Source organism: Rhinatrema bivittatum, chromosome 3 (assembly GCF_901001135.1).
Source record: "Rhinatrema bivittatum chromosome 3, aRhiBiv1.1, whole genome shotgun sequence".
Classification (NCBI taxonomy): domain Eukaryota; kingdom Metazoa; phylum Chordata; class Amphibia; order Gymnophiona; family Rhinatrematidae; genus Rhinatrema; species Rhinatrema bivittatum.
Window position 1 is genome coordinate 346,857,287 of NC_042617.1, and position 288,358 is coordinate 347,145,644.

The following is a 288,358-nucleotide window of genomic DNA, read 5'->3' on the forward strand; positions in this document are numbered from 1 at the left end:
GGTCCTTATTTGCCATCATAATCTTTGACAGTAACAGAAGCACAATTGGGAGGCTGCAATACTATTAAAACTCATTCTTCATGTCCTTTAGGGCAGAGGCAAAGGGGAGAGGTGATAAGGATAAAGCAATAGGCAGCGAAAGGAAGCGTGACCCAGCAGTACTACCGGCCATGGGATTAGATGGGGTGGTACCAGCAGCCAACAACTCTTTAGGAGCCAACTGTGTCGGTGCCAGCAGGCTGATGGTGGCCTGGCCAAAGGGACCTAGGAGGCCAGATGTTCAGGCAGCAGCCTTACTACTTCTGGAAACTTATTACAGAGCTTGTGGTAAGGCATGATGGTAAGGGGGTGGGGGTTGGAGGAATGCTGGATGTTGGTCTGAGGATGAGGAGTTTGTGTTCTCATCTACCCAGAATGGTAGCAAAGCAATGAGGAAGCAAACAAAGGCTCACTTAATTAAGAAGTGATGTGTGGCTGGAAGCTGTGACACATTTTTTGCAGCGTGGATAGGAATAACTGGGTGGACTGGATGGACCAATTGATCTTTTTCTCCTCTCATCTTCTAAGTTACTGTGTTACTAGTGACAGTAACTAGAAACTCTAACTAGATCCTTTATTTTTGTAATTTTACTATTTATTTATTTATTTTGGCTCTGCAGTTCCCTCTTGCTCGCTTTGGCTTCTAGCTTACTGAGAACCAGAAGTGACTGGGTGATGGCGTCATGAATTTTCTGGCGTTTTTCCCATGTTTTAAACCCACCCAGCTCAGCCATGGCAGCGGCGCTCCTCGGTCAGGGGGCCGCAGGCTGTGATTCCCTCCAGAACCCAGTACATCTGCCTCTTGAGTCTGACCAGCAGGTACCACCATCGAGCAATGGCTGCAAATTCCTTCCCCTTTCAGGGCTGTGAGTCAATCTTGGCCTTTCCGCACAGAAACAAGCAGTACTGCTGACGGGCTGCAGGGTCGGATAACTAGTTACTTTGAAAAATTAACATTTAAAACACGGCAAGCCTAGATGTTCTGCAAACACAGAATTGTAAAGTGTGTTCAAATTCTGATCTATGCAGTAAAAAAAAAAAAAAGTTACTCTTTTATCCAGGAGATTCGAGATGTTTTCAGTATTTCCATGTAATTACTTGACGTCACACTGCGAAAAGGAATTACAGCCAATCTCTTATCTTTTGTCTGATTTGCAATAGACTAGAACTTTAAGCAAGAACTTAACCACCTTCCACTGGAATAAAAATGAGGACTCAGAATCTGGAATAACCACATGCAGCTGGAAGGAACTGGGTCTTATTAAACCCTCCTTTCACATCTGCTGAGCAACATAGGAAGTGGATGGGAATTAAATATCTTCTAACCTTGCAAAGGAATTGAATATTGCTTATTGGTCAGAAGAAATTCTAGAAGGAATGCCCAAGAAGGAAGTGGGAAAAGTATGAATCATTGCTGGTTAGATATTTGCCCAAGTAATATTCTGCGAACAGAGGCAGAAAACCAATTGGGCTCAATATTTATTGTTGGCTTTGTTTTTTTGCTTTGCAAATTTGCGATAAACTATGACATAATTACAGAAGTAGATTGGGGATGATGAAAACATTCATGTCAAGGCAGTGAATTCAGAGAGAGGAAAATCAGTGTGAGGAGGTTTCAGTTTTGCAGGTTTCAACAGCGAGATTTTTTTTTTTCTACTTTGCTTTCCTTTGCCCTTTTAGCTACTGCTTTAGGCTCGTTGGAACTTGCAAGATAAAGAATTTCTTCTATGGATTGTCTCCAGCTGCTGTGTTCAGAGTGTGGGTGTGACCTCTGCGAGACACAATTACAGAAAGAGAGAGAAAAAAAACAAAATTCATAAAAACATCTATGACATGCCAAGCAGTTCAGAGAGAAGATCAATACAAATAATCTCCCTGAACTTGTGCATAGGAACACATCTGTCTATAAGTAGGAATAGACGGCAGAGCTTGGAGATAAATGGTGCTCGTGGTAGAGAAAGAAATGTGATTGCCTTAGGGATCTGGCCTAGGGTTGGTTCTGTTCTGTTTGTTTGTGAATGATATTGCAAAGGAAAACTTTGTCTTGTTGCAGATAAAGGGGGGGAGTAGATGATGTGGCAAGCAAAGTAAGGGCCTGATTTACGAAGGCTTTTCTCCCATTCTGTGTGTCTGTGGAAAAATGCTTAGTAAATGAGGCTCTAAGAAAGCTCAAGGAGTGCTTGATTACTTGGCAGCTAAGACTCAATACTAAAAAAATGCATCGTTATGCATTTTAGGTGCAGAAAACTGAGGAAGCAGTACATTTTGGAGAGTAAGTTACTGATATCCGCAGATTAGAAACGAGCCCTCATGGTGATTATGTTTTATGATTACAAGTTATAGAAATAGTGAAATAACATAGCAGCCAGAGCCAGATACGATGCTAGGGTGCATAAGGAGGGGTGTAACTAGTAGGAGGAGAATAGGTCATTATTGAGACCTCATCTGGAGCATCGTGTCCAATTCTGGAAGCCTTACCTCCAAAAGGATATAAAGCTGTTGCAATACGGCTATGGCCGGAGCCATGAGCCGCCTCTTACCTCCTCGCCGTCCCGACTAGGCCACAGTCTGACTTCCTCATGTCCCGGAGGCTGCTATCTTGCCGCTCTCACGGCCAGTCTGGAGCCGCGGACGCCACGGACTTCCATGGTCTGGCCGCCATCTTGCCAGCACGGCAAGAGCCGTGCCGGGCCTTCTTTCGCAGCCTGAGAGCCACCAACACTGCCATCTACTTCCGTGGCATGGAGGCCGCATCTGCGATGTTGCCTGCGGCAAGAAACCACTCTTCAACTTCTTGTTGCGGCTGGGACGCCACTGCTCCCTCGTCGGGCCTGCTCCGTCTCCTCTCCGGCTCAACGTACAGCGGCAGCATGGCCGCTGTCCAGGGTCCTGCCCCTTCCTTTCTAAGGGGCGGGCCCGTGGCTTCCTCCTGGATTTAAAGGGCCAGCCAGGTGTGGCCCATCTGAACTCCTCCCAGGGAGTTGCCTGCTTCCTGCCCTATAAAAGGACTTCTCTGTCAGCCAGTCCTTGCTTCGGCAAGGAGCTAGTCCTCCTGGGCTAGTCCTCCCAAGGACCTCTTGTTTCCAGCTCCTTCCTGGCTTCCTGATTTTGTCCATGGACTTCTGTGTATCCTGTATCTTCATGGTCTCCTGATGTTCCTTGATGTCCTGATGTTCCTTGATGTCGTGATGTCCTAAGTTCCGTCATGTTCTGGTGGGACCCGTGCCTCCGGAGATTCCCCTGCTTTTATCCTGAGTTTCCAATACTCCAAGGTTTTATCTGACTCCCTAATTCTGACTCCGGAGGATCCAAGGGGCTTGCACTAACCTGCGCTATGAGACTACTTGAGCCAGTCCCAATCTCCTCATGGTCCGCGACCAGCCATCCGGCTGTGTAGGACGCGAAGGGGACAGTGTGGTCCGTGACCAGCCCCATGTGCTGTGTAGGGCGCTTGAGGGTCTTGCTCATGCCTCTTGTTTCCTGTCTTCATCCCAAGCTCCACATCAGAGTCTTCACTCCAAGTTCCGGCCTTCACTAAGCTCCAATGCTTATGACTTTTTTCCACCATGACCTCTGTCCTGCCTGCAGCCTCTGCTACACCCTGTGGCAGGGCTTGGAATGGTCAGAGGACCATTCAGAGACCATCATTGCGTTGGTGGTCTCATGGGCATGCAGGTCGTTGGAGGATTCAAGATTTGGACTGTCTTCACCGCAAGGGCACACATTCTCCTTGTTCCATCCTGGAGAGCCCTAGGTTGCGCTCTGTCTCATCATCAGCGCAACAGGATTGCCAAGCCTTGAGTGTCCCGAGCTCGAGGCCGATGCAAGCTCCAACAAAACCAAATGGAGGCAATCCAGAGATGAGTTACCAAAATAGTGAGGGGTCTGAATCGGAAGGCCTATGAAATGTGACTTGGGAATCTAAATATGAATGCCCTGGAGGAGGAGTGAGACAGGGGAGATATGACAGAGGCATTAAAATTAATTAAAAGTATTAATAATGCACAAGAAGCAACCCTTTCAATGGACATGAAGTTATAGAACAAAGATGCATGATATGAACCTCTCAGCTGAAGACCCGGGTGCAACATTAGGAATATTTTTTTTTTAATGAAAAGGATGGTGGATGTCCTCTTGGAGTAGGTGATGGAGGCCAAAGCGGTAACAATAATCAAGAAGGCATGGGATAAATACAGAGGATCCTTAGTAGTAAAAAACTGAGATACTGAATCACTTCAAGAACAGTAATAGCTATAACTAGAAGTCTTAGCAGAAGTACAGGTGATCAAGTTGCTGGGTTTGTTTGGCAGGCTATGCGTTCATGATGACTGGACTGGTGTGTGGTAGATGGTAGTGGGAAGGAGCTGTCCGTAAAGACTACCTGGACCTACAAGGCCTGATGTTCGGGTAACAGTCACACTGATATTGGTGGCTGTTTGGGTTATTTGGGTCCTTGTGGTTAGAAATGAGAAGGAAGCTTTCCTGGATGTAAACTAAAATAGGGATCTTGCATGACCAGGTACCCAGGAGAATAGACTACAATGGAGAAAAATGATAAAAGCTATTGAGGTCACTATTCAAAAGGTTTTATCCAGCTAAATTCTGGACTTAACCGGACAAACCTGGGATTTAAATATGTCCCCTCACTGACTGGTTCAGGTAGCTGGATAAAAATGAGGCAGTGTGGGGGTATTCCGGGGCATTCTAGGAGCATTCCAGAGGTGGGGCTTCAACTTGGCAAGGTAGCACTGAATATTAATGCTATTCAGCTAAGTTTAACTGGCTAAGTCTGGTCATGTGGAAAGCAGTCTTAAAATTATCTGGGTTTGTATATTCAGACAGCTTTTATCTTAACCAGCTATAGTCAAAACATAGTTGGTTAAGCAGGAAAAGAAATCCCTCATCCTCCTACCAACAAAATCACTAAAAATGTCAGATATAGCACCTGATTCCCTTCCCACCAGGAAGGACAAATTGTTATGGGCCATATTGACCCAGGCAGCCTCCCCATCCCCACAAACTTGCCAAAAACAAGCAGGCTCCGAGTTCTCTCCTACCCCCTTCCTTCCCCTCTTCCTTCCACAACCCTAGTCCTCTTGCCCCTTCAAAAGTCCCAGAGTCTCCAGGAGTTGTGTTAATTGTAATCCGCCTGGCATGGGGCCCCAATATAGATGGAATAAAAATAGTTGGAAAGAAAGAAAGAAAGAAAGAAAGAAAGAGTGGTACATTCCTACTGCTCCTGGCAGCATCCAGCATTGCTCTGACAGCAGACATATTCTGGACCTGGATAACTCTAAAACTAGCCGGTTATATTCAAATGTAGCCAGTTTGATTTAAAAGTTATCCGGCTAACTGAGTATGGACCTCATTGTGTTCAAGGCTAGCAACTGGAATATATTTCTGGCAGCATGATCAGGAATGATTAGTCAGACTGACTTTTTCTGTTGTTGTTATATACTATTTCAGTCTGATTTCTTCCTGGGTCTCATTAGGTCTTGATTTGTGGTATTTTGTAGCACTTTACTGCTATACACTGCTCTGGCCATGTTTTTCCTGAGTGTGTGGTATATAAGAATCTGGAAATAAATCAATAGCCTCAGACATAACTGATGTTGGCTGAAAAGGACCACTTGGTCCACCCAGTCTGCTCACTGTGGCTGTTGTAAACTGTTGTAAATCCAGAGGTGGATCCTTGGGCCGACCGTTGATGGAAGAGGGTCAGGAGGCAGTTCTGGTAAGCAGGCAGACAGGTAGACTGGCAGGCAGGCAGGTAGACTGGCAGGCCTCTGAGGGAACAGAGGCAAGCTGCTCGGCTCGGCGTGCGCAGGTTGCACAATTGTGCACCCCCCTGCACGCCCCGACCCTAGATTTTATAACATGTGCGCGGCAGCACACGCATGTTATAAAATCGGGCGTAGATTTGTTTGCGCCAGGTTATGCAAACAAATCTGCGCCCTCGCAAAAGTTTAAAGATTTGCCCCATTGTGTCCCCCGCCCCAATCCCCCCCGCCTGTGATCCCACCTACATTTCCCACACCCTCTGTACCTTCTTTTACTTGCTATTAAGTTCACTTAGAGAATAGCCACTGCCATTAGCAATGGTTACATGGAATAGACTTAGTTTTTGGGTACTTGCCAGGTTCTTATGGCCTGGATTGGTCACTGTTGGAAACAGGATGCTGGGCTTGATGGACCCTTGGTCTGACCCAGTATGGCATTTTCTTATGTTCTTATGTTCTCATAGGGTGGAACCTTTTCAGACAGACTTTTTACTTGGGTAATCATTTACAAGGGTAAATGGCTTTTGAAAATTTTCCTGTTTAGAACTAGTGATTTTGCTATGTAATTTTGCATTTTGCAAGACTCCTGTAGCTTTGTTATTATGTTTTTGTTGAGCAGTTAATTTTGCTTTGATTTTTATTATGTTGAAAATGTATGCGTCTACATCACTTTGGGCTGTTTTACAAAAGTGGGTAAGTAATCTGTATATTAAATTAAATTAGATTTATCTCATGCATATTCATTGTGCATATCCTGAAAACCTGACTAGTTAGGGCATCCCAAGGACAGATTTGAGAAGCCCTGCCCTAGTCAATTATATAATTATACTATACATCCACATGGGAAAGAACTTGGAAATGTGATGAAAAAGGCACACCAGGAGTTCTATTTGTAAAGGTAACTTAAATCTATGTATCTGTAGCCCATAGTTAGGTAACTAGAAAATATCCCGTGAGGCTATTTTATGGGTGTTTGATTTCTGTTGCTGCTCATTTTGTGGCTTCGAATTGAAGTAACTCACAATTTCAACGAGACATCAGGACTCACCATTGAACAAACAGAAGTCATTCATTCTTAATGCTCTTCCTCACTGCCTGCCTGGTACTTTTAGTACGAGCCCTTCCAATCCTTCAAGTGAGCCAACATTTTCCCTAGTGACTCCCATCCTTTAACACTAGGAAAACAGATGGACCCAAGAAACTTGTGATTATTACTCAGTTCTGTAATATGTTTTGATTAATCTATAAAACTAGTTCATAAATGATATCTTCTATGTTAACAACCATATGAACCGTTTTGGAAATACTGTTAAACTTCGTAACTTTGTAAACCGTTGTGATGGCGAAACCGAACGACGGTATATAAAAATCGATAAATAAATAAATAAATAGTGGCTTAAGCTCATTCAGATTCTACAAATTTATTTTCCATGCAGCATTTGTTGTACTCACATTGGAATTGATGAGAGTGATTTGTAGCTCAGCTTAGACTGCTTACGGTTAGAATACTTCTTCTCCTTGCCTAACACTGGTGTAGCCAGGTGAACTACTACTAGTTATCATTTCTCCCACATTAATAAATGTATTTGGTGTTAGAGACAGACTCCTGATCTGTGGAGTTTGCAGTCTAGTCAAAACACTTAGATAAGAGAAATAAGAGACTGCAAGGAATTTATTTATTACAGAAAACATGGTTAAAATCAACAAGGCTGTGGCTAGGCAGAACCAAGCACTAAATTTTACAACCAGCATCAAAGAGGAGGGTTTTTAGTCAGAATCTGAATATGACCAGAGAGGAAGCATGACATTCCAAACTCATGGAGACTATTCCCGGCAGAAGAGAGGAACCTGAGGCATTGGGGGGAAGGGCAGCTTGCCCAGTGGATGAAGCTTATGAGGAGGAGTGTAAGGAGAGATAAGAGGGGAGAAGTAAGGAGGAGCTGCAGAGTGAATGCCCCTGTGAGTAAGAAAAGCTCAGCTATATGTGAAAATGAACAGAGAACTAGTAGTGGAGAAGAGGGGGTTGCATGCTCTCAGTGACACTGGAGGAAACTCAGTCATGAAGCAGAATTCTGAATGGACTTCGGTGTTTGTACTGTAGATGATTCAGTGGGAGATGGGTGAGGAGCAGGCTGCAATAGTCTAAGCAGGAGATGATGACAGAGTGGTTAAGGGTTTTGTAAGCGTGCTCAGATAGGAAGGGAAGGGTTTTGGTGATAATAGAAGGAAATATATTTTGTCAATATTTTGTATTTGTGCAGAGAAGGAAAAGACAGAAGTCAAAGTTTATCCCAAGGTGCTGGGATAATATTGCTATCTGCACAGAAAGAAAAAGAAAGAAAGGGGGAAGTGAGTTTGGGAGAAAAGATAAACTTAACAAGGCCAAGACAGAACTTAAGGTGACAGTGGGGCATCCAGGTGGTGATATCAGACAAGCAAACTGAGATTTGGAACTAGATTCTGGTTTACTTATTTATTTAACAATGTATAAACCACTTTATTTTCAATTCTAGATGGATAACATCTATAAAATAAAATGTGAGGCAGGCAGGTCAAGTACCTAACCACCTGTGGTAATGTGGGTGCCAGGCTCACCTCGGGTGGCTCTTTGTGGGGGACGGGGGTTGGTGGATCGTTAGGGTAGTAGTTAGGGTGATAGTTAGGGTGATAGTTAGGGTAGAGGGTCAGTTTAGATATTTTAAAAGTAAATTGTGGGTAGGGGAGGTTTTGATTGAGGGTCGCTAGGGAGATAGGGAATTGGGATGGAGTTTGGCTTGGGGGTTTGGACATCAGCAGGCTGAGGGCTCAATTGTCTGTTGTCGTTGCTGAAGTGCATTGCTTTGATAAGGAATTGGCTCAGTTCCAGGCTGATTTGGGTCGTCGTTTTCAGTGGGTGTTGGCAGTTTTGTTCCATTTCCTGCCAAGGATTCTGAAGAGGCAGCGACGGTGAGTGAGGGTGAGCTCGATGGAGAGAGGGAGCAGGATCAATTTACGGCTGAGGTAGTTTGCATGGTTGGTTTGGCCAGTCTGCCAGGGCCTGTGTTGGCAGTGGGAGCCACTTTGGTTCGGGGTGGTTTTAGGGGTGGAGGAGTTGTGCACAGCAGACGGAGCTTTGGGCAGTGACGGCCTTGTGGGGAACACAGCAGATTTCACTTTGGAAGGAGGGGTGGGCCTTCATTCAGTGGTGAGGTTGGAGGGCACGCACCCTGGGAGCAATTCTGGAGGCAGGAATGTGTGTGCTTGAGGTCGGAGTTGTGGTGTTTCTGCAACTGTGAGGGGAGAGACTGAGTTTTCAGCTGGGTTCAGGCCGGCAAGGACAGAGGCTTCAGCGTGCTCTGGCAGTGTTTTGGCTCCTGGCATGGTTGAGAGGTCTAATCCTGGAGCTGGGATTCTCCAGGCTTCTGCTGGATGTGATGCAGCTCACGGTGATCAGCGTGTCAACACTGGGGGTGGGGGAATGCTGCTGGGTTCAGCTGCCTTTGAAGGTCTGTCTGCTGGGATAACTGTAGGGCGGGCAGATGTCCATGGCTCCACAGGGCCTGGCGGTTTGGCTTCAGATATTGGGGGCATTAGTTTTGCTGGGGCTTTGCGCGAGGGTACTAGGGCAGTTGGTAGGGATTCTATAGACCCTGCTTTTCTGCTTGGTGGGTATCCATGGACTTAGGGGATGGGGGTATTGAGGCAAGAAGGTCATTTGCATGGAACTTTGGGAGGCTCTGGGCAGCATTTCCCTATGGGAGTGGAGAGTCCTGTGGCACCCTGGATGGGGACTGGCTTTCAGAGTGGATTTCAGAGTGAACCATACCATGGTTCACCCCTGAACTAAAAGCCCTCAAGCAAGATCTACGAAGCAAGAACACAGATGGCGCAAGAACCCATCCACCTCGACTCTATCGGCCTATAAATCCATACTTAATGCCTATAGGAACGCCATTCTCAGATCTAAGAAAGATTTCTTCTCTAAAAAAATCCATCATTTCATTTTTGACTCCAAAGCCTTATTCTCCTATGTTTCATCACTCATAAAACCATCCCCTCCTACCATAGCAGATGACTTAGCATTCAACAAAGCCACGGAGCTGGCCATCTATTTCGAGAAAAAAATAGCTAACCTCATCAAGCCAATCACCACCTCCCACCTGGGAACCCTTCCTCCTTTCACTACATCTCCTAAATGAAACTCCATTCTAGAATCCTTCAAGTCCTCTTCATCTCTGGAAATTGAAAACATCCTCAAGAAGCTCAAATCCTCCTCACACCCGTCGGACCCAATACCTTCCAATCTTCTACTCTCCATCCCGAACATTATTTCAAAATCTTTAGCAGATATCATTAACTGCTCCTTGGCACAAGGGTGGGTACCAGACCAACTAAAACTCGCAATACTTAAACCCCTACTAAAAAACCCCAACCTTCCGCCTACTGACCCTGAAAACTTCCGACCCATAGCTAACTTACCTCTGATCGCCAAAATTATGGAAAAAATAGTAAACAAAACAACTCTCTGAATACCTGGAGGAGAACAATATTCTTTCCCTTTTCCAGTTTGGATTCCGCAAAACTCTAAATACCGAATCCCTTCTAACTTCTCTGTCGGACACCATCCTCCTAAACCTGGAAAAAAACCAGCCTTACCTCCTAGCACTACTCGACCTATCTGCGGCATTTGATACTGTGAATCATTCCATCCTTTTAGAGCATCTATCAGACATTGGTATCAAAGGAGTGGCATTCAGCTGGTTTAAATTGTTCCTTGACAACAGATTCTACAAGGTCAGGATCAACAATAAGGAATCACACCCCATCAGATCCAACCTGGGAGTCCCCCAAGGTTCATCCCTTTCTCCTACCCTATTCAACATTTACCTGCTCCCACTCTGCCAATTACTTACTAACTTAAAATTAACGTATTACCTCTACGCGGATGATGTCCAGATTATTCTCCCAATCACAGACTCTCTTCAAAAAACCTGGTCCCATTGGAATAGTTGTCTGCAATCGATCAACAACCTTCTCACCAGCCTAAACCTGATCCTCAATACAAATAAGACCGAGATCCTCATCATATCGCCGGACGAAAACAACGTCCTCCTCAACTCCCCAAGCTCTTCACAATTCGCAAAAACAGCTATCAATCACTCACCTTCCATCAGAGATGTAGGGGTTCTGCTCGACAACCAATTTAATCTTAAAACATTTGTCCAAAATACCACTAAAGAATGCTTCTTTAAATTGCAAGTACTTAAACTGAAACCTCTCCTGCATTTCCGAGGCTTCCGTCTGGTGCTGCAATCCATCATCCTCTCTAAAATTGACTATTGCAACTCCCTCCTTCTAGGTCTCCCCGCGATCACCATCAAACCTCTGCAGATGGTCCAGAATGCCGCCGCTAGGATACTCACCAACTCAAATAAAAGTGATCACATCACTCCCATCCTTCAGTCACTTCACTGGTTACCCATCAAATTTAGGATCTCTTTCAAAGTTCTCATGATGATCCACAAGGACATCCATAACATCTCCCCTCTCAAGCTCAGCAGCCAATTCCGTCCGCACACCTCAGACAGATCAGTCAGAAGAGCGTACAAAGACTCTCTGTATGTCCCCCCTGCTAAAACTTCTCTAAGAAAGCGAGCGTTAACAACAGCAGGGCCCATTCTATGGAACATTCTTCCACCAGATCTCCGTCAAGAACTTTGCCCTCAGACTTTCAAGAAATATCTAAACTTGGCTTTTCATTCAAGCTTTCCCCGGAAACTCAAGCTCACACTGACGCCGTTCTAAGGATACTGACTAGGGCTCGTGGACAATGGGCACGCCGCAATCTCAACCCAGTCCTCCCAGGCCTCATCTGGGGTTTCTCTTCCTTAGTTATTGCCTCCGCTCTTTCCCTCCTATTTTCTCCTGCCCCCCCCCCCAAGCCCTGCTTCTCCCCTTTCAGTTTCCCAGTTATTATTCATCTTAGACCCATTGACCTAAGCATTATGTTTTATGTTTTATATGCTCTTACTCTGTATTGAAGTCTTATATTCATCCTGTATTGAAGCATCTTATGGTTTTTGTAAATGTTCCTTTGTTTTTCTAAACATTCAAATGTTCAAATGCTCAAATGTTTAATGTATCGCCCTCTCGCGACGGTTCTGTTTTACTGTAAACCGGTGTGATCTGTATACTTTACAGGAATGTCGGTATATAAGAATTCAAAATAAATAAATAAATAATAAATTCCTCTCACCGTGGGAAGCTGGGGTGGTGTCCCTGGATATTGGCCCTCAGGTTGGACTACGGGTGGCGTGGAATCTGGTGGGCTGTAGCCTGGGGGAGTGGGTCAAGGGGGTTGGCGCCCTGCAACCAGGAATTTCCTAGGGGTGGGGTTCATCTGCTGGAATGCACTTGGCTGGCTGTGGGGGTGGTAGGGTTTCATCTGCTGGTCCTGCTGCTTTGGCTGTTTTTCTTCCCTCAAAGGAATCTGTCTCTTGTGGGTTGGTGGATGGTCCTGGTACTTCGCATCAAGAGGGCTGGCGAAGTGATCCTGTGTCAGCCGTGTCTAACTCTTTATGTCCTCTGACCCATGCTGTTGGAAGTTCTGATCCTGCTACCTTGCAGCATGGTGAGTCTACAGTTGACGGTTCTTCAGGGGCAGTTGAGGTAGTTTCTCAGTCTGTCCTTGTTCCTAACGCAGTGAGTTCAGCAAAGGGTGTGTCAGGAGTAGAGGAATCAATTGCAGCCGTAGATAAATCAAGTGATTCTCCTAGGGCTAGAGGGCGGGGTATGTCGAAGCACCGGAAGAAGCAGAATAAATCTAGTTCATCTTCTACCTCTTCTTCTTTCTCTTCCAATTCAGTTTCATGAATTAAGTCTCTGGTGGGTTCTGGGGCATCTGATAAGAGGGAGGGCTGGGGAGCTCCAGCATTTGTAGCCTTCTCTGAATTATGGGAGGATGTTCCCAGGTCCATGAGAAGTAAGATTCAGCATCGCAAATATATTAACATTTTTAAATTGTTGGAGGGTCATAGGGATCAGAGAAAGGAGGGCAAGAAAAAAAAGGGGTAAAGAGCATTTCCTGAGGACTCAGAAGAAGGTTCTGCACATTATATTGAATTGGATTTGGTGCTTCTTGCGGTTAGCAAGTGTAGTTGGGCATCATGATGCATCTCAATATGGGCCTTTATTGGCTTATGTGGATGCCATTTTAGTGGCTAGTAGGGATTACAAAGGTTGGGCTTGGCTCAATTATGATGAGAGATTTAATGATCGGATAGAAAAAAATAAGTTATTGTCCTGGGGTACTCAGGATGTTGGTCTATGGTTGATGCAGATGACTAATAAGGCTACGGTTGCATCTACAGCTAATGTTGGAGGGGTTCCTGGCAGGTCAAGTGGGCAGAAATTTAATGGAGGGCCCGCATCAATTGGCATGGATAATAGTGGGATGGGACTGCTCGATATTTGTTGATAATAATAGATCAGCCTGCAACTTCCCAGATTGCATGATCCGTCATTTCTGCTCAAACTGTGGGGCCAGTCACTGGTCGCTAAATATCATGTGTACAGCTGGAGGAGCTTCCAGTGGGTCTTTGGCTGGGGGAGCTTAAAAAATGAGTCCAGGGCCTGGGCTCCTACTCCCTTGGCTTCAGATCTATCCGAAGATGGATGCGGCATTTCTTTTGTTTAACGGTTTTGAATGTGGTTTTAAGATTCCTTTTTTTGGCCAGGGGTAGTGGGTGGGAGTGTGAACTGCTCTTCTGTGCATAAACTGGCCACTGGTGCAGGAAAAATTGCAGGCAGAGATTGAATTTGGTAGAATTGTCGAGTCTTTTATGGAGCCTCCGTTTCAGCAGATGGTTTTGTCTCCTTTGGCAGTAGTTCCTAAGAGGGAACCCAGAAAATTCTGGTTGATTCATAACTTGCCCTTTCCTGAGGGATGTTCAGTAAATGATTTCATTCCTCGGGATCCATGCTCTGCGTGCTATACATACTAGGGATGTGAATCGTGTCCTCGATCGTCTTAACGATCGATTTCGGCTGGGAGGGGGAGGGAATCGTATTGTTGCCGTTTGGGGGGGTAAAATATCGTGAAAAATCGTGAAAAATCGAAAAATCGAAAAAATCGCAAAACCGGCACATTAAAACCCCCTAAAACCCACCCCCGACCCTTTAAATTAAATCCCCCACCCTCCCGAACCCCCCCAAATGACTTAAATAACCTGCGGGTCCAGCGGCGGTCCGGAACGGCAGCGGTCCGGAACGGGCTCCTGCTCCTGAATCTTGTTGTCTTCAGCCGGCGCCATTTTCCAAAATGGCGCCGAAAAATGGCGGCGGCCATAGACGAACACGATTGGACAGCAGGAGGTCCTTCCGGACCCCCGCTGGACTTTTGGCAAGTCTCGTGGGGGTCAGGAGGCCCCCCACAAGCTGGCCAAAAGTTCCTGGAGGTCCAGAGGGGGTCAGGGAGCGATTTCCCGCCGCGAATCGTTTTCGTACGGAAAATGGCGCCGGCAGGAGATCGACTGCAGGAGGTCGTTCAGCGAGGGTTCCGGCGCCTCGCTGAACAACCTCCTGCAGTCGATCTCCTGCCGGCGCCATTTCCGTACGAAAACGATTCACGGCGGGAAATCGCTCCCTGACCCCCGCTGGACCTCCAGGAACTTTTGGCCAGCTTGTGGGGGGCCTCCTGACCCCCACGAGACTTGCCAAAAGTCCAGCGGGGGTCCGGAAGGACCTCCTGCCGTCCAATCGTGTTCGTCTATGGCCGCCGCCATTTTTCGGCGCCATTTTGGAAAATGGCGCCGGCTGAAGACAACAAGATTCAGGAGCCCGTTCCGGACCGCTGCCGTTCCGGACCGCCGCTGGACCCGCAGGTTATTTAAGTCATTTGGGGGGGGGGTTCGGGAGGGTGGGGGATTTAATTTAAAGGGTCGGGGGTGGGTTTTAGGGGGTTTTAGTGTGCCGGCTCACGATTCTAACGATTTATAACGATAAATCGTTAGAATCTCTATTGTATTGTGTTCCATAACGGTTTAAGACGATATTAAAATTATCGGACGATAATTTTAATCGTCCTAAAACGATTCACATCCCTAATACATACTTTGATTCAGCTGTTTAGTGTGGGACTATGGGCAGGGGGCTTTGATGGACAAAGCAGATATTGAATCTGCCTTTCGGCTTTTGCCCATTTTTCCTGACAATATTCTTTTACTGGGATTTTGTTTTGATGGTTCCTATTACTTTGATAAGTGTATGCCAATGGGTTGCTCTATCACTTGTGCTTATTTTGAAGCGTTCAGTTCCTTCCTGCAGTGGGTAGTAGAACAGCAATCGGAAGTGGCCAATGTTGTTCATTATTTGGATGGCTCAGGCTGGTTTGGGTGTTTGCACTGAAATCTTACAGTGCTTTTGAGAAGTATCTTCACTTTTTGGTATTCCCATTGCAGAGGGTAAAACGGAAGGGCCTTGCACTTGTCTAATATTTTTAGGGATTGAATTGGATTCCGTTGAAACGATTTTTTGCTTGCCTTCTGATAAAATAGTAAAATTGAGGGAACTCAAGAGGGGTGGCGCTTCCTTGTAAAAAGATGACTTTGCAGCAGATGCAGTCCTTGCTGGGAAGTTTGAACTTTGCCTGTCGTGTTATCCCTTGAGTAGAATGTTTCTTCGATGGTTGTTTGCAGCAATGTTGGGAGTCAGGAAGAGTAATCATCATATTCGAGTTACTCAATGGACACTTGATGATCTGGTCGTTTGGGATCGTTTTTTGACAGCTTAATGGTACTTCACTGTGGCAGTCCAATGCTCTCTCTAATCATGATTTGAAACTTTACATGGATGCTTTCATTGTTTGCTGTTTAACTTGTCAATAGCAGATGTTTGCTTTCATATTTATAAGGCTGGATTTTAAAAGGCCTGCGCGCGTAAATCCCGGGATTTACGCACATAGCTGGGCCTTGTGCGCACCGCATGAATTTTCAAAGGGGCCGAATTGATTCGCACGGATGAGGAGATCGAGCGGTGGATAATAGACATCAGAGATATGTAGAACTGACCGCCATGTGAAGGATTACAGCGGATGTTACAGTAAAGACAGTCTTCAATCATGTCCATTGAATACATCAGAATAAGGCAGGAGGTTCCGAGAGTGGTTCTCTTTCAGGTCCGCTGATAGAAAAAAGGCCACCCAAGGGTACCTCGAGCCTCGATTCGTATTGGACACCGGTGATTGGCCCAGAATGGGTTTAAAAATATGCCGAATAGAGAGAAACGCCGGATCAACAGATGAAGGTGTCGCTCACGCAAGAAGGCTTGTACAACAAATAGTAAGTACGATATTTATCCTCATTGCGATGGCAGATTGAACACGGATTTTAATTTATTAATTGACTATATCTTTTAAAGAAAAAAGAAAAATTGACGTGCTTTTGAAAGGGTGTACCTGCGTAGCGGACACAAGACTGAACACTCTCGAGATCCCTGAAGCAGGCAGGACTCTGCCGAAACATGGCCGATGTCGGGCAGGCGGGTCCGACCCCGCAGGAGCGGTAATAATTGAATGATAACACAAGGAACCAATGAGCACCTGTTAAGTGAAGTGGGAAAGCCCTGGGTGGGTCGGACAAACAGCGGGGGAGTAAGAACAAGAAAATCACATAAAAAGCAAAAATTAAAAATTGACAAAAAATAGAAAAAGAGTTCAATTAAGCAAATAAAGAATAAAATAAGGGAGCTATTGAGTGGGACAACCACAGAGTGGCTGCCCTGGATATAGCAACCGCGCATCAGGGGGTTCCCTTGATCAATGGTTGTTAAAGAAAAAAAAGTTTGGCCAGCTGGGGTACTGTTGGGAGACCAGGTAGAGCCACAAAGTGCACCATCTTAGAGAAGCGGTCAACAATGACCCATATGGTGTTGTTCCTATTGGTGACGGGCAGATCCACTATAAAGTCCTTAGCGATATGGGTTCACATTTGTCCACATGCTTATTCACCCCTTCAAAAAAAGTTATGAGATTTTTGGGGCAAGACTTTCCTTGGGTAAATCCATGTTAGTTGTGTCCCATCAAATCATGTCTATCTAAATTAGATTTTATTCTTTATAACAGTTTCCATGATTTTTCCCATCAGTGAAGTCAGGCTCATTGGTCTAGTTTCCCAGATCTCCCCTGGAGCCCTTTTTAAATATAGGGGTTACATTGGCCACCCTCCAGTCTTCAGGTATATCGGATGATTTTAATGATAGGTTACAAATTAATTAAATTGGTCTGAAATTTCATTTTTTAGTTCTTTCAGAACCCTGGGGTGTATACCATCCAGTCCAGGTGATTTACTACTCTTCAGTTTGTCAATGTGGCCTACCACATCTTCCAGGTTCACCGTGATTTGGTTCAATTGATCTGAATCATCACCCAGGAAGACCTTCTCCAGAATGGGTATCTCTCCAACATCCTCTTCAGTGAACACACTGAAGCAAAGAAATCATTTAATTTTTCCACATTTGCCTTATCTTCTCTAAGTGCTCCTTTAACCCCTTGATAATTCAATGGTCCTGTTATACCAGTCGGTCGCAGATGGCTGCGACTGCTGTTGCTCACCTCTTGCCCCACTGCAGTGACTTCGTAGGGTAGACTTGTGGCCTCTGCCAGCTATCACCGACCTGCCAGTCCCTGTTCCTGGGCCTCCCCGGATAGCGTGGATGCTGCCAACTGCAGTCTTGCCCTCGGAGTTCCTTAGGTGTGTGCGTGCGCACTCTCGGGCCAGTTTTATGCACACATTGGCGGGAACCTCATTTATCGTGGACTCTTAAGCCAGCTGGCCCTGTCTGCCTACGACTTGAAAACGAGTTCCCTCATTGCTGAATCCACTTCGCTCACTACGGACTTCCCATTCCAGCTCCTGCTTCCTCGGCATGAGACGTCCCGGGTACCCGCTCCTCGGGGGCCCTTTCCTCGTCTCTGGCTATCCGCTCCTCAAAGGGCCTTGCGCCTAGGACTGCTGCCTGCCCTGTTCCCCGGGGCCTCCTCTGGAACCATCGCTACTTCTACAGTGAGTACTCCGCTTGCGGACCATTACCGTATCATCTCTACAGAGGAATCCTCTTTGGATATACTCCACTTCACAGACCCCGTGGCACTTCTATGTCTGTGTGTCTTTCCTGATACACTCCCCGCTTGGTGGGCAGTGTCGCTCTACTTCTTTATAGAGACTCAAGGACTTCCGAGCTGTATCTGACGTCAGCGCTTGGCGCTGATGCTCTGTGGCTTCAGCCCACTGGGGCCACCTTCTCTAGCTCCTTCTGTCCTTCCAGCTCGCTGTCTCTCTGCTCTCTCTCCAGTACCTGCTGTTCTATGCACCCAGCAGCTGAGACCTCTCCTCCCGACAGTGAGGCTCATGCGGCTCCTCCCCATGGGCGGAACCATCTCTCACCTCGGCGCAGGGCCCACATACCCACAAACCTTAACAGGTCCAAACAACTCCCTCGCAGGCTTTCTGCTTCGGATATATTTTAAAAAGTTTTTATTGAGTGTTTTTGCCTCTATGGCCAACTTCTTTTCAAATTTTCTCTTAGCCGGTCTTATCAATGTCTTACATTTAACTTGCCAATGCTTATGCTTTATCCTATTTTCTTCTGATGGATCCTTCTTCCAATTTTTGAATGAAGAACTTTTGGCTAAAATAGCCTCTTTCACCTCACCTTTTAACCATGCCGGTAATCATTTTACCTTCCTTCCACCTTTCTTAATGCATGGAATACATCTGGACTGCGCTTCTAAGAAGGTATTTTAAACAATGTGACTGCCTGTTGTACACTCTTAACCTTTATAAAAAAACTTTTCTATACCATCGCTAAGTTATATACCATCGCAACGGTTTACAAATAGGCACATAGACTAAGGTATGTAAATGTAGGATATCGTACATTCTAACAGGTGCCAATAAAGTTCGGTTACAATTTCATAAATAAAATCATTATTTGAGTAATGCTGGTCAAGTCCAGGTATATTATTGAGTTACTATCTCTTTGAGATATTACTTCTTAAATGTAGGATTGAGTAAATTCATTCTCATCTGCATTACCCTGTACTTTCATTCTCTACCCTCCACACTCTTTAGTGAAGGCTTTTTTAAAGAGCCATGTTTTTAAATTTTTCTTAAAAGATTTGAGATTATTCTGTAATCTGAGTTCAGGGGGCATCGTGTTCCATAGTATGGGCCCAGCCAATGATAAAGCCCTTTCTCTCACTTGGGTTAATTTTGCTGACTTTACTGAAGGGATTGTTAGTAGTGCTTTGTTTGCTGAGCGGAGGTTTTTTTGTGGAACGTGTACTCGTAAGGCTGTGTTTAGCCAGTCTGCTTCTTTATCATATATTAGTTTGTGTATGGTGCATAAGGCCTTGTATTTTATCCTGTATTCGATGGGTAACCAATGTAAGTTTGCTAGAGTTTCGGTTATATGGTCCCTCCTCTTTTTTCCCGTCAGTATTCTGGCTGCAGTATTTTGAAGTATCTGGAGTGGTCTTATCGATGTGCTTGGGAGTCCTAGTAAGAGTGCATTGCATTGTAGCTGCGCCTTTCATTTTTTTTTCTATTTTCCTTATTTTATCAAAGTTTCCCTTTTGAAAGTTTAGTGCTAGGGTTGTAGATTTACTTATTGTCCCCCTTCCAGTTCAAATTTGATCATGTTATGAACAATTTTCCGAAGTGGCTCCACCACCATTTCCTCTCCCAACAAATCCTGCATCCGCTAAGAATTAGATCTAAAATATTTCCCTCTCTTGTCAGTTTCTGAACCATGAAGCAGTCATTTATTCCATCCAGGAACTTTACCTCTCTAAAATGTCCTGATTTTACATTTACCCAGTCAATACTGGGGTAACTGAAGTCTCCAATTATTACTGTATTGCCAAATTGATTAGTGTCCCTAATTTTTCTTAGTATTTCATCGTCCGTCTTATTATTTTGAGAAGGTTGATGGTAGTATGCTCCTATCGCTAAACTGAACTCTTCCCCAGCACACAGGGGATTTCTATCTATAAAGATTCTACTGTGCATTTAGTCTCTTGCAGGATCTTTATCCTGTTGGATTCTATGCCATCCCAGACATAAAGCGCCATCCCTCCACCAAGTTCATCCTCCCTATCATTGCAATATAATTTGTACCCTGGTATTGCACTGTCCCATTGTTTATCATCCTTCCACCAGATTCCAATTATGTCTACCTCTTCATTCGGTGCTATACACACTAATTCTCCCATCTTTTTAGACTTCTGGCATTGGCATACAGACATCTCAAATTGTGTATTTTGTTTGTATTAACAACCTGCTTTTCAGTTGACAGGAATAATTTGGAATCTTTTAGCTCAGGTGACTTTTTTTTGCTTTTACTCTCTGTTGGGATGTCCTAACTCTCCTATTTCATTAGTATCCTTTGGAGATAGCTCCCTCCAAACCATGCACTGCTGAGCAAGTGTCAGCTTTCCCCCCTTGTTCTAGTTTAAAAGCTGTTCTATCTCCTTTTTAAAGGTTAGCACCAGCAGCCTGGTTCCACCCTGGTTAAGGTGGAGCCTGTTCTTTTGGAAAAGACTCTCCCTTCCCCAAGGTTGCTCAGTTCTTTTCCAGTCTGAATCCCTCTTCCCTGCATCATCATCTTATCCATGCATTGAGACTCTGGTGTTATGTCTGCCTCTGGTGTCCTGCACGTGGAACAGGGAGCATTTCAGAGAATGCTACCCTGGAGGTTCTGAATTTCAAGCCTAAATTTGGCTTCCAGAACCTCCCTCTCATATTTTCCTATGTCGCTGGGGCCTACATGTACCATGATAGCCAGCTCATCCCCAGCATTGTCTAAAATCCTATCTAGGTGACATGAGAGGTCCACCACCTTTGCACCAGGCAGGCAAGTTACCAGGTGATCCTCATGTCTACTAGCTACCCAGCTATTTACATTCCTAATAATCGAATCACCAAGTATGACAGCTAACTTAACTTTTCCCTCCTGGGCAGTATGAGAAGACAATGCATCACCTGGAGAGCAGGTCCTTGTTACAGGATCACTTCCTGCTACACCAAGATGATGCTGTCCAACCAGGAGATCTTCCTCCTCCAAGGCAGCACCAGGGCTTCCAGACTGTACTTGGGACTTGGCTACTTTGTCCTTCTATATTCCTCTCTGCCTCTGCTCCTCCAGATCTGCCACTCTAGCCTCCAGATTGGACTCAATCTCTAAGAGCCAGGAGCTCTTTGCACTGGGTTCTCACATATAACCTCTCACCAGCAGCTAAAAAATCTTAATGTGACACTCTATTCAAAAGACTGGAAGGTCTCCCTCTTGCAACTGGCTTGCTGCTTTCATCTTAATTTTTTTTTTGAGTTCTTAGTCAAGTTTAGATTGCTAAGGGAGTAGGAATGCTTAAATTACTGTCCTTTGGTGTATTCACTATTAATCTGGTAGTGACCCACAAGAAGATAATTACATTTTGATAAGGGCTGGGACAATCCTGTATTTTACATAACATCCTAATTGATTTTTAATGTGAAGGTGTCTCTTGCTTATAAATCAAAGGATAAGTTAGGGGTGAGAGAGAGGGAAAGATAGACCACTAGACTTTCCTTTGGCTCACTTTTTATTTTAGATTTTTATATTCTACTTTTTGACATTTCAAAGCAGATTACATTCAGGTACTGTAGGTATTTCCCTATCCCCAGAGAGCTCATAATCTAAGTTTGTAGCTGAGGCAATAGAGAGTAAAGTGATTTGCCCAAGGTCACAAGAAGCAACAGTGGGACTTGAACCCTGGTCTCCCTCGTTCATGGCCATGTCCACATTGGCTATAGACTAGGTATGGCTCTATTCACGGCCATAATAAACTGAAATGTGGGGAGGGGATCTACCAAGAGTTCCAAATTTAACCCCAAGAAACTGAAACAATGACTTTGTTGGTAACTTTTTAAGTTTACAAAAAAAAAATCCATAAGAATCCTCTCGTACAGAAACAAGAAGCATATCATCTTGAAAAAAATATAAAAAGAGACAATCAATACATATATTAATTAACATGTACACCATTTACAGGAAATAAGGGGGAGGCAAGTGTAATAAGCGGTTACAATGTAAATGGAAAAAGAAAAAAATCAGAAACTCAGGAATACTTCACCACATAATTATAGCACCTAATCCAATAAGAATTTATCGGGATTGTGATTCGAGAAATACTCATAATTGTGTAGGTTCAAAGAATACATATTTAACACCAGAAAAAAAAAAGCAAACATTTACATGGATATCTCAACAATAATTTAGCTCCTCATGACACAACTTCCATTCTCATTTCAAGAAATGTTTTCCTACGTAATTGGGTGACCCTTGCTAGGTCTGGGTAGGTCCATGCTTTCTGGCCATGAAACATTGAGGAACCTTTGTGAAGAAAAAATTTTAGTACACACATTTTTATCAGATACAAAAGTAAATTAAACCAATAAGGTAGCTCTCTGTTTCAATTCAGTATCAATGGAAAGTTCTAAAATATCAGATAAATTTAAAGAAGATTCCATTTGTTGGGCTTCAGACTGTCCCTGATTGCGCTCATTGAAAGATAAGTACTAAATTCTTGAAATGACAGATAAAGAGTCTGAAGAAAATCCCAAAATTTGGGTTAAAATGACTTAAAACATTTCAAGAGGTGTTATCTGTGGGAAGTTAAGAATCTATAGATATAATACTTTCAAAGCATTTTCCATATTTTCAAGCTTTTTTGCATGAACTAATTCTGAGTGTACCAGACTATGTTGTATGTTCTCTGCAACAGTTAAACAAGTATTCACCTGTTCCACTTTCTCACCAAAGTTCTTAACTATATTGTCAGTAGATAATATATTCGTTGATTAGTGTCCAGAGTTATGTTTTTTAATGTAGTTATCGCCGACTCCAAAGATAATAATGCAGCCTATAAAGAGTCCAATGTAATCATGGTAGGTTTTGTCAGGGGATTCTAGAAATCAGGCATACCTTCGAATAAAAATCTCCTGCTTCTAAGGAAGCAACAGCATCTTCCCCAATTCCAGAGGCATCAGCGATGTCGGTCAACCCTGAGGTCTGGCCAAGACTCTCAGTGAGTATGGTAGGGACACCGCCCCTTCTCTTGCTAGGGCCTTCTGCCGACATTTCCCTGACGTCCTGGTCCTGCTGTAAAAGGTAGGAGGCTTTCCCAGATGACAAATTGGCAAATGGAGGGGTAAGTGGAATAGGTGCACCGGGACTCAAAGATGTTCCTTCGGCCAGTGACGCCGACTCCCGCATTTGCAGCGGCCATCTCTCCCAGTGGCATTATCAGTGGAGCCGCGAAAAAGCTTTCAATCCGTGGTTGATGGTCATCTTGTAGAGGAGAAGAGACAATATTGTCTCTAATCTTTGCCTTCCTTTTGGTATGAGGCATGATAAAAGAAAAAGGGTAGAACAGAGAGCTAGCTTTTCAGCGTGTTTTCCGGGTGGCGGCCATCTTGTCTCCCCCTTTGTTAGTAACTTTTATCCTAGAACTCAATAAGACTTGGATCCAAAAGTTGTAGTTTTATGAAAAAGATTCTAGGTTTCGGAGCTGGCCTGGTCATTCAGCAGCAGGACTGTGCACTGTTGTATGGAGGATCTGAGTTTAACTCCCAGATCAGGTCTTCTACTCCCTGGGCCAAGTCCCCTGCCATTAAGCAATGGCAATAGTGTGAAGGGACTAGGTTTGCCAGATAAACCAGAGGTTTTGAATTTCTGTGCCTGAGAGTGGAAGGTTTTATCCAGGTATAAAACGTACCCAGATTTTTAAAAACAGAGGCAGTTCAGAACTTCAGAGGTGTTGGTGTTATCTAACCAGATAGACAAACAGCTACCCGGATAAATTTAGCTGGGTAAGTCCAATCATAGTGGAGAGCAGGTCCAAAATTCTCTGTATTGTCTTACCTGTATAAAGTTGCCCAGTTATTTTCCACTAAATATCTTGGCTAAATATAGCCAGGTAACTTGCTGCTCGCTGCACTATTGACTACAGATCTCCTAGTGATCGGACTAGGGCCCACAATTGCAGGGTTCTCAGCTCAGGACTGTCACTGCATCCCCGGTTAGTAGGGAATGAGTTCTCATTGTGCTGGATCTCATTTCCAGATCCAGCTGAGCTGGAAGCCTAAAGGAGCGAAAGGAAACTGCTGGGAGCAAAAAAAAAAAAAAGATTTCTAGGTCATAACATTAATATTTTCCTTGACTTCTGATGTGATTCTCAAGCTAAATGGAATAAAATTTCTGAATCTATGGCAGGTTGTAAAGCAGCTGGGAGCAGAGATCTTTATTAGATTTTCTTGTAAATGTGTGGTGAAATATCAGAGGAGCATATATGTTTTTATGACCTTAAGCAGTTTTGTGGTTTTGTTACAGATCACTCTCAAACAGAAGAAAATTCTATGATTAATTCCCAGTTTTCTGTTCTCTGATAAATGTAAAATTAAGTAATGTAGTCCAGTCTACCGTATTGTTCTGCTCATGGTTTGCTAATCAACTCTCATTGTGTTTCTTGGAGTTTTCCAAAAGATTAATTTCTAGTTATTCTCTTTTTGTTCCTTGGATCCTGTATCTTTATTTTTGCTTTGTCAGTTCTGTGATGACTGGAAATATAACATTTTCAGGTATGGAAAGCAGTGAATTTTCCATTCTTATTAGTTTAACTTATAGGATGTCTGTATCTGCCATTTTGAAATTATTTATTGTTGTTTGGGAAATTTTTAATTTTGTATGAACTCTTAATTATTGGATGTTATTCTATTCCTTAGATCATTATAAAAATAATATTTCCAAGTATGGTTTTACTAATATGATTGATTTATATTCCTTGATTTAATTGTTTGATTAATTATTTATGAGGACTGGTGATGTTTCTGTTTCTCCATTGCGGCATTGCATACAGAGCCTAGCTTGTTGCGGTTTCAGTTTCTGGTTCAGTTTCTGTTTATAGTTTATAGTCTCTTTATTCTGAATTTTGTGAGATGAATCTGTGTTCTGCATGTTTAATTGAGGTGGGGTATTCTGTATTAAAAAAAAAATGAGGGGGCAGCATAGTAATTGTTCGCACAGGGCAGCAAAAATGCTAGCACCGGCCTTGCCTGTGAGAGTAAGTAAGAACATAAGAACATAATAACATGCCATACTGGGTCAGACCAAGGGTCCATCAAGCCCAGCATCCTGTTTCCAACAGTGGCCAATCCAGGCCATAAGAACCTGGCAAGTACCCAAAAAACTAAGTCCATTCCATGTTACCGTTGCTAGTAATAGCGGTGGTTATTATCTAAGTCAACTTAATTAATAGCAGTGTGTGTATGTATGTATGAGGGTGTGTGTGTGTGTATATGAGGGCATGTGGGGGTGTGTATGAGAAGATGTCTGTGTGTGTCTGAGAGAGAGAAAAAGAGACACACAGAGGAAGCTTGTGTGTGTGTGTGTGTGTATATGAGGGCATGTGGGGGTGTGTATGAGAAGATGTCTGTGTGTGTCTGAGAGAGAGAAAAAGAGACACACAGAGGAAGCTTGTGTGTGTGTGTGTGTGTGTGTGAGTGTGAGACACAATCCTAAGATTATTGTATACTTGGGCCACACACACACACACACACACACACACACACTATGCTCCCTCTCTCTCATACACACATACATTCTTGATGAGAGACAGAGGGAGCATGTGTGTGTGTGTGTGTGTGAGAGACACACACTCTTTCTGTACTTCTTTCACACACAGACATGCTTCTTCCATCTCTCTCTTACATACACACACAGATGCTTCCTCTCTCTCTCTCTCTCTCTTACATGCAGACAAAAACTGAACTGGAAATCACAAGCCAGATTCTGGATGCAGTGCAACAATGGGAAAGCAGAAAATCACTATTCCTCAAAACAATAGAGTGGGAGATTTTTTTATATCCTTATTCGTTTTAATTAATTGGTGTTGTTTGATGTGTCTGCTGTTTTGAAATATTTTATTGATGTTTAGGAAATTTTAAAGTTATATATTGGGGGGAGGTGCCAAAGAAGAATCCGCCCCCGGTGCCAAATACTCTAGGTATACTTCTGCAGCCCTGCAAACCAGGTAAGCTGGGCACGTATGCTGCCTGATCAGTAAAGTCTATCATCTCTGCATCTGGCTGCAGAGGAAAATACAGACCAAATGTCTATTTTGCTGATGTCAGAGAATCCATTTTGATTGCATGTACAGTAGTGAAAATTCAGGATTTACCACTACAGTGGACAGAAATTATTTATGCAATAAATATTTATGGGCTCGATTCACCCATTTTCATGCTGGAAAGCAGCCAGAGGTGAAAAGCTGGACAGGCTGGCTCCAAAGGGTACGACAGAGAAAGAAAGAGGCATATAGGAAATACCTTATTACAGTCCAAGTTGTCTTGCCTCCTCCCCCCAACACTCACATACATGCAACAAAATGCTTACATCTGGGAGGTAGTCCATTAAAAGGTATCGTCTATAACAGATGTTCCCAAAACTGTCCTGGGGGACCCGCAGTCAGACAGGTTTTCAGGATATCCACAATGAAGGAGCATGAGATAAAAATTGCAGTGCATGCAAATTTATCTTATGCATATTCATGTGTAAAAACCTGACTGGCTGGAGGTCCTCCAGGACAGGGTTGGGAACCATTGGTCTATAAGTTGTTTCTCAACCTTTATTTCTATGTAATCAAGTAGACTATCACTGCAACCAGAATTCTTTCCTCAAGATAGGTATGTGAATAATTACTGGTGGATCTGAAAGGAGGCAGAGTGGAGCCTGACAATGCAAAGTATATGCAGGCTCTACTCCTTCTTGCTCTGAATATTTCTGTTTGGGCCCTTGTGAATATCTTTAGGAGTTTGTGAAAACAACCTGAATAGTGGCCAGATATCTCCATTATTACAGAAAATATATGGGGAAAACTTTCTGTTTGGCTGCTATTCACCACTTGGAGGTTTCTGAAGGTTGACTTGTTTGTAATTAAAAATGGAGTTTGTTAGCAAGCTGCTAAGAAACTCCTTTTACTGACGAGGGTTTGTTTACCCGTTGTGGCGTGGTTCCTCTCGTGTTGAGTGCCTAGGGTGGCTTCTTGACATACTGGGTCTCTTGGGTAAGGCTTATGCCTGTGGGTAAACAGCCACCTAGCAGTCACACTTCTCTCCACTTTACTTCTCCCCCCTGAAATGGGTAAAAATCTATTTCTCCCTGCCCTGGTTCTGCTTGAAGAGCCCTCTATGGTCTTCTCTTTTCTATTCTCCAGTGCGCAGGATTATCTCCTTGGAATTGTCACAGCTTCAGTCAACAGGCTACTTATCAATGGTGCCTAATCCCTCAATACTAGTGGCTGCAGGGGTCTCAGGTCTGCCCACTAGAGTTAGTTCCCATGTTCTAGCGCCTGTCTTTACAATCAGCTGTCAGATGCAGCTCTCCCCTCAAAGACTTGAGCAGGTAAGAAATTCCTCTTAATGATGACCTTTCGCTCTTTCAGTCTGTGTAACTCCATATATCCCTTGCCCCTCTGCGCAGGTACCAATTAATAGGTAATTAAACCATGCAACCATTCTCAATTTCAAAAAGTCCAAGCAGAAGAGGCATTTAATAACTTTTATTATTGAAGTTCACAGGCACAGATCGCTATTGAAAAAATATCACAGTCTTATCCTGCAGGCAATAATATATTTTCCCATTAAACAAGTAATCATGGCTCCATTGCTTGATTTTTTAACAAAGCTGTTGCGACCTTTCCACATAAGACTTCAGTTAATTAAGCTCAGCCTAGTTCCCTGGGTTCGCAATCGGTATTTCTTCAACTGAGGCACACACCAAGTGGTTCCTGAGTCATCAGGACAAGCTTTTTACACAGTCATTCATCTGCAGCAGTTTTTTAAATAGGAGTTTACCTTCTCTGTAGCCAGCATGTGCTAGCTGATTAGCCGGAGCTGCATTTTTGTAAGATTTAAACCTCTTTCTCGTTAATTAAGGAACACTCTATGCCTGTATAGTTCCCACCACTCAGCCTCTTGATTGGAGCAGGTTTCCTCTCTGATGCAAGGGAGAGCACGCTAGTAAAAGACCTCTGCTCTCTGTTTCAGTCCTCTTTGGGAAGTGCAACAGCTCTTCATTAAAGGTATTTTCCCCCAGCTACGCTTCCAAGCGATTGTCCTAGCTCTTAGGAGAAATAACAGTTCTTGACTAAAGACATTTTTTTTTGCACTGCTGCAGTTCCAAGCAGTTCTTTGTGCCTTAGTGCAGCTATGTGTTCTCTGGCCCCAAAACAAAACCAACAAGCTACAACGAGAGCGAGTAGTGTTATTAGCTCCTATCTTATTTACCAAACCTCTCTGACTTTTCACCCAGGGACTTTCTGAAGATATATTTTATTTATTTATTTATTTATTTAGTGCTTTTTTCATACCGGCATTCATGATAGATATCATATCATGTCAGTTTACAAATAACAGGGTTGAAACCTAACTAACTATTAACATAGTATAGAGAAGACAGAAGTTACAATGAACAGGGGTGCCGTAACTGGGAAGAGGAAGATATAGCGGACAGTAACTGGATAACTGTATCAAATATTTACAAATTGTTGAGTAATCGATTGTAGCTGCTGAGGGGGCTCTGTGGTTTATGGAAAGGCCTGTTTAAACAACCACGTCTTGAGCCTTTTTATGAAAGTCAGCAGGCAAGGTTCTTGTCTGAGCTCTGGTGGGATGGAGTTCCAGATGGTTGGTCCCGCTGTGGAAAAGGCCCGTTCTCTGGTGGTTAGATGGTGGGTGGATTTTGTTGGGGGGGGTATGCAGGGATCCTTGGTAAACTTCTCTGATCGGTCTGGAGGAAGTGTGAAGTCTGATTAGGAATTGAAGATCCAAAGGGGCTTGGTTGTGGATGATTTTATGGATGATGGTGAGGGACTTGTGTAAAATTCTGAAGCTGATTGGTAGCCAGTGCAAATTTCTGAGGATAGGTGTGATGTGGTCTCTTCTACAGGTGTTTGTTAGGATTCTGGCTGCCACATTTTGAAGCATCTGTAACGGTTTGGTAGAAGAGGCTGGGAGACCTAGCAAGATAGAGTTGCAGTAGTCAATTTTGGAGAATAAAACTGCCTGGAGCAGTGGGAGCACTGATCTGAAATCATTGAAGTGCAGCAATGGTTTGATTCTTTTTAGTACCCGCAGTTTGTAGAAGCAGTCTTTGGTAGTTTGATGAATTTTTTTAGATTTAGACGGTTATCGATTAATGCTCCCAGGTCTCTTGCATGGGAGACCAGGGGATTGGGTGTTGGTATTGGTGAAGTATTGCTGTCATCAGGAGAGATGATGAGGAGTTCGGTTTTGTCTGGGTTGAGTATTAAATTTAGCTTAGTGAGGAGGGAGTTGATTTCTTGGAAGCATGTGTCCCAGAACTTGAGAGTTCTTGTAATAGACTCAGATATAGGGATCAGGATTTGGACGTCGTCCGCGTAAAGATAGTGTTTTAAGTTTAGGTTCGTTAGTAGTTGGCATAACGGAAGGAGGTATATATTGAAGAGAGTAGGGGATAAGGAGGAGCCTTGGGGGACTCCTCGTGATGAATTGATGCGGGGGGATTCTTTATTATTGATTCGGACCTTGAAGCCTCTGTTTGTGAGGAAAGATTCAAACCATTTAAAGGCAGTTCCTGTTATCCCAATATCGGCTAATCGGTCGATAAGATGGAATGGTTAACGGTGTCGAAAGCCACTGAGAGGTCGAGGAGTGTCAATAGGAAGGATTGTCCCTTATCCATACCCATGATAAGGTGGTCTTTTAGAGAGAGGAGGAGGGTTTCGGTGCTTAGGGCTTTGCGAAACCCGTATTGGGATGGGTGTAGTATTTTGTGGTCTTCGAGATAGTCGGAGAGCTGTTTGTTAACTATCTTTTCCATGATCTTGGCTATGAATGGCAGATTGGAAATAGGGCGGGACAGCCTCCCTGCTGCTCCTCCTGCTTCCTGCTCTTCTGGAGGCACACTCACCCTTTGCCTCCCTGCTGCTCCTCCTGCTTCCTGCTCTTCTGGAGGGCCAATCACCCATTCTTCCATTTCAAAACTAGCAGTGCAGCCTAGCCATTCCTCAACCAACATAGATAAATTCACTTAGCTGAAGGTTGCAGCTCTCTGCTGAATGTTGTCTCTGGTTCTCCTTCTGGCCCTTCTTCATGCATCACCACCACCATGCTGAGGAGACTTCCCCCTGCTTCCTGCTTTTCTGGAGGGCCTATCAACCTTTGCCTCCCTGCTGCTCCTCCTTCTTCCTGCTCTTCTGGAGGCACACTCCCCCTTTGCCTCCCTGCTCTTCTGGAGGTGCACTCACCTTTTGCCTTCCTGCTGCTCCTCCTGCTTCCTGCTATTCTGGAGGGTCAACCACCCTTTGCCTCCCTGCTGTTCCTCCTGCTTCCTGCTCTTCTGAAGGGCCAATCACCCTTTGCCTCCCTGCTGCTCCTCTTTCTTCCTGCTCTTCTGGAGGTACACTCCCCCTTTGCCTCCCTGCTGCTCCTCCTGCTTCCTGCTCTTCTGGAGGCGCACTCACCCTTTGCCTCCCTGCTGCTCCTTCTGCTTCCTGCTATTCTGGAGGGTCAATTACCCTTTGCCTCCTTGCTGTTCCTCCTGCTTCCTGCTCTTCTGGAGGGCCAGTCACCCTTTGCCTCCCTGCTGCTCCTCCTGCTTCCTGCTATTCTGGAGGGACAATCACCCTTTGCATCCCTGCTGTTCCTCCTGCTTCCTGCTCTTCTGGAGGGCCAATCACCCTTTGCCTCCCTGCTGCTCCTCCTGCTTCCTGCTCTTCTGGAGGGCCAATCACCCATTCTTCCATTTCAAAACTAGCAGTGCAGCCTAGCCATTCCTCAACCAACATAGATAAATTCACTTAGCTTAAGGTTGCAGCTCTCTGCTGAACGTTGTCTCTGGTTCTCCTTCTGGTTCTTCTTCATCCATCACCACCACCATGCTGAGGAGAGTTCCCCCTGCTTCCTGCTTTTCTGGAGGGCCTATCACCCTTTGCCTCCCTGCTGTTCCTCCTACTTCCTGCTCTTCCAGCGGGCCAATCACCCTTTGCCTCCCTGCTGCACCTCCTTCTTCCTGCTCTTCTGGAGGCACACTCCCCCTTTGCCTCCCTGCTCTTCTGGAGGCGCACTCACCATTTGCCTTCCTGCTGCTCCTCCTGCTTCCTGCTCTTCTGGAGGGCCAATCACCCTTTGCCTCCCTGCTGCTCCTCCTGCTTCCTGCTCTTCTGGAGGTGCACTCACCTTTTGCCTCCCTGCTGCTCCTCCTGCTTCTTGCTCTTCTGGAGGGCCAGTCACCCTTTGCCTCCCTGCTGCTCCTCCTTCTTCCTGCTCTTCTGAAGGCACACTCATCCTTTGCCTCCCTGCTGCTCCTCCTGCTTCCTGCTCTTTTGGAGGCGCACTCACCCTTTGTCTCCCTGCTGCTCCTCCTGCTTCCTGCTCTTCTGGAGGCGTACTCACCCATTGCCTCCCTGCTGCTGCTCCTCCTGCTTCCTGCTCTTCTGGAGGGCCAATCACCTTTTGCCTCCCTGCTGCACCCTCCCCCACCCCTTGCTTCCTGTTTTTCTTCCCTTTATGCAGGGTTGCCTCCGCCCATTTCCTTCCCTGCCCCCAGCACTTCTGGGGTCTGGTTACTAAGTCTTCTGGGGGATGTAGTTTCCCCCCCCCCAAAAAAAAAATCCAAAAGCTTTTTCTTTTGTGACTCCCCATGCAGGGACTGGGTAAATCACCACATCTATGTCTAAAAAAATGTTGGTTTATTTGCAATAATATTTTCACACCACAATAACTTTTATTTTGTTGGCGCTTCAGTTTTTTTCTGCTCTTTTGGGCTCCAGCTTGTTGGAATTGACCTTTAGTGAGTGGTGGTCCATGAGCCTTTCTTCACAACCATCCAGGATTTTGTCCCCTCTATTCTTATATCTCTCTTCCCAATTCAGTCTTGCAATTGCCCTAGCAAACCAGAGCCATGGCTCCCTCCAAACCCAGCTAACATGGATCCTAAGTGTGGACACTAGTTGTGTGATGTCTTCGTTCTCCACCTCACACCAGGTCTGATCCTTTCCTGGTGGATTTGTCATTCTGATTTTCTTAGGAATATGAATGGGAAAATCAGAATGACAAATTCATGCATGCCACAGGGCAAGACAATGTCTAGATTAGCCTGTTTGACCTGAGTCAAGGTAGCAACTGAAATGATGACATGAACTCTCTCCCTAAAGAGGTTATGAATACTACTTCCACAGCATTCTCAGTCAGCCCAAGGTGCAGAAAAGTATCACAGGAATCAAACCTAGGTTGTCTGTATGCCACTGTGTTCACTGGGTCTACCCCAAATTATTATTTAAATCATAGATATATTTTTCTTCATCACTAGATGGGATTTTCATTGGTGCAAAGAATATTAATCTATTATCCTTCAAATTGAACTGCTTTTTGGGAATAATGCTCTACTCCAAGGAGGATTATAGGTAATACAAGATTTATTTATTTACGAACATGAACATTTGATATTCTGCTTTTTCCCCAAGTTGGCTTAAATGAACAGAGGCATTAGAACATCTTACAACTGAATCAGAATTTGCAATTAACTTAGCATTGGGATTCAGCACAGGAAAACCCATTTGTGAAAAGTTTCGAGACCCAGTCGTGTCCCTATTGTGTATAATACAATCCCTTGTTGCATGCAGAGAACAGTCAGCCATTCTTAAACTCTCATTTTGTCTAGTTTCAGCAACTATAACATCTGGCAGGATGGTTTATTGTTTAGATACTCTTTTCACAGGGGAAATAAATAGTGAGTGTCAGACAGCCTTGATACAAACTATTACACACCTTCTCTTGCCTTGATAAATTCAGTGCCTGAACGACTGAGACAATAATGCATAACTTATACAACTGCCAGTATGGTTTAGTGAGGAGATGAAAGAGAAAGTTAAAGACAAAGGGCATTTTCCAAAATAAGAGAAAGCATGCCCTAATGAGAAAAACAGCCAAGAGCATAAGTACTGGCAAGTTAGATGTAAAACAGTAGTGAGACAGGCTAAGAAAGAATTTGAGAAGAAGTTTGCCATAGAGGCAAAAACTAATTATATAAATATTGAAGCAAAAAGCCTTTGAAAGAGTCAGTTGATCCTCTAGAGGAAAAAGGGGAAAATGGGGTGCTCATGGAGAACAAGGGAATAGTAGGAAAATTAAATGAATTCCTTGCCTTAGTCATTACTGAGGAGGATGGTGGGGGACAGACCCACACCAAAACCTTCTTCGATGGGGATGGTTCTGAGCAACTAAAGCAAATCTTTGTGATAATGGAAGATATAATAGATTAAATTGACCAAGAGTAACAAATCAGGGGGCAAGCAGTGGAGAAGGAAAGAGAAGCGGATGCAAGGCATAGAATGCATTGGATGGGAGAAGGAGATGTAGGGGAAAGTGTGCAGAGGAAAAGAAAAGTGGATGCTGGAGAAGAGAGAGGGGAGGTTGCTGCGTAAGAGTGGAGAGAGAGGGAGATGCTTTGTTGGAGCCACTGCCACCAGAGGGACATAAGACTTGCCATACTGGGTCAGACCAAAGGTCCATCAAGCCTCGTATCCTGTTTCCAACAGTGGCAAATCCAGGTCACAAGTACCTGGCAGGATCTTAAGGGGGAGACAGATTCCAAGCAGCTTACCCAAGAATAAGCAGTGGATTTCTGTAACTCTACCTTAATAATGGTTAATGGACTTTTCCTCCAGGAACTTGTCCAAACTTTTTTTAAACGCAACTACACTAATAGCTTTCACCATATCCTCTGGCAGTGAATTCCAGAGCTTAATTATGTATTGAGTAAAAAACCAAACAAACACAGATTTGCTGCCTAAAGGGAAAGTGCTGTGCCAAAATAGCTACTGGTAAGCCAAGGGGGGAGGGGGAGGGGAGGGACATAATTCTGCTGAGAAAACTGGTCTTGGCACTGCAATTCACTAGGACCAGATGGCTTTCACTCCAGAATTCTGAAACATGAAATTGCAGATCTCTTACTAGTAATTTTTATCTTATCATTTAAAACAGCCACAGCTCCTGTAGACTGGAGGGTAGCCAGTGGAACATCAGTTTTTATAAAGAGTTCCAGGGTGATCTGGAAAACTATAAGCCAGTAAGCCTGATTTTGGTAATGGGCAAATTAATAGAAGCTACTCTTAAAAACAAAATTACTCGCAAAAACTTAGACATGGCTTAATGGGGAAGACTCAACATGGTTTTAGCAAAGATAAGTCTTGCCTTATAAATCTATTAGATTTTTTAACAATGTAAATAAACATTGTACAAAGAGGCAGTTGTTATAATGTGTCTGGATTTTCAAAAGGTATTTGATAAAGACTACCATGAGAGATTCCTCTCAAATTTAAAAGAACCTTAGAGTCTTTGTAGATAGTATATTGAAATCCTCAGCTCAGTAATCAGTAGTAGTCCAAACAGCAAATAAATTGGTAAGAATGATCCAAAAAGGAATAGAGAATAAAACCGAAAATATCATATTGCCTCTGTATTGAGCTATGGTGCAACCACACCTTGAGTATTGTGTGCAATTCTGCCACTACATCCAGGGGTGGTTCTCTAATGAAGCACTGTGAGACATCTGCTTCAGAAGGCAAAATCTTGGGGCAGCAGCAACTGTTCCCCAAAATACCACTGCGGAAGATGCATTGCCTCGCAGGCAGAAAAATCTGTGGGTCAGCATTGCCAGATGATGAGCTGGCATGGGGTGGGAACACTTTGCGGTGACATCATTCTATAATAATGTGCTGGCAGGGTTCCCACTCCTTGCCAACAGTAGGAAGATCTCTGTGGCGGTGGTGCATCAAAGTGATTTGCTGACTGGGTTCCCACTTCCCACCAGCAGTAGGAGGGACCCTGCAGCGGTGCACTTCAGTGACATGCTGGCAGGGTTTCCATTCTCTGCCAGCAATAGGAATGCCCTGCATTGGCACAACTCAATGATGCACTAGTGGGGTTCTCACTCCCCATCAGCCGTAAGAAGGACTCTATCACGGTGGCACAACTCAGTGATGTGCTGGCAGGGTTTCCACTCCCTACCAGATGTAGGATGGCCCCGCAACAGTGGTGGTGCTGCAGATGATGTGCTAGCTGGGTTCCCAATTCCCGCTAGCAGTAAAACCTGGCAGCAGTATGAAGACCTGGGGTGAAAGAGAATGGGATGGGAAAAAGGGAGTGAAAGGGAGTGGTGGGGCGAATGGCACAGGGGAAGGGAGTGGATGTGAAAGAACAGGTGTGTGTGTGTGTGTGTGTGTTATGAGAGAGCCTGTATGCACACCAGTGGCGTAGCCAGAATTGATTTTTTGGGTGGGCACAAGGTTAACATGGGTGGGCTGTAGGCATGCAGGTCTACTAGTTGTTTTTTTACTGATAAATAATGCCAAATTATGCAGCATAGCATTCACATCTACGCCTAAGTATGAGGTTTACTTAATGATACAAACATAATTCACGGTGATTTGTGGTACTTTAGCCTTCTTATTATTACGATTTTATACACGGCTCCTACCTGTCCATAAATTTTGAGAGAGTGGTTGTGTTGCTTATATTTATTTATATTTGTGAACCGATGTGATATCACTGATGAATGTCGGTATACAAAATCGTTAAATAAATAAATATTTAAATTGCTAACATCTCAAAATATAGATATATATTTTTACCTTTGTTGTCTGATATTTGTATTTTTCTAATCAGTTGGTCCTGGTCTCTTTTTCCCATTTTTTCCCTTATAGCTCATTTCCTAATTCTTTTTCAGTGTCTTTCTTCTATTACTGTCTTCTTCCCTTCCACACACACACACATACACGCTTTCTCTCACAGACTCCCTCTCACACACTCAAGCTGTCACTCTAATATGCTCTCCCCCCCCCGCAGCTCACATTCTCTGCAGACACACATACAAGTTCTCACTTTCTCACCCCTCCCCAGGCTTATATTCTTATGCACACATAGACGCACATCCAGGCACCCATTCTCACCCACACACATAAACCCAGACTCCCATTCTCACCCACAAACCCATGCTCCCAGTCTCACCCACACATATTCAAGCTCCCATTCTCATCCATACATATACACATTTAAGGTCCTATTCTCACCCACACATACACACATTCAAGCACCCATTCTTATCCACATATTCAAGCTCCCATTCTCACCCACCCACAAACCCAGGCTCCCATTCTCAACCACACATACACACATTCGAGCTCCCATTCACCCACATATTCAAGCTTCCATTCTCACCCACATACACACCCAGGCTCCAGTTTTCACCCACACACACTCCCATTCTCATCCACACATACACATTCAAGCACGTGCACAGCTTCCGCTTTCTCCCCCAGAGCAGGAAGATCAGCTGCCTCTCCTGCTGCCACCGGACTCCTGCTATCTTCGGGCGTCGGGCCGTACTGCCCGCCGAACTTCCTGTTGGGGGGGGGAGCGGAAGCGCAGCGCACAACGTCCGCTTCCTCCCTCCCCCCCCCAAACAGGAAGATCGGCCCGATGCCCGAAGATAGCAGGAGGCCGGTGGCAGCAGGAGAGGCAGCTGATCTTCCTGCCTTGGGGGGAGGAAGCAGAAGCTGCGCGCGGCGCTTCTGCTCCCCCCCCCCCCTGAACAGGAAGACCGGTTGGCCATACGGCCGCAGCAGCGCTTCCCCATGTGTGCCGTGATGGCGCGCGAGGCGTGGGTTCTCTTGTTCGCTGTCGCGGGGATGGGATCCCGCGACAGCCTTGCAGTTCCGGTGCCAGTTGGGTGGGCCTGGGTCTAAGTTGGGTGGGCACCTGCCCACCCAGGCCCACCCGTGGCTACGCCACTGATGCACACAGGCAATGTTACAATCATTTTACCATAGCAACAGCACAAGCAGGACAGTTTTTGAAAGGATCTCACCATTAATTAAGTAGTTACCTGTCTAGATTGTCCTGGCTAAAAACTGTCATCCTCAGTGGGTAAAAGAAAGCACATACTGGTTTGTGTGTGCGTGAGAGAGCCAGTATGCATATATGTGTGTGTGTGTGTGTGTGTGTATGAGAGAGCTGGTATATGTGTGTATGAGACAGAGAGCCGGTATGTATATATTTGTGTGAGAAAGCCTGTATATGAATGTGTGTGAGAGCCTGTGTATGTGTCAGTGTGGGTATGTGTGAGAACCTGTGTGTAGGTGTGCATGTGCGATGGACAGAGAGCCTTTGTATGTGTGAGAGAGAGAGAGTGTGTGTGTGTGTGTGTGTGAACAAGAGGTTAAAGTTTGTGTGGCCCTCCTCCCTCAATCCACAACAATCTCAGGGTGACGAAATCAAAAGACTCTAGGTATGGAGAGCAGGGAATTTTTTTTTATTCTTATTAGATTTAATTGTTGGATATTATTTTATGTGTAATTGTTTTGAAATATTTTTATTGGTTTTTGAGAACGTTTTAAAAATGAAATTATTGAATGATGTTCTATTTGTCAACTGTTGTGAAATACTTATTCTATTTGTATAGTTTTACTATTATGATTGATGTGTTATATTTCTAGATTTTAGTATTGTTTTATGAGGAATGATAGTATTTTTGTTTTTCCATTATTGCACTATTTTATTTTATTTATTTATTTAGAGATTCTTATATACCGATAGCCGTTTGCACATCGTATTGGTTTACATACAACTAAGAACTTATGGGCATGGCCCTTTCAATGAACAATCGCAAAAAGTAAAAAGTATATACAAGATATGTAGAAATATATACAGGAGATATATATGTAATAAAACAGGGATTAAATATAAGCAGCTATAATAACATTAATTCTATCTTAAAGCGAGGAATTATAATACAGGGTACCATGCTAATAGCATATCAGGTACACGAATCTATAAGACATGGTGCCGAGAGACATGGTTAATCAACATTGCGTTCCTACAGCGTTCTTAATCAGATGCCCTGAGATGGTGTATGAAGCCAGTGATGGGGAGCTGTATACATAATAGATTCACATGAGAGGGACGGGGAGAACACAAAGGGAAAAAGGCATACAAAGAAGCAAGAGAGAGGAGTGAGGCATAAGCGACAAGAAGGTAGCCAAGAAGATTTATGGAAAAAACAGATGTCAGTAGAGGGGGGGGGGGGGGGGGGGAGAGTCAGTTGCAAATGGTTATCTGCTTGGTTGCTTGTTAGTTTTTCATTGTGGAGAGGGAGGCGAATGGGGGTAGGCCTGAAGGAACAATCAAGTTTTTAGTTTTTTTTTTAATTTAGGGGTTGAGGTCTCTGTGCGTAGATCAGGAGGAAGGGAGTTCCATAGGATAGGGCCAGCAAGGGAGAATGCTCTGTTCATAGTAGAGGTATGTTTGATTGATTTGATTGACGGTGTGCGAAGAGTTCCTTGGAGGGCAGGGCGGGTAGGTCTTGTGGAAGTGCACGGATGGAGAGGAGGGTTGATCCAGTTGAGGTTTTCATTAGTCAGACTTTTATGTATGAGGGAGAGAGCTTTGTACAGTATTCGTGATTGTATTGGGAGCCAGTGAAGTTCGATAAATGTTGGTGTGATATTGGTGTGATGTTTGCTTTTTGCAGTTTTCAGTTCAATTTATGTCTGCACATTTCTATTTATACTTTACATTCACTTTATTGTGTATTTGGTGAGGTTCATCTGTGTGAGAATGAAAAATGATTTAAGAAAGCTTGAAGAGTGGTTGAAGACTTGGCAGCTGGGTTCAATGCCAAGAAGTGCAGAGTTATGTATTTGGGGTGCGGTAATCCAAAAGAGCTGTATGTGATGGGGGATGAATGTGCATGGACCAAGAGAGGGATCTTGGGGTAACAGTGTCTGGAGATTTAAAGATGGTGAAGCAATGTGACAAGGCAATAGCTAAAGTCAGAAGAATGCTTGCCTGCATAGAAAGGGGAATAACTAGTAAGAAAAAGGAGGTGATAATGCCCTTGTACAAGTCTTTGGTGAAGCCTCACGTGGAGTACTGTGTTCAATTCTGGAGTCTATATCTCAAAAGGGACAAAGACAGGATAGAGGCGGTTCAGAGAAGAACAACCAAAATGGTGTGGGATCTGTATAAGAAGACCTATCAGGAAAGGCTGAAGGATCTGAAGATGTATACACTTGAAAAGAGGAGGTGCAGGGGAAATATGATACAGACCTTCAGATACCTGAAAGGTTTTAATGATGAACAATTGACAAACCATTTCTAATGGAAAGAAATCAGTAGAACTAGGGGGTCATGAAATAAAACTCCAGCGAGGACGACTCAGAACCAATGTCAGGAAATATTTCTTCACAGAAAAGGTGGTAGATGCCTGGAATGCCCTTCAGGAGGAGGTGGTGAAGATGAAAACAGTGAATGAATTCAAAGGGGCATGGGATAAACACGGTGAATCCATAAAGACTACAGGATGGAAATGGAGAAATGAGTGCATGGGGATAAGAACATAAGAACATAAGAATATGCCATACTGGGTCAGACCAAGGGTCCATCAAGCCCAGCATCCTGTTCCAACAGTGGCCAATCCAGGCCATAAGAACCTGGCAAGTACCCAAAAACTAAGTCTATTCCATATTACCGTTGCTAATAATAGCTGTGGTTATTATATAAGTCAACTTAATTAATAGCAGGTAATGGACTTACTGGTGTGGCAGTTACTACCCTTAACCAATAAGCCTTCATACTGTTGATGCAACTCCATCATCGCTCTCTACTTCAACGGTAGGAGAAAAAGGGAATTGGATTCAGATATCAACCAATGAGTATCCTGACCTCTATGGTCTGAGGAAACAAATAAGAACTGGGGTAAGTTGCTGATGCAGCGGTTACTATCCTTAACCAATAAGCTTGATACTTTTGATGCAACTGAATATTGCCCTCTTCTTCAATGGCAAGGTGTAATGGAGAATTGGATTCAAACAATAACCAATGAGGGCCTGACTTTTACAGACTGGGAATCTGATAAGCATGGGGGGAAACTTGCATGGCACAGCAGATGCTACCATGGGTTTGCTAAACAGATTAGGTGGATCGTTTAGTCCTTCTGCTGTCATTTCTATGTTTCTATGTTATGAATGTGTGACTGAGGTCAGGTATTCTGCTGGCATGCAGTTTCTGTGTAGAGATCTATAGCAGCCTGACTTGTTCTGCTTTCTTAGAATGAGGTGTATTGGTGTTATAGGGCCTGTTGTAATATTTACAGTGTTGCTTTTTAATAGATAAGATTGTTATTTTTTGAGTGCTGGCATAGTGCTGTTTTGCTATGGGAGGTTTACTATATTGTCATTGTAATTCAATTTACCCATGGCTTTCTGAGGGGACATATCAAATACAGTTTACAATAGACCTAATACCATATGGGTTCCAAGTGGCTTTTTTGCAGAGTTTTCTGGTTTGCATCACATAAAAACATAGAAATGACAGCAGAAAAGGGCCAAATGGTCCATCCAGTCTGCCCAGCAAGCTTATAGTAGTATCTACCGCACCATACAAATCACTCCTATACTTAAGTTTCCCAGACTGTCAAAGCCAGGGCCCTTGTTGGTTACTGTTTGAGTCCAGTTCCCTGTTACCTCTTGCCATTGTAGCGGAGAGCAATGTTGGAGTTGCATCAAAAGTATCAGGCTTATTGATTAAGGGTAGTAACTGCTGCATTAGCAAGTTACCCCCATGCTTATTTGTTTTTCCAGACTGTAAAATTCAAGATTCTTGTTGGTTGCTGTCTGAATCTAATTCCCCTTTCCCCCCTGCCATTGAAACAGAGAGCAAGGATGGAGTTACATCAACAGTATGAAGTCTTATTGGTTAAAGGTAGCAACCGCCACACCAGCAAGTTACCCCCATGCACTCTTTTCTTCATTCACATATTCTAGCTTTTAGGGATCCACAGTGTTTATCCCACACTCCTTTGAAAACTTTTACTAGTTTTGTATTCACCACCTCCTCCGTAAGGGCATTCCAGGCATCCACCACACTCTCCATGAAGAAATATTTCCTGACATTGTTTCTGAGTTGTCCTCCCTGGAGGTTCATTTCATGACCCCCTTGTTGTAATGATTTCTTCCCAATGGAAAAGGTTTGTTGTTGATTGTGCATCATTAAAACCTCTCAGATATATGAAGGTCTGAATCATATCTCCCCTGCACCTCCTCTCCTCCAGGGCATACATATTTAGGTCCTTCAACCTCTCTTCATAAGTCATTTGATGGAAACCACCCACCATGTTGATCGACCTTCTCTGGACCGCCTCCATCTTGTCTCTATCCCTTTTCAGATACAATCTCCAGAACTGAACATAGTTCTCCAGGTGAGGCCTCACCAAGCACCTGAACAAGGCAATTATCATCTCCTTTTTCTTACTGGTTATTCCTCTCTCTATGCAGCCCAGCATTCTTCTGGCTTTAGCTATCGCCTTGCCACATTGCTTCACTGTCTTCAGATCGCTACACTATCACCACAAGTTCTTTCTCTTGCTCTGTGCACAACAGCCTTTCAACCCTCATCACATATGCTCTTTTGGATTACCACACCCCAGATGCGTGACTCTGAACTTCTTGGCATTGAATTCCAGCTGCCATATCTTCGACCACTGTTCAAGCTTCCTTAAATCACTTTTCATTCTCTCTTCTCCTTCCAGCGTGTCTACTCTGTTGCAGATCTTATTATCATCTGCAAATTGACAAACGTTACCTTCTATCCCTTCCGCAATGTCGCTCACAAAGATATCGAACAGAACTAGTCCCAATACCGATCCCTGTGGCACTCCACTTAATGCCATTTTCTCTTAAGAGCAGGTTCCATTTACCACTGCACGCTGTCTTCTATCCGTCAACCAGTTTGTAATACACGCCACCACTTTGGAACTCACTCCTAAGCTTCTCATTTTATTCACGAGTCTTCTATGTGGGACTGTATCAAAAGCTTTACTAAAATCCAAGTACATCACATCGAGCGCTCTTCCCTGATCCAATTCTCTAATCATCCAATCAAAAACATCAATCAGATTCACTTGGCAGGACCTTCCCCTGCTGCCTCGGATTGAGCAACCCACTGGATTGTAGACAGTTCACTATCCTTTCCTTTAGCAGAGTTTCCATTAATTTTTCCCAACACTTAGATGAGGCTAACCAGCCTGTAGTTTCCAGCCTCCTCTTTGCTCCCACTCTTGTCTCCTCTTCTCCAGTCTTACAGCACCACTCCCATTTCCAGGGATCTATTGAACATTTCCTTCAGCGGACCCAATGGCACATCTCTGAGCTCCCTCAGTATTCTGGAATGTACCTCGTCTGGCCCCATGGCCTTGTCCACTTTCAGTTTTCCTAGCTCTTGCCATACATTCTCTTCTGGAAATGGAGTTTCATTTACTCCACCCCATCCACTGTCTTGTTAACTAGCGATGGCCCTTCTCCAGGGTCTTCTTTAGTGAACAGCAAACTGCATGTAAAAATAATGTTTTTGTGATGATTTTACCTCAGAAGACTATGAATGTTCTTTTTCATGTAAAATCTGTTATAAATGTACAATTTTTAATTGTGTGTGTTGAGGGCTGGGATGGAGGGGGCACAAGGCACTAAAGTTTGCCTAAAGCACCTAATACTCTTGCACCAACCTGAAGAGAGTGCACCACACCATTCACCCATCTCCTACTTCTCTAGGGGCTAAATGCTGAAGAAACATGGGAGGCAGGCAGCAGGGTTCCTGGGAGTATGGCAGGGTTGCCAACTTCCTAGAAATGTTGTTTATTTATTTTTATATACCAACATTCGATCTGAGATATCGCATCTGTTTACAGTCAGGTACTGTAGGTATTTCCCTATCCCCAGAGGGCTTACAGTCTAAGTTTGAACCTGAGGCAATGGAGGGTAAAGTGACTTGCCCAAGGTCACAAGGCAAGTCTCCTGGTTCATAGCCCACTGCTCTAACCACTAGGCTATTCCACTCTATCTGCCACTTCTCTGGGAACTCTGAATCCTGTTTTCCCCTTTCTGCAGCATTTCAAATCACCAAAGGGGCTAGACTCCAAAGGGACCCCCCTCCTTGGCCCTCAATGATTTGAGCTATGTAGTGCCTTGGGGAGGGGGTACAGGTAGTGGTGGTGGGGGCACCATCTTATTCTTCACCTCAGGCAGCAGATTGCCTTGAGTTGCCGTTGGCCACCTCTCAAGAAAAGACATAGCAGAATTAGAAAAGGTGCGGAGAAGGGCAACAAAAATATGAAAGGGGATGGAATAACTTCCCTATGATGAGAGGCTACACAAGTTAGGGCTTTTCAGCTTGGAAAAGAAACAGCTGAGAGGGGCATGGTAGAAGTTCATAAAATCACAAGTGGTGTGGAAGAAGTAAAAAAAAAAAAAGGATGGTTTATTTACCCTTTCAAATAATAATAAAACAAGGGGACAAGTCATCAACCTAACAACCAGCAGATTGAAAACAAATCATAGAAAGTACTTCGCCTCTCAACATACAATCAAGCTTTGGAATCTGTTGTCAGAAGACATGGTCAAGGTGGCTTGCATTATGTAGTTTAAAAGAGGTTTGGACAAATTTCTGGAGGAAATGTTCACAGATCATTATTAGCCAGGTAGAGTAGAGTAAGCCACCACTTATCCCTGGGAGTGAATAACAAGAACTAGATCTGCGTTTTGGGATCTGCCAGGTACTTGTGATCCATATCAGCCACTGTCAGAGACAGGTTGCTAGGCTCAATGGACCTTAGTTTGATCCAGCATGGCATAAATTCTGTTCTTGTATTTTTTGAAACTACTCACACAGAGATTTCCAAACAAGGTGAAACATTACTGTTACACATAATCCCTTTTGAACTGAAAGGCAAAGAGTGGGCTTCAGTGCTTTTCAGCAGTAATCCTTTGATCCGAAAGAGATTATGGGCAAAAAATTGTCATCCATTCCTAAAACTATTTTTTTTATTAGTTTTAAAACTATAACTTGTAGCAGGATAGCTTATTGTTCAGATGGTATTTTCATAGGAGAAAACATCAGTAGGAATCGGACAGTCTTGATATAAGTTTTTACTCACCTCCCAAGAAAGTGGTACCAATTATTCCCTCCCTCCTTTTGCCGGAATAGGGATAAAAAATGTAATTGTTTTTATAAATCCAATTTTTCAAGTAAATTGGTTTTATACTGTATAACTTTGATTTCCCATGTCATTTCTGGACAGGTTTAGTGGTGTAGGAGCATGAATGATGTGCCTGAGTGCAATTCACCACTGTAGGTTTAGAGGAAGGCTCAGGAACAACGTCAGGAAACATTTCTTCAGGGAAAGGGTGGTGGATGCATGGAATGCTCTCCCGGAAGATGTGGTGAAGACAAGAACTGTAATGGCATTCAAAAAGGTGCAGGGCAAACACAGAGGATCCCTAGTGGCTACAGCAAGGGCAGGCAATGTCAGTCTGGAGTGCCACAACCAGGTCTGGTTTTCAGGCCATCCATCATAAATATGCATGAGATTCATTTGCATACAGTGGAGGTAGTGTATGCAAACATACCTCATGCATATTCTGAATGGGAGTACCTGCATGGAGTGCCAGTTATTACCCTTAACAGAGGGCAAGGGGAGGATAACTTGCCCGGAGCAGCAGATACTACCCTTAATAGAGAGAAAAGAGGTAATCTGCATGGTGCAGCAGTCACTATCCTTAACAGAGGGTATAAGGGTAACCTGTATGAGGTAGCAGTTATTACTGTAAGCAACTTTCTGGGCAGACTGGATGGACCATTTTGTTTTTATCTTCTGTCATTAACTATGTTATGTTTCTATTAGGGTCAATCATTAAAATGCATTATGGCATTTTGATGAATGACCATGTGTGTTAATTTGCATTTCCACCGTACATTATTGTTCTTATTTGGAGGAGTGGGATCATGGAGGAGTTTGGATGGGATTTAGTAAAATAAGGAGTAATATCCCAACACCGGAAATAACTACACTTTTTTCCTGGTGTTAGGCTGTGCGATATGCCCATAACGCAATTCGTGATACATTTTTAGAATTGCATTTTGGCCATTTCTGGGCTTGGGGGGGGGGGGGGGGGAGAAAGAAAGAGAGCCTCTGTGGAGACCCTCACACAGTGTAACTATTTATATCTCTATAAGAGGGCCATCTAATAGGTCGAGATGAGGTGTCGGGGGTGGTTTAGGGTTTAGGGGGCCAGTTTCACATGTAGAGTGAGATGTACGAACAGCACAGTTGGAGTAAGGAAAGTCTCACAAAGATGAAATTTTGTACTATGTTATTTCACCCTAGCTTGATGGTACCCTGAGGCAGTGTGGAAGAGTTAGTGGACCATCTATGATGAATGAGGATCTGTCTCCTGCATGCCCTAAATATATTTTTTCTTGACATGCTGAATAGATATGTACCTGCCCCCAAGAGACTCTGGATACAGTACTTTTTTGCAACACTTGATAGGGAGAACTTGATATGCGGCCGGTATGTATGCCTAATGGAGGCCCAAGACAATGGGCGTGACTCAAATGTTTAGTTGAGAGTGCTTATGAGATAGATAGTTATATTTTTAAACTTTATATTTACTAATTTATAATAAATTCGAAAAAAAACCCTTGTACAGATATTTTAGGAAGCACTCAAGAGTCAATAACCTGTAACAAGTACATGAAAAAATCATAGTAGAGTCTCCACACTTTCAAGCCCACAATAGTAGGGGGCCCAAGCCCAGGAAAGAATGTACAAAAGAAAAAAATGAGCAAAATACCATACAAAACTCCAAGCAACAACTTGAATATTGAGATATCAAAATAAAGAAACATTTTTTGAGTATATAAACCTTAATAATGTAAATATTTAGATCCAACTTGGAAAGGAATGGTTTCAACTGTAATGCTTTTAGATTTTAATCTGCTGGCTCTTGCCTGCAATGGGCTTCAACCAGAATCAGTAACCAAGCATTCAATTCACGTCATGTACCTATTCCCAAGTTTGAATCTCCCTTTCAATAGTTACCCAAAATTTTTCTCAACTTTTATTTAGTATATAAAAAAACACTTAGCTTTCAGAAATCCCACTCTCTTAATCCCAACATTGCCAATGTTTTGGCATCTTATGATGCCTATATCAGGGGAAATTTCAGATGAATTCCTCCAGTTTATGACCCAAGCAGGCACAATCTTATTGTGTAATATGGCTCCAGGTAAACAGAGTCCATCAATGCTTGCAGACTATTGCTGGAGAGTGATAAGAGATGTTCCACAAGCCAAGAAGAGATGAGTAGCCACTGAATAGTGACTAAATTATGTACATACATATACATAATGGGGCGGATTTTAAAAGCCCTGCGCGCGTAAATCCGGAAGGATTTACGCGCGCCTATTTTGCATAGGCCGCCGGCATGCGTAAAGCCCCGGGACGCGCATAAGTCCCGGGGCTTTCGAAAAGGGGCAGGAGGGGGCGTGTCCGGGGGCTTTCCCGAAACGATGCGGCGTTTCGGGGATGGGCCGCGGCGTTTCGGGGGCGGGCCCGGGAGTGTGGCGCCGGCCTGGGGGCATGGTCGAGGCCTCCGGACCAGCCCCCATGACCGGAACACGAGCGGGGCTGCCGGCCGGCGCGCGCAAATTTACGCCTGCTTTCAGCAGGCGTAACTTTGCCGACAAAGGTAGGGGGGGTTTAGATAGGGCCGGGGGGGGGGGGGGGGGGGGTTAGGTAGGGGAAGGGAGGGGAGGGGGGGGGGAGGGCGAAGGAAAGTTCCCTCCGAGGCTGCTCCGAAATCGGAGCGGCCTCGGAGGGAACAGGCAGCGCCGCTGGGCTCGGCGTGCGCAGGTTGCACAAATGTGCACCCCCTTGCGCACGCCGACCCCGGATTTTATAAGATATGTGCGGCTACACGCGTATCTTATAAAATCCAGCATAGTTTTGTTCGCGCTCGTGTATTTTTTAAAGATCTACCCCTATCTGGGCAATAGACAGATGTAAAATGTAAAAGCTTAAATACCATGGAAACAGTGGCAGTCAGCTGGTTGAATTGTCATATTTGAATTCAGCACATCAACATTAATAATAAATTGCACATTTTATCACTGAAGTAGACGACTTCTAAAAATTTGTACACCAGTGAAATCTGAAATAGGAGCAGCTAGGAGCATGGCCATCTATACTGATGACATCTTGGGTCTTCAGAGACAAGTATATTTTAAAAAACCTTTCACAGCTGGAGACACAGAGGTCTATATTCAAAAGTATTTAGTCGGCTAACTCAGAAGTTAACCAGCTAAATGAATATTTGGGCACATATCCAGCTAAATTCTAGCCAGTTAATAAGAATTTAGCCAAATAAGGGGGTCATTTATCAAAATGTGCTAAGGCGTTTTCGCATGCAAAAAGCCCCATTAACGCATGCAATAGGCCCTTACCGCATGCGAAAACGTCTTTAATGCATGCGATAGCACCGTATCGTATGGTGCGATGCAAATAGGGGCGGGGAGTGGGCAAAATGCTATTGCATAGACTTAACTACCCCTTTTTAAATAGTGTTAAGCAAGGTTTTATTGTATTTTGTGATGTCTCCTGAAAAGCCTGTTTAGAGAGGGAGGGAGAGAGAGAGAGAGAGAGACTAACCATAGTATCCTCTCCCTAGATAGGTATTTGTATCCCTATAGTAGGCCCACCTAGTAACTCGAGGTGAGGGTTAGGTATTGGTGTAGGGGGTTAGGGGCCACTTTGACATTCAATGTGAGATGTACGAACAGAACAGTGGTCTCTTGTGAAGATCTGAGGACCGACGGAGAGAGGAAACTCACTCCAAGATGAGATTTGGGCAATGTTCTCGCCACCTAGCTTGATGTGAGAGTCCATCAAGGTAGGTTGAGAGAACATTGCCCAAATCTCATCTTGGAGTGATTTTCCTCTCTCCGTCGGTCCTCAAATCTTCACAAGAGACCACTGTTCTGTTCGTACGTCTCACATTGAATGTCAAAGTGGCCCCTAACCCCCTACACCAATACCTAACCCTCACCTCGAGTTACTAGGTTGGCCTACTATAGGGATACAAATACCTATCTAGGGAGCGGCTACAATGGCTAGTCTCTCTCTCTCTTTCTCTTCTCTTCTCCCCCCCAGTGGTTGCATGCAGGACATACATCAGGTCTGGCACTTATCACAAAGTCTGTAAAGGTTAGCACAATGTGCACTAACTTAGCTCTTTGCATAGGTAAATTGTGCAAATTGCAATAAACTGTAAATTAGCATAAACCACACCCCTTTTGCTATCACATGCGATACTTATCGCATTTTGATAAATCCAGGCCTAAGTTATGAGTGTTCTGGGGGCATAACTGGGAGGAATTCAGTTAGTGGGCTAAGTTAACTGGCAAATTTCAATATTCAGAATTAGCCAGATGGATTAGCTGGCTGAGGCCTAGATGTATCATTTCGCTATAATTATAGCAAAATGATCGCCCATAGGAAAAAAAGGTGCGGTGGCCGCATCGCAGCGGTGCATTTGGCCTTGCTGCACACTATCGACCCCGTGGTGCCAATGAAGTAGCCATAGCTATTTCCGGTGCTAGTGCGGGTGATAACGTGCGAAACATTATCACCTGCTGTGCTGCAGGCCTCTAAAGTTCCTTAACCCTGCCTAAACTCCTCCCCTTTCCCTAATTTGAATTTCCAAATCGTGGTAATGGCCCATCGCGATTTGAAAAATGACCCCCTAAGTCTGGTCAGCCAAAGAGCTGGCCTAAAGTTAGCGGCTAATTTTAAGATAGACAATTACATTCAATAGTGGCGCTACACTATTGAATATACATCCAAAGTTAGCCGGATAAGTTTATCAGGCTAACTTTGTTATCTGGACCGTGTCTGAATATGGACCTCATCATAACTGGAACTGTACTTTATAAGAAGATTAGTGGAATGAAAATACAATTATGCCATTCTGTCTATTTAAAAAGGAAATAATCAACATACTGTATTATTTCTACCTAATTGTTGACTTGAAACACTTCATGTGTTTTAGTGAGACATATCTGTCCTTTTATTTTATGCAGATTTCCAAATTAACAGGGTCATTCATTATTTAGCGATGTGCTGGTATCGCAGCAGTGTTGTTCAAATTAGGGGAAGTGGAGGAGCATGGGAGGGGTTTGGGCAGAGTTATCTCCCGGCAGCGCTGTGGGCAATAACGTTTTTCACATCATCGCCGGCAGCACCGCGGGAAATAACTACACTTTTTCCCGTGGTGCTATGGGGGCGATAGTGTGCGGTGTGGCCAAATGCACCGCCGCGATGGGGCCGCCTGCCTACTATTGCCCCCGCCCCTTTAATTTCACAAAACATCAACTGCTGTAAATATAGCAGAATGATGAATAGGGGTCAGTTTGATCTCTGCAACGTTGGTTGTCCTTGTCTTGTGATTGGGTGATCAAAGTCAGAAGCTAGCACAAAGTCATTCATTTTCGCGAAACATCATTCTGCTATAAATATAGCAGAATGATGAATCTAGGAGTCAGTTTGATCTCTGCAGCGTTGGTTGTCCTTGTGTTGTGATTCGGGAATCAAAGTCCTAAGCTAGCACAAAGCCATTCATTTCCATTTTTTTTTTTTTTTTTACTATGGCAAGTGCAGTTTTGATGTAAGATGCTAAGGTTAATTTTGTTTTTTACAGTTGCCTAAAGCTCTTACTATCATTTTCAAAAAGGCATCAAGTCAGCCTTTTCCCTTTTTTTCAAAATGAAAATTATGTAAATACTTAATCTGTCTCACAGAGCCACTGTGTGAAATGTGAAGTCTGATGAGCTAAGTCATTTCTCGCCCTCCAGCGTTTCCAACCTTAGGAGAAAATGAATTTTCTTATTTTATTTTTCCCTCCTAAGAATAGAACTTGAAAACATTTTTTCCTGATTGTCCAACGTGAAAGCAGCTTTTTACCCACATAGCATAAGAATACTATGCATGCGTTTTTTTATTAATTGTATTTTTGACCTGGCAATTTGTGCCTGTTCCTTCAGGCTTCTAGTTCACTTGGAAGCAGCCTTTAATGGACAACGCAGAATAGTAAGCAGGGAAGGTTTGTCCTTAAGGTAGCAAGATTAGGTTGCTTAAAAATTCACCAAATTTTGTTATTAAAAATCCTCAGAAAACACGAAGTAATTCATCTGCCCTTTGTCGGGAGACCCCCTAACTGCTCTGGTGTTCAGGCTATCCCTAATGAATATGCATGAGATTTATTTGCATGCATCAGTTTCACAAATCAGGCTGATGCATGCAAATTTACTTCATGCATATTCATTAGGGTTAGCTTGAAAACCAGCATGGCTAGGAAGCTCTGAGGAGTACTTTAAAGAGCACAGCTCTATGCCCATTCCGGTGTCCAGTTAGTACTCCACAATGCATTTGAATTGGCTGACAATAAAACGTTAAGTCGATTCAAAGTACTTCAGGATGGTTTCTCTTGTTGTTTGAAGCTGGTAGGGGTTTTGTCTATACAGAAATCAGCTTGAATCCAATATGGATACTGGAAAAAGAATTGTCTCCAACCTTGTTTTAAACACAATTTAAACCTGGGATTCACTCCTCTGGGGATCCAGACAGGTCTGGTTTTTATGGTAATCAAGTTATTCAAATTGGTCTTCTTCTTAGATCATTTGTGTGCAGATGCATCTTAAGAATATTCGTTGTGGATATCCTGAAAACCAAACCTATCTGGGATCTTTGGTGAGACCCCTGCTTTAAACTGCATTGGAGTTGGTTGTAAAGCATGATGGAGGGAGATGGTGTTCTTTACAGTAAAATAAAGATTTTTACCACACTCAAAACTCAGCTAAGTACTTCCATGTGTCTTTCTTTTGTATTTCCTTGGCAAGGAGACATTCATTACTTATTAATAGCAATAAATGACATAACCTAATTACTTTTGGATAATGCTGTCAATTTGGGATTTAGAAGAAATGAAGATAAATTAAAAGGTCTTGTTGTACTTGAGAGCAATCCTCATGTAACGCATCACCTGCCAAGAAAAATCAGATAGAGGATTGGGTAGCTACGTATCAAATTAATTTGGTGGAATTGATATTAGGGATGTGCATTCATTTAAAATGAATGGGTAATTCAAACTGAAATGACCTATTTTTCTTTCAGTACATTTTAGCTAAAACAAATGCATGATGCCTACAAAAACCCTCAAATGTTTTTTGGATGTTTTTCATTTCCACAAATAGCATGCACTATTTGCCAAGAATTAAAAAAAAAAATGGCTCCACCAACATGCTGTGGTCAGGACCTACTTGGCTGGACTAAGCCAAACCCTGTTGGAGATCTCCCTGGACCTCTCGCTCTCATCCCTTCCAAATGAGCTGTGCCCACTGCCCAGTCCTCACTTAACCTTCCACGAGGGTTCCTGTAGCAACAAAGAGGCAAGAGTGATGCCCACTCACTCCTTCCCTGCTGTGGCACTGAGACTAGCACCATTTGTTTTGTACGGCTGTAGTTTGCACACCATACAATAGAATGGTACTGGTCAGTAGGGATGTGAATCGTGTGCCCTATCGTCTTAACGATTGAAATCGTCTGGCAGGAGAAGAAAATCGTGTTTGGCACGATTTTTTAGTTAAAAAAATCATTTTTTCCGATTAGTGCGCACTAACGGGAGTTAGTGCACACTAACCGGGAGTTAGTGCGCACTAACCATTGTTAGTGCGCACTAACAGAAAATGATACAATTTGACACTTTTCAGGTCAGTTAAGGTCAGTTTAGGAATGAATATGTATTCCTATTGGCTGCCCTCTTATTTATTCATGTTACCAAGGTTCCCACTGACAATATATGGGGGATGGGAAATGGAAACAGTTGGTATCTTGACAAAAAAAGTAATGTGATCAGTCAATGTGACTAGAACTTGTGCCCTAACCCTGATACCAGGGGTGTTGTGATCTTCCTGCACACAGTGCCCTAACCCTGACACCAGGGGTGTTGTGATCTTCCTGTACACAGTGCCCTATCCCTATTAATACCAGGAGTGTTGTGATCTTCCTGCACACAGTGCCCTATCCCTATTAATACCAGGGGTGTTGTGATCTTCCTGCACACAGTGCCCTATCCCTATTAATACCAGGAGTGTTGTGATCTTCCTGCACACAGTGCCCTATCCCTATTAATACCAGGAGTGTTGTGATCTTCCTGCACACAGTGCCATGACTTTTTACTTTTCCTAGAAGTCTCTCATGAAGAACTTTGTCAAACACCTTTATCTACATGTTTATTTTCTCCTTCAAAAAAGTGAAGCAGATTTGTGAGGCAAGACTTGTCTTGGGTAAAGCCATGCTGACCTTGTTCCATTAAACCATGTCTTTCTATATGTTCTGTGATTTTGATATTTAGAACACTTTCCACTATTTTTCCTGGCACTGAAGTCAGGCTAACTGGTCTGTAGTTTCCCGGATTGCCCCTCAAGCCCTTTTTAAATATTGGGGTTACATTATCCACCCTCCAGTCTTCAGGTGCAATGGATGATTTTAATGATAGGTTACAAATTTTTACTAATAGGTCTGAAATTTCATTTTTGAGTTCCTTCAGAACCCTGGGGTGTATATCATCCGGTCGAGGTGATTTACTACTCTTCAGTTTGTCAATCAGGCCTACCACATCTTCTAGGTTCACCGTGATTTGGTTCAGTCTATCTGAATCATTACCCATGAAAACCTTCTCTGGTATGGGTACCTCCCCAACATCCTCTTCAGTAAACACCGAAGCAAAGAATCATTGAATCTTTCCGCGATGACCTTATCTTCTGTAAGTGCCCCTTTAACCCCTCAGTCCAACTGACCCCCTCACAGGTTTTCTGCTTCGGATATATTTAAAAACGTTTTTACTGTGAGTTTTTGCCTCTACAGCCAACTTCTTTTCAAATTCTCTCTTAGCCTGTCTTATCAATGTCTTACATTTAACTTGCCAACGCTTATGCATTATCCTATTTTCTTCTGTTGGATCCTTCTTCCAATTTTTAAATGAAGATCTTTTGGCTAAAATAGCTTCTTTCACCTCACCTTTTAACCATGCTAGTAATCGTTTTGCCTTCTTTCCACCTTTCTTAATGTATGGAATACATTTGGACTGTGCTTCTAGGATGGTATTTTTTAACAATGAGCATGCTTCTTGCACACTTTTTACCTTTGTAGCTGCTCCTTTCAGTTTTTTCTATTTTTCTCATTTTATCAAACTTTCCCTTTTGAAAGTTTAGCATGAGAGCCATGGATTTGCTCACTGTCCCCCTTCCAGTCATTAATTCAAATTTGATCATATTATGATCACTATTGCCAAGCGGTCCCACCACCATTACCTCTCTCACCAAATCCTGTGTTCCACTGAGAATTAGATCTAAAATTGTTCCCTCTCTTCTCAGTTCCTGACCCAATTGCTCCATAAAACTGTCCCTCCCACATTTTCCTATGTTGTTGGTGCCCACATGTACCAAGACAGCTGGCTCCTCCCCAGCACTGTCTAAAATCCTATCTAGGTGATGTGTGAGGTCCACCACCTTCGCACCAGATAGACATGTTACCAGGCGATCCTCACACCCACCAGCCACCCTGCTGTCTACATTTCTAATAATCGAATCACCAACTATGACGGTCGACCTAACCCTTCCCTTCTGGGCAGTAGGCCTTGGGGATATATCCTCAGTGCGAAAGGACAATGCACCACCTGGACAGCAGGTCCTTGCTACAGGATCCTTTCCTGCTGCACCAGGTTGATGCTCTCCAATCATGAGACCTTTTTCCTCCAAGGCAACACCAGGGCTGCCAGTCTGAAGTTGGGACAGCTACTATGTCCCTGAAGGTCTCATCTGTATACCTCTCTGTCTGCCTCAGCTCCTCCACGTCTGCCACTCTAGCCTCCAGAGATCGGACTCATTCTCTGAGAGCCAGGAGCTCTTTGCATCGCATGCACATGTACAATTTCTCACCGGCGGGTAAAAAATCATACATGTGACACTCGATGCAAAAGACTGGGAAGCCCCCCTCTTGCTGCTGGACTGCTGCCTTTATCTCAGATTTGTTCAGTTCCTACTTAAGTTTTAGGTTGCTATGGAAGTTGGAATGTGTCTAATTAACATCCTTTAAATGCATTTGTGAATTCACTATAAATGTCTGGTAGTGGCCTATAGGAGAATGATCAAACTTTCAATAAGGTTTTGTTTTTTTTTTTGTGAAAGTGGCACCTGCCTATAAATTAAAGGATGAGCTAGGGGTGGGAGGGTTGGGAAATACGAACAGTAACTTCAGTTAGTCAGCCAGAGTGACTCACTGCTCTCCTAATTAATAAATGTTGGTACCTACAAACCAAATCACACTACCTCAACACCTTTCCAAGGTGAGTAACTGAACTTTTCAACCTTTTTACTTAGGTATACACTGCTCCTAGCTTATTTCTAGCTTCTGGCTACCTTTTTTTTTGTTTGTTTTTAATATACAAACACTCTAACTTCTGCTTATTAGCTGCCTTACTGACTGACTATTTAAAAATACAGTCTAACTTCTGTTTATTCGCTGCCTTACTGACTATTAAAAGCACAAGCACACTAAGTAATATTCCCAAATAGTTAACTTTGTTGCAATACTTTTAAAAAAGAAAATTTCCCAAGCAAAAACTTACTGATTCCTTTCAGCCACCAGCAAGGTGATCCTCTCCTCTCAGTGCTCCCACTGGATTAGTGATTACTAGTGCACACAAAACCCCCCACTTATTGTGTATTGACACACCTAAGGTGCATTCTAAAACAATAGGGAAAAAATGAAATAAATAAAACAGAAACAAAAAGTGTTCCAGGGCAGTGTTTCGAAATTGATTTGTTTTGTGCATGCACCGCGACAGGAATGAACCTCATTCATAATCCAGTGTATGTTGGGAATGATTTCACGCTCTCAAATTTACTAATGCCCTTCTTAATACTTGCATTGTGCCATTGTTAGGGAGCTTTCACAATCACAGAGGTTGCTAATGAACCTATACATTGGTAAAATAAAAGGTATCATATCCTACAGAAAATCCAGTTTTCCAGGACCAAGGATTACTAGAACACTGCACTGTAGAATGGAAAATATCATAATTTCCTTCATGACGTGGCAGTTCAGTCTGCTGAAAAGAAAGGAAGGCTCAACTTGATAGGGATGCACCATTGTTTTAGGACGACAGAGAAACCATGACATCTGTGACACAAAAAAACAACAAAATGCCATTTCATTTCTGCATTTTAGTACATGCAAAAAAGATTTTAGTGCATACTAAAACAATTTTGCATGCTCTGAAACACAGAAACTAAATGAAAAGAGTGAAAAAGTTAATGAAACAAAACAAAAAAAAACAATAAAAGGTTTTCCCATGCATGCCCCCACCTAGAATTGTAGATAGGTGGGTTATAAAGTTAATAAATAAATATGTAAATAAATAAATAAACGAGCTGCATCTGAAGATGGATCCTATGTGATTTCAAGGGCACTTAAGTTCCAAAGTCAGGCACTTAAAGCCTTTGAAAATTAAACCCAAGGAGCTTAATTTTCAAACCTATCCACAGGGTAGCATTTGCATGCTGAAATGAATGCTAGTATTTTATAAACTGTGTGGCAGGAACTGTATGGTTTATAAAATAACCTTATTTCTTCTCTGAAAACACTCATCTAGGTTTCGATACATGCAAATATTTGTAATGAAAGAAAACATACTTTCTTTAAATATTTAATAAACATATGCATGTATAATTTAGATGTAAAAATTATAACATGTACATGTAATAACCATGATTTATACACAGAGGCAGGCATATTATAAAGTATACATGCATACCATTTTGCATGTGCACTTGGAATCACTAGTTCGCCGATACCTCCACCAGTTCTCCAGGTTTCCTTCTCCAGTATACCTGGACCCTCTAACACAGGTGTTGACAAACTTTCACATGTTGTGATCTACAAAACCAGAATTCACAGAGGCAGAAACTTGCTATGTCGTTCATAGGCAAGTGAGAGATGACCCCCATCCCTTCTCCAAACACATATAAAAGAAAAGGCCAACTCTCCCCCAGATACAAAGCCTCACACATCCTCTGACACAAAGACACACATTCACTCAGAGACACAGACAGACAGACACATACACACACTCTCAGACACAGACACATACATAAAATCTCTTTCTCAAATACACATTCACTCACGCTCTGTCTCTGACACAAAGATACTATACACACTCTCTCTTTGATACCAATATACCCAAACATACACTTTCTGACACAAAGGCACACACAAACATTCTCTCTCCCTGACACAAAGACCTACACACACTCTCCCGCTAAATCAAACACACACACACACACACAAATTCTGCTGTTGTATTACTGCTCATGTGCTCACGCAGTGAGTACCTCCTACCTTAGTACTGTCATATTATGTAAATTTTCTTTACTGCCAGCCCTTCCACAGCATGAAATAGCCTTTTCCCTTTCTGATTCTCACTCCTTTTTGGCACCCACATCTTCCAGGAGATTTACTGATGCAACAGCCAGTGTATAAAGCTTTCAAGATGCTGGTTGGCCATCCCTATGCTAGGAGAATACCTCACATATGAAGAACACGCAGACCCTCAGCAATTATAGAAAAATGACAGTAAAGTAGAAATAGAAATGTATAAATAAGAATTAAACTGGAAACTGCAATAAGCCCCATTGTATTATGCAGTACAACAATGTATAATGTTTGTCGCTTGTGGAGTCATCCCATGACCTGCAGCACTCACCTCAAGATGCCAGCAGCCTCCAGTGTGGCATGATCGCTGCCACCAGTGTCTTCAGCAGCAGGAACGCTGTCATGACACCTCCAATGCTATTGGTCCTGGGTCATCCTAGGCGCATGCAGCGCAACACCCTTTAAAGAATCCATGGTGGGAAGCAGACCTTCTGGCACACACTGCTGATGTCATTGGCTGGGTATAAAGGCCCCAGCCACGCTCCCTAACCTTGCCTCAGTAACAGGTCCTCCTGCTTCTCAGCAATGCATGTTGCTTCTCCAGCATTCCTGACCCTGCCTTGCTCCAGCCTTGATCCTGACGGACCCAGCCTGTCCTGCCTCATCCAATCTTTCCTGCCCTTCTAGTTCATCTTGCCTCTTCCTGCCTCCAGCCTTGCCCATCCTGGTCCTTTGTTTGCCTGTTTTTTTATTGATCTCTGCTGCCTATCCAGACTACTCTTTTGCCTGCCGTCTGCCATTGACCTCTGCTAACGACCTTGATTACGCTTTGCTCGGTCTGCCCTGAACCTTGGTCTGACCTTGGTAACTGGCTGATCATTGCCTGGCCTGACTCCAGCCTGGCCTCGGACTCTCTCTTCCTGATTGCTTGTTGGACTATCGCCTAAGTCCTGCTGTCCATACCTGGGATTTATTTGATGGCCATCCACCCTGAGATTGTTGTGGACTGGGGAGAAGGGAGCCACACAAACTTTGTCTATTCTCTTTCTCTCACACATGTTCATTCTCTCAAACACGCCCCACATGCTCTCTGACAAATACAGGCAAGAACGCGCATAGACACACAAGCAGACGGGCCAGCAGTTACTTATATGCACACACCTACACACATATACATAAGCAGACAGGCAAGGACTCTCTCTCACACACACACACAGAGGCAGGTTGGCACTCTCACAAAGCAGACAAGCACATACACATGCAAGCACTCTCACAGACACACACACACACACACACACACGCAAGGAAGGTACTCTGTCAGACACACAAAGGTAGGCAGGCACCCTCATACACAGACAGGCAGACAGGCAGGCAGGCACTCCCCCATACATACACAGGCAGGCATTCTCTCACATACATGCAAGCAGACACTCACACTCGAAAGCAGGCACACAGGCACTCTCAGGCACACACACACACACCGACAGATAGTCACTCTCTCCGACATATACAGGCAGACAAGCAAGCAGGCTCTCAGACACACAGGTAAGCAAGGCTGGATTTATGATTTGGGATCTAATAGGCAGGATAGGATACCATGGAGATGGGATAGGGGGTGAAGTCTCTATACTCCCAAGCTGTTCCAGAGTGCCATAGCAGTTCCCTTTTGAAGCGGACAAAGGGTGCAGGCTTCTCCTCGACAGAGTTGCATGCCTTTTTGGCTTGGGTATTTGGCGCCTTCAAAATTTGGCCACCTAGGCAGGAGGAGCAGAAGTTATAAACTTACAACTTCTGCCCACAAGCTGGCTGCTAAAAGCAGGGAAGATCAGAGTGTGCAGCAGGCAGAGGAGATAGTGATACAAGCCAGATTTCACTCACGAGCCGTAGTTTGTGCACCATAGAGACACACGCGGCTCACGAGACGCTGGTTGGCCACCCCAGCTCTAGCACTTCACTATCTGTCCCCACCATGTCACTCAGACCTCCCACCCAAAAACTCCTGACAACAGAGAAGTCCAATTTCATTAGTGCAAGTAGGTGCAAAAGTGTACGAAAAAGTTTGGTAATGTATATGTTTCTGTCTCTTAGAAAATAGCAACTACCATATGTACTTATGAACCCTGCCATGGATTGGCCCTTTATTTCCCCGGTAAAATATATGCATGAAACAAAAAATATGCGCATACTCATGGCGTTTATAAAATAGCAAATACACACGTGCATGCTACTTACGCGTGTATATGTGATTTTTACACACGAGACCCCTTTGAAAATTCACTCCTGTTTCACAGCAGAGACAACAAGGAGTTTTTTTTCCCTTCTAGGCTGTAGCACCAGAGAGCTTTAGAGCTAAGGCTGTCTATGAAAAGGAATTCAAGTTTTCTATGCTTGGACAGAGGCTGATAGTTCAAAAGGTTTCTTGGACGACTTAGCCAGCCTGTTTTAAGGGCTCATGGTATATTTAATTTAAAAAGTATTTATGAAACGCTTGGTAACCAAACTGTGATTCACCCAATTTGAAGACAGCAGTTGTGTGGTACCAGGCAGCCCTTGAGCCAAGTATATTTAGAATAAATGCTTTGGCTCTGGTGGCACTGCCGCACAGCTGCAGTTAATTCCGGGGGCAATTTTCTTTTCTTTCTTTTTTTTTTTTCCCTGCTCATTATTTTCTCTCGTTGCGTCTTCCCGTCACTTTGCTTTTGGACCTGACCTTCCTTCTCTTCATCCTCCGCCAGAAATCAATGCCCGTCTCTCTGTCGATGTGCCGTTCTTCAGGAACTCTTCGGCTCTTCTTTCTTTTTAATTTTTCATTATTGGCTTCCCTCCCCTTTAATGAGCTCCCTCCCTCCCCTTTCCTCTCTTATTATTCTCAGCCTTATCTTCTCAGAGGCCTCCCTGGCAGATGCTTCCCCCTCCTCACAAACACACAGCATGCAGCGCCTCTTCTGTTTTCTTTCTTTTTTTTTTACATTATCTACCTCACTTTCTCCTTTTCCTCTTGCTTGCTGCTGCTGTTTGCTCCTCAGACATCTTCCTCTTTTTAATGCTACATGCAACTTATCTTTCTTTTCTGCTTTCTCTCTCCTTTGCACAACCACCACCGTCTCCTCTTGTTCGCTCTTGCCCTTGGTGCTTCCTTATCCCTGCTTCCCATCTTCACTGCCGCTTTCCCTCTGGCCCTTGGTGTCTCTCCTTCCAGAAACAGCGTGTTCCTCCCCCCCCCAGACTTCCCTGGTTACTCTTCTGCTTTTCTGACCTTACCCTTTCTTTCACCATGCCTACACCTTTGCCCTCTGTTACCAGCTCCCGGATTTAGACGCATCCACACCCTCGGATGCCCTTCTGTTTCCTTGCGTGCCGTCACTCTCCCTATAGAGTCACGTCCACTCGGAGGGGAGCCCTTCCCGGGCCTGTTTCCGATGCTGCCAGCATTTTGGGGTCTGGGGACTGCTCTCCTCTCCCTCATCTTTATGCCCTCTAGGCAAAGAAAACCACGGGTGGAGATTGGCTGGAAGGGAGGAAAGATATAGCCCTGCATCTCTTTTCAGCAGCCAGCTGTCCCCCCCTGTCCTCCTACCTCCCATCCTGTTCCCACCCGTTGCACGTCTGCCTTTCCGGCATTCTTGCAATCATGGCTTCATGCAATTTTGTCACCTAAGGACACTGCTATCTCTTTTATGATATTGCACTGCATGAAAACTTCCAAAAGTGATAGGAAAAATAAAGAACTCTTATTATTATTGAGGAAGTGGAATTTTGTAACAGGTCCTATATATATATATATATATATATATTTCACAGCAAATACATGCACAAGCAGCCCTGGGTTTGTTCATTGGCACCCATTATACCTTCCAGCTCTGCTGAACCTCATTCAACAGAAAACAGCCCTCTGCTACCCTGCAACAGCCCCTTACATGAGGTGGGGGTGAGAGGGGGAAGGTTTTAAAGCAGAAAAAGTGCCTAGAGGTGGCAAAAATCCTAAATCTGTCCCTGTGTAATTTACACTAATTTTCAAACATGAGTATGCGTTTGTGCATATTTTCCCTTCTGAAAATGATCCCACCGAATCTAGCCATTCACAGTCACACCTGATAAATTGTATGCAGACAATTTTTGATAAATTTTATGGGCCTGCTTTTGGAAATGCAAAAGTATACTTTAAGCGCAAACCCCTGCCCAATCCTGCCCCCAGGATCACCTCCACTCAGTCTGAGTAAACGTATGTACAAACATGGCATACGCGTGAAAGTTTACCCGCATATCAGGCGGGCAAATTTATAACGGGCTGTTTTCTGTGCGTAAAAGGCTGCTTTCCCACAGAATTCCCTTTGAAAATGCTCGGTTGGTTAAGCTGTGCCCCAGGGAGATGAAATGCCTTAACCAGGGTTACACAGAACGCTAGTGGCACACGGGGTGACTTGATGTTCAGTTCAAGGCCTCAGTCACTAGCCCTCACCTTCTCCCTCCTTGCCCTGTCCAAAGTGTGTGGTTAAAAGTAAAATCGTATGCCTTCTCTCATCGTTGCTTAGAACTCTGGCACTTTTAGCACTGTCGTTTGTCTTTGATAGCCACAGTCCTATAAACTGAATGAACCCAGAAGCAACAAATGTGTTCTTTATGATGCTGGTTTGTTCCAGTAATGACTGCTCTCACAAACACTATGCAGCAGTGGTACTCAAGCAGGAGCTCGGGAGTTGTCTGGCATTTAAGTATCCTCAGTTGGAGTCCCCAGTTTCCTGCGGCTGCTCTGGGGTGCATTCTGGAGTAAGAGTTTGGAAGTTCTGCAGGAAAAGTGGTTAAACTCTTCATCAATTATGTAGTACATTTGCATGAATTTGCATAAAAGTTACATATTAGGGATGAGCAGCCAGAAAATATTTGTTGCTTTTTTGTTTTATTTTTTTGTTTGTTTGTTTTTGTTTTAGCGCACACTAAATCTAGTTAGTGCACACAGTGCACACTAACCCAAATTAGTGCACACTAAAAACAAAAACAAAAAAAACAAATGCATATCCCTTTTACATATTTGTTTAGGTTAGGGGCAATATTAAAAATTTTTTATGTACCTGCTTAATAATTTGGTTTGAAAATAGTCCTCCTCCCCTGCCATGTATTTGTAAAAGTACACGGGCTGTGAAATGTGTACTTTTTACCCACGCAAAAATATGGCAGGTGTTATCTTGGGGAAGAAAAAGAATGAGAGCTGTTGCATATACGAACCTTGATTTGTACTTTCTTGTATGCACTTTGCATCTGCTCCCATGCAACTGCACAGCATGTGGATAGAAAATTACCTTGGCTGCATGCAGTACCCATTTTTTTAGCTTGTCCTTGGAGGCAGCTAACAGCATTATTCAGATTCAGGTCCAATAAATCCCTGTCCTAAAGAGCTTATAAGCTAAACGGGTACCTGAGGAAATGGGAGCTAACGTGACTTGCTGAAAGTCACAAGGTGAGTCAGTGGTGGCGAAGTGAAATTTGATTTCCCTGACTATGAGCTCATTGCTATTGTTACTGTGCCCACTGCCTATGGAGTTTCAAAATTGCCCTCTTAATATGTAAAACTATTTTACTGCTGAGCTGTTGACATTTCAAACTAAATCTGTGTTTAGAAGTGGTGTCTAACTGGTTATTCTGGTGCTGGCTTAAACAAAACTCCTCAAAATCAGAAGTAGTGTGGATCTCAGGACATAAAAGGCAGCTTATTATACCACCATGTGTGTCGGGACTGGTCTGGCAACCCTGAGATTTAGAGACTGATGTATTCAGAACTCTTGAGGTACCTGGACAAACCCTGAGATTTGAATTTCCCGCCCTGCTCACTGGTGAAATTTTAGTTGGGTAAGCTATTACCTAAGGCAAATATCAGGGAGGACGGGAGGTGCTCCCCAGGAACGAGGCACTAGCTAGTTAAGTCTGGTCAAAAAATCCATTGTCCTAAAGTTAACTTCATCTGGGTATATTCAGCGGAACACGTATCCGACTAAGTTCTGCTGAATATCAGAGTAAAGTTATTCAGGCACACTTGTCCATTTAATTTTCCCACTCCCCAGTTTGCTCAATCTTGACCTCTTAGTGACTACTGTGGGTAACAAATCGGATTATTAATTAATATGAATGCCCAGATTTCAGTAGTTCATTCTACATCTGATTCATCAACTTTGACCATGTTTGGGCCAGAAAGGCCTTTCCACTGTTGATCATTAAATCTCTGCTTACGTACAGACGAGATCACAGCGATTGCCTAACAGCAATCTCAAGAGTCACAAACTGCCTATTAAAAAAAAACCGAAAAGAAAAAAAAAGAGGAATGATCATATTCCTATTCCTATTCTTCATGACCTTCATTGGCTGCCAATTGTAGCAAGGTTAAGATTCAAATGTTTGCATCAAGGGAAGCCAAAATATCAGCCTGAACCCACCTGTAACTCTGTGAGCAATCTAGGATGCTGCTCTGCTGTGTCTGCTTCAGCATCACCCCCACCCCCCTCCTGTTCTGCACTGAACAGGGAGGGAGGAGAGGAAACTGAGGGAAGGGGTGGAGGGAGCTGGATTAGAGAGCAGAGTGTTCTTTGTCTGCTCCAGGTTCACTCCTCCTCTCTTCTTCCTTGCAGGCTGCCTGGAGGGGGGAGGGTTGGAGCAGAACACCCCTGCTGCTCTCTTGAATCTGAATAGAAGTCACCCTTTCTCCACCAAATGAAGCCCTGTATGCAGAAAAGTTTTAATGCCCAGTAAATGAATATTTAAACAATTGCATACTGTGCCTTTTCTGGCTGGGTAATACTGAGAATGGTTGCAGCTGGATGCAGCGTTCCAAATTGCCACTGCCTCTTTTATCCAGCGAGGGTTATCTCTTAACCAAGGATTCCAGCAAAGCTGGCTGCTCATTTCCTCCCCCTTAATAATTCGCACTGTTGCAGCCCACCTGTAGCTGCTGCTAAAAAGATAATTATCCAAGATCTAAAAGAAGCTGACTCCCAAACCAGCTCCAGACAAAGGGAAAACTCATACTCCAGCCATAACTTGAAAATGCATGACGCAAAGCAGAGTTAATTCACACTTAACATCTTTAAATTCCATGTAGTTGTGCTTAATGATCCCTGCACTCCTGCCATTTGACTATTATATGCGGTAGAGAAATGATTTCATAGCTGTTGTATAATGGGCAGTTTACAGCTCTTAGAAGCAGGCTTAATCTACTCAGATGACCAGAGACAGGATCAGAGGAACAGCCAGTATTAATGACTTCTGGGATTGTGTGTTAACTCCTGGGGCATGAATGCATTCAGCCTAGCTCTTCAGGTGTCCTTCCCTCATTGGGTTTGTATCTCAGGCACAAACCAGCTTTTAAAAAAAACAACACAACCTTTGAAAAAATAAGCCCTGAAGATCACAATTGCTAAAAGCGGTGGGCAGCCAAAAATGCTTGTTTTTTTTCCCCTTTTCATCATTTTTTTTTTCATTTTGTTTCATTTTACTGTGCAATAAATTTAGCAAAGTTGCCCTAGCAGTCTAATGGGGGCCTAGAGTGCCCCCTGGGCTCAGTCTGGACCCAGCGTGGTCATTTTCCAAAATGGCACTGCTCAGCCAATATTACACCTTTGCTGTTATCATGGGGGGGATGGGAGGGTGAAAGGGGGGGGGGGGGAGTCGGGCCTGTGGTGTGTGTGTGTGTGGGGGGGTATATTTTGAAAAAAGGGGGGAGTTGGGTGGGTGTTGGGGCCTGAGCTGAAACTTCTTTTCTCACTTTGGCTGCCGGGTGCTGCGGAGGTGGGTGGGATAGGGGGTCTCGTGAGAGCCTTAGGGTTTTTCCACACTTGGAGGGTTACTAAAGGCTGATTGGCCCCTTTAAACCATGGCACTAGGGGCACCAGGATGCATCCTGGGAAAGTTAGCTACAACTGAAAGGTTGTACCTAACTTTAAATCAAATAATACAGCTTGTAACCTTAGAGGCAAGCCGCTTTATTTGAATTACATATTTTTAGCTAGTAATGAGCTGATTAGCATCTATTTGCATGCTAGTCAGTTCATTACCATACACACAGTGTAAGGAGGAATAACATTTTAAATACTGTACATTATGATTGCGTTAGGCCATTTACCATGTGATAAATGCTGTGTACCATGCAGTAAACACCTAATGCAGTTTAGAAAATGCACCCCTAAGTTTGGACTTGAGGCAACAGAGGGTGAAGTGACTTGCCCAAGGTCATAAGGAGTAGGGATGTGAATCGTTTTTGAATGATTAAAATTATCATCAGATAATTTTAAAATCGTTCTAAATCGTTAGAGTGCACGATACAATACAAATGCCCCCGATTTATCATCAGGGGCATTTGTATTGTATCGTTAAATAGGGCACGGGAATTATTTGGGGGAGGGCGGGAAAACCGGCACACCAAAACAACCCCTAAACCCACCCTGACCCTTTAAAACCAATTCCTTACCCTCCCCCACCCTCCCGAACCCACCAAAATGTTGTTACCTGGTGGCCCAGTGGGGGGGGGGGGGGGGGGGTCCCGGCGCGATCTCCCGCTCTCGGGCCATCGGCGCCATTTTGGCTGCCACTAATTAAAATGGCGCCGATGGCCCGATAAAAAAAAAAAACCCACCCGACCCTTTAAATCGACCCCCCTTAGCCTCCCCCACCCTCCCGACCCTTTTTTTTTAGGGAGGCCCGCGCCGCTAAAAAAAACAACCCACCCGACCCTTTAAATCGACCCCCCCAAAACCTTTTAAAATTACCTGATGGTCCAGGGGGGCCTCGGGGAGAGATTTCCCGTTCCCAGGCATCAGCTGTTCTAAAAAAAATATGGCGCCGACCATCCAGTGCTCCTACCATGTGACAGGGGCCGGCCAATGGCATGGATACCCTGTCACATGGTAAGGGCAAAGGGGCATCGGCGCCATTTTTTTTTTTTAGAACAGCTGATGCCTGGGAACGGGAAGTCTCTCCCCGAGGCCCCCCTGGATCTCTCCCCGAGGCCCCCCTGGACCACCAGGTAATTTTAAAAGGTTTTGGGGGGGTCGATTTAAAGGGTTGGGTGGTTTGGTTTTTTTTTAGCGGCGAGGGCCTCCCTGAAAAAAAAAAATTAGCGATGTGAATTGGAATCGGAAACGATTCCAATTCACATATCTTAACGATCAGATTTCACCCCCCCCCCCAGCCGAATCTGATCGTTAAGACGATCTGGCACACGATTCACATCTCTAATAAGGAGTGTCACACAAAGATCTGAACCCTGACTTTCCTGGTTCGCTGCCTGATGATCTAACTCCTTCACTTCTGAAAACAACAACAAAAAACAAAAAAAAAATGCACATTCTTAGCTGCAAATAGGCAGCCTGGAGACAGAGCAGTACACATGAATATCTGCAAGTAAACATACAGGAAAAACAATCAATATGTTATTAAACTCAGTACTGATCCATAGCTAACTACAAAGACCTTATTGTATGAGAACTGAACTAAAAGGTCAAAGTCAAATAAAATGAGACACTATCAAATACTGAACACTTTTCTAATTTGCTTGCTGGTAAGCAGATGATTCAGCGTATTGAAAATGCCACATAACTAATATCCTGCACCCCTTACTTTCTAAGAGCCTGATTTATTCCGTTTTGTTTCCTCCATTAACAAAGAATGGGGAAAAACCCCTTAGTATAGCAGGCTCTAAGTAAGAAGTGTTGACCCTATCACATTATTTTTTTATAGTTACTAGCAGGGTGACTGCATTTTGAAAAGGATATAAACTGTCCAGAACTGGTCCAGAGGGTGGCTACTAAAACAGTCAGTGGTCTTCATTATAAAGCATATGGGGACAGACTTAAAGATCGAAACATCTATATCTTAGAGGAAAGGCAAGATAGGGGACATATGACAGAGGCCTTTAAATTCCTCCAAGGTATCTATTGATACACAGGAGACGAGCGTCTTTCAATGGAAAGGAGGCCCTGGATTGAGGGATCATGGGATATGGGTGAAAGGGTGAAAGGGACTTGACTCAAGAGTAATCCAATGAAATATTTCTTTCCAGAAAGGGTGGTGCATGCATGGAACAGCTTCCCAGTGGAGGTGGGGGAGACAAGGATGATATGTGAATTCAAGAAATGTATAGATCTCAGACATGAGTCCTGGAAAGGAGGTCCTTTTACTTCTGGGTAGAACTTCCTGTTATTACCTGTCTCTATGGATGGTGAAGAAAAGAAGGGTAACAGAATTCAAAAGGGAGTGGGATAAACACAGAGGCTCCCTAGTGGCTAGAAGATGAATATAAAGGACCAGGGTAACTGAAACATTCCTGCATAAGGGTAATCTGCATGGCGTGGCAATTACAACAAGACAGTGATACATGCAAGGGATATATCTTACAGTTAACTTATATTTTACCTATCTGGCTGTTTACATTACTTCAACAAAGCAAGGTTTGATCAAGTTTACTCATGATGGCAGTAGGACATGGCAATGCATCTTGTGCTTCTATGGCTGTACATTTTAGGAAGGAATGAATAAATACAGTTGGGAGAGGGAGGTCTGGCCATTACCTACTTGTATGGGGGTCTCCTTATCTTCCGGGTAACCTGCTGGGCTGACTGGATGAACCATTTTATCCTTTATCTGCTGTCATTTGCTCTGCTACTTTCCAGCTCAGTCACGGCAGGGATGGTTCCCTGGCTGAAAGGCGTGGACTCCAGTTCATTTGGAACTCAATACATGCGTTCTCTGGAACCAGTCAATATAGGTCCCTCTCGGTCAACGGTTGGAATGGCTCCTTCCTAGAGGCTGTGAATGCTGCCTGTAGGGTATCTCTATCTCCTGCCAGTCTAACGAGGAGATGCTGGGACTGGGAACTGAAAGTGGGTCTTTTTGAGTGATAGTGCAGAGTTCAAAATATTTCATCTGTACTGTCTTGAATGTCCTTTTTTTCTGTTCTTTATGTATGTTTCAGTCTTTGAATGCATGCAGTCCTTAAGCTCAAGCAGTCTGGCGGCAGAATTGTATACTTTTCTATTAAAAAATATTTCTATGGATTTTAGTTTAATGTAATCAGAGTGAAAGGCAATTTAGCCCTGAACAATAAGATGAAGACTATAGGGAAAACCTTCAAAAGAAATAATCTACCTTTCAACCATTTCCCTATTCTTCTTAATGTTCCAGCTAAGAATTTCTCAAGAGGATATTTAGTTGAATCTTTGAAAATCCCTGGGTACTATTCTCCGCCTTTGTTTATTTTTCTCCCTATGGCCAGGTATAGGTAGGGTGTTGGCTGCCTTTCTTAAGACAGCCTGAATTTCGCTGATATACTGGAGTAAACACGAGGGAAGGTGTTGGCTCCACAGGGACTTTAATGGGAACCTTTATTCTTGAAAAATCAAGCAGAAATAGAATCATAAGTGATCATATCCAACTTAATGGCAAGAAATGTAATCTCATACAAAGAAATCCATCTCTATAATAACAGCCTGAGATTATTATAAATAATTGTTATGAATATGAGCAATATTAAACCTAAGGATCATTTGTTTAAAATAGCCAACCATCTGTCCACAAATTACTTGATCATAAGAACATAAGAAATTGCCATACTGGGTCAGGCCAAGGTTTCATCAAGCCCAACATCCTGTTTCCAACAGTGGTCAATCCAGGCTACAAGTACCTGGCAAGTACCCAAAAACTAAGTAGATCCCATGCTACAGATGCCAGTAGTAGCAGAGGCCATTCTTTGTCAACTTGATTAATAGCAGTTAATGGATTTCTCCTCCAAGAACTTATCCAAACTATTTTTAAACCCAGCTACACTAACTGCAATAACCACATCCTCTGTCAACAAATTCTAGAGCTTAATTGTGCGTTGAGTGAAAAAGAATTTTCTTTGATTAGTTTACATGTGCTACTTGCTAACTTCATGGAATGCCCCCTAGTCCTTCTATTATCTGAAAGTATTATCTCCCCCCTCAGCCGTCTCTTCTCCAAGCTGAACAGTCCTAATGTCTTCAGCCTTTCCTCATAGGGGAGCTGTTCCATCCCCTTTATCATTTTGGTCACCCTTCCTGTACCTTTTCCAGTGCAATTATATCTCTTTTGAGATGTGGCGACCAGAACTGTACACAGTGCTCAAGGTGCGGTCTCACCATGGAGTGATACAGAGGACATTTTCCATTTTAATAACCATTCTCTTCCTAATGATTCCTAACATTCTGTTTGCTTTTTTGACTGCTGCAGCACACTGAGCCAACGATTTCAAAGTATTATCCACTATGATGCCTAGATCTTTTTCCTGGGTGGTAGCTCCTAATATGGAACCTAACATCGTGTAACTACAGCAAGGTTTATTTTTCCCTATATGCAACACCTTGCACTTGTCCACGTTAAATTTCATCTGCCATTTGGATGCCCAATCTTCCAGTCTTGCAAGGTCCTCGTGCAATTTATCACAATCCGCTTGTGATTTAACTACTCTGAATAATTTTGTATCATCTGCAAATTTGATAACCTCGTCGTATTCCTTTCCAGATCATTTATAAATATATTGTCTTCCTCATAATTGTTTGGTTTCTTAATGAACCTGAGACCCCTAATAATTTTGAGGTCAAAAGCCAATTAGATGGATAACTTTAAGTTAGCCATTTGAATGGCAAGATTTTATATATTCAGTCCCTTATTTGGCTAGATTTTAGCCAGATAAAAAAGAAGTGTGCTGGAGGTGTTTCAGGGAGGAGTTAAGTTGTCTGGCTAACTTACCAATTTTAAACTATAACCAGCTAAGGGGGTCATTTATCAAAATGCGATAAGGCATTTTTGCATTTGATAGGCCATTACCGCATGCGATAGCACCATATTGGATGGTGTGATGCAAATTCAGAAAATAGGAGGAGTTAGGGCAGAGAGAGCCTATCTGTGAAGTGCTATTGCATGGCCATAACAACACCTTTTTGAATTGTGTTAGGCTGTGTGATAGGTTTCATTGCCTTTTGTGCTGTCTCCTGTAAGGCCTATTTGAGGTGAATTGAACAGCCCAGAGCCTTGGGGGGGGGGGGGGGGGGGGGGGGGAGGGAGGGAGAGAGAGAGAGAGCACCTGGCCATAATGTCATCCCCTTAGGTAGGCATTTGTATCCCTATGGTAGGCCTACCTAGTAACGTGAGGTGGGGTTTAAGTATGAGTGTAGGGGGTTAGGGGCCACTTTGACATTCTACGTGACACGTACGAACAGAACAGTGGTCTCATGTGAAGATCTGATGGCCTTTGGAGTGAGGAAACTCACTTCAAGATGAGATTTGGGCAATGTTCTCTCCACCTAGCTTGATGGACTCTCTACCTGGGTAACATCAAGCTAGGTGGAGAGAACATTGCCCAAATCTCATCTTGGAGTGAGTTTCCTCACTCTGAAGGCCATCAGATCTTCTCAAGAGACCACTGTTCTGTTCACACGTGTCACGTAGAATGTCAAAGTGGCCCCTAACCCCCTACACTCATACCTATTCCCCACCTCGAGTTACTAGGTGAGCCTACCATAGGGATACAAATACCCACCTAAGGGGATGACATTATGGCCAGGTGCACACTCTCTCTCTCTCTCTCTCAACTAATAAACATGGTCCACCCAGTGGTCATATGCAGGAAATACAACAGGTCTGACACCTATCACAAATTCTAATAATGTTATCACAATGTGCACTAACTTAGCTCTTCACATAGGTAATTAGCACAAATTGCAATAAACCACACCCCTTTTGCAATCACATGCAGTACTTACCGCATTTTGATAAATCCAGGCCTAAATTAGCTGGATAGCTTTAGGCCTGCTGCAGAGTATGGCTGTATAGCTGCCTAGTGTAGCCAGATAATTTGCTACTCTGATTATCTTCTTCCCTCCCCGCTAAATCTAAAGCAAAATCACACCTTTTTCCTCCAAACTCCTCCTCCCCACTCTGGCACCCTCCCACTCATCTGGTACCTGATTTGCAGTTCCCATTTTGTATGCCAGGATCACAGTACAATGCAATCCTGGCCATTTCTAGTCTTTATCCCGCTGGCGCACGTTATATGGGATATTATCCGGCTACCTTGTCCACTAACCTCTCTACTGAATATTTTCCTGCCATGCTTAATAAATTCCTCGAGCATAGCCCCATGAAGTCCTGTGCTCAATGAATGCTTATGTAACTTAAGAAACTGTCCCCATAATAATGTCATATCTGATTACCTTGAATCATCAAATAATGACTTCTTTTGTAATATACTGGACAACCATTCATTTGGAAAACTAAAGATGTTTTTCTACTGTGTCCGGTCCATCTGACTTTAACATACTTTATATTACAAACATTCACCTTCTACTAAGAGAATGGAAGGTCTATAAACTAATATCACTCAAAGAAATCCATCTCTATAGAAAAGCCCCAAGATTATTAAAAACTAGCTGAAACTACTCGGCATTACTTGGGTTGTCTGGTGCATAACATTTCAATGTTAAAATCAAACAAAAGTGAAAAAGTTAAATATTATTTCATTTACTTAACTAATTAACAGAAAGCATATTAAAACTTAGAAAAACTCTCAATAAACTAAATTGACAATCTTGTTGTCTGGCAGCAACAGTATATTTGACTTTTTCCATTGGCCAACTCTCGTGAGTGCTTCATACACCTGTCTGTGAGAGAAACAGCCACTTCGCTTAGTGGAGTCAATGACTGGAAAATAATGTTCCTCTTCCTCCAACCAACACCAGCACTCTCCCCCCTCTGTACACATTCCCCCTTCTTTCTTCCTGCTGCATCTTCCCTTTGCCTTGCTGCCTCTTCATCCCTGCTACCTGCCTCTTACCCTTGGCTTTTCTTCCCATCCCACGGTGCTTTTTCCTTGTCGTCCCTTGGTCCCGTGATTTGTCTTACAATCCCATAGAGTTTTGCAGATAGAGCATTTTTTCTTTGCGCAGTGCACCTTCCACTATTCAAAGTGCCCCCTGGTGGCCACAGACCGACCGACTGACCGACACAAGCCTTTTATATACTGTATACAGATTATTGTGATGAATATGAGCAACATTAAATCTAGGGAGCATTTGTTCAAAATACCCAAACATCTGTCCATAAATACCTTGTCTTCCTCATAAAGTTTTGGTTCCTTAATGATCCAGAGACCCCCTAGGAGTCATCTCCTGTTTAATATAGTCCATGAGCTTAGCTCCATGAAAATGTATCCATCTAAATGCCTAACCGGCGACATTTATTTATTTATTTATTTATTTATTTATTTATTTAAAACTTTTCTATACCGTCGTATAGTGGAGCACCATCACAACGGTTTACAGTTAGGCACAAATATGTGGTATCTAATTTATCCAAAGGGTGCCATTATTATACGGTTACATAGTTCGATAATATACTCTAAATGGGAAAGGGTTTAAATTGTGAGAAAATAACAAAAGTAAGCAATACTGCTTTTTTCTTGGTGAAATCCTGCTTTGTGTATGTGTTATTCCTTTATATCACTGTGAAATGCTTTTTTGAAGAGCCATGTTTTTAAGCCTTTTTTGAAGAGTTTTATTTCTTTCATTAGTCTTAATTATGTGTTCCATAATAATGGTCCTGCCAAAGATAGTGCTCTCTCTCTAACTTGGGTTAACTTTGCTGTTTTGACTGAGGGTATGGTTAGTAGCGCTTTATTGGCTGATCTGAGGTTTCTTTGGGGGACATGTAGTCGTAATGCTGTGTTTAGCCAGTCCGAGTTTTCATCGTTTATTAGCTTATGAACTGTGCATAGTGCTTTAAATTGAATTCTCTGTTCTGTTGGGAGCCAGTGTAGATCTGCAAGTGTTAAATGCATGAGTTGGAGTTGTTCGGGGGGGGGGGGGGGGAGAGGCAGAAGGCATTTTTGGGAGGAGCGGAATTAGCCACATAAATTATGCAGATAATTTTGATAATTGGAGTTAACTGCGCCATAGGGCTGGCTTAAAGTTAGCCACTGAATATTCCGGTTAAGTTAGCCGGATAGTTATATCCGGCTAACTAACTGATCCACCACTGAATATCAGCCCCATTGATTCTAACTGGCACTGATTTTGTAGGCTTCAAGTTTATTTCTCTTTATTTGAAAGCTCTTAGTTTTAGAAAATTCCCTAAAGACCAATTTCTGTGTTTTATTTTACATTTTAAACAATTTTGGTAGTAAAGCAGCTTGTAGATTGTCTGAAACCTGTAATTTTTGTACATTTTTCCCCTTGTTCTTATAGAAAATTGAACACAATTATCTACAGTTTCCATGCAAATGTATTTAAGCTCTCAGTAGCCTACACCATCTGATGATTTCTCCAAAATCAGGTGCCAGTTGTGGCCTTCCTGTGCACTGTCCCCAGCCCTGTGCTTTGGGGTCCTCCCTCCCATGGCAGGAGAAGAGCAGTGATCCTCAGCTGTGGCTGCCTCCTGCTCTTCTGGTGGATCCTGCGAGCTCACGGGACCCTACATGGTTCAGAGGAGGCAGCCACAGGTAAGAAGTGCAGTTCTCTATTCTTGCCAATAGGCAGAAAGAAGATGGAGGGGAGTGGTGATGAAGGGTGGTGAGGATCATACCAGAGGTTGGGGGAGGGGGGCTTCACACAGGCTGATTTGTCCTGGGTCTGTATTCCCACACCCTTTTGGGTCAGCCCTGTCTTCAGGTTACTTCTTGCTTTTGTGACCTCTGTTCCAGTTTATGAGCCCGAGAGGGCAGGGGCACACGAGGATCCTGGGTCCAGTTCTCAACTTCTCTCCCACTCCAACACAGCCCAGGGGTTACGGGGCAACCTTCTTTTCCCATTGTGGGGGAGGAATAATCCTCCAAGGCCCAAGCTGGTAGGGGCGAATTTCAAATTTACTGTCCTGGGGAGGTATCAGTTCATTTTCACCATTAAAGGATGTGAGTGCCAACAAAAAATCTTGGGAGCTTCAGGTAGAGTGTCCAAATAAATCTTTACTGTATAAATTCTTAGATGGTAAAAAAAATGTCACTGTATACATCAGATCTTGGCATAAATGACTTTAAATCACAGTTCTCCACTATTTTATTTTAACTGTGCAAGTGTCTCTCAATATTAGGCCAGGAAAACTTTCATCCTCCATGACCTGGCAAAGCAAGGTTTCCTATGTGGACAGGGGTATCCTAGATGGGCAGAAAAAATCCCCTTCCTAAATACTAGTGGAAAAATAGAATGTCTTAGGCTTTGTACAGGCTCCCAAATGGTACCTTTTTCCCTCTGGGTGAAGACTCCGAATGGGTGCCTTCAGAATACAAAAATAGGTCTTACAGTTCTCTTCAAGTGACAAAACAGGGTCTTTCTTAGGAAAGGTCCAAGTATCAGGGAACACAGCAGCTCTCTTAGATGTCCCCTCTTCAGAGTAGGAAGGGTAGCCACAAACTTCCTACCAGCAACTCAAACTAAAAATCTTCACAAAAATGGGAACATCTGGAATCCACTATAATATGCCACTGACCATAGGCCTCTGCTCTGCGGTCAGTGTCCTGTACCTCTTGGGCCTATGTCCAGTGTGGAGTCTTGTCATCTGCTGGAGTCACCCAGTATGGCTCCCGGTGTCCTGCCCTCCACCGTATCCAGCTGCTCTGAATAGACCCCACAGTAGCTTGCCAGTTTTATAGACCCAGAAACATCGGCTTCCAGTGACGTGGGCTGATGATGTCATCACTACTGCAACATAAATGGAAGCCTAGTGGTCTGGGCCAGCACAGCACCCGAACAACAGGTTCTCTTCCCTTGTTCCTGTGTTAGTAGTTGTTCCAGTTGCCGTTTCATAGTTTTGACCCTGCCTGACCACAAATCTGCTTCTGTTTGCCACCCTCTGTGGTTCTTGCCTGACTTTTGCCTCTGTACAAAATCCGCCTGTTGCGACCTTGCCTGCCCAACCTTGTCTCTGCCTCACAATTTGGTATGGTTTGGTTTCTTAGCCTGCCAGTCCGCATCCTCAGAATCCACCAGCTAAGCCTGTGACAGTGGGCTCAGGCCATGGACCCCACTGATCTCCTGCCAGACTATCTGCAGGACAGTCCAACAGCAAAAGAAGCAAGATTACATTATTAGGGCTCTGTCTTGTGGCTAAATAACTTGCAGTCATCTATAGCAGAGACAGCATTACTCCCACCTTCGCCATAGTATGTGGTTGCCACCTTATCTAGGTCTGCATCTTTTCTTCACCTGCCTCTGCCACCCCATTATGATGGTGACCCCAAGGCCTGCAGGGGCTTCATCAAACAGTGCCTTATCCATTTTGAACTCCAACCACATCTGGAGAGGCGAAAGTGGCTTTTATAATATCCCTGCTGTCCGGTCAGGCATTGAACATAAGAAGTTGCCATACTGGGTCAGACCGAGATTCAAAAAAACCTCCCCACAAAGCAATATACGAATACTTGCTTGATGCAAAAATCACTCAGTGACTACTGCTTTACTGACACTGGTCTTGCCCCATCCACGGTGTAGATTAGGGTTCACAGGTCTTCAGCCATTGTCCTTTGTGTCAACGGGGGCTTTCTCCAAAGGGTGAAAGGTTTAAGCAGCTGTCCCTTCTGCAAACAGGATATATCTTCAGCCATCAACATCTCACACAGAAGATACTGTCACTGGTCTTGCCCAGCTAGGGAATAGAGTGGAGCTCAAGGTCTTAAGCCCTTAGGATGATAGACCCAGGAGGGAATATGGCACAAAATATATCTCACTGCAACTAATAGGAGAGGGACCCTACAGCAGGGAATGCATGGTGAGAGACCTCTTCAAAATTAAAGTACATGATGAAGCTGGGAGGCCTCACCAGAAAGCAGAATAAATGCATCCTCATTGCTCTGAGGCTACCTGAACTGACCATACCTAACACTGAACTAGCTGCACTATTGAGCTGATACAATACAGTGCGCTCCGGCAGAGCGTACTGTTAACCCGCATTTGGACGTAAGGGGTAATAGTGCGTCGAAAATGCGCATCCAAACCCCCCGAAACTAACAGGGCCCGCAACGTGCAAATGCATGTTGATGGCCCTATTAGTTATTCCCGCGCGACTCAGTAAGTAAAATGTGCAGTCAAACCGCACATTTTACTTTCAGAAATTAGCGCCTACCCAAAGGTAGGCGTTAATTTCTGCCGGCACCAGGAAAGTGTACAGAAAAGCTTTTCTGTACACTCTCCGACTTAATATCATGGCGATAAGTAAAAAATAATTAAAAAAATTTTTTTTTAAATCAGCCCACGGCTCGCGGGTTGAAAACCGGATGCTCAATTTTGCCAGCGTCCAGTTTCCGAACCCGTGGTTGTCAACGGGTTTGAGAACCGACACAGGCAAAATTGAGCGTCGGCTGTCAAACTCGCTGACAGCCGCCGCTCCTGTCAAAAAAGAGGCACTAGGGATGCACTAGTGTCCCTAGCTCCTCTTTTTACTGTGGGCCCTCATTTGAATACTAAATTGCGTGCACAGGAGTGCAGGCACTTGCCCGCTCTCCCGCGACTTTTACTGTATTGGCCTGTAAGGAGGCTGAGATTACTAATCCCAGCCTCCCAGGTTGGGAGGGGCTGAAAAGGATGGAAGGCTCACAAGGATGTTGACTGTCTAAGTAGGGACCTAGGGCCATCTAGTGGCTGACTCAAGGGGTCGCCACACATAAAAAATATAAGTCCAAAAATCCTTAACAAACCAATGGAATGTGCATCAGAAAGTACTGGTCCCCTTCCTACTGTAGGTGGTGTTCTGGTCTGTGAGACCTAGGACAATGGCAGGGGAGCAGAACTTTAACACAGGAAATCACTCCTACCCCTACCCCTCTGACCACTAACTCAAATGCCATGCTTTGAAATGTTGCAGGCTGCTTTTATAAACAGCAGAGGGCTGTTAATGGGCTGGACTGCAATTGTTTTCTCAGGTCACTGAACTATTCCAGTTTGTTGTGCTGAAAGAATTAGAACTTTTTAATTCATCCCTAAGAGGGAGGGTGTAGCAAACTTATTAACTTGCCTTCAATCAACCAGATGATCTGGGCCTTTTTGAAGGGGCCTGGAACCGAAGTTGAGGGAAGATTTTAAGCCATTACAATGAACTGTTGTTCTCATGGTGGGTGAGATGTATTGTGTTTTATGCCATGAAGAAGCTTGTTTGTTCTGAAAAAAATAAAGAATAATCTTTCTAAAAAATTATAAAATGACAAAAAATTCTGAAAAAATGGTGTTCCTTGTATTTCTTTTAAATGATCACTGGTTATATTGCTTTTAACAGTCATTTTTCAATACACTTAAATATGATTACTTTTATCTTCTTGCTTTCAAACTATACATAAAAACCAAATGATACTTCCCTTCCTCAGCCCACTCTTCATTATTAGCGCAACGTGATCATGTTTTACGGTGTTCACTGCATCAGGGGTATAGCTCCATTACTATTTTGCCATTAATATTATTCTGGGCTTCCGTCTCAATGTAATCGCACAATAGCTGAAAAATGCAAATGAAGGTATTTAAACTCCTCTTGCCCAATCAGAATCATCCTCACATGCAAATCAATTTTGAGTAGTAATACAGATTTTTAAAATCAGATATCCCATTCAATTTCACAATTCAACCCACGAGGTGGGACAGACTTAAAATAATAAATCCATTGTTACTGCTGTGCTATAATTAAACAACCTGTTATCACTGTGATAATGTGGTGGAATATGGTCTAATATCAACCATATCCTGAAATGTATGATTGGTTTGTATGAAATGTTCAACCAGCGGCACCTCCAATTTTTTAGTGTTTAAACAAATCTTGTGTTCAATCAATCTGGTCCAGACCATACATGTTGTCTTGCAAGGATAAGTGATCAAATACACTATGAATGTTGAAGTGCAGATAGCAAGATGTTTAAAGAAAAACATCATCCAGAGGACAAGCATGACTTGGGCTTCTCCCAAATTGGGAGAAGCCCTCATTGCATAGTTTCTTGTTGCTCATTAGGGATTGTCTTCACCATTGCTGACATAACAAGACAAGCTTTCATATTATTACCACAAGAGAAAGCAAACATTGGAACCTCACAAAAAATGGAACATTCACTCAAAATCGTCCAATGTTTTTTTAATGATGTTACAAATTTGTGTTGAAGCAACAGTGCGCTTCAACACACGTTTGACTGGTAGATTCCTCCTGATATAACAATAAACTTAGGAAAATTTCCTTGTGGAATATGTGTTGTGTTCCTTGATTTGGGAGAGGCCTGATTTATATTTGTCTTCTGTGAATCTGGTCTAAAAACAAACTCTATTAGAGTTCACTTCAGTGCAATTGATGCTAACCATCACCATGCAGAAGGAAAACCCACATCATCATTATCATCATCATTTATTTATGACTTGCTTTTCCAACTGGGAAGTTCAAATTGAGTTACAATGAAGAATTGCCATATAATACAATGCTGTGGATTGCACAACTTGGTATAGAGATGCATTAAATAGATACAGTGCTGGTGGAAGCGTCTGCAGCACCTTAAGTGGCTGTCACAAGATCTTGCTCTCTCTCTCCATCCTTGAGTGCTGCAGCTCATGAACCGCTGACCTCGTCAATTCTTGCCCTCGCCCGCGTCTCCTCGCTCCTCTGCTCTGACCAAAAACGCTGCCCTTACCTCCGGCTTCAATGCCCTGCTCACTTCTGGCGCCCCAGGCGATCATCTAGTCTGCCTAGTGCTGCCGCCGGCCCTGTTGCAGAGAGTTTATAAGGTTTCTGACAGATTATTATTTCAGGCTGCTTCAGAAAGCTAGGATTTTGTGCAGAGGTTGAGGGGTTGGAAGCAAGAGCTCAACTCCCATTGCTGCTCTTTGTGATCTTGAGCAAGTCACTTCATTCTCGATTGCCTCAGGTACAAACTTACAGGGTCATTTATCAAAACGCAATGGACCATTATAGCAGAATGATGAATCCCAGGGTTCGATTGTAGCCCTCTAGGAACACAGAAATAACTGAATGTAATCCTCTTTGAAGTGTCTGAAAGGTGGAATAGAAATCCAATAAAATAATTACATAGATAAAAAATGTCTTAATTTCTAATTCTCTTTCAGGAGGGATTATCTACAACCAGGATCCTCCCTTCTCCCTACTAATTTTGTTTGCTTTGCAGATATGTTCTTGGATCTCCTGCCTGGTATTTGGTGTGCTTCATTTTACAGGCCTGGGAAGGCAGTGTTTGAGAATGGAATGCCATGTTTCCCTAACCTAGGGAATTTCAGAAGTGAAGGATGGTTGTGCTCTCCCAGGTGATCAACTGTATTATTGTCTTGTCTGTATTTTTATTTGTTATGGGTTTTGTATGTCCAGTCCTGAAAAAATTGGGTCTGTTATGAGGGGCAGACAGTTGGCTGTGAGGTGCAGTCCGAGGCCTAGCGGCTGGTGAAGGCTTCTTCAGAGCTGCCCTCACTCTTGATGGCCTTCTCACATTCTCTTCACTAGAAACTCGCTCAGTGGCATCCACTTGTTCAGCCCACGAGGGCTCTACCATCCCACTGGATGTACAGGGGACAGGCTTTTCTATTACCTCCTCCACTACTATGTGTGAGCCTTTTAGGTGGGCATGGCACAGACTTCCCACTGCTAACAGATGTAAGGCTCTGTTGGGGCCAGAGAACAATACTTTTCACACTCGGCTTTCCTTTCCCATGACTGCCTACATTCCAACTGCTGTTCTCCGACTCCACTGGGGAGGAGAATCCCCCTTGTATTCCCAAGCCTGCAAGCTCCCCAAGCACTTACTAGGTGTGGATCGATGTACATTGGTGTGGCCAGGATGGCATCCGCATCACCTCCATAAATATATTTGCAAGGCATCTGTAATGCTGCAGTTCTACTGACGGTAGTCATTGGAAAGCACGACACTTGATGCACTCAACCACCCCTAGCATGGCACATCCTACCAGTGAGAAGTGTAACTGGCCCCACGGGTGGAAGTGCCTCAGCTTCACAGATGGTCCAGATGAAACTCTCAGCCGAACTGGTAAGAAAGGACTGGTGCTGGTGATGTTATGCTCACCAGGCTGATGACAGATACTCTGACAATTGAGACCTGACTCTCCTTGGGGTGCATTGGCTACCTGCCATCTCCCAGCCCAGAATGAACGGGTTCAGTCATGTGTTTTCTTTTTGACTCAAAGGTATTTCTCTCAATCACGACGCTGGCTTCTCCTTTCAATTTTCTCCCAATTTCACTCTCCTCGTGCTAAGCCGGGCACACCTCACGCTCTTATTACTTTTATAGCTCCCGAATGGCTGGGGCTGGTTAAAGTGCTGGATGTCTTTATATGCACCTGTACAGAATTAGCCTCTCTTTCCCTTTTTGGCGCGTTTTTCCCTCTGTGCCATCTTTGGGTGGGAAGGGAGGCCATTTTAAAACCATTCCACGGTTTTTCATCAAAGTACTTCGATGCGCGCGACAGTTGTATTTCATCACTCTTAGTTCCACAAAACTCAAATTCCACCTGTGAACTGCCCTCGGGTCCCTGTTCGTGCACCATCTTGTGCAACCCCCATTTTGGAGGTTATCCTGAATGCAGGGGCACACAGATGCCCCAGGGACACAAACTCCCTTTCTGACCCTCTTTCTCTTTTCTCTCAGTCCACAGGCCTTGGGTTCCGGGGTCTTTTCCAGTGGGGTGGAGGAATAAATCCTCTAAGGCCTAAGGTAAACAAGGGGGACACACAGCCTCTCCATTTCTTTCTCTCTGATGGTACTCTGGATCTCCATGTTAGAAAGACCCAAAATTACAAAAATTTAAATCTTTTCTCCTTTTCACAAGAAAGAACTGGTGGCAAAAATTCCTCCCAACAAAACTGGAACAAAAATCTTCTCAAAAACGGCAACTTCCTTCTCCTCTGTTACCGAGACAGTGCTGTCCCCCCTTGTATTGTAGGCACCTTGTCCTGACCTCCTCCAGGCAGGGGGAAATGGTCCCGAGGCAGGAAATGGCTGCACACAAATACTTCACGAAAGCAGACTCTTCCAAGAAAACTCCTCTTCCACTCCCAGAGACACTCTCTGCCAGACCAGGGGTATTGGTCAGAAATATGCCTTTTGTCCTCTATCAGGCTGAGGGGCCTAAAAACTGGGAATACTCCAAGCCTCTCTCAACACTCCAAAACTTCAAAACAAAATGGTGAAGGAAACTGCCACACTGCTCGTGATTGCTCGTGATCTTCCTGCTTTTCTGCAAGTTGCTGACCAAGCCAGCCTCACAAGAGGTATCTGCAAACTATCCTTCTTATCCTAACATCCTAGCCTAGGGCTTAACCTATGGGCAAACTGGATAGTGGGGACATAGAGGAACCCTAAATATGCATTTATACATAAACCATCTCTGTGACATTGCTAGATTCAGCTTTTGAAATGTTCAAAAGTGCAGGTGCTTTCAGTTTCAGTCACTAATCCAGCACCAAAATAATGAAACTGCACAACTTAGCATATGAAATCATTCAGTTTTACTAAGAAATGAATGTTTGGTTAACTTGCTCACAGACACATATATAAATGATCCACAGATTCATGCAACCAAATTCATTTGAAATTAGAAATGTATGCAATAGTGCACAGCTACTATAAATGTATGCAAGTCCCTGCACCTCAGTTGGCAATGTCCCAGCGTAACTGTCCTACTCTGTTGCTGATTTGAAAAAAAGATGGCAGACAAAAAAAACATTGTTGTTGCTTGTACGTGTTGTGTTTGATGCTAGGCGGGCTCCTCCCACGAACTGCCTCACTTACCCTTCAGGCTGGGCTTTCCTACTCATGCCAGGATGCCGCTGGACTGCTCCATCTTCCAGCGTGGCGGTTTGCTGTGCTGCACCGTGTCAGAACACCGCCAGAGATCTTTGTGGCAAGACACCACTGACACAGGCCGATCCCACTCCCCCTAGAGTGTGCACGCGCCCAACGTCCCATTCTTAAAGGGCCAGCAGTGGGACAGCCTGGCAGGTGTCTTCCAATGACTTCACAACCTCTGGCCTATATAAGGCCACTGCAGACATCCTTCCAGCACCTTGGCAACAGGTCTCCCTACTGCCTAGTAGCATGAGTTGCCTCAGCATTCCTGTATCTGTGTTCTACACTTTCTGAGTTTTTGTCTTCAGTTCCAGTGACTTAAGTTCCAGTGTCTTCGTTCTTTAGTTCTGGTGGTCCTTGTCTCATTTGTCAGTTCCCGTGGTCAGTCTTCAGTTCTTCATTTCTTCAGTGTGCCTTGCCTTCTGTGTTGCTCCTCATCATCCTGCCCTGCCTCTCTGTCCCGCCTTTCCCATGGACATATACTTGGTATTGACTTTGGCCTGACTTCTGGGTTTTCTTGGATGCTGCCTGCCATTGACCACTGCCTTACCACTTGACCTCCTTGAACGCTGCCTGACACTCACCTCAGCCTGCTTTCAGTTTCGCCTGCAATATCCAGCAACCTCATCGGATCCTCTGACCATAGGCAGAGGCCCCCTCCTAAGTCTTGCCAGTCCCGGCACTCAAAAATTCAACCTGAGGGGAACATGGGCTGGTAGAAGCAAAGTTCCAGCTGGAACTCTGTCCTCTTTGACTTTGTCTGCCAACAGTGGGGACTTGTGGGGCTCCTCCATGCAGGTTGCACCAACTCCACCTCATTCCAAGGGTCCACGGTTCCAACAGTACTGAAGGGCATCTCAGAAAATCCACGCTGCTGCTGGGTGGGATGGATCCTTTTATTTGCACCCAGGGGCACATAAAAAAAAGAAAAGAGATTGACCCTTTATGCACAACATGCTTCCACTGTCTCTTAGTCTCTCCTTTACCCCACTAGATATCTTTACCTTCTGAGTCCCAGTATTCCAATGTGGGAATGAACAATAGCTCATATACCCGGTTCTTTACAAGACCAGCCCTTTTGCCCTCCTTTGTACACAGCATAGATAATTAAGAATGTCTCTGCAACCAATAAACACATGAGAAGCGTGGTGGTTTCTAGAGATGTGTATCGTACCGGCAATTGTTTCCTGTTTCGTTTTCATAGAACCGCGGGAAATTTCGTTTCCCGCGGTTCTGACCATTTTTTTTTCGGCTGTCCAGATGCGAAAAAAAAAAAAAAATCACCCCGATCCTTCAGATTTCATTATTTACAATCCCCCACCTTACCAACCCCCCCAAAGCTTGCCTAAAGTTCCTGGTGGTCCAGTGGGGGTCCCGGGAGCGATCTCCCACTCTCCGGCCGTTGGCTGCCAGTAAACAAAATGGCACCGGTGTCACATGGTAGGAGCAATGGACGGCCAGTGCCATCTTAAAAAATGGTGTGGGCCATCCATTGCTCCTACCATGTGACAGGGGCCGGCCAATGCACTGATCACACTGGTAAGGGCAAAGGGCCATCGGCGCCATTTTGATTAGTGGCAGCCGATAGCCCGAGAGGGGGACATCACTCCCGGGACCCCCGCTGGACCACCAGAGACATAGCAAGTTTTTGGGGGGTTGGGAGAGTGGGGGATTGTAAATAATTAGATCTAAAGGGTTGGGTGGGTTTGGGGGTTTATTTTTCTTTGTGCCCTTTCTCCCCCCCCCCCCCCGAAAACGATAAGAAATACCACATGAAATTTTGTGGGGTTTTCCTATCATTTTCGGGGACCCCGATACATGACGAATTAGGAAGTATTGTACAATATTTTAATTCATCAAAAAAACGATGCACAATTACAGGGACGCCCCAATCCACTGCAACGAGGGGGATGGCTCTCACAGAGGAATTCTCAAAAATTGGCGTAAAAGCATCCACAGCAAGCATAAATGCTGGATAAACGAGTCAACTGATGACTGACCCCTAAATGGGCAAACGTCCTTACCCCTCTCCCATAAATTAGGAGAAAATTGTAAGACAGGAGACCTAAGATCTTCTGCTTCAACAAAATCCAAAACTAAAATCCACGTCCTATTTCATCATTACCATACCTCAGTAAAATCATTGAAAACATAGTACTTCAGCAACTCAGAAACTTACTTGGCTCTCACGATATCCTGGATCAATATCAATTTGGTTTCCACAATCACCATAACACTGAAAGAATCCTACTCTCCAGTTTTGATTACCCTAAGAAGTGGTTTTGTCCAAAGAGTATCCTTTGCTCTTATCTTACTTGATATCTCAACAGCTTTTGACACTATAGACCATGTCATTCTTCTTAATCGACTTCAGTCTTTGGGTACTACAGGCTCTGTGCTGTCCTTTTTCTTATCTTTCTAATCGAACATATCAAATCAAGGTTGGATCTAAAACCTTTGCTTGGATAGCATTAAACTGTGGTGTACCCCAAGGCTTGGCTTTATCAGCTGCATTATTTAACATTTACTTGACTCCCCTTTCTTCTTCTTTCTTCTTGGAGTACATTATAAGCTGTATGCAGATAACACACAATTCCTTTTTTCACTTAAAACTTCATGGATTGAGATTGAGGCATACATAATACATTGCTTGTCTAATATTCATACCTGGTTAACAGCTAACAAACTTGCTCTCAACATTTCAAAAACTGAAATTATGATTTTATCTTGTTTCCCCCAAACCACATAACCCAACTGGAATTGTTTTCAAGAATTTTAACATTTCAATTTCAAAAGCTATTTGAAATTTGGGTGTTATTATTGATCCTGCCCTTTCAATGCAAGGACACATCAAATCTCTCACACAAGTTCCATTCTATAAATTTTGGTTATTACGTTACCTGAAACCACTATTAGATCCTCTCAATTTCTGCCCTGTTTTTCATTTTCTTCTTTTTTCTAGTCTAGACTACTGTAATTCTCTGTTCTTGGTCTTCCTGTTTACATAATTTGGCCCATTCCAATCATTCAAAATTTGGCAGGCAGATTATTGAATGGTTCATCCATTCATAACCATATAACTCCAGTACTATTGGTTACTTATCACATTTCGTATTCAATATAAATTGACATAACTTTCTTTATAATACTACTTCCCCATGAATTACTGCTGTTTTAAATATACATACCCCAGCAAGATTACTGAGATCATCAAGTCAGGGCCTATTGGATGTTCCCTCCCCCAAAACTGCTCATCTGGAGGAAACTAGAGAACGAGCTTTCTCAATAGCAGGGCCCTTATTCTGGAACTCCCTCCCAAATGAAATCAGATTGTTAAAAGACCCCAAATTCTTTAAAATGGCATTAAAAATATTCATTTGCCAAAAAGCTTACTCTTTATGAATATTTCATCTTAATATTTTTGTAGGCTGTAATTTTGTGCTTTACTATGTTTATATGATGTTATTTTGTGAATGTCTTATCGTATTATTGATGTTTTTAATTATGTATGTGCCTTGTACCCCACCCTGAACATAGGAAGGACAGGTAATAAATGTTTTAAAATAAATAAAAAAATAAAAATAAATGGTGCTTTGGGATGATAAACAGCTAGGCCACACCATCTGCAGTTCCAATGTGGGGAAGCAAAACCTAAACCTCTCTCACTAATTTCTACACAGAACCTCCCCAGTCAATTGGTACACTCCTTTCAGTTAGGAAAACCAAAGGTTCCCTATACTGCAAATATCTGACAGCAAAAGAAACCCTCCTGCCTCACTGAAATCAGGCAATCCGAAGTCCTCTCAGTGCATTAATCCTTCATTGCAAACAAATAATCATTTTTAGGCATTGCACCAGAGCATATTTCGCTCTGCCTTAACAGAGTGAAATATCAGGATCACTGCCTGCACATGCTCAGCCAATCACTCAGGGGTGCAAGAAGGCTCTCCTTTTTTGATATAAATAAATATAATGGGTCAGGAGTAGAAGCACTGCCCCTGAAGGTAGAAGAGTAGCTATTAGCCTGGAGGGACACTGCTGCTCCTCTGTGTGTTCCACAGCCAGGTCTCGGAGTACAGGTTTCTCTGTTCAGGGGTTAAACACTAACAGTCGATGATTACTGAGTCTGGTGATACCAAGGGATAAAGGAACTTGTGATTCCTTCCTGCACCAATTGGTACCATAACTGGAAAAGAGGTGGACACGGTACCATATGTGCTGTTTAAAGCAAGCCGATTATGAACAAGCATCCAAGCAGGAACACCACCTTCAGAGTGCCGTGCCATCCTTGAAGACAATATAATGTAACTTAGGTGACAGCAAAACGTAACGTGGTCAACGGGATTTGGTGCATGCTAGAATTAGAAGGAAGATTAAAGAGGTGCTTGCTAGGATCACAGACAATCTTGGTCATTTAACTTTTAGAGACTAGAATGGTTCTGGGGGACTTTAGGGGGGGAGCAGGAAGGAGACAGGTAGCGTTATGATGTTATTCCAATTCTATTGGGACTCTCCTCTATTAATTAAGCAGGGCACATGTCCCTTTTGTTTTTGCTTTAGTCACCTATCCCTATCTGTATCTGTGTGGTCCTTCATGCAACCCTTCTTTTGTGAATACTGCATGAAAGCATTTTGTTAGTATTTCCGCTCCCCCCGGCTCCATCCATATGCTTTACAATCCTGCTGGCTCTTCCTTTGCTAGCATCTCTTTAAAGGGTCCTGGCTCCCTGTTTACCTGCCTTAGCTATTTTCTTCTTTATTTTAATTTGGTCCTCCTGACCGATTTCCTAACGTCCTTCCATCTGCCTTTTCAGATCTGCTTGTCTGTGCTCCTCCTCCTCTTATCCCTGGCGCCCTCTAAATTCTAACCTTGAAGCCCTTACCTTTTCAGTCGCCGCTCTTTAAAAGACCGATGCAGCATGATGTCTGCAATTCATTTTCATCCTGCATTATCTGGGACGAGGAGAATAATTGTAACTAGTAAATGTAAATAGATATGCTGGCATGGGTGACCCAAAAGTCAATGAACCAAAGCACCTACTCACACATATTCAAGCCGGCAACCTAAAGGTCTAATTTTTACAAAGTATATTTTTAAAACATCTTTTTATGGGCAAATCCAGTTACTTTCAGTTGTGCAAATATCAGTTAACGTTTGCGACTTTGAGCAACATCTATTTAAGAAAACAGATTATGTCTTCCCTAAATTTTTTTTCTGTTTTATCAACAACAAAATCAGATCCTCCTTCTTGTTCATTCATTCATTCTGCATGTGAAGCACTTCTGCAGGTTCTGCAAATCCATTTTCATTAACCTTCTCAATTTCAATTCTGGATTACCTTGAGCAGGCAGGTTCCTGGAAAGAAGATATAGAAAACATCCAATGCATTGCTGCTTTTAGCTCTGAGGACAACCAGACTATGCGATGTCCCCACATCCATAAAGGACGTTGTTTTTCTGGTTTGGTTTGACCAAGCATCAGTGCATTCCATCTGAAAACATTGTGTCATTAATGAAATCCACAGTGATAATTCGTGGAGTTTTCTTTTTTTCTATCCATTTCATAAGAATTCCTTTTCTTGTCGCCAGTAACCCAATCAAAACTAATCATCTATTGTATCATTTCAAGTTTAGTATTTTGTAACAAATGCAAAATTCTTTTCAAAAAAATCATACATAATTTTCTTTTTATTACTGAAGGAACACTTTGAACCTGAAGACAAGCATATGAGAAGCATCAAGACGCAACATATCCCTTTCCAAGCGATAAGCAGCGCCAGGCTTGGAATTGGGATATGTATTTGTTTGAAATGAATTTGTAACCCAAACAAAATGTCCTTTTTGGGTTTTGTTTGTTTCAAATGAATTGAATCCCAAACCAATCCATAAAACCCACATTTTTTCAGGCTTTACATTTTGGAAGATAGTGCCTGCTGGTAGCAAATAGCACGCACTATTTGCCAAGACATAAAAACGGAAAAACATCTCTCCCATGGTCCCCATCACCCCTTTACCCACTCTTTAGTAAATCCCAGTCTCTCCAGTCTCATAGTGATCTCTTTAAAATGGTGCTGGACTCAGCACTGTCTGGCACCATGATGTTTTATAGTAGGAAAGCAATATGGCTGAAAAATAAGCTCTTATAGCTTATAAGCAATATAGCTGTAAAGAAAGCTCATAAAGCTTTCTTTACAGCTATATGCTTTAAGGTCATAATACTCTAAAGCCATAAATAAAACATGGCACCGGCATGCCCCGAGACTGGCTCCTTGTTAAAGAGGATCTGGCAGGGCAGGAGCAACTATGGATTTTTGCTGCTGCTTTCAGCCTTCTAGCACCACTATAGAATGGGTAAAAGGTAGCAGGGGCCACAGGGGAAGAGGGGGAGAAAGAAATGTATTCAATGGGGGGTGAAGGGCTGATGTGCACGGAGCAGGAGAGAGACCTTGGGGTGATAGTGTCTAACGATCTGAAGTCAGCGAAACAATGCGTCAAGCTAAAGCCAGAAGAATGCTAGGCTGCATAGAGAGAGGAATAATGAGTAAGAAAAGGGAAGTGATTATCACCTTGTATAGGTCCTTGGTGAGGCCTCACCTGGAGTACTATGTTCAGTTCTGGAGATCATATCTCAGAAGGGACAGAGACAGGATGGAGGCGGTCCAGAGAAGGGCAACCAAAAAGGTGGAGGTTCTTCATCGAATGACTTATGAGGAGAGATTGAAGAATCTAAATATGTATACCCTGGAGGAAAGGAGGAACAGGGGTGATATGATACAGACTTTCAGATACTTGAAAGGTTTTAATGATCCAAAGTCAACGACAAACATTTTCTGTTGGAACAAAATCAGCAGAACCAGGGGTCATGACTTAAAACTCCAGGGAGGAAGACTCAGAACCAATGTCAGGAAGTATTTCTTCACAGAGAGGGCTGTGGATGCCTGGAACACCCTTCCGGAGGAAGTAGTGAGGACCAAAACTGTGAAGGATTTCAAAACGGCATGGGATAAGCGCTGTGGATCCATAAAGTCTTGAGGATGTGAATGAAATGAAGAGAAGAGGCATGGGGGTGGCTTGCGGGAATGACGGCTACTACCCTTATTCAATAAACATACACAAGGTTAATGCGACTCCAACACTGCTCTATGCTTCAACGGGAAGAGGAATTGTGGGAAAAAGGATCTGCATTCACAAATAAGCGTGGGAGTAGCTTGCTTGTTGGGGTGGTTACTACCCCAAACCAAATTAGCCTGATGCTTCACTTTCATTGCATATCCAATCAGCTCTCTGCTTCAATTGTAGGGGGAATGAAAAAAAGAGGATTTATATTCAAACAACCAACAAGGACTAAATTTCACAGGCTGGAAAAACAAATAAGCATGGGGAGTAGCTTGCTTGTTGCAGCGGTTACTACCCTGAACCAATCAAGCCTGATACTTCACTTTGAATACATATACAGTGCAGCTCACTGATTCAATGGCAGGAGTGAATGAAGAAAAGAGGATTTATATTCAGACAACAACCAACAAGGACTAAATTGCATAGGCTGGGTAAACAAATAGGCGTGGGAGTAGCTTGCTTATTGCGGCAGTTACTACCCCTAACCATTTAGGCTTGATACTTCACATTGATGCAGCTCCAGCACTGCTCTTTACATCAATGGCAGGGTGGAAGGAAATTAGAACCAAAACGTTACCAATAAGGGCCCTGACCTCAGCGGTCAGAGTAACAGAAGTATGAGAAAAATAAGTATGAAAGCTTGCTGGGCAGACTGGATGGGCCATTTGGTCTTCTTCTGCCGTCATTTCTGTGTTTCTATGTTTTGTTTTGTTTTGTTTTAATTTAATGGTTATTTTGGTTTGGCAAACTAATTGAACCAAAACAAGCAATAAACAAAACAAATCCTGACCACCCCCCTTAAAAAAGCACTCCGCCCAAACAAAAACAAACCATAAGAAAAATCTTGCCTCTACCCATCTCTAGTTTCTAATTCTGGCGAGGTTATTTGCAAGATGAAATCCCATAATTTCTGCTTAGCACTTTAATGCAAGCTTGTTTTCTCAGGCTTAAAGTATAAAATAAAATGACTTAAGGTCTTGATTCACTAACTGTTTTTTTTCCATAACTGTAGAATGGGAGAAAAGGCCTTAAGTGGTAAATGACTTAAATAGATGAAGCAGCTACAATGCACAGACTCCCAGCTTACATCTGCACTGCCATCGGAGTGCTAACGCTTGATGGTCAGATAAAGATTGGCAAGGCCATTCACTCAGGCCTCCAGTCTGTAAAGTTCTGAGGCATGCATCCACAGTAACATAGCATGGTGACATAGTAATGACGGCAGTAAAGGGCTAGATGGTCCATTCAGTCTGTCCAGCAAGCTTCTTATGGTACTACATGCACCCTGTGCAGTTACCCCCAAGCCTTATGATTTACCATCAAAACCAAGCAACTGTCAAACCCATACCAAAATTACTACTAGCAATATTTTTCAAGGGTGAGCAGCCTTCTTGATGATTCGGACCATGCTGCTTGACTTGCTTTGCTTTTGGACTTGGCCGTTAGAAGCTGTCCTGTGCTTTTCCCCTAATGTTTTCATATCAGCACCCCAGGCTATAAAGGTCAGGACCCCATATTGGTTGTCATCTGAATCCTAGTCCTCTTTTTAACTCTCCCCACCGTCAAAGCAGGGAGCGATGTTGCAGCTGTGTCAAAAACTTCAAGGCTTTTTGGCTAAGGGTAGTAGTCCCCATGTCTTCTGCTAAGGGCAGTGACTGCTGCACCGAGCAGGTTATCCCCATGCACCCTTTCCTTCATTTCCAACCTCTAGCCTTTAGGGATTCACAGTGTTTATCCCTTGCTCTTTTGAATTTGTTTACTGTCTTCCTTCTCACCCCCTCTTCCAGAAGGGCATTCCAGGCATCCACCATCCTCTCCATGAAGAAATATTTCCTGATGCTGGTTCTGAGTTGTCCCCCGTGGATTTTAATTTCATGACCCCTAGGTCTACTGTTTCCTTTCCAATGGAAAAGGTTAGAAATTTGCATATCATTAAAACCTTTCATATCTTCCCTGCACCTCCTCTCTTCCAGGGAATACATATTTAAATCGTTCAACCTCTTCTCATAAGTCTTCCCACACCAATTTGGTTGTCCTTCTCTGGATCGTCTCCATCTTGTCACCTTTCTTTTTGAGATACGGGGACCAGTACTGAACTAGTATTCCAGGTGAGGCCTCACCGAAGACTGGCATAAGGGCATTATCACCTTTTTTTCTTTCTGGTTATTCGTCTCTATAGGCAGCCCAGCATTCTTCTGGCTTTAGCATTCATTTTGTCACATTGCTTCACCATCTTCAGATTGTCAGACGCTGTTATTCCCATATACTGTTATCCCCATCATGTCCATTTGGTTATTTCTGCAGGACAGAGATGAGTATCGAGGAGGCCTCAAACTTGTCTTTCCCAGGGCCTGTTGAATTTATGCATTTCAGTTATCTCTAAACCATAAAGCAGTTTCATAGTTTGCAATGAAATTTAGGTGTCTGCATTCCTGAAAATCAGACCTGTTTTTTACTCCTAAAGGCTGGAGTTTGAGATGGCTAAAATATTCAGGGAAATACGAACCAGTTGAAGAAACCAGGAATTTTCAACAGACAAATGAAAATCCAAGTAGACATCAGAGTGAAAGTGTCTTTGAACTTCCTATTTACCATGAATTAATATTTGCAGATCCAATCCAGGATTTAGACCGGGCCCATCCATAATTCACAGAGCAGGTGCAAAAAGTTACAAGGCACATTTTGGGGCATTCTTAACTGTAAGTGCATGATGATGGATCTGTCTATGTCCCTTTTCATAGGTGAAGGCATGGACAGTTTGCAGTGTGTAACATTCTTGGTGGATAAATGCAAAGCCACGCGCATCATTTCAGAACTCAGATGGAAAACAGAAGGAGAAGCTGGGGGCGGGATGAACAGTGTGGCTGGTTGAATGGATGCCAGGGCTCTACTGGCTGAAGAACTGTGGGGATCAATCGAGGCCCTGGCTGAAGTGGCCAGAAGGCTAGAGAGGAGGGCGAAAAGAGAGATCTAGAGACAGTGGAGGAAGGGAAGAGAAAAGAGCTGGGGGAAGGGAGGAGAGTGCGTGGGTGGCGATGAAAGATGATATTTATTTATTTATCTATTTATTTATTTATTTAGAACTTTTTTATACCGATATTCATATGCATATCACATCGGTTTACAGATCAATGGGGATAAACAAAAGGTGAGAAATTGATTTATAAAAGTTACAATCAACAAGGGGTAAAGGAGCAAGTAGGGAGGATTAGAGGAAGCTGAAGGGTCAAGTGGACCTAGGTAGTGAGATTAGAAGATAGAATTAACCAATAACTAAAGGTAGATAGTTTAACCCATAACTAGATAGTTGAACCAATAACTGGAGGTAAGCTAGAAGTAGCTGAGGGAGGGAGGGGGGAAGAGTGTGAGGGGAGAGAGAAGAGCATGGGGCTAAGTTGCTTTTATAATTTTAGCTTATTTTTAATTGTGTAATTACAGTTGGTATTATAGTTCTGCGTATTATTGTATCCTGCATTTTAAAATGTGCTATTCTATTTTATTTAATTTTACTGTAATTATTTGAATGTTATTTTATTGTAATTATTTGAATGTTATTTTATTTTATAATGCTTATTCTTAAAATGATGAATAATCTCCATGCCTTGGACACCCTGGAGGGAAGACATGCCAGAAATAAAATTGGTACTGCGCTAGTAAATGAGAAGGAGGTGGGAGAGGAGAGGGGACTCCACCATGATTGGGGTGGGGAGTGATGAGGAATGAGAAAGAGAGAGGATAGACTGTGAAGGTATAGGTGATACAATCCCCAGAAAAGAAATACACTCATTCATCATCTGCTCCTGTCACTGTCACCCCTCAGGAAAAGTTACTGGGGGATGGGGAGGGGGGCATGTGGCATGGAAGTGCATGGCGCGTACATTTCATCCCTGCTGAATAAGTGCTGGAGGTAAAGAACACCTTTGCAAATTCTGCATACTCCATGGCATGCACTTTTCCAGATCTTGTTAATTTTCAAGCTGTTACTTATTGCACGTGTGCAGTCATCACTCAGCAGAACATATCTCAGCTTGTTTTAATTTTGCATGAATGCTTATTGATGGCAGGTGGTTTTTTTTCCCTGCCTGTAGGGTAAATCAAAGTCAGTTCAGTTCTTTGGCTTTTAGATTTGCCATGCAGAAAACGTTGAGCTGATGACTTATTGATGACAGCCGTGCTAAATCTGCATTGATAGTGCTTTTTGGAATGGGGTAGGTCATCTCTCTGAGATCTCTCTGTAGGACACTGGAAGATAAGAGCTGTATACTCTTCAATGATCTTTACTGTTCATTTTCTGCATTTCTGTGACTACATCTATCTACTAGATGAGGGCATCAATGCACAAAGGATTAATTAACTGAACTTTTCTAAAAAAAAAAAAAAAGGCTTTAAATGCCGCCTGTGCTAAACATAAAGGGCCCGGTTTTAGAAAGGCTGCTGAGCACTGTACTTCACTGGACAAAGTTTGCCTGGCTAAGTTGAGCTGATTTTCAGCTGAACCTTGTCTGTTCAGTTTTCAGCTGAAAATCATCCTAAATCTAGCTGGTTAGATTTAGGGCTGCCATTTGGGTGCCCAATTTAACTGGCAAAACAGCACTGTCTGGCCAAGTCAGCAGCCTGCCCTGGGATGGCCTCCGGGGGTCATCCATGTTTTGGCTGACAAAATGTTCCTGGCTAGTGAATCTAGCCAGCTAAATTTCACTGCTCTGTGGGAGTGATATTTTTGCAGTGAGGGATGTAGCTGGTAAGATCCCACTGAAAGTCAGCCTCCCAAATCAGACCACATGGTTATTTTTAAGGTTCTTAATATCTGTGAGGGCTGGCTGGTATCACCTGCTTAGCTGTTTTTATCATAGTAGTTGGTGGCAGATAAGGATCTCATGGCCCATCCAGCCTGCACACTTGTCCCCCTGCCAACTGTGTCATCACAGATCCTAAGAACATAAGAACATGCCATACTGGGTCAGACCAAGGGTCCGTCAAGCCCAGCATCCTGTGTCCAACAGTAGCCAATCCAGGCCATAAGAACCTGGCAAGTTCCCCAAAACTAAGTTAACCCATGTTACTGTTGCGAGTAATAGCAGTGGCTATTTTATAAGTCAACTTAATTAATAGCAGGTAATGGACTTCTCCAAGAACTTATCCAATCCTTTTTTAAACACAGCTACACCAACTGCACTAACCACATCCCCTGGCAACAAATTCCAGAGTTTAATTGTGAGTTGAGTGAAAAAGAACTTTCTCCAATTAGTTTTAAATGTGCCCCATGCTAACTTCATGGAGTGCCCCCTAGTCCTTCTATTATCCGAAAGAGTAAAAAGCTGATTCACATTTATCCATTCTAGACCTTTCATGATTTTAAACACCTCTATCATATCCCCCCTCAGCCGTCTCTTCTCCAAGCTGAACAGTCCTAACCTGCCTTGGGTAAAGCCATGCTGACCTTGTTCCATTAAACCATGTCTTTCTATATGTTCTGTGATTTTGATATTTAGAACACTTTCCACTATTTTTCCTGGCACTGAAGTCAGGCTAACTGATCTGTAGTTTCCCGGATTGCCCCTGGAGCCCTTTTTAAATATTGGAGTTACATTAGCAACCCTCCAGTCTTCAGGTACAATGAATGATTTTAATGATAGGTTACAAATTTTTACTAATAGGTCTGAAATTTCATTTTTTAGTTCCTTCAGAACCCTGGGGTGTATACCATCCAGTCCAGGTGATTTACTACTCTTCAGTTTGTCAATCAGGCCTACCACATCTTCTAGGTTCACCGTGATTTGGTTCAGTCCATCTGAATCATTACCCATGAAAATCTTCTCCGATATGGGTACATCCCCAACATCCTCTTCCATAAACACCGAAGCAAAGAAATCATTTAATCATTCCGCGATGGCCTTATCTTCTCTAAGTGCGCCCTTTAACCCCTCCATCATCTAACGGTCCTACTGACTCCCTCACAGGCTTTCTGCTTCGGATATATTTAAAAACGTTTTTACTGTGAGTTTTTGCCTCTACAGCCAACTTCTTTTCAAATCCTCTCTCAGCCTGTCTTATCAATGTCTTACATTTAACTTGCCAATGCTTATGCTTATGCATTATCCAATTTTTGAATGAAGATCTTTTGGATAAAATAGCTTCTTTCACCTCCCCTTTTAACCATGCCGGTAATTGTTTGCCTTCCTTCCACATTTCTTAATGTGTGGAATACATCTGGACTGTGCTTCTAGGATGGTATTTTTTAACAATGAGCACGCCTCTTGCACACATTTTACCTTTGTAGCGGCTCCTTTCAGGTTTTTTTTAAACTATTTTTCTCATTTTGTCAAAGTTTCCCTTTTGAAAGTTTAGCATGAGAGCTGTGGATTTGCTTACTGTCCCCCTTCCAGTCATTAATTCAAATTTGATCATGTTATGATCACTATTGCCAAGCAGCCTTACCACCATTAGCTCTCTCACCAAATCCTGTGCTCCATTGAGAATTAGATCTAAAATTGCTCCCTCTCTCATCGGTTCCTGAACCAATTGCTCTGTAAAACTGTCATTTATTCCTTCCAGGAACTTTATCTTTCTAGCATGTCCCAATGATACATTTACCCAGTCAATATTGGGGTAATTGAAATCTACTAGATCTCTGGTCTTCTTCTTCTCTTCTCATCCTCATTGATCCTTGGTAAACACTTAACCAACCCCTTAATGTCCATTAAATAAATATTGAGGGTGTGTCAAACATTGCTGGTGCACTAACCTGTGGTAAATTTGAATGCTTACTGCTGGTAAAATATTAACGTTGCTGCATATAGTGTGAATGGGATTAGGGTCTCCAGAGGGAGATGTTTGCTCATACCTTGAATCTGGCATGTTGCAAGAGAGGGGGAGTAACAGGTAGGGAAACGGGAGAAGGGTTAAGGGAATGGTTGAGACAGGAGAAGGAAGGAGAGAGGAAGAAAGAGTAAATAGGGTTGTGTGAGTGAGAGAAAGTGTACCATATAAACAGAAAACCCCCAACCCACCATCCATCCACCCTCCCTGCCGCCTACTTCCCTAGGCAGGCAGGTATTAGGGAAGGGTGGAGGCAGGGGGGCAAGCTTACTGGGAGTGTGGTAGGTTTGCCAACTTTGGAAATAACTGGAAGTATTATTGCTGACATTCTATCTGCCACAATCCTACACTCCTGAGAACCACACCCCCTGCCCCATCTCCTCCCTTCCCCAGAATTTCAAATCACTAAACGAGCCAGATATGGTCCCCCTCCAAACCCTTCTCAGCAAGCAACTCCAAGGGGCTCTCTCCCTCCTTGTGTGCCTACACTCTCTCCTCCCCGGGTCAGCAGACTCTGAGGAGAGCTTCCCCTGACGTTCTCTGTAATTTGAAATCCTATGTGGTCCTCTTGAAAGTTTGGATATCCCTGTTATTTATTTTATTTATTTATTTTTAATTTTTCCATACCGAAGTTCCTGTACAAGTACAAATCACACCGGTTTACAATATAACTAAAAAATTCGCTAAGGAGCGTTACATAGAACAGTGAAGGGAATTGAATATGGAATGTGTTATAACTTGAACATATAGTACATGTAACTTATCAAAGCGTATAATTTAACATTATACGCTTTGATATATGCCTGTTCCAGGCAATCTCTTTCTGAATACTAGTCAACTGGAGCTCATAGGCCGGAGATGCTGCAGTAGATCTCTCAAGCTGATATAGTTTAATAAACCCTAATAGTGTTGACTGTACTTACTATGCTGACATGTATTAAAAAAAATCACTATAATAACTGTAATATTTATAGTGTTACATACTAGGCATTACAATGTTGTGATGATACAGTTTCCCTGATAGAGATAATGAAATGTTCTTACAGGCAGAATGTTAGCTGGAGTATTTTCATGGGAAGACTGTAAAATGTACACTTCCGCATAAAAAATAAAGTCCTTAAACATACCTCACATAGTCAATTTCACTGTAGCATCTGTTTGGCGAGGCCCTTCCCAGGATAAACTATTGTAATAAAACAGTGACAATTCAGTACCTTTGCAGTGCTATCTCCGAAGTCTACAGCCTATCCATTTACTGCTTAATTATTTACAGTTATCAATAACATATCCTTGAATTGTGCATTCATTTGTCAATCTAGAATTATTTCACTGAGTCCTTCCGTGCCAACGGTGGACATGGGTACACTGAATTAACTCTAAATATTGATTTCTGCTGTATGATCGGCATTTGCAATTATCTGGAAATTGCACTGTAAATCAAAGTCTTCTTGAAAATCCACGACATTAATGGAACCCCCCCCCCACCACCATTATCATTATGCAAGTTGTAAATTTTGTAAAAGGCTAGAAATATGAATATAAGAACAGAAGAATTGCCATGCTAAGTCAGACCAAGGTCCATCGAGCCTAGCATTCTGTCTCCATCAGTGGCCATTCCAGGTCACAAGTGCCTGGCACATCCCATAAAGCAGATCTAATTCCTGTTATTCACTCTCAGGGATAGCAAGAGCTTTCTTTAGTCTACACGGCTAATAATGTGATACAGACCTTTCCTCCAAGAGCTTGTCCAAACCTCTTTTAAACCCCGCTATGTCAGATGCTTTGTTAACATCCTCTGGCAACAGATTCCACAATTTGGTACTGCTCTGAGTGAAAAGGTTTTTTCTATGATCTGTTTTGAATCTGCTGGTTATTAGCTTAATGGAGGGTCCCCTTGTTTTAGTATTATTTGAAAAGATAAATAACTGTCCTTTAATTGCCCATTCTTCCCCTACTCATGATTTTATAAAATTCTATCCTGTCCCTTCTCAGCCAACCCTTTTCCATGCTGAAGAATCCAAGCCTGCGTAGCCTCTCATCACAGGAGAGACATTCCAGTCCCTGTATCATTTTTATCACTCTCCTCTGCACCTTTTCTAGTTCCTTTCTGCATTAAGTTTTCTTCTCCATAATACCTTTCCAATTAAAAAAAAAAACAAAAAACAGTGAATCTGCAAGGAGTCATGATATTAGGCTGAAGGGAGTAAGCTCAGGAGTAACATAAGTAAATATTTTTTCACAGAAACGGTGCTAAATTTTTACCTTGAAAATAAAGAAAGAGGAGAAATGATTAGATATTTTTTCCTGTTTCTGTGGTTAATTGATGACTTACTTGAGGCTAATAAGAACATAAGAACATGCCATACTGGGTTAGACCAAGGGTCCATTAAGCCCAGCATCCTGTCTCCAACAGTGGCCAATCCAGGCCACAAGAACCTGGCAAGTACCCAAAAACTAAGTCTATCCCATGCCACTGTTGGAAATAATAGCAGTGGCTATTCTCTAAGGGGCGGATTTTAAAAGGGTTACGCGCGTAATATACGCGCATAACCCTTTAAAACCCGTTCCTGCATGCGCCAAGCCTATTTTGCATAGGCCCGGCGACACGCGTAAGCCCCGGGACGCGTGTATGTTCCGGGGCTTGCAAAAAGGGGCGGGGAGTGGGCGGCACGGGGCGGGACCGAGGCCCAGAAGCAGGCATAAATAAAAAAATAAAGGTAGGGGGGGATTTAGGTAGGGCTGGGGGGCGGGTTAGATAGGGGAAGGGAGGGGAAGGTGGGGGGGAGGGGGATGGAAAGGGAACGGGGAAAGCCATCAGGGTTCCCCTAGGGCTCGGCGCGTGCAAGGTGCACAAGTGTGCACCCCCTTGTGCACGCTGACCCCGGATTTCATAACATGAGCGCAGCTGTGTGTGCATGTTATAAAATCAAGCGTGCATTTGTGCGCGCTGGGTTGTGCGCACAAATCTACGCCCGCGCGTAATTCTTAAAATCCAGCCCTATGTCAACTTAATTAATAGCAGGTAATGGACTTCTCCTCCAAGAACTTATCCAATCCTTTTTTTAAACCCAGCTACACTAACTGCACCGACCACATCCTCTGGCAACGAATTCCAGAGTTTAATTGTGCGTTGAGTGAAAAAGTTTAATTGTGCGTTGAGTAAGAGTGTTCTATTTTTAAGCAGTACTGGTAGAAATACCTATTCTTTGCAGGGACTAGGGAACCAAAAGTCCGTTTTATGGGCAATAACATAACATGTTTGTTTAACTGATAAAAGTCGCTTGGTGTGTAACATTAAGGGCCTCCCTCCCAGGCCCCAAAGAGTGCAAGAGGTCCTATCTCCTGCCCTGGTCCGGTACCCTAGAAGCCATGGGGAAGTCCTCCTTCAGGCATAAGAAGAAACCCCTTACTCAGGGAGCTGTCAGGCCCGAGGACCCTTGAAGCAACACAGACACAGGACCTGGGCTGCAAGGGGTTTATCTACCACAAATAGTTCCAGTCTTGCAGCACTGCAGGTAAATATTAAATAACAGGCTTGTACTTCAGTCACGATACATAGTCCAGATCTTTACATGGTAATTCCTTCCAGAGACAAAGACAAACACAGTTTGTAGAGAAGTCCTCACAATGCAGTTCAATCTATAAAATATCACTTAAGTACACACTTCCTTGGTGACTCACAGCTCTCCTCCTGGATCTCACACTTCTCTGTGGCCTTTCTGCTGTCTAAATGTTGGGATCACTGTGAGGTGTCCCAGCAGACCTTTCGAGTCCGCTGAGGACCAATCTGAATCCTCAGGGGCAGGGCCATGAAGGGAGCTCTCTCTATAGTAGAGTTAGCTTTCTTGAGCCATCCTGTGGTTCTATAGGCAAAACCCTAGTCCTGAAGTAAATATACTTTTCCCCCTGACACAAGCACTGGGTCTATTTTGGTCTGCAGCACTCAAAGGCAAAGTTGTTCTGTGAATGCACTTTTACATGGGAGGGGGGAATCTCTTCTTCCACGAGACCTTTATTTTAATATATCGTATCTGTAAGGGTGGGAGGGAGGGAGGGAAGGAATGGGCAAGAGCCAGGGATAATTGTTACATATGTTAAGAGTGAGAGGGAGGGATGGCTGTTGGGCCGTGGGAGGATTTTTTTTTTACATATATTAAGCATGGGAGTAAGGTAGGGAATGGGGTCAGGCTGCTTGTGAGGTCATTATTTTATATAAGGAGGGTCTGAGGGAGTCTGTAGGAAACTCCCTTAGACTACCTTAAGGGACCAGGCACAGCTGTCTCTCCCGGTCCTCCTTTTAGCTATTTTATTGAAATGTTAACTGCTGTGAAGGCTTTGCTGAGACAATGGTATATAAATTACAATAAACCTTAAACCTTAACGGGCAGATTTTCAAAGCCCTGCTCGCGTAAATCCCCCCAGATTTACGCGAGCAGGGCCTTGCATGCCGGCGCGCCTATTTTCCATAGGCCGCTGGCGCGCGCAGAACCCCGGAACGCGCGTAGGTCCCGGGGTTTTCGGAAGGGGGCGTGTCGGAGGCATGTCGGAGGCGGGACCCGATGACGCGGCGTTTCGGGGGCGGGGCGCGACGTTTCGGGGGCGGGACCGGGGCGTGGCGCCGGCCCAGGGGCGTGGTCCAGGCCTTCGGACCAGCCCCCGGGTCGGAGCACGGTGCGCCAGCACTCTGCTGGCGCGCGTAGATTTACGTCTGCTTCTCGCAGGTGTAAATCTACGGACAAAGGTAAGGGGGGGGTTTAGATAGGGCCGGGGGGGTGGGTTAGGTAGAGGAAGGGAAGGGAAGGTGAGGGGAGGGCGAAAGAGAGTTCCCTCCGAGGCCGCTCCGATTTCGGAGCGGCCTCGGAGGGAACGGAGACAGGCTGCGCGGCTCGGCGCGTGCCAGCTGCCCAAAATCGGCAGCCTTGCGCGCGCCGATACTTTTGTTTGCGCCTGGTGCGCAAACAAAAGTACGCGAACACGCTTTTTTAAAAAATCTACCCCTAAGGTAGTGGCAACAGTGGGATCTCTTGCCTAAAGCAGGAAGCACAGCCAAAAGACCACTTCCATAGCAGTAGAGGAAAAAAACAAACCTGCAGAGTTTTTTTTTCTTTTTCCTGGGGCCTCCCAGTTCCACCCAGCCAGCCTTCACACAAAAGGCCAAGGGGCTAGCCCTGCCTGTGTAGACAGGGGTCAAGCAGTGAGTAAGGGCTGGATAGGCAAGCAGGTTTTTTTTTGTTGTTGTTGTTTTTTCTCCCTCTCCTTTCCCTGGAGAGCTATAGAGTTTGGAGGCAACTTGATAAGCAGTGAAGATGGAGCAAGTGATCCAGGTCCTTTCCACAGGGCAGCAGCAATTACAGAATACCCTACAAATGCAAATTGATCAGTAGTCGGCACTGAGACAGCAGGTAGTTCAGTAGCATACGGTGCTAACACAAATAGCACAAGCTGTTCAAACCGCCATAACCAGACCACCTCCCGTGTCACTCATACTACTTAAGATGACCTCAGGAGAAGACCCCAATGTTTTTCTGAACAACTTTGAATGCATAGAATGATTGACAGGCTGGCCAGAGGACAGGTGGGCTACTTATCTGGGGAATTTACTCACTGGAAGTAGTCAAAATGTCTTCTTTTTTTTTTGTTTTTATTTGGATTTTCATAATAAAAAAGCCAGTAACATATCGCCATAACAACCAATCATTGATGAACAGTAGGATGTCTAAGCACATAATCAGAAGATAACATTGACAACAACAACATCTGAGATACAAACAGTGAATTAGAGAAAGTGGGGAAAAAACTATATATCCTACAATGTGCTAGACCAAAAGGAGATAGAAGTGAAAACCAACAATTTTGCTCTCTTAAAATCTTCAGCCCACCCTTCCCACCCCCCTCACCCCCCCTCCAACCCTCCCACTTGGGTAGATATACACATCGCAAAAAAATCAACAAGTTTGCTGTAGGTGGTGATGGACGAAGGTGTAGAAGTTGGAGATCAATGGGCTGGAGAGTCGGAAATTAGTATCGAAAAGGGCAATCTTCTCGAAGTGGATTATTACCCCTAGGAAATTGACAAGCTGGCAGACCCTGACTCCCACCCAAAAGAATAGCTTCTCCATATCAAGGCTTCTGAGCCATTAGGGTCATAGGTTGTAAGTAAGATAAGAAGGGGTTCTATATTTGCTCACTGTCCAGCTTGTTAGTGGACTGTTGATGATGGAAAATGTATAGTTCATGCATACAGAGGTGGAGCATTTGTTTAAACCATTGATCCCAGTCCGGGGCTGTAGTGTCTAACCACCGTGTGAGGATCGCTTTTTTCCCCACTATGGCTGCTTTACCCAAAAAAGACCTCATATCTGAAACTTAGGGCCCTGCAGCGTGCCCCTCCCATGAACTCCAAACAACCACAATTCTGGGTCTAACGGGATAGTACAATACCATATGCTCTTGCAGAAGGTCTGAATTGTAGACCAAAAGGTTCTGATATGAGGATATTCCCAAAAAACATGAAAGTAGAATCCTGGTGAGGACCCGCACTTTTCCAAAGAGGGGAGTCACAGAGCTTTCAAGATGCCTTCTAAAGTTCAAATCTGTAAAGGAGAGCCACATACCAGGAAGTCAAGGTCGCCATTTTAAACAGAATGGGACTCACTTCAGAAGCCTTCTAACAGTGATTTTGATGGGGAATTCTGGAGGGTGGAGAAACCCAAGGAACTTATTCCACAGACTTAAAGATGTTGCTTGGAAGTGGATGCACCCAGAAGGGAAGACCAGGGTGGAAGTAGCCAAAGCAGTTCTAATGGAACAGTTCCTAACCTATGCGGGAGTGGGTTTGCTGACATCCAAACCTCATAGTTGAAAAGGTGCTGGTAGTATCAGAGGCCTGTTATCAGGCCCAGACCTTGCTTGAGTCATCACGGTTTCCAGAGAATCCATTCGATCCGGATACAGGATGGAAGAATCCTGAGTCAGAGATCATGACAACCACTAATGCAGATCCAGCAGGACTCTTCACCTCATCTGCAAACCTCATCTACACTGCCATGTTTCAGCTGTGGAAAAAGGGGCCATTTTGCCAGAGTCTGTCCCTGCATGGAAGATGAGACAATAAGCATTAATGCTATGATCCCACACTTTTACATAAGAACATAAGAACATAAGAACATGCCATACTGGATCAGACCAAGGGTCTATCAAGCCCAGCATCCTGTTTCAAACAGTGGCCAATCCAGGCCATAAGAACCTGGCAAGTACCCAAAAACTAAGTCTATTCCATGTTACTAGTAATAGCGGTGGTTATTATCTAAGTCAACTTAATTAATAGCAGGTTATGGACTTCTCCTCCAAGAACTTATCCAATCCTTTTTTAAACACAGCTATACTAACTGCACTAACCACATCTTCTGGCAACAAATTCCAGAGTTTAATTGTGCGTTGAGTGAAAAAGAACTTTCTCCGATTCGTTTTAAATGTGCCACATGCTAACTTCATGGAGTACCCCCTAGTCTTTCTATTATCCAAAAGAATAAATAACTGATTCACATCTACCCGTTCTAGACCTCTCATGATTTTAAACACTTCTATCATATCCCCCCTCAGCCGTCTCTTCTCCAAGCTGAAAAGTCCTAACCTCTTTAGTCTTTCCTCATAGGGGAGCTATTCCATTCCCTTTATCATTTTGCAATTTTGTGGATGTCTTCTGCCAGGGAGTCTCTATTTTTGTGATTGCAATTGAGTTGGATGGCATTCCTGTAGGGAGATATCTCATGTTTTACCTCTGAATCACCATATATGAATCATAATAGCCAAGAAATGTTCAGGCCAGTTGCTGATAGTCACCAAACACTGTCACAGGAAGAGAAAGAAACTATGCCCCTAGCAAAACAGCACTGTTCAGTAGAAAAAGAAGAGACTTTGCCCTGATACACTGAAAGATACCTTTTCAAGATGTGCCTGTTTGTCAGTTCCTGTGCAAATATAAAGAAGACAAAAACAATGCAACAACTTAAGCCCATAAGCAGGAATCATGGATGGGCCAAAGTAGAGTCCAAAGGTCACAAAGACCCTCACCCTTGGAAGAGAGGGGGGGGGGGGGCAGTCTGAGACAGAGGAAAACACTCTGATACACAGTTTGGCATACAGACGTGGCAGGACCCCCCCCAAGGAAATGGGAAGGGGGGAAAAGACCTGCAATGCAGCAAAGATCCTCCACTCACCACATGATTATGCATGAGCTTCTGCATATTTTATTTATTTATTTATTTTCCGCTTTTCGCACTTTTTCAGCACTTCAAAGTGGATTACATTCAGGTACTGTAGGTATTTCCCTATCCCCAGAGGGCTTACAATCTATGTTTGCACCTTGTATTTAGCAGATGGAAATTATAACACAGGGGGCGAAGAAGAAGAAGGGAGCGAGACCTGAAAAAGCAAAGGACCCCCTAGGGAAGTGAACCCTGAGGGGGAATACTGAGAAAAAACCCTGAAATCAGAGAAGGGACCCCTGAAAGAAAAGAAAGGGGAACCCAAAGCAGACCTGTTGTTGAGGAGGGAGAAGACTAGGTGTGGCCAAGAGACTGGGGCAGGGGACCATGAAGTTAGCAAGCAGCACATTTAAGACTAATTTGAGAAAATTCTTTTTCACTTAACGCACAATTAAGCTCTGGAATTTGTTGCCAGAGGATGTGGTTAGTGCAGTTAGTGTAGCTGGGTTTAAAAAAGGTTTGGATAAGTTCTTGGAGGAGAAGTCCATTAACTGCTATTAATCAAATTGATTTAGGGAATGGCATCTGCTATTACTGGCATCAGTAGCATGGGATCTTCTTAGTTTTTGGGTACTTGCCAGGTTCTTGTAGCCTGGTTGGCCTCTGTTAGAAACAGGATGCTGGGCTTGATGAACCCTTGGTCTGATCCAGCATGGCAATTTCTTATGTTTTTAGGTGTGGAGAGTGACACGGAGTTTGGGATGGTGGGGGGCGAGAGCAAACCCAGACAGCCCAGCAAGTATCAGAGCCAGAAGCCTGTCTCCTTCCAGGACTGCCTGCCCACTCTGCCAGTACCAAGCCCAGGAAGCAAGCTTCTCCTCTGTCTACATTCTCCAGACCTCCAGCTAGGGTCTGTTTAGAGGTAAACAGAGAGGTATCACTTGAAGCTGGAACCAAGGGTAAGTAAGTTAGCCATAACTATTAATATACTGGGCAGGCTAAGGTTTATGGCATGTTGTTACCACCCATGATACAGAACTTTTATTAGGGAAAATTGGTGCTTAGTGGCCAGGACGTTGGAGACAGGAATGGTTGTTATTTTCTAAAGGCTATATTCTGCCAAATCTGATAAATAAAAGTCTGTTTCTGAGGAGAATACACGTTGGCTTTTCCTGACTTAGGATTGTGAGGTAAGGTGGGAGAGCAATTGGAAGTGTCCTGTAGCAGACAGGTTTCTGCACCCCTAAACTTGCTTACAGTCCAATGCAGGCATTAGTGGACTCTGTGAGTATGAATACACTTGTATGAAGAGAGTTAGTGAAGTGAGCACAGATTGAATATTACAGAGTAGTAACCCTGGCATGCAATCCACGGGGACAGATGGCAGTATCCAACAAGTCGGGTAAAATTAAAGACACTGGTCAGCCAAGACCAAATTGAGGTAGGTGTTCTTCCCTGGCTATCCTACCCCATGGTGTTAGGAAGGGACTGTCCAAACTTTAAGACCCTTTGGAACCAGCTCATAATGGGTTTGTCCAACCACAACAATGAAGAATTGGAGTTTGTTTGGTTTAAAATTTTGAATTTGAGTGTTTTTATTATACATCACTTAGGCCATCTTGTGTTAAGGGATTAACAAACTTTAATAAATGTAAATGTAAGGGGAGTTCTTGTTTTTTTCTTTTAGGGGAATGAGCCAGTTCATGCCTGATTTTCAGCATAAACCAGGTAAGTTTAGCTGGGGAACCTAGCCACAGAAAAACTAGCTGGTCAAAATTATACCTTCTAGATTTAAATGAGTATTCAGCTGAAAACTTAACTGGTTAGGTTTAGCTGAATATTCCCTAGAGATAACCAGCTAAAATTACCCATTTATCTTACCTGCTCAACGGGTCTTTGAATATCTACTTCATTGTGGTTTAGGCAGTCCTTAATATAATAAAGTGATGGCAGAGAAAGAGTTTGCTTGTAAAGAATACAGCATGTGATGCTTGGCACCTTCTCTAGACACTGATGGTACTAATTTCTACCCTATTTGAATGTGTTGTGCATGTTTTCCCCATTGATTCTTATGAAACTGGTGTGAACAAGTATTTCAGAAAGTATGAATATAAGGAAGCGAGGATTAAAAATATTAACTGCCAATTTGGCTTCTTGCCCTTCAGTCACACTAATGTGGCCTGCATATCTTTCATACAGTTTCTCCAGATTTTTCTAACCATTAAACAAGCAACTTTAAGAGATAATGAGGATCATGCAAAGGGAAATGAGACTGTTAAAGTATTCTGCAACTTGGAGTGGGGTAGTTAAAAATTCCTTCATTATGGACCTAATTAACAAAGATTTTCTGTCCAGTTCTGTGTCTATATGGAAAAAGCTTAGTAAATCAGGCCGTATTTGCTCATTTGCATGCAATTTGGACACCTGAACAGGCCAGGAGTGAATTGTTAAATCTTTTTATTTGCTAGTTGGCCCAAATAGCTGTTTGCTTCTGCCTCCTTTCCAGTCTTAGAATGGATGAATCAACCCCATAGACTTTTTGATCATTTCCCCCATCACTTTCCAGTTTTGCTGATTCTAGCTCAAAGTTCTAGTAGCCATATTTATCTTGGAGAAAACTGGAATCTTCGAAGGCTATGATAACTTTGACAGGGCAAACAAAAAAAAGATGTTGGAATATATGAGTGTTAATGACCATATAGATTCCTTCTTCATAACTGTCCTTTAGGATGATTCAATCATTGTTATCGCAGCCTACAAAAAGTCCACTTCTACTGGTAAAATATTAGATTTCAAAATCCAAATTGATGGGCAAACTAACAGAAATAGTTTCGGTCATAACTGGAGTCTACACATGATTCAATCGTTTATGTGGGATCAGAGCCGGTTCTAGCATTTTTGCTGCCCTGTGTGAAAAATTACTGTGCTGCACCCTCCCCCCCCCCCCCCCCCCCGATTCATTCAGTGTCTGTCCTGGGCCCATCAAATGAAGCCCAGCTCTGTCCTGCAACCTATATTTTCTGTCCTGCAACCTATATTTTTAAAAACTGACAAGCACCCCCCAACCCCAGAACCCATGGATAGGGAAGGGTATGAGGTACCCTAGGCAAACCTTACAGCCTTGCACACACACCACCCCCACATACCCCCACATCCTTTACAGACACACACATTTATAATAAAATTTTACATGAAAAAGAACATTCAAAAGTACAGTCTGCTGAGGCAAAAATAACACAACATGCATATTATATTTACATACACTCCTGTGGCGCCTTCCAGAAAACTCTGCAAAAAAGACACTTGGAACTCCTATGGAATTAGACTTTTTGTAATGCATATTGGGTGTAGGCTTGGCGCTCAGAAAGCCATGAACAAACAGAATTACCATTACAAATAACCTAACAGCCTGATCTATGAAAAGGCAACACTGCACATATTGCACCAGGCCCTAGAACACCAATAAAACTCTTATTAGGAAACCAGGCTGCTATAGATCCCTACACAGAAATTACATGCCAGCAAAATACCTCACCTCGGTCACATGCGCAGAACACAGAGAGACCCTGACCAAATACAGAATAAAGAGATCAGAAAGTATAAACAGAAACATGCTGAGACCTGAACTGTAACCCACAACAAGCCAGCCTCTATATGCAGAGCAACAATGTAAAAACAGAAACATTACAATTCTTCATAAAAACATTAAATAATAAAATCAAGAAATATAAAACAATCATAATAGTAAAATCATATTAATTAAAAGAATATTTCAAACAGTTAATGAATAGAATGCACAAAATTTCCCAAACACCAAGAAAATATTTCAGAATATCTGATGAATAAAAAATCCAATAATTAAAAAATGTTCTATTCCCCCCCCCAAAAAAATTAAATATTTTGGAAGAGCAGAATTATCAAATTACACCCAATAATTAAAACTAATAAGGATTAAAAAAATCTCCGGCTCTCCATACCTGTGATCCTCTGATTTCCTGTCACCCTGAGGTTGTCGTGCATTGGGGGAGGGTGGGACGCCCAAAATTTATCTTCTCTCTCATACACACACAATAACACATTCATTCTCTCATACACTCCCTCTCTCTAACATACACAGGCTTCCTCTCCCTCACAGATACATTATGTGGGGATGTGTGCCTGTGAGATCCTATATGTGACACATGGGCTCTCACAGGCACACAAACATACATACAGGCCCTCACACAGCCACATACATACACACGCATAGGCTCTCACACAGACACACAGACATGCACAAACACACAGACTGTCAGTCACACACACATACACACATGGCCTCCTGTTACCTTCAGGCCATGGAGGGATGGGCTCCATCATGGCCCCAGGCCTCCTGATGTCTTTGGGCTGGCCCTGCGAGCCTTCCTGTTTGGGGGGTGGAGAGTGGAAGCTGTGTGTGCACACGGGTGCGCAAGCACATGCAACAGGAAGACGGGCCTCTCTGCCGGCTGCCGCTTGCTTAAGCACTAGCAGCTTGCAGCCTCTCTACTTTTTCAGCTGCCGGTGGCCCCGCGCTCTATCCTGCTGATTCTGGCTTGCCGCCTTCCCCGGGTGTGCTGCCTCGTGAAAATGCATGGTATCCACACCCGGACATGCCGGGCCTGTGTGGGATAAACCTATTCTACTGATGCTGGAAAATGCATGCATACAATTGTGTATTCCTTACAGAATAGTTTTGAGGTGATTAGATCTGGTCCTGACCTGCCTTAGATTTGTTTGCTTTCACTATCTTATTGATGTGCAGTTACATGTTATGGAAGAGAGCATGGCTGGATCAAGCAGACCATTCTCACTTCTAGTCATTACCTATACTAAAAGAATTTTCATATGCTATTTGTCAGAAAATCAATATCTGGCACTAGTAAACATTTTCTAATGATTGTTTTTTACATCTTAAAGGGTACTTTTTTGTGATGGGGATGTCAGAAAATATCTATGCAAAAGAATCTAGATTTACTGTCCTTTTGCTTGTTTACTGTAAGAGCAATCTATTTTTTTTCCGCAAAGGCTCCTGATTATCCCCCAGGCAGGAAGGAACATTTAAATATTCATAGCAACCACTGTTAGGCACCATGGCCTTATGACGTAGCAGTCTAATGTGAGTTCTATTACTATGGATACTGTAACGAAATAAAGACTTCTACTCAGTGTTACAGCTTGGACAAGTTTTTAATATATCCAAAAGTTTCAGGTGTAGTTACTATATCAAAGCAGTTGATCCCAAATCCAGTCCTTGAAACTCCCCAAGCAGCATTCTGGTCCCACACATCTCCCAGCCATAGAATGTATTAACTGTCTTTTTACTTTATTCATAATTCTCATTATCCATTATTGGATATGCAAAGTCATTCAAATGACTTTGCATATCCAATAAGGGATAATGAGGGATAATAAGGGGACAAAGCCAAAAACACATGACCACACTTTAAGTCTCTACATCACCTCATTTGCATATGCTTTGAACACTTATTCCCCCTAGCTCCATATAATATAATAGAGAAAGCCACATTATCACAAGGCTGATCAAGTACAGCAGTAGCAAACTTTTCTATCACATATCATTTTAATTTTAAGAGCAGATATGTTATTTATTTATTTATTTATTTATTTCGGATTTTTATATACCGACATTCTCAATACAAGTATCGAATCAGGTCGGTTTACATATAACAAAACTTTCGCACAAAAGGCGTTACATGGAACAGCGTTTCTTAACATATAACGTATAACATATAGCATTTAGCATATAACCTATAACATATAGATATTAATAATAAATTAAATTAAATATTACATAGATAATAATAATAGTAACTCGTCAACAGGACGTAGGTAAATATTCGGCATGTTTATAGCGAGAATAAATATCTAGAAAAAAATTAAAGGGTAGACTAAATTGAGATTTGAGGGTGCACAGACCATGTTGATGTGCAAAGTATGCGAGAAATCCATGAGTTAAGGAAGACAGATGAATCAGAGAAGAAGTCTTTAAGAAGTCTTTAAGAAGTCTTTAAGGTGAGAAGTTCAGATCTAACGTAGTTGAGTCTTGATGGGGGGTAAAGGTGAAACTGGATCTGGTGTTGAGCTATTTTTCTTTTGGCCGGTGTCTAAGTAAACTTGTGATTCTGTATATGTTTGCCTGAAAAGCCACGTTTTTAGATTTTTCTTAAAAGTTAGATGGCAGGTCTCTTGGCGTAGATCTGGTGGTAGTGAGTTCCAGAGTGTGGGTCCGGCTGTTGAGAGTGCTCGTTTTGTTACATAGAAACATAGAACATAGAAATGACGGCAGAAGAAGACCAACCGGTCCATCCAGTCTGCCCAGCAAGCTTCACACATTTGTTCTCATACTTAACTGTTTCTCTTGGCTCTTAGTAACCTTATGTTCTAATTCCCTTTTCACCCCCACCATTAATGTAGAGAGCAGTGCTGGAGCTGCTTCCAAGTGAAATATTAAGTTTGATTAGTTGGGTAAGCGGCAGCATAGCTCTCTGCCATGAAGCAGAGGGCAATGCTGGAAATGTGTGAAGTATCAGTTTTTCTTTTCCCCTGTCATTGAAGCAAGGAGTCATGCCGGACATGCACCGAAAGTGAAGAATGCCTTGAAAGTCACATTAACTATCATCAAATATTGAAAAGCCTAATAATTGGTAATACCTATAAGCCCATGAACCCATCCCTGTTTTTTTTTTCTTTTTTTCTTTTCTTTTTTTAATTGGGAGATGGATGCCCTTCATCCTTCTACTCTGTGAAGGTGGACACCTACCACCGGCCACTGGCATCCCGCTCCGTTAATGCCTCTGTGGCTACTGCCGCTCCATGCAGTGTTTTACTACCTGCTCTTTATAAGCGTCCTCTAGAACTGATGGATCCCATCCCTGGGTTTTTTTATTATTTATTTAATTGGGAGATGACAGCCCTCCCTCCTTCCGCTCCGTGAAGGTGGACACCTACCACTGGCCACTGGCATCCCGCTCCGTGAATGCCTCTGTGGCTACTGCCGCTCTGTGCAGTATTTTACTACCTGCTCTTTATATGGACACCTACCACTGGCCACTGGCATCCCGCTCCGTGAATGCCTCTGTGGCTACTGCCGCTCCGTGCAGTATTTTACTACCTGCTCTTTATATGTGTCCTCTAGACCTGATGGATCCCATCCCTGTTTTGTTTTTTGTTTTTGTTTCTTATTTAATTGGGAGATGACAGCCCTACATCCTTCCGCTCCATGAAGGTGGACACCTACCACTGGCCACTGGCATCCCGCTCCGTGAATGCCTCTGTGGCTACTGCCGCTCTGTGCAGTATTTTACTACCTGCTCTTTATATGGACACCTACCACTGGCCACTGGCATCCCGCTCCGTGAATGCCTCTGTGGCTACTGCCGCTCCGTGCAGTATTTTACTACCTGCTCTTTATATGCGTCCTCTGGACCTGATGGATCCACAATATTTATCCCATGCCCCTTTGAAGTGCTTCACAGTTTTGGACTTCACCACTTCCTCCGGAAGGGCATTCCAGGCATCCACCACTCTCTCCGTGAAGAAATTCTTCCTGACATTGGTTCTTAGTCTTCCTCCTTGGAGCCTCAGCTCGTGACCTCTGGTTCTGCTGATTTTTTTCTGTTGGAAAAGGTTTGTCATTGTCTTTGGATCGTTAAAGTTTTTCAAGTATCTGAAAGTTTGAATCATATCACCCCTGCTCCTCCTTTCCTCCAGGGTGTACATATTTAGATTCTTCAATCTCTCCTCGTATGTCAACCGATGAAGACCCTCCACTTTCCTGGTCGCCCTTCTCTGTACCGCCTCCAACTTGTCCTTGTCTCTTTGTAGATACGGTCTCCAGAACTTAATGTGGTTAATGTGGTTAATGTGTGTTAATGTGGTTTTGATCGGGGGAGCATATAAGGAACCTTTGTAGTTGTGCCTGATGGGTCTTTGAGATGTGTGAAGGCGGAGAAGCGAATTTAGATTTAGGTGGGCGATGCCCATTATGTCCTTGTGGATCATTGATAGAGTCTTGTAGGTGATTCTAGCTTTTATAGGAAGCCAGTGTAGGCTGTGAAGAATAGGTGTTATGTGGGCTCTTTTATTAGTGTTGGTGAGTAGCCTTGCTGCTGCATTCTGCACCATCTGTAATGGTCTGGTGGATAAAGCTGGGAGACCTAGCAGTAGAGAGTTGCAGTAGTCCAGCTTAGACAGAATTAAAGACTGGACTACTAGTCGGAAGTCGCTGAAGTGAAGAAGAGGTTTGAGATTTTTCAGCACTTGGAGTTTGTAATAGCATTCTTTAGTTGTGTTGGTTATAAAGGATTTTAGGTTAAATTTGTTGTCAAGACGCACCCCCAGGTCTCTGACGGAGGTGGAGAGGTTAGTGATTGGATTTGAGAATTGAGTTACGCTTTGAAAGTTGGTAAGGGTGTGATTTTCGTCTGGTGAGATGATGAGGATTTCTGTCTTGTTTGGGTTAAGTATGAGGTTCAAGCTGGATAGGAGAGAGTTGATGGTTTGTAAGCAGATATTCCAATGCGCCCAAGTTTTTTGTAGTGATTCTGTGATGGGCATGAGAATCTGAATGTCATCAGCGAAAATATAGTGTTTTAGCTTGAGGTTAGAGAGTAAGTGGCAGAGTGGGAGCAAGTAAATATTAAATAGCGTAGGAGAGAGAGATGATCCTTGTGGTACTTCTCGAGTTGATTTGATAGGTTGCGATTCTTCATTGTTGATTTTTACTTTGTAGAATCTATTATCCAGGAACGATTGGAACCAGCTATGTGCTTCTCCTTGAATTCCAATGTCGGATAGTCGCTCGAGTAGTATGGTATGGTTGACTGTGTCGAATGCGGCGGATAGGTCAAGAAGAGCGAGGAGGTAAGGTTGTTTTTTTTCCAGATTAAGAAGTATGGTGTCGGATAACGATGTTAGGAGTGCTTCAGTGTTTTGTGATTTCCTGAAGCCGAATTGGAAAGGGGAGAGAATGTTGTTATCCTCCAGGTATTCCGACAATTGTTTGTTGACAAATCTTTCCATCACTCTTGAAATAAGGGGAAGGTTAGCGATAGGTCAGAAATTTGCAGGGTCATCCGTTGAAAGGTTTGGTTTTTTTAGTAACGGTTTCAAAACTGCTATTTTGAGTTGGTCTGGGACCTTTCCTTGTATTAAGGAGCAGTTGATGATGTCTGATATGGGTTTAGAAATGGTGTTTGGGGTCGCTAGGAGAAGATTGGAGGGTATAGTATCCAGAGGATGGGAAGATGGTTTGAGCTTCTTGAGGATAAGTTCGATTTCTAACGATGAAGGAGTTTCGAACGATGAAAGGCTGTATTCTTTGATAAATGGTGTGGTTGTCAGCTGTAGTACTGTTTTTTGTTGGGTAAGGATAGGCTTGAGGAGGTTGGTGATCTTTTTGTCAAAGTAAATTGCTAGTTCCTCAGCTTTGTTGGCTGCTAGTTCATCTGGAATGCTAGGAGGAGTAGGTTTTGTTAGGGAAGATACAAATGAGAATAGAGCTTTTGGGTCCAGTGCAAAGTTGTGAATTTTTTTTGCAAAGAAGTCTTTTTTGGCTTTTAGGATGGCTAATCTGTATGTGTTAAGATGGGATTTGTAAATTCGCGTTGTGATGGTGGACGGAGATTTGCGCCAGCTGTTTTCTTTTTTCCGGAGTTCTTGTTTGAGGGTTTTGAGTGTTGGAGTGTACCACGGTTGTCTTTTTGCTTGGGGTGGTTTTAAAGATTTGGTGGTAGCGGGACAGGTAAGATCGGCAATCTTGTTTGTAATATTGAGCCAGGAGGTAATAGCTGAGGATGCGTCTGTTAAATCCAGTCGGTCGAGTTCTGTGGAAAGTAAGTTACTAAGATTGTCTATGGGGCAGGGTTTCCTGTAACGTATAGTGGTTACTGGATATATGGGACGAGGCTGGTCTGAAATTTGAAGTTCTGCCGAGATGACGTGGTGGTCCGACCAAGGGACTGGGACGCAGGTAGGGTTATTGGTTGGTGATATGCCATTGTTGAGAAAGATCAGGTCGAGTGTGTGTCCTGCTTTGTGCGTGGGATCTTTGACTATCTGGTTGAAGCCTAAGTGGTTGAGAGCTGAGAGAAGGATATCACAGTTATGAGTTAGTGGTGTGTTATTTACATGTAAGTTGAAATCTCCCATCAAAATAGCTGGTTTGTCCTGTTTGCAATGTTTTGTTGTGAACTCAATTAGAGGTGAAGGGTCTGTGTCTAAAGTTCCAGGTGGTGAGTAGACTAAAGCTATTTGTAGATGGTCCGAATTGAAGAAGGCAATTTCAGTCTTGTTTATTGTGGTAGAAAATTGGAGTGAGAGCCCTAGGCCCTTTTTTGTGGCTAGAAGGATCCCTCCACCCCTTTTTTTGATTCTAGGGATTGAATGAACGTCATAAAGATGGTTGGGTAGCTGGTTTAATAGGACTGTGTCTGTGGGTTTCAGCCATGTTTCTGTGATGGCGCAAATATCGGGGTTGTTGTCTGTCAGATGGTCGAGGAGGTGTAGTTTTTTTGTGATCGATTGGGCGTTGAATAGTGTGAGCGTGAATAATGTTAATCCTAGCGTTTGGGTCATGGGGGAGATCATGATTGGAATCAATCTCTGATGTCGTATGCCTAGAATCCTGGGTTTATTGGGTTTGGGTTTAGGTGTGTACTGGATAGTTGGTATAGGTATAGGGTGCATGATACGGTGGTGGTGTGTTGAATTGTATCCTTACTTGGAATCCGAAGTTGTGGTTGGGGTGACGGAGGGCTGGTAGCTTCTCTGATGACTGATGGGTGGCTGTTAGACAATGGTTGGAACAGTAGTTGCAGTGTCCTCTAGTCTATAGGTGTCAGGAAGAGGGTGGTGGGTCTGACACTGTGGGTTCGTCTACGGCTATTAGGTTAGGTCTGCTGAGAGGGCCTGTTTTCGCTGCCGCTAGCTGAGAGACTTTCGGGCTTACCTTAAGACCCAGCTGTGATTGAGACCTGGCTTCTGGGCTGCTCTTCTGGGCTGCACTAAGGGGCGCACAAAGGGGCCAGCCCCTTTGTCGTGCTCCTTCGGCGTGCAACGCTCGGCGTGCGACGCCTAGGTGTCGCGTTGGATTTAAAGGGCTCCTGGCCCTGCTGCTATTGGCGGCTGGTGGTGGGGCTGATTGGCTGCTTCCGGCCCGGAGGAGGGCTGAGGGAGGCGCCTCGGGTCGCGGCTCGGTGCCTCGTGGTCGGCGCTGGGGGCTGCCGTGGGGCAGGGGTGCGATCAGGCCTTACCCCAGTGGGCCTCGGCGCCGGCTGCGCAGGCCTCGCAACGATCGGAGCCGCTGGAGCAGGTAAGAGGCCGGGTTTTCGCCGCCGCGGTGGATTTAAAGGGCTCCTGGCCCTGCTGCTATTGGCGGCTGGTGGTGGGGCTGATTGGCTGCTTCTGGCCCGGAGGAGGGCTGAGGGAGGCGCCTCGGGTCGCGGCTCGGTGCCTCGTGGTCGGCGCTGGGGGCTGCCGTGGGGCAGGGGTGCGATCAGGCCTTACCCCGGTGGGCCTCGGCGCCGGCTGCGCAGGCCTCGCAACGATCGGAGCCGCTGGAGCAGGTAAGAGGCCGGGTTTTCGCCGCCGCGGTGGATTTAAAGGGCTCCTGGCCCTGCTGCTATTGGCGGCTGGTGGTGGGGCTGATTGGCTGCTTCTGGCCCGGAGGAGGGCTGAGGGAGGCGCCTCGGGTCGCGGCTCGGTGCCTCGTGGTCGGCGCTGGGGGCTGCCGTGGGGCAGGGGTGCGATCAGGCCTTACCCCGGTGGGCCTCGGCGCCGGCTGCGCAGGCCTCGCAACGATCGGAGCCGCTGGAGCAGGTAAGAGCAGGTAATGTTGCCTAAATAAAGAAAAATCAAAACATATACAGGAAGATAAAGACTGCATCCCCTAAGGAGAGACTTATACAGATTCTTAGAGCTTCAGAAAAAGTAATCTGCAATTATTAAGAGTTCAGGCTCAGTGTTGAAGATGGCATCACACCATTAGCATCTTATAAGACAATTAACACATTTTAGCACAAACCTCCTTGCTGACCATTTATAAGAGAGGCCTCCACACACTCAACATTTTTCTGGTACACTATAGAAAAGGCAAAAAAAAAAAAAAAGGATGCTGCAAAAGAAGAAGCCATTTCCAGGTAGAATATTAGGCTGCAGGAAACTCAGTCTCTCAAGAACATCATGTTTCTTACAGTAGCCAGGACTACAGCCAACCTTCAGGATGTAAGGACATAATATAAGAACATAAGAAGTCCCATGATGGGTCAGACCAAAGTGCATTAAAACAATCATCCTGTCTTCAACAGTGGCCAAGCTGGGTCATTAGGAAGTACCTAGTAGATCTCCAAGGGGGTCATTTTCTAACAGGATCGCGTGCAATACCTAGATCGGGGCGGAGTCGGGGCGGCGACAGCACCGGAAGGGGAGGGGTCGGGGCGGCACCGGGGCTGACGCGGCAGAGACATTGCTGGCGGTGAAAAGGTAAGAACCCTTATCGCCGCCAGTAACGCGCCCAATAGCACCACCTTTCATGGTGGTGCTATTGATTTGTGAAAGCCGGCAGTGATAACACCACGGTAGTGCAATCGCTGCTGGCTTTCACAGGTCCGCCCCCCGCTTCGCCCCCCCACTTCCCGGTACCACATGATTCTCAAAGGCCTGTGATTTTTAGAAAATCCAGGGCCAAAAGTCCATCCAATTCCTTTTTGCTCATTCTTAGGGAGAAGCTGTGACTTTCCCCAAGTCCACCTGGCTAATAACTATTTATGGTCTTCTTTGCCTCCAAGAATTTGTCTAGACCCCTTTTAAACTGAGCTTTGCTAGATGCCTTGACCTTAATCTCCAGCAACAAATTCCACAGTTTTCTCCAATTTGTTTTAAATCTGCTACCTGCCAGTTTCATGGCATGGCCCCAAGTCCTAGTACTCTTCGAAAGGGTACATAAATGTTTCCTATCAACTCATGATTTTATAAGATTCTGATGTATCCCCTCTCAGTCATCTGTCTGAGAAGAAACATCCTAACATGTTTAGTTTTTCTTCATATATTCTTTATCATTTTTTATCATTCTTTATCATTTTCGTGATATTCTTCTATCTCTTTTTTGGGATGGTGTGACCAGAACTGCACACAGCACTCAAGATGCAGTCACACCATAGATCTGTACAGAGGGATTATAGTCTCAGTTGTATTCTCCATTCCTTTCCAAATAATTCCTAATACTCTATTTGATTTTTTTAAACCAATCCCAGCACACTGAACTGAGGACGTCAACATATTGTCCACAGTGATTCCAAGATCCCTTTCCTTGTAACACAAAGCCCAGCATTGTGTACCTACTGTTTGGATTATTTAACTATAGATACATATTGCTCTTTTTATACAGGACAAATGTATTTCAAGTAATAGGTTTCCAGAAGACCAAGGATTTTACTGTCATTGACATTGTTAGTTTAGCAAACAACCACTGTAAGTATTAAGAGGCTTGAGGCTGAAGAACAACCTGAACCTCCAGAATCTATTGGAGCTGATAATTATTTGCTTTGAGTGCAGAGCTCATCTCTGTGAGGCAAGTAGCAGGTTGTGTGGTAAAGCCATTGTGATGATTACATTACAGGGTGGTCATTGGAGAGGGAGGGGGGATGGTGGTGAGATGTTGAGGCCTTTCTACATTAGGGTGTCCAGATTCTTACTTGCATGCTGTGTTCTGTCCCCAGCTATATCCTCTCACACTGCTCTTTGAAGACCCTTACTAATACAGAAGGCAGATAGTTCTTAACATACAGTCTTGTCAGGTTTCTCCTCTTCTGGAACTCTCATCTCACCTTTTACCTCCTGATATGGAGTATGATAAATCTCCTCATTCTTCCTGATGCATGTCAGGGTCAGCCCTTGATTGGTTTTGATCTGGGGCCTGTCTGGGCAGAGGTCCTGTGCTTTGCTACCCAAGCCACTGGAGGATGCTGCTGGAAACCATCACCTTGCTATAAGACTTACTATTGCAGGACTATTGTAGCAGTTTCTTTCTGCATATTAATTTCACGTACCTTGTTCTGTTCAAATTGCTTTACCCTTGGAGTGGGTACATTGTTACGAAAGCAACCCAATCCCTGAAGTAAGGGGACACTGGTAAACTAATTTCTGGGAACATTTTGTTTCCTCCGCAACCTTCAGTAAAACAAATATGTATTTATTATGTCTGTATCACGTACCGTTTGCCAGAAAAGTGCGATATACATTAAGCATTGTTACGTGTCTGTAGCAGCATAAACTATAATGGCAATGTTGTCCCCAGAAAACAAAACTAAAAATGTTTTGCCGCAGATTTTCATTTGTAATCACTGTCCAATGCTTCGTGGATGAGAGTCTAACAACAGTCACCCAGCATGGAGGGGTTCCACTTACCTTGATACCGTTTCTCCATTTTGACAATGTCTTGATGAAACCTTTCACCATGTTTGTCACTCACAGTGCCAAGGTTGTCTGGGAAGAAGTCCAAGTGGGAATGAAGAAAATGTATCAATGACATGTTGCACTTCATCAATTTGTATGCCTGAAGCAGATTTTCAACCTGTTCGACAGTCTGCTGCCTTATAGTTGCCTAGAAAGTTACAAACGACATTCTTGAAGGCTGCCCATGAAACACGTTCTGTACCTTGCAGAAGACCATCAAAGTGGCTGTCCTTCATCACAGCTTGGATTTGTGGGCCAACGAAAACACCTTCTTTTATCTTGGCATCACTTATCCGTGGAAACATAAAATTGGCCGTTTTTCAAAAAACCTTACGTGATGTACAAATTTCAAAGTAATATCTGTGATCAGAGTAAAAAAATCTATTTGGAACACCAAAAAGTCAGAAGGAAACAATAACTTTGTTTACCAGTAGGATTAGCCAAAGCCAGGCTAAAAATGGTTACTGGGAACAGAAAGTTGTTCACAGCAACCAGAATCCTATCACAGCTCTCTTGTGTGAGTGAGTACTGCCCTGCTGTGGTGAAGCTCTTGCCTTGCCTATTGCTGGTTGTCTTGCCTTGTATACAGTCTGCTTTGTTCTGGCCATGCCGTCATCTCCCTACATCAACTAAAATTCCTGCCTAGTCTGCTTTGCCTTGTCTCCAGTTTGTCAAGCTCCAAGCTGCAGATCCCTGTTCCGGTCCTTGCCAAGTTTCCAGCCTGTCAAGCTTCAAGCTCCAGTTTCAGTGCCTTGTTCCAGTTCTGACAAATTTCCAGCTCCAGTCCTTGTTCTTCAGATCCAACTCACACTCCAGTCAGCAGATCCAGCCCTCACTCCAGTCCTGACCAGTCTAATCTGCAAATTCAGTCCTTGCTCCAGTCTCTAAGTCCAGTTCTTGTTTGAGTTCTGACTCTAAGTTGTGCATCCGGTTCCTGCTCTAAGCCTTCGTCTCAGTCTTTGCTCCAAACTTCATCCCCAGCTCCAAGTTTCCTGTTCTGAGTTCCAGGTCCAGGTCCCAGCCTCTAGTCCTTACTCCAGCATGCTGGCCTCCCTCTCCTGCTTCAACCCTTAACTTCTGCCAGTGAGTACCAGCAAGGTTGAGAAACCTGACACAAAACCGACAAGCAACCCCATGCACCAGGCTACTACTACTGCTACTGTTAATCATGCCTAAAGTGCTACTAGACATACACAGCACTGTACACATGCTCCATGGAGACAAACATACATGACAAACAAGAGTTTGCAGGAAGTACATTTATTGTAGAGAAGTACTTAGGATTTAAAAGCAGCTTCAAAAAGGTGAGTTTTTAAGCTGGATCTGAATACGGCTAGCAAGAAAGCAAGACACATGGACTCAGAAAATTCTCTGCCAAGCTTAGGTGTATATCTCTCAGAAACCAGAAGGAGGAGGAGAGAACTGAGCCTATTCAGCTTAGTGTGCTCATGCTATTTAGCATGCCCTCCGTGAATAGCAGGCTTAATAATATTACTAATGCGGCATAGATGAATATTTCTGGCATTTCCTGCTAGGAGTGTTAAAACCAATTTCATTATTCCCTTTTGCAGAGGAAGTAAAAAAATAAAACTTAAAAGTCCATCTAATGGAGGAAAGTGAAGATACTAGTATGTGTGTACTATACACACACACACACAGACACACACACACACACACACACACACACACACACACACACACACACACACACACAATGAACTACATATTCTGCATCAAAAGCAAATTTTGTGGCAACCTGTGCTATTTTCACATTCGAAGATAATGAGAGAGCTTGAACACATGGCAGCCACAGGAATAACCTATTAGTGTTCTCAAACTTTCTTATCACATCACCTGTCAAACATCTGTTTCATAGCACTGCAACCGTAGTGACCCTTTTTTTTATTGTGGGATGTAAGAAATGCAGAGAAGAGAAAAGTCTTTTTGTAGAGTTGGAAAGCCTAGCTCTATATGTGAAGGTTTTTTTTTTTTCCCTGGGTGACATCTCTGTGGCTCGTGCTGTTTCATTCCCCAGAGAGAGTAACTGATTCTGTCTAAAGAAGGCAGCCAAATCTCTGCTGGAAATCAAATTCAATTTGATTCAAATTCTCATTCTGTATTTCCCCCCAAAAAGCATATAATTGAACTGGGGGTAGGACAATGTTTTATTATCCAGAAAAAATTAAGATTCCTAGTCTGGGGAAGGGAAGGATGAATTTACTTGGCAAACTGCTATAGTCAAAAGCACAATTAGATTTAGAGCCGCAAAATAATAAAAAAGGAAATATGACATCATTTGAATTTAATATATCATTCCACGAGTTAGAAATGGACTTTATTGGTGTAATTTTCAAAAGCATAAAACCTGTTTTTTGCACGTAAGTGGATTTTTGAAAATAGTCCCAGTGAGTATGAGCATGAAAATACATATGAAACACCATTTCGCATGTCTTTTTACATGCATTCTAAAGTGGCGAGCTGTGAAGGGGGAGAGGAGAGTCGGGGTGTGATTGGGATCTTATGCACATACTTTTGACTTCCAAAAATATGAATGTTAATCCCCACGTGCAAAGTTACACATGCCCTCTCGAGCAGGCGTTAACTTTGTGCATGGGGGCTGTGCAGGGGTCCCGCGCACACTCGCAAAGTTTCAGAGCCGACTGGGCCGCATTAAATCTGCTTTGAAAAATCTGGCAAAAGTTGGTAGATAAAAAAGGCCTGCAGACTTTTGCCTATGAGGGCAGTTTGAAAATGACCCTCCCTATCAATTCTAATACACATTTACTTCAATACATCGGAAATCTAGACGGAATGCATATCAAATTCTATGGGGGTCTATCCACTGAATGGTGGTAATGGATTTATTGTGTAAAAACGGCTACAGCATAGAGCTAGAACAAAAAAATATTGCATGATAAACCCTTTTTTCTTTTTTAGATGGAGAACCTTGAGAACGGTCTTGGAGGAAATTTGATATTTGAGAGTTCTACGGAAATAAGAATTGAAACTGGTATTTATTCAATGTGTCTTTCTAAAAGAGGCATCCAAGTTAATGCAAAGAAGGCCTTTCCAATCTTGTTACCATTGTGAACATGCTTTTGCAAGAAAACAATCAGCAAAATGGAAATAGGAATGAACATGAACTTTTACTGCAAATTTCAGTATAATGATGAAGTTGAATATCATGCAAAATGTAAACAGTATGCTAATATGGAAAAAACCAGGACATTTCATAATTTCTAACTTGCTTTGTGCACATTGATGAAAAAGTGCATGCTAAATAAGTATTATTGCTGTGTTATTATTATTCAGTAGGTAATTATTCAACTGTGGTTAGCTCCAAAAGTCACATTACCAAAGAGATATCATCGGGTTTTTTTTAACACAATCTCCGGGTATGAATAAGGGGCTGTCAAATGTATACACAAAGAAGGATTTTCTAAGGCGACAATGGAGTCTTTTAGAGCATGTGTCCTCCATTTCTGCAGAATCAGGAGATTGAGAACAGCTGGAGAGAGACAGAGAGGGCATATTTTAGAAGGTGCAGGAGGCAAAGTAAGAGCCAGAAGAGGAGGAACTGCAGTGGTGGGTGATGGCAGATAACTTGCAAACACTTTCATTCATGCCACTGTATTACAAGAGTTGCCTGGGAAATTCATAATGATAGAGTTGCTTTCCTGCATTGATGAGCAGTTCTGTTCCATTCTTGGGATCTGTCTGTAGGTCGTCTTGTTGAATTGGTTCTTTTGTAGACAGTGTCTTCTTTCTTTAGCCAGACTTTGGGCCTCATTTTTTAAAGTATCGCAGGCCTGCGATACTTTAGGTAATGAGGGGCGGGGGGGCCGAAACGGGGGGCGGTCCTGCGCTAGCCGGCAGCGATCGCACCGCCGCGGTGCGATCGCTGCCGGTTTCGCACGCAATAGCGCCACCATAGAAAGTGTAGCTATTGGGCGCGAAATAGGACGCGAAAAGGCCCTTATCTTTTCGTCGTCCGCAGCGTCTTCGCAAAGTCGGCCCCGGTGACGCCCCGACTCCTCCTCTTCCGGGGCCGACTCCACCCCCATCTTGGTATCACACGCGATAAGGGACTTTTCGCGTGCGATCTGTCTGGTAAATGACCCCCATTGTTTTTTGAAGAAGCAGCATCTGACTATTCCAGAATGGTGAGTCCATCCATATAGATGGCTGCTTTACCTAGGCCTGATGTGGTTTTAATTAGTAGAGGATATTCTTTCAATGGAAATGAAGCAGGAAATTTCAACATAAGTTCCTGTTTCGTTTTCTTTTGTTTTGAAACTCTGGACTCAGCACCATTTTTTAAATTTTGTTTTATTTATTTTTTCTTTTCATTTTACTTGTTTCTTTCATTTTAAATGAAATAAAACCAAACCAAAAACAAGAAAAATTAAACAAAAAAAAAAAAATTCAGTGCACACCTCTGCTAGTAAGTGAAATGAGACCGCAGCATGAGGGACAAATCCCAGGAACAGCATAGAACTTGCAGGTATGAATGGGTAAAGTGTTAGCATTGTTTTATATGTGTATAAGCACTTCCCATCATTACTGCTTAATGGAAAAGTAGCCTAAAAGTGTAGCTCAGTGGGCCAAGAACCAAGGAAGTCAGGGATCAAATCTTGGTTCTCTCCCTGTTGGACAAAGTCCATTGCTTCAGGCACAAATTTAGGGGTCTTTTTCTAAGCTGCAGGAAAAGTATGCCTTTACCGCGCATTATTTTATGGAAACACCACACTGTATTCTTGTGATTTACTATGATGTTTATCAAAGAAAAAGGAGAGTGGTTAGTGAGGCGAAAAAACCATTGCATGCTATGTTAAATGGGCCAGGTACTGCGAGTTTCAAAAAATGTAGGTGGTGTGCTACAAAGTGCCGCATGGTATATATCCAAAGATATAGAAGCCAGCCTCTAGCAGCTGCTCCACTGTCAGTGCTGTGAGGCCAGTGCTGGACTCAGGAGCTGAAGGGAAGGTTTTGGAGAGAGAGGGGAGAACACTGTTCGCTACATGAGAGAATAATCCCTTTTCTTTATTATTTCCCTTGCTGTTTACCTATCCCATTGTCCTCTTTTTCTATTTGTTCATGAAAGAAGTGTGTTGGTTGCTTTTGCCTTGTTTGTCATCCTTTTCTGTGTAGCGTGGGAAGGGCAGAGTATGTGAGCATGCTAGGTGTGAGAATAGTGAGTGGCAAGGGAGACTGTGGGCCTGGTAGGCATGTGGGTGAGGTGAGTGAAGCGAGGGAGGTGAGGAGGGTCAGGGAAAGAGGGAGGGCTGGGAGGGGTGGAAGGAGGAGGAGGGCTGGAGCAGTAGTGGGGACAGTAGTAGCAGGGGGCAGCAAGCGAGGAGATGAGTGAGGCAGCAGGAAAGTGTTAACGATAAGAGCGAAATGCTGGGGAGAAGTCAGGCTTGTGAGGAGGAAAGAGGAAGGCAGGAGACGCCAAGACAGCAGAGACAGAAGAGGGAGAACCAGCAAGGAAGTACAGGGGGCGGGGAAGGAAAGGATGGAAGCGGGGAATGTGAATGAGTGGCAGCCAAGAAGGAACCCTCACAGAAGGACCATGGAGGTTGCAACCCTGACTGCAGGCAGCACACAGGAGGGCAAGCAGTGGCTGTATGCCAGAACATTTTTACATGATGAGAATGAGATGCTGGTTGACGGCATGCTGGGGAATTACATAATGCTGTTTGGGAGGCAGGCAGTCAAGACATTGAGGGTGCCAAGAACCAGATCTAACACAAAACTGGACAAAAGATCAGAGGGCAAGGTGGAGGGAAACACAGCAGAGAACAAGTGGCATATTGCTTTCGGGATCTAAAGGCTTGACTGAAGGCCAAGGTGAGAAAAATTAAAAACAGATCTGAAAATCCAAGGTTGTTCCCTACAATTCAACTCTTTGTACATACCTAGTATAAGAACCAAATATGAAAGTGATTAAATTGCAACAGACTTTACCTCCACCAAACACATACCATTCACACAATTATAAAATATGACATGTATTACCTCACCTCCATGATTTAAAAATAACCATAAACATCCTCACAACCACACATTCACATCTTGTAATGATGGAAAATCTATAAATTTGCACGATAACGCCAATGCAACAGTATATAGGTATGTATCCACACCAATAACCCAACTTGCACTCGTGGAGAGCCTATAACAATGGGCCCAGCTGTTTCGCCTATAAGGCTTCGTCAGTGATCTTACCCTCTGTCTGATATAGTTCCAATCACTAATTGAAAATGGATTGCTAAAGTTGATCTGTATTCACATTCTCTTAAAATTTGTTTTACATATACCTCTATATCTGTGTAAACCCACAATCTATAAATATTGATAAACTCATCAACCAAATATGTGCTTATATATGAAAAGCTTCTTCTTGAAACACCAAAATTCACTCCAATCAGATATTTACAAAAAATACATAAAACAATATCATAATTCAATGTAAACTGAAATCAAAGCCTGTATTATACTCACTAATGATACAATACTAACCTTGCATGGTATGAAGACAATGAGCTGACTGGCTACAAGATTCTAATTGCACCATTGCAAAAAACGCCACGCATCCGCATAGGTTCAAAAACATTTTAAAAGCCACAGCACAAATCAGAGCCAATAAAAAGAATACGTTAGTGTCTGATGTCACTAATATGCAGTTCACTAAATGTAAAGCCATTAACCTTAAACCTATATATAAAGAAATTAATAAACATTTATTAAAGACCTATTTTATAACCACACAAGGTAACCACACTTGATGACTAATCAAAAAACATTGAAAAATGTGACTTTTAAAACATTTTTGAACCTATGCACCTGCACAGCATTTTCCTGTGATCATTACAAGCTGTGAATGTGTTTGTGAGGATGTTTATGGTTATTTTTAATTCATGGAGGTGAGGTAATACATGTCATATTTTATAATTGTGTGAATGGTATGTGTTTGGTGGAAGTAAAGTCTGTTGCAATTTGATCATTTTCATATTTGGTTCTTATACTATGTGTGCTGTCATAATAATGAACATGTATTTTTTGTAAACATTTATATGTGTTTCTTGTAAACATTGATATGTATATGCAATTTTGTAAAGTGATGTTTCAATAAAATGTTAAATATAGTTTTGAAGTTTAGTTTTAAATAATGATTCCTTTCTTTAATATAGAGTATACTATTTGTTAGGAATTATATGTAAACTTTGATACATGATTGTATCATATTTATTGTGCTACTGTTCATCAGTATGTGAAAAATAACAATTTTTTAAAAATTTGGACACTAACCCAGTGAGTCCAGTAAGTAAATCTTTCCCCCATAAAAAGGATCCAAGCCCTGAGGAAAGAGCCAAAAGGAAGAGCTAGTTAGGTGAAACTGCCCCGAAGAACTACAAATAAGTTTATGGCCCCTTCAGAATGCAGTCCATCTCTCAGGATGGGGTTACATTAAATATCATGGAAACTAGCCAATGAGCTGGTTTAATTGTCATATTTGAATTCAGCACATCATCATCAATAATAAATGGCACATTTTATCGCTGAAGCAGACAACTTCTAAAAATTTGTATACCAGTGATTTCTACCTCAATGTCTTTATGATTTATTTCCAAAAAATTATTAATTTTTTGATTTTGTTAAATAAAAATCATATTTGATTCATATATTTCATTGTACTGCAGCCATAGGAAAAGGGATATAATGACTGGAACTGGCTTAGTCCAATATTTTTAAAGGTTGATGCTGAAGGGGGTTTGTCTGGGTAACTTAAAAGTAATTAACCACAAAGAATCAAAAAAGGAAAAGTAAAAAAAATAAGTAATCACAACATTCAGTACTGTCCCTGTCCAAAAGCATTTAATCTTTGCTAATACAAGCCACAAAGAAGGCTTGTATATGTACATAGGCTTATATATGTACATAGTTTAATCCTTATTCAGTGGCTTGTTTCTTTTATTCATTAAATGGAATATCTCTTGTCACTGTCCAGCAATAGTCTGCAAGCATAGATGGGTCCATTTGCCCTGATACCGTTTTTTCATTCCTGCAATGTCCTGGAGAAATTGCTTGCTTTGCTCATCGCTCACTGTTCCGCAGTTTGGTGGAAAAAAATCTAGAAGAGAGTGCAAAAAAGTGTATCTTTAGTGACATGTTGCAGCCAAGGCTTTTGTATGTCTTGAGGAGGGTTTCCACCAACTACTTAAGGTTGTCTCCTTTATTGTTTCTGAGAAAAATTGTTACCACTAACTGGAAGGCTTTCCATGTCATCTTTTCCTTGCCACACAAACCCAGTCATAGATTTATTCATAGATTCTGTCAAAGATGTATATTAGTCATTTCTGGTTTAATCTGAGTTCTTTTCCCTTCTTAATTGACTCATCCTCCATAATTCCTAAGTCAGAGGTTGTATATACTGACCCAGTTGCATAGCTTGAAAACTAAAGCCAATCTACAATTTTAAGCATCATTTTCGTTTTCAGTGACAGAGATCTAGTACAGTTTGACTATATCCATTTTGAAAGTATTTTGGCTGTAGACTGATGTATTCAAAGGCTGTGTCCAGGTAAGTTTTCGAGATGATACCAAAACAAAAACTGAGATTTGAACATTTCCACCCACTCTCTGGCTAAATTGTACCCAGTTAACTCTCGGCCCTCACCAAAATTAGGGGGTCATTTATGAAAGTGCTATATGGCGTTTTCACATGTGAAAAGCACCTTTAATGCATGCGAAAACACCATAATGCAATGCAAATTAGGAGGAGTTTGGGGTGGGATTTCTGGCCAAGTGGGCTGGCTTTGCAAAGCCATATTGCACAGCTTTAACTACACCTTTTTCATTTGTGTTAAGCCATATGATATGGCTTTATCACACTTTGCAATGTTTTTGCATATAGTGTTTTCAGTATTTTAAGCTGCTAGAGAGAGAGAGAGAGAGAGAGAGAGAGAGAGAGAGAGAGAGAGAGAGAGAGAGAGAGAGAGAGAGAGACTAGCTATAAAGCTCTCATACTAGGTAGGTATTTATACCTCTATATGAGGTCCACCTAGTTACTTGAGGTGAGTTTAGGTATTAGTGTAGGGGTTAGGGGCCACTTTGACATTCAGAGTGTGACTTATGAACAGAACAGTGCTCTCTTGTGAAGATTTGATGACCTTTGGAGTGAGGAAAGTCACCCAAAGATGAGATTTGTGCAATGTTCTCTCAATCTAGCTTGATGTTTATTCAAATTCAAAAAGAAATTAAAAACGCTACTATTCAAACAAGCCTTTCCTGAATAGTTCCCCCTCCACCTCATCCCTGCACCGTCCCACGGTGATCACAACCTCCTTATATTAAGGAACTAATTATACAGTTAACTTATGCTTGTTGCTGTTATGTTAATCTTTCTTTCCACGCTGCTCCTTGTTATCCCCCTCCCAGTTCGCTTCCCCTGTTAACATGTATTTTCAAGCCTTTTTTGTTCAAATGTAAACCGGTATGATGTCCCCACTAATACCGGTATATAAAAGTTTCTAAATAAATAAATAAATACATGTTACCCAGGTAGAGAGTCCAAGTTAGGTTGAGAAAACATTGCACAAATCTCATCTTTGGGTGAGTTTCCTCACTCCGAAGTTCATCAAATCTTCACAAGAGTGCACTGTTCTGTTCGTACGTTGCACTCTGAATGTCAAAGTGGCCCCTAACTACTACACTAATACCTAAACCTCACCTCGAGTAGCTAGGTGGGCCTCATATAATATGAGGACATTATCTCTCTCTCTCTCTCTCCTAAGATAGTGTACTTTGTGATAAACAGCCTATTACCATAAAACACACCCCTTTTCCTATGGAATGCGATATTTAGTGCATTTTGATAAATCCAGGTCTTAGCCAGATAAAAAGAGGCAGTGATAGAAATGTACTGGGTGTGTGGGTAAATTTTAGCTCTGATAAATAAATAAATAATATTCCAGCATGCGCAGATAAAGTTAGGTAGATAAGCCTGGCTGGAAAATTGGCCATCCTAAAGTTACCCGGATAATGTTATCTCCCTATACATAAATCTGTAGTGAAGAAATATTTGTAAGTACTCCGTAAAGCCATAGGAGCTGCCCTGAGTTCTGGGTAACCTTTCTTCAGTGTGGAAACATGGATGGGAGGGGTGGGGGTGCAATATATATATATATATATATATATATACACAGAGCAAGAGAGAGAAGGGTTTTTTCTTTATTATATATGTATACACATATATTCTCTAGCAATTTGTTCATGGAAATATGATTATGGAAAAATTTGGACTCGTGGGATAATACATAGGGGATCAACGGTTCTGAATATTTCGCACAACTCGGAATAGGTCAATTTATAATTTGTCTTCCATCGCTGGCGGAAGGAGGAGTAGGTTATTGGTTAGACCAGTGAACTATAAACAAGGGGAGATCAGCGTTCAAATCCCAGTGCTATTCTTCATGACGCTGACACTTTACTCTCAGACACAAACTTAGATCATAAGCCCTGAGGGGATAAGGAAGTACCTGAATGTAATCCACTTTGAGGTGCCAAAAAAAGCAGAATGTAAACAAGGAAACCATAAATCTTTCTATTAACTCCAACACTGGAAGCTCCAAATGCCTGAGGGCTTTGAAAAAGTCTCTCCATGCACTCTGACTCTTAAAAACAAGTCAGTTCATTTTATATGTACTCCATGAAGTGAAATTTTGTTTGCACACACGCCAATCAAAACAACGTGGAACAACCTAATAATAAAAATCTAACAAATTGAGGAAATTAGACACTTAAGTGTTCAGTACTCAGTCAAAAATCATTCTCTGAGCAATTTCTTGAACTTGTTGCAAATTCATTTTGAAAAACAGTGGCAGAACCAAAGACGACAGCATTTGAAGGCCCACAGCGAATGATAGGGTTTGACATCTGGCGAGAATGAGCATGTAACTGCTGGCTTTCTATAATCTCCAATGGACCTCAAGGTGCACTTGGGGCTAACAAGAGGGACTGTGTCATATCTCTTCATAATGTCACATTAATGGTCTCTGCAAAGCAAATTAATATGTGAATACGTCATGGAAGGGTTACAGGAAACATATGAGAGTTGCCAGATTAGCACAGTGCTCAACTGAGCTCCAGAAGACTCAATGGCAAATTTAATTTTTAACTGTTTTTACTAGCTTTTTGGGGTATTTCCTACACCGAAGCATAGGATTTGATGGCAGAAAATGAGCCACCTATCCACTGTCCTTTCCTTTTGCAGTATCATGGTACAAGGGTCTCTGTTAATATCCTTAATGCACTGAAAGCAGTAAATCTGTGAATCTGTGTTCCCTTAATCTGTCCCTAAGAGTCCCTTGTTTTTCCATGAATTGGACAGGAAGTAGGGGTGGGAGTCTTGAAAAATGTCATGCCTGTTTCATTTTTGTTCCGGGCGTGGGCCATTTCAGGGCCATTCCAGGATCATTGTTTTTAATTTTGGTGCACCTTTTTCATTTAAAAAAAATTATAAAAATTCAGACACCCCCCCCCACCAGCGGGGCCCGCCCCCTCCTGAACCCCTCAGTACTCACCACAAACACCCTGGTCTAGTGGGGGCCCGGGAGTGTTTTCCCGCTCCTGGACCAGTAGCTGCTCTCATTCAAAATGGCGCCAGCCTTCTTTTGCCCTTAACTTGTGTCAGGGGCTACCAGTGCTTTTGGGCAGCCTGTGTCACATGGTAGGGGTATTGACCGGACCACACCATTTTTCAAAATGGTGCCAGCCACCCTTTGCCTCTAACAAATGACAGGGACTGCTCAATGGCACTGGGGGGTATGAGTGAGCCAAGGCCTTTCCGGGACTTTAACCTGAAATATACGCATAAGTATTTACACACACATGCATTCGTCCATAAATTTGTGCGCAGTGTACACGCAGCCAGGCTATTTTATACCATGTGTGCATGTACGTGCATATGTATGCGCATATGTTATAAAATGGATGCTTCGCTGGACTCGAGCTGGCATATTAAAGTTACTGTGACTATGCACAAATACCAGGGCCCCTTTCCTAAAAGAAAACAGGGCTTGGCAAATTAAAAAATGCACTTGCTGAGCTGGTACTTTCACTTACTGCGAGGTATATCAATTGCTGCACGAGTACAGCGTTTCCGTGCAGGAACAAGCCTACCCATGGCGACGTTACATCACCACACCAAATGACAAATTCAACAAGCAACAAATTCAAACATTCATGAACTAATCTCCACTGCTTTATCTTGAACTCTCCAACTTTCTCATCTGTTCCCATGTTGCTTAGTTTGGTTTAATTTAATTTACATGTTTAGACCATCTTTAAGACCAAGAAGACTTTGATATACTGACCCAGAGTGTGAAGCATAAGCTCATGACATGAATAATAAGTTCCTGATGAGAGGATACTTAGAAAAGTGCCTAACGTGGGGATATGATAGAGCTAAGAACTTGGATAGGAAATCATTGTTAGAGGGCTCCAATGAAACTGCTAATTTGTTGATGTCTGTCTCATGAGGTTCTCCCATTTGGACAGTAATATCAGAAAGGTTTTAAGGAAACACTGGCACATATTTTTTTAAGATCATAGCTGTTTTAGGAAACAATCCTTTGTTGTTGCTTTTGCGAGTGGACGTAACTTAAAGGACAGATTGATTTTGTCTGCATTGGATCTGGACAATCAGAATGAATTTCACAAAATGTGGTGGGTCCCTTCCAACGTGAACAATGTTCAATATGTCCAGAGGGAATTAAAATAAAGTGTTTTCTGCCTCCATCAACAGGAGAGAACTATTATCTTAGGCATTTCTCATGCTGAAATTTGAAGAATGTTATATATGTCATGCAAAGCCGTTTCTATGAATAAAACAGTGTTTTACTTGCAGAAATGGTTTGTTGGAAAATTGTCTGCTTGCCTGATATGCATGTAAATCTGATCTGAGTAATCTTCCAAGTTTCTTTTTTTTTAATTAGTAATTTTTATTGCTGTCATAGGTCATAGAGATACAGTCACATAAAAGGCAACACATGATACACAAGTATCTTGTGACAGCAAATATAAACATTTTAAAAATGTAAAACATATATAACTGCAATCCTTTCCCCCTTTCTCTGTTGTCTAATACAGAAAACACTCTAAGGAGACAAAATGAAACAAAGTGAAGCATGGAAAAACACAATGAGTCTATATAAACTATAATTGAAGTCTGTCCAAACTGCTCATCTCTTTCAGCTCCGGAGGTTTCCAGAACAAGGGGATCATAGGATAAGAGTGAAAGGGGGTAGACTCGAGTAAATTAAGGAAATATTTCTTTACAGAAAGGGTGGTGGATACATGGAACAGCCTCCCTGTGGAGGTGGTGGCGATGAAGGTGGAGTCAGAATTGAAATAAAAAAACTTGGGACAAGCACAGAGGGTGTCTGAGGGAGAGGAGAGTACTATAAAGCTGAACAGGAGCTGGGGATGGGCAGACTGACTAGGGCGAATGGTATTTATCTGTCATGTTCTATGTTATTATATTGTATACCCTGCTTCCGGTAAGAGTGAAAAAGCACACAGATCTCTCCTATCTGCTGGAGAGAGAGTCAGTGAATCCTGTCTCTTTCCACAGCCTAACTCCTTTTAATACTGTAACCATAACAGAGAGAGAGAGAGAGAGATGTCAGTGAGTCCTATCATACACCGACAAGAGGAAACAACAGCTACAGGGCAGAAACCTTACAACTTCTAAGAATAGGTTTCTTAGAGAATACATATTTTGAGTCAAAATCAGAAGGACAGATATCTTCAATTTGTCAAGGTTCAGTAATGTATTTATTAATGTTTTTTTTAATCAATTAAACATAACTAATCAGTTATTATGCAAACATATAGCAATTGCTTCAGGTGATCCAGTACAGCCAGACACATAACTAGCCCCTGGATTACTTAGAATCAATTCTCTGACCTTTGCAGCACTATTAGGAGTTGGAGTCTGTTTTCATAAAATACTGACAGTGATTGAAGCAGGATTGCAGTCTCTCTCCCTCTGTGTTGTTGGACAGGAATACAGTATCAAGTACAGGGACTTCAGAGTCAGCTGGTTGCAGGAGATAAGGCAGAGATTCCTGCCTTCAGGTCACAGGAATGCAGGCAGAGATGGTTGAGTCCCAGCAGTGGCAATGCTGGTCTCAATGGCATGTCTGTCTATTGGCTGCTGATGGTAGACTTTGATGTTGGCAGGCTCTAATGATAGTGACAGCCCCACTGATGGTGACGGCCCTTTTGTTGGTGTCGGCACCTCTGTCTTGTCCCTGGGTTCTTCTTTAGCAAGAATACAGGCAAGAGTACATGAATGTTGATGAGGGACAAACTCAGCTGTTAATTGGAGGTCTCTCTTTTTTTTTTTTTTAAGAAGAGTTTATCTTGGAGTATGTGACTGTATAGCCTTAGGAATGCTTAGAGATAAGCATTGTCCAATCATAGTTGAGTTCGTTTCAGACTAGGACAGACGTAAATATTTCTGAGACCTCATCAAACAAGGTTTATAATTTTATTTTTCTGTAATGCATTTTCTAAGTCTTGAAATATAACTGAAATCCCAAAGTTCTTTAGCTGCTTTCTTTCCATGTTAGTTTGGTTTAGAGACAATGGCTCTTGGTTTAACTCATATTTCTGGCCTAATATTGTGCCTTCACAGCCTAAGTCTTGTAGCCTACCTTCCTCTCTCCTAAGTCCTAAGTGAATCTTTTTAAAACCTTTTTTTTTTATTCTGAAAAATGTAGAGCTATAGAAAGGAACTCCTCTCTCTGTAAAATCCAAGACATTGCGGTTCCTGTGTTAGTCCTGTGGCCCCTACATGCCACATAGAATGTGTAACGTTAATGTCCTAATGATGTGTAATGTAAAGTGGAGATTTTTCCCTTATGGGAAATCTGCAAGGGTTGCATTGAAGTAGTGTGAGAAGGTTCTAGTGCTCTGAGGCCATTTCTTGGTCAGAGAGTGTTACATACACTTTTTAACAGACAGCCTGTTAAAGCCTTTTTGGGCTTGGTTTCAGGAGAAGGTTATAAAAACCCTGACTATTCTTAGTAAGGGGCTTCTCCAGAGTCACAGAGCTAAGATGTAGCTGTAACCCTCTCTCAGGGTTACGGGGGAGAAGCAGAAATTAAGGCAGAGATTTTCACCCAGAGTCTCAGGAAGCCTGAAGGGAAGACAAATACAATTTTGTAATGCTGTTTTGAAGCTTGAAAGAACCCTGTAGTTTAACTGTGGTGGGAACTTGCCTAGACCAGGAGACAAACTGTGCCTGCAGGCACTTGCTATAGGGATCAGTGGATTCCTGTCTGCAGAACCAGAGGGATTATTTTCCTCCTTGAGCTGATCAGGATATTGTTGTGAAGAATATGGGATGTGTGAGCCTTTAGTGATGCAGTGTAGTTGATGCAGCCTTGAGGGAAATCTCCCGAACCATACGCCGGTAGCTGGTGAATGCGCCCTGTAGCGGAACAGTCTGGAACTTCACTTTTACCAGCTGCCTCCTCTGCAGGTTGAGCCCTTGGATTCTGGTGGCTGGAAGGCTTAGGAAGGTCCCTAGGGCAGAGATGGTAGTTAGAGTCCAGAGTCACACACCAGGGACAGAATGGCCAGCAGGTTTAAGGAAGTCAGAGGAGAGCCTATGTCGGAGCAGACTGCAAGCAAGGATAACCGGGTCCAGCAAGGAGACAGTGGGGTAGATTTTATAAATGTACGTGCGGGCGTACTTTTGTTCGTGCACCAGGTGCGAACAAAAGTAGGCTGGATTTTATAAGATACGTGCGTAGCCGCGTGTATCTTATAAAATCCGGGGTTGGCGCACGCAAGGGGGTGCACATTTGTGCAACCTGCGTGCCCCGAGCCCAGCGCGCGCTGCCTGTTCCCTCCGAGGCCGCTCCAAAATCGGAGCGGCCTCGGAGGGAACTTTCCTTCCACCTCCCCTCATCTTCCCCTCCCTTCCCCTACCTAACCCACCCCCCCGGCCCTATCTAAACCCCCCTACCTTTGTTGGCAGATTTACGCCTGCGGAAAGCAGGTGTAAATCTGCGCGCGCCAGCGGGCTGCTGGCGCCATCACCCGACCCGGGTCCCGCAGGGTCCCGCCTTTGGAGCATTCTCCCTTTAGGGGATTTAAGGTGGACTAGGCATCTAGGCTGGTCCTACACAGGTTTAAAGGGGAAACTAGGGGCACTCTATCACAGTCAGATCCAGGTGGCAGGCAATCATAATTGTGTCCAGGTGAGCAGTCAGGTCCATGTGGCAGGCAGTCGTAGTCATGCCCAAGCAAGCAGTCAAGATCCAGAGCAACAATCTGAAGGCCCTGTACATATTTTCTCCTCACGTTTCCGTATTCACCCCCCCTGCCCCCCCCTTTGTCTCGACCACCCCCTCCCCTCCCTCCCCTATTTATTTAGTTATTGATCTGTTACTATGTTCTAGGTTACACAATGTTCCTTGTAAAGGCTTTGCCTATATATATCCTTGTTTTAAGTTATCTGTAAACCGGCACGATGTGCAAACGGTTGCCGGTATATAAAATTAAATAAATAAAAATAAATAAGGTAGACTTGGATACACAAGAAACACAGAAGGAGACAATAATTGAGATAAGTTGGATGGACTGGGCTGGAAGACAAGGCTAGGCAAGGCTGGACTAGAAGGCAAGGCAAGGCTGGACAAGGTTGGGCTGGAAGGCAAGGCAAGGCTGGATGAGGCTGGACTGGAAAACAAGGAATGCTGGCAAAACACACTGCAGGATATGCAGGAGAACCATTAATGAAGTTTCTTCTGCTCTTCCAAGGGAGCTTTATATAGGGAGCAGGCAATGATGTCATCAGGGAGCACCAAGGCAAATTTCCTGCCATGGATGCTTCATAATGCGGAGCATCAGATGTGCACATACCTAGGAGGAGGGGCCTGGAGCAGAAGAGCATGGTGGTCTGCTGCGCTATGCTCAGTGGCACTGGAAGGAACACAGCAACCCGGCCGCAGGAATGCGTTGGCGGCATCAGAGTTGGTCCGGTGGCTTGTGGGGCCTTCCCGTGAGCCATGATTCTTAACAACTGTGAATAACTAATTTTGGTAATGGAAAGGAAAAGATGGCCAGGCTAGGCTGAAAAAGAGACTGTGAGAAAGAAGTATTTTCTGTGTAATGAAAAGAGAAATCTTGATTAGGAGCTGTGATTTTCCTTTGAGCTACTATTTCGAGAGTGATCCTCTCTTTGTCAGGCCAGTGAAAAAACAGTGCAGTTACACTGGGTTTAAATAATACAAAGTCATCTATATTTCATTACGGTTCAATAAAGGATGACTCTGTACTATTTACTGTTACTGTGCAGTTTCTTCTCTGAGTTGATGAGGAGAGAATAACTCTTGAAAGCTTGTCAGAGATGTATTAAATTAGTCCTTTTAAAGGTATCAGCTACAACTTGTTTGTTGTCACTTAATTCCACAAACAGAAGAAAGAAATGCTTCAAAATGGTAAAAAAATGAATACATTATTGTCAATCCATGCAGCTACGAACTGGGATTGGCTGGTTGAAAAAATGTTTCACCTTAATTGGTTCTGCTCCTTCTTTGCCCCATCCCATCCTGGCTCCACTCTGGTTTCAGTAGAAAAAAAAAAAAAAAGCGACAGTTTTGCTTGCTTTATAGACTTTAATGCATCTAAAAACAAATGAACATGACAATTTTTGTTTTTAACCCCACCCCACCCCGATCCATTCATTTTGTTTGGAATGAAACAAACTGAAAATGGTCTTTCTTCGTTTGGATTGACTCATTTTTTTTTTCCAAACAAATGCACATTTGGTATGCTTGGATCTAAAAAAAAAAAAAAAAAATACCCCCTAAGAGTCCTCATATCTGAAAATTTGGTGTGGATAGGACACCGTACACAAAACATAAGAACATAAGAAGAACATAATAAAATGCCATACTGGGTCAGACCAAGGGTCCATCAAGCCCAGCATCCTGTTTCCAACAGTGGCCAATCCAGGCCATAAGAACCTGGCAAGTACCCAAAAACTAAGTCTATTCCATGTTACCATTGCTAATGGCAGTGGCTATTCTCTAAGTGAACTTAATAGCAGGTAATGGGCTTCTCCTCCAAGAACTTATTCAATCCTTTTTTAAACACAGCTATACTAACTGCACTAACCACATCCTCTGGCGAGAAATTCCAGAGTTTAATTGTGCGTTGAGTAAAAAAGAACTTTCTCCGATTAGTTTTAAATGTACCCCATGCTAACTTCATGGAGTGCCCCCTAGTCTTTCTATTATCCGAAAGAGTAAATAACCGATTCACATCTACCCGTTCTAGACCTCTCATGATTTTAAACACCTCTACTTTTGACTATTGCAATTCTCTATTTGTAGGATTGCCTATTGTCACATTGAGAGCAATCCAAGTGCTACAATCCAAGATGGACACAAATACACACACAGACATAGTGATCTCGTTAGCCCTCCTTCCCTTCAGAGAGAAGGCTAAAAAGTAATAGTTTTTAAAGCAATAAAAGAATCACAGGACTATAACAGTCAGCATATTGCAGACTGTACTGTGGCGATTAGAAACAAACCCCCTCCTGCTCCAAGGAAAGCTATATTGTTCTTCTGTCTGTGTTTTGGAGCCAAGAAATTAATTAATTTGTTTCTGCTACTGCTATCCCATCTTGAGAAAAACAAATGGTCACATATACGCGCTCGGTAAGGTAAATTGATTTAGTTTTGTTTTTTATTTGACTCATTTTAAAGGGGGACCGAATGGTTTTTGACAGATACACAGGGTCCCAGGGGCTACCTTGTCTTAAGAAATTTGAGAAACCCAGGGCTTGTTGCCATGGACACAGCTAACAAATAGTCGCTGAGCAGTGAGCATCCAGGTTGTCAAGAAAAAAAGATTTCCCCCCTCACATGAATACCATTAGGCTTCATTATATGACTTCATATTAATTATTCATCTCTGTTAGCCAATGAGAGGCAGAGTATGTATGTATGCAGGGAGACAGGGAACCAGCTTAGCATTGCTTAACAATGGTCTTTATTGAAGCATAGCAGCTTTCTGGGGTGCTGCTTATTCCTAGATAGAAGTAACAGCTTAGAGGGTAAATTTCAAATATCCTGCCTAAATCAGGTGACAAAAAACGCGCATAATTCACACCAATTTTCAAAGCAGCCCTACACACATAAGCCTACTTTGAAAATGATCCTAACAAATTTATCCCCTCACAGTTACGCCTGCTAGAACGTGCATGGAACCCTTTGGGAAATGTTTATAATATTTTTGAAACTACAAAGTATAAGCAGAAGTCCAGATCCCAGCTTCATCCCTGAGAACACTTCCACTCAAACCAAGTAAACTTAAAGCATGATCAGGACATATGCACAAAAGTTTGCCTGCGTGTAGGATTCCATTGGGATCCTTATGAAGGAGTGTGTCCTAGAGGTTTAGGTCAGAACTGTGTTGAAAAAGGGTATACACACTTGGGAATCCATCGCTCTATCCTTGGGCGTGAGATACAAGAAATAGATCAACCATTGGGGATCTGCCAGGCATTTGTGACCTGGACTGGCCACTGTCAGAGATAGGATGCTAGACTCAGCATCCTTTATCACAGCACCCACCACTACAGGCCACTGTAATGGTTTATTCCTGCTTGCATATACGCAAGTGACTCCTAGTGTCTGGTGAATTTTTAGTTTGGATTTAGAGAGAGAAAAAGTGTTTCCTTTCAGTTCTCTTATATTTGTAAACGAAAGGCCCAAAGCCTTGGCTGAGGAGTCTTAGAAAGTGAAGAGAGTAATTTCCAACCCAAACCCTGTGGTTGGTAATGAATGCATCTCTAGTGATTTTTGCAGTTATTTGTGCTGTATTATTTTTGTTGGGAGGAAGTTTTGTATATCCCAGAGTAGGAGAAGACATTTATTTTTTGTCATCTCATTGTCACTTAGCCCAAGGGGTTCCCTTGTCAAGTTAATGATTGGAGAAGGAGTGGATATCCAGCTGGTGTCGCCAGCAGGAAGAGAAAGATGGGTCTGCGCTGCCGTTCTGGAGTCTCACAAACAGCTAAGGAGGTGTCCTCAGGGTACAGAGGAGAAAACTGGAGATCTTAAGAAAAAAGCAGTGAATCCCAGATATTGTGAAGGGGGATCCCAGTAGCTGGTGAAGAGGAGATCACATTTACAGTTTTACACAGGAAGGCTTCACATTCTAGCCTAGCATAAAGCAGGGTCCTCTGAGGGAGAGAGTAAGGGACCACACATTCACAGTTTTGTATCATGTGCCATCATTTTCATGTCTGAACTATTTCTTCAGTAAAGTTATTGTTGGAACACCACTACAGTGCTGGGGTGTGAAGCCCTCAAAATTTCACTTTTTTTCATTTTTTTAGGGGGTTTTTTTTTTTTTTTTTGTTTCAGTCCATTTAATGCTCATTTTGATTCAGTTTGTTTGCTGAACCAAAATAAACATGTAAAAGCCCTCCAAGAATTAAATGGGACCCTCTGAACCCTCTCCCTGTCCCCCTCCGAAAAGGTTGCCGGGGCTGCGGACCAACACAGCTTCCACTTACCTCTTATGTGGGGAGGTCCTGTTAGTGAAAGGAGGAGAAGGAGAGATTGCCCATTCACCTTCGCCCCTTGGACATCGCCAGAAAATGACATTGGTCAGCCCTGAGACCAGTGCCATATTGCCAGAACCATTCTTAGGGCCAGCTAGTGCCATTTTGTTGTACAATCGTACATTTTGACGTCATTAGGGGGCCAGGGTCAGGGTTGGCCCATGCCATTTTTAAAGGGATGTCCTAGGGTTGGGTGACCAATGGGTGTCCCTCCTGCTCCTTTCACTAACAGGAAACCCATAGAAGGGGGAAGTGAGAGCTGGGGTGGTCCTCGGCCCTGGCACCTTTTTCAGGGGGGGGGGGGGGGAATTTGGAGGGGCCCAGGCCCCAGCAACTTTGTTAGGAGGCTCAGAGGGAACAGCATTTTTTGTTTTTTTTTAATTGTGGCAATGTTTTCAAAATGAAAGGTCAGGAAAACCAAAGAAACTTCACTGGATTTTTTTTTGGTTCCTTTTTCTAAATGAAAGTAACAAAATAGTAAATGTCATTGAGAAATGCACATCCCTACTACAGTATCCAACCTTTTATTGACATTCAGGATAAGAGACTACTTTGGATGTTTATGATTTCCTCCTACGAAGAATCCTCCTTCCGAGGTTAAAAGAAATGGAACAGTGTTGTTGGTATCCTGTGCCTTTCTTTTATTGCCTTGGAATGTTCTTACGACTGTTGTTGGTTTGTTTTTGCCTTCTTCTGGTGCCTTGGGGTGTTAATTTCATTCTTCTTGCTGTGTTGCTCTATGATTTATGGTTTGGAGTTTTAATGCCAATAATCCTGCTGCTTTGTGCCTCTCTTGGAGCCTTTGGGTGTTTTTGCCTCTGTTCATGCTGTCTTCTAAGTTTTTTTTTTTTTTTTTTCAAATTCTGATATGGCACTTACTATTGGTCTTGCCATGCCCACATAATGCTTCATGGACTTAGTGCACCTTTCATGGCTCCTTGGAATATTTATGCCTTTCTTGGTTCCGTTTTTTCCCTCGTTAGATGTCTCAGAGTTTTCATGACACTCTTATGCTGCCTTGCTGTGCACCTTTGGTTTGGGGTTTGAATGCCAATGCTCTTTCTGCTTTGCTCCCTATGATGGCTTATAATGTTTTTGTCGCCACTATTACTACTTTGTCTTTTACTTGATGCCTTGGGTGTCAGGACGCAGGTGATTCGCTTTCCAGTCATACTGCATGGATGGTTTCATGCCCTCTTGGACTCTTTCTTCAAACTTTTTTTAAATTCCCTTACGTTACGTACTGATTGGGCTTGGCCAGTATTTAGCCTTTGATGGACTATACCACCCATGCTAGGCTGCATTCAAAAGCAACTGGCCTAACATCATCCAAGGTCTGAGTCGCAGTGTAAGGAATCCGAGTAGCACTGAGGAGACAGACTTCTATATACGATAAGACCTGGTCTTGAGCATCGGTATATTAAAAAAAAAAAGAATTTAAATATGCCACATTTCTTCCACCCTCCAGATGGGACGGGAATTGGTGCTGCACTGACTTGTTGTATTGGGGTATTTTTACCTCAGCACAGCCAAAGGGGAAGTCAATCTCCAAGCACAGGGGATTTCTGAAGGAGTGTTAGGCAGGGGATCTCTGAGCAATTGTGTGGATAGGCAGACTAGATCATCATCTTCATCATCATAGTTATTTATATCATGCTTTTCCGGCAGTAGATCAAATGGTCTTTTTCTGCCATCATGTTTCTATGTTTCTAAACTTGATCCCCACCTCCCACTGGCCCCTTCTCCCATTGATGCCATAGAAAAACTACATGAGAACCACTGTGGACCTCCTTCAGACATTTCCCTCAGCTTTGCCCGTCCCAGGGATAATAAGTTCACCATCTTCCAACCTCTAGGATAGTTTGTTAGTCTTTGGACCTGTACCCATGTCTGAAATCTGATTTGCAGGTCAGAACCACTATGGACCTTCTGCAGCGATTTCTTGGCCTCAGACCACTGTTTATGATGATGTTTTCTCCCCTTTCAGTGTTTTGGGATCTTCATGCCACTCTCATGGTACCTTCGGGTGTTCCTGTTCTGTTTGGGCTGCTTTGCCCCTCGCTGTGCCTTGAGTGTTCATGTCGCCCTTGGTTCCACCTTGCCTTAGGATTTTCATGTAGGGATTTGAAGGCAAAATATTTTTGGTTCAGTTCATTTGTTTTCAGCCTGTTTTTTTTTTTTTTTGTTTTTTTGTTTGTTTGAATTCTGTCTTGTGGAAGGGGCCATTTTATTTGGACTTTTGGTTTTGGCAGATAGTGCACACCATTTGTAAATAGTATATGATTCTTGCCCAAACAAAAAAATCTGACTTTTATTTCAGCTTTTTCAGAAGAATTTTCAATTAATTATGGATTTAACAAAACAAAAAAAATCTTCATTCGTTTTGGAAGGCACATTCATTAAAAAAAAAAAAAAAAAAAAAAAGTACATTTCTGTCTATTTGGACTGATTTATTGTTGACTCGGTGCCTTGGGTTATTCATTTCACTCTTACTTGTTATTTATTTATTTATGTAGCCCCCCCTACTTTGGTGTTTAGGGCTGGATTGTTTCAGGGGACATGTTCAATCCCAGGGCTTAGTCCCAGTTCACCTACACCAGTCCTTTCATCCCAGTGCATGCATTCTTTGAGTGGAGGGGCATGAAGTGGGTGGATAAGCCCCCAGGGCCTCTTTTTCATATGGGAATACTCACTGTTTACTGACCTCGGCTCTGGGATCACCTCCAGCCGCAGAAATACACTGGACACTCAAGTTCCAAAATCAAAACTTTAACAAGATCTTCAATTTAATCAACTGGTAAGCTCAAAATAATTGTCAAAAAGCCAGGTGCACTTTTGGTCTCAGGCCTGCTCACCTGAGTGAATGTCCCTCAAGCTCGCAGGTACTAGGAAATGCATGGCCCTCCAGTGGGTGGAAGATGGGCTCCTAGTGTGGGTACTGGGGTCTCCTGCTCCCCTCCTGATGTTAAATTGGTTCTTTGAGTTAGAAAGTCCACACTGCAGCAAAATCGAAATCCTTCCTCCTTTTCCTGGAAAGGAATGGTCACAAACAACAATTCCTCCCAATAAAATAGGAACAAAATCTCCTCCAATCACAGACTGCTTCTCTCTTATGCGGCAAGGAAAACTGTTGTTCTTCCCCTTACTGACGGAGAGAGTCACAGATCTTTATTTTCTAGTGGAGACATTTATTTAACACATTTATTACATGCTTATTTTATACATTGAGTTGTGAGTATGTGAGTTAGAGCAACAAAAATCATTATTTATTTAAAATTCTTAGAACCCTCTAAATCTAAACTCTAAAGTGGCTCACAAAAATGACATTGATAATAAAACAAATAAAAACTAACATATATAAAGAAACAGATTTACAAACAAGAATTAGACTAAAAACTTGAGTACTGTAAAAATCAAGATAAGAACATAAAACATCAAGTCGGAAAGCCTTCTTCTATTTCCTGGGGGAATCTATGCAGCTTACTGTTACTATTGCATTTGCACATAAAAAATAAAAGTATGATCTAGATCAACATCAATATCAATCAGACATCCAACGATCTAATATACATCATAAAATGATCAATATCACAAAAATTAAATCTCAAAGATAAATAGAAGCAACCTAGTATAGTTATAAATCTTTTTTTTTTAAATTCTTTATTTATTGTTTCAATAATAACAACAAATAATTTAACACATGATTATCCAGTTAGGCTGTGATAATTATAACTAAGTTACATACACAGTCAACTTTTCTATCATCAATCAAATATCATAAGGTAATTAGAAGTGACAACCATTATACAATTGAACGATTACTTAAGGAAAACTAAGCATTATTTAGATCCTCTCATACATTTTCTATACCGGTATCCAGCAGGTAGGAAATAACAGGCAAGGCTCTCCTCCCGGCTCAAGGTTTGGAGCAGCTCTGGTGAAATTTAATGTCCGAGGCCGGGTCCTGCCTCCTCAGGCACCGCCCCCCCTCAGACAGGAAACGCTGGCGGAGATGGAATCAAGCCGTCGGGGCAAGACAGCACTCACCCCCGGTATCCGCTTCCAGCAGGTAGGAAATAACAGGCAAGGCTCTCCTCCCGGCTCCAGTATAGTTATAAATCTAAAGAAGAAAGTGTGGAAAACATGAGGAGAGATCCAGTGAAACTCGAGGAATGGTCTAGGATCTGGGAGTTAAGATTTAATGCTAAAAATTGCAGAGTATTGCATTTAGGATGCAAAAACCCAAGGCAGAGGTACAGTATTGGAGGTGAAATTCTTCTAAGCACAAAGGAAGAGCAGAATTTGGGGGAGATTGTATCTGATGATCCTAAGATGGCCAAATAGATGGATAAAGTAACAGTAAAAGCCAGAGAGATGCTTGGCTACATAGGGAGAGGAATGGTCAGCAGAAAAAGGGAGATGATATTGTCCCTATATAGGTTCCTGGTAAGACCGCATTTGGAAGGCTGTGTGCAGTTCTAGATACTGCACCTTTAAAATGATATAAACCAGTAGGAGTTGGTCAAAAGGATAGCTACTAAAATGGTCAATGGTCTTCATTTTAAAGAATATTCTAAACACATATACCCTAGATGAAAGGCAAAATAGGGGAGATATGATAGACATTTAAATATTTCAAAGTTGTCCATACACAGGAGGCGAGGCTCTTTCAATAGAAAAGAGGCTCTAGAACAAGGGATCATGAGATGAGGGTGAAACGGAATAGACTTATGAGTAATCTTAGGAAATATTTCTTTACAGAGAGGGTGGTGGATGCATGGAACGACCTCCCAGTGGAGTTGTGGAGACAAAAAGAGTATCTGAATTTAAGAAATCATGGGATAAATACAACAAATGGGGATGATGGGAATTATTAAGCTAAATTAATTTGGCAGGTGGGTAGACTAGATGGGCCAAACAGTCTTTTTCTGCCATCATATTTCTAAGAGTAAAAAATACCAGAATAACAAATAAAAATGCCTATACAAACAGCCCTGACTTTAAATGTTTCTTGGTGCCACTTTGCCTGAGCCTTGGTGTCCTGGAGTGCGTTTTTTTGCTGCTGATGCCTACCTGCAAATTTCATTACGTTGGATAGAAACCCTTAATGTCAGATCCCAAAATAAGATGCATTAATTTCCCCATTGACTTTAATGGAGAACGAATGAACAAATGACATAAATAAATGAAAATTTCATTTTGTTTGAGCTGAACAAAATGAATCACAGAGCCAAACAAATTGAAACAATGAACCAAACTAAAAAGCCTTTCCAAGCACATCCCTATCGTGGACCACAGATGTGTGCATTTATGTTCCAGAAAGTAGGCTGCTTTGGGTTCTTGTTTTTCCTCCTTCCTGTTATCCATGTGTGCCCACAGCTCAGCTCCTGCTTGTCCTATTTGCCAAAAGGCAAATTTGGAGCCTTTTTGAAGACAGCACCAGGCCAATGAGCAGAAAAGGAAGCCATCTGGGGAGTCAAACTGGATCTGGGGAGGTTACCTTGTTTAAATGGTAATGCATGCCTTAGAAGGAAAAAAATGTAAGGAAGAGACAATATGCCTCTGTATTTTGTGGTGTTGTAGTTAGTTCCTCCTTTCTCATCTGGTTCACATGCTGGGATTCTGAAACCACAAGCCTTCATTTACAACTTGTTGGGGATTCTCTGCCTATTTAATAAACCCTTCCACGCTGGTCATTGCAGCAATGGTCCTGAGGCTGGAAGACATGAACCTGTATCATGGACTCTAAATCTGGCCACCAGGTGTTGCCTTTAATGATGAACCCAGCTCCCTCCCTAGGGCTGTGAGTGCTGCCTCTGCACAATGCCCAGCCCCACTGACCTGGAGGATGGAAAACCCAATCTGAGGATTGAACTGGAGACCTTCTTCAGGGTAGTGCCTAACACTCGTCACTGAGCCATCCGGCCGGCTCTGCCTTTCTGTCTATATATTTTTAATACATGTTATGTATCCCTTATAAAAAAATAAAATAAAACAGCAACTTGGAGAAAGGTTTATATTAATGTTAGCAAGAATAATGGCAGACTAACATTTTAATTTTGCAGCAAATGTTTTGTGAGTCCATAAATCTCTTCTGTTGATCCCTTCTCGTTAATGACTCAAGTAGAGAAGCCGTTGGCATTGACCGTTTTCTTGTTGTCTGTGAGGGGCTCGGTTGCTTAGCAGCCAGAGCCCTCAGCCTTTTTCTGCTGTGCCAGGCAGTGAAAAGTGGAGAATTTTTTTAAGACAATTGTTTACTGAAGCCAACTTAAACCTGAAATGCCTCCAAGGTAATTTTTATTTAAATTGAGTCCATAAATTCCATTTTTTTAAAGTATGTGTTCTCTCTCAGTTGACATTTCTTTGAAAACAAATTCAGTTTATTGAAAAAAATAATAACAACCTGCTGTTTTCCCCCCCAAAACAGCACTTTACCAGAAAAAAAAAATGAGTTAGCGCATTCAAACATTTTAAATCAAATGACATTTGCTTTATTGGAAAACAAACAAATGGATACCATAGTTTTAACTTAATTTCTTCTTCTTCTTTTTTTTTTTTTTACCTACCCTTGCTCATGCACATACATTTAGAAGTACTATGAATTTTTTCTGTTTCTTTATATACAGTCTGCTTTTTGTTCTAAATCTAGACATGGCTTTAGGTATGCTTGACATACTGAGGTCAATATCCAAAGGCATTAGCCTGGTTAAATGCATTAGCCTGGTTAAATGCAAAGTTTTGAATATTACGTGGCTAAAAGGAGAAGCCCAAGTCAGAATGGAGTGTATATAGGAGACGGGCGACTCATACTCACCGCCAGACCGAGGGACCCAGGATGATGGAAGAGAAGAGCCTGGTGTCAGGGAGCAGTGAGTAGACCATGGAGATGGGTGATCAGGTGTCAGAAAGTACTTAGGGACATGGAGAGACTTGGAGGATGGAAGGGAATTTGGTTTTGTGAAATCCAGGCTATGGAAGAACTGGGTACACTAATACATCCTGTTTAAAGATGAAATGTTTACAGGGATGTCCCAAGCCCTGGGATATAAAGCAGAATTAGTGCCAGAAATGTTTATGCTTGACTGATTATCCCATGAGCTCTGAACTATTTAGTAGGGCAATTATGCCCTCATTCTAATGTGCACATATTTGCTGGCAGGAATTGCCAGGTTAAATAAAGTTACGAAATGGTGTGACTTTATGAGATCCCAATTATGCCAGCACCTAGAGTGAAAGGGTGGGACCAGGATTCATGGAGGTGAGGGTAAGGTTTGTCTCTCCCTGACCAGTTCAAGACAAGAAAGAGATGATTACTTACCCCACTGACTCTATCCGGGTCCACTTCACCATCTGAACTCACTGAATAAATTAGAGAGCCTGACTTACTGAGTCAGGTCCTCTCGATATTTTATGTACTCTGGGTGTGGGGGCTACATGACATTACATTTAAGTTAGAATAATGAGACACTTCATAACTGCCAAGAAAGGACTCAACACTGATCTAGGTTTCTTAACTCATTATAAGCCATAAAATTATACTGCCTAGGAGGAAAGCATAAAAACTTTGGCCAGAATCTAATGGGAAGGAAGATATAAATCAATTTTAGAAGTAAATTAGATTGTTTTAACATCTTGAACATGAGAGTCTATGAGAAGTCAATGACTTAAAGAACTGAATTAATTGGCTTTAACATCTGAATTAAGAAAGACTGAAAGAAGTCACAAAATTACTAAAAGTACTTGTAACATCTTAAAAGAGAATACATCAGCTGTAAAGGACTTTGTTTCATCACTTTCATCTTATCAGTAAAGAGAAACATTGGAAACCACCAAACCTCTCCATTGAGTTGGGACTTTATTGATCAGCTAGGCTTGAGGAGGGAGACATGACAATTGTCATGGATTCCCAAAGAGGTGGGTAGGTGCAGTTGGTAGGTCACGCGTCCCACCTGACACTCAACAGGGAAAAGCCCAATGCAGCGAGGTGCGATCCTCATGGAAGGCATTTGGAGTCAGATATTGTGGTACTCAACCACACCTTGTCTCCAGGTCTAAATTGTGGCACTGGATGCTGATGAGCATCGGTCGCTCTCTTGGCCTTTTGTGCAGCCTTCCAAAGCATTTCCTCAGTGTGCATCCAGAGGTCATGGAGCTCTTGGGTAGTTACTTGAGCTGCTGGAGAGGGAACAGACAATGGTACTAGCAGTGGAGGAGAAGGCTGCTCCAGTACAGAATCTGGAAGGGCGAGGCTCCTGTTGCAGCGCTAACATGGGAATTGTGAGAAAATTCCACCAAGGGTAGGAAGGCAGTCCAATTCTCCTGGCGGTCATTGGCGTAGTCTCTCAAGAAGGTTTTCAAGGTTCAGTTAGTTCGCTCTGATTGACCATTGGCTTGAGGATGGTAGGCACTGGTATAATCCAATGTGAGGTTGAATTTTTGGCAAAGAGAGTGCCAATATTTGGCAGTAAACTGTGCACCTCTGAGATGATATGCTTGGGAAAGCTGTGCAGGCAGAAAATGTGGTTGGTAAACAGACAGGCTGGTTCAGGTGCTGAGGGCAGGCCAGAAAAGGGAACAGAGTGAGCCTTTTTGAGAATCGGACAATAATGACCCAAATTGTGCTGCAGCTGTTAGAGAGGGGAAGGTCCACCACAAAGATGGTGGACAAATGGGTCTAGGGTTCCTTGGGGGCCGGCAACAGCTGTAACAGTCCCCAAGGTTGTACCACCAATGTTTTTTGTTGTGCATAGGTAGGATAAGAGTCCACATAGGCCCTGGCATCTGTCTGCATCTAGGACTACCAATAATACTGCTGGAGCACTGCAAGAGTCTGGGCCCACTCAGGGTGACCTGCGACAGGGGAGTCGTGGAACAACTCCAATACCTTCTGTCTTCCTTGGAGGGACAGTCACAGAAGAGGCCAAGAGAATCCAAGCTGGATTGATAATGCGCCTAAGAAGATCAGGCATGTCTTCAGCATCAAAGGATCATGAGAGTGCATCTGCCTGGGTGTTCTCGGATGTGGGCCGGTATCTCACTTCAAAGACAAATTGTGCCATCAGGTTTGGCATGCGTTTAGATATTTTGCTTGGTGAAGATGCTCCAAATTCTTGGGGTCAGTATATATCATAATCTGGTGTTGTGCACCTTCTAACCACTGTCGCAACTCTTCGAGCGGCATCTTGATGGCTAGCTGCTCTTTGTCTCCAACGCCATAATTCTGCTTGGCGGAAGAGAATTTTTGCGAGAAGAAGGAGCAAGAATGGGGGACCCCCGCATGAGAATGTTGGCGCAACATGGCCTCCTAGGTGCAAGGAGGAGGTGTTGACTTCTATAATGAAAGGGCATCCAGGTGATGGAGGCATGGTTCCTGGAAAAAGGTCCTTTTCAATTCTAGGAACGCTGTGACTGCTTCCGGAGGCCAGGCCTTGGTATTGCCTACTTTCCTGGTGAGTGCTGTGACGGGGGCCACGATCCTGGATGAAGTGCCAATAGTAGTTCAAAAAGCTCAAAAATCTCTGCAGTGCATGGAGGCCCGAAGGATAAGGCCACTCCTAGATACTCCGGACCATCTCCCGATCCACGTGGAAGCCTCTACTGGAAATAATGTATCTGAGGAAGGGTAGACCTTTCTCAAAGATGCATTTCTCCAATTTAGCATATAATTTATTAGCCCATAGTTACTGGAGAACTTGGTGGATGTCTTGGCGATGAGATGTGAAGTTCTATGAAAAGATGAGGATATCGTCGAAGTACACCATGACACAGATGTACAGAAGATCTCTGAAGGTTTCATTCATCATATTTTGGAATACCATGGAGGCATTACACAGGCCACATGGCATCACCAAATATTCATAGTGGCCATCTCGCCTGTTGAATGCCATCTTCTATTCATCTTCTTGCTTTATTCAGATTAAGTTGTTGGTACTCTGGAGATCCAACTTTGTAAACACTCTGGTCTCCTGGAGGTGATCAAAGAGCTCAGAAATGAGTGGCAGGGAATAGCGGTATTTCTTTGTTATAGCGTTCAATCCCTGATAATCTATGCATGGGTGTATTGAACTGTCCTACTTGGACACAAAGAACCCCCACTCCAGTGGGAGATGTGGAAGGCCTAATGAGACCTCAGTCGAGGTTGTCTGATACATTGGGACATAGCTGAGGTCTCTGGAATTGACAAGGGATATACCCTCCCTTGTGGAGGGTTGATACTGGGTAACAGATTAATAGCACAAAGGTTTGATGAGGAGGCAGTTTTCAGCTTTACTCTTAGAGAACATATCTGTATATTCCACGTACTAAGGAATAAGGTCCCAATAAGGTCATGGCCAGTGGCACAACTGGTGGAGGTTTAATTCATAGAAGGCAAGAATCATGGGAACGGGCCCCCCAGCTTGTCAACTGAAGCGTGCCCCAGTCAAATTGAGGAGAGTGGAGCTGCAGCTAGGATATCTTTAACATGATGGGATGTACAGCTTTCTTGATAATGTGGAAGGTTATACTCTCCACCTGCAGGAGCTGCAGAGGAGCCATGGTGGTGGTAATCCGACTGGGGAGTGGTTCTCCATGGAAGGAGGAGATAACTAATGGAGTCTCCTGGGGAACCACCGGAAGCTTCAGCTGGTCCACAAGGGCTTTCATAATGAAGTTCCCTCCAGCGCCTGAGTCAACCAGTGCCAGTGTAGGGAACTCATGGCCATCCATGGTGATAGACACTGGAAGAATGAGTTGGGGAGCAGGAGTGGTAAAGCCTAGGATCATCTCCCCCACTGGCTCATAGGCTTACCAGTTTCCAGGCTTCTGAGGATAGTGTGCCAACCGGTGTCCCATCCTGGCACAGTAGAAGCAGAGCCCCAAAGCATGGTGGCAAAGCCTCTCCTCTGGAGAAAGGTGACTCTATCCAAGCTGCATAGGTTCCTTGGGCTGCATAGCGGTAGGGGCTATTGCTGGTATGGTAGAGAGAGGGCACAAAAAGGTCAATCAAGCACCACTTGCCTTCACGGGGCTCTCAGCTCCCAGGTCCACTGCTGAAGGCAGCGATCAATCCTCCCAGCCAAGTCAATGAGTGTGTCCAAAGACTTGGGAAGTTCCCATGCAGCCAGTTCATCTTTCACCCGGGAGGATAACCCTTCCAAGAAGATACTCCTGAGACTGTCCTCTCTCCAGTTTAGCTCAGTGGCCAAGGTTTTGTACTCCAATGATCGAGTATTCTGCTGAAGGTGTAGGAGATCTGATCCTACTGTGGCCAACTGGCCGGGTTCGTTGAACACCTGCTGGAATGCTTTGACAAACTGTTGTAAGTCCTGAAGGAGGGTGTTCCCACACTCCTACAAGGGAGAGGCCCAGGCCAGCGCCTTCCCATCCAGAAGGGAGAGGATAAAAGTGGTCTTGATGGTGTCACTGGGAAATTGCGCTGGTTGAAGCGAAAAATGCAGAAAGACTGATTGAAGAATCTGTGGCACTGCATTGGGTCTCCTGCATACCAGGGAAGAACCAAGAGGCATACCAGGGATAGAGCCACTGTAGAAGCTGGCACTGCAAGAAGCGAAGTGACTGCGGAAGCTGCCATGGCATTGAGTTAGTGTAGCTGTGTGTTGCGGAAGTGGACCCTTGGACAGAAGTGAGGTTGGCGGTATCCACAGGGAGGAGCTCTGTATTTCCTCACAGTTGGCAGGTGGAGCTGGCTGGAGCAGAGGCCCAACAGGAACTTCACCAGTACCAGCCCACTTTCCCCTTAGGTTGAGCCCTTGGGCATGGTGCCAGCTGGACATAGGTGTGGGCCTCTGTGCAGAGATGGATCTGAGGGTGAAGGAACAGTTGGCCAATGAGAAAGAAACTGGGTCAGTCCAAGCAGAGGTTGGGGCCGGCAGCATACAGCAAGATGAGAAGGAGGCTGAGGTTGGAGCAGGCAGCATTTAGGAAGATGAGAAGCAAGCATAGGTCACAAGGCAGTTAAGACTCCATGATGGTCAAGAAGAGGTCCAAAGTCAAACTAGGAATCCAATCCAAAGGCGAGCCAAGGGTTCAAGCTGAGGTCAAGCCGAGGATTCAATCTGAAGGAAGGAAGGCAGAATTGTAACACTGGGAAGACACTGAAGATAGAAGAGGGACCAAGAGGAACACGAAGGCAAGGCATTGTAACAGAAGCAGGATAAGGAACCAGGAACATCGTGGCAAACAGCTACTCCGAGGAGTCTGACCTATTGCCAAGGTATCTGAGGCAGGGCAGAGCAGGCCTTAAATAGTGGAAGACCTATGATGTCATCCCAGGGCGCTGCGGAGGATTTCCTAGCACGGGCCCTTTAAATGTGCTCAAGTTGCACATGCGTGCACCTCGGGACGCCCTGCTCAGCTGAGCGGTATTCCTAGCGTGGCGTGTCAGGCCTGTGTGGCGGCTGGCTACATATCTGACTGGGGCACAGCTGCAGCATTGGTGGGCCTCCTGCAACCTGGGGTGAGAGGTAAGATCAGCCGGTGATGGGATGGACCCACAACCAGCCAAATGCAACACCAAGATACTATTCAAGGGCATTATCACCTCCTTTTTCCTGCTGGTTATTCCTCTCTCTATGCAGCCCATCATTCTTCTGGCTTTAGCTATCACCTTGTCATATTGTTTTGCCCTCTTCAGATCACCATTTACAATTACCCCAAGGTCTCTTGAACCATGCACATCAGTGTTTCACTTCTCATTATATACAACTCTTTTGGATTACCTCATCACAGCTGCATTACTCATGGCCCTACTTGTGGCTGGAGCATATCCTGGCCACATGCTTGTTCTGTCCACTTGCAACTAGCTCTACATCTTTGTAACAGTCTTGTTTAGTTTTGTTCTTACTTCTCCCTTTCTTGACTCAATGTGGGTCCAGAGATAGCTCCATTATTTTAAGGAGCCAAAGAGTGCAGTTTGGTTGTTTACGATGATAGGGTATACCTGGCTGGAACTGGGTTAAATGGACAGCTGTCCTGAGAAATGACCTCTGACCAGAGAATTGAGATTGTTGAGGTTTGTGGGTATGTGGACCCTTGGCCCGAGGTGTGAGTTGGTTCCACCTGTGGAGAGGAGCCCCACAGGCCCACACTGCCGGGAGGCGAGATCAGGCATGGCAGGGAGCTCTTGGTGAGACTGTGGAGAGGTCCTGAGGCATCAGGGAATTTCCCCAGTAGACAAGCATGCTGAGGCTAGTACCTGGAGTGAGATCCCCGAGAGGGAGGGTGCCAGGTAGATCGCAGAGTGGGCAGGCTTGAGGCTGGCGTCCAGGAGGCATATCGGAGACACACCCCGAGGGGTGGAGCTGTGGAGGGAGGGCAATGCTGCTGCAGTGACATAGGCCAACCTGCGGAGCAGGGAAGCCCGAGTTAGGTCTCCGGTGATGATGTAGGTAGAATCCCGAGGAGCGGGGAGCACTGACAGTCTCAGTATGACAGAGGAGCACAGCCCTGAGGAGCGGGGAAGTGTTGGCAGTCAGTGGCACTCAAGCACGACCCCAAGGAGCGGGACAGTGCTGGGAGTCTCTTGTATCAAATGAGGGTGCAGCCCCGAGGAGTGGGGAGGCGCCGACAGTCCAACACAGCATGTAGGCACAACCCCGAGGAGCGGGGAAGCACAATAGCAATTCCTGAGAGGTAAAGGTGTTCCAGGGGCAGCCCCGAGGAGTGGGGTTCCTTGCAGGGTAGGACTCCAGGAAGTGCAGGGCCAGCCCGAGGAGCAGGGGAGGCCAGAAGACAGGGTCCCCGTAGAGAGTGCCCACTGGCCCCCGAGGAGCAGGTACCAGAGTCCAAGGTCCAACAGAGTCCAATAGCGTAGCCACAGGAACACGAGTAGGAGCTAGTAGAGACGTACGGAACTTGTTGCCAAGTCAGCTAGCTGAGGGCGAAGGTGGAGCTTGAGTGCCTTGATCCGATGACATCATCAAACAAGGATGCCCCAGAGGTTTCCCCCGAAAAGGCTTCAAAGGAGGGCCCGGTGGCGCGCATGCGTGCCTAGGAAGGCCCAGAGATGACGTGGGTGGCGATGGTGTCTCAGCCGCCAAGAGAAGCCATGGGGAATGTGACAGCGGAGTCTGGCCTGTGCCGCGAGCAGACCCGGGGAGGGCTGGAGCATGGTGCAGGATGTAAGTAAGCATGGTCGCAGCCGTCTGTGACCAATGGGCATAACATAGATGATCTGAATCCCTATATTATGTATAGTATGACTGTTTAACTAGATTCCACCCAAGCTTTCTACTGACACTTACACTCGCCAGCGAGATTTCTAGGAGAGACTGAATATGTCTAACAAACATGTACAATATGGAGACTGTGTTTCAAAAGAAAGCAGTAAACAAAAGATTAATGACAATTAAAAGGCAAGATTGATTAATTATAGAACTAAAAATGAGTAAAGCAAATGAGAGCATGAACTTGAATATGATATTAAAATTGGAGTAAGAAATGCATAATAAGTACATATATGAAAGGCAGAATCTAAATCAAATAAATAAATAAACATATGATATGAAATCAATTAATATTTGTTAAATACCATGGAAACCTGGAAAATATTATAAGCCAGCTTTGTGCATTTCTACATGGTGTCCCAGTGCATTGGGATGCACTATAATCTTGTGGGTAACATTCAAAACAATAATTGCAATGAAGAGAATCCCTTGCTCAGTTCAAAAGATGATAACAGGGTGAGACCATATTATCAAGAATCCCTGAGTGGATGGTGAAAAGATCAAAAGGGACTTCCACCATCAGTCCAGGAATGAAGATGGTCAGTGAGAGAAATTTCTGGTTACTGGCAATCAGAGGGGCCAATGCAATTATGTGCGCTGAAAGCGGGCACTGACTTTTCAGTGTTCGCTTTTTTAACGCACGCATGGTGCCTGCAAGGGGGGCACCATGCAATATGGAAATTAGGGGGGTCGCACTAGGATGGAGGTGCTAGGGTCGCTTGCGTGACCTTAGCGCCTCCTTCATAATGCAACCTGCCGCGGCTGCCGGTTATGAAGACCGATGCCAGTAAACACGGCCTCGGCTTTCATAACCTGCCTGTCTGCCGGTAATGAAAACGGTCGCCAAGTTTATCGGCAGCCGTTTTCATTACTGGCAGACGGCCGGTTATGAAAACCGACGCCGAGTTTACCAGCATCGGTCTTCATAACTCGGCTGTCTGCTGAGTTATTTTATTTTATTTTTTTTTACTTTAAAAAAGAAGTACAGAAAAGCAGTTTTTTCTGCTTTTCTGTACTTCTTTTCAATGCACTCAGTTCAATGCTCCAGGCAGGCGTTAATATCTGAGCGATAAACGTGCGTCTGAGACACACATTTATCTTTTTGCATTCGGAGTGAATGAGTAATAGGCATTTGCATGTGATGAGCGCTATCTCATTCACTCCACGTCGGACGCATGTTAAATAGGCGCTAATCCCCCTATTGCATTAGGGGTGGATTAGCGCCTATTTAATCTGCTTCCGACAGTGGGTTAAACAGTGCGCTCAACTGAGCGCAATGTATTGCATCGGCCCCAGAGTAACACTAAACGTCAGATAGAGCGGCATCGACAATGGAGATAATGTTGCCTCTGTATGTGACCTGGAGGGAAGGAAACTGTTGAAACTTGAGGGTCATATCAATGATCAGAAATCAGCCCCCAGACTGATTATTGTACTTTATAATTAGCAGTCCTGTGTGGTCCACCTAGTATGGAGATTCAGTGGATATAGTTCTGACATATTGATATTATATTGATGAGCCATTGGGGTTGGCACTATTAGTGAGGACCAAGGTGTAATTTCCATCTGGTTTTGCTTCGAGGATGTGCCTGCAGTGCGGTGTTGGTGCTGATATGGAAAATGAGTGGTAGGGACGATTGGTTGCAGCAACTGAGAAGCAGTCTGGGGAATTGTCCCAAAAGAAAGGGAAGTTAACAGACAGAGGCATAGCAATACTCATAGGGCATTGCAATGGGGTACACTCTCCCAGTAAACATAAGCACAATAATCAAATTAAAGTTTAACAGCATCAGGAAATAAATTAAGACTAACAAAAAAATAAAGTGATAGGAATGTAAAACTGACATTATTTAATGGAATAATGTTGCACAGCAGTTCTTCAGAGAGTCTGACTCAATTTAGAAAACAATGTAGCTGAGGAAATAAAAACATTTAACTATTAACATTGCTGTATCCCCCTATCAATAAAACTACTTTTTCTAGCCATGAAACAACTCTTTATTACTATCAAATGGTCTCTTTAGTCACGCTCTGTGCATGCCAGGCCTACAGAACACATGATTTTTCTTAACCAGCTCTGCTGCCCACAAAACATTCTTTGGCATAGCATCTATTTCACTCCTCCAGTCAACTTTGTTTTCCCTTTATAATGGACTCCAGTAGCTATCATTTACCTACTAAACTTTTTCGCTACACATCAGCTGTCTCCTAAACAAGGACAAATTAAACAGACAAGTGTCATTTTTCTTCAAGCCTTAGAGATGACTGTTCTCTTCCTGACTGTTGTGAATAATTTCTTCTTGGTCTTCGCTATGTCATTCAGGCTTGAAGAAGTCAGTGTTCACTGAGTCAAAAAGAGACTGGAAAATAAAACGGAACATAACACAAAGCGACAAGTCATTGTTTTAAGTGTTGTCTTAGCATGTTGTTTTAGTGTGTTGTGTTTTAATTTGTAACTCGATTGGAGCATTTCTTTGTATGGGTAAGGAATGTAATTAATGAATGAAATTTTTGAAACACTGGAGCTCAAAAAGTAGACCTTTAAAATACAATAAAATTCCAATTTTTTGTACACTGCAGTTTCTACAAGGAATTGTTTTGGTTTTATATGAAAATAAAAACCATGAATACAAAATTCAATTTAAAAAAAGCATACACCTCTGTTCATAACATTTTAAAATAATTGATGCAAGTTCTATTTTCATTGGCATTTACTGGCATTTCTGAAAAATAAACAGAAAAATTCAACTACAGTCAACTTAATATGAGTAGTTAAATTACAGTTTGACATATATTCTTATGCATAACATACACACACTGGACAATTTTCATACCCTGCATACATTTATTCACATTAATTGTTAAAACATTGGCGGACGCTTATTTCTTATATAACGTATCTAGGATGTAACATGCGCATCTGGACATTCTCACTTCCTCACACTCACCTTTCACAACTCATAATCAACAAAATCACAATCATCGTTGGTCATAAAAGGCCACAGCTTGATTTGCAAACTAACCTGAGCCACAAGCATTTAACCAAAGACTTGCTACACCCCTTCCAAGCCTGGGCAGCCTGCCGCCATGATTCAGTAGCTTTCTACCTTCAACGTTATCTAAGGCTTCAGGTGCCCACCAATGAACCCCTACCTTGGACAATGTCCCCCAACACCATGCCACAGCATGAGAGGCCTGACCACAAAGGACAGTGGCACTACTCACCAAGTTTCAGATGTGGCAGCCCACCAAACCACTCCTTAGCACACCCCTATACCAAATCCTAACACTAATCCAACCTGCAATGGCTCAGCTTCCCAACCCAAGGCTGCAAGAATTTACCAAACCTTAAAGAGTTAAAGTGTAAGGGAGGAGAAAGAAGCCTCTTTAGCCATGAGTTAAAAAGGAGGAGACAAAGTCTTAGTCCTCCTTTTAATCTTGTTGCAGCTCCTTCCCCTTGCACTATGTCCTTGTGGCCAATGATCATTCAGGGAACTTCAGTCTTCTGATGTTTGGACAACAGAGGCAAGGAAAGAAATCCTGCTGCTTCCGACTTTTGACAGAGATCCCCTTCCCATTTTTCCTGCCAACAAGGTTGTGCGTTGAGCAGGGCCCAGAGCCATGTTATTACCTTCAGCAGCTGGGACCCTGCCCACCTAGCTACCACTAATGTTTCATCTGATTATAGATAAACAACTTTGTTGCTAAGTATCTGTGTGGGGGTTAATTATGCTCAATGTTAAATTATTGTGGACTGAGTGTTGCACCGGAGGTGGACCCTTGGGCCAAGGTGGAGTTGCATCCCCACCGTCGGCAGGCGGAGTGGCTGATGGACGGAAGCTGGCTGGTGATTCATCAATACCAGCCCTCGTGCCCCGCGGGTTGAGCCTTTGGGTACTGGGGCCAGCTGGGCTTAGGTGGGCCTCCGTATGTCGTTGTCGATGGAAAGGTAGAGAGGTCAGCCTATTTGAAAAAAACAGTTTGCCCTTCCTTGGGTATATAATCTTGCAGCAAGGATTCTCTATGGATCCTAAAAAGCTCAAAGGAATCCAAGATTGGCCTCGGCCAGTAGGCCTTAAAGCGTTGCAACAATTCCTTGGATTCACGAATTATTACTGCCTTAGGGATCCGTCTTTCTTCGAAACGAAGAAAAATCCTCCTCTGGCAGGGGACGTTGATGGTCGAATAAACCCATTAGCAAGGTTCTCTCGGATGTAATTCATTATAGTTTTGGTCTCTGGAAGTGACAGAGGGTAGGTCCACCCTCGGGGAGGCATAGTCCCAGGCAAGAGTTCAATAGGGCAGTCAAACCTCCGAAGAGGTGGTAGAATGTCTGCCTTCTACTTTGAGAAGACATCTTCAAAGTCTGCATAGGGAACTGGTATGACTGAAGAGGTGGTAGCCAAAGGAACTGTAGGGGCTGGCACCACCTTTTATAAACAAGTCTGGTGGTAGGTGGAACCCCATTCTACCAGCTGTAGTGACCCCCCAGTCAAACTGGGATGAATGATGTTGGAGCCAAGGTAGCCCTAGGACTACCGGGTGAATCGATTTTTCCAAGACCAGAAGTTAAATTTCTTCAACATGGACAGCGCCAGTAGTTAAGGAGATTCGGCTGGTATTGGCTCTCCATAAATTGAAGCAATACACAAGGAGGTTTCCAGAGGATGGGTATTTATACCCAAGAGTTGAACTAGATCTTTAAGAATAAAATTTCCTCCTGCTCCGGAATCCACCAGAGCGAGGACTGGTAAAGACCGGGAGTCCCAGGTCAAGGTGACTGTTAAGGACAGTTGAGGACCGGTGATGTTGCACCCAAGTTCAGAACCCCTACTGAACGTAGGCTGGGTAGTTTCCCGGACGGACTGGGCAAGTCTGTAGACGATGGCCTGGTGCTCCACAGTACAGACATAGGCCCAATTGCATGGGTTCTTCCATTTTGGACACAAGGGGAGCCCTACCGGAGGCAGGGCTAGTGGCAGGTGGAGAGCGGGAGCATACCCGAGAGGGCCTTTTGGGCATCCGATTCCCCTAGTGGCACTCTTGGAGACGATGATCAATTCGGCCAGTCAGGTCAATAAGATCCTCAAGCAAGGGAGGGAGCTCCCGAGCTGCCAGTTCGTCCTTCAGCTGCGAGGATAGTCCATCCAGGTAGATATCGCACAGGCAGTCTTCCTGCCAAGAGAGCATGGAGGCGAAAGTCCGAAATTCAATTGCATAATCAAATAGGGTCCTTTGGCCTTGTCAAAGATGAAGCAGAATAGCACTTGCCACAGCATACCGCCCAGGATAATCAAAGGTCCTCCGAAAGATGGTCACAAATTGAGAGAGTTCTTGCAGGAGCAAGTCTGATCACTCCCATAAGGGCGAGGTCCAAGCCAATGCCTTTCCCTCCATACGAGACAAGATGAAGGTGACCTTCGTAAGTTCATCTTGGAAGATGGAGGGCTGCAGAGCAAACTGCTTGTAGCATTAAGAATATAAGAACATAAGAAATTGCCATGCTGGGTCAGACCAAGGGTCCATCAAGCCCAGCATCCTGTTTCTAACAGAGGTCAAACCAGGCCACAATAACCTGGCAATTACCCAAACACTAAGAAGATCCCATGCCTCTGATGCAATTAATAGCAGTGGCTATTCCCTAAGTAAACTTGATTAATAGCCATTAATGGACTTCTCCTCCAAGAGCATATCCAAACCTTTTTTGAACCCAGCTACACTGACTGCACTAACCACATCCTCTGGCAACAAATTCCAGAGCTTTATTGTGCATTTGATGAACCCTCTGCAGAGCTTGGCATCACCATTGAAACGAGGCGGAGCTGGTAGAGCCAACAAGGCTCTAGAAGTAGAGGGAGACAGCCATTGGTGGGAGGAACTCGGTGCTGGAACTGAGTTACTGGATAGGGCATCAAGCCAGGCATACAGACGCTCGATGGAGGAGGCCAGTGCCTCAAGAAAACATTGCTGTTCTTGTACTTTGAAGCCAGGCCAGTAATAGCCTGGGGCCGAGGTGGGGTTGACGCTAAGCATAGGAAGGGTCCTATGGGTCTCCACCGTTGGCAGGTGGAGTGGGCTGATGGACGGAGGCTGGCTGGCGCTTCACCAATACCAGCCCTTGTTCCCTGAGGGTTGAGCATTTGGATACCGGCGCCGGTTGAGCTTAGGTGGGCCTTTGTATGTCATTGTTGATGGAAAGGTAGAGAGGTCAGCACAGAGGCAGCAACAACAAAGTTGGGAAGTCTGTACTGGACGAGGTGGAGTCCCGGAGACCCGGGCGCCAATAGAACCAAAGTCAGACAGGGGACACACGAGCAAAACAGGCCAAAGCCTGAATAGTCCAAGTCCAGGACTTAGACTGTAGAGGCATCGTAGAGCAAGCTGGAGTCAGGGCCAGCAGCAATCAAGGAGCAGTGGCAAGGCAAGGCTGAAGTCTGAACTAGGAGAAGATCAGTAGCCTAGTCAGGCAAAGCAGAGGTCGGGTCCAGGAGAAGATCAATGACGTGGTCAGACGAAGCAGAGGTCAGGTCCAGGAGAAGATCAATGGCGTGGTCAGACAAAGCAGACGTCGGGTCCAGGAGAAGATCAATGGCGTGGTCAGACAAAGCAGAGGTTGGGTCCAGAGGAAGATCAATGACATGGTCAGATGAAGCAGAAGTCTGGTACTGGAGAAGATCAATGACATGGTCAGACGAAGCAGAGGTCGGATCCAGGAGAAGATCAATGGCATGGTCAGACGAAGCAGAGGTCGGGTCCAGAAGAAGATCAATGAAGTGGTCAGATGAAGCAGGGTTTGTGTCCAGGAAGTCAATCCGAAGGAAGGGAAGGAATCAGGAATGCAGGAACGAAGGAGAACAGGATCAGGAACTCGCAGGGATCAGGAACCAGGAATGCAGGAGAATCACCAGGAGGCAACGAAGTACATGACCAGCATGGAGACCTGTTTGAAAGGCGACTATCAGGAGCAGAGGCCGGCCTCATATACCGGAGGTTCAGCAACGTCATCATCTGGGGCCGAGGCCAATTTTACGCTGCAGGCCCTTCATAAGCAATGATGTGCGTGCACGCACCTAGGGATGGGCGCAGCGGCTGAATGGCAGTGTTTCTCCGCGGGCCATGCAGAGAGACCCGTCGCAGAGCACTGAGGCCTGTTGCAGTAGCTGGAGCACTGGGGGTGGCCCGAGGACGGAGCCGGCAGCCCACCACCGCCAGAGACGCTGGATTTGGCAATGGAAGGTGAGAGGACCGGGCCACAGGCCTGCCACGGCCGGCACATGCAACACTGAGGGCAAAGTATATTTGTCCTTTATTCTGGAACTCGCTACCAGAGCAGATTCAGACAATTGAATGCAAGGTGTAGAGCTCCTTTTCCTAATTGGTTATTGTTTAAATGTTTCTGAGTTCCCTATTGGGCTTATTCCTTTTTGCTCCCTCTCTCTATCTGTGTTCTTTCTTTTCTTCCTATTCATCTCTTGACAAAAAGCAACCTGGGACTGACTCATTTCCTGTGGGGTTTTCAGTTGGAAAGAAGCTCTTGGAAAACTAACAGCTCTCCTGTGTCCTCTACAAGTTCCTATGAAGCATCGTTCTTTCACCTCTATCTATTTTCCATCAGCAGCTATTCGCTACTAAATTAATAATAGCCACAACTTCTTCTTCTGCTGCAGTTTTCTTTGTCTGATTCCTGAGCTTCCAGATACCCATAACAGGCTGCTGTCTCTTGGGTGATTCTTATTTATTTATTTAAAATTACTAATATTCTGAACATATCCAACAAATGTTCAATGAACATTACATAAAATAAAGTCATAATTAAAACCACAAAATCACACATATACTCAAATACAATCAATAAACCCCCCCCATAAATGTTACGGTTCTGGCCGCGAGCACCGCGACCAGATCCTTACCTCCGTGTTCCTGGACCTGCTCCCGCTTCTGCTGGCCTAGTTTGCAGCCTGTTCGGTGGCGTCCCCATGGGGGCCGTGCCGCCGGGAAGCCTCCCATGGATGCCCTGTCTCTAGGCGTGCGCGCGCGCCACTTGGGCGCTTTTCTAGGCCGTTTCCCGCCAGTGGTGACTCTGCCCAAATCCTGACGTCAGACGCCGCGGCCTTGATAAGCCGGCTGCGGACATTCACTCTTTGCCTTGCAACGGGGTTACCATCCGGTTCCCAGTTGCATTGTGCCCCGGAGTGGGTCGCCTTTGGAACTCGCTCCGTTCCTGCCTGCTTGCTACAGTACCTGCCTGGTTCCTGCCTGCTTGTTACAGTACCTGCCTGGTTCCTGCCTGCTTGCTACAGTACTTGCTTGGATCCTGCCTGCTTGCTACAGTTCCTGCCTGGTTCTAGTACCCGAGTCTTGCTACAGTTCCTGCCTGGTTCCAGTTCCCGTCCCTTGCTACAGCGTTGCTTGCTGTTCTTGTCTGGTTCCAGTTCCTGTCCAGCTCACCAGCCTGCCAGTCTGTCTCAAGCTTCGCTACTCGCCTAAGTCCCAGCAGCTGGGCCCCTACGGGCTCCTCCGGGGGGGGGGGGGGGGACTTCCGCTTCCAGGGGTGAAACCTCACCTAAGTCCCCGTGGCTGGGCTCCTACGGGCTCCTCCCGGGGGAGCACCAGCTTCCAGGGTGAAGAGCACCATCCACGTCCTGCCTGACATCTGCCTCCCGACTTGCGGTTTGCTAGAGACAGTGTACACCTTCTCCCAGTCTCTGACAGGTCGACCCAAGGGTCCACTAAAACTGAGACTCCATAACAATAAATACATTATTAAATGCAAAAACTTGCCTTTCAACTGAATAATTATTGAACAAGTGGTAGCTTCTCATTTTTGTATATATTAAAAATTAAATAAAAAAATGCCAGTGAAATATAAAATCTGCACAGTCACCAGCTATGAACATATAATTTATATCTCATACATTTTTGAAAAATGGACAATCATATTGGAAAAAACTCTGAAACTATTCAGAAAAAACAATTTTAATTTGTAATCATAGTTCTTTTTCACTTTCTTCATCTTATAGACATTTAACAACCCCATACTAGTGCACTTTAAAGTGCACTATTCACTATTCAGTGAATTACTTCCCTGTTGTGATAGGCAGCACCCAACAAGGCTCTGAGTTTCGTCTTTACTGCTTCAGGAGTGTGATCAACAAGTAAACCGTTACGAGCATTCCTCAATGGGTTGTCCCTTCAAACATGACTATTCTTGCTTTTTTGGGAATGTGTGTATTGATAAATCCCAAAACAATGTCCCATCAGAGTCCTCTCTTCATTCTCCTGATGTTCTTCTAGAGAAGTGGGTTTCCACAGCTACACCATTCTTGTCGCCTTGCAGTGAGTGTTGAACTATTTCTTCATTCTAATAAATGTTGTTTGGTATTCAAGAACTGAGTCCTCTGATATTTGAAGTTGGGAAAAGAAGGTTTAACTGACTGTTTAGCAACTTGACCAAAGGCAGACGATTTGTGAGAACAGTACATTGTTTCTATCAGTAAATATTGTTATCTTGGAATTTGCAGTGTATACTTAAACAAAAAGTTACACTTCAGATTTAAATATCTCTTTTTAAGTCAAATTGACTTAAAAGCTTTATACTACTTTACTACTATCAGTAACTACTTAATTTACTTCAAAAATAACTTAGTAATGAATGTACATGGACATGGGCCAGAACTGCATCCACAACAGTGTGCTTATCAAATTTTGGGGGTCCTTTACTAAGCATTTTTCCCATATACACAAAATGGGAGAAAACCTTTAGTAAATGACCCCCTTTAAGACTGACTTACTAAATAATTTACTCAGTAGAACTTCTCTAAATTTGGTTCATTTTCAATGGCAGTTTCTATATTCCCTTCAAATATTTTGCTATTTGCTCAAAGCACAGCATGGAAGACACACAATACATTGCATAACCCAGACAGTAATTTTCTTTTCAGCTGCATATAGGGAGCTACCAAGGAATTAACTCTTTCTTCAAAGTTAACAACTTTTGATTCCAGTAACTTTTTAATGTGATAAGGCATATAGTTTCAGATCAAAATAGAGAATTCATTATTAAACTTGCTTTTTTTTCCTGCTACACTCTATATAGTAGCATCTCTCGTAACTGGTTGAATTTCTGTTGTTTTTGTTTTCAAACACAGTTCAACAGCCTTTTTCTTAAAGTAAAAATTGAAAAGTAATTTGATGCTTTCTTTTGTTCTAACGAAGAAATGGTTGAGGTAATTAAAGTACATTACTTTGACCAACAGAGAAGATCCATACCTTCTTTTTGCATGCTGTTTTTCAAAATAACAGTTCATACAATTATACATTGCAACACTTTTAATCACAACAGGTGAGAATTATCCATCTAAATTCAAATGCAAACTTTTTCCTAAACACCTACAGACACACACATAATAATAATAGTAATAAATAAAAAAAATCTTACTGAGCCAGCAGTGGGCATTTTAATTCATTACCAACACCATTATAACATAATTCTCCCCTATCAATTCACATCGTACTCTTTTTGTATTTATCTATTCTCCTTTATTGATCATAAAACCTGACAATACTTATATTTTGAGTTCCCTGGGTCCTAGTTTTATATATATTGATGTGAGGCCAGTTTCTACTTCCATTTTTCTTTCTATCAAAGAATTTACCCATAAGACAGGCTGCCATCTGCATGAATCACTCAGTAGAAGGCAAGGCTGGTAACAATGAGCAATCAAAATCCAGTAGTTTTTGTGAATTGCTTCTAGAAATCATTAGTCAATGAAACACATGAGAGTTTGTTGGTTTCCAACATTATTCTTTACTGATGAGGAGAAAAGTGATGATTTAAAGTCTTTACAGCTGATGTTTTCTCTTTTGAGATGGTACAAACGGTTTTAGTAATTTTGTAACTTCTTACAGTCTTTTATAAAGTTTTTTTTATGTTAAAACCAATTAATTCAGTTCATTTAATTACTGATTTCTTGCCTCCCACTGGATTCAGGGCAAGTTGATAGCTTCCCTCCCAATACTGAAGAAGTATCAACGATGGAATTTGTATTATACAGTTATCTCCTACCTTCTCCATATTGTCTCTTCTTACTTTTTAATCTTCTCACTGTACCTGAATGATACAAGTCCTTCTCCTCATCCCCCTTTTAAGTATCAAGCAAGGTGATACCTTTTGCTCCTCTTCTTCAAATCTCTAGTAAATGTAAATGGACCTTGGAGGGAGTCCATCGCCTCTCCTTTTCCCCTTTCTCCTCTTTTTTCTCTGGAGGTGTTATGGAGTCTCAGTTTTAGTGGACCCTTGGGCCGACCTGTCAGAGACTGGGAGAAGGTGTTCACTGTCTCTAGCAAACCGCAGGTCGGGAGGCAAATGTCAGGCAGGACGTGGATGGTGCTCTTCACCCTGGAAGCTGGTGCTCCCCCGGGAGAAGCCCGTAGGAGCCCAGCCACTGGGACATAGGTGAGGTTTCACCCCTGGAAGCTGAAGCCCCCCCCGGGAGGAGCCCATAGGGGCCCAGCTGCTGGGATTTAGGCGAGTAGCGAAGCTTGAGACTGAGACTGGCAGGCTGGTGAGCTGGACAGGAACTGGAACCAGACAAGAACAGCGAGCAACGCTGTAGCAAGAGACAGGAACTGGAACCAGGCAGGAACTGTAGCAAGACTTGGGTACTGGAACCAGGCAGGAACTGTAGCAAGCAAGCAGGATCCAAGCAAGTACTGTAGCAAGCAGGCAGGAACCAGGCAGGTACTGTAACAAGCAGGCAGGAAACAGGCAGGTACTGTAGCAAGCAGGCAGGAACAGAGCAAGCTCCAAAGGCAACCCACTCCGGGGCACAGCGCAACAGGCCGGGCCAAAAGGTATGGCTGAGCACATAGTTCATCCGCCTGAAGGTGCCATCAGCGCGACTGGCCCCGCGATTTATTGGGCCGTTTCCCATCATTCGACAGGTGGGTACCGTATCGTACCAGCTTCGTCTTCCGCCTTCCCTCAAGATACACAACACATTCCATGTTTCCCTCTTGAAGCCCCTGGTGTTATCGTGGCCTTTCAGCACGTCTTCGGCTCCCCAACCTATTGCCTCCGAAGATGACTTAGTGAGGGCAAAGGCTATCGGCGCCATTTTGAATACTGGCAAAGGCTATCGATAACCATTTTGAATACTGGCAAAGGATATGGAGTGCAGGAGGTTGCTCCCGGACCCCCGCTGGACTTTTGGCAAGTCTTATGGGGGTCAGCCCCTGTCACATGGTAGAAGCACAAGATGGCGCCGATGGCCATGTGACAGGGGCTGACCAATGGCACCAGTAGCCCCTGTGACATAGTAGGTCAAAGGCTAACAGCGCCATTTTGAAACCGGCACAGAGGGTGTGAGTGCAGGGGATGGCTCCTGGACCCCCCGCTGGACCACCAGGGAGTATTGGTAAGTCTTTGGGGGGTCAGGAGGGTGGGGGGTTGTAGTTAATTTAATTTTAGCGGGGAAATGAATAGGAATCAACGTATCAAGATATCGGGGCGCCATACGACCGAATGCAACGTATCTGACCCTGACGAATCCGAATCCCGAATGCAACATATGGCGTCCCTCTGCACATCCCTAATTTCTATTGCTGGCTTTTGAAAACAGCCTTTTATCTTGCATACTCTGATGGGATCTATTTAATAAAGCACAGGATACTTAACTAAGAGAGTCATTTATCATTTAGCGTTAGGGCTTTAACACACGTGATCACTGGGCAAAAAGGTTTTTAACATGCCAAGAAAATGAAAGAGAGAGAGAAAGAGAAAGAGAGACCAAATTGTCAGAGGTGGCACTTTTAACTCGATGTGGGGTAGGTTTGAAGGGGCGGTTTTACTTTCACAGTAGGAAGTATGAACAGCAAAGTTGACATCACTGAAGATTTTCTGCTGTTTGAATCAATGAAAGGTATAAGAGGAGTTGATTTGTACAATTCACTCTCTACCTAACTGCTAGGTGCTGTCTCTCTCTCTCATAAGAACATAAGATATGCCATACTGGGTCAGACCAAGGGTCCATCAAGCCCAGTATCCTGTTTCCAAAAGTGGCCAATCCAAGTTACAAGTACCTGGCAAGTACCCAAACTGCGGTGGATTAATCAATGCACGAAGTGAAAATTAGCGCTGGTGCACCATGCAGAAATTACCTATGCAATGCGGGAGCAGGGAAATTAGCATAACCATACCCCTTTTTGATTGCAAGCGCTATTTCTGCTATAAATATAGTATTTTGATAAATCTAGGTGTAAACCAGTCCTCATATTTATACAAATGTACTTATACCTTTGGCAGAAAATTATTTCATATAATATAGGATATGAAGACTAATAACCATAAAGACTGTGGGAATATAGTTTAATATCTTCTTTATTTCCAAGTACTAAAATCTGCTTCTGTATACATTACAAATCTTGATCCTTCTTCAAAGCCTGTTCCATACTAGTGCTCCATCATGACCAGGACCTAAAATGAGCTTCTCTCTCGATATGAATCTCAAAGGCATGTGCACATTACATATTCAAAATTCCTTAACATCAGTGGGGAAATACCTTTTATCCAATTGCTGCAAATGTGTCTTTTTAACTCTATGAATAATCTGAAGTAGGCTTAGGGCCAGATTCATGTTTGGGGCAAAATAAAATGGCAAAACCTTGCAAGTTATGTACGTGTGCTTTTTATTGCTACTCAGCTACCGGCACAAGCAGCAGGTGATTTTAATGCCTGTACTTTTCACTTACCAATTTTTAAAGAAAAACAATCTATGTGGTTTCCGTTTGAAAATTATCTAAAACATTGCTTGTGTGCATTTAAAAGAATATGAAATATTCAAAATTGCCCTCCTAAATTATTGGGCAAGGGATGCACCAACTTTGAAACATCAAGCATTAATATCAAGATATTGAAAGGGCTATTCATTAAAAGTCTTCAAAATCCATTTGTTCTGCAAGCAGATAGTAGGTGCTCACCTCTACCCAGTTCATCTCACACTGCTGAAGCAATGCCTAGTCCAAATGCTTGGTCCAGATGTCTTCAATGGCCTCTTTGTTCATACAGATAGCTTTGATGTAACACCAGGGATGAGATGGTGAGCTACTTGCATTACAAAACCACCAATTAGGACAAACATCAAAAGAGTACTAGAATTTCTCATGGGCTTGTGTTATAGGCCATGACTTGTCTCTTAAGGCTGTAGAAGGTTTCAGGCCAGGAGGTAGAGAAGGTTTGAGTTGACAGGAGCAGGATCTTTTGGTAGGGGTAGGGACAAAATAAGCTTGGATCTTTTAGAAAAGAGTGAACTTGGTGGACCAATGTAATACAGTGCAGGGAGGTTGAAGGGTAAGGACCTTGCTATAGAGAAGTCTCATTTTTCTGATGGTACCAAAAGGGATGCATGAACTTACTCCTCTCTGTATCTTTTCCAGGTCAAACACCTTTTGCAACAGCATCCCAAATTCCTTGATTCATCATGCAGGAAAACACAGCTACTTCAAAGAGAGAAGGAACTGGAGCAGAAAGCCATGCACACCATGGATACATGATCTGTATTCTCAGATGAACTAGAAAAAAACAGTAACCTAAAAAAGAGCAAAAATAGATCAATGATGCTCATAGTTACTGAAACCGAGGTCATAATTATAATCATAGGTCCAAATAAACTGCCATGCAAAACTTGTGATTAATTAGACAGTATCACCTCCAAATGTAAGCGAACAATTTAAAATGAAACTTTTTTATATGTAGCGACAACACACTGCTTGTCTTGCATTACTTGTAAGAATCTGTTCATAGGGAAAAAGTAAAATCCAAAGAAGCACTTATTTTGAACTGCTCATGATGTTCATTTCTTAAAAAAAAGCAAAGGGCAGCAGAAAGTCCCAAGTTTGAACTCTCTACTGCTCAAACGCACACAATCAAAGCTACCTGATAACAGAAGACAAGGCCTGCAGCATGGCTGCCGCAGATTCCATCCTGTGGTGGCTAAAGAAGGAGAGAGCCACTGCAGAGCCCATTCTGTAGCATGGCTTGTAGTACAGTTGCCATGGACTCCATCCCATGGTGGCTGAAGAAAGAGAGCGCCACCATGGAACCTATCCTGTGGTGGTCAAAAAAAGGGTCTGATGATGGCTGAGGAAGAAGCAGTGTGTGTGTGTGTGTGAGAGAGAGAGAGAGAGAGTGGGAGCCTGTGTGTGGGAACCTGTATGTGTGTGAGAGAGAGAAAGTGGGAGCCTGTGTATGTCTGTATGTGAAAGAATGGGAACCTGTTTGTGTGTGACAGAGATTGGGATGATGTGTGTGCATGCATGTGTGTGTGTGTGTGTGTGTGTGTGTGTATGGGTGTGTGAGTGAGAGAGTATGGGAGCCTGTGTGTCTGCGTGTGATAGGATGCAAAATTCTCAAAACAACCCACTGACTAAGATGTGAAAACTATCATTTTGTTTTAATTTTCCATACTCTGCTTTATGCACTAGATCAAATTTAATATGTACTAGAAAATTTCACTTGATAGATATTAAAGCCTGCCTATGAATACCACCTCTGTAACCAATCTTTGTTCGATGAGTTATAACTATGAATGTCACTTTGTAAACCATTGTGATCTATATATGGAACGACTGTATATAAAATATCTAAATAAATAAAATAGAGTGGGCATGTGTGTGTGTGTGAACCTATGTGTGTATGAGAGAGAGAAATTGGGAGTCTGTATATGTCAAAGAGTGGGATTTTGTTTGTGTGTGAGAGAGATTTGAAGCATGTGAGTATGTGCATGTGTGTGGATGTATATGTGAGAGAGTATGGGAGCCTATGTGTCTGTGTGTGATAGAGTAAGAGCCTGTGTGTGTGTGTGTGTGAGAAATAGAGAGACTGGGAGCCCGTGTGTGTTGGAACCTCAAAACGTGAGAGTGTGAGTGTTTGTGTGAGAGTGGGAGTGTGAGAGAAAAGGAGAATGGGAGCCTCTGTGTGTGTGTGTGGTTTATGAACATGAGAAAGTGGGAACCTATGTGTGTGTGTGTGTGTATGAGAGAGATTGGGAGCATGTGTGTGCAGGTGTGTGTGTGGATGGGAGGCTGCATGTCTTTATGTGGGAGCATATGTAAGAGGGAGTATGTGTATGTGTTTGATTGTGTGGGAGCCTGAGAACCTGAGTGTGTGTGAGCCTGAAAGTCTGTTTGTTTGTGTGAGCCTGAGAGAGAGAGAGAGAGAGAGAATGTGTGTGTGTATGTAAGAGAGAGTATGTGATGGAGAGAACTTGTGTGTGATGGAGTCTGTGAAAGAAAGTATGTGAAAGAAAAAGCCTCTAGCGTGAGAGAGAAAGAAAGGAAGGGAGGAAGATAGGAGGAGAGAGAAGAAAAAAAAGAGAAAAGAGACCCTGAAAAAGGAATTAGGACACGATGGACAAGGGGGAAGTGGAGAAAACAGACTCGTACTTACTTATTAGAAAAATAAAAAGACCAGACAATACATATAAAAAATATTTTGAGATTATAGTTATTGGAATATGTCATCTTTTTGAATGTGCATTTCTTATATTTTTGCATTTTGCTCTTTCTTGATTATTCCCCTGTTCAGATTCTGGTTTCTCGTACTTTCTATTTCAGTTCGTTTGCATGTTTCTGTTTCTAATTTGTAGCCCCTTATTTCTGTATTAGGTGAGGGTCAGTTTGTGTTCTGCCTCTGTATGACTAAGTTGCAGTTTTTCTGCTAGTGTTTAGCTTCCCTGTCGGGATTTGTAGCAATCCGGCTTGTTCTATTTTCCTAGTAGGTGGTATATTAGTGTTCTAGACAAGGTATAATATTTGCATTTCTGCCTTTTCATAGATAAGGTTGCTGTTGTTTGAGTCCTGAGAGTTAGTGATGTTGTTGTATGACAAGGTTCTAAGGGTCTTTTTCTTTTTTTTTTTTTTTTGCAAAGGTTTGTGTTACTTCATAAAATGCTTATAAGTGAAGGGATTTAAATTTGCTGAGATAAAACTAGAATTTGAATTATTTTTTTTTGCATGTTGGATTGTAATGTGAACCAGTTCTGCTCCGCATCCTTTCTTATGATTATTATGATTATCACTATTTTATTGTAGTTATGATAATCTCTTCCTTTCTGGAAAGAGGATTAATGAATGAATACATTCATATTTATTTTATATCATGACCGATTGGATCTGATGTTTATGTCTTCTTTGTTAGGGGTGTGCATTCGGATTGACCGCATTAGTAAAACGCAACTCATATTTTTTTTTTACTTAAAAAATTGATTCGACATAAACGATCGGATTTCCCACATATCGAACATAGATATGTTCGATATGTGGGAAATCGCGATTGTTGAGCCAAAATAAAAATTTAAACCCCCTCACCCTCCTTAATCCCCCCCCCAGACTTACCACAACTCCCTGGTGATCGAGCGAGGAGTGAGGACGCCATTTCTGCAATCCTTGGCGAGAAGCATGTGACGTCGGCGGCACGTCGAGTGACGCCGGCGTCACGTGATTCCCGGCTCGTTCGCGCTGGACGGCTCGTTCGGCCCAAAAAGAACTTTTGGCCAGCTTGGGGGGGTCAGGAGGCCCCCCAAGCTGGCCAAAAGTTCTTTTTGGGCCGAACGAGCCGTCCGGCGCAAACGAGCCGGGAATCACGTGGCGCCGCGTCACTCAGACGCGACGTCACGTGATTCCCGGCAAGTTCGCGCCGGACGGCTCGTTCGGCCCAAAAAGAACTTTTGGCCAGCTTGAGGGGGTCAGGAGGCCCCCCCAAGCTGGCCAAAAGTTCTTTTTGGGCCGAACGAGCCGTCCGGCGCGAACTTGCCGGGAATCACGTGACGCCGCGTCTGAGTGACGCGGCGCCACGTGATTCCCGGCAAGTTCGCGCCGGACGGCTCGTTCGGCCCAAAAAGAACTTTTGGCCAGCTTGAGGGGGTCAGGAGGCCCCCCCAAGCTGGCCAAAAGTTCTTTTTGGGCCGAACGAGCCGTCCGGCGCGAACTCGCCGGGAATCACGTGACGCCGCGTCACTCGACGTGCCACCGACGTCACATGCTTCTCGCCAAGGATTGCAGAAATGACGTCCTCACTCCTCGCTCGATCACCAGGGAGTTGTGGTAAGTCTGGGGGGGGGATTAAGGAGGGTGAGGGGGTTTAAATTTTTTTTTGCACATATGTACATATACCCAACTCATTGGATTTTTTTTATGTCCATATTGGCCGCAAGTGGGACCCCCTTTCGGACATAAAAAATATGAACATAAAATTTTGCTCTGCACATCCCTATTCTTTGTTTTTTTTACACAGTGTTTTTCTTGTGTATTTATAAACTGCAATAAATATAAAATTAATTAATACAGATTAATAACAAATTTTAATGTTGGTAAGTGCTTAAAATAATTTAGTTCAAATATTTTAAATATTCACTCATGATGGGCTGTTGCAGACCACTTAGAAATTCATTGCATGTACACCCATAAAAATGAGTATATTCATATACAAATAGTGCGTATTCACACAACTTCTATTTTATAAACCTCAAACATACTCGTGAAAGTAAAGGTGCATAAATACATTTGCTGGGCTAGGGTGGACCAGGGCGTTCAATGGTGGGACCAACATTTATGCATATAAGGTGCTATTTTAAAATCTGCGAATGCAACGTGCACATGGCAGATGTCTGCACATATGTACACCTGCTAATTATCAGGTGTAAGTCAGAATAGAATTCTTTATAGGCAAATACTGACAGGGTGAGGGGTCTGGATAAACTGGAAGGAGTTCAGGCTGAAGAACTAGGGGGTCTTGATGACCTAGAGATAGATTGGACAAACTGATGGACTAATTGGTAAAACTGGTAATTTCTTTCAAGCACACTTTATAAAAAATGTGATAATATCCATATGTAAAAGCCAACAAGTGCTCAAGAAGGACAAGTTGCCATGTCTGAGATGACATATTGTTCTGAGATGATGTATTGTTCTGTCTGTTTAACGTATCATCATCCAAGTAATGGGTTTCCTGGGTCACATGACAGTGTGGCTGCATGGTACACATTTGGTCACAGTGCACATGTGCATGCCCAACTGGCAGGTCGTCTCACACTGTTGCCTAGCATGCCTGAGCCTCTTGCCTATTCTTGGATGTCTAATATCCCCTTATGAAGGCCATCTCCTGGTGCAAGCATGTGGGCTGCTTGCAGAAGGGAACACCCTTATATGGTACTGTACATAAAGGCTATTTGTATAATTATGCCTGCTATCATGGTTGAGGAGGTCATCTGGGAGCTGTATGTGCAGAGGATGTGTGGTAAGCAGGAGCCTATGTACCCCCTGTACTCCTTGTGACAGCATGCAGTCAGGTATGTCCTCTGGGTGTTGGCTGGTCATGTGGCCAGCAAGACGGTCTTCATAATGGCAGACAAGCACAGAGATATGTGCCAGTGACACAAGCTGGGTGGGATGCACTCCTCACTATTGTGGGAGGAGTCTGTGCAAATCTGGGTCCGGTCACAGTGCTGGGACTATCTCTTCTCAACTGTGCTCCTTCCAGGCCAGCCTTCCATTCTATTGCACAGTATGAGGCTCACTGTCCAGTATATCCAACACTTAATTCCATCCCCAAATGTGTACACAATGATGATAGTGGAGGACATTAGCTTGGCCACCTGTCCAAACTTGTGTCGTTGTCATTACTGCAACTAGCAAGAGTGGAACCGGCTGTTGGTGTCCTGTTATGTGTGTCAGGTAATCGGGCCTCGCTGAAAGCCATCCACATGCAGGTGTTCCCCAGGTAGAGAGTCCATCAAGCTAGGTTGAGAGAACATTGCACAAATCTCATCTTTGGGTCATCAAATCTTCACAAGAGAGCTCTGTTCTGTTCGTATGGCTCACTCTGAATATCAAAGTGGCCCCTAACCCCTACACTAATAACTAAACTCACCTCAAGTAACTAGGTGGGCCTTGTTTGAGGGCATTCTCTCTCTCTCTCTCTCTCCAGCAGCTTAAAATGCTATTTGCAAGAACATTGCAAAGTGTGCTAAAGTCATATTGCACAGTTTAATGAAAAAGGTGTAGTTAAAGCTGTGCAAAATTGTGAAGCCCACTTGGCTCCAAACACCTCCCCTTTTTCTGATTTGCATCACACCATGCATTAAGGTGTTTTTGCATGCGTTAAAGATGCTTAACGCATGCGAAAACACCATATAGCAGTTTGATAAATGACCCCCATAGTTCTTTATTAACCTTTTGCTTGTAAATACATTTGGGTCATATTAATAAATTCAGATTTATTTTTGAAGCACGCAAATAGTCTCCTTTATCACTTCCTCCTCTGTCATTCTCTTTCTCTTCTGTCCCCTGTACTAGACTCAACATTTCCCATAATAATTCCTGTTGAAGTAGCCATGTCTCCTTTTTTCTCTAAGTCTTAATATATCCTGTCATCTGAGCACTTCCAAAGTGCACCCCAGAATGATGGTGCTCTGTGCAGACTATCGTTATATAATAAGTAGGGTGGGGTGACACACACAAGCTATTTAGGAAACACTGTAAAAACATCCAGAGGGGCAGCCATGTAAATCTGTAAGGTGCCACCAGCCACTATCATTTTTACTGTTCAAAAACTGTGCCTTCTATTTCGTGAGATGTCCAATGATGTTGTCCACGTGGGGTGTGCAGGGAGGCTGCACAACCCAGACACATAGCACACTTTACTACTTTTCACTCATTGATCACCTATTCGGCCTATAACACCAGTTGTTTGCTGCTGCACAGGAGTACTATCCATTGATTAGTAATACCAGTTGCTATGTGTTAATCTTTTGCTTGAGAAGACATTTTTGTGGTGTGAATAATGTGAATTTGAGTAGGAGGTCCCAAAAATGTGTGTGTTGATGTCTTTGGTTTCCAAAAAGAAGTGCAGGAAGATGTATTGTGCTTCAAAGGCCTGAAGGGCAAACGTTTATAGTGTCATCTCTTGTACATCACCTTCTTATTTCAGTCACAATGCATACAGGTAGCTGAGCTTTTCCATAATGCACACTAAAAATTTAACAAATGGTCCAAGACTGGTGGTAAATTTTAGGCCTTAATAGAGTGTGGAGGAGAGCATGCTCCACTATATACTCAAAGCCCCTGTGCAATTGAACTAGCTGCTCCATACAATTTTGGAAGTCCTTATGAGGTCGATATTCAGCACCACTTAGCTAGATAAGTAGGGACTTTTCCAGCTAACTGGTGATGTCTGAATATCCAGCCCCATTCAGAGGCTGCCACTTATCCGGAGAACTACTTATCCAGCTAATTAGTTAGCTTGCTAGGTGATGGGTGGGATGGGGATGTAATGGAGAAGAGCTACTGATCTGGCTAACTTAGGCCTAGATTAATCAAATTGCAGTAAATAAAGCTGAAATATAGCATGTTCTTGGACCATGATAAAAAATATGGGCCTGGTTAGGGAAAATAAGGACATACTGCACCACGTATGTAATTTTTGCGACCTACTATACTCTATTGTGTCTCGTTCCACACTGATACGTTGCATGTCATTTTATATATGGTGTGTTATTTTCTTTGTTTATATATAATGGCTTCCTGCAGCTGCCTCTTTGAGAGTGTGTCGGCGTTGGAGTGAGAAGAGAGGAGGTGAGTTGATTAGCTTGTTGGAATTTAGGAGGCATTTTTTTTTTGATTACCTGAGTGATTTGTCCTGTTTAGTGTTCTCATCTGTCTTCCTTTACCTTTGTCTCTTATCTTTATCTGTGATGGAAGCTATTGTGCATTTGTTTAGTTTGTCTGTCCTTTTGTGTGGAGGCGCGGAGGAGGAGGAGTGGTGTGGAATGTGGAGAGGATGGATTGTGGTAGGCATGGAAGAGAGGAGAGGTGAGGAGGGAGAGGAGGAGGGAGGATGAGAGGAGGAAGGAGGAGGGCAAGAGTGGTAGTAGAGGAGTAGGAGTAGAGATAGGTAGGAGGGAAAGGATAAGAGGAGGCAGGAGAGGGAAGGGTATAGGCAGGTGAGTGTGGAGGGAGGAGGACGGCAGGGTAGGCCTAGACAGAGAGGGCTGGAGAGTTGTCAGGGCAGGTGTGTGGGAGTGAGAGTGAGAGTGAGGATACTGACACTTCTCCGGAAGTGGAAGTGGCAACCTGATTCGCTGGCAGCCGGGCAGCAGCACGGCCACGTCTGTGTGCCTACAAGTTTAGCATGGAGTACAATGTTCAGCTCACTGCCTGCGTACTGGGAAATTACCACCTGCTTTTTGGCAACCAGGCTGCGACCATCTCCAGTGCTTTCAAGGGCCATATCCCAGTGCAGCAGCGTCAAAATGACTAAAGAGCAGGTGACCGAGCAGTAAAGAGCAGTTGAAGAACAAAGTGTCAAACAGAAGCAAATACATGCGCCAGAGAAGCACGTGATTCAATGGCTGGGACTGGATCTATTTGAGAAGATGGATGAGGAGGCCCTGGACATGATGCGTTCCAGGGCCAGTAAGTTGTATCACCTGTAAATGTCAAGTCTGTTACAGATGTCCTCATGGATTTGCACATCCAATGCAAAACAGTACATGTGCACTTCTTAGCATTCATACTTATATCTTCTTCTCTGTTTCCACAGTTCTCGCCGAGGAAACCCCTGGGTGCCAAATGTGAAGCTCCAGGGACAAGCAGCACAGCCCCACATCGCAGCGACCCATGCCAACTGGATGCTCAGACAAAGTGGAGCAAGAAAGAGGAGCAGCAGTAGCAGCTTCAACCCTTTGGGTCACCCATACCCTTCAATGCCAGCCTAAACCTCTTCAGCTTTATGGAGAGACATGACCTGCCATGGGAGGAACCATCCCAATCACCAGCTGCCTCCAGCATGCCATGTGACCAGCTGGATGGACAAGAGAGCCAGCCAGATCTTCCCACAAGCCCGGCGATGGCCACATTGGAGCCACAGACAGCACCTCAGTGACCACCAATCCAACTAACTGTACCAACAGTGGATCCTACAGTGCAAGCCACACTAGACCTCATAGAAAGGAGGAATGGAGTCCAACTACACCTTATATCGACAGAAATGGTCCGCTTGAGGAGGGCTCGGGTCACCCACACCCAAGTCGTGCAGCAGCCCTTACTCAGGACCTAACCACCGTCTCCATATCCATCAGCAATCTCACTACCACAGTCCTGCAACTAATACAGAACTTGCCACAGCCAGCACTCGCACCATCATCCTCCTCACAGGATACAACACCAAGAAGCAGTTCCCGTCTCTCAGGATGGAGCTGGGCTGGGCCACAAAAGGAAAAGCCTCTCCCAGCTACCAAAAAGCCCCAGGGAGGAAAAGGACCATGAGGCTGATTGGTGCCAAACTACCATCCAACTCTTAGCAATTACACCCAAAGATGCCAGTTCCAAACCATCCAGGCCCATTCTGTCTACAGAGTTCCTGTGCCAGCTAGGTGGAAGAAGACTGCTGGTCTCATCCTCTCTACAGAATTCCTGTGCTGACTTGCTGATGCGGATGATCTACTGTCTGCCTGAGCTGTCCTGCTGTTTACTTGTTATGCCCTCATCTATGCTCTGCTCATAGTCCTGCCTCCTTGATGCGATCTCCAGTCATGGTTCTGCTGGTGACTCTTCTCATCTCATCCTCCTGCTGTCCCATGCTGCTGTCTCATCACTTTTCATCCTGCTGCTGCCTTCTCTAGTCCTGGTCTTGCTGTCTCCATGCTGCCTTCTCCACTTGTGGTCCTGTTGACTGCTACTTGAACTTTGCTGTTGTGGCCCTTTGGCAGTCCCTTTTCAGTGCACTCTTTCAACATGGACTGTCTGAACCTTCTCTTGCCATCACATTGTGCTGGCATCAGCTCTAATATTAGAGCTGTACTGTAGCTATTGGGTGTCACTCTGTCACATACTGCCCCCCTCAACTTGGACCCATTAGTCCAAGTGTTATTACTCCCTCTGGATCCCATCCAAGGAAGTTCCTCATATCCCCAGTCCCATTCATCTGGCCTCCCAGAGCTATGCTTGGGGCCGGAGTTCTAGGGTTATGCACACCCCCACATATGAGGGTTACCCCAGACAATGCTATGATTTCCACCCACTGTGCCCCTCACTCGGTTCATACCTCAGTCCTTTGAATGAGTGCCTTGTTGGCTCTGGGTTCCAATCCCACCTTGACCAGATTCTTTGGACTGGCTGTGAGACCTCACATAGTGGTTTCTTTGGCATCATTTGTCAGTGCTCTCCAATGTCTGGTGCCTTCTCTCTGGCATTCCTTTCAGTGCCCTCTCACTATTCTCCAACCCCAGTCCCTAGCTCCACTATAGGGCCATGTCTTGGCACCTTTGCAGCTCCCCTTACTAGGTTCTTCATGGAATCTTTCTCCATAGCACCTCCATCTGCCTTGTCTGCAGCTCTGCACGCTGGGGTCTACCTGACTTTTGGGCACCCTACTGTACCTCCCTCTGAAATTCCTGTAGTGCCATCCTCAGGCCTCCCTGCAGCACCTGCAATAGGCCAACCAGTGCTTCCCCCAGAGCCCATTACTAGTTGCCCTTTTCTGGGTAGTGGGCATTGCGTTCTTCAGACCTGGCTATGAAGCTCTCTATTTTCTCCGACTCAGTCACTGCAGGATCAGTCCTCCTGCAGGATCAGTCCTGCTCTGTTGCTCTTTCCTCAGCGGGCTCTCACCAGTCAGGGCCTCTTTTGGCTTCTGCCCCATTGCTACTTTCAACTCTTTTTGGAGTGGAGTCTCTCTGAAGAGTCAAGCACCAATCATATAATTCAAATGGCTACTCTGCTTCTTCAGCTTTCATGAGCCCTACAGTCTTGCCTGGCAGTTTTTCACAGTGTATTCTTTAACACAGTGTTCTCTCTGGTAAGTTAGATTAGCTCTCCCTCCATTTGAGTCGTCTCTGCCAGATAGACCACAACCAGTGTTCAGTGTGCTTCTTGGACAATCTAGTTCCTCATGGCACTCCCTTGTCCCATTTCTCAGTGGGCTCCTGCCAGTCAGGACCTGGCCTAATACAAGCTGCCTTTCTACTTCCAGCTTCCTCTGAAGCAGTGTCGCTCTTCAGGGTACAGCAGACAGCTGACTTACAGGGTCATTCATTGAGCCATGTTAAGGCTCTAATGTGTGTTATATCGCATGTTATCATGCAATATATGTGAGATTTTGCATGTTGCCGTCCAGATCCCCTCCCCTATTACAATGACCTTTTTTACATGTGATTTGCATGCATGAACAATTGAAATGCATTCAAAGGTCATTACTAGGCAATTTGATGCAAATATATCACGGCCAACCAAGAAGGTGGTCAGCTGCGATAAAATAACATCTCCCTGGTAAGCAATAGATGTGCGGTGGGAGCCCCAGGACCCTAATGCGAATCCTGAGGCTGCCACCGTACATTTAAAGTGGCAGGGAAAAAAAAGAAAAAAGTGGCCAAATAGAGAGGTTGAGCAGGAGACTGCTGACCACCATTTCAACTCAGAGCCACCAATCAAGGCAGCCTCGACTCCCCCAAAATAAAAAAAAAGTTTAAAGTATGCATGTGTATATATTTATCAAGTATATATTTATCAATTCCCTGGTTTAAATACTGAACCTAAGTTAGCATTTTATGCTTTTATTTTTATTTCTATTTGTTTATCTATATTTATTTCTTTTTTCACTATTTATTTTGTTTATCACTGTTCTATGTTTTATGTAAAGGATATGCCCATTTGTGGCCTTCCATTTTGTTTCATGTAAACCGGTACGATGTGTAAACGGCTATCGGTATATAAAAATGTTAAATAAATAAATAAATGTGCTGGCAGCGACGGTGGCAGTGGCCCCCCCCCCCCCGATGTCTAAGCCCCCACCCCCACATAGTTAAAGCCCCCCTGGCCCCCTCCTCCCTTCCCCAGTCCCCTGAAGGAGCATCCTCCAACCCCCTAACAGTCAAAGCCCTGTTCCCTCCACCCCCTGGCCCCCCTGATGGACAAGTCCTCCAACCCTGCCCTCTTGCCTCCCAACAGTCCAAGCCTGGGGAGGTGGGGGCAGGGGGAGGAGGGCTTTGATTGTCGGGAAAGCCAGGGGGGCTGCTTTATTGGAGGGCCAGGGATTGGGGGAGGGGGCTTTGACTGTGTTGTTTATGACCCTTATTGGCGTACATCATTTTAACACTTGCTTCCATGACCTTATTAATAATGTACACCAATAAGGGACATAAATAATACAGAGATCAGACCTAGTTCATAGCTACCTACTTATCATGAACCCAAGGCAATGCTGGGGTTATAGGTAGTCTGTGGAAATCTGCCTGTTCCCAAGCTACAGCAGGCCTCATCACTTTCTGCTCTAAGGCAGTGGAGACTCTCTATTCTCCATACTTCTGTGAATCCTCAATTGTCACACAACAGGCTCTATAAGCTTTACATAGAGGCTACTTTCTGGTACGACACAGCGTTCTAGCAGGCTGCAAGTACACTGAGGTCCATAATCATGAGGCTGGGTAATGGACAAATGATGGGGCTATAGTTAGCAGCAGACCATCCCCTATATTCAGCCAGAAAAAGGTGCCACTAAATCTATTCACCCAAACTTATGCAGATACATAATGCCGGGTAACTGTAGGCCTAACTGGCTGGCGTGTAAATATGCCAGAGTAAGCCTAAAGTGATCTGGCCTTGGTGATAGACTCACTGTCTATTTACCAGGATATCTTCTACAGATTATATGATTAAGTAGCGCTCAGTCTAGAAAAAACATTACATCAAATAGGGGTCCTGCAGGCTTCCTGGCACCCCCACTTCTCAAGGTATAATCAACCCGCTGGCCCAGATCCCTCCCCAACCCCGTTATCCTGTGACCATGAAAGTAGATGGCACCATGCCAGCACTTGGCCTCCCCCTTCTCACCATCCCTGCATCTCCAAAATAAGTAGACTTCACCCATCCTTCCCGCCAAATGATACTCTCCCAACTACCCTCTCCCTCCCGCCAATACCATTATAAATAGGCCCATGAAAGGTACTGGATGGGAGAACATCAGGTGTGTGTGTGGGGGAGGTGTAAACTACAGGCAGACAATGACTTATGTGGCTAGAATGTAGCTGGATAAGTGGCTGAATCTGGCACATTAGTCATTTAGACTGCTAACTTTACATTCACCCATCTAAATAGCTTTAAATGATGGACCTCAGGATATATAATATAGTAGTCTAGAGATGATGGTGTCTAGCATACCCACATATCATAACAGCTGTCTCTGATGCAAGCAAGACTCACATGCTTTCAGTATGTTCCTCAGCAGCAGGACGCCACACACAATAGTAGCGGTGACATGTGTTCAGTTCTTCTACCCTGCAACGCACTGAAAGCTGTAACTACAGGTGTGCTACTCCCATGCTGTATGCTTGCATTGCACAAGAGAAGCTAGGGTTATTTGGCCTCGGAAGACAGATACTGGGAGCAAGAAGTAATTCACTTTGGCAGCATAGCTGTAAGGCCACTGACAACCTCCCAGATAATACATTTCCCACTCAGTTGCCACTTTTCCTCATAAGTATTGTCGTCTCTGCCTGTCTGGCAGAATGGCAAAGCTACATTGTGGGAGTTGTCAAGATATGGCTACATAGTACCAACTGCAGGAAGACATCAACTCATCTGGCAAGGTGACACTGGATATCTGAGCATTTACACTGCCAATATTCTCAACCCCTCTCGGCTGAATGAAGAAACAGTATCAAGATAAGGTGGAAGGTTAGCTTACAATGTGTGAGGCTATTTTCTACCTGCCTACAGATTACCATATCTGTAGCATCCATCCTAAAGAGTGAAAGTACAGAATTGCTTGTGGCAAAAGCCACTGTGTGCTAATTGGGTGCACACACAGGGCATGCTTTGGTGTAAGCACTGGAAAACTATGAGCCCTACATCACTCCTAGACACAGATACTGACAGAAGCTAACACAGCACATCACTGACCCAGCCACACACAGCTGAACATAAGAACTTGCCATACTGGGTCAGACCAAGGGTCCATCAAGCCCAGCATCCTGTTTCCAACAGTGGCCAATCCAGGTTACAAGTACCTGGCAAGTACCCAAACACTAAGTAGATCCCACGCCACTGATGCCAGTAATAGCAGTGGCTATTCTCTAAGTCAACTTGATTAATAGCAGTTAATGGACTTCTCCTCCATGACCTTATCCAAACCTTTTTTAAACCCAGCTTTACTAACTGCACTAACCATATCCTCTGGCAACAAATTCCAGAGTTTAATTGTGCATTGAGTGAAAAATAATTTTCTTTGATTAGTTTTAAATGTGCTACTTGCTAACTTCATGGAGTGCCCCCTAATCCTTCTATTATCCGAAAGAGTAAATAACCGATTCATCTTTATCCATTCTAGACCTCTCATGATTTTAAAGACCTCTATCATATGTGAATCGGTTTACTCTTTCGGATAATAGAAGGACTAGGGGGCACTCCATGAAGTTAGCATGTAGCACATTTAAAACTAATCAGAGAAAATTCTTTTTCACTCAACCAAAATTAAACTCGGGAATTTGTTGCCAGGGGATGTGGTTAGTGCAGTTAGTGTAGCTGAGTTTAAAAAAGGTTTTGATAAGTTCTTGGAGGAGAAGTCCATTAACTGTTTTTAATCAAGTTGACTTAGAAAATAGCCACTGCTATTACTAGCATCAGTGGCATGGGATATACTTAATTTTTAGGTACTTGCCAGGTATTTGTAGCCTGGCTTGGCCACTGTTGGAAACAGGATGCTGGGCTGGATGAACCCTTGGTCTGACCCAGTATGGCAATTTCTTATGTTATGTTCTTAAGCTGAACAGCCCTGTTAGGACATTGTTGTTTACAAAGCACCTTCAGCACTTTGGGAACCTACTGAGGCCCTAATTTGCTATTCCTGGCCTGTTCATTATCAACCATTAATGATGTTTCTGACAAGCTTGTCCTTACCTGTTAATGAAGTAGTCAGTCATTTCTACTCACAGAAGATTGTCCACACTGGGTAGCCTAGCAGATATCTGTTGGAAGCATATATGCTCACTGAATCTTCTTTGTTACAGACATGGGCATCTCCAAGTCTCAGGGTGTCAAAAATGCAGGTCTTTCTACAAAAGAACATAAAAAGTGCAGAAGATATCATGCCTACCACATGATACCTGTGGGAGCAGTTTGCCTATGCATTTTGCACAGTGGCAGTCTTCAGAAAGAGGCTTGTTGTTGGCTCATGAGGTCATCAGCTGACAACACCTTCTCTAGCCTTAATGCTATGCACAGAGCTGATGCTTGAGAGTCTATCCGCACACCTGCCTTGGTCTCGGTATCCACAAAGTCTAACATGCACAAACTGCACAGGAGACACAGCCTATAGGATAGCAACTCTGCTATGCTGTCCTCAAGTCATGGCAGCCAGGTGGACAAGCAAGGGCCTGAAACCTGAAAAGACCTGAAAGGTTGTGCCTCTGTTGGAAAATGACCATTCTGATAGCACGTCTCTCCTGGAGTCCTCAGCCTATGTGCTTTAAGGGTGGCCAGATATAGGATAAGGTTTGTAACTGCTACTAGCAATCAGAACAAACTGCTCTGCAGAATTTTTATATACCTACATAGAGCAGGACAATATGACTAGCCCTGAGCTGGACAGGCAAAGGGCCTTGCTGCACCCTGACATTTCAATACTTCCCAATGGCTACCTGTGACCTGTCAGGCTAGATTAATAGCTTCTAACACTGCTTTGTCTTACTTTCAATGAGATGAACCTTTTGTTATGTGACATGTGGGTGCTATCATTGTCATCACAAAATAAACTCTGACCTATACATTTCAGAGGTGACTTGCAATACCAGTTGAAGGGAGGCCACCATCCTATTCCCAATCCAGCTTCAGAATATGGACCCCTATATGCCTGCCCAATTCTATTCCTGTACATAGTGAGAGGCTGTAAAACCAGAAATAAACTTGAAAGCTTTGGATTAACTGAGTGTTTGTGATTTGGCTCTGTTTGATGTTTTATGGTGCCAGCACTAAGGGGATAGCATTTAGGGCCAGGACTCATGGAGAGGGGGTTGTTAGATGTTCTCAACTTCTCCTTGACAAGTCAAGAGAATGTGAGCCACCCCTGCTGTTTTCTATTTGGGTCCACTTCACCATCTGCATGACCCATAATGCTTGAACCCACTAAATTCATTTGAGAGTCTGACTTCATTCCCATAATGTTAGCACGTCTCATCAGTTTATGTGCCCTAGTGTACAGTATTTGAGGTTACAATAGTAAGGGATGCTTTGGCAAAGTGGTGATTTTCATACCAGGTCCCCAACCTGGAAGCTTTTGTCAACGATCCGGAACCTTCTTGAACTTTCAACTGGAGTAAAAGGTGGAGGCTGCCACTGCCCTCAGCCTGGTATCTTTTCTTAAGAAAATTACCACTGCTTTGGCAACAACCCTTACAAGCACAATACTGATAGCACAATCTCTGAGCAAGGCTCACAGAGCTCTGTTTTTCATTCCTTCTTGTGTCTGCATTTTGCTTTTTCACAAGACAGCCTCCTCATTCATTTTACGTTCTGTATCCCTGAGCCTTATGACACTCAGCGAAGTAGGTTGCCTGCCGTTTGTCTTTTCTGCACTATGTTCTCTTGTCTCAGCGTCTGTGTTCCTTTCTTATCATTAGCAGAGTGAGAGCCTTTATTTTCCAGAGTGTTTTTCAAATATTTGGAGGGATTCTGTTCCTTAGCTAGACAAGAAAAACACAACAAGAAGGCTAATCACCAAATAGGAGAATACAAAAAGAAACCCCATGCCCCCACACGGGAGGAGCACTGGAAAATAAGGTAGTGGCACTTAGAAAATCAGCAGACAGGAAAAGAACAAAAAAAAATTACATGTAATTGCAGTTGTTGCTTCTCAGGACAACTTCATTTGAAGAGTGGGTCATCAAATGCTGATAACAGAAGATTTCACAGGCCCTCCCCAAAAATCAAAAGGACGAGGTGGCCACACAGGAGGAGCCCACTTGCCTGCAGGTTGTAATGTTTCCTTCAGTATCTGCAGACTCATCCATCAGGGTCATTTCTGCACTGCTGATTGCAGCACACATTGCACTCTCTTTATTTTCGTCCTTTATGCTGGTAGGAACCAGGCAGCTCTAAGCCTTTTTTGGAAACAAACAAATGAGAAAAAAAAAATTAAAAAAATAAAGCAAATGCATTCTGCAAAGGAAAGGGTACGTGATTGAAATGCTGAAAATGAGCCTTTTACATTTTTGGGTGGAAATAATCTTTCTCCCCCCCCCCCCTCTCCACGTCCACCCGTGCTGGGCAATCGCGGTTTTGCTTCTGCTGTGAAATGATTACTTTTCCTTATCCATAAGCCATTCTGTTCGCAGTTAACACAATATGTGCGCCAGCCATGCAGAGCCAGAGCCCCAAAACCTCACCGTGCTGCCTTTTCTGTAAGAGAGGAGTCCTTCAGCCTGGCCTGCTTCCATTGTTTTTCATTTGCTGTGCATTCAGAAAAGAATTGATGTTTGGGGAGAAACAATCCTTTCGTCAGGCTTTTTTTGAAGACGAAGAACGCATCGAAGCGTCCTCTGGCACCATGGTGTTTTCATACAATGTGTAGAATATACTTTTATTTGCTGGCCGATTTCAAAGAAGATTGCATCACTCCTGAAATCTACCACCTGGTGACATGAAAGGCAATCTTCCCCCCCCCCCCCCCCCGACACAGTATTTTGAGTGTCAGGAACAAATGAACCGACACGGACTGCAAACCCATTTTCTTATTCGGTGTAGTATCTGCATGGCAGTGGACTCTGAAGTCATGCAAGGAAACTCACCCTCCCGAAGCTGGCCAAAATGGCAGAACTCAAGTAAGGTTTCTGGTACGGAGGTGTAAGCCCCATCATGTTGTAACATGCTTTGCACTCTGGTTGGCAAAGCGTAAAACAAATAAACAACAAAGATGATGATGATGATAATGTTGCAAAGGCCTCCAGCCAGAGGGGGAAAGCGTGGATGAGGCTGATCAACTGGCTCTGATGGCAAGATAGGAAGATCCAGTCCTGGTTTCACACCAGACTTTTAGCCTGGCTTTTCCTAGGGAAATTGGAAATATACATGCAGTGGGATAAAAACCAGGATTGGACTTACCTGTCTAAGCGATTATGTTCAGTAACACAGAGACAATGTCAGCCAAAGAGGACCACTTGGTTGAACCGGTCTGCCTGCCCACTGTGCTGTCCCAGGCATTACTCAATCTGTAGGCGTCTCCCTTCCCTATTACTCTCTATTCCATGCATGCTGGCATTCTGCCAGTGTTGTCACTCATGTGGCCTCTGCTGGACGTCTCTTCCAGGTGTCCACCAAGTTTTTGGTCAAAAAGCCTTTCCTCGCATTCTTTTTGCGCATCCCTCCTATCAGCTTCATTTAATGACCCCCATATCCTTGAGCTTTTCAGTCTTTGGAAAATGCTACCTTCTGGTCCTTGATTGAAGCCCGCTGGATATTTGACTGTTTGAATGTTTCTTCCTAGAAAGCACATGCTCAGTTCCTCCACTCTCTTTAGATATGGTTTTTAGTGTAGATCATGCATCATAGGGATGTGCAGGGGCTTAAGTTTTAATTTTGGCTTGCTCTTTTTTTTTTTTTTCTCATTTCTGTTTTTTCCTGGGATTTAGTTTGTTCAAGGTTTATTTTGGTTCAGTTTGTTTGCCGAACTGAAATCATTAAATGAAAACAAAAGCATCCCCCACCACCCCTTGCCACTCCCTTACCCCTTCCGTAAAATGGCTTAGGCCGCAGGACCGACCAGCACCATGTTGGTTTATGGCCACAGAGTTTATGACACGGGTTATCGGTGGACTCACTGCAGCTGCCAGTAAGGATCAAGGTACCAGAACAGAACCAGGAGGCAGAGGCCTAGTCAGATAGGTAGGGTCGAGGCAGATAGAGTTCATGCAACATCAGGGGCTGGTCAAGGTCGGGGCAGGCAGAGTTCAATTAGAGTCAAGAAGCAGGCAATAAGTCAGGAAAAGCACTAGACAAGGCACAGTCAAGAGTCAGGTCAGGTCAGAGAGGAAAGTAACAGTGAGAATAACAATGCACAGGATCACTTCCCCTCTTTCAATGTTGGGCCAAATAAGATTAGAATCTATGGCTAAGAGCTGAATATCCTTTAATGGATGAATACAAATCATACCTCGATAAAGAGCCTTATCAACTTAGGTGCAGTCCTAGTCACCAATATAACCCAAACCTTTTTCCTTGCACCAGTCTTTCAACCATAAATTGAATTGTTTTATGAAGAAAGTTTTGTGTATTTTCCCATTGTATGTAGTGTGGCAGGGAGCAGGGTGGCAGGTATGGTAGTAAAAAATTAGGGAAAGTTTGTTCCCTTAGAAACAGGGGAAACCTGAAAGTAATAAACTAACCCCAGGGAAGTAGGTTGAATGAATTATTTATTTTATTTAAAATTAATTTATATCCCACGCCTTCCAATTTTGGGGTGGGGTACATAAAAGCATACACAATTTCAGCAGAGCACATTATTAAAAATAATTGCATAAAAAAATCATGTGTGCCTATAGCGGCTTTTGCGAGTAATATTTGGTCAGCTGGCCACATTTAAACTACTTACTGGTCTTGGTCTTGGAGGTCCTTGAAGGCCTTTGTAAGTAGAAATGTTTTTAGGTCTTTCTTAAATTCTTTGGTGTCATTTGTGCTGCAAAGTTGAGGAGGTAGGGAGTTCTCTTCGAGGATCCTTGGCAGAGGGCAGAGCAGGACTCTCAACCCATCATAGATTAGGCGATTGTAATTAACTGGAAAACAAGGATATTTCTGGGAGTTGTAGTTCTCAGACAAACTTCAACTGATTAGTGCTTACTTGAAATCAATTAAGAAGCCTTCAGAGCCAATGTAACATTAGCTATTACCCCCTCCAATGCAGAGAGGTGCGCTGGCTTATCTTGTATTTTCTCAGTGCTGGAAACTTAACTCCTAGGCAGAGGTGGAGTAAAGGTTTCCAGGGCTAATACTAGTCTACTGGTGGAAACTGGAGATCTGGTGCCAGGACCTGTAGTCAGGATTTCATGTGCAGAAAACATGTCTTGTACATGCAAAGCATGTCTTCCATGCATAAAATATGATTTATGTGCATAAAAAATGTTTTCTTTTCAAACAATATGGTTTATGTGCATAAATACTGTTTTACACACATTTTTGGGTTAGTGCACGTGATAATGTGTGAGCGGTCTTTAGCTTTATAAGGGTGCAGAAGGACAGAATAGTCTGGACTCTGGCCTTTTCTCCACAGAAGCAGCTTTCTTATTTACAGCATAACAGAAAATAGGGAGAAAGGTCTATTTACCTCAGCAGCTCTAAATAAACAAATTACAGCAATAGACAGTCTTGTTGTAGGAACTGCCTTCTCCTCATCCCAGAGCTGACCTGTTCCCTCTTGGACCTGCTCTCTCAATCTGCTGTTCATGAAAATGCTCTGGGACTCTGGGCTTTGCCTTAATATGGACCAGGCTAAATGTCTGGTCCTGGTCTTTTAAGGGGGTCTTGATATACATTTCTTTATAGTGTGCTTTTTTAAATTAGTAATGTATTAGCATACCATTAGTTTACTGCATTGGGAGTTAAACATTTTTTTAGTGTGTGCATTATGAATCTGTACACTGAATTTCAGTGCATATTTTTAATGCACAACTTATTACATTGGCCTCTCAGTTTGAGTAAAAAGGCAGGCTACTCACAGGGATCCTCAACCCAGGAGCTAGCAGGGCTGTGAGAAGCAGAGAGCCACACAGGCTGATACAGAACGTTGCGCTCGGCTGAGTGCACCATTTAGTCCCTGCTTGGCTGCGCGTTTTAGATGCGCTCATTACCCCTTATACTGTAAGGGATAATAGCGCATGGAAAATGCGCGGCCAACCCCCCTGAAACTAATAGTGCTCATCACATGCAAATGCATGTTGATGAGCCTATTAGTTAGTCGCCCTAAATACTGCTTTTCTGTACACCCTTCGACTTAATATCCTAGCGATAAATTCTAGCCAGATAAAAGCAAGTTTGCTTACCGTAAACAATGTTTCCGTAGATAGCAGGATGAATTAGCCATGCTTTCTGGGAGTGTCGACATGACCGGAGTAGGCGGAGTTTCTCTCTAGTAGTGACAGAGTTTTTAACTCTGTGCGTCTGTGCGGTCGTCTTCCCGCGCGAATCCATTTTTTCTTCTCAGTCTCTTTGTAACCTAGCAGATGCGTAGCAAAAAACAAAAAGGTAGAAAGTAATAGTAATAGTGGGCTGTCTAGGGAAGTGGGAGGGATCGCATGGCTAATTCATCCTGCTATCTACAGAAACACATTTTACGGTAAGCAAACTTGCTTTTTCCCATTGATAGTAGGCTGAATTAGCCATGCTTTCTGGGAGTCCCAAGCTCCTGGGTTGTGTCCACACAGGTGTGCTGTTTTAAGTTCGGGAGAACAACCCATAAGTAGAGCAGACAGTCCTAAGTGCCAGGCAAAGTGGACAAGACTGCTGTGCCCAATGTAGCATCGGAAGAGACTTGCTTGTCAATACAGTAGTGTGATGTGAAGGTATGCAGAGAAGACCAAGTTGCCACTTTGCAGATGTCTTGAAGTGGAACTTTCTTGAGATGGGCAATTGAAGTAGCAGTGGCTTGTATTTGGTGGGCCTTAGGCTTGCTGGGAAGCGTGATAGATTGTTTGTTGTAACAGAATTCTATGCATTGGCTTAACCAGTTCACAATGGTTTGTTTTGTAACCGGTTGCCCTGGGTTGTTTGGATTGAAGGAAAGAAATAATTGAGACGGTCTTGACAGGGAAAAAGTTCTGTTTGTAATAGGTTAAAGCTCTCTTACAGTCCAATGAATGTAGGAGTTTATCACGATCAGAAAGGTGAGGTTTGGGTTTGAAAATTGGTAGTGTAATCGTTTGATTGAGATGTAACGCTGTAACCATCTTTGGAAGGAAGGATGGAGGAGTACAGAGGGTGACTTTGTCATGATAAAATTCCAAGTAAAGAGAATAGTGAATTAAGTCCTGCAGCTCACTAACTCTCCGTGCTAATGTTATAGCTACCAGAAAAACGGTTTTCCAGGTCAGGTATTTTACATGGCTTGAGTCCAAAGATTCAAAGGGAGAAGCCATGAATTATTTGAGTACAATGTTCAGATCCCATGGTACAGGAGGCTTCACAATTGGAGGCCATAGGTGAAGTATGCCCCGCATGAATCTAGAGATTAGAGGGTGATTAGAAATTGGTAGACCTTGGTGATAGTGGTAAAATGCAGCGATAGCACTAATATGTACACAAACTGAAGAGTACGCTAGACTGGAGAGGTAGAGCATGTGAAGGTATTCCAGTAGTTGGGTTGAAGTAGACGAAAAAGGATCTAGGTGCCTTGGTTGGCACCATTGGGTATAGCGATGCCATTTCCCCGCATAGTTACGTCTAGTCAAGGGTTTCCTAGATGCAAGTAGTATGTCTTCCAAGTTTGAGGAGAGGCCTAAGTGGCTTAATACTTGTCTTTCAATCACCATGCTATCAGATGCAGGGACTGGTGCATTGGGTGGAGACGAGATCCCCCTTCCTGAGTTAACAGGTGTGGATGATATTCTAGGGGAATGGGTGGGCGTATGGAGAGTCGCATGAGATACGCATACCATGGTTGTCTTGGCCAAGCTGGAGCTATTAAGATCAAGTCCACTGTGTCCTGAATACATTTCTGAATCATTTTGGAGATGAGCGGAATGGGTGGATAGGCGTACAGCAAGCCGTCGTCCATGGAATGAGGAAAGCGTCTAGGGCATAACGAAGATTGCTTGGGTAAATGGAGCAAAAGGCTCATGTTTGTTGATTGCTTTGAGTTGCAAATAGATCGATGGTTGGGTAGCCCCATTGCTGAAAAATGTTCTGAGTCACCTTGCGATTTAATGTCCATTTGTGTGAATGAAAAATTCTGCTGAATCGATCCGCTAAGACATTGTCCAGCCCTCGCATATAAGTGGCCTGAAGTGTTATTCCGTTCGCATTCGCCCAAAAAAGTATGCGAAGGGCCTCTTGACACAGTGTCCATGAACTGGACCCTCCTTCCTTGTTTATGTAGAACATTGCAACTTGGTTGTCGGTGTATATCATGAGGTTTTTGTGACAGACTTGAGGAGAGAAGGTCTGGAATGCCTTCCAGATTGCGCAAAGCTCCAGGAGGTTGATCTTGTATGTAGTCTCTTGAGGCGACCACCAACCTTGCGTTTAGGTCTAATAGGTGGGCTCCCCAACCTTTTCTGGATGCATCAGTCATCAGCGTTAGTTGATGTGGAGGCGATCGAAAGGGAGCTCCCGAAGTTAGGTTTGTGAGGGATATCCGCCCGTGCATATTCATGTGCATTTGTTTGGTGATTTGAACTCTGTAGAGAGGGGTTGTAGGAACTGTGACCATTGAGTCTTTAAACCCCATTGAAGACGACGCATGTGGAGCCTTGTGAATGGGACTACATGGATCGCCGCCGCCATGTGACCAAGCAATTGGAGGACTCGATGTGCTGGAGCATGGGATTGATTGAGAAGTTTATGAGCTAGGGCGAAGAGATTTTGAATTCTGTCTCTTGGAAGGTAAGCTCTCTCTGTTTTTGTGTCGATGAGAGCTCCAATGAATTGAAGTGTCTGGGTTGGCTGTAGATTGGACTTGTCGTAATTTATTAGGAAACCTAATGTCTGTAGGCAAGTTATCACTTGCGTAGTGTGTGTCTGTAGTGGCGTCGGATCCAGCCACTAACAGTCAATCATCGAGGTAGGGAAAAATTTGGATCGATAATTTCCTGAGGTGAGCCACCATCACCGCTAAACATTTCGTAAAAATTCTTGGTGCTGAAGAAAGGCCAAAGGGCAGGACCTTGTACTGGTAGTGTGCATTCAGGGCTTGAAAACAAAGGTATTGCCACGAAGAAGGGTGCATGGGTATATGGGAGTAAGCATCCTTCAGGTCTATGGAACATAGCCAGTCGTTGGATTGCAGAAGGGGTAGTATGTTTTTGAGAGAGGTCATCTTGAACTTTTCTCTTTGGATGTATTTGTTGAGGTTTCTTAAATCTAAGATTGGACAAAGGCCTCCTGATTTTTTTGGAATGAGAAAGTATGGGAATAAAATCCCTGATTTTGTTTTGATAGAAGAAGTTTTTGAATGGAGTGTTGGAGATGAAGGCTTCTTATTTCTTCTTGAAGAAAAGAGGTGTGGGATGACGTGCCCCTGTAAGGGGGGACATGGGGAATTACTGGAGGAGTTATGAAATTTAGATGATAACCTTCTCTGATGATATATAAAACCCAGCGATGTGTAGTTATTTCTATCCAGTTGGTATAGAAATGTTGTAGGTGACCTCCTATGAATGGCGGTGGGGATGGCTCAGGATAGCTCAAAAGCCGGTGGTTGCTTTTGAGAAGCTGCGGCGGCCTGTTTCTGTGGACGTTGTTGTCTAGAGCATCCACGAGACTGATGCATTTGAGGCTGGAATCATGGTTGATTATAGTGTCGAGGACGATAAGGATGGAAAGGTCTGAAGGATGTTCTTGGGTATGTACGTCTCCTAATATTAGGGTAGAATTTTTTGTAGGAAGAGTGAGAATCTATAGGTGTTGTTAATGAAAACACCGCCAAATTCTGCTCTTTTAATTGTGCAACTGTTTCGGCAAATTTATTGCCAAAAAGGTTGTCTCCCATGCAGGGGATATCAGCCAATTTCTCGTGAACATCTTCTCGTATCGAGCTAGCTCTTAACCAAGCTAATCTTCATGTTGCAATGGCTGCAGCAGTACCTCGTGAGGTAGACTAGAAAGATTCATAAACTGTCCTGAGTAAATGGTGAAATTCCTTCCTCCATGCCAGTGGAAGGTTATGGTAAGGAGTTGTCTGAGGCTAGGCAGAGTGGACAAAATTTTTGAAGTGTTTCAAAGAGGTATTGTATAATGTAGAATTGGTGATGTTCAATTTTAGTGGTCAACATTGAGGTATGATACACCTTACGTCTAAAATCATCTAAAGATTTGTAATCTTTACCAGGTAGAGAATTAGCATGGAGTTTTGATCGCTTTGCCTAGGAGAGGGCAGACTCAACTACTATGGAATTATGAGGTAATCGAGTAGAGTCGTAAAGTGTAGAGTTTCACATCCTATACTTTAAATCTGTTTTCTGGGATGTTGGACCCGAAGAGAAAGGTTTTTCCCAGATCTTGTGCAGAACTGAATTTAGAACTGTATGAGGAAGTAACGCAGTAGGCTTTGGCGGCATTTCAAAGATTTTAGAATTCCCAGAACTTCAGATCTGGGATCTGGGATTTTTCCAGTTTCTATGTTGAGAAGGGCACCCACCTTTTCCACAAATTTTGCATAAGTTAAGTCTTCTGGTGGGGTTCTGGAAGACCCTCTAGAGGGTCCAAAGGCATCCCTGTGGACGAACTTGTGGAAGAAGTAGACCACTGAGAGGCAGGGCTATCCGGACACTCTTGATGTGGAGATTTTGTAGGTGGTTGGATAGGTTTTGAAGGACTCGGTGCATCCGCTGCTAGAGATGGAGTTGTGGGTCATGGGTGCATGGCCTGTAAATCCTGAAGCATAGCCTTGGATGCAAGAGGAGGCTGCAGTTGTAAAAGAAGTGGAGACAGATGGTCCAGAGATGGTATCTTTTCAGGCTCCTGTGGGTCTCCCTGGGGGGACCCTGATCTATTATGAAATGAGGATGACCAATCCGAAAGTGAAGCAGCACTGAGTGAAGGAGCTGCAGAGGATCTTGACGCTGAAGAAATTTCAACGTCTACTTCAGATTCTTCATCTGGCTGATTCAAGGCAATAGAAAGGAAGGGATCCCGGAGTATATGTTTGGTCTTCTGGGTCTTCTTTTTTGGCTGCTGCACTCCTGGGAGCGTTGGCCTTGAGGAAGGAGTCGTCAGCGCCGGAGATGTAGGCTGTGCCAGTGCTTTGAGTGGCAATGAAGCACAGTGTTTTACGAGTGCTTCGCGGTGCGCCGATGCGCCGCCTAACGCCGATGCGCCGTTTGGCAGCGATGCACCATGGTGCGCCGAGGCATCGTAGCGCCGTGATGCCTCGATGTGCCGTGGTGCCTCGAAGCGCCATGGTGACGCTTCGGCTCTTTAGTTTTTGGTGCATTAGTATGGACAGGAACAGGGCCCTGTATCCTGCGAGGCTCATTTGGGGATTTATGAGGTATAGTCTCGACCCTTTTCTTTGGCGCTTTAGGAACCTCTAACCTGGTCACTGTACTGTGGTCTTCCGGCTCCAGCGACGCAGCTCTCTTCAATGTTTTCTTCGGCGTCTTTGCTGGTCCCAGCGAAGAACACATCGATGGCGATCTGAGGCGCTCTAGCCTCGCAGCGCGGTGCCTTCGGGCCCGGGGAGACATCCGACCACAGTCTCTACATGATGCTTGGTCATGCTCCGGGCCCAGGCATATGTAGCAATAATTATGTCCATCTGTTATGGACATAATTTTGCCACAATGGCAGTATTTAAAACCAGATGGCTTAGGAGACATCACTGCCAGAAAAATGGAAAAATTTTCCGGCAAAACAAAATCACAAAAAAAGTGAGACGAGGAGTGAGAGAGAAAAAACCCCGCGTGCTATCGGCTTGCGGAAAAAAAAAAAAAAAGAGACTGAGGAGAAAAAATGGATTCGCGCGGGAAGACGACTGCGCAGACGCACAGAGTTAAAAACTCTGTCACTACTAGAGAGAAACTCCGCCTACTCTGGTCGCATCGACGCTCCCAGAAAGCATGGCTAATTCAGCCTCCTATCATCGAGAAACTATTTGACTGGCTAGAATTTGGAGGGATAAGTGAGGGGTGTTCCAGGGGCTGTCCAAATGCATTCCAGAGAGGAGCTGAGTTAGCCAGAAAAACTTATCCACTCTCTTTAAGATAGCCAGGTATATTCAGCAGCGAGGGTGTGCTGGTGAAAATACAGCATTAATTAGGCAGATAAGTTTATCCGGCTAACTACAAGCGACTGAATATGAACCTCTCTAATTGATAAATTTAAGTATTTCTTGGGATTTTTTTTTTCAGTCTATTTCTAAAAATCACAGAACACATATTCATCAGACACTGTGACATGATTTCTGAAGCATTTTGGGGGTAATTTTCAAAACAATTTACATGCTTTAAACTAGGTTTTACATGTGTAAATGAGCTTTTGAAAATTGCTGCGATAGTATGTTACATATACATGTGTAACTCGGTTGAAAATTACCTCCATATTTTGCAAAACAAAGTTAAATATTTAAAAGTATGATGTCCTGTTATGTGACTTTACAGGATTGTTCTGGGAAGGGTTGTAGTGGGGACATGATGATAGCTGAGTTTAATTATAAAACACTCAGGGGGAGCCTATGAGTCTGAAAATTAATTGAGGAGGGTGAGCAAGGCTGAAAGATCCAGGGAAGTGGTTCCCAAATCTGCTCTGGGGGACCCCCAGCCCCTCATGTTTTCAGGGTCCTGCAGTGAATAAGCTTGTGCAGGAGAAAAGTGAGAGCTGCCTCATGGTTCGTTGGCCCTGGGCTGATTTTACATTTCTTCAGATCTTGCTGCTGCCACTGCAGGCCGAGGAGCATAGGAGGGAGGAGAGACAGAGAGGGGGAGAGGGGGCTGCCTCTTGGCAGGGATAAAAAGGGAAGCCAAAGAAGGGATTACAGTTGTGTTGTACATTGAGGTAGGGGGCAGCTGCTGTTGGGCAGGGGCGGGTGAGAAAGGAAGATCTAGGGCAGGTGGTAGGGGAGAGATGCAGGGCACGGAGTGTGGGGGGGGGGGGGGGAGGGAGAAGGAGAGGAAACTCAGGACACAGAGTGGATTGGGTGGATGCAGGGCAGCACACCTTAATCCGTAAGGCAAAGAGCCATATCAATTGCAGGCTCTCAGCTATGGAACTCATTACTGCAAGAATTAAGACTGGAACCTAATAGTAGAACTTTTAAAAAGGCCATTAAAACCTGCTCTTTCAACAAGCTTTCTCATAATACTGGATACATATAATTTCTTACTCATTTTAAGCATAACACAGCTATTTATGTTTTACTAGAACAAATAAGAAATTTATACAGCACTTAATTGTATTTATGATATTTTAATTGTATTATAATTTGAATTTTATTGTATTTTTATGATATCCAACTGTATTTTATGATATATAACGGTACTTTTATGTGTTCATGTTTTCTTATATTGTGATCCCTTGTTATTGATGTTTGAATTTTATTTATTGTAAATCGATGTGATGTACCATATGAACGTCGGTATATAAAACCAAATAAATAAATAAAGAAGTGGGGGAGAAAGCGGAGGATTCAGAGCACAGAGTAGAGTGGGGTAGAGGGGGTTACAGGGTAAGGAGAGGAGGGAAAGAGGGATTGCTGGGCATGGAGTGGGGGAAGAGATAGAAGAGGATGCTGGGTAGGAGGGGGAGAGAGAGAGGCGGGGGTGCTTTGCTGAAGCTGCTTCCACTGTAAGGCTAGCTGGGCCTTTGCTGCTAAAGGAGAAAGCTTTGTGTCAGAGCAGATACTGGTAAGTGAAGGGGGGATGGGGGGGGGGCATAATTGTGTACATCTGCCCCGGAAAAGAGAGGAGTGAGAATTCTAATTACCCTGACATACTGGCCTGCGCCTGTAATCCGAGTTTCTTTTTTAAAATTTCGCTTTGGTGTTTGTTGCCTGTCTACTTAGAGTGGTAATAGGAGAAAGCTGGCAAATGTAAATATGACAGCTGTTTAGTTTATTACAAAGCTTGATGGGAAGACATGAGGGGTGGCACAAACTGGGTGTTGGACTAAATATGGTAATTTGCTCAGCTGCTAAGGAGGAAAGAGAACCAATGAGGAAGACAATACAAACTTAATTGGAGATGAAACAATAGTATACAAGTGGTCAAGCTTCTATGACTGGCAGCTGGAATATATCCATAGCAGTGTGGACCAGGAAATCTGGAAAAACTAGATGGTCCCATTGGTCTTTATCTGCTGACTTTTACTATATTACTTCAGTCTTAAGCCTAGATGTTTCCTTCTTTAGCTTCAAAAGTTGCATACACAAAGGGCAACATCAAAGTTTCCAAAAGGCTTTTCTGAATATTGCAGATCTACAGCCATTGAAGTAAATCCCTTCCTTTATACCCTACAGTTTCCTGTATGTCAATAAATCCAAGTACACTATACTGAGGGTAAATTATACTTCCAGTTCTCTCTCTCTAAATAGTTATATGAACAATAAGAGAACTCAAAAATCTGTCAACCTTCAATTTCAACAATATATTGTTTATTCATAGAAATATATGTAAAAACAATCCTATCTAAACAATAAATGCTCTCTAGCACAATCATTCATCCACACCTCAATCATTCAACACATATATAAAAACATTATACCATAATGTAATGCACCATCCCCAGATTATAATTTCAATTCTATTAACAATATAAAGTGTCTTATGCAGTCTAATATAATCTAAATATATATTTATTAGAACCCCGCCGACATATTTAGTTCTTCAAAATCTTGTCTACTCATGTTCCGGCAATGAACACTTTTCCATTCCAATCATCACAGCCATAAAGATGACACCGTCCGCTGGACCTGCCCGACAAGGACTCCTTGTTTCGCCCGACTCATCTGGGCTTCATCAGGGAAATTCTCGCCAACTATTCGTTTCTAATTCATTCTTCACACGTCGTGCAACTTTTCACCGCTTAAAACATACAACCACCGTTGTCATGTCTAAATAATCTTTAATCCGTTCAATTTTCAAAGTGCTGGAAAAAATAGCTTCACATCTAATACATCGCTTCGCTAATCCCGGTAGCCAACCGCTTCCTCCGGAACTGACGACATCACGTACAAAGGTATGATGTCGTCAGTACGTGATGCCTTTGTACATGATGCCTTTGTACGTGATGTCGTCAGTTCCGGAGGAAGCGGTTGGCTACCGGGATTAGCGAAGCGATGCATTAGATGTGAAGCTATTTTTTCCAGCACTTTGAAAATTGAACGGATTAAAGATTATTTAGACATGACAACGGTGGTTGTATGTTTTAAGCGGTGAAAAGTTGCACGACGTGTGGAGAATGAATTAGAAACGAATAGTTGGCGAGAATTTCCCTGATGAAGCCCAGATGAGTCGGGCGAAACAAGGAGTCCTTGTCGGGCAGGTCCAGCAGACGGTGTCATCTTTATGGCTGTCATGATTGGAATGGAAAAGTGTTCATTGCCGGAACATGAGTAGACAAGATTTTGAAGAACTAAATATGTCGGCGGGGTTCTAATAAATATATATTTAAATTTAGATTATATTAGACTGCATAAGACACTTTATATTGTTAATAGAATTGAAATTATAATCTGGGGATGGTGCATTACATTATGGTATAAGGTTTTTATATATGTGTTGAATGATTGAGGTGTGGATGAATGATTGTGCTAGAGAGCATTTATTGTTTAGATAGGATTGTTTTTACATATATTTCTATGAATAAACAATATATTGTTGAAATTGAAGGTTGACAGATTTTTGAGTTCTCTTATTGTTCAAATAAATCCAAGTATGCATTCTGTAATATTTGCTACCATTCTCCCTAAGAGGTAGATTTTAAAAGTGTTGCACGTGTATGCGGGCCATGCGTGATCAATGTGGATTTTAAGAAGCCGCAGAGTCCGCGTGGGCATGCCCGTGCATATGTCAAGAATAAGGGGGTTTAAAAGGGGCAAGGCCTGGGCCGGGTATGGGCATTCCGGGGTGGGGCCAAGACTTTCCGCGCATAAGTCCGCATTTTAAAAAAGGCTGACCATGGCGCGCGTCGGCTTGTTATCCGCGTAACGTTACTGCTTGTCCTGATGAGGAGTAAGTCTGGAGATCTTGAGATTTAGGGCTTTTAGCACAGCGTGAGGGTTTGGGGGTCAAGTGGAGGGGGGGGGGGGGGGGGCTGTCGGGCGTGCTGGATGAAGAACCAGAGGGATCTTGAACACCTCGATATGAACTGGGCAAACTGGTGGACTACCTGGAAAAGCTGGTTTTTCCCTCGTGCGACAATGTTTTAAAATCTGCCTGCATAAAAGCTGCTGAAGCCCTAGCAGAAATACGCGTGGGACATATACGCGAGCCACCTCTTAAGATAACGTGCACACGTATGCGCGGGAGGGGTATTTTAAATGCTATGCACGTCCTTGCGCGCACGATTTAAAATTCATTTATTTATTTAAAAGGCTATTTATTTATTTATAATTTATTTAAACGTTTTTATATATCTACATTCACTGTATCACATCGGTTTACATTAAACATGAACTTAGCTTATAAATGCTTTACAGAGAACTTTTGATATATGCGAGTAATATAACTATTTATAAATGCGAACAAAACATGAACTTAACTTAGTTTAAAGCGAGTAACATGAACTATGTTGCAGCGAATCTTCGCTTGCGCACCGATACGCACTTTTACGGGTGCACGCGTGTTCCTTTTAAACTGACCCTGTAAATGAGCAGGCAGAAAAGAAGTTCCCTCTCCCACGAAAGAGATCAACCTGTGCAAAATAAGAACAAATAGTATGAGGGGTGAGAGGGAAGGAAGATCTATCCCCAACTGAGGAAGACGATAGCTTTGAAACAGGTTTAAATCCAGACCCCTCCCCCTGCCCCTATCCCTCGCAATAAAAATGTTCCAGATCACAGCCACAAAACATCCTGCCAGCAGCCTAAGAGTCTGTGGTGAGCAAGTGCAAAGTAATAAATAGTAGAAAAGCACCTTTAAACACACAGAATAAGACTGGAAGAAACAGGTTATTCCTTTCCTCAAATGCAGCAATAGCTCTAAGCAGGTTTAAAAGCAAAAAAAAAAAAAAAATAATGAAAGAAAGAGGTCCCAGATCAAAACCACAAACACACAGCTTGTGGCCCAGGAGAGCAATTTGTGTATTTCAGGTACCCTGAAAACCAGAGCTATGTAAGGGCAGAGTTGACAGCTAAAGTACACCATGAAAAACAACAGCTGAAGAACTGTCTCAAGTTGACAAGCAACACGGCTGGTTTATTAAGAGCAACCGAAGAAGTCCTGAACAAATTAAAATAAATGTAATGGTTTTGTGCCGTGCAGTTATGAGCGGGCACTGTCTCTGCATTGTGCCTCCTAAATTGCAACTTGCTTTTAAGCACTGGCAAGTAAAATGTAATGCATAACATCAAGTACAGATGGTTATTCCATTTCTTGGACTAACGTTCAGTGCGATCAAATTGCTGTTTTGGGGTTTTTTTTTTTTTGTCCTTTTATGTCATTACCAGGAGGAAAATTAGTCTTCAGGGCTGCATCTGCTGATATTTCCTGCTCATTTATCCATCCTTTCTCCTAGGAATGTGTGCAGATGACAGACTAAGGTCTACACAATCCTGTGCCTCAGCAGCCACTTCCCTTAGCAGCAGGGCATTTCTATGTTAAATTTGACCTTGTTCGGTCATGTGCATTTATTTTATATTCAGCAAAAAAAAAAAAAATCCCATGCCACCAAAAGTAATTCTGTATCTCTTGAGTTTCTGTGCTCAGAGTAGGAGGTTATTTTAAAAATAGCTTTTTAAACTTCATAAATTTCTTTTACAGTTATTCACTGGGCAGCGGGGGTGGGGGTGGGGGATGGAAATGGAAATGGCCTAAGTGTAGGTTGCTAGATCATGCCCATCTAAGGGGAAAATACCATGGAATTAACAAAGCTGCAGTACTGAGTACCGCAGTCTAGTAAAACCCCTCGGTATTTTCCCCAGAAATAAAATATCACGAGGGTTAGTAGCCCACCTTACATAATGCATGATAATGACCCCAGGCTGTGGGGTCTGCATGGTTTAAAGGGTCAGAATAGCCTGACGTATCCATCCCCCCCCCCATCCAGTTTTTCCAACCCTCAGGCAGCAAAAGTCAGGAAATGTAAACTTTTAAACATTGTAAAATGCATGGCTGGCGGGCCCTGCCTTCTCCCCCCAAAGCCTTCTCCTTGGTCAAAAAATTATCTGAATCCTGATCCCCACCCCCCACCCTGATCCTCTGTCCCTTACTGACACATCACTGGTGAGCCAGTGGGAGCCCAGAACACCCCCTAGGCCTCTGGGCTCAGTGATGCCAAGTTTCAGAATGGCACGGGCTGACTGAGGTCCTACCTTTTCCCTTTTCACATGAAAAGGGCAAAGGTTTGACCTCAGTCAGCCCGTGCCCTTTTAAAAAATGGCGGTGCTGGGCCCGGAGGAATTGGGGTCACTCCAGAGATGTACCAATAAAGGCCAGCAGGGTTGAGGTCCAGGTGGAGATTTTTTTTGACTAAGGGGAGGGGTTTGGGGGAGGGGGTGGAGCTGCCATAGACTTTACTATATTTGGCTGCCTCAAGGGGTGGTGGAGTGATGGGACTGGGAATCTGAAAAGATCAAGGGGGGGGGGGGGGAGGGGAGGAGGGGTTGGCAGAATTGTAGTTTGTGTGTTGTGGGGGGGGGGGGGGGGATATTTCAGGCAATTCTCGACCTTTAACTGCCAGATAGGCCTGGGAGTATCGGGATGTGCGTTAGTATCACGATGCTGCAGAGGAAAGTTAGTTACACTCCAAAGTTGTAGCTGACTTCCCAGGAAGTAACTCAGCTTATGCTTTTTCAGGCAATCCACGTTATTTTATTTTATGCATGTATTTGTATGCAAAGCAGCTCATTATACCTTTGCATTATTGGGGGAAAATAGTGCACGATACTTAAAATACTGTGTTATCATTACCTCAAGGCATTCACTGCATGGTAAACGCCTAAGAGGCCGATGCAATACAGAGCGCTCAGCCAAGCGCACTGTATAACCCGTACTCGGTCGCGGTTTAAATAGGCGCTAATCCACCCCCTAATGCAATAGGGGGATTAGCGCCTATTTAACCCACGTCCGACGCAGAGTGAATGCAAATGCATGTGGATGAGGCAATTACTTATTCACTCCACATTAAAAGAAAGAAGTGTGCATCTCAGAACTACATTTAGCTCTCAGATATTAACGCCTGCCTGGAACAGGTGTTAATAGCTGAGTGCATGTAAAAGAAGTACAGAAAGCAGAAAAAACTGCTTTTCTGTACTTTTTTTTTTTTTACTTAAGAAAAAAAATACCTCGGCAGGCCGCCGAGTTATGAAGACTGACGCCGGTAAACTTGGCATCGGTTTTCATAACCGGCCGTCTGCCAGTAATGAAAACCGATGCTGAGTTTATTGGTGTCAGATTTCGTAACCGGCAGCTGCGGCGGGGTCGCATTAGCAAGGAGGCGCTAGGGTCGCTTGCCGCGTTGCTAGTGTGACCCCCTAATTTGCTTATAGCATGGCACCTCCCTTGCAGGCTGTTTTTTTTGCATTGGCCTGTAAGTAAGGTGTGTAGCCAGTCTCACATTACTTCTTTTAATAGAGATGGAGGAGGTAGATCTAGGATGACTTTGGGTGAAATTGATGAAGCTTTATTTTAAACAATTCTGCTAGAGCGATTAAATTAAAATGTATTTTTAAAATAAATGTATAGCTCTGTTTTCTCGACACTGCCGAACAAAGCGATTAGTAATTGCAGACAATACAAACAAGGACATAAATAAACACACACACAATTAAAAATTGAATTCTTGCTTTTATTGATGAAATTAATGAAAAGAAGAAAAAAAAAAAAGAGTACTAGCTGACACCCCTATGAATTGCCCTCCTCCCAGCCTCAGCACAGACTGCCTTCTTCTTCCCCAGCAGCCCCTACAGCCCCAGGAGCAGCACAGCCTGCCTTCCCACTCTCAGCCCCAGCCTAGATTACCCACCCCAGCAGCAGCAGCAGCAGACACTTGACTCATGGAAATTCTCCAGAGGCTCTTATATACTGCTCTGCAGCCAGCCACTGAAGAAGAGGACTGAGAGGGTGCCTGTGTGGGTTTCTGTGAGAGACCGTGCCTGTGCCTGTGTGAGAGGGGTTAAAGTTTTTGCGCTCTCCTCCAATCCACAACAATTTCAGGATGACTAGAAATCTAGTTTCCAGGTATGGAGAGCAAGAGATTCTTTTAATCTTTTAATTATTAGATGTGATGTGTCTGTTATTTTGAAATATTTTATTAGTGTTTGGTGATTGTATTCATCATGTTTTGATATGTATAATTTTTTACTCTTCTGATTGATTTATATTTCTTGTTTGTATTGTTTTGAGGAATAGGTGATGTTCTGTTTTTTCCATTATTGCACTGAATACAGGATCTGGCTTGTTGTGATTTCCAGTTCAGTTTTTATCTGCATATGTGTGTGTGTGTATAAGTGTGTGTGTGTTAGTGTGTGTGAGAGCAAGAGGAAGCATGTGTGTGGGTGAGAGATAGAGGAAACATGTGTGTGTTGTGAGAGACACAGAGGAAGTGTGTGTGTACATGCTTCCTCTATCTCTCTCACAAACACAGGCTCCCTCCGTCTCTCACCAAACATGTATGTATGTGTGTGTGTGTGTGTGTGTGTGAGAGAGGGCGCATATTTTGTGTGTGCATGAGTGTCCCCAGTCTACAACAATAGCCTAAGATGGCAAATATGGAGAACGGGAGCTTTTTAAAATCCTTATTTTAATTATTGGGTGTTATTTGATGTGTCTGCTGTTTTGAAATATTTTATCAATGTTTAGGAAATTTTAAAATGATATATGGGGGGCTGCCAAAGGAAGTATCTGCCCTGGATGTAAAATACTTTAGGTATACCTCTGGCTGTAGAAGTTGAAGCCTAGAAAGTTCACACAGGCCGATGCAATACCTTGCGCTGGCCCCAGCGCATGGCTCAACACACGGATGCATGTTTTGGGCGCGCATCCATAACCCCTGATGTAAAAACGGGGGTTAGTGCGTCCAAAACGCGTGTCCAACCAAGCATATAGCTAATAGCGCTCATCAGCTATTTCACTCCGATGCAAAAAAAATATGCACCTAATGTACACATTTTTACCCTCAATTTTTGTCCTGGAGCAGGCATTAATTCTTAAGGAGTCCAAAAAGATTATAGGAAAGCAGAAAATACTTCTTTTCTATAGTTCCTCATGGCGATATTAAGTCAGAAGAACCAAAAAAGGATATCCCTAAAAAAAAAAAAAAAGTGTGCTGGCAGTCAGGTTAGAAAAAGGGACGCTCAATTAACAAGCATCCCATTTTCCTAACCCGTGGCTGTGCACAGGTTAAGAAAACGAATGCTTGTAAAATTGAGCATCCGTTATCCTAACCCACTCTGACAGCCACCTCTCCTGGGTACCCTCTGCAGAGGAGGTGCCAGGGATGCACAATTTCCCCTAGTCCCTCCTTTTTACCGGAGCAGCTCATTTAAATATAACATCGTGTGCCCCGGAGAGGTGCATCAATGTACGTTACAGCAGGCGCTCAATCATGAGCGCCCGTTTTCTGCATGCCAATATTTCATCGACATGTCTCAGGCGTTAATTTTTGAGGGTAAAAATGTGCAAGTCGGGTGCACATTTTTTTTGCATTGGGGGAAATAGCTAATAATAATAGTCTCATCAACATGGATTTACATGTGATGAGCGCTATTAGCTATGCGCTTGGTTGGTTGCACGTTTTGCATACGGGGTTTATGGATGCGCATTCAAAATGCGCATCCATTTGCGTGTTGAGCCGTGTGCTGTGGCCAGTGATTGGTATTGCATCGGCCTGACACAGTGTCTTCCGGGGCACGTATGTAGATGAGCTTTCGGGTTCTCTGCTGCTGAGGAGAGTACAGAGACTGTGAAGGCTGAAGCCTAGGTAACTGACAGTGTTCTATCTACAGAGTCTTCCGCTGCGGCTGCTGGATAAATCTGCCTGGCAACAAGCACCAAAGGTCAGGCAAGATGCTCCTGTGTCCAAGGTTCCAGCTAAAGGGAGAGTTGCAGCTTTACAGAGACACTGACAGACAGCACAGTAGCAGCATGTCCAGCCTGACAACAGTTAGCAGAGAGCATGAAGCAGTTTGCCTAGGCGCCGAAGTGAAATGTAGAACCAGAGCTGGCACATTTATGGTCAGAAGGAGGGGGGGGGGGCGCTATACTGGCTTAGGGGAAGGAAGTGTATCTCAGTGCCCTTTTTTGGTGATTGGTAAATGACAAATTACAAGAGGTCTGAGTAATGCACGATGGGGGGGGGGGGGGGGGGGAGACGGGACAGAGAGGTATGGAACCTATAGCAAGAATACTGTATATAAGGGAGATGTAATAGCTGGCTCTCTGAAGGAGTTTGGAGAGCAGTCAGACACTGCACTCTGTAACTGTTCTCTTTCCTTCCACCAATACCTTGTAAACCAAAGACAAATTTTCCTTACAATAAAGATTTCATTATTGGCCATACTTGGTATTGGGGACAAAATACACTGCTAGGAGAAATATGCAGATGAGCCTTCTGGTCTCCTGCTATTGGAAGGGTGCAGGTGTTTTGAAAACTGAAGCTTAGAAGGCACGTGGTGTCCCCCCCAGATTCCTCTGCTGGGATAAGCATGCAGATGAGCCTTCCACTTTTCTGCTTCTGAAAAGATTGCAGGAATCTGAAGCCTAGATGGCTTACAGTGTCCTCTAGAGTTCTCTGCTGGGGCTGCTGGAAGAGGTATACATCTGAGCTATCTAGTCCTCTATTGCCTCAGGTACAAAACTTAGATTGTAAACCCTCTGGGGATAGGGAAATACCTACAGTACCTGAATGTAAACCGATGTGATATCTCAGATTGAATGTTGGTATATAAAAATAATAAATAAAAAAATAAATAAAATAAAATAAAATCTACTGCAAAGAATGCAAGGGCTTTGGAAAATGAAACCTAGAGAGATTACAGTGTCTTCTGAAGTCCTTTGTTGGGGCTGTTGCAAAGAGTGCAGGGGTTGTGGAAGCTAAAGCCTAGGTGGATTTTGGAGTCCTTTGCTGAGGCTGCTGGGAGAAGTATGCAATTGATCTGTTGCACCCGTCGGTTGCAGACGGCTAGGACCTCTCATGCTCACCTCTTTTTTTGCTATACCATCAATTTTCGGAAGAATGGCGGCCTCCGTCAGTCACAGCCGACCTCCCTGGCATTTCCGGGACGACGTGGGTGCTGCCGACCGCCATCTTGCTTCTGGAGTCACTTATGCTCGCGCGCACGTGCATGGGCCACCTATGTACATGTCATGGCGGGAACCTCGGGGGCATCCCCTCTGTATGACGTCATCTCGCTACCTGTACTTAAACAGACTGGCCCAATGCTCTTAAGAGTTAGCAAGGAGTTCTTCTCATTGCTGAATCCGCTTCTCCTTGGACTTCCGGTTCCTGTTCCTGTCTCGGTGTGTGAACGTCTGAGTACCCGCTCCTTGGGGGCTCTTCTGCATTCCTAGGCTATCTGCTCCTTGGAGGGCCTTCCTGCCTTGATCTCAGGGAACCATTCCTCATGAGTACCACTTTGTTCATCTCTTCCAAGCCTTGCTGGAACTCCCCGCGGTGTACCCCGAGCCTCGGGCCACTACCGCGTCGCCACCAGCAGGATTCGCTTCACCTTACCCCGTGCTGCAGGATATTGTTTCTTCATACTCAAGTACCTTCTGAGCTCCAAGACCTCAGACTACCTCAACACCATCATCACCGTACAGTCATCTTCGGCGTACCCCGCTCTGCGGGCCACTACCGGATCGTCACATCTGAGGTGTCACCCTGGCAATACCCTCTGCTCAAGAACTGTACTTTGACTGCATTACCCGCTCCACGGGCTCTGCTCCAGAACTGCACCTTTAACTGTATTCCCCGCTCTCTCTCTCTCCCCCTAATAAAGTCTAACCTACAGCTGTGTCCTAGTTACTGAGACCGCACCTACCTGTGGTGAGGCCCACAGGGCTCCTCCCTGTGGGCGAAGACATCTCTCACTTTGGCCCAGGGTACACATCCATACCAAAACATACCATGATCCTTCTAGTTCTCTGTTGCTGGAAAGAGAGCAGGAGCTGTGGAAAGTGAAGCTTAGATGGTTCACGCTGTCCTCTGGAGTTCCTTCTGGGAGAAGTATGCAGATAAGCCTTTCAAGCCTCTGCTGCAGACAGACACTACTTTCTCCAAAATGCATTATTTTTATGTAGCTTGTTCAGTTTTAGAAATTTACAGTACATTTCACAGCAATTTCTTTTTTTTATTGGAGTTGGGGGGAGTCCAGACTCCTGCTAAAGATGGATAAGTTAGAGGATAAAGTGTATAGAAAAAAAGTATGTGTGAGTGGAACTGAGGAAGATTCAGTAAGTATACTTTTAGAGACGTTTTACAAACCAAGTATGGTAGCTCAAGCAGTGCATGGCTTTGTAACAGCCAGAGGAAACAAGTAGATTCTGGCTGTGGCTTAAGTGTACTTTTAGTTATAGTGGAAAAACAAAATGGCAACAGATCTTCACTTCAGGTATTTCAAACAGGCAGTGCAAACAGAAAAACAAACACTTCAAGCAGTTCACCTTTACCTCAGGCAGCTCACAGTCTTTAAACAGTAAAGTCTTTAAGCAGAGAGTATTAACCAACTATAGATGTAGCAGGTCTTTGTGTATGCAGGAACTCTGTCAGCTCTCCAGGGCCCATCTAACCCATCTAGGCCCTCAGGTCTTCTACTCTGGTGAAGGGCTCCTCCCTTCACCCAGCATTCCCTGCGAGTCTCAAGCTTGGAGGACTGTGCAAGACTGCTGTGCCCAGTCCTTTAAGGTAGTCTGAGGGAGCTTTCTATACACTCTTTCACACACCCTCCTCATCAGCTCATCCTTGCTGGGATGAGCATCTGCCTGTACAAGGGACAACTCTTTTGACAGGAAATCTATATTTGCATTCTCCTTTTCTGCTCTGTGTCAGATCTTATAGTTGAAAGGCTGCAGGGCCAGGAACCATCTCATCACTCTTGAACTGGACTCCTTGTTCCTATTGATCTATAGGAGTGGTTGATGGTCCATTATGAGCGTGAACCGCTGCCTCAGCAGGTAGTAGCATAAGACCTCTAAGGCCCACTTGACTGCCAAGGCCTCTTGATCAACATATGAGTAACGTCTCTTGCGTGGCATCAGCTTCCAGCTGATGTACACCATAGGATGTTCTTGTCCATTCTTCTTCTGGACTAAGACTGCTCTCAAGCTGACCTTTGAGGCATTGGTTTGCACCGTGAAGGATTTGGTGGAGTCCAGACTTATCAGGACTGGTTCACAGCATATCTTTTCTTTCAGGGCTCTGAAGGCCTTCTCTGCTTCCTTCGACCACTGGACATTCTCTGGTGCTTTCTTTACCAATAATCTTGTGAAAGGCTGTACCTTTTCTGAATAGTTGGGAACGAATCTTCTGTAAATCCCATAAGGCACAAGAATGCTATCACTTTCACCTTTGTTTGTAGTACTGGCACCGAAGTGATCGCCTTGATCTTCCTGGTCTGTGGATGGACCTTGCCTTTCCCCAGGGTGTAGCTAAGATTCTAGACCTCTTGCCCATCCTGCAAGCACTTCTTAGGATTAACCATCAGCCCTGCTTTCTTCAGACTGGTTATCATGGCCTGGAGTTGGCTAAGATGTATCTTTCAGTCATGGCTGTAGATCACGATGTCAACCAAATAGGTGGCTGCTTACCCTTGATTTGGGCAGAGCAGGTGGTCGACCAATCACTGAATGTTGTAGGTGCACCATGAAGTTCAAATGGGAGTACAGTAAACTGAAACAGCCTGCAGGTATTGGTGGGGTGTGAGTGGCATCTTCCAATACCCCTTGGTAAGGTTGAGGGTAGAGATGAACTTGGCCAATCCCAGACACTCAGTCAGTTCATCCACTTGTGGTATTGGATAGGCATCGAGTTTTGAGACCTCATTGACCTTTTTAAAGTTGATACAGAACCTGATGCTCCCATCTGGCTTCAGCACCAATACTATTGGTGAGGATCAGTCACAAATAGACTCTATTACCTCAAGCTGGAGCATCTCCTTCACTTCAGTCTCAATGACATGGCATCTGGCTTTGGGAACCTGATAAGGTCACTGGCTTATCACAACTCCTGGAGATGTAATGATGTCATGTTGCACCAGGTGGGTATGATCAGGCAGGTTTGAGAAGATCTCCTTGTTTTTCTCCACCAACTGCTTCAAGTCCCTTGTCTATCTAGTGGACAGCTGTTCTCCGAAGGGAACTTGGGCTTGATCCACTTTTGGCCCTACCCATGGGCCAAATGTTTCTTGCTGAACCATGTCGCATTCCTGCAGCACTCATTTCTTCAGGAGGTTGATGTGGTAGATCTGGATCTTTCGTTTATCTGGCTGAGCTATCTTTTAATCCACAGGCCTATTTTCCTCCACAACTTCATAGGGTCCTTGCCAATGAGCTAGAGGTTTGCTTTTTCTGACAATGGAAGAAGGACAAGGACTCGATCCCCCAGCTGGAATACTTGCTGAACTGCAGGAAGATTGTAGGCTCGAGCTTGAGAATTTTGAGACTTTTCCAGAAACAGGCAGGCTGCTTTGCCAGCCTTTTTTCAGGTGATTTTGTACTCTGAACACGTAGTCCACTAGGTTCTGCCCAGGTTTTGCGTCCTCTTCCCAGGTCTCGTGAGCTATATCCAGAATTCCTCCTGCTCTCTTTATGTATAGTAACTCAAACGGGGAAAACCCATTGAGCTTTGTGGTATTTCATGGATTACGAACAGCATATAGGGTAGTAGTTTATCCAGTTCTTACCATTTTCATTCACAAACTTCCTTAACATCTCTTTGAGCATTTGATTGAAGTGCTCAACCAGGCTGCAGGTGATACAAGGTCCAGAGAGTTTTTACTTTGAGCAAGGTGCAGAGTTGTTTCTTGACCTTGGAGATGAAAGGGGTACCCTGATCTATCAGGATCTCCTTGGGTAGCCCAAATTACGAGGAAACCTCAATTAGGGTGGTCGCAGCCATCGGGGTCTTCATATTCCGTAGAAGTACTGCCTTCAGATACCTGGTGGCATAGTCTAGTATAATGAGAATGTATTTATTTCCTCAGGTTGTTCTCTCTAGTGGCCTCACAAGATCCATGCCCACTCTTTCAAAGTGGGTCTCAATTATGGGCGTTGGTATGAGAGATGCCACCTGTTTCCCGACAGGCTTTGTGAGCTAGAAGGCAAGACAAGTCTGGCAATACCCCTGGACCTGTTTAAGAAGGCCCAGCCAATAGAATTGTGCCTGTATCTTTTCCTGAGTCTTTTTCTCCCCCAGGTGACTCCCAAGAAGATGACTATGAGCTAACTGCATGACCTGTTGATGATAGAATAACTTCTGGTTCCCAAACCCTATCACTTCCCTTCCTTTTGTGACTCTGCACAACAAATCCCCTTTCATCACAAAATAGGGAGGGTCTATACTTTGTGCCCCTAGGACTACTTTTCCATCCACCCATTGTATATGCTTGTGGGCCCACTTAAAGGATTCATACTCCTTCTGAGCTCACCTAAAGTTCCCCGGATCACCCTGTTCCCACTCCAAGGGACCAGGTAAAGAATTTTGGGTGGGTGGTTGCTCTCCCTCCGATTCTGGCTCCTCCTCCCTGGCTGTCTCTAAGTTAGCAGCATAAGTGTATTTGTCCTGTCAGCTTAGCTTCTGGGATTTAAGAGTCTTAGATTCTTTATGGAAGAAATCAGGGTCCTCCAATGGAAAGACTTCTGGAAACTCCAACTCTTCAGGGTCATGACTGGATGAACTAGTCATAGGCTGATTCCAAAGAGACTTGAAATTTGGACAATCCTGTCCAATGATCATGAGTATGGTAGCCAAGGAAATACCCCCACCTCCACCATATCTTGACTGGCCAAGGTCTTCAGGCATAACTGGCTGGTTGGATATTGTCAATGATCTCCGGGAATACATGCCTTATTATAGACAATTTGAATTTGCTTCAGCAAGTCCCTCCAAATGAGTGTTTTCACACTCCTGGACTCAACCAGTGCTTAGGCAGGAACCCCAACAAGCTCAATCAGGATCACAAACTTGGATGTTTCCTGTCTGGAACATTTCTGAAGTTACAATAGTGTGGAGTCACCGCATTAATGCCCATCACCTCCTCTTCCCAGCGGGGACAGTCTCTTGCAAAATGGCCTCTTCTCCACAACTAAAACATGGTGTTCTGTCTGAGGGTTGCAGCTGGGGTGAACAGTCTGGCCGAACCTGCTCTGCTGACAGTTGAGACCTTTGCGACATAGGACTCTGCCAACCCCTATCCGGGTTAAGGGTTTTCTCTCGAAAATATGACAGTTTGGACATGGTTTGTGCCTGATAGGCCTTCACTACTTCTAGGACTTTTTCAACCATAAGGCCGCGGTACTGGCAAATCTATGCGTGGATCAAGACTGTTCTGGAATTGATCCAGCAGCATTATATTGGCTATCTCCACTCCGATTTTCCCTTCTGGGTGCAGCTACTTCCTGACAGCATCTTTAAGCCTGTGGTATAGGTTTCTAGGGTTCTCTCCTGCCTGTAGAATTCCATGTTGAAATCAATGTTGGTATGCTTCTGTGAGAGCACTGCTCTTCCTCGGATAATGGTCTTAACTTCCGGGTTCTTAGCTGTCCCATCCGGATTAGCTGTTTGATAGATGTCTTGACTCAGTCTGGTAAGTACATTCCCCAGATATGTAGCCTACCTATCCTCTGGCCATCCTGCTAGTCTTGCGGTACACTCAAAGTTCTTCAAGAAAATATCTGGGTCTTCTCCAGGGTGCATCTTGAGGAGTGTAGGCGCCATTGGAGGCAGATGTGTCATGGCTGTTTGCATTGCTTGGGCTATTTGCATTAGGACTGTATGCTGCTCTATCACCTGCTCTTGCAATGCCTGCTGCTGGCTAATTTGTGTTTCTAGGGTGCCCTGTTACTGCTGCTGGTCAGTAGCAAGGATTTGGATCGCCTTCTCCATGTTCCTTGCTAACTGACCTGCCTCCAAATTTTGTAGCTCTCTAGGGATAGGAGAGCGGGGAAAAATAAAAAAATAGCTGGCCTATCTGGCCCTTAGTTACTCCTTGATTCCTGACTATACAGGCACAAGATGGGGGAGTAACTGAGAGGTCCCAGAAAAGAAAAAAAAATCTCTGCACATGTTTTTGTTTTTTTTGCTGCAACTGTGGGTTTTTGCCTGTGCTTACCGTTTAAACAAGAGATCCCACTTCTAGCACCATATGTGGTAGCTCGAGCTGTGCGTAGCTTGGAAACAGCTGTGGCTTAAGTGCACTTTTATTTACAGAGGAAAAACAAAATGGCAGTAGACCTGCACTTCAGGTATTTCAAACAGGCAGTGCAAATGGAAAAACAAACACTTCAAGCAGTTCACTTTTACTTCAGACAACGCAGTCTTTAAACAGAATTCTTTAAGCAGAGTCTTAACCTACCTTAGACATAGCATGCCTTTGCATATGCAAGGAGTCCATCAGCTCCCCAGGGCCTGTCTAACACTTCTAGGCCTTCAAGTCTTCTACTCTGGTGAAGGGCTCCTCCCTTCACCCAGGATTCCCTATGAGTCTCAAGCTTAAGGAGGACTGGGTGAGACTGCTGTGCCCAGTCCTTTAAGATAGTCTGAGGGAGTTTTCAATACACTCCCTAACACAAAGGTAAAAATATAAAATTTATTAAGGAGAACTCTTTGTGGGGTAATTTTATAAGAGGTCCTTCCCCACCTTCTTCCAAACACTCTCATTTGCATCCTCTCCTAACTCTGTATGTATCATATCTTTTCAAATGGACTGTGTGTTTAGATCATTCCTTTCTTTCCATTGGTAATTGAAGGCAATACCTCAGCTATTTTCCTGTTCTCCAAGGACTTACAATTTAACTTTGTATTAGAGATTGAATTGACTTGTCCAAAGTCACAAGCAACACCCATAGGGCTTGAACCATGGCTTCTGTGGTGCTTAGCTTGCTGCTCTAACCACTAGGCTACTCCTCCAACCTGCTAGAGGTCTTTTCTTCCTTCTGCTGTGGGTAGCTTAACTTCTCTCAACTGATACCCTACTGAAGTAACTTTCTGCCACGGTCATCTCCGGCAGCATGAGCCTAATGGGGGCTCCTCAGGAGCGGGGCTTCCGGAATATTCTGCTCCACAATTTCCTTATTTATGTGAAACTATCCCCCACCCCTTCAGCTCAGTCTGTAATAAGGGGTTTTTGCTCTTTAAACTCTCCAAGTGAGTGAATTTTTGTGAGATTGGTGAAATGAAGAACTATTTGGCACCAAGGATGAGTTTTAACTCTTGCTAAGGTTTATTCGGTTGGTTACCTAATTAATTTTTATTTTTATGCAAAATATGCATGTAGATAAGAAAGAGGGGACCGATTAATCATAAATAAATATTTATAAAGAGCTTACTGAAATTCCAAATGTAAATTTTGCTGCAAATCCTTTAGATTTTTCTCATTCCTAAAATGAAATTTAACATACAGTGACTTCCCAGAGATAAACACAAATGTTCCCTTTACTGAGCTTAACCTCTCTGGAAGAGGCAAATTTCTGCTAGAAAATATCCTGTTCATTCTCTCTGTCCCGGGTTTCTGTAGATTTTCAAATGTTCATATTTGAACATAGAGAAATAGGGGTTGGGCACAAAGGGCAACTTGTAAGAATTTAATGCAAGCCCTCTTTTAGCACTACTCCTATTTCTTCACCAAAATGACAACTTCAAGCCACCCCCCAGAGGTTGGCTAGTTAGCCCAACGACAGAAGATTGTCAGTAAAAAAAAAAAGGCAAAATGACTGACAAACAGGTCCATCAAAAAATGCACCAAGGTATCGTAAAAATGGCCTGAGAAAAGCCAACAGCATTAATCTTTGAAATAGTCAAGGTGGGGGCCCTGCAGAGATCGACCAAGTCTTCTTTTCTTGCTTTTGTCCTCTGCACAATAAGGACAAACAGACAGTTAACAGAGACCCCCCCCCCCCTTCAATTTCTGCTCACAGACGAGAGGGCAATCTGCTGGGGGGAAGCCGGGTGTGAGAAGGGTGGGTCGGGCATGAGCGCGTTGGCCTTTATTTTCCGTTACTGCTTGAATCTGGCCTAGTGTTTTCCATTCTCAGGGAAGGCAAAAGAGAATCAGGAAGGAGAGTGGGAACGCACCCAGAAAGAATCTCAATGCGAAGCTTTCTGATCCTGAAGAACAAAGTAGTAATGACTTCTTATAAATTCAGTTTCTTACGGGCTCCCTCTCGCTTATAGCACGCAACCAGCTCTCTATCAGATAACAACCCTCTTTACTCATCCTGGAGTTCAGTTCATTACTGCTTTGTAACTATTTTTCTGCCTTTTGCCTCATTTTATTTTTTTACTTGTCTTAATACCTTTCTCTCATTCTTAACATGCTTCTCATTCTCTCCCTTTCTCTGTCTAAATCTTCCCTCCATGCAGTGAACTGCTGCAGATGTATTATTAAAGGGCTCTCATCAGCTCTGCTTCACTCAGTGAGCCACTGTTTATGGTCATTAAAAAATTAACAAAAGGCTCCTAAAATCCCATCCCAGAAGCAGCCTGCAGGATTTCACTGCTCCAATGTCTTCTGATTGCTCATCTCCCTCTCATTATCAGTCTAGACGCTCATAAATCTATCTCCTCCTGCATATATCCTGCAGTCTATTTACATGTCTCAATATCTCCCTGCCTCCCTAGTATGATTTTTGCCTCTCTCTCTCTCTGTTTCTTTAGACTTTTTCAAGCCCCCTCTTTCAAACCCCTTTCCATCAATTCTCCTTCCTCTTCACCCAGTAATCTGTTAACTCTTTCAGTTCTTTCTTTCATATTTCAGTCTCCATCTTCCCTCCAATCCGGTATCTCCAACATTTTCCTTTTCTTCCCCCACCCAGTACCTTTTTTTCTGGAATAAAAGGTGCTGGCATTCATATGCAGAGCCCTCCTTGGGGGTGGGATGGGAAGAGGCAACCCTGAAAATGATTGCAGAGACGATGAAATAACAGCATTGCAGATATTACACCTGGCCCTAGAATACCAGTACACCTCCTATTGGGAAAACAAAACAAGCTGGACTGCTACAGGTCACAACATGGAAACTACACACTAGCAGAATACCTTCCCTTGATCACGTAGACAGAACATAGATACAAATACAGCATAAGTGACCACAAATTATAAATGGAAATATCCAGACAAAAATTGAACTGGAAACCCCCAAGAAGTCAGAATCTGCATGCAGTGCAACACTGGATTAATAGAAACTATGCAAAGCACAAAGATATCAGCTATCAGGTGCTCCAACTTAAGATCTCCTGACTCATAAATTGACAAAGATGGGGGCTCAGTGGCCTCAATATAAGACCTCCCTCCCACATTCACACACAAAAGAATGACGGAGCTCGGAGGCCCTAGCTTTACATTTCCCACCCTCCTCACGCTAATGTGCCCCCCCTCCCTTTACCGGAATCGTCTCAGTCTCTCACCTCCTTCCTCCCAGCAGGCAGGATGAATCCACCCTCTCTTTCCCCAGGAGCATCAGGCCACTTTCCTGCCCAGGCAGCAGTCTCCCTCCCTCAAGTCTCTTCTCCACGCACAAGAGTACACAGGGAGAGGGAGTGGAAGAGGCACAGGATGCATGATTTTTTTCTTTTTGGAGGGATCACAGGGCAATTCAAACAGGTGAAGGAAAAGGTGTTGAACTTAATATCGGCATGTGCCCCCTGAAAAAAAGCTCTGCCTCATCATTTCCTTGTCTCTCACCTCCTTGCTTGTTCTCTTCTTTTCCCTAATGTAACTCTCTCTCTCTCCCCTTTTACAAAGGGTCCCAGTTCAAAGACTGCAGAGCACTCCTCAGCTCAACACAGCATCTGGAAACTGAATCCTGCTAATAGGGGACAGGCTAACCTTTAAGGTCCAGGGGTTCACTTTTGGATAAATAAAATAAACAGTCCACACTCAGGGAGAATAACTTTCAAACAGCTGTAAGCACGCCCATATATGTGTATATGGGAGCATGAAAATATATTCCTGTAATTTATATTCTGCACATATATCATATTTATAGGTTATAAAGTATGAGCAAATGTTCCTTGCAACATGTGCGCATGTAAAACTAACAATGCGCAAATACATATTTCACTTATCTGGCTAAATTCTGATTTATCCAGCTAATGTTGTGCTTGGAGGTGACCCTTGATCTGGAGCAGTGGAGAACTGCTCCCTGGTAGGGACCAGGAAGCACCTGCCCCCAGGAGCCGGAGCACAGGAGGAGACAAAGGCTAGGATGAGCTTCACCACTGGAAGCCCGAGGTCATCCTGGGTGGAGCCCGTAGGGACCCGGGCCGCTTGGACTTAGGTGGACCTCGCAGGGTTTCCCAGAGAGGTAGTAGAGAGGCGTGCCCACGAGCAGCAAGGGAGCGCGGTCGGACTCTAGGCTGTAGGTCTGGAGGAGCAAGGAAGGCAGTACAGCGTAGGCGACGACAAGGCAAGGGACAAAGCCAGAATCAGGAGATGTGGTCAGTGGCAGCCGGGGTCAGAATCCGAGGATCAATCCAAGGAGTAGTCAACAAAGCAGAGGTCAGGTTCCAGAGGTCAGACAAGGTCACAAGGCAGGCAGAGGTCAGGATCCAGGCAGCGAACAGAATGGTCAAGGAGCAGGCCGAGGTCAGTACCAGAGAGACAGTCCGTGGGTACTACCTGGGGAGACAGGACAGACAGATGCTGGAACAGAAGGATGCTGGACAAGGCTGGAACAGTAGGACGCTAGAACAGTAGGACGCTGGAACAAGGCTGGAACAAGGCTGTGAACGCGGAGGCAAATTAGTACACTTACAGTGCCGACCCAATTGCCTAGGCAAGGAAGTGCAGGCAGGGACTTCCTTATATCGTACATTCAATCTTGGTGCGCTGCGGAGCTAGGACCCGCCCCTGGCCCTACAAGAGGCCGGGTGGTCTGCACGTGCGCTCGTAGGGGCGTGGCGAACGCCACTGGGGACACTGAACTCCGGCGTGAGGCCTGGTGTGCAGTAGAAGGCCTGGCGACCGCCGCCGCAGGACGCGAGGCCTGGAGGACCTCGTGGCTGCCACTGGGGAGGCCGACCCATGACCTGCAGAGGAGCTAGCGAGGTGAGCAGGCCCGTGCGCGTGCCGGGTGTGGACAGGGTGCGCAACAGCTAAGTCTTAAAATGATACTTATCTGGCTAAGAAACACAGCCGGCTAAATCTTAAAAGTGCTACTTATAGCCAGATAAGCAGCATTTTTTAGACTTATCCAGCTATCTGACTTACAGTGTCATTTATCATTAAAAGGCGCAATGCAGGTTTTAACGCCAGAAATAACTACACCTTTTTTCTGTGCGTTGTGCCCGCTGTAGCTGTGCATTACTGGGGAAAAGGTTTTTATTGCGAGCAAAAGAGAGAGAACAAACCTCTGTAGAGAACAATATGTCACACTACTTATACCACTGTAAGAGGGGGCACTTTTAACTTGGAGTGGGGTTTGGGGGGTGGGTTAGGTTTGGGGAGGTGGTTTTACATACACAGTAGGTGGTATGAATAGCAACGTTGACATCACTGAAGATTTTCTGTCATTTCAATTGATGAAAGGTACAAGAGGAGTTGATCTGTACAATGCACTCTCTACCTAGCTTCAAACAAGCTAGGTAGAGGGTGCATCAAGCTAGGTAGAGTACATTGTACAAACCAACTCCTCTTGTACCTTTCATCAATTGAATTGACAAAAAATCCTCAGTGATGTCAACTTTGCTATTCGTACCTCCTGCTGTGTATGTTACCTCCCCCCCAAAAACTACCCCACTCTGAGTTAAGTGCCCCCTCTTACAGTGGAATAAATAGTAGAGTGACATATTGTTCTCTACAGTCTTTCACTCTTTCTCTTTCTCTCCATGTGCAATAAAACCTTTTTCCCTGGTAACGCACCCTGGGGTGTATTTATCAGCGCATGAAGTGAAAAATAGTGCTGGTGCGATAAAGGCTGGATTTTAAAACCCTGGCGCGTGTAAATCCCGGGGTTTACACGCGTGGCCGGGCTTTATGCACGCCGGGCCAATTTTCAAACCGGCCCAGCCACGCGTGTAAACCCCGGGACGCGTGTAAGTGCCGGGGCCTTTAAAGGGGGCGGTCCGGGACAGCGCCATTCCTCGCTATCCCGGAGTCTCACATGCCAGCCCGCTGCCAGGGCGCACAAGTTACTTCAGGTTTGGCCCTGAAGTAACTTGCAAAATAAAAGGTAATAACATTTTTTTAAAAAGGGTTTTAGAGGGTGGGGAGGAGAGGGAAGGGAAAGGGAGGTTGTGTAGGGGGTAGGGAAGTTCCCTCCCAGGCCGTTCCAAAATTGGAGCAGACTGGGAGGGAACTGGGGAAGGTCCCAATGTGTCGCTGCGCGAATGTAGACAAAATTGACCCCCATTGCGCACACCGCCACCGATTTTATAAGATGTGCGTCCATGTGTACGCGCCGGGTAGCGCAAGCACATGGACCTGCGCACACATCTTTTTAAAATCTACCCCTAAATGTGTAGCATCTTCCCTTTTTTTTTTTATCATGGATGTTATTTCCGCTATATTTATACATTTTGATAAATCTAGGCCTTAGTCAGATAAGTAGTGCTTTAAGAATAAGCTGGCTATGTAGCATCTTTGCTGCTACTTAGATGGATAAGTTGTAACTTGTTCAGATAAGTGCTGCTTTCAAGATTTAATTTCTTTATTATTTCTTTATTAAAGCTTTTATATTCTGCCTATAACACAGCACCTTGCTAAGAAGATTGTAGAGTAAGTATGAAACATAAAACAATAATAAAATACAGAAAAACAGGACACAGAGTAAAACAAAGAAGGCACAAATAATAAATACTTCTAATCTGTCTTCATCACTATCACAAAACTTCTATGGATAAAGCTGAGGAAAAGCTGATTTAAACAAACGAGTTTTTAACTGCTTACAAAAAAATGACAATATCATCGATTGCCTGTAAGGAGTCTGGTAGGGCATTTTATGAAGAGGGATCCTTTACAAAAAAGTATTGATTACGTGTTTCGGATAATTGGACAGTCTTGACAGATGGAACCTCTAGCAAACATGTTCCAGAGCCCGCACTGTTTCATAGATTTAAAAATCATAGTTAAAATTTTAAATTCCACTCACTATTTTACAAGGAGCCAGTGCAGATCACATAATAAGGGGGTAATATGGTCCTATTGATGTCCACCTCCCCCCATAATAAGGCAAGCTGCTGAATTTTGTAAAACCTGAACGGCCCTAACCGAGCAAGAAGGAAGCCCAATATATAGCAAATTACAGTAATCAATAACTGTAAGCGGAAACGCCTGAATTATACTTTGAAAATCTTTACACTCTAAAATGACAAAGCATGCTTAGTTTATAGTAACCTGTTCTAAGTATCAGCTGAGTGTAAGGTTTGAAAGAGCATCAAGAGTCAAATATAACACCCAAATTCCGAACAGAGTTCTGAAATTGGATAGAACGAATATTCTGTTTAATCAGAAAATCTCTATCACTTGAAATACAAATAGCCTCAAGTTTTACCAAAGTTTAACATCAGGTAGTGAAGATGTAGCCAGTCATTAATGAGCAACAAATCTTCTGTAACCTTATTTATTTATTTATTTATTTATTTATTTAAATAATTTATATACCGGAGGTTCCTGTATAATATACATATCACCCAGGTTCACAAAGAACAGTAACTATCGCTACAAATAGCGGTTTACATAGAAAAGAATAAAAAAAGAAGTTTTACATTGAACAAAAACTAAGTAAACAAGTTTTACATTGAAGTCAGCATGTGTAAATTTCTGATTGAAAAAAGGAAGAAAATAATAGATCTGAATAACTCGTTGTGGGCTTGAAAAGACTTTTCTTCGAGTTCTTGGCTCTAGGGGAAAGCTTGTTTGAAAAGCCAAGTCTTAAGTTTCCCTTTAAATGTAGAGTGGCATTGTTCCAAACGAAGGTCTGGAGGGAGCGAGTTCCAAAGTGAAGGGCCCGCTGTGGATAATGCACGTTTCCTCAGAACGGATTTCACCGGTTGTGTGATTAGTCTGTTCTGATAGGCGCTTCTGGTTGGTTTCACAGATGTGTGTAATTGAATTTGAAATGTTAGGTTGAGAGGTGCGATGTTGTGTAAGGCCTTATGTATCATCATTAAAGACTTGAACTGGATCCTGTATTTAATCGGAAGCCAGTGGAGATGGTGGAGAATTGGGGTGATATGATCTCTCTTTTTGGCATTTGATAAAATTCTTGCAGAGGCGTTCAGGACCATCTGAAGTGGTTTGATGGTGCATGCTGGTAGGCCTAGGAGGAGAGAGTTACAGTAATCCAGCTTTGGGAGTATGATGGCTTGTAAAACCATGCGGAAGTCTCTGTATAGGAGGAGAGGTTTGAGTTTCTTTAATGTTTGAAGTTTAAAGAAACATTCTTTTGTTGTATTGTTGACGAATTTGTTGAGACTGAGTCTGTTGTCTATGATGACTCCCAGGTCTCTAACTTGTTGCGTGGTGGAGAGCCCTGCGGTGTCCGGATGTTGATTAGTGTTAGAATGTGAGGAGGGGGTATAGTTTTCCGGTGTTATAATGAGGATTTCAGTTTTGTTTTTGTTTAGAACCAAGTTGAGGCTGGTGAGTAGATTGTTGATAGCTGACAGACATTTATTCCAGAATGATATGGCTTTGTGTATGGAATCTTCTATAGGGATGAGGATTTGAATATCATCCGCATATAGGTAATGTCTTAGCTTAAGGTTAGTGAGAAGTTGACAGAGTGGGAGTAGATAAATATTGAAGAGAGTCGGGGAGAGGGATAATCCTTGTGGTACCCCCCTTTTGGATTCGATGGTGTGGGACTCTTTGTTATTTATCTTGACCTTGTATGCTCTGTTCTCCAAAAACGATTTGAACCAGTTAAAAGCTACTCCTGTAATGCCGATGTCTATTAGGCGTTGCAGGAGGCATGAGTGGTTAACGGTATCAAACGCTGATGAAAGATCCAGGAGAGCGAGGAGGCAAGGTTGGCCCTTTTCTAGGTTGAAAATGATAGTGTCTGATAGTGATGTTAATAATGATTCGGTATTCATAGACTTACGAAAGCCAAATTGGTTTGAGGTGAGGATGTTGTTTTCGTCAAGAAATTCTGTAAGTTGTTTGTTTACAACTTTCTCCATAACTTTGGCAATCAACGGGAGGTTTGCTATGGGTCTAAAGTTAGCTGGGTCTGAGGTGGGTAAGTTGGGTTTTTTGAGGAGCGGCTTGAGCATGGCTAACTTGAGTTGGTTCGGGACATGACCTTGAGTGAAGGAGCAGTTAATAATGTCTGCTAAAGGTTTGGCTATGGTGTTGGTGATCAGACTCAGTTTGTTGGATGGAATATGGTCTGATGGATGGGAGGATGGTTTTATCTTCTTGAGAATATTCTCAATTTCTAGAGTGGATGTGAGCTCAAAAGTGTTGAGCACTGTTAGTGAAGTGTTGGGTTGTTTGACATTTGGGTGCGATGGTTTATTCAATTTATTTATTCAATTTATTTATTCAATTTATTTATTCAATGCGAAAGGTAAATTACCATTCACTGTAAAAAAAAACCCAGCTGGATATCATCAGAATAAATTCTAAACAGAAGAATGCTGACCTAGCAAAACACATAGGAGCCTCAAATAAACAGTAAAAAGGGCAGCTGATAACACTGAATCCTGTGGTACCCCTGATGACATAACATACCAATCTCAAGCAGATTCATGAAGGCTAACTTGCTGTTCTCTTCAGACTAAGTGTGATTTAAACCAGGAGTAACCTGGCCCATCAATTCCAAGATTCTTTAATCATTCCAACAGTATGACATGAGAGACTGTGTTGAAAGGAGTTGACACATCCAGGAAAATTGTAATAACAGCCATTCCCTGCCCCCCCCCACCCCATCAAACTGTTGTAGAAGGAAGTCAATAAAAGACAAGAATAAAGTCTCTGAACTGTACTTTTGATGAAAGTCACACTGATGAGAATGCAAAATATTATTATCCCAGAGAAAGTCATCAAGCTACTTTTTTCCAATAGTTGCCCAGAGTAGATAAGTTTGAGATTAGGCAGTAGCTGGAGGATGAATCAACAGCCTAACTACCCCTCTCAAGGACCGACTGGACCATTGCTTTCTCCAAGGCAGCTTCCCCTCCTGCAGTGAGGAATTTTTTTAAACAAACGAGAACTTCAGATAGTTCTTCTCTGAAGAGATATAAAACCTGAAAAAGGGCAAAGTCCAAAAAGACAGAGAATTTTTTAGCTGACCCATAAAGCCTTCAATTTCAGTCTTTCCAACCTCCAGAAACCTTTCCCAGCCAACAGAATTATTTCATGAGGGGGAGCCAATCGAGACAGAATAATTAGAATTGTTACTCATGGACTATGGCAAACCCTGTTTCAACCTTCTGAATTGTATAATTAGCAAAATCCTAAGGTCTAAACTGCAACTGGTATTGCTCTTTCTTTGATCTATTAATCAAAGTCTTAATAGTCCCAAACAACTGAATTGCATGGTTCAGAAAGATCTGCAGTTGTGCAGCATCATAAAGAAAAATTATTTTCAAACCGGGTACCAGTACATATGAGAAGCAGCGATGGACATTTTCCCCATTTCCTTTCATCTTTCTTCATCTTTCTCTTACTCGAGATTAGATCTTTATTATTCCAAGGTGCCCTACACTCTGCATAAGGTTGTTTCCAGTATTTATCTGGTGCAATATTCTCCTTAATTGCACTAACACAGACTTTCAACTGTACAAAAATCAAGTTGGTCCTTAACTGACTACCATTCATTTTTCAACAAACTAGAGGCAATTGGCCCCCAAATCTTTTTGATTTGTGGTTCAGCTATCAACTAGGGGGCAGAATTGAACAACAAAAAATTAAAGGTAAAAGAAAATGATGATCTGACCTTAAAACTGGATTTATAGAAAGACTGTTAATAACTTGCATCCTAACTGAAGGCTCAGGAACAAACAGCTGGTCTAATATATGTCCACATCTGTGTTGAAGAGGAGATATCCAGAACTGATTGCATTGCCTCCAAAGGTTCTGAAATTCTCAGTCATTACTCTTAGGTTTACTATCTATATTAATAATCAGGTCATCAATGACCAGGATTTTATTAGAGTGAATTAATAAACTCATAAAGTTCTTTGCAGATACCTTGGGGGGGGGGGGGGGGTTTATCCACTCTATTTGTTTTGGAAGGCGTGTCACCTGTAAATCATATTTATAAAATATTAATACACCTCCTTCCCGCATACCATATGGTAAGTGGGAAGGAGATGTATTGTCCATCTGGGTACTCCTGAGTAAATTTGTCGTATCCATCTGGGAAACTCTACCTGTTGCAGATAGGAGTATCCAGATGGACAAGCCAAATTTAACAATGGGATGTCAGTGTTAGATAACCAAGTTTTGGTTAGAAATATCATATTCAATGACCCATTAGTTAGATAAGAAGAGATATCAAGCTTCTTTCTCATAGAAGAAATATTAATATAGGCCATGGAAAGGTTATGAGTGTTACGATCCTGCCCGCGAGGAGCACGGGCAGGCTCTTACCCCCGCGCAGCCAGCCGGGCCGCTGAAGCCGCTGCGGCGGTCCCTCGCTGCAGTCCGGGCTCCTCCCTGGCTGCCTTCTGCTTCAGGCAGCGGGGCCGATCCCCCGCGAGCCTTCCCTCGAGGTCAGGACCCCCGCTGCTGCTCCAGAGTTCCCCAGCGTGTTACCGACGATCCCGGGGTCCTCAGCCGGCAGGGAAGGCGTCCCTGCCGGTGCCTGCAGCTTTCTGCAGCCAGCCTTACCTTTCCTGCTCCCCTGCTTCAGTCGTCATGGCTGGGAGCCGTCCTAGCAGCCTGCCATCTCTCCAGCTTCAGGGCAGGGCTGCCCCGACGTTCGTCTGCTTCTCCATGGATCCCCCACGTGGCTGGGAACGCCACCAACATTCCAGCACTCATCTCTCCAGCTTCCTAGGGCGCGAGCGCGCGCCTCTCGTCTGTTCTTCAGGGGCCAGCCAGGTGTGGCCCCTGCTGGCTCCTCCCTGGGCGTTGTCCACCTCAGCTCTACAAAGGGATTCGGAGTCCAGTCTCTTTGCCTTCGCAAGGAGTTGGTCACTCCTGAGATCCTCGTTCCAGGAGCTGCCTTGTGTTCCAGCCTTCAGCAAGGTCCAGTGTTCCATGTTTTCCGTTGAAGCTTCTTGTCCAGTTGTTCCAGTCCTGATGTCTTCAGTTGTTCCAGTCCTGATGTTCGCTTTGTTCCTGTTCCTGCCTTGAGGTCTGATGTCTAATCCGGTATCCATGATCCAGCCCAGATATTACAAGCCTTGTACCTTGATCCTGAAACTCGCCTGAAAGCTAAGTACCTTGCTCTTGAATCTCCTGGAAGCTAGCACCTTGATCCTGTGTCCTCCAATGTCCTGGTACCTCGCAGCAAGCCACGCCATGGTCCGTGACCAGCCCTCGAGGCGGGCTGATTAGGGCCATCTGTGATGCAAGCCATGTACCTCATTTCTAAGTCTGAGAAGTCCTTGTTCCTGACCCTGTCTCCTGCCTTGGCTGCCGGTGTGCAGCAAACCAGCTTCTTCCCTGTTGCCTTGATGTCGGTGCCAGATCCAGTTCCTGATCCAGTCCCATATGTTCTGCCCTTCATCTTGTCTGGCTCCTGAGCCTTCTGGCCTGTTGGGCCCTGGAGTGGCCAACAGGTGGGATTCGTCCCTGCGCTTTGGAGCTTCCCTTCCTGCCAGCCGACGGGGCTTCGGATGTCAGTATCCCAGCATCGGAGTTCGCTTCGCCTGGTTCTCTCCTGCATTTTCCCGTTCTCAGCGGGGTCCGTGACCTGCCCTCCAAGGCAGTGTTGGGGACGCGTGGGACAGGGTGGCCCTTGACTCAGTCCCAGGAGTGGTCTGAGCAGGGTGCCCTGAGGGACAGTGCCCATGTCTTCCTTCAGTCCTTGTTCCTGAGTCTACATCTGCACCTTCAGTACCTTGCTTCTGAACCTACCTCTGCATCTACAATACCTCGCTTCTGAACCTACCTCAGCATCTTCAGTACCTCGCCCTTGAATCTACCTCTACACCTTCAGTACCTTGCTTCTGAGTCTACGTCTGCACTCCCAGTACCTTGCTTCTGAGTCTACGTCTGCACTCCCAGTACCTTGCTTCCGAGTCTACGTCTGCACTCCCAGTACACTGCTTCTGAGTCTACGTCTGCACTTCCAGTACCCTGTTCCTGAGTCTCGTCAGAATCTATGTTCCAGTCTTCGCTGTCCTGGCCTCTGTCCGGCCTGCCGCTTCGTGCCGTACCCTGCGGCAGGTCCGAAAGGGCTGGGAACAGTCGGAGGACTGTTCACAAGACCAACATTGCGTTGTTGGGTCTTCCGAAGCGTGCAGGTCCGGAGGAGGGCCTGTCGCCTGGTCATCACTCCAGTCTTGCTTCCGTCCTACCCATGCTCGGGCATGCCACGCCTCCCGCGGCCCTCTTCGGAATCCTCTGGGGTCGAGCCGCGGCCCAAGGACACACATCGCTCAGGAAGTGGGATCGCTCTCCTAGCGCTCCACAACAATGAGATACTGAATTAGACTTCGGAAGTGAATACTGCGAGGTACATGGCGGATGAGTCAGATACCTTGCCATAATATGAGGCTTAACATATAAGGTAAATGAGTCACAATACCTTCCTCTTCTAATTACCAAAGGAATTGAGATGACTTTCATTCTCAGAGGAGCCTTTTTGATAATCCAGAGAGTGAATAAAGCTGCCGGCAAAGTTCCCAGCGAAAAGGCCAGCAAAGGGGCAGTGCTATAAGCAATGTGCACTTTTACTTGCTGGACTTCGGAGCCTGCTATGTAATTAAACTGTTTTTCTTAAATTGATGCTAACTAGGGATGTGCCTTTGGGAGAAATAAAGCAGGAAATGATGACATTTCCTATTTCATTACCCACGAAGGAGGAAGTTTTACTTGACCTAGTGCTCACTAACAGAGATAGTGTCTCTAATGTCCAGGTGGGTGCCCACCTCAGACCCAGTGATCATCAAAGAGTATGGTTTGATATTGCAAATAGGATCCGGAGAAGTGCCACAAAGACCCGAGTTTTGAACTTCAAAAAAACAGACTTTGTCGAAATGGGGAAATATCTGGAGGCAGAACTTGAAGACTGGGAGAAAATGGGAGATGTCGAACAATAGTTGACCAAACTAAAAGGAGCAATTACAAAAGCAACAAATCTGTATGTTAGAAAAGTAAACAAAAGTAAGAGAAATAAGAATCCCAATCTGGTTCACAAAGGAGGTGGCTGATGTAATAAAAGCAAAAAAAGCAGCTTTTAAGAAATATAAAGAATCCCAAAAAGTGGAACACAGGGAGGATTATCTGGCAAAACTGAGGGAGATGAAAAAAGTAATCAAGAAAGCAAGAAGACAGGCAGAGGAAAGGATTGCCAAGGAGATAAAGCGAGGTGACAAAACATTTTTCAGAGCAAGGAGAAAGGTACATAGTGGTATAGTGAAACTGAAATGGCATAAGGGTGAATGGGTGGAGAGAGATGATGAATTAGCAGAAATATTAAACAAATACTTCAGTTCAGTGTTCACAAAAGAAGACCCAGGAGAAGGACCATCACTTGTAATTTATTTATTTTTATTTATTTTATTTATTTATCGAGTTTTATATACCATCGTTTGGTTTTGCCATCACAACGGTTTACAAAGTATCGATGTTTCACAGAGTGTTCAGAAATTCACGTGCTTTTTAACATTCGGGCCGATACAGTACAGTGTGCTCTGATGGAGCGCACTGTTAATCTGCCATTGGATGCGCGTTTTTCCTTACCCCTTATTCAGTAAGGGGCGGAAAATGCGCGTCCAACCCGCCGAACCTAATAGCGCTCTCAACATGCAAATGCATGTTGATGGCCCTATTAGGTATTTGCGCGCGATTCAGTAAGTAAAATGTGCAGCCAAGCCGCACATTTTACTTTCAGAAATTAGCGCCTACCCAAAGGTAGGCGCTAATTTCTTCGGGCACCGGGAAGGTGCACAGAAAAGCAGTGAAAACTGCTTTTCTGTGCACCCTCTGACTTACTATCATGGCGATATTAAGTCGGAGGTCCCGAAGGGTAAAAAAAGTAAAAAAAAAGAAAAAAAAATGTTGAAGTAGGCCGGCGGCTGTCAGGTCAAAAACTGGATGCTCAATTTTGCCGGCGTCCGGTTTCTGAGCCTGTGGCTGTCAGCGGGCTCGAGAACCGACACCAGCAAAATTGAGGGTCGGCTGTCAAACCCACTGATAGCCGCCGCTCCGGGCCAAAAGGAGGCACTAGGGACGCGCTAGTGTCCCTAGCGCCTCCTTTTGCCTGCTTCTACCGCTGGACCTAATTTAAATACTGAATCGCGCACACAGGCCACTCGCCTGCGCGCGCGCCGGGAGAGCGGGAGTTCACCTGCTCTCCCGCGAACTTTACTGAATCGGCCCGATTGTTATCAAGACTGTAGAATGGGGTGGAGTAGATGAAACTCTATTTACAGAAGATAATGTATGGGAAGAGCTAAGAAAACTGAAAGTGGACAAAGCCATGGGGCCTGATGAAGTTCACCCCAGAATACTGAGGGAACTCAGAGATGTGCTGGCGGGTCTACTGTGTGACCTGTTCAATTGATTTTTGGAAAAGGGTGTAGTGCCTAGTGACTGGAGAAGAGTAGTGGTGGTCCTGCTTCACAAGAGTGGGAGCATCACCTCGGTGGTGGGAAAATTAATGGAGACTCTGCTGAAGGAAAGGCTAGTGAACTATCTACAATCCGGTGGGTTGTTTTATCAGAAGCAGTATGGATTCACCAGGGGAAGGTCCTGTCAGACAAAGCTAATTGATTTCTTTGATGGGGTGACTAGAGAACTGGATCAGGGAAGAGCGCTCGATGTAATTTACTTGGATTTTAGTAAAGCTTTTGATACAGTCCCACACAGAAGACTCATCAACAAAATGAGAAGCTTAGGAGTCATCTACAAGGTGTTGGTGTGGATTACAAACTGGTTGACGGATAGAAGACAACGGGTGATGGTAAATGGAACCTACTCTGAAGAGAGAATGGTGTTAAGTGGCGTGCCACAGGGATCAATGTTGGGACCGGTTCTGTTCAACATCTTCGTGAGCGACATTGCGTAAGGGATAGAAGGTAAAATTTGTCTATTTCCGGATGAAACTAAACTCTGCAACAGAGTGGACATGCCGGAAGGAGTAAAGAGAATGAGATGGGATTTAAGGAAGCTTGAAGAGTGGTCAAAGTTATGGCAGCTGGGATTCAATGCCAAGAAATACAGAGTCATGCATCTGGGGTGTGGTAATCCAAAAGAACTATATGCATTGGGCGGTGAAGGGCTGATGTGCACAGAGCAGGAGAGAGACCTTGAGGTGTTAGTGTCTAATGACCTGAAGTCGATGAAGCAGTGTGACACGGCGATTGCCAAAGCCAGAAGAATGCTGGGCTGCATAGAGAGAGGAATATCTAGTAAGAAAAGGGAAGTGTTAATCCCCTTGTACAGGTCTTGGTGAGGCCTCACCTGGAGTACTGTGTTCAGTTCTGGAGACCGTATCTCAAAAGAGACAGGGACAGGATGGAGGCGGTCCAGAGAAGGGCAACCAAAATGGTGGATGGTCTCCATCGAATGACTTATGAGGAGAGGTTGAAGATCCTGAATACGTATACCCTGGAGGAGAGGAGGAGCAGGGGTGATATGATACAGACCTTCAGATACTTGAAAGGTTTTAATGATCCATGGTCATCAACAGACCTTTTCCAGTGGAAACAATTTAGTAGAACTAGGGGTCACAATTTGAAACTCCAGGGAGGAAGACTTAGAACCAATGTCAGGAAATATTTCTTCACTGAGAGAGTGGTAGATGCCTGGAATGCCCTTCTGGAGGAAGTAGAGAAGTCTAAAACTGTGAAGGATTTCAAAGGGGCATGGGATTAACACTGTGGATCCCTAAAAGGCAGGAGGATGGGAATAAATAAAAAAGCTTAACCGGCACGAAGCGGCAGTTACTACCCTTAAGAGAAACATGGGGGTAATCTGCACGGAGCAGCAGTTACTACCCTTATAAGAAATATGGGGGTAACCTGCACGGAGCAGCAGTTACTACCCTTATAAGAAATATGGGGGTGTCCTGCACGGAGCAGCAGTTACTACCTTGGGAAACTTGCTGGGCAGACTGGATGGACCATTTTGGTCTTTTTTTGCCTTCATTACTATGTTACTATGTATATTATATTTCAGGTCATTTTCAAAATGAAACAATTTAAATTCCAACTAAATTTTCTTTCCTTTTGAAAAAAAAATGTCATAGCCTCCTCAAGAGATGCTGCAGTTCCCCGTGCTCCATCAGGCAGGAGGAGGATAGCCAAAGCCTATGAAGCTTTTTTCAATAGGCATTCTGAGGTCAGAGTGAGCCTTCTCAAGAGATCTGCTGCCATTCCCCATGCTCCATCAGGCAGGAGGAGGACAGCCAAGGTCTGGGGTCCTTCAACAAAGCTTCTTCAGTGGGCATCCTGAGGTGAGAGAGAGCCTCCTCAAAAGATCTGCTGCCATTCCCTACACTTCATCAGGCGGGAAGAGGACAACAAAGGCCCAGGATTCTTAGATGAAGCTTCTTGTTGGGATCTGCTATGCTGATGGGAGGAGCAAGCAGATGGGAGTAGCAATCTGATACAAATCTGCTATGGGGTCTGCTGCTCGAGCTAGCAATCTATTAGCGAACTGCTGCTGGATGCTCCTGTAAAGGGAGGAGTTGGCAATCTGTTGTGGGATCAGCTGCTAGAGAGAGGAATCGGATAGGATCCTGCAGCTGGACACTCCCACAAGGGGAGGAGCCAGCAATCTGTTGTAATACTGCTTGCGGTAGCAATCTGTTGCAGGGTCTGCGATGCGGATGGGAGGAGCGAGCAGATGCGACTAGCAGTCTGATGGAAATCCCTCCCCTATGGGAGGAATAGCAATCTGTAGTGAACTGCCTCCTATGGCTCTGCTAAGGAATGGCAATGTTAATGTAGACTGCAGGGTTGGCAATCTGTACCAGCGGAGTAATGGAGACGGTGTTCAGCTGGATAGTAAATAGGTGAATCCTTGGGCCGATGGCAGATGACAGAGCCCTCAGATGGGAGTCCCGAGAGGGACCACCGGCTAGGCTGGAGTATGGGTGACAGATACAGATCATTCTTTATTAGATGAGCAATATAACCACCAGAGGTGGCAGTAGTGAGCTGGTATGCCCGTCAGGGCTGAAGTCCCTCAGATACTGGAACTGCGATTCCCAGGCTGCTGAGCTGCAAAGAGACTGTAGATAGTGAATAGACAGGATATGCAGATATACATAGCCGGTACTAGATGATATCTCACACAAGGTCTTGATATGGCTCAGTAGTTGGAAAGGGTTAGGCCCTCGAGGAGCGAGTACCTGGTTCCAGGGGAGCTCTGAGAGAGCGGTGGTCACTCACACTAATCTGTATCTGGAATGGCTTCTAGTCAATAGAGAATCTTCAGAGTGTTCAGGAACATAGGCCCTCGAGGAGCAAGTGCTGGTTCCTATATACCATCTGTAATAATAACTCACAATGTCTGTAGATGCAATAGCCTCTGGACAAGGAGAATCTTCAGAGTATTCAGGAACATAGGCCTTCAAGGAGCGAGTGCCGGTTCCTATCTGTAGTCTGAAATAATAACTCATAACGTCTGTACCTGTGATGGCTTCTGGGCAAGGAGAATCTTCAGAGTGTTCAGGAACATAGGCCTGGGAGGAGCGAGTACCGGTTCCTGTCTGTAGTCTGAAATAATAACTCACAATGTCCGTCTCTTGCGATCGCTTCCAGGCAATGGAGAGTCTTCAGAGGGTTTAGGAGCATGGGCCCTCGAGGAGCGAGTACCGGTTCCATTCTGTAATCTGAAAAAAGAAAGAGAATGAGGCCCCCGAGGAGTGGGTACCCCTGGTAGGTCCGGAGAGGCATTGCTGCAGGAGTGAAGCGGGTCTGGAGGAATCCCGCAAACAATCCTGTGATGCAAGGTAGTCTTTGGACAGCCGAAGCTAGTCCAATCGGAGTCCTTGCTAACTCGAGTTGTTAGCAAAAGAAAAGACCTTTTATGTTGGAAGTAGATGACGTCAATACAGGAGGACGCCCCTGAGGTTCGTGCCCTTGCTGGTACTTATTTGGAGCGTGCACGCGCGCCCTACATCATCAGGAACATGGCAGATCCGCAGCGTCGAGCCGGCCCGGGGACGCCGGGGAGAAGTACCATGGAGGCACCGCGGCATCAAGCCATCCATCAGGCACGGAGGGAGTCACCACACAGGTAGAGAGGGTGGGGTGAGGACGAAAGCAGGCATGAACGCAACACTTCTTCAGTGGGTGTCCTGTGGTACATCACTGCCGGCGTGCCGAAGTCATGCCCATTAGGAAGATTGTTGGCTGAAGATATGGGGAAGAAGAAAAAAAGGAAGATATTGGCTTCCTCTACTAGCAAGAGCCTATGGATAATCATTTGATCTATCCTGTTGGATATTGTGAATTTACATCTAATGGTTCAACAGGTGAGGCCTCTCTGAGTTATATTGCTCCTTCTCCTCCACCTCCTTCTATGCCTTTATCTAATGGTAGTGGGGATGCAGTAATGGGAGTTATACAATTGCCAGAAACAGCCCAGGCATTGTTGGAGGTGACATCAGAAACACTGATGCCCAGAATGTTGGATTGTGGCTTGATCCAAATATCCACTGTGCCCCCTGCCTTATTGGACTCCTCCTCTGAAGTTGGTTTAGACAAGTTATGTTCCACGCCAATAGAGGAGGAGGGTTTAGCACCAGTTCCTATCCCCATCCCTGTAAGTGTCTGGGGTTGCAACTAAGAAGGTGGTCAATGAATCAATGGCTGAACCAGCTGAAGTCTCTTTGAAAGACATATGGAGAGTCATTACTAGAACTGAAGTTAATTTAAGTAAATCAACTGCCCAATTATCTGATTTTTCAGAAGGAGCTTCTTCTAAATTAAGAGTTGGACAATAGAGTTGGACAATAGAGCTCTAAATATTGAGAAACAAAATGTTAACTCCTGAATCTTTATCTATTACACAGTCATCCCTATCAGCTAATTTGAAAGATTGTTTGTATATTCTAAAATGGATTCATTAAGAGCAAAAAATCTTCATTTATTAAATTTCACAAAGTTGAGATTGATGTCTCCTATGGAATTGTTTAAGAAATATATTAAAGAAGTACTGCAAATTGTGCAGGATAAATAAATTATGATATCTAGATGTTTCTCTATCCCTGAAGCCAAGAAGTAAGTCTTTGAGGAAGGGGGATTAGATGTAACCCCCATCTTTTAATAGCACTGATGTGTCCGCTTTTCTATTGGATCCGCAAGATGTAATTAGAACTAGAGTCACTTTAATTGTCACCTTTGTGGCTGATTTAGACAAGGACTTAGTATTATAGTAATATTTCAGATATAAGATGGCCAAGTTTTGTGGCACAATGATACAAAGTTTTCCAGATCTCGTGAGATGCAGATATGTAGGAAGATTTTCCTTTCATTGAGATCTAAGGTTCAGTCCTTGGGGGTGTATTCTTCTTAAAATTTCCCTGTAAATGTGTAATTACCCCGCAGGATACTGGTGTAAGCTAGGAAATATTGTTCTTAAGAGATATATTATTGTGTTTAGTTTGGCAGCACAATAATATTTAAGAGGCTCCCATTATGGACTTGGAAGGTATTGAGCAATGATATATTTTGCCTTCTTAATTGATCTTGCTAATTTTCTTGCTTAATAATCTTGAACTTTATGGCAAAAACATTGTTTTTTTTTTAAAGCCAATAAAGTATAAATTGAAAAAATAGTCACTTGTTAGGACTAGGCCTTTGCCTGAGGCTGGAGCCTTGCTTATGGAGTAGGCTGAGACCCAAAGCAGGGGCAATGGCCTATGCTGGAGCACGACGCCGGGGTCTCGACCTCAGCTTGGGCCCAATGCCAGCGCCTTGACGAAGACACGAGCAAAGGCCCAGGTCTGAAAAAGTTTGCCACAACCAGCCCAAGCTTGATGCCAGGGCTTGGCCCAGAGGCTGGGTCCCAACACCTGGGCCTCAACCTAGACCAAGCCCTGGGCCCCAGCCCTCCACCAGAGCCAGGTCAGGAGGCTGAGTCCTGAAGCTGAGGGTCAGCCTAGAGGCTGGGTACAGATGCCTGGGCCCTGGACTAGGCCAAGGCCTGGGCCCAGAACCAATGTCGGGACCCAGTTCAGAGGCAGGGTCCTGATACCTGGGCCTTGGCCCAGGTATCAGTGCTGGCAACCGGTCCAGAGGCCAGGTCCCAATGTCTAGCCAGGCCCATATCCAATGCCAGGGCCAGGTGTAGAGGCTGGGTCCTGTCACCTGGGCCTGGGCCCAGACACAATGCCAGGGCCTACTGCTTGGGTCTGGGCCCAGACTCCATTCTGGGGCCCATCCTGGAGTCTGGGTCCCAACACTGGAGCTTCAGCCCAGGGTCTTCCCAGGCCCAGAGACTAGACCACAGGCCATGTGGGTTCTCTTCTTTTTTCTTTCCTCAAATGATGGCATCCTCTGAGGAGGATGTGCCAGAGTTAATTTACTCTGGCAAGTCGACATCAGATTCCATCATTTGAAGAAAGAAGAGGACCTACTTGTCCTGCGCTCTGGCCTCCAGGCCTGGGCCTGACCCTGGGATGAGGCCCTGGCATCAGGCATTGGGATCCAGCCTCTGTACTATATCCTGGTGTAGGGGTCTTGTCCCAGCCTTTGGCCTAGTTTGAGGCCCAGGCATTGGGAGATCTGGCCTCCAGATCAGGTCCTGGCATCGAGCATGGGCCTAGGTCATGTCCTAGGCCTTAGTCCAGACATTGGGACCTGGTCTGGCATTAGTGCTGGGTGAAACAAGGGACTGGCATCCAGTTTAGACCTGGTAAGTGGGGGCTGGGGAGAATCCTGGCCTGGGGATTTTTCCAGGTGGGAGGGATGGGTGATGAGGAAGGGAGGTCATTTTATTTTTTTTCTGTTTACTTCTTTTTTTTTAAACTAAAGAAATGAAATAGACATTAAATGATACAAAATTCCTGGAACACCCAAACAAAATTTTTACACTGTACATGCTAACTTTAAAACTATTTGTGTAGAGATTTTATCTACATAATTTACATGCATTTAACCTCTTACACATATAAGTTGAGGCATTTTCTATCATGCTGGCAGGGCCAGCTCGTCTCATTAGGCAAACTAGTTGGTCACCTCGGGCGCCGACCATTAGGGGACGCTGAAAAACAGCCATATGGGGCCGCGAGTGGAGCCTATCCTCTGGCAGCAAAGAGGAGCAAAGCACGGGGCTGGCTTGGACATACAGAGAAGAACCCGGGGGAGGCAGACAGGTGGTCCCTGGGAATAAAGAGTCTGGATACAGTGGCACATTCGGGTGTTGGGCGGGCGTGACCGGGGAGGGGTGGAACAGGCAGAAGGTTTACCTGGGGTGCCTAATACCCTTGCACTGGCTCTGTATGTGGGTGGCAATGACATTGCCAGTTTTACCAATTAGTCTACCAATTCGTTCAGTCCATCTGTGGGTCATTGAGAGCATCCTGGGTCTTGAGCCTTAACTCCCCCTATTTCACCCAGACCCCCCACCCACTCAGTATTTCACTTGGAAGACATTTGCTACCACCTACTCCATATATAGAGGAGGTGTAATTATACACAAGTAAGCTGCCAAATCTACACATGTAAATCTCTTATAACTCACATGCGTAAATGATGGCCTCACCTTGTCCCCTTTTAGCACATGCAAATTTAGTTACAAACCCTTACTTATGCATGTATTTTGAGGTTTATAAAATAAAATATATGCAAGTATATGCTATTTACAGGAGTATGTGCTGATTTTTACATGTGTGACTTTTGAAAATACACTTTATTGTGCTGTGTTCCAAAACAAGAAGGAATTTTACCAAAGATAAAGTATAAATCAGTCCAGCATTGCACAAAGCAAAACCGTTCAGAGATAAAACTTGTAAGAAATCTGTCTTTGTCCCAAAAGCGATTTCCGCACCATCTAAAGAAACAAAGATGTATCCTCAAACCGCTTGAGTACTGTGGCAGGATTCTCATAGCTCTCTCAAGAGGCATCTTCTTCTTTAAAATCCTTGGAATACAGGAAAATTCTCTTCCAAAGATTTGAAGCTTAATACCCCATCATTTAGTCTTATCCTCTGTTTCTTGTCTTTTATTCAGTTACCAATCCACAATAGGATACTACCTTTTTCCCCCATAACCTTCCAATTCCCTGAATAGTCTCACATGAGGGACTTTTTAAAATACCTTCTAAAAATCCAATAATACTATATCAGCTAGCTTATCTTTATTTGCATGCTTATTTACACCTTCAATAAAATAAATAAATCGATAGGGCAAGATCTTTGCAAAAACCATGTTGACTCTTCCCAATTAACCATATCTAACTATGTGGTCAGTAACTTTGTTTTTAAGAATAGCTTCTACTATTTTGCCTGGCAACGACATCAGGCTCACTGGTCTATAATTTCCTGGCTCACCCCTGAAGCACTTTTTAAAAATTAATGTCTCGGCCATTCTCCAATCTTCAAATACTGTGGCTGTTTTAAATGATAGGTTGCAAATTACCCAAAACAGGTCTTCACTTTCATCTTTGAGTTCCTTCAGAATTCTGGGGTAAATACCACCCGGTCCCACTGATTTGTTATTCTTTAGTCTGTAATCCGATTTAGTACATCCTCCAGTTTCACAGTGATTTTGTTTAATCACTCAACGCTATCACCATCAAAAAATGTTTCTGATGTGGGTATGACCTCAACATCCTCCTCCCTAAAGATTGAGGCAAAGAATTCTATTGGGCCTGATTTTAGAAAGAATTTACTAGAATAAAACTAGGTTTTACTTGAGTAAATGCTCTTTTCTCGAGTAAGTGGGCTTTTGAAAATTGGTACAATATATACCATTGAATTGTCCATAGGATATACACATGCAATTGCACTTTACTGAAGTAAATGGATTTTGAAAATTGCTATGCTAGTATGTTACATTTATGCGCATAACTCCTTTGAAAATTATTCCCTTATTTTTCTATGTCCTCCCTAAGTACCCGTTTTAACCTTCAGTCATATAGTGATCTAGTAGCTAAGTCCCTCCCAAGTTTATTGATTTAAATGTACTTTAAACAATTGTTTTTTCAAGATGATCAGCATGAACGAAACAACTTCTAAATGGGAATTCTTCATTGCTGGCTTCTCCCCTACTATTTTATTTTGAAGGAATTGGGAGAGTTGGAATTTCTCTGGAGTAGCCTATGTATCAGCTATTGGATGCGAAGTTGCCAGAGGAACAAAGTGCTATTATCATGCCAAATAGGGTGCTGGTGGTTGCTGTGGTTGGAATGCCAAATGGTGAAAATCTTTTACAAAGGAAGCAAGTTCAGGCACTTCAGCTTATCACCCTGGAGTCTTCAGGGCGAGCAATGGTTTATTTGGAAATTACTGCTATTGCAAAGTAGTCAGTATTCAAAATATTGTTGCTGTTAATTTTGAAACTAAGGGCCTGATTCTCTAAACCACATTTTTTTTCACAGATAGGAAATGCGAGAGAAGCCTTAGTGAATTATGTCTTAAGATTGCTGTTTATAGGAGTATTTTGGCAGGAAAAACTTCAGAAGAAAGAGCATTTTGGAAGAGAAGATGATGAGTCTTTATTTCCAAAACTGAGACTAGGGAGCCTATGTACTAAATGCATACTATTTTTAGAACACACATTAAACATATTTATCATATACTAAAAAGTGTGTGGTATTTTCTACCATTTTTTTTCCCAAGGTAGGATGTTGTCAGGGGATAAGAGACATTCTTCCTGGTAAAGAGGATGCTAGATGAATAATTCTGGGAGGAAGAAGGAGAGTTGCTTCAGGGAAGAGGATGTAGACTCTGCATTGTGGGTCCAGGAGGGGGATGATTGACTTTGGATCAGGGGTCTGCATGGGGGGAGGTGGAGTCTGCTTTGAGGTCCAGGGGAGGAAGTGGTAGATGTTTGATCAGGCTGGTGGAGGCGGTTCTCTATGGCTAGCCATTCGTTTGACTTTGTGCTACTTAGCGCAGGGAAAGAATATCAAGAAAATGATTTGCAGAAGGCGTACTTGTTCTAAGGGCCTTGCTCCCTTTAATGCAGTCCTTTGAACATGCATGCTCTGCAGATCATTATCATAGTAATTTGGGTGCTACAACACAATTTACTATGCTTCTTATTTTGGGCAGGATTTCTGTGCAGTCCTGCACAGAACTGCTAATATAGAACTGCACAGCTTCCTATATTAGCTGTAGAGAAAAGAGATGCTTAAAAAAGATACTTTGCTGAGGTCTAGCAAATACCAGTAGTGTAGTGAGTGTCCCTTTTATTAATGATGTTTACAACTTGCTGGGGAAGAAAGTTGAAGAAAGGAAGAAGATAAGCATTAGGGCTGATAATGTTCTGAAAAGCGTGAGCTGATTTTGAAAAGAGGGAGCTCCTTTCTGAGACTTCGAATTTACTAGAAACCAGGAAAATGATGTAATATAAAGACCATGAGGCCCATGAAGAGACCTATACAACAAAGCTCAGCACGCATGATAAGACCACTTTATATGTGCTAAAAATAGTGGGCTATTCTATAAGGCTTTAGAATCCAATTTTCCAAGCTATTCATTTTTATTTGCATAAATGGCTGTACAAAATAACCCAGGGCTTTGTAGATTTTAAAGCATATTTATTTAATTTAATAATATTTCTGAATCACTTCACTGACTAAAAATCACTTGAAGCGATTTACAACATAATAAAGGTAATTCCAATTAAGATTTTAAAAATAAAGGAATAAAAAATATATATAAAAAAACATCAAAATTAAAAATAAAACATTATTATGCACTCAAATCAAGTAAAATAAAATAACATACACATTAGACCCACAGATCTCTCTTCTTCACTCCTACTCAATAACAAAGCCACATCAATTACTTATAACCGTATTCCTACTCGATTGTAGCCACTTCATACATTGAATGATTGGGCGATAAACCAAGTTTTGAGCATTCTTCTAAACTTGTTTATATCAGTTTCCTCCCTTAATTCAAAGAGAAGATAATTCCAAAATACAGAGTCACATGTTCTTTTATGTGAAATGCTGAGAGGTGCTCTTGGGAAGCTGGAGTTGGAACTTAAGTGCATATTTTATTATTTTAAAAGGTATACATATAAGTGCATACACGTAACTTATGCCCTCCAAAAAGGAGGCATAACTTTAAGCGAGGTTGTTTTGTACACATATTCGGCCAAGTATCCAAGGATCTTCGAAGTGAATTTATGTCTGTAGTGTACACGGTACATGTAAACTTTGCGACTATAAGGGGAGTTCTAAAATTTATCCTCTTAAAGATGAATTTTAAAAGACTGTGCATATTGAAATTAGGGGATGCGCAAATATGTTGGGCTTATGTGTACCGAGTGTATTTTCAAAGCCGCATGGAAATGCGCATATGCTGCTGTGCGCACATCTCGGAACTTCTCAAAAAGGGGTGGTGTGTGGGCGATACATGGACGTTTTGGGACTTTAACCAAATATTTGGGTATATATACATGCACGATTTGGCTCATGCCGAGGCCCCAGCCACATAACTTTCCTTCTGCTATGGATAGTGTGTAAGTCCAAAAGTAAAAAAGTAAGCCATTTCGGAGGGGTTTAAAGGGACGGGGGTAACTGGGGGGTGTATAGGCTATCAAACCAGGGGGGACTGGAGGAACAAGCTGTTAACTGGGCAAATGGGCGTGAACTGGCAAATACATCGACATGCGTTCTTTTGAAAATCACCCCACCTACATGATAGAAGTGGATTTGCATGTATAGGTATGCTCCCACTTAAAACTCAGGGCACATGTTCCCATGGCCAGGCTTTTTTATAACATGCACATATACACGTGTATGTCATAAAATAGCTGCTTCCCGGGTGTGGGCCGATGAATGCTGCACATGTGCACCCACGCACTGGTTTAAGAGTTAGTCTTAATGTGCCCCTTAAGATGATCCCCAATATTTTTAATGTGGGAATGCCTAAAATTAGCATGTACATGAATGTAAATGAGGGAATGTCATATACCAATGAGGCTTGTGTCATGATAAATAGCATGGTATGCTGGCATCTGCCAACTATTTATTGTACGTTCAGTAAAGCCAAAGATTTAACACCTAAATCATTCCAACCTGGCTGCAAGCTGTGGAAAACATTATCAGTATTCAAATGTTAATGACCATTTTTATCCTTTTTGGACATGTAAAGTCACTTGGGTGTCATGGCTCCCCAATAAAACCAGGAAGAGAAATCACTGAGTATATGCAGATCATGATGTAGGTGCATAGTAAGGCCCAGAAGCCAAATTATTTGCCCACTTCAGTTTCCACACTTTTTTAATAGTAAACACTTTCCAGCACACATTCTCCCCAGCTCCACAAGATTCAAAGGTAAAAACTAAAGTATCATGAGGCCAATGAAGTTGAGCAATACAATACTCCTGTGTAGTGTCCCAGTGTTTCAGAAATCAGGACCAAGGCTCAGACTTGAACTAAAATTGACTAATACAGTCACTGTGACTCTCTCATGCTTTCTTACTTTGCTATGTCTGTGCAGCCTGTGTGGTGCTATATCCAAAATGTGAGATGGAGTATAAACAGATTTAATCTAATAAAAAGCACAAATACATCCGTGTCAGGATTACTAGGACATGTCTTACTATGACATTTTATCCCTTGCAACACAGGTCACCTCAGTTTTAAAAGCATTAATGTTAGCTAAATAAAAGAAACATATAAAGTAACATAGTAGATGATGGCAGAAAAAGACCAATTGACCCATCCAAGTCTGCCAAGTTATTCATAAGAACATAAGAAGCTGCTATACTGGGTCAGACCAAGGGTCCATCAAGCCCAGCATCCTGTTTCCAACAGTGGCCAATCCAGGTCACAAGTACCTGGCAGGATCCCAAACAGTAAATAGATCCCATGCTGCTAACGCCTAGGGATAAGCAGTGGCTTTCCCCAAGTCTGCCTGGTTAAAAACAGTTTATGGGCTTCTCCTCCAGGAGCTTGTCCAAACCATTTTTAAACCCAGCTATGCTAACTGCCCTTATCAAGAAATAATTTCACTGTACTTAAGAAAATCAAACAGTATATCAACTGTCAACAATTTTTTTTTTCTGAAGTATTGGCATGACAAGTGGACCTTGGGGCAAGATGCATGCCACAAGGATGAACCACTAATTGTCATCTGCTGCCAAACCATTTCAGTGGCCCTGGGAGTTTTGAGGGGTGCTGGGTAGGGCAGGAGGATTCCGTCTGAGGTTGCAAGTGGGGAAGAGGAGGCGGCCTGGAAGTCAGATCTCTCTAAGGGGTGGGGGTGGAGGCAGGAAGGCTTCTTGCACAGATAGGCCCACAACTTTAAAAAAATCTTTTGGGTGGCTTGATGGGAAAGTGGATTCAGGCACTAGGCCCAACATCAATTTTAGTTTTTGGGTGGGGTGAGGTGGGGGTCTGGGCCTGCAGGCACGCAATAATTTTTATTTTTATTTTTCCATGCTTAACCAGCTCTTCTATATTGACTATAGGTGGTTAAGGTTAAGGTTATCTGGGTACATACATTCAGACAACTTTATACCTGCTCTGGGAACAGATACACTTAGTCAACTAAGCTTAACTGGCTAGCACTGATATTCAGCGCTACTCGGTTATGTTTAATTCCCGCCTCCTGAATGCCTCTATTTTATCCTTGTTAGATTTAGATGGGTAATGACTTATCCAGACAGTGTAAGATTGTTTATTGACATGTTAAATGTGTAACGGTATCATCACATTTCCACAGAACTGTTTTGACTGTTGACCACTATGCCCCAATAAAACAGCATTGATTCAATTTTTGTGGATGCCGCAACATTATACAAACCTAAACAGAAATTCTGCCGATGGAATTCATATCTAGCAGCTCTAAGAATAGACCCTGAATAGCTATTAATTATCGGATGCTTTGTTTATAAGCATACATTTGCCACAGTCGGGTTAAAGCTAGGGACGGTAACTTTCAAACCGGCGCGGGCGTATATGTACGCGCACGCATTGGCCTGTAGTCAGGGATGTGGCTGTTTTATAACTTGCATGCGGATATGCGTGCATGTTATAAAATAGCCTGGCCGCATACACGAGTGCAAAATTTTAAGTGGGCGGGCGCATGGTGCACGAAACCCGCTTCTACTGTTGTAAACAGGGCTGGCGGAAGCACTAGGCGAACTAGGCGGTCGCCTAGGGCACCAGCTTCCCGGGGGCGGCACTGCCCCGGTAAAATTAAGAAAGCCGCGCTCAGCCGCTGCCCCGGTAAAATTAAAAGAGCTGCATTAAGCCGCCGCCCCCCCGATAAAAATAAAAGAGCCGCTGCTGGCAGCCCGCCCCAAAAGACCCATCTGACCTCCCACAGCGGTTCGCGTGCTCACGGTCTCTCCCGCTGCTCTTTCTTCCCTGCTGCCGTTGCCGCCGGGCTATCAGCATGTTCAAGCCCAGTGGAAACGGCAGCAGTGCTAAAAGAAGCTGTGGGCACTTGTGGCTGTCCTTTTCTTCTTCCCGCGCGCTTGCCCCCCCCCCCCCCCCCGTGACCCGGAACAGGAAGTGATATGCCGTGCGCGGGAAGAAGAAAGAGCAGTGCCGTGCGATAAAGTAGCAGCGGCCGCTGCAGCATCGGCCCCAGAGCAATTGAAGCAGCCGGTAATCGGGAAAGGAGTCAGCAGCATGAGCCTCCCGCGGCCGATGGGATTCTTCCTTCTTGGCCTGCGGGGGCTGGAGGAGGAGGAGACTGCTGCAGCTACCATTTGTGCTAGGGGGGGGGAGAGAGGAAGTGAGTGAGAGAGAGAGAAGCAGCCAGCCAGCCAGTGTGTAAGTGAGAGCCTCAGCCTGTGTGTAAGTGAGAGAATGTATTTGATCGACAGCATGTGTGTGTGATTGAGAGAAACTGGACAGAGAGCTGATGTATGTGTATATGTGAGAGACAATGAAAGTGACTGCTCAAGGAGATGACTGATGTGTGAGAGTATGAGACAGTCAGGGATGTGACTGATGTGTGTGTGTGTGTGTGTGTGTGTGTGTGAAAGAGAGAAAAAGCATGGAAGTGAGAACTCTGGGTATGTGAGAAAGCATGGGAGTAAGAAGCCTGGTGTTGTGGGGGTGTATGTGAAAGAAAGCATGGGAGTGAGAAGCCTGATTATGTGAGAGAGAGCATGGGAGTGGGAAGCCTGTGTGTGTGTGCATGTATGAGAGAGAGACTGGTGTGTGTGAATATGAGAGAAAGAATGTGATTCAGGGAATGAGAAGCCTGTGCAGTGGAGAGCGAGCATGGAAATGAGAGAGAGACTGGTGTGTGTGTGTGTGTGTGTGTGTAACAGAGAGAAAGTGATTATGGGAATGAGAAGTCTGTGCATGTGAAGAGAGTGAGCATGGGAGTGAGAACCTGGGTGTGTGTGAGACACAGCATGGGAGGGAGAAGCCTGTATATGTAAGACAGAACAGGTGACTGGTGTGTGTTTGTGTGTATGTGAGAGAGAGAAAGAAAGTGATTATGGGAATGAGAAGCCTGTGCATGTGAAGAGTGAGCATGGGAGTGAGAACCTGGGTGTGTGTGAGACACAGCATGGGAGGGAGAAGCCTGTATATGTAAGATGGAACAGGTGACTGGTGTGTGTTTGTGTGTATGTGAGAGAGAGAAAGAAAGTGATTATGGGAATGAGAAGCCTGTGCATGTGAAGAGTGAGCATTGGAGTGAGAAAGCTGGGAGTGTGTGAGGTACAGCATGGGAGTGAGAAGCCTGTATATCTGAAAGAGAACTTGGGAGTGGGAAGCCTGTGTGTGTGTATGCATGAGAGAGATCAGGTGACTGGTGTGTGTGTTTGTGTATGTGTGTGAGAGAAAGAAAGTGATTATGGGAATGAGAAGCCTGTGCATGTGGAGAGAACAAGCATGGGAGTGAGAGACTGGTGAGTGTGTGTGAGAAAGAGAAAGTGATTATGAGAGTGAGAAGCCCATATATGTACGTGGAACACGGGAGTGGGAAGCCTGTGTGTGTATGGCATGAGAGAAACTGTTCAGGAAGGTGACTGGTGTGTGTGTCAAAGACTGTTTGGGAGATGATTGGTGTGTGAGAGACAGAAACTGGTCATGGGGGCATGACTGATATAGTGTGTGTGTGAGAGACATGGGCCTTAAGGAAGAGGACCATGAGTATAGAGCTTAGCCACTACTGCTGCTTCTGGTGTGTACTACAGCCTGCATGGAAGAGGAGTAGGAGAGCTGCTGGAGGGGGTAAGTAAAGATGGCTTTTTAAGTTTATTTTTCTTGATTGACTGCCATTTTAATTATTTAATATTATGTGATGTGTCTGCTTTTTTTGTTGAGCAACAAGTATAGCTTTGGTTTATGTTTATTTTATTTATTTTTATTTATTTATTTATAAAAGAGTTTCTATACCGTCGATAAGACAAATCATCTCAATGGTTTACATGGCATAAAAATGTCAAATAAGTGTTCTGTTATAAATACAGACTTCGTTATTTTCATTAATGCACAATGTAAGTTAATTGTGTGTGGAGGCGGGGGGGGGGGGGGGGCGGCATAGCTGACGTTTCGCCTAGGGTGCCTAATACCCTTGCACCGGCCCTGGTTGAAAATCGGGAAGTTTTAAAAGAGGCTCATGCCGACGCCATTTCCAGTTTTACCAGTTCGTCTTCGGTTCATTCATTTAAGAGAGAGATCCTCCAACCCCCTCTGGTTTGATAGCCTTCACTCTCCCCAGTTAGCCCCAACCCTTAAAACCCCGCAGATCTTCCTAGTTTTATTTTTTTTAACTTACATGGCATTCATAACAGGCGTACAGTTACGCGGCAGGTGGCCTCGGTGTGCGCCGATCACATAAGTATTTAGGCGGATATCCTTGGTTCATACCCCAAAATGCCCACACCCCTCCCAGACCGTGCCCACGCCACGCCCCTTTTTGAAAACTTTCTAGATATATGCGCCTGAGCCCGACTTGTGGTTCACTAGGCCTTGAAAAGATGCACAATTACAAGTGAATTTTAAAAGCACGTTGCACACATTAATTAGGGGATGCACAAACAAGTCGGGCTCAGGCGCATATATATATATGATGATCGTGGGTTTTTTCATACTGATGTTTGCTATTTGGAATTCAAGTAGCGGCGAGATGTCATTATCTAGAAGTTTGGGCGGACAGTATACCAGGCATATTTGTAGGTTTTGTGAGTCCAAGAGAGATATTTCAAATTGTTTTGGGAGATTATGTGGGATCACTTTCATTGAGAAATGTTTCTTTATAATCAGGAGAAATCCTCCTCCTCTTCGGTACTTGCGAGGGATAGAAAATGTGTCATATTCACTGTTGTCTATTTGGTTCGTTAAGACTTGATCGGTATTTTTGAACCAGGTTTCTGTTATGGCGATGAAATCGGGGTTTTTTTCTTGTAGTATGTCAGCTATTAACATGTACTTTTTGGTTAAGGATTGAGCAATTATGAGAAGGAAAGTGAGACATAGTATGTTTTTGATATTTTTCATTAGTGGTATGTTTATTAGGTGTCTGTGTCTTATCTGATACAGTGTGATGGTCGATGTCAGCATCTTTAGTATGTCCGATGGATTTCGTTGATATTTAGTAGATTAACTGGTGTAAACTAGAAGAGGGTGGAAGCGTGTTGGGGGATGTTGTGCTTGATTAAGCTTGATGAGATCCTGATGCGTGCTGTAGTAAGCTTGGTGATATCGGAGGCGTGCTAGACGCATGCTGGATGGTGGATGGAGTTTGATGTGGTCAGGATGAGTGCTGGATGGAGTTTGATTGAGATCAGGAAGAGTGTGGGAAGGATGTTTGAAGAGATTAGGATGGGTGCTGTAGTCTGGATTGATGAGATTGGAAAAGGTCCGGATGTATGCTAGAGTATGTTTGATGAGATCCGGATGAGTTCTTGAGGGGTGTTTGATTATCTCAGTATGAATGCTGTCAGATGCTTAATGGTGTTGGCACTAGTGCTGTAGTACGAGGTTTGAGGTTTGAAGAGATCCTGATGTGTGCTGGAATATGCTTAGAGAGTTCATGAAGAGTAGTGGATGACGTTTGATGCAATCAGGCTGAGTGCTGGAGTATGTATGATTAGGTCAGGTTGAGTGTAGGAGGATGCTTGAGGAGTTTGGGTGATCGCTGGCGGAGGTTTGATGGATGTTTGAGAGAGGGTGGTAGATTGCAGAGGAAGGTTTGTGATTGTTGTGGTTCGAGCGTTTGAGGCGTTGTTGATGAGGTCGTCTGTGAAAGGGAGAGGTGCTGGTCCTGGGTCCTGGGGCTCTCCAAGGGGCGCGCTAAGGGGCAGGCCCCTTAGGTCACACTCTTTCGGACGCGCGATGCCCTGCGCGACGCCACTGGGAGGTTCAGAAATTTAAAGAGCTTCTCGGCTCGCACTGATAGGCTGGCTTGTCGCTCAGGGGGCGCGGCTTGCATTTACTCACCGCTTGCTTTCTGCGGTTTCTATAGCTATTCTCCCTTCCGTTTTGTTTTCTTCTTCCTTTATTTTGTAAGTCAGGTCAAAGTCAGATGCATATGTCAAACTTCTCACTGAGCATACTTTGTTTTTATTAATATCAGAATTTCACCATGAGCAGGCTTCAAACTGGCCCATCTGCTGCTAAAAGTATTAGCTGTCTTGCAAAATAGGTAATCACTGAGAACAGCTGCAACAGTTCTACTTAAGTATTTAAATACTAGTTATGAAATTAGAAGGCATTACAGGATTCTTGCTCCATCAGGGAGTAACTTCAGCAGCCCTCCTCTAGCAGCATCAGCATCCTCCTACTCTTCCTCCTCTATCTCACTCCAGGAGCATCTACATCCCTTCTCTGTTCTTTCCCCACCTCCCCCTCTCCTCCCCTCCTTCACCCTCCTGAGCTGCTCCAGGAATACCAGCAGCCCTGCACTTCTCCTCCTGTCCTGCTCCCGGAACAATCAGCATCCTACTCCGTTTTTCATTCCTCCCACTAGGAACATTAACGCCCAATGCTTCTCCTCTTTCATTCTCCACCCCACCCCCACCAGCAACATCAGGGTCCTGTGCTCCCCCTCCCCTTCTCCAGCAGCTTCAGCATCCTGCACTGCTCCTCATCTCTCCCCCCCCCCCAACAATTTCAGTACCCCGAGTTGCTCCACTTCCCTCCCCTGCAAGTTCAGCATCCACAGGCATGGAATATCTGGACTGTAACAATGCTTACTGAAATGTTAGAACAAGGCTTTGTTTTGCTTATGTGGGCCCTGAAATACAGCATCACAGTCTTGGTACCTTGCCATACTTTTAAATATGGAATTGTGACTATTTTAAAAAGACTTAAAAGAAATTAAATCTCAAAACTCATTGCAAAATTATGAGTATTTTGCAAACACAAGTGTAACCTGTGACTACACTGTTTCTCATGATCAGCAGGGTTTCTCCAGGGGGAAGGCTTTGGGTGTACATTCCTTCCCAGTCCCTCCACCCTCCATGCTCTCGTACGATTCCAAAATAATGCCATGAGATTCACTCCAATTGAGGGCGACCATCTCGCTTGTAATCTTTCACGCATATGACACAACAAACAAAGGTCCCAGTTCAGAGGTAGTTGTTACAGTTCAATTAAATTGCAAACTGCCAGCATATCAACGGATATTAATTCTGTCGGATGCAATCTGCTAATCCACAGCAGGCAATGCTGCTCCTGTCTCTGAGATTTCACTGCTCAGTGGACTGATGCAACCCCCACGGTACCTGCATAAGGATGGCCTGCCCCATGGCCCAGCAAGAGAAGCCCCAATAAATCAGTTGGTATAAAAATGCTCCTCAGGGAGCTGGGTGCTCTGGCGCTGCTTGCTAGAGAGGGAGATCATGCCTGTTCCAAAGCTTTCCAAAAGGTGACTCACCTAAAAACTGAAGTGTACTCACCTAAAGTAACGCAGTAACATTAACAATTTGCACAAAGGATGCTTTAGTACCATTTTAGCTGGTGACCATAGGTTACACAATGATTCTTTTCTTAAAGGATAATTAATGATGTGTCCCCCCCCCCCCCACAAAAAAAATAAATTCTGCTGTTGTGTAATTATTTGTGGCATAAACTTACAAATGCAGTTGACTCAGCTTTTTTTTTTCAATGAAAGGTGTGGGGCATTAAGATGTGCCATGTTTTGCAGTTGTTCTTTTTGTGTGTGTGTGTGTGTGGCATTTGTGAATTTTTCATAGCTTTTCATATGGTTTATGAAATAAGTTGCAATGGGGAAAATGTTTTCTTCTTTTTTAAAAAATTCTGGTTTCCTTTCTTTACAGCTGGATTTGTGTCAAAGACTCATATGTTATTTATACATTAGGAATCTGTAATCAAATTTGACAGGTAGTATCAGGGAAAACAAATCAATCCATGCTAATTGAAAACCACCTAAAGCAGTCCACTTTCTCTCTAGTTCTCAAATATTCATCTTTTTGGAAGAAATATTTGCAGCTTGGGAAGATCCTTCTGCATAATCATTCCCTCCAATTTAAGGAGACCGAGTCCTAGATGCTACTGTTTTTCTCTTTTAAAAAGTGATAATTGAGAGAGATGAAAAATGTTTCTGACATGCTTTCCTGATGAAAAGATATGTAAAATGTGGAAAAATGAATTCATTTTTATATAGAGTTGTCAAATTCTATTGTATTTTTTTTTAAGTACCAGAAGTAGGGCAAAGTCTATGTTTAACTGTTCGGCCAAGATTTAAATGAGATAATTCAATATATTTTTTTTGCCAGCAAACCTTTATTAGGAAAACCTTTAACAAGAAGCAAGCCTGTTACTCTGGTTGCTTACAGCTCTTTCTTGTAATCCAGTGCAGGTTCTCCAGCTAAATAGCCCTTGGACTCCAAGGCTGGCCTTGCAAAAACCTGGCATCTGCCAACCTGAACTCAGCTGAAGCTGGTTCCCTAATTAGAGAGGGCCTCAGGCACCATAAGAGAGACGTGAGCCTGCTGAGGGTGGATTTGCTACCAACCACCTTGTAAGAGCTTCTAATGCTAGAGAGGTCAGGCTGTCCCTGACATTCCTTGTGATCCTGGGCAAGTCCCTTCACCTTCCATTGCCTATGGAACAATCTTACTGCCTGATTTACTAAGGCTTTTCTCCCATTCTGTGTCTATGGGAAAAATGCTTCATAAATGAGGCCCTACTTAGACTCTCTGGGGATAGTGAAATATCTACACAGTACCTGAGTGTTATTGGCTTTGAAGTGTCAGGAAAGATGCAATATAAACACAATTATTATTATTATTATTATTATATCTCTGTGCATTCAGTTTGATTCCAAGGCTGCTTTCTTCTGAATACCTCCCCACCAGTCCAGTCTCCTGTACATGCTCCTGTTTAATTAGCATGCTACTCACCACCGAGCCTCCTTAAAATTAATATGCATTAATGAACTGTATAGCCTTCCTTCCACAGGCTCAGAAATGCCATGTCTCCGAAATAGCACAAGTTTTGGCGAAGGCGTAAGCGTGGTGCTAGCATTTTGTGAAAGATGTGCAAAGTGAGTCAAGGTCTCGGTACCCTTCATGTGTCTGACTCTTTAGGTGCCCTTTGCAAAAGCTGCCAATAGCTTGAGCTTCTCAGATTGTGAAACAGATTAAAATAAGTAGACACAATTTCATCTGAAGTAATTATTTTTGAATATAAAAGGGAACTAATAGGAGATTAAGTATCATCCCAGTCCTTACCTGCCATGCCCTTCAAGTCAACTGGCAGCGCAAAGCTATAAAGGGAAATGGTGTTAATTGGATACAGAGCAACAACATTTTGAGAACGTGATATGTCAAAGCAGACATAAAATCAAAGTAAGTAAATCTGCAAAAGCCTATTTATTCCTTTATAGTTGTGTCATAGTCTTATTTTAATTAAACCATTTTTTTTCTGCTTTGCATGTCATCTTGATAAAATTAAGGCGATGCATTTTGAATGCTTATCTTCTTACTACTTTTATCCCGTCAAACTGTGCAGAACACACCGCATTTCTTCGGCAGTGGTAGGGATGGTTTGAAATAGGTAATAAAATCACCGTTGTTCAGAACCATGGTGTGGACAGCTCTCCCCAGCCAGTGACCCGCAGATTGAAAGGAAGAGCACATTTCACATTTCAGAAGGAAGCTAAATAGAGGCCTTTCCTCCTCCACATCTAGCTTCCTCCCCCCTCCACTCACAATTTCATTTTGCTTGAAACTAAGCAAAGCATCCAAGCCATATTGAATTTTGTGAGAATACTTCCCAAGACCCTCAACTTGTTGACACAGGAGGCACCATCAACATATGCTTTTCAGACCTCTGTTGAAAATAAAATGCATTGGTTAAGTGCAGTTGCATGTGACTGAAGCTACATGCAGTTAAACCTTATGTAGTATTCATTTTTTACATTAGTTGCCACCAATTGACATGGTAATGATGAACAGTCAATGCACCAAAATCATGGCCAATAAAACCTAACCACTGATTTATGTAAAGCTGGGATAAAATTTATAGGGGCTGATGCTGAACACTTAGCCATCTGCCAGTTAGGAAAATGGATGCCAAATTTAACAGCGTCTGTTTTCCTAATCAGCGCACAGCCAGGGGTTCAGGAAAGGGACACTTGTTAACTGAGCATCTGTTTCCTGAACCTGACTGCTGACATGTTAAAAATTTTTTTTTAAAAACTTTGTTAAAGATTTTTTTCCTCCTACTTAATATTGCTAGGATATTAAGTAGTAGGATGTACAGAAAACAGTATTTTCTGCTTTTTCTGTACAACATTTGGGAGTGCTCAGCAATTAACATCTGCTCTAGGCAGGTGTTAATTTTTGAGTGTAAAAATGTGCGTTTTAGATGCACTTTTTTTTTTTTTTGCATTTCGGGTGATTCCCTAATAGCCTCATCAACATGCATTTGCATATGATGAGCGCTATTAGTTTCGTCACGCATTGGACATGTGTTCTGGAGGCGCTAATCCCCTTATTGCATAATGGTTTTAGGTAGCACCTACACAACCTGCGTTCAACTATGGGTTAAACAGTGTGCTTGGATGAGTGCACTGTATTGCATCGGCCCCAAAGTGTGGTGAAATAAAAGAAAAGGGCAGGATATCATGAAAAACCATGAATAGTGTTAATACTATGGTGTCCAGAAATAGGTACTCAACTGTCAGCTTGCTAGCTCAAGGACCCTTGAATACAGTTCCTTGCAGATTCCATCTGATTACCATAAAGGGTAAACAGGATATATTATCTTATTCACCAAGCAGAACACATAGGATCTTGTCAAGTATGGAGCACAGATAGTTCTCAGTACTTCACTCTGATAACAATAAAGCAAGTCAGATATATCACAGTACTCACAATCTATCTGGTCCAGGTCAGAATACTCCTGTTAGTTTTCAAATATACTACCAACAGTTCTGCAGGGTTAATTTACAGATACTATAAACACTTCAATAGGCTCAGCAGGATTATGGTTGTCCTTCACCCGGGATCCACAGCCCTCATGTTGCTGAGAACAATCCCTTTCAAATCCCTGATGACCAATGTGGGACCTCAGGAACATGGCTGAAGGTTTGAGTTGTAGGTTGTAGGTGACTCCTCGTTTGTTTGCTTCTGAGCTGCTTGTTGGCTCATAGGGAAAGCTCCAACTCCTTGCCCCAGCAGACCACTGGTTGAAGCCACCTTAAAGCTCTTTTGCGTTTATGTCATCTCACTGGATAAAAATGTATTACTGACATCAAAAATCTCTCTCTGTTATTGATATTATTGAATAAGACAATGCAGTGGAGAAAAAAAAAGACACCACACTAAAGGAAATGCTAGAATAAAAGACTGTGCTGTCCCAAAATATCGGACTGTTCTCCAAAAATCATTCACCAATAGTGAGTCATTCACAAGTACTTTAATTGGAGCTTCCTTATCAGTCACCAATTTTTCAAAGCAGTAAATCCCCTGACATGGTCCCGTGATTCGTCCAATGGCTACGTCAGGAGGGACATCAAAGGCACAATGGCTTGAATTCAATAAGCCAAAAGTCAAAAATAGAAGGGAATCAAACCTAACAATGTGAAATATCTTTTATTACATATCAATTTACTTAAGAACTTTTCCAAAGGTTTAAACAGGATCCAAATAGATACTAGAGCCCTTACTGCCCAAAACAAACCAATTATTTGAAAAACAGTTATACAGTTAAACATATAATACACATATCACACACATACCTACCATGCATCAAATTTCAGCACACCTCAATCATACATACAAAAAGATAAAAGGACATTACAATTGCCTATAGATACAATGTAAATAGTTTCTCCCAATCACATTGTTAGGATTCATGTGTTTCGTGGACCCTTGGCCTGAGGTGAGGGTTGATACCACCTGCGGGGAGGAGCCCCACAAGTCCTCACTGTCGAGAGGCGAGGTCAGCTACAGCAGGAGATATAGTAGTAGTGGTGGAGAGAACGTTCTGCGTCACAGCCACGTGATTGCAGGAGCTAGTAGAGAGAGTACTGTGAGGGATCCCGAGGAGCGGGGCAAGAGGCACAGTTCAGAGGGAATCCACAGTGTTCAGGCAGAACTGGAGAAGCAAGTACCAGAGCAGGAACCTCCCGCAGATAAGTGCTAGGCAGGCCCCGAGGAGCAGAGAACGTGAGACAGGAACTTCAGGAGGAATGCAGCAGAGACTGTCCCGAGGGGCGGGACAGCGTAGTGAGAAAGGCTCTGGTGTGATGATGTAGGCTGACTCATGAAGCAGGGAAGCCCGAGTCAAATCTCTGAAGTAGTGACGTAAGCAACCCCGAGGAGCGGGGCTGCACACGATGGAATCTCTGATAGAGAAACAGAGGCACTACTCCGAGGAGTGGGGAGGTGCAGAGTACAGTCACTGGTGTAGAATGTAGACACTGTCCCGAGGAGTGGGAAGCGTGGAGTATAGTCACTGGCGTAGGCACTGCCCCGAGGAGCGAGAAAGCGCAGAATCGAGTCTCCAAAGCATTAAGGCAGTTCGAGCAACAACCCCGAGGTGCAGGGAACCTGGCAGGCAGGACCTCTGGAAGGCGCAGGGGCTAGCCTGAGGAGTGGGGGAAGCCAGGAGACGAGTTTTCCACTTGGAGCGCAAGCAGGCCAAGGAGCGGGTACCCGAGCCAGAGTCCAGAGTCGCAGGTAGATCCGAGCAGGAACCACGGGTCCGAGGAGACAGGAGCAAGTACCAGTAGCGAAGGAACTCGTTGCCAAGTCAGCTAGCAAAGGGCGAAGGCGGTGCTTAAGAATCCCAACCTTGTGATGTCATCAGTCGGGGATGCCCCTGAGATTCCCGCCATATCTGCAGGGTGGTAACCTGCATGATGTAACAGTTACAATCCTTAGCAGAGGGCATGGGGGTAACATGCAGTTACTACCCTAAACAACTTACTAGGCAGATTGGATGGACCATTTACTATGTAACTATGTAATCCTGGCAGGATAGTGCAAATTACTTGCCATTAGAGGTGTGAATCGTGTGATTGATCGTCTTAACGATCAATTTTGGCTGGGGGGGAGGGAAATCTTATCGTCGTGTTTTTTTTTTTTTTTTGAATCGTTAAAAATTGTAAATTGGGGGAGGGCGGGAAAACCGGCACACCAAAAAACCCTAAAACCCACCCCGAACCTTTAAAACAAATCCCCCACCCTCCTGAACCCCCCCAAAATGTTTTAAATTACCTGGGGTCCAGTGGGGGGGGGGGGGTCCCGACGCGATCTCCCTCTCTCTCTGCCCACGGCTGCATTGAGAAATGGCACCGGTGGCCCTTTGCCCTTATCATGTGACAGGGCAAAGGTAGCGCCGGCGCCATTTTGGTTCCTGGCTCCCGACGTCACGCTGATGAGGAGGGAGGGTGGTCGATTTAAAGGGTCGGGTGGGTTGTTTTTTTTTATCGGGCCATCGGCGCCATTTTAATTAGTGGCAGCCAAAATGGCGCCGATGGCCCGAGAGCGGGAGATCACGCCGGGACCCCCCCCACTGGACCACCAGGTAATTTAACATTTTGGGGGGGTTCGGGAGGGTGGGGGAGGGTAAGGAATTGGTTTTAAAGGGTCGGGGTGGGTTTAGGGGTTGTTTTGGTGTGCCGGTTTTCCCGCCCTCCCCCAAATAATTCCCGTGCCCTATTTAACGATACAATACAAATGCCCCTGATGATAAATCGGGGGCATTTGTATTGTATCGTGCACTCTAACGATTTAGGACGATTTTAAAATTATCTGACGATAATTTTAATCGTTCAAAAATGATTCACATCCCTAATAGGTATTCCTCTATCCCCAGAGGGCTTATAATCTAAGTTTTGTACCTGAGGCAATGGAGAGTAAAGTGACTTGCTCAAGGTCACAAGGAGTGACAGTGGGACTCAAACCCTCATCTTTTGGTTTATAAGCACACTGCTCTAACCACTAGGCTACTCCTCCCTGGCATGGCACAGGGATAAGTATTCCTTGAAGGAAACATACCCTATGCTTTTTCTCAGGTAATGTAAGGTATGATAGCCACTCATAGTTTTTAATTCCTATAACTTTTAGACACAGGTATAATGTCTCACTGTCGTTAAGATGAAGTTTGAACTCTTAAACACTAGGCTCAGATGTCTACATAAATCAGGAGAAGGCTTAGTGTATGTGCCAGTGAAGGTTACTGAGATAGTGATTGTTCATTGCCACCTGCTACATAACATGGAACAGGATTTCCCAAACCTGTCCTGCTTATCCCACAACCAACAATGCTTTCAAGAAATCCACAAAACATATGCAAGTGTCAATTTATTTATATTTTTCCATTTTTCACCTGACTTTCTGCATGCGCTCAAGGTGGTTATTTGCATCTATCAGCTCTCCAGTAAATGCAGCTTTATCTCATGCATATTCGTAGTAGAGATCCTGAAAACCCACCTGACCATAGGGTTACCAGGATAGGTTTGGGAAGCTGAGACATAAGAGTACAGTATCAACTCCTGACCAATACAGATCAGAATCTGGAAGCAGATCATCCATGCGCTCACTCCCCTTCCAAGAAGTTTCAGAAGTCTGAGAAAACAGAGTAGAAATCGGGTGTTGTCTGAGCTCAAAGCAGATTATTGCAGCTGTAAAACATATCTAGTAGGGCATTCATTAATGTGTCCTCTTTGTTCTGAGTAGAACCTCGTCTCTTATTTCCCCTTACCTTGTTAAAATGATTAGCGTGTAAAAGCGCCTTTTCCTGGACAGGAAGTAAATGGAATTCATGACTTTTAGATTTATTTTATTTATTTATTTATTTATTTATTTTATATACCGACATTCGATCGAGATATCACACCGGTTTCCAGATAACTAAAGGAATAGGGTGATAACAGCCCTATTTTACATTATAACATGGTATTAAATAGATATAAGAATATTTTACATTATAACATGGTAATAAATATAACAAGAATATTTTACATTATAACATGGTAATAAATATAACAAGTTGTAACAGAACTAACAGGAGTACATGGAACATTAGACTATAGTATATAACATATGTACATAAATGGCTTGTTGATGAGGATAAATTATGGTAAGGAGAGCAGGGAGTGTAGAGGGGGGGGGGGGAGGGGAGAGAAAGGGATGTGTGGGAGGAAGGTAGTGATAGGGAGGGAAAGGGTGGTGTGAGATGCTTGTGTAGGGAGGGAAAGGTGTGGGGCGAGATGCTTGTGGAGGGGGCATGGAGTGGTTGGTTAGATCAGAAATGATTGACCAAATCACATGCAAAGACTTATAAAAACATAGTTCTGCCACTTCCCTTGAAAGAGAGAAACACATAGGGGGCATTTTTTAAGGGATTTCCATGGCACAAGGGATGCTTACCTGTGTAAAAAAAAACCAAAAAACTTTGACAGTCCAACTCCACCCTTATGTGGGGAAATGGATGGCAGTGGTGGTGAATGACTGGTAAAAAAGTACTTGCAATGCTTTTCTTTTGAAATCTCCTCTTGTTCTTTACATTGCTTACTATACACCTGCAAAGTACACAGGGCAAAGAATCCCCAGCAGCACTGGCCTGTCATGGGATTTTCAAAGTGGCTTTCTTAAGGTCACCCAGTAAGCGCAAGATAGGAATCAGCTTTGGGGTTTCCAGGTTTAAAGCTCCATCTCCTGTGCCACCAGCCACCCCCCAAAATAACTGTTATATTAAAGGTCTTATAAATTACTATCCCCATGTAAACCTCTGCTTTAACAGGTTCCAATAAGATACACTATAGATACCTTTAATACACTTCAACACACATCAAAAAGTTATACTACAATGAACATTCGAATATTGGAAAGATTCATGATTGATGTTCTGTCTACAGAACAAAACACCGGGGTAAAACCAAAAGGACAACATTTAGCAAATAAATATCTCTGGTTACAGAACAAATTTTGGGGGCTACTAGAATAGTCTTACTTTGATGAAAGAGTAAACAAAGAGATGTGACTTCAGGCAAGTTCTGAAACAAAGAGATATCCTGGCAGGTTTTGAAAAATTCTCTCTCAAGCAAAACCAGCATAATTCGTCTGGAACCAAGACTTAATGTCACACAACATATATCATTCTGAATGTATTTGGCCCTTGCTGATGGCCCAGCATTAATTTAGTCCTTGGACACGATAGATCTTTTGTTCCAACTCCACACCTGATGTCTCCAAACTCTACTTTTGGTCTATGAGCTAAATTTTAAAGGGAGCTTTGCCTGAAATCTGTTTTCCAAGGTAGAGTATTGACAAGATATTTTTCAGAATGTTGTATCATGTACAGCATAAAACAACAATTTAAGAATCTACAAAGTGAATTTGTGGGTTGGGATACTTAACTGAAGTAATTACTTGAAAAGTTCTATGATTATTTTAGGGAAGTCTATTTGCAAAAGGGCATTAGCGTTAATGATGCATTTAATGTGCATTGATAAACTAACTTCATGGGGGGTTGGGACGGGGAAGAGGGTGGCATGAGGTTGCAAGGGTTGTCAGCCTAGATACCCAATCATCTTTGGGTGGTGGGGGAGGGGGGATCATGGTTCCCGAGATTGCCAGAGGATGAGGAGAGGTTTACTTGTGCTAATTATCCATTTCACTTTGGGCTGTTAGTGCAGGGGAACTAAATAAATATGCAGATTGTGGCCTGCATTACCATGCACTTAGTGTTACTTGTGACGATGGTAAGGCTGATGCATTCTACATATCATTATTTGGTACATCGGGCATTAAAGCCTGATATAACATCAGCATTAAACATGGCAAGTAGGGATGTGAATTGTTTTTGAACGATTAAAATTATCGTCAGATAATTTTAAAATCGTCCAAAATCGTTAGAGTGCACGATACAATACAAATACCCCCGATTTATCGTCAGGGGCATTTGTATTGTATCGTTAAATAGGGCGTGAGAAAACCGGCACACCAAAAAAACCCTAACACCCACCCCGAACCTTTAAAACAAATCCCCCACCCTCCCGAACCCCCCCAAAATGTTTTAAATTACCTGGGGTCCTCGATTCATAATGTTAGATAACAACTAAAGGCTTTCCTGAAATTTTACAATCTCTCCGAATGTCTTGATATTTGTTGTATATAAACGAACCTGATGTCAAATCCTTTAAATTAAGCAGTACCACCTTTATTCCATGCAATTTCCCCCCGTTTCCCCCTAAAAACTAATTGATTTCAACGAACATATATTCGAATCTTGTACATAGCCTTCTGTTCACAATTTTTTATCCCCCTCTCCCAGTTATGCTGCTCCCAGGTGAATATATTTAACTATTTTCATGTTTTTCCTTGTTCTTGTTCATTGTAAAGGCCATGCCTAATTGATATTTATTTATTTATTTATTTATTTATTTAAATTCTTTTAATATACCGATGATCAAGACGAGGTCTTATCGTACCGGTTTACAATGGAACTAGGGGAAACCAATTAACAATAAATAGAAGGTAAAGTTACATTGAACAGGGAGCATAAACATGGGCTTTGGAAGAAAGGAAAGATTTCAAACTAATACAACTGGAGAGTACCAAAATGGTAGCGAGACATATGGAGATTAACATAAGGTTGCTGAATTCGTCTGGAGATTTATCTTAGGCAGATGTTAGCATAACATTTCCAGAGGAAGGAAGAGCAGGGGAGGTAACGGGGAGGGGGGGGGAATAGGGAAAGGGTGGGTATGTGAGAGAGTTAATATAGGTTGAAAGGGCTCAAGCTATCACTGTTCTAAGTTATTTGTAAACCGATACGATGTGCAAATGGTTGTCAGGATATAAAAATCTTTAAATAAATAAATAAATAAATAAATAAATAAATAAATAAATAAATATAATCCTTCATAGCTTTCCTCTTTTATAACTGATAGATTTTCTCCAGTAGCTATGTCATCCCCCGTCGTTTGAAAATCTGTAAGCATAACCGCTAGATAAGGATGGGTCTTGTTTAACCAGCTTTTTGTTAAAATAACTTAGTTAATATTATTTCCATGAGGTAGTGGATTGGATCTCAATTTTGAGGACTAAATACATTATTGATTAAAATTGTATTTCCTGATTTTTTTTTTACTTGTGTAACTACTTTGGGTAGTCATTATGTTTTTCTATTCAAGTGTTTAAATTCTTGAAATATGTAACTGGAAATTATAAATAAAGAATTAAAAAAAAAAAGTTGGGGTTTGGTTGGATGGAACTTAGCTGGCCAACACAAATGTTTAACACTAGCCAGCTAATGTTAGCCACCTATATCTGAGTGCAGGTTTTGCAAGTCTAAGTATAGGCAGCTATTTTATTACCAGCTAGGTTTAGATGAATTTTTAGCTGCAGTCTAGTCAGTTAGGATGCAATTGAAACTTCTCCAAAATCTATCGATCTATTCTGCCTGTAAGCGGCATGCAAAAATTGACTCCTTACCACATATGAAGTTAGCACCTTTTAGCGCAAATTCTTCTTAATGTCCTTGTATTTAAAGTTTTATTGTACACTTTGGGCCTGACCAATCAATATCTTTTCTCACAAGCACAGAATGGAAAAAAAAATGTCTTGGTGAATCGACCTCATTAAAAAAATAGAGACATTGCAATTAGGTGAAAAATTATATGCAGTCCTATTTAAACAGCATTTATAATCTATCAATCCATAAAAATGTTTTATGTGTATTGATGACACTTTGAGGTCAAAAGCCATTTACACAGATAACTGAAAAGTTATCCAACTAAATGGCTAGCCGGCTATATTTAAAGTCATATGAATTTAGCCGCAGAAGTCAGGGGCAGTCTGGGGGCAGACGGGAGGCATTATTGGGTGGGCCAGAGTTAGCCAAATAAGTTATTGGCTAATTGCAATATTCAGTGTTAGCCACTTAATGGCCATGCCTTAGGGCTATCCTAAATTTAGCCGGATTTTAAGGTAGCCAGGTGTATTCAGTGGGGTGCCCGCACCATGGAATATCCCCATTAAGCTATATCTGGCTAACTTAATTGGCAAATTTGCGGCAGAATACTGAGCTCTATATAAATAAATAAACAAAAAATTTCTGTGATAAGTGGCGTGGGTGTGAGCCCTTGTTGCTATGGCTTAGTTAAGAACATAAGAACTTGCCATGCTGGGTCAGACTAAGGGTCCTTCAGGCCTAGCATCCTGTTTCTAACGGAGGCCAATTCAGGCCACAAAACCTGGCAAGTACCCAAACACCAAGACGATCCCATGCTACTGATGCAATTAATAGCAGTGGCTATTCCCTAAGTAAACTTGATTAATAGCCATTAATGGACTTCTTCTCCAAGAACTTATCCAAACCTTTTTTGAACCCAGCTACACTAACTGCACTAACCACATCCTCTGGCAACAAATTCTAGAGCTTTATTGTGCGTTGAGTGAAAAAGACTTTTCTCTGATTAGTCTTAAATGTGCTACTTGCTAGTTGATGCACTCTTGTAGGCAAACCTATGAGGTCTATGCTGACAGCTGGCAAACGTGCTCTGAAGTGGGACAGGCTGGATTTTCACATATACCAGCCATCTCCCCTGCAGGTTGAGCCCTTGTGTTCTGGCAGACAACAGGGCTTAGATGGGTTCCTAAGGCAGTAGGCTAAACAAGAGTATGAGGGCACCGCTGGGGTCAGAGCAGGCAGCAGACTTGAGGAGTCAAAGGCAGGCAAAGCTTGGGGCAGGCTGCGGACAGACATGGTCAGGTTCAGGCAAGAGTTCAGGTCCAGGTTGTGATTAAATCCAGGGAAGAGATCAGGTCCGGGCGGTAAGCAATTGCAGTCTGGTCCAGGCAAGAGGTCAAGTTCCGGAAGTCAGGCCAAGCGTAAATGGAAACACACAGAAGACACTGGATGATAGGGATGTGAATCGTTTTTTGACGATTTAAAATATCGTCCAATATATTTTAAATCATCAAAAATCATTAGGGCCACGATACAATACCAATTCCCCCGATTTATCGTTAAAAAATCGTAAATCGGGGGAAGGGGGAGGGCAGGAAAACCGGCACACTAAAACCCCCTAAAACCCACCCCCGACCCTTTAAATTAAATCCCCCACCCTCCCGACCCCCCCCCAAATGCTTTAAATTACCTGGGGATCCAGCGGTGGTCCAGAACGGCAGCGGTCCGGAACAGCCCCCTCAATTGAATCCTTTTGTCTTCAGCCGGCGCCATTTTGCAAAATGGCCGCCGCAAAATGGCGGCGGCCATAGACAAAAACGATTCAACGCAGGAGGTCGTTCCGGACCCCCGCTGGACTTTTGGCAAGTCTTGTGGGGGTCAGGAGGCCCCCCCAAGCTGGCCAAAAGTTTCTGGGAGTCCAGCGGGGTTCAGGAAGCGATTTCTTGCCGCGAATCGTTTTCCGTACGGAAAATGGCGCCGGCAGGAGATCGACTGCAGGAGGTCGTTCAGCGGCGGTCCAGAACCGCCATTTTGCGGTGGCCATTTTGCAAAATGGCGCCGGCTGAAGACAAAAGGATTCAATTGAGGGGGCCGTTCCGGACCGCCGCCGTTCTGGACCACCAGGTAATTTAAAGCATTTGGGGGGGGGGGTTCGGGAGGGTGGGGGATTTAATTTAAAGGGTTGGGGATGGGTTTTAGGGGGTTGGCTCACAATTTTAACGATTTTTCACGATATTTTTAAAACCCAAACGGCAACAATACGATTCCCTCCCCCTCCCAGCCGAAATCGATCGTTAAGACGATCGAGGACACGATTCACATCTCTACTGGATGAGACAAATTGGACAAGGAAGGCTGGATGAGGCAAGGCTGGATAAGGCAAGGCAGGAACTAGGAACGCAGACAGGAATCAGGAACCAAGACTCAGGAGTAAACCACACTGCAGATGCAGGAGACCCTTTGTGATTTGAGGTAATGCTTAAATAGGCCGGTTGACCTGATGTCATCAGAGGGTGCTGCTCAGCATTTCCTGCGCTGGGCCTATATAATGTCCGCATATGTGCACTCACAGGGCTTCGGGATGGCAGTGGCCAGGGAGTGTCAGCGGCATCTGAAGTGTGCAGCAACGGCGGCATCCTGCATGATGTTTCTGGGCCTGTGGTGGTGTTGGGATGAGGTTGCCAGTCGCTGTAGTTTGCCACAAATTTGAAATGTAACAATTCCTGTTGGACTTTTATATTCCTCCTACATCAGTCTATTCTATTAGCCAGTAATTTTAGGTGTGTGTGTCATGTTTTGTCTGTATTCACATTTTATTGGTCAAACACAGGAATAGCAATGGTCAGATAACTATGGAAAATTTTATCCAATATAAAGGAGAAATAGGAGGAAATGATTACTAATGACCTTATGGGAAATGTAGGCATGGCCTTTAGAAGAATAGCAGGCTTATCAGGCATTAACAAATGAAGTAAACTCATTTGCCTGAAATAGACTAGCCCAGGAATGCCCTAATGAGCATTATTCTATAGAGAACAACAGGGTTCTGAAAGAACTAAAAAATGAAATTTCAGACCTATTACAAATAATTTGTAACCTATCATTAAAATCTTCATTTGTACCTGAAGACCGGAAGGTAGCTAATGTAACCCTGATATTTAAAAAGGGTTCCAAGGGTGATTTTGGAAACTATAGACCGATGATCCTGACTTCAGTACTGGGAAAAATCGTGGAAACTATTACAAAGAATAAAATCACAGAACACATAGATAGACATTGTTTAATGGGACATAGCCAGCATGGATGTACCCAAGGGAAGTCTTGCTTCACAAACTTGCTACATTTTTTTTGAAGGGATTAATGAAGATGTGGATAAAGGTGAACAGGCAGATGTGGTGCATTCGGATTTTCAGATGGAGTTTGACAAATTCCCTCATGAGAATCTTCTAAGAAAACTAAAAAGTCATGAGATAAGAAGCAATGTCCTTTTGTGGATTGTAAACTGGTTAAAAGACGGGAAACAGAGAGTAGGATTAAATGGTCTGTTCTCAGAGTGGAAAAAGGTAAACAGTGGAGTGTCTCAGGGATTTGTGCATGAACCGGTGCTTTTTAATATATTTATAAATTATCTGGAAAGGGGTACGACAAATGAGGTGATCACATTTGCAGATAATACAAATGTATTCAGAGTAGTTAAATCACACACATAGGGCTAGATTATTAAAAAATATGCAAGCACGTCCATGTGCGCGCACTACCCGGCATGCACACATGGACGTGCAATTTTATAACATGTGCGCGCTGGTGTGTGCATGTTATAAAATCCCAGGTAGTGCGTGCAAAGGGGGGGTGGAATTTCACAAAATCGTGCAGCGACGAGATCGGAGCCTTCCCCAGTTCCCTCCCAGTCTGCTCCAATTAAGGAGCGGACTCGGAGCGAATTTCCCTACTCCCTACCCTAACCTCCCTTCCCCTTCCCCTCTCCTACCTGCCCCCCTATCCCTACCCTAGGTCCTCCTATTTTTTTTAAATTATCTTTTGCTCCTCCAAAGGAGCAGTAGCAAGTTGCGCGTGCGCCGGTACAGCGGCAAATGGCTGCTGTACTGGGAGCCTCTAGCCCCGTCCCGACCCACCCCCGGATCATGCCTCCCTGCCTTCTGGACCACCCCTCTGCTGAGGCCCGGCTCTTGTGCACATAACAGGGGTTACGTGCTTGGCCAAGCCTGTTTTAAAATGCGTGCAGTGCGCGCAAGGCTGGCCACGCGCATAACCTCTGTTTTTTGCATGCGCAGGCCATTAAAAATCAGGCCAAGATTGTCAACTTTGCGAAACTGGAAGATTGGGCATCCATATGGCAGATGAAATATAATGTGGACAAATGCAAGGTGATGCATATAGGGAAAAATAACCCATGCTGTAGTTACACGATGTTAGGTTCCATATTAGGAGTTACCACCTGTGGCAGTCAAAAAAGCAAACAGAATGTTAGGAAATATTAGGAAGGGAATGGTGAATAAAACGGAGAATGTCATAATGCCTCTGCATTGCTCCATGGTGAGACCGCACCTTGAATACTGTATGCAATTCTGGTTACCGCATCTCAAAAAATATATAGTTGTACTGGAGAAAGTACAGAGAAAGGCAACCAAAATGATAAAGGTCATTTTGGCTCCCCTATGGCTCCCCTATGAGGAAAATCTAAAGAGGTTAGGGCTGTTCAGCTTGGAGAAGAAATGGCTGGGGGGTGGGGGGGGGGAGGATATGAGAGTGGTCTACAAAATCATAAAGGACATGATGGACTCTCTACCTGGGTAACATCAAGCTAGGTTGAGAGAACATTACACAAATCTCATCTTTGGGTGAGTTTCCTCACTCCGAAGGTCATCAAATCTTCACAAGAGTGCACTCTTCTGTTCGTATGTCACACTCTGAATGTCAAAGTGGCCCCTAACCCCTACACTAATACCTAAACCTCACCTCGAGTAGCTAGGTGGGCCTCATATAGAGGTATAAATACCTACCTAGGATGAGGGCCTTATAGCTAGTTGTTATAAAACCCAGCCGTGGCAAGCCGCGAACGGCACTTACCCCCATCCCTAGGGGCCGGTCGGACCGCCGGCACTAGGCATCCCCGCGGGACTTCTCAGCGGCAGCATTCGCTGCAAGTCCAAGATGGCCGCGGTCTCTCTCCCCGCGCGGCTTAGCTCCGCCCCCTGACTTCAGCTAGGGCCGCGCGGGCGGCTCTGGTCCCAGATTTAAAGGAACACTCACCGGATATGAGCTGGTTCCTTCCTGCGGTTCCCTATTGGCTGGGGACTATTTAAGCAAGGTCTGGACCTCCAGTCCTTGCCTTGTCTTCTTGGCTCCTGCGTTTGTTTTGTTCCTGGTTCCTGTTTGTCCTCCTGAGCTGTTTCCTGGTCCGGCTGACGTTCCTTCTGGTTCCTTGATTCCTGGCGTGGCTGCGGACTTCTCTGGCTTCTGACCCCTGGACTGGCTGCGGACTTCTCTGGCTTCTGACCCCTGGATTGGCTGCGGACCTCTCTGGCTTTTTGACCCCTGGACTGGCTGCGGATCACCCTGGTTCACGACTTCTGGATTGGACTTCTTCACGAGATCCGCGGGGTTTGCTCCTCGACCTGCTGGAGGCGCCAGCATCTGGATTACACGACCTGCAGGAGGCGCCTGCGTCCAGATCTTACCCTTTCCATCTGCAACCCCGAGAATCAGCCTCACCTAACGACGGTGGTCTACTCGATCATCGTCGAACCAAGGGTCCACCACTCGGTTCATAACAGTAAGACAAGGCCATGGACCCGGCGGAGGCCTCTGCTCTGCGGGCCATTCCCGGCCTGGCTCAGAAGATCATGGAGCAACAGGGTATGCTCGAAGCCATGGCCGCCTCCATGGAGCGGCTCAACGCTCGACTAGATGCGGTGGTAGCCAGCCAGCCCAGTGCATCAACCATGGCTCCACCGGTTGCTCCTGCTCCATTTTCAACGTCCAGCAGCCTTCGTCCAGTCCTTCCACTTCCAGCACCACCACGATACGCCGGAGATCCCCGTCTCTGTCTGGGATTTTTGGACCAATGTACTATGCATTTCCGGCTACAATCACCCTTCTTTCCAGATGACGCCACTAAAATTACCTACATACTATCCCTGTTGGAAGGCAAAGCCCTCACATGGGCCTCTCCTTTATGGCAATGTTCTGACCCGGTATTACAGAACTACCTCCAATTTCTTGAACTATTCCGCACTACTTTCGAAGAACCCGGAAAACAAGCCGCTGCCGCCACGGATTTACTACACCTCCGTCAAGGCGGACGTTCCCTCACGGATTACAACATTGATTTTCGCACTCTAGCCAATGAACTCCACTGGGAAGAGAGAGTTCTTCGGACCATATATCTTGAAGGACTTTCTGCCAAGATCAAGGACGAACTGGCTGCCCGAGAACTCCCGTCCTCCTTAAATGGCACCATCGAACTGGCCACCAGGATCGATCGCAGATTGCAAGAACGAGCACGAGAGGGCGGCAACTGGAGGAGACGGTCTACTTTTTCTCAGATCTCTCCAACCCCCAATCCTCCGCCTCAAGGAGCCCATCCCAGTGAGGGTTCCAGGGACGAACCCATGCAGCTCGGAAGAGGCCCGCTGTCTACAGAGGAACGCTTGAGACGGCGCAGATCGGGGCTTTGCTTGTACTGTGGAGGCTCTGGACATCGTTTAGCTAACTGCCCTATTCGTCCGGGAAACTTCAAAGCCTAGGGACTTTGGGGGGTGTTTCCCTGGGTCAGTTTTCTCCACAACCCCCACTCACATTACCAATCACTCTCCATATGAACGAACATGAATTCTCCACGCTGGCGCTAGTAGACTCAGGAGCCGGAGGAAATTTCATTTTACAAGCACTGGTGGATAAGCTCCACGTTCCAGTTCGACTCTGCCTGCAACCTCTAATCATTTCTTCCATCCACGGGGAACCATTACCCGGCAGAATCACGCATCAGACGGAACCCCTGAATTGTTTTATTGCACCAGACCATTCTGAACAAATTACTTTCTATGTCATCAACAAAGCCATTCACCCTGTGGTACTGGGCATACCTTGGCTGCAGCGCCATAACCCCCAGTTTGATTGGACTTCCTTACGCCTGACACAGTGGGGTCCCGAATGTTCTGGGACCTGTTTCAAGGACTCCGGTTCCACTTCCAATTATGTCTGCACCTCGCCTTTGGGAGAATTACCCTCTTCATATCACCAATTTGCAGATGTTTTCTCTAAGAAGGCGGCTGATGCTTTGCCGCCTCATCGGGCGTTTGACTGCACTATCAAGTTGATTCCAGGTTCTATACCCCCGCGAGGACGAGTCTACCCTTTATCTGCTACTGAGACTCGAGCTATGACCGAATATATTCGGGACAATCTGCAAAAAGGATTTATTCGACGATCCACGTCGCCCGCGGGGGCTGGATTTTTTTTTGTGGAAAAGAAAGATGGGACATTACGCCCTTGCATCGACTACCGAGGACTTAATGCTATTACTATCAAGGATCGTTATCCTTTGCCTCTTATTGCTGAATTGTTTGATCGTCTGCAAGGAGCTCAAATCTTTTCTAAACTTGATCTGCGTGGTGCATACAATTTAGTACGTATTCAAGAAGGGGATGAGTGGAAGACTGCGTTCAACACCAGAGATGGACATTATGAGTACTTGGTAATGCCGTTTGGTTTAACTAACGCACCTGCAGTGTTTCAGAATTTTATTAATGAAATCTTTAGGGACCTGTTATATACTTGCGTTGTGGTGTATCTTGATGATATTTTGATTTTTTCTAAGGACTTACTTACTCATCGTCAACACGTGCTACAAGTACTACAAAGACTCCGGGACCATCAGTTGTACGCTAAACTGGAGAAATGTATTTTCGAAACAGAGTCTTTGCCGTTCCTGGGATACGTTATTTCTAAACACGGGTTTCAAATGGATCCAACTAAATTAAAAAGTATACAAGAATGGACTCAACCGAAGGGGCTAAAAGCCTTGCAGAGATTTCTTGGTTTTGCGAACTACTACCGACATTTTATTAAGGACTTTTCCAAGCTATCTGCGCCCCTCACTGCACTCACTCGTAAAGGGGCTAATATCACTACTTGGCCCACGGCGGCCGAAGAAGCATTTCAGGCCCTTAAGGACTCCTTTTTACGACAGCCCTGTCTTCGCCACCCGGACCCAAGTCGCGCATTTACAGTTGAAGTTGATGCATCCACCGAAGGTGTAGGAGCAATATTAAGTCAGACCACTGTCAAGGGTACGTCTCATCCCTGCTCCTATTTTTCAAAGAAGTTCTCTCCCGCGGAGCGCAACTATGCTATTGGCGACAAAGAATTATTAGCCATCAAACTCGCATTGGAAGAATGGCGACAGTGGCTGGAGGGGGCCCAGCATAAAATCACCATCTTCACTGATCATAAGAATCTGATTTACCTACAACAAGCCCAGCGACTTAACCCACGGCAAGCCCGCTGGGCTTTATTTTTTTCCCGTTTTGATTTTGAGCTCCGGTATCGACCTGCCAGTAAGAATATCAAAGCGGATGCACTATCTCGGTCCTTTGTCTGTGAGGATGGCGAAGAGGTGTTACAGACCGTCATTGATCCTGCCCGTATCATTCTGGCACCTACTGTTCCAGTTCCGATAGGAAAGACGGTGGTTCCCAGCCGACTCCGTAACAGGGTTTTGAAGTGGGGACATGATTCCCAATTCGCTGGACATCCTGGACGCAAGAGGACACAGGACCTCCTTCAGCGCTTCTATTGGTGGCCGGGGATGTACAAAGACATTCGGGCATACGTGGACTCGTGTCCCGTTTGTGCCCAACATAAGACTCCAGTGGGAAGGCCGTGGGGACGGCTACAACCCTTGCCGGCACCATCCAAGCCTTGGACGCATATCTCTACCGATTTTGTGGTTGATTTACCTGCTTCTGAAGGACACACAGTGATTTGGGTAGTAATTGACCGCTTCTCTAAAATGGCTCATTTTACGCCCCTGCCCGCTCTTCCCTCTGCTCCTCGGTTGGCTCAACTGTTTATGTCCCATATCTTCCGCCTTCATGGACTGCCGTCCCACATTTCCTCCGATAGAGGTTCCCAGTTCACGGCCCGGTATTGGCGGAGCCTTTGTGCCAAATTTCAGGTTTCCTTGGACTTCACGACCGCCTTCCATCCGCAAGCCAATGGCCAAGTTGAGCGACTAATCGTACTCTCAAGCAGTTTTCTGCGTGCGTATGTCAATTCTAGGCAGGATGACTGGGCGGCTTTGCTGCCCTGGGCGGAGTTTTCCCATAACTACCATCGGTGTACCTCAACCGGCTCCTCCCCGTTTCAAGTTGTGTTTGGCTACCAACCTACTCCTCCGGTGCCTCTCCCTCTGGCAGTACCCTCGCCGGCGGCTCAGCTTACTGCCACTCAGTTCCAGCAATTATGGGTGCACACTCGCCGCATGCTCCGCAAAGCGGCTCTTCTGGCTAAGAAGTTTGCTGACCGGCATCGGAGGCCGGCGCCTCAGTTTCATCCGGGCGACAGGGTATGGCTGAGCACCAGGAACATTCGTTTGCGAGTCCCTTCGATGAGATTGGCTCCCCGGTATATTGGTCCTTTTTCCGTGGCCAAGCAGATCGGTCCCGTCACTTATCGACTGCATCTGCCCACCTCTCTGCGCATTCACAATGTTTTCCATGTCTCTTTACTGAAACCTCTGCTCCTCAACTGGCCATCTCGGAAGGCTCCTGTCTCTTCGCCCGTTCAGCTGGAGGACGACCCTACCTATCAAGTCCGTGAGGTTCTCGATGTTCGGCGACGAGGACATCGTTGGGAGTATCTCTTGGCATGGGAAGGTTTTGGGCCTGAGGAGAACTCCTGGGAGCCCGCTACTAATATTCTTGACAAGGGTCTTCTCCAGACGTTTCACACCAACCATCCGGAGAAACCCAAGCCTTCTAGGGGGAGGCCTAAAGGAGGGGGTACTGTTATAAAACCCAGCCGTGGCAAGCCGCGAACGGCACTTACCCCCATCCCTAGGGGCCGGTCGGACCGCCGGCACTAGGCATCCCCGCGGGACTTCTCAGCGGCAGCATTCGCTGCAAGTCCAAGATGGCCGCGGTCTCTCTCCCCGCGCGGCTTAGCTCCGCCCCCTGACTTCAGCTAGGGCCGCGCGGGCGGCTCTGGTCCCAGATTTAAAGGAACACTCACCGGATATGAGCTGGTTCCTTCCTGCGGTTCCCTATTGGCTGGGGACTATTTAAGCAAGGTCTGGACCTCCAGTCCTTGCCTTGTCTTCTTGGCTCCTGCGTTTGTTTTGTTCCTGGTTCCTGTTTGTCCTCCTGAGCTGTTTCCTGGTCCGGCTGACGTTCCTTCTGGTTCCTTGATTCCTGGCGTGGCTGCGGACTTCTCTGGCTTCTGACCCCTGGACTGGCTGCGGACTTCTCTGGCTTCTGACCCCTGGATTGGCTGCGGACCTCTCTGGCTTTTTGACCCCTGGACTGGCTGCGGATCACCCTGGTTCACGACTTCTGGATTGGACTTCTTCACGAGATCCGCGGGGTTTGCTCCTCGACCTGCTGGAGGCGCCAGCATCTGGATTACACGACCTGCAGGAGGCGCCTGCGTCCAGATCTTACCCTTTCCATCTGCAACCCCGAGAATCAGCCTCACCTAACGACGGTGGTCTACTCGATCATCGTCGAACCAAGGGTCCACCACTCGGTTCATAACACTAGTCTCTCTCTCTCTCTCTCTCTCTCTCTCACACAGGAGATGGACCTGTTGCAAAGGCAAAGTTCTGTAGACTGCAGTGGGGTTTAAATATCTCTCCCTGATGATGTCATCTTCTGGGGCCGGGCTGAGTTTTCCTTCCATGCCCCTTTAAAGGGCAGAGACTCGTGTGCATGCCTAGGGAGAGCCCCCCTGCTGGATGGAGGAGGACGCTGTTGCAGCCATGCGGCAGACCGTGGTGAGGAGAGTAGGTAGGGGGGACCGGCCGGGGGCTGCCGCAGCCGGGAACCACAACAGTACGCCCCCTCACAGAAGAGCCCGGCTTGCTAGGATGTGTGTGATGGAAGTGCTGGAGTAAGGATTTGTCCAAGATATTGGATGATGGGTCCCATGAGTTTTCTTCAGCATCAAAGCCCTCCCAAGCAATCAAGTATTCCCAGCGTCTGTGATTCCGACAGACATCTAAGATATCCCGGACCTGGTAGATGGGATCATCTTCGGATGCCACCTCTGGTGGTTTAGGTGGAGCAGCATGAAAAGGAGACAGTATTAATGGCTTCAATAATGATACATGAAAGGAATTATGTATCCGGAGGCTAGCGGGAAGCCATAAACGGTAGGTTACTGGACCCAGGCGTTCACTGACAGAAAAAAGTCCAATGTCCTTGGGAGCGAGCCTCATGGAAGGAACCCTCAGGCAGATGTGGCGGGTACTAAGCCAAACCCCGTCCCCCGGATTGAAAAGGGGAGTGGGACGATGGTGGTTGTCCACCATCCGTTTGGCAGAGTTGGCAGCTCTCACTAGGTTGGAGTTGGTAGATTTTCATAAGTCGTGCAATTGTTTGGCCGTGAGTTGAGCCACCGGAGATGATACAGAGAGCGGCAATGGCAAGGGAGGTCTTAGAAGCTTGCCATACATGACTTGGAAGGGTGAAACCCCGGTCGCGGAGTGCACATGGGAATTGTGCAAGAACTCTCCCCATGGTAAAAGTGTGGCCCAGTTGTTGTGACGGCTACCCACAAATGAGCGAAGGAAAGTCTTAAAACCCCTATTGACACATTCTGCTTGTCCATTCCCCTGATGATGGAAGGCTGTGGTGAAGTCCAACTGTACTCCAAATTTTTTGCATCCTAATATTTGGCTGTGAATTGAGGGCCCCAATCAGATGCTATGTGCAGAGGAAGGCCATGTAGCCAGAAAACATGCAGGGTAAACAATCGCGCCAGCTCAGTGGCCGATGGCAGCTTGGATAAAGGAATAAAGTGCGCTATTTTGGAGAACCTGTCGACTACAACCCATATCACCTGGTTGCTGGAAGAGGATGGCAAGTCTACCACGAAATCCATGGAGATGTGAGTCCATGGTTCTTGTGGAGGTAGAAGAGGCTGTAGAAGTCCCCATGGCCGGCTGGGTAGCGGCTTCTGTTGAGCGCAAGTCGGGCAGGAGCAGACGTAGGCAGCAACATCCTGAGTCATGCGAGGCCACCAGTAGTAGTGGAACAACAGTTCCAGGGACCGTGTCCTACCTGGGTGGCCTGTGGTGAGGGAATCATGGGCCCAGGATAGCACCTTGGGTCGAAGGCGGAGTGGGACCACCGTCTTCCCGGGAGGCACCATGTCCGTGATGGTCAGTAGGACCTTATCAGGGTCCTGAATATAGCAGGGTGGATCCTGAGTGTCTTCAGCCTCATGAAGCCTAGAGAGGACATCTGCTCTGGCATTCTTAGTTGCAGGGCGATAGCCTAGTACAAAGTTAAAGCGGCTGAAGAAAAGGGACCAGAGGGCCTAGCATGGGTTCAGACGCTGCACCTTACTAAGATACTCTAGGTTTTTGTGGTCGGTGAAGACCGTGATACAGTGTTGCACCCTCTCCAACCATTGTCTCCATTCTTCAAAGGGCATCTTTATGGCTAGCAGCTCCTTATCTCCAATTCCGTAGTTTTTCTCTGTGGGAGAAAATTTGCAAGAAAAGAAGGAGCAGGGGAGTAGAGTCCCTTGGCTGGAGTGCTGACTGAGTACCGCCCCTACGGTGATGTCAGAGGTGTCAACTTCCACAACGAACGTCCGAGTTGGGTCGGGATGGTGGAGGCAGGGCTCCTGCAGGAATGACCTTTTTAGTTCCTCAAAGGCTTGGACAGTCTCCAAGTGCCAATGCTTGGTGTCAGAGTCCTTCCTGGTTAAGGCCGTAAGAGGAGCCACGATATGGGAATATCATGGAATAAAGTTCCTGTAAAAGTTAGTGAAGCCAAGGAATTGCTCTAATGAATGAAGTCCCACCGGTTGCGGCCACTTCCGGATACTGGTTAGTTTGTCCAGGTCCATTCGGAAGCCAGAGGTGGAGACAATAAAACCCAAAAAGGGCTGGACTCTTGTTCAAAGAGGCATTTTTCCAGTTTTGCAAATAAGCGATGATCCCTTAGACGTTGTAGAACCCGATGGACATTGGTGCGGTGTGTGGTGAGGTCTTTGGAGTAAATCAGGACATCATTTAGGTAGATGATTACTCCATTATGAAGCATATCCCTAAAGACTTCGTTCATAAGGTTTTGAAAAACCGCTGGTGCATTACACAGTCTGAATGGCATTACTAAATACTCGTAATGACCATCATGCATATTAAACGTGGTCTTCCACTCATCTCCGGGCTTTATTTGCACCAAGTTGTAAGCCCCACGCAAGTCCAACTTTGTAATGACTCTGGCTCCCTGAAGACGATCCAAAAGTTCTGAATCAGAGGAAGTGGGTAGCAGTCCCTGCGAGTAATAGCATTGAGCCCACGGTAGTCGATGCAGGGTCTTAATGAACCATCCTTCTTGGCTACAAAGAAGAATCCTGCCCCCGCTGGAGACTTAGAGAGGCGAATTAACTCCCTGTCAAGGTTCTCTTTGATGTATTGTGAGATTGCTTGAGTCTCCGGTAGAGATAGTGGGTACACCCATTCATGGGGAGGAATGGTGTTGGGCAAGAGATCAATGGGGTAATCAAAAGGGCAATGCTCTGGCAGGGTCTCCACCTCCTCCTTGGAGAAAACATCGGAAAAGTCGGCGTACTGTGGAGGCAATGGATCAACAGTGGTAGCAAGTTGAACATGCAGTTCTGGCATCTGGTGTAGGCAGGTTGCAAAACATTCGGGGCCCCAAGCAGCAATTTGGAGTGTCTTCCAGTGTACAGTAGGTGAGTGTTTCTGCAACCAAGGAAGGCCCAACACGACTGAGTGAATGGCCTTTTCTAGGATGAAGAAGGATATCTCCTCCTTGTGGAGTACTCCGGTATGGAGAGTCACCGGAGCCGTGCAAAGAGTGACTCGACCAGGAAGTGGTTCCCCCTGGATGGACGAGACAAGTAGTGGCGGAGTTCAGTGGGAGTTGAAGTTGATGTACTAATTCAGCCAGGACGAAGTTTCCTCCGGACCCGGAGTCAATGAAGGCCAGAGTCGTGAAGGATCCTCCAGAGAACTGGAGCATGACAGGAACTTTACATTGAGGAGCAGGGTTGATGCAGCCTAGGGTCAGCTCCCCAGTGACACCTGGGCCCAAGAGTTTCCCGGACGCTCAGAGCATTGGGCCAGTAGGTGACCCTTGCCACCGCAGTAAAGACAAAATCCAAGGGACCTGCGGCATTGTTTTTGCTCTGCGGTCAAGCGACTTCAGCCTAATTTCATGGGTTCCTCCCCGCATTCCGGTGGAGCCTCAGGAGCTGCTGGAGAGACCAATGGGCAAGAGAAGGAGGGAGCCAGAGGAACTGCACGGCGGGCCGGTTTCAATTCCTTTGCACGCTGCTGAAGTCGCCGGTCAATCTGGCCTGCCAGGTCAATGAGAGCCTCAAGTTCCTCTGGGAGTTCTCGAGCGGCCAGCTCATCTTTTATTCGGGAGGACAGACTCGAGAGATGGCCACATCATGCTCAGAAAACCAACATCTGCTAAATGTGCAAAGTAGGTCCATGAGCATGAATGAAAATACAAATTCAATAGAATGAGGATAAGCTTAGTTCGCCATAACTGTTAGCAGAATTGATTTCATTTTAATTATTTATATTTAATTTCACAACTATCATACAAATTATTTAGGCAATATATAATAAACACAAAAAAATAATAAAATCAAAACAAATACCCTCCAGGGCCACTCATTAATAATTTTAAATGAGCCTATGAAAGGTATTACTTTTGTTGAGAAAAAATAACAGATTTACAATCTTTAACTTAATTAGTTTCATCATTGCTTACAAATAAGAAAAATCCTTGAACGGCTATTTTGGTCTATTTAGAACTTAGCCAGTACACCTTTCAGAATTATCACAATGAATATGCATGAGATGGATTTGCATACATTGGGTCTCCAATGTATGCAAAGCCATCTCATGCATATTCATTACAGATATCCTAAAAATCAGACTGGCTAGGTTTTGGAAACACTGTATTAGAAAGCACTGAAGAGTAATAAAATAACCCTCCACAGCAGGAATGGAGTAGAAATAAAAATAAAATACAAATCCTCAAGCAGCAAAATAAAATAAACCTACTAGACGGGGCTTGAATTATTTACTTGGATGGGATTAAGATGACAGTTGGGTGGATGCACAATAAAATTATCTTTAACCTAACAGGATATCCCGTTTATGGAAATCCAATAAGGACCAAATGCTGATTGACCTTCCAGAAAAAGTACAGATGCCTTGGGTTCTCAGTTATTCTAGCTAAGCTATTCAGTCATGATTCAACATATTGCTTCTTGTTTCATCCTAAATTATATTGTAAGAAATAATGAGAAGCTATATTGTAAGAAATAATAAGAAGCCAATGGGGATCATTTTTTAAAGCTAGCGCACGCGAAAAGGGACATTTCACGTGCAATAGCTAAAAAGGGGCGGAGCTGTGGCGGCGTCTGCCCCAGAAGAGGAGTCGGGGCAGATGCCGCGAAGACAGCGTGGATGGCGAAAAGGTACGGAGCCTTTTCGCTGCCCATTTCGTGCCCAATTGCACCACCTTTTATGATGGTGCTATTGGGTGCGAAAGCCGGCAGCCATCACACCGCAGAGGTGCGATCGCTGCCGGCTTTCGCAGGCCTGCCCCCTGCTTCGCCCCCTCGCTCGCCTGCACCGCGTGATTCACGCCGCCACGGTGTTTTAGAAAATAGAGGCCAATATCTTATTAGAACCACAGTCGCACTGTAAACCGATTTGATATTTCAGATTGAATGTCGGTATATAAAAGCAAATAAATAAATACATAAATTCAACAAACCTGATATTTATTTATGGGCTTGTAAACTGAGGCCTCTAGGGGACCATCCCTCCTATCCTAGGCTTCACCTTATTAGATACAAAATGAAGATAAAACAATAATGGAATCATGCAAGGTTTATTATACAAGTTCACCACATTCATTGCTAACCCTAGGAAGATTAGTTGCTTCATGTTTTTCGCAAATTGAAGAAGTCTTTAGCAAGGCATGCCTCTGTCCCAGTGGGACCCTCTGCGATGTCTCTGGTTCTCAGCACTTCCTGCTGTATATTGCATTTTTATCTTCCTGATTTGAACTTCTGTGCTGGTGGTTTTATATGTGGTCATTATGGACACAGCTTATTTTGCTATTATTGATATCTAGTTCATTATTGGCTTCCTTTTTTGGTTGATAGGCATCTCTGGCCAGTTCATGCTATGCTATGGCCATGCCTTCTAGATACATGATTGGTTCGTCTCACTCCAGGGAATGCCTGGCTACATCAGAATGCATTGTCAAGCTCTCATTGGCTCAGTTCAGTGTCAGATCTTATTTAGTCCTAATGACCTAGTCAGCAATGAATCTTTCCATCCATGGAATATGCTGAGTACTGTATGCTCTCAGGTCCTTTGTCTTTTGCTCCGTATGTTCACATCCTATCATATTCATGAAAGCATTCCAAAAGCAGCTAAGTTTAGATCTGCCTCCACTACTCATATTTTCCCTCCCCTGACTTGTATTGTTTTTTGAAAGTTTCTGCAAGTCTGCTGTACCCGATGGCACAGGAAGCTTGTGGTCACATAGAAACAGCATAAAGCAAAAAAGAGAGAAAAAAATCTCTAAATACTATGTAAAAATGTATTCAATTTGTATATATAATATTCAAACGTGACCCCCTACTGACCATATACAGGCTCATAGATGAGAACTTTTATTATTCAAGAATATATATATATATATTTATATTATTAAGCCATGTTTTTATAATCCTTCATTTCCATTTCTTTCATTTCATTTTCTTTGTGTTTGTCATATTATTCATTTTTTTTTTTTTAGTCTTTAGTGCTATTTTTGCATGGAAAGAACTGATGTACCTCTTCATAGTGCACTGCCTGTTTTCTAACAATTCATAAAGATGCTTGTTCAAGTGTATATAGGAGGTCATAGCCTCTATATTCGAAACATGACAGGACTTGAAGCGCTGCTAAGAAAAGGAAACATCATTTGAGCACCCAGAGCTTGAAATAAAAGAGTTGCTTCGGTATGAGAAGTACAAACACTGAAAGGAAATGCTTCCTGCAGAGACTATCAAAGTGAACATGACATTTATTTTGCAGATTAAAATAGTTTGTTTTCTTTTGCTCTACAAATTCACCAGCTAAAGAGTTCATTGCTGCTCACCTGAAATAAATTCCATCCAAATAAAATGGATTTTGAGAAATGTAAATGCCAAGTACATGCACTCTTTCCCTCCCCTGTCCAAAGCATACCCATGGAGATGCTTCTTTTTAACCCAGCTAAAAGGACATACTGTACGGAAGGGTAATTTTCAATCAGGCCATTGCACATATAGTATTAGCAGGATAAATTACTTTGAAAATCTGCTTTCCATGAGGAGTCACAGCAAGGATAGTGATTGAATGTTCTCTGTCTCCAGCATCAGAAGTAACAAGCTCAAAATGGCAGCAGGAGAGATTAAAGTTAGACATGGGGGGGGGGCGGGGGGCAATATTCAAAAGTTGTCCATTTAACTACTTTACCCAAATAGACATATCCAGCTAACTTAGATGGGATATTCAGCAGCACAGCTATGCTGTTGAATATCTCTGGACAAATCGCTTCTTAGACGGATAAGTCTTATCCATTTAAGTTTAGACCTGCTATTGAGCAAGTCTAACTTAGATGGATAAGTTATCCATCTAAGGCTGAATATCGCTACTTAGCCAGATAACTGATCTGGCTAAGTAACACTGTCCCAATCTACCCATTGCCCACCCAAAAATTGACCGGCTAAGAGATAGCCGGATAAGTCCTACTTATCCGGCTATCCGGGTGAATTTTCAAAAACGTTGGCGCAAAAGTTTGAAGTACACACGTATAAGCAATGCCATACATAAATATTAAAAGGAAAAAAGGGAATTTTAGGGGCATTGCAAGATGAGGTTTGGAAGTGCATGCACAAGCAGTTATTTTGTAAGTGTATGTGTGCGTACATTACTGAACTTGTCCATAGGCTTTTACACCGGCTAATTGGCTCAAGCAATTAAAGAGATAACCCCTATCTTTGTCTGTAGTTTTTGTGAGGTAAGTCTGAATGAATTGGTGGGCGTTCTAGGTGACGTGCTGGAGGATCTAAGTGAACTGGTGGAGGTGTCGGCAAACTGGTAGTTCCAAGTACAGGCACAAGTATTTTCATATATGGGGAATGGGTATGAAGTCTAAAATACCAACTTCCATGTATAAGTATCAGTTATTACTTGCATTTGTTACAAATATAGGAGTGAATTTCCAAAGGTGTTATGCATGTAATAGTCTCTATCAATCAATCTCCGCCAGTAGTGAGGTAAAGCTAATACACAATCCAAAGTACCATGTACTCACTTACAATAATCAATATCATAAAATTATTATACGGGATGGTGTAGGTTTCATACCAATCTGCTGCTTGCCTCCACGGCCCTACTCACAGATATCTCGTGTATGTAATCATCAACCTACCCCCTTCCTGTCCTCCAATTTTTATTATATTGAATGTCTCTTAAAATGAATACATTTTTATTTTTTATTTTGTTTTTTTACTTTTATTATTTTTCTGTGCGATCCCAAAGTCTCATAGAATCTTGCTTTTTTTTTTTTTTACTATTTAATACCACTCGGTTTAAAGTGACTATGTCTGATCTTTTCAAACGCCAATTATAACGTCTATTCAATCCTAATGTCCCCCGGGGACATTAGAATTGTGGGTTATATCAACCTGAAGAGCCACCCTGCTCCCCAAGTTTGCAATAAGCATGCTAGTCTGTGCCTCTTCCTAACCCCACCCTTTCCCCTCCCAAAACTCTCCCACCCCTCCCAAAACTACCCCAAAACCATGAGGGCTGCCAAGGGCATGGTGCATGTCTACTATTCCCAGAAGCATCCAGCATTGCTTTGACAGCAGCTCTGATTTCATACGCTGACAACATTGTCAGAGTATTATGTGGCAGTGCAGGATACCACTAGGAGTGGTAGGAGGTACCATGCTCTCAGTGGTCCTGGGGCATTTGGTGAGGTTCCTAGTAGGGTGAGGAGGTTTGAGCAGGGATTGTAGGTGGGAAGGGAGAGGGTGGCGCTAGAAGGGGGCTCAGAACCAGCATGTTTTTTCCCAAATTTCGGGAGGGGAGAGGGGAAGCTCCTTGGGTCAATATGACCTGCAACGTATTTTCCTTTTTCGGAGGCTGTATATGTATAAGTCGGGTGTCACGGGTGCTATGTCCCACATTTTTAGTGATTTTGTTAGATGGGGGATTGGACCTACTGGTTGAGAAAGATTTAAAAGAAAGTTATTTAGGCTACTTAAATTGCTATATTTTGTATGCAGTCAGTTAAGGTAAAAGTTTTCTATCCGGGTACACATACCAAGATAACTTTAAACCTGACCGGTTCTATCTGAATGTTGCCAGTTAGGTTTAAATGTAATCTGGGTGCATGTACCTGAATAACTTTAAGTATTTTCAGCGGGAGACTTAACCTGCTGAATATGGACCTCCTAGATTTTAGTTGTGGTCAATGTAAGGCAAACAGTGCCTGAATCCTGAATGTCAGCTTTTTGAAATAATGTCTCCTTTTTCCAGAGAGTTTAATTTTCTGCTGTTTTACGACAGAGCTAAAGCTTGCATAGTAAACAGTATGCAAGCAAAAGCTTCTACAAAAAGTGCTGTGAGCCTCTTTTGCTTGATTCTTAAATTGAACACTTTTAGCAATTTTAAATACAGGCTTAATGCATTCAAATTCTTTTATACCCTCTGGAGGGAACATATCAGCATAAAGGTAAATCCAAATGTCATCTGTCATGTCATATTTTGAAGAAACAGGAAAAAAAAAAGATATTTAGAATGACAGGATTAAATATATTTTGAGGGTGCAGAGTGTCACCATAGACCAGTTGTCCCCAAACCTTTTAAGTGAAGGGCTGTATTATACAACGGAGAATGCTGGGATGGAGGGGGGAGTCCCCCCTTGGAATCAGCCCCTTTCAGTGGTTGGAAATGCTGGTTTCCCATAGAGTTATGGCAGAAGCAGTGTCAGTAAAATAATTCTAGGAAGTTTAATCCTGCCGCATCCCCCAGAATCCCTACCACCCTCATCCCCCTTCCTATCATCTGTATTTGCCCCCTGTGGGAGTGAGGGGATGGATCAATGGCAGGCTGGTGTTTGTGATACACTCTCTCCCACTCACCCCCCCCCCCCCCAATAAACTCTTCCTCACTCTCTTCTCTTCCCTTTCTCACCCCTTTTCTACCTCCTTTCCTCTCTTTTACTTCTCTAACCTTTCCTCTTCCCTCCCTCTCCCCTTCTCCCTTTCACTCATACTCCTCCTCTCCCCTCACTGAACTCCTTCCCCTCCCCTTCCCCTTCTCTCACCCCTTCTCCACATCTCACTGACTTTCCCTTCCCTCCTCAGCCCTCCCCTCCTCACCTCTGATTCAATACCATTCCCTTCCCCTCACACCTTCCCTCCTTTCACTCTTTTCTCTCCTCTCCTCTACCTCCCCCTCTCTCCATTCCTCTCATCCTCCTCCTCACTTTCATTTCTTTTGCGTTCTCTTGGCCTCCTCCTATTCACCTCCCCTTCCCACTGCCTCACATACCCTTTCCTTTTGCCTCCTCTCAGTCCCCACATCTTCCCTCTCCTCTCATGCCCTTCCTATATCCTTCTATAACCCTCCTTCCCTCCCTTCTCTCCCACACTATCCCTCTCACCTTGTGTGGGGCTTCCTCTTCTGCTGCCAGCATTACAGCCTTCATTGCATTATTTATTTCAACCACACAGGAGGCTTGTAAATAAAATAAGAAGCTTGGCTGTGGGCATCAAGATGGTGGAGTGGATTGCTAACTGGTTGACTGACAGACAACAAGCAATGGTAAATGGAACCTGCTCTGAGAGAACAATGTTAAGTGGAGTGTCTCAAGGATTAGTTTTGGGAGTGGTTCTGTTTAATATATTCATGAGTGACACTGCAGAGAGGTAAGAAGGATAAGTTTGTCTTTTTGTGGATGATACTAAAATCTGCAGTAGAATGGACACACCTGAAGAAGTAGAGAGAATGAAAAGTGATTTGAAAAAACTTGAAGAGTGGTTAAAGATTTATCAGCTGGGATTCAATGTCAAGAAGTGTAGAGCCATGTAACTGGGGTGCAGTAATACAAAAGAGCTGTAAGTGATGGGGGGTGAAAGACTTTCATGCACTGACCAAGAGAGGGACCTTTGCATGATTTTGTCTGGTGATCTGAAGGCGGCGAATCAATGTGACAAGGTGCTAATTAAAGCCAGAAAGATGCTGGATTGCATATAGAGAGGTATAACTGACAGGAAAAGGGAAGTGATAATGCCCTTGAACAGATCCTTGATGAGGCCTCACCTGGAGTACTGTGTTCAGGTCTGAAGACCGCATCTAAAAAAGAATAGAGGCAGGATGGAAACAGTCCAGAGGAAGGTGACCAAAATGGTGTCGGGTAAGGTCTGTTTCAGAAGACCTATGAAGAAAGGCTGAAAGATCTCAATATGTTTACCCTGGAGGAGAGGAGGTACGGGGAGATTTGACACAGACCTTCAGATACCTAATAGTTATTAATGATAAACAAACTTCAAACCTTTTCTGCTAGAAAGGAAACAGTAGAACCAGGGGTCACAATATGAAACTCCAAGGGGGGACAACTCAGAACCAATATCAGGAAATATTTCTTCATGGAGAGGGTGGTGGATTCCTGGAATGCTTTTCCAAAAGAGGTGGTGAATATGAGAACAGTTAATGAATTCAAAAGGGCATGGGACAAACACTGTGGATCCCTAAAGGCATAAAGAAAGGGATGGTGTGACATTTCTGCATAGGGGTAACCTGCACAGAGCGGCAGTTACTACCGTATCCTTAACATAGCACATGGGGGTCACCTGAACAGAGTGGTAATTACTACCATAAGCAAATTGCTGGGAAGACTAGATGGATCATTTGGTCTTTATCAATCGTTATTACTATGTTAATATGTATGTTATCATGTTACAATGTATATGATTTCTGCTAATTCAGGAAAACCTCTAAGCGCATACAAAGAAGTCATACATAAAAACTTCCCCTCCAACTAACTTCCCCCTTCTAACATCAAATAACTACCTAATGATACCCGTACTATCCCCCTTAACATCCAGCTTCTTTTACAAAATATCTATTTGAATTAAAATTAAAATTAAAATAAAGTCAAATAAAAAACGCAAAAATCCACCCCCATGCCACATCAACTGACCACTCTCACTCAAAGATAAACACTAAGTCCATTGCAGAAAGACTAAATTAATTCTTCGCTTCTGTTTTTACTATTAAGGATGTTGGGGAGATACCAGATCTGGAGATGGTTTTCAAGGGTAATGAGTAAGATGAACTGAACCAAATCACTGTGAAGCTGGAAGATGTAGTAGGCTAGATTGACAAACTAAAGAGTAGCAAATCACTTGGACTGAATGGTATGCATCCTAGGGTTCTGAAGGAACTCAAAAATTAAATTTCAGATCTATTAATTAAAATTTGTAACCTATCATTAAAATCATCCATTGTACCTGAAGACTGGTGGGTAGGCAATGTAACCCCAATATTTAAAAAGGGCTCTGGCGTGATCCAGGAAACTATAGACCAGGGGGCCTAACTTCAGTACTGGGAAAAATAGTTGAAACAATTCTAAAGATCAAAATCACAGACCATATAAAAAGACATGATTTAATGGAACACAGTCAGCATGGATTTACTAAAGGCAAGCTTTGCTTCACAAATCTGCTTCATTTTATTTGAAGGGGTTAATAATTTTCAAAGGCGTTTGACAAAGTCCCTCATGAGAGGCTTCTATAAAAACTAAATGTCATGGGATAGAACACAGTGTCCTTTCATGGATTATAAACTGGTTAAAAGAGAATAGGATTAAATGATCAATTTTCTCAGAGGAAAAGGGTAACCAGTTGAGTGCCTTAGGGATCTGTACTTGGACCGGTGCTATTCAATATATTTATAAATGATCTGGAAAGGAATACGATGAGTTGAAGTAATCAGATTTGCAGATGATACCAAATTATTCAGAGTAGTTAAATCACAAGCGGACTGTGATAAATTGCAGGAGGATCTTGTGAGACTGGAAGATTGGGCATCCAAATGGCAGATGAAATTTAATCTGGCAAGTGCAAGGTGATGCATATTGGGAAAAATAATCCATGCTCTAGTTAAACGATGTTAAGATCCATATTAGGAGCTGGTATCCAGGAAAAAGATCTAGGCATCATAGTGGATAATACAATGAAATCATCAACTCAGTGTGCTGTGGCAGTCAAAAAAGCAAACAGAATGTTAGGAATTATTAGGAAGGGAATGGTGAATAAAACAGAAAATGTCATAATGCCCCTGTATCGCTCCATGGTGAGATCGCACCTTGAGTATTGTGTAGAATTCTGGTTGCCACATCTCAAAAAAGATATAGTTGTGATGGAGAAGGTACAGAGAAGGGTGACAAAAATGATAAAGGAGATTGAACAACTCCCCTATGAGGAAAGGCTAAAGAGGTTAGGACTGTTCAGCTTGGAGAAGAGACGGCTGAGAGGGGATATGATAGAGGTCTTTAAAATCATGAGAGGTCTGGAACAGGGGTATGTGAATCAGTTATTTACTCTTTCAGATAATAGAAGGACTAGGGGGCACGCCATGAAGTTAGCAAGTAGCACATTTAAAACTAATTGGAGAAAATTCTTTTTCACTCAACGCACAATTAATCTCTGGAATTTGTTGCCAGAGGATGTGGTTACTGCAGTCAGTGTAGCTGTGTTTAAAAAAGGTTTGGATAAGTTCTTGGAGGAGAAGTCCATTAACTGCTATTAATTAAGTTGACTTCTCGGACTGATCTCTGCTACTGACCTCTGCCTGCCTGACTACTCTCTTCGTCTGCTGCCTGGAACTGACCTCTGCCTGCCTGACTACTCTCTTCATCTGCCGCCTGGAACTGACCCTCGCTTGCCTTGACTATGCTCGGACTGACACTGGTATTGACCCCTGCTTTGGCTGACCACTTCTGGACTGATACTCTGGCTTTGACCCTTGCACTTCACTCAGACACACTCTCTTCTGGCCTTCCGTGACTAATAGACCTTCCTGCTTGGATACCATCCATGGCCTTCATCAGACCAGACCCGCAGGCGCTGGCTGTCTCGCCCAGAGGGCCTTTCTGAACTGTTACCTCCCTGAGGTCTCCGAAGCTTCCAGTTCGGGTCTGGTCTGGTCTGACCTTTCTGCATCAGCTGCGCACCCTTGCTCGTGGTGGGCACACCCCCTGCAACCTCTCCGAGAGACCACCTGAGGCCCACCTAAGTCCAGGCGGTCTGGGTACCCATGGGCTCAACCTGCAGAAACCCCGGACTGTTATTGGCAAAGCTCCAGCTAGCCTCTGTCTCCTCGTGTGCTCCGCCTCCTGGTGGCAGGTGCTCTCTGGATTGGTCCGACCAGAGGGTCGTACCAATCCTGTACCAGGCCAAGGGTCCACCTCCAGCGCAACAATATATGCACATATATGGGGTCGTACAAAGTTGTTTGAAAGCTACCCACTTAGAGGCTAATTTTGAAAAGCATTTACATGCTTAAAAATGGGTTTTACATGTGTAAATGCAATTTTCCCGAGTAAGAGGGCTTTTGAAAATTGCTGCAATAATAATTACATTTACACGTGTAAATCCTTTTGAAAATTACCCCTTAGATTGCATTTTCAGGTCTACACTGGTAGTTTTCTATGGAAAAAGGACCCACACAAAAAGCTAGAGCAAATATCTGCAGATACTTTGTACGGATAGTAGTTTGTAAGTGACAGTATCTGCATCCATACATTCTCTTTTAAATTTGGTATAAAAACTACATACAGTTTGAAAATGCAGTTTGAAAATTGCCTCCATAAATAAGAGTCATGACCTTGTTATTTCTACTCAAATTAAGTGTCATCATTTCTGGATGAGGGCTTAGAAAAAGCAGGAGGAGGGGAGAGATAAATAAGACAAAGGGTATAGTTTACCCATGTTAAGGTAGCCTAGCCAGTTACTGGGCAGTGGCTTCAAAACAGATTCTGAGCGAGAAATTCAGGATTTCAAAGAGGTCTGGTTTTTTTGTTTTGTTTTTTTAAAATCTATTGGTCAGAGGGTGTATGTGCTGTCAAACAGGGAAAGGGCAGCATGAACTGGAGCAGTTTTCTTTCTTTTTTTAAATCTTTATTGCTATTTAAACACAAAATATAATATGAATAAAGACCAACGAAAGAGCTTTGTATCATTATCAAAAAATAAACAGATAAGAAAATACTATTACACTAGCAAAGTAGTTATAAATCCTCATTAAACGGGAGCAGAAAGAAGTAATACAAAGAGAAGATTAACCTGTCCTGTAATACCTAAAACTGCTGTTCAAACCTATTATATTAAATTAGTACCAACTCCTAGAGGATTTAAGGGAGACTGGGCATGCAAATTGCAAACGAAATTTAATGTGGACAAGTGCAAAGTGATGCACTTAGGGAAGAGTAATACAAATTATAGCAACTCAATTCAAGATTCCACATTAGGAATCACCATTCAGGAAAAAGATCTGGGTGTCATCGTTGAAAATACATTGAAATATTCTGCTCAGTGTGCAGCAGCAGCCAAGAAAGCGAATGGAATGCTAGGAATTATTAGAAAAGGAATGGAGAATAAAACAGAGAACATCATAATGCCTCTGTATCGCTCCATGGTGCACCCTCAACTTGAGTATTGTGTGCAGTTCTGGTCACCACATCTCTAAATGTTGCGCTTCCCGGCCACATTCACTCCGTGGCCGGGCCTGCTCACCTCGCTACGCCTTCCACCAGCTCCGGGCACGTCCCCTCCACGGCCGCTTCCAGCTCTCGGCGTCTCCGACCCCCCTGTGTTCCCACTCCAGACCAGGCCTTACGGCGGGGCTCGGCATCCTCTGTGGCGTCAGCCCTGCCCCTAGGCGCTTGCACATGGACCGCCTGGCCTCTTACAGGGCCAGGGGCGGATCCCAGCTCTGCGGCGCACCCTGATTGATCGCTGCTTAAAAGGAAGTGGTCTGATCCCACTTCCTTGCCTTGGCAATCGGGTCAATCACATTATGATAGCAAGTTTGCCTTCCTGTGTTTCCTGTGTCTCCTGTTCCAGTCTCTCTGTTCCAGCATCTCCTATGTCTCCCGTTCCAGAGTCTCCTGTGTCTCCCATTCCAGCGTCTCCTGTGTCTCCAGTCCCAGCGACTTCTATGTCTCCTGTTCCAGCGTCTCCTGCTCCTTCGTCTCTCCATTCTTGGTAGTACCCTTTGGACTGATCTCACGGTACTGACCTTTACCTGTTCTTGACTACTCCTTGATTGCTGCCTGACCTGACCTTTGCCTGGGCACCGACTACTCTCTGATTGCTGCCTGCCCTGATCTCTGCCTGGAACACTGACTACTCTCTGATTGCTGCCTACCCTGACCTCGGCCTGGAACTCTGACTACGTCTCCTGTGTCTCCAGTTCCAGCGTCTTCTGTGTCTCCAGTCCCAGTGTTTCCTGTGTCTCCTGTTCCAGTGTCTCCTGCTCCTTCGTCTCTCCATTCCTGGTAGTACCCTTCGGACTGATCTCACGGTACTGACCTTTACCTGTTCTTGACTACTCTCTGATTGCTGCCTTCGCTGACCTCTGCCTGGAACTCTGACTATACACGGACAGCCCTCTGTAACCGTCCCTGCCTGGCTGACCATTTTACGCAAGACTCTGGCATTGATTCTCGCTATACATTCGGACACTTTGTCCTGCAACCTCTGCCCTTCCTTACTTGAACACTGACCACACACCCTTGTTCATAGTGGGCACTCCCTTGAACTTTCTCTCTAGGAGACCTTGCGAAGTTCACCTAAGACCAGGCGGCCCGGGTAACCAAGGGTTCAACCTGAGGGAACCCCGGGTTGCTATTGGTGAAGCTCCAGCTAGCCTCTGTCTCCTCTTGTGCTCCGCCTCCTGGTGCAAGGCGCTCTCTGGGTCCGACCGGAGGGCTGTACCAATCCTGCATCAGGCCAAGGGTCCACTCCCAGTGCAACACTAAAGAGATATAGCAGAATTAGAAAAGATACAGAGAAGAGTTAAAATGATAATGTGGATGGAACGATTCCCCTATGAGAAAAGGTTAAAGAGGTTAGGTCTCTTTAGCTTGGAGAGGGAAATATGACAGAGGCATCATAGTGGATAATACTTTAAAATCGTCGGCTCAGTGTGCTGCAGCAGTCAAAAAAGCAAATAGAATGTTAGGAATTATTAGGAAGGGAATGGTTAATAGAACGGAAAATGTCATAATGCCTCTGTATCGTTCCATGGTGAGACCACACCTTGAATACTGTGTACAATTCTGGTCGCCGCATCTTAAAAAAGATATAGTTGCGATGGAGAAGGTACAGAGAAGGGCAACCAAAATGATAAAGGGGATGGAACAGCTCCCCTATGAGGAAAGGCTGAAGAGGTTAGGGCTGTTCAGCTTAGAGAAGAGACAGCTGAGGGGGGATATGATAGAGGTCTTTAAGATCATGAGATGTCTTGAACGAGTAGATGTGACTCGGTTATTTACACTTTTGAATAATAGAAGGACTAGGGGGCATTCCATGAAGTTAGCAAGTAACACACTTAAGACTAATCGGAGAAAATTCTTTTTCACTCAACGCACAATAAAGCTCTGGAATTTGTTGCCAGAGAAGGTAGTTAGTGCAGTTAGTGTAGCTGGGTTCAAAAAGGGTTTGGATAAGTTCTTGGAGGAGAAGTCCATTAATGGCTATTAATCAATTATACTTAGGGAATAGCCACTGCTATTAATTGCATCAGTAGCATGGGTTCTTCTTAGTGTTTGGGTAATTGCCAGGTTCTTGTGGCCTGGTTTTTGGCCTCTGTTGGAAACAGGATGCTGGGCTTGATGGACCCTTGGTCTGTCCCAGCATGGCAATTTCTTATGTTCTTATGTTCTTATAAAATGAGTGGAATGGTATGGGTAAACAAGAATAGGTTGGTTACTCTTTCAAAGAGTACAAAAATTAGGGGACACAGAATGAAGTTACTAGGTGATACATTTAAAACTAATAAGAAATTCATTTTTTACTCAATGCATAATTAAGCTCTGGAATTATTTGCCAGAGGATGTGGTGAAAGCTATTAGTGTAGTTGTGTTTAAAAATATTTTGGACAAGTTTCTGGAGGAAAAGTCCATAAGCCATTATTAAACTGGACTTGAGGAAATCCTTTAGTTATCCCTGGGATAAGCAGAATGGTATCTGTCTACCCCTTGGGATCCTGTCAGGTACTTGTGACCTGGATTGACCACTGTTGGAAACAGGATATTGGTCTGACCCAGTATAGCAAATCACATGTACTTATGTAAGTAATTGGAACCAAAGAATATTTATCTGAGATAAATGTCTCCAAATGAACCAGTTGGAAAAGATATGTTACATTGATAGACATTTGCAAGGGTCTGTCTGCCACAGAGGGAAAGGGAAAGGTGGATCAATGAATAGGTTGCTGGGAGGGGGCATATTGACTAGAGCAAGCCCACCATCACATCCTAACAGATTTAGCTTTAATAGAACGGAAGGGAGGTTAGGGCAGATTGTCCCAGTTTAAAGCCTATAAGAGGGGTTATGGCAGAAAGAAAGGCACTAAGGTGGAGTTCAGGCACAGGGACACAGGTTGTCCTTGGGTGTGGTAAGGCATAGGGGCTCAGGTGCTAGAATGATTCAGGTCCAGACAGGTTTAAGGATGGACTGGAGAAATGCCAAAACATGGGTGGATTGTGCTGATAATAACAACAAGCAGTACGACAAACAGCAGAGTGAGCCAGCTACTTGTATGAACTGTACCTTCATCTCGTGCATGGAGTGGTTTGAGGCAGAAGTGCAGCCTCCTGTGACGTCTCCGTGCTAAAATGAACGGGACATGTTGAGGATCTAGTGCACCCTTTTATGATAATGATGTTTAAAGGTTTTAACGTTTGTAAGTTGTTAAACTTTGTTGATAATCTCTGCATGGTGCACTAAGTGAAAGCCTTGCTGTTTCCACTCAGAGTAATAGAATTGTCTCATTGTTTCTGAGTGAGGGGGTTGGGAAGAGGGAGTTACATGAGACAAAGGGTCCAGTGTGCCCATGCTATGTTTCTATGCTTTGTGTATTGTCATTTATTATAGATGGAGTCCATTTTCTCTAGTTCACGACTCCACGGCATAGCTATTAATAGCTTTCAGTGTGCTTGCCTTTATGCTTTGCCATGTTGATTTCAGAGGTGCTTTTGCTCTCATCCTAGACCGATCTATGGCAGGCAATCTGCAAAATGCATTTCTTGTTTAACTTCTCTAAATGACACCTCCTGCACTTTGGCTGCTATAGTCTGCTTCCTCACTCTATCACAAGATAATCTGTAAGATCGATAGTGCAAGCCTCCACCATAGGAAAGCAATCTCTCCCAACAGAGATGAAAATCATTACTGTTTACAGGAAAACCTTTCCTCTAAAAAATGACATTTATAACCTATCTAGTATCTCGAGCACAAAAGTACTATGATAGTATATCTGAGACAAAACCATATGATGTGACACTGGCATGCTGTAGAAACATACAATATGGCGGCAGATGAGGGCCATAAGGCCCATCAAACCTATCCCATTTTATTCCTGGCACAATGTCATGGGACCCGGCTGATCTCGGGTTTTCTCCTCACTTCTTTACGTGTATTTGTCCTTCTGGGTCATCGTCCAGCCTAAAGCTGAGGGTTAATCCAAAAGAGAACTAAATGTACTTTGTATCTCAATACTCAAGGGATTATTAAACCTTCCCTGAAGATCCTGGGCACACTGAAACAGCTCTGTCAATGCAATCTGTCTTCAGAAAGCTTACAGGAAATCAAGATGCTGAGGGCGCAATTTTGAGAAACCCATGTAAGTGCAAGGTATGTGGGTATTTTTGTAGCTGCATAATGTCAGTGAATTTTTAAAAGGAAACTACCAGGGACTGCTACTGTATTTTTGCAGGCAGAGAAATGTGGCAAAACTGAATATGTATATTTGAAAATGCAAACATTCATATGGAGTTGTTCCCCTCCCCCCCGAGGCTAAATATGCCCCCAGAATGCCTCTTTGTTTTTCTCAGCTAAAAGCATTTGCTTTCTGAAAGTAAATGTGTCTTTCTAGCCTGAGGAGAGGTAGCTGACTAACTCAGTAGTTACTTGACTAGATTCTTTTGAAAATGGTCCTAAAAAAGCTTGAAAGCGATTGATGATCAATAACATATGATTTTTAGCAAATAATCTTCCCACTGAAAATGTACAGTGAACCCATCCCCTGTTAAAGTTCATAAGTATAAGGCTGGGGCAGTGTCACCCTGCTGCCATTAACATGGTGGTGGGCGGGCATTTTGTTCTTCATCCTTGTTTATTTTTAAGGAACAGTGGGTTGGGATTGGGGGAAAGGAGCAGTCAAGTGACACGAGGCTAGGATTTTTGAATATGCTTCGGTGTTCTCTGATTGGCCAGTTTGAGGCCGATGGGTATTGTAAGAAGGGTGAGGGGTGCTGGCATTTGGTTTTTCCTGCTTTAGATAGTGAGGTAGTTGGTTGCCTTAGTCTCTCAGTGGTTGTGGCGGTGACGACCAATTTTCTTCTCTACTTCGCTCCAGTAGAAAACAGCACTATTCCAGTTCAATTAGGCTTCAGTGATGAGGTGTTGCTTGCAGTGCTGAGTTCTAGAGTCAATATGGTCTGAACGTGGCGAGAGGGAGTTGGCAGGGACGCTGGTGATGCAAGAGCGACAGTGGGGGCGCTGGGTGATAGGCCTGTGTTCGGCAGAGAGTATGCGACAGCTGAGGAAGGAGCGGCAGGTTTGAAGGGAGTTTGCAGAGGCAACATGGGCTTATCAGTGGCACTGGATCAGGCAGGGGAGGATAGGAGGAAGGCGGCAGTGGTGTTTGGAGGGACGGAGGAAGGAGAGCCTGAGTTTAGCAGCAGCAGTGAGGAGTAAGTGGTAACAGTAGCGGCTAGATTTGATAGACCTGTGTGACTAATTGGAAGGGTGAGGCATTCACGGGGGTCAGGCTGAGGGATGTCAGCATAGGTGTCACATCAGTGAACACTGCTGGTGGCAGAGAGCTGACGAGTGCGGGAAGCATGGAGAGGCTGCTTAGTTTTCCAGGTGTGTGAGTTGGTGTGGGTTGATGGGTTTGCAGAGCATTGAGGGGCAGAAAGAGCTGTCAAAAGGAGGGCAAAAAGGGAGTAAAGGGAAGAGCAGAGTGATGAGCTCACAAGACGATCAGGAGGGGTGGAGCTGGG